The sequence below is a fragment of the Saccopteryx bilineata genome, chromosome 9 (assembly GCF_036850765.1).
Source record: "Saccopteryx bilineata isolate mSacBil1 chromosome 9, mSacBil1_pri_phased_curated, whole genome shotgun sequence".
In the NCBI taxonomy this organism is placed as follows: Eukaryota; Metazoa; Chordata; class Mammalia; order Chiroptera; family Emballonuridae; genus Saccopteryx; species Saccopteryx bilineata.
Genome location: NC_089498.1, coordinates 91749032 through 91992824, shown reverse-complemented (window position 1 = coordinate 91992824; position 243793 = coordinate 91749032). Strand labels below are relative to the sequence as shown.

At 46.9% G+C, this 243793-nt stretch overlaps 2 protein-coding genes and 3 pseudogenes across 18 annotated transcripts in view; 3 read left to right on the top strand and 2 right to left on the bottom strand.

The window, feature by feature from the left end:
* Window positions 1-11636: 11636 nt before the first annotated feature.
* ARHGAP22 (Rho GTPase activating protein 22) lies at window positions 11637-218189 on the top strand. Of its 10 annotated transcripts, none has more exons than XM_066243429.1 (10): window positions 11637-11889; window positions 78806-79005; window positions 104981-105068; window positions 184856-184984; window positions 207626-207833; window positions 210464-210596; window positions 211480-211553; window positions 212119-212240; window positions 212756-213659; window positions 217637-218189. In XM_066243429.1, exons 1-10 carry the CDS (start codon window positions 11838-11840, stop codon window positions 217863-217865), a joined length of 2139 nt encoding a protein of 712 aa, XP_066099526.1. In that variant the 5' UTR covers window positions 11637-11837; the 3' UTR covers window positions 217866-218189. The 10 variants fall into 10 exon arrangements, with proteins under 10 accessions (XP_066099526.1, XP_066099524.1, XP_066099525.1 ...); XM_066243427.1 differs by having other exon boundaries at window positions 184856-185032; XM_066243428.1 differs by lacking the exon at window positions 11637-11889 and adding an exon at window positions 52512-52613 and having other exon boundaries at window positions 184856-185032.
* Window positions 122262-122362, top strand: LOC136313774 (U6 spliceosomal RNA; annotated as a pseudogene).
* Window positions 172931-173239, bottom strand: LOC136313244 (U6 snRNA-associated Sm-like protein LSm3 pseudogene; annotated as a pseudogene).
* A 3572-nt stretch (window positions 218190-221761) lies between the features above and the next one.
* Window positions 221762-222536, top strand: LOC136313672 (phosphoglycerate kinase 1-like; annotated as a pseudogene).
* A 10398-nt stretch (window positions 222537-232934) lies between these two features.
* MAPK8 (mitogen-activated protein kinase 8) overlaps window positions 232935-243793 on the bottom strand; it is a 91935-nt gene continuing 81076 nt past the window's right edge. For 5 of the 8 annotated variants that reach the window (XM_066244195.1, XM_066244196.1, XM_066244192.1 and 2 more), the window contains 2 exons: window positions 236703-236780; window positions 232935-233114 (listed from right to left, as the gene is read on the bottom strand). In XM_066244195.1, coding sequence (XP_066100292.1) covers window positions 232969-233114; window positions 236703-236780 — 224 coding nt within the window. In that variant the 3' untranslated portion in view covers window positions 232935-232968. Of the gene's footprint in view, window positions 233120-236702; window positions 236781-243793 lie in introns of all 8 variants that reach the window. The other 3 variants (XM_066244198.1, XM_066244197.1, XM_066244199.1) reach the window with 3 other exon arrangements.

Genomic DNA, 243793 nt, shown 5'->3' with positions numbered 1-243793 from the left:
TCCTTGAGTTGTTTTTTGTCTGGGAAGCTTTTTATTTCTCCTTTGATTTTAAACGATAGCCTTGCTGGATAAAGTAGTCTTGGTTGTAGGTTCTTGTTCTGCATTACTTTGAATATTTCTTGCCATTCCCTTCTGGCCTCAAGTGTTTCTGTTGAGAAGTCAGATGTCATCCTTATGGGGGCTCCTTTGTAGGTGATAATTTTTTTTTCTCTTGCAGCTTTTAATATTTTCTCTTTATCGCTTAGCTTTGGTATTTTAATTATGATGTGTCTTGGTGTAGGTTTCTTTGGGTTTCTCTTTAATGGAGTCCTCTGTGCTTCTTGGATTTGTGAGAGTTTCTCTTGCATTAATTTAGAGAAGTTTTCAGTTATGATATGATTGAACAAAGTCTCTATCCCTTGTTCTTTTTCTTCTTCTTCAGGAACCCCTATGATGCGGATGTTATTTCTCTTCATGTTGTCACAGAGCCCGCTAAGAGTTTCCTCTGACTTTTTGAGTCTCTTTTCTCTTTTCTTCTCTGCTTTCATGCCTTCATTCCAGTTGTACTCTAACTTGCTGATTCAATCCTCTGCTCTATCTATCCTGTTTTTAATTCCTTCCATTGTGGTCTTTATTTCTGATATTGTATTTGTCGTCTCCAACTGATTCTTTTTTATACTTGCTATTTCTTTATTTAGGTTTTCAAACTGCCCCTCCATTGTTGTTCTAAGATCCCTAAGCATTCTTAAAATCATTATTTTGAACTCTGCATCCTTTAATTTGGTTACTTCCATCTCATTCAGTTCTTTTTCTGGGGATTTTCCTTGTTGATTCACATAAATTACATTTCTCTGTCTTCCCATTTTGTGTGTGTGTGCAATTTGCAAGCTTGTTCAGTTAGGGAAGCTGAGGTTGGTATATGGAATGCAGCCTCTCTTCCAGGACTTTATCTCTCAGCCTCTGCTGGTTGCTCAGATTTTAATTCCTCTTAACAAGCAGAGCCACTTAAAAGTCTTAATTTCCCTGCTGTTTGTTTGCTGAGCCCAGCAGGGAACTTCTGTGTTAGGGAGGGTTGGTAGTGGGCATATCTTGTTCTTTGGCCTCAGTTTAAACTCTATCCTGAAATGTGGTGGGTGTGACCTCTGAGAATTAAAAGCTGTGGTATGCCCAGTTACTCTCTGAGGGTGGGGCGCATTCTTTGTATCAGCAGGGGATGGTATAGCTCAGGTCTTCCCAGAAATTTGAGTCACTGCCCCTCCTCTTTACTTCCTCCTTTTGGAACAGCCTTTCATGCTGATTGGAGCTGGAGAGCTTTTTGGAGGTGGGTCAACTGGCTTCATGCTAGGCTTGTGTTGGATAGAGGGAGCTACCCTCCCCCCAGCTATGGCTACCTCAGCACTGGAGAATGACTAAGCTCAGGTATTCTTCTCCCTGTCACCATGTGTGCCCCATGCCTCAATCTCCCTACTTTCCTCATGCAAAACCAGTCCTCTCAGCTCTCCTTGCCCCCGGAGTCCCAGGCAACTGGTTGTGACCAATATTTTCTGTGCTGGCCCTTTATGGAGGCAACTTCTTCACCAGCCATTACCCACAGACAGAAATTCTGCTCTTCTCCCCACTCAGTGCTGTCAGGCTGTCTCTCAAGTCTCCAGGTTTCTAGGCTGGGGCTCCGATCCTGGGACTGAGGACCCCCATCTCTCAGGGTCTCTCTCCCTGCAATAAGAAACCCTCTGGACCTTCAGATGCCCCTTGCTCCTGGGAGCAGGGGAGTACCCACTGCATCCCCACAGTTTCTACAAGGTTCAGTGTAGTTTCTTTGGTACTCCTTGGTTTTTGAGTCCTATTCTTTTAGTTCAAAGTTTGTTTTTTGTGATGATTGTTCTTAAATTAATTTTTAATCCAGTTTGGTCCCATGAGGTGGGAGTTTGTGTGTCAGCCTACTCTACTGCCATCTTAAAATCCCTATTTATCTTAATTACTGAGTTTTTTCACTTCTTAAATTTTGTCCTGGATGATATCAGAGTAATAACAGTGTGAGAGATTCCCTTGATCTTTCCCTTGAAATTAAAACAAATTGCATAGGTATAATGCAGAGAAAAAAACCCAGATGAGCTTACAGGCAAGCTTGAAAGATCTGCGCATCCAGTTGACTAAATGTGGAACGGGTAAAAAATGGGAAGCATAGTGTAAGAAACACTTGTGGTGGACTCTGGGCAGAAAAGAAGCTCAGAGTGTCTGCTAAGAGGAGTGGAGAGATTGGGGGGAATTTGGTGTGATACTGTACCAAAGCTGCAAAGCATGGGGTCACTGCCAGTGTTCCCATGGTCTGCCACAGCCCCCACTCAGACAGAGACAAAAAAATACCAAGTGCACTCCCCAGCCTCCCAGAAACTTCCTCACTCTCCTCGTGAGTACAGAGAGTGGCAGAGACATACCCCACAGCTGAATAACAGAGGTGCTCTATGTCTGGTCCCCTTCTCTGTTGGGACACAGAAAGGACCACCCTGAGGCCTGAAATTGCCATTGATAAAGCCATAAGCCTTCAAAAGACCCACCCATCATCGTGACTGCACCCCTACCATCACTTGTACAACAGCAGTTTTTCAGTAGAGTTCAGCTAAAACTTATAATTCAGTGCCACCTATTGGAAAAAGATAAGAAAACGTCCTCTAATATTTTCTTCTAATTATTTCTTTTACTTTAGGTTTTTTTTTTCCTGAAGTTGGAAACAGGGAGGCAGTCAGACAGACTCCCGCATGCGCCCGACCGGGATCCCCACCCGGCACGCCCACCAGGAGGCGATGCTCTGCCCATCTGAGGCGTTGCTCTGTTGCAACCAGAGCCATTCTAGTGCCCGAGGAAGAGGCCATGGAGCCATCCTCAGCGCTGAGGCCAACTTTGCTCCAATGGAGCCTTGGCTGTGGGAGGGAAAGAGAGAGACAGAGAGGAAGAAGAGGGGGAGGGGTGGAGAAGCAGATAGGTGCTTCTCCTATGTGCCCTGGCTGGGAATTGAACCCGGGACTCCTGTATGCCAGGTCAATGCTCTACCACTGAGCCAACCAGCCAGGGCCTACTTTAGTTTATTGTTGTTGTTTTATTTGGTTTTTATTATTTTGGGGAGGTTGTTTTTGGATTTTGAGGGGGTTTTACTTAATTTTTTGTTTTATTTTATTTTTATTTATTTTTATTTTTATTTTTTGGTTTTGCTTGATTTATTAACACCACTCTCAAATGCCCTCAAAATATAAAAAAAGGTATATCATGACTACCCAACAAGGAGACACAGTTCAGAAAGAAAATGAAAAATCTTTAGAAAGCATTCTCAATCACATGGAAAACTTGGGAGTTAAATGATAGAGAATTCAAAATTGAAGTTCTGAAAATACTCAATGAAATGCAAAAACACACTGACAGGCAACTTAATGAGCTCAGAAAACAAAACATATACCTCACCAAGAAGACTGAAACTTTGAAAACAGAGATGAAGGACTCAATACATGAATTTAAAAATGAGTTAGCAAGTTTAGCTAATAAAACAGGCCAGATAGAGGAGAGAATCAGTGACATCAAATACAGGAAACTAGAGATGCTACAGAGGGAAGAAGAGAGAGACTCAAGAACTTTAAAAAATGAGAGAGCTTTATGAAAATTGTCTAACTCCATCAGAAAGAGCAATATAATATTAATGTGTATTTCAGAAAAAGAAGAGGGGGGAAAGGGAGTGGAGAGCCTATTCAAACAAATAATTGATAAGAATTTCCCAAGGTTATGGAATGTTAGATCCTTGAATTCAAGAAGCAAGCAGAACACTGAGTTACCTCAACCCAAACAGGCCTTCTTCAAGGCACATTGTAATAAAATTTTCAAAAATTAATGACAAGGAAAGAAGCTTCAAGGCAGTTAGGGAAAAGAAGAACATAGTAAATAAAGGAAGGCCCATTAAGTTATCACCAGACTTCTCAGCAGAAACTCTACAAGCCAGAAGAGAGTGGCCCAAATATTCAAAGTACTGAGAGAGAGAAGTTACCAGCTAAAAATACTATATCCATCAATGTTGTCTTTCAACTATGAAGGAGAAATAAAAACTTTTACAGAAGCTGAGGGAATTTATCACCAGAAAACCCTTAATGAAGGAAATACTCAAGGGGTCATTCTACTGGACACAAAGAACAAAACTACAAGTAAAAGCTCCAACAAGCTTACAAATAAATAAGAATAATCTGCAACAACAATAACATAAAGGGGAGAGGATAAAGGTCTGCAATGGCAAAGGAGGATGGAGTGCGGAAGGACTCACAAGACAAAGTACTCTCGTATTTTAATTGAATTTATTGAGATGACATTGGTTAATTGTTATGAATTTCTTCACGGTTCAAACTCACAAGGCAAAAGACATACCAGATTTTAAATAACTGGGCAGAGGGCTGAAACTCTTATGCAGAATCAGCCCTGAGAAACAGCGCCACTACATATTTATTGAGTTCCAAAAACCATAGCTCAGCAGTTAAAACTAGAAAGTTACACAAGCCTCTTTTCCCATCCATTTCATCCCCAGCCCTGCATGTCTACTGTTTCTTTTCATGAACAAGGACACAAGAGGAGTCAGAGTCCCAGGGCTTATCAATCACAAAGGACATCTGGTTCCTGCAGGCATTCCTCCAAGAATCCTGTGTACATGCACTTGAGTAACCCAGGCCATTGTCTCTCCATGGCCAACACACTCCAAGATCTCCTGTCTCCAATTAACCCTCGCTCTGCAGTTAACTGCCATTTACATGCAGAGTCATCTCCTACAGTTAATACTGATTATTATATATAGCATGATATTCTGTTGGACAGTGTTTATCCAGAGTTAAATCCCCAAGTATCCAAGGACCTGGATTCTTTATTTCTCCCAACTCTTCTCTTCCATGTTATTGTGTTCAGTATCTAGTTGTGTCACGTATAATATCAATTTTTCTTTGTTCTTCGTGATCCTACTTTGATTCATTCCTCTTGTTTCTTTTATGCACAATGACTATTGGGGTTGACCAGAATATTTGCTGATTGCTTCATCTACCTGCACACCTGGCATCCTCTGCCTTCTTCATCATTCAGCTCCTTTCCTCCAACTTCCACAGTCCGTGTCACTGGTGGCAGAGGACTGGGGCCCTGGCAGAGACCACCTGTGCAGGTGCCCCACTGTTTTACTGAGGTGGCTAAGGCTCAGTGGGAGCTGCCACATGCAGGAGTCACAGAAGCTTGAGAAAGCTGGAGCTGCAGACAGGACAGGAGCTCCCATGGCCACACTCTGCTTGACTCTCACACTCTGCTGGCCTCTCTGTGGCTGACCACCATGCTCACATGCTTCCTAACTTAGATTTGGGTTGAGAATGGGCTAGCATCTTATCCATTCCTCTTAATCTCCTCCCAGAAAGTACACAGAATTATCCTGGCCACACCCTCTGGGGCAGAAGCAGAGCCTTCCTGCCTCGGCTATGTGAGCCTTACCTGACGAGGGCCTGTGGTCCAAGCATAGCCCTCTCCCACCAGATATAAGGGGGCTGTTTCCCAAAGCTTGTGTCCCTCCTCACAGACACATCTCAGCGCAGCTAGGGCTGGGGCTGGGGCTGGGGCTGGGGCTGGGGCTGGGGCTAGGGGGAGGCAAGTGAGGCACTGACGTCACTCTCACCGCAGCTGCACAGCCCCCAGAACTATGTTTCCTGTGGGTGCTGTACAGGTGACTCCCCTGAGCCCCCTTAGGCCAACAGAGTCTCTCTTCCTCAAGACCTGCCCCACACTGATTAAGGTGCCCTGCTGGAGAACCCATTAATGCCCAAGCAGCGTGCTGAGTGCTTCACCTGTTGGCCACAGTGGCCAATGACAGCCAGGATTTAACTCAGTACCCATACTAATTAGTTCCATGTGTCTTCCACCCAATGATATGAAGCCCTAACTATGGAACAGAATAGAGACAGAGGCAGGTCAAAGGGACCAGAGGAAAAGGGGAAGAGAGGATGGGATCAGAGAGGGTAAAGGGATTAGTGAAATTATATCTACATAACACAGAGACAAAGAGAGCAGCAAATCCTGGTGGGAAGGAGGGAGGGCTTCGGGGAGAGGGGGCAAAAGGGTTACTAAGGGGAACACAGGGGTGGGGGGAGGGAGATGTATTCGATGGGATGCTTGAATCTATGTAAACACAATAAATTAAAATTAAAAAATAAAAACAAACAAAAAAGACAGAGGAATAATTCCTGGGCTCCAGCAACGACTTAGTTTCACACATAAAACAGTGCCTATCCCTGCAACACTTGTAACGTGTGACAACTAGGAAAAAACAAAACAGCATCGCTGTGTATAAGCAAGCAGAAACTTCCCCAAGCACTTCATGACTGCTGAGGTTCCCTGAGCTGAGGCTCTGGAGGATTGCTACGACCACCCTGATTTCTCGGGGCTCCCAAGCCCCCTGTTCACCTACAGAACTTTAATTTCAGGGAAGCCAGGCAGCCTGCTGATGGTGGCAGATCACTGACTAGAGTTGAGGTTACCACCCTGACAGCTGAGAAGACCCAAGTGTCAACCACAGTCTGACTGCCAGCTCCCCCCAGAGAACCCCTGCACCAGGGCCCAACACACTAAACATCAAAGACAGACTTGCTCTCTGCCATTTTCTGCCGATGTTATTTTAAAAGCAAATGCGACTCAGCCACTCACACGGCCTAGGAGTGTTTAATTGTAAAGCAGTTGTCCCAAGTTATAAAAAGGGCTTACTATTTAATGCATTGTGTAAATTAAAATGCAAACATTCTAAAAATGTCCAGGAAACCCAATGTGAGAACCAAACACTGCCCCAGCTAACACCACTGCTGAAAGTGGACGAGGGGGGTTGGGCAGGCGCTTTCTGAGCAGTGCTGTCGCTCATCGTGGCCACGGGGACAGGTGCATTCTTTGCATGACTTACCTCATTTAGTCCTGCAACAAACTCCTCGAGTCAGCAGCATTATTAGCCTCATTTTATAAGTAGGAGGGAAACAGGGTTCAGACAGTTGTGTCCAGGGCAAGAGTCAAATTCAACTTGGCCTGACTCCAATGCCCTGCTGTGGCTTTTCCGCCTCCCTCAAGAAGCGTGGGTGGAGAGTTCACCCTCCTCCACATATGCGGAGCAGGCCTGTCAGCTGCTTCCCACTGAGCACACAGCAGAGTGGAGACCGACAGCATCAAAGAACAGCACACCATACCTTGCTTCTCATTAGCCCTGCATTCCAGCCATGCAGCAGGACGATCTCTTACCTGGTCCAGCAACTTCTCTCTACCACAGCCTGCCCTGGCCTACTCCCAGGGGCCTCCGAGGGCTGATGGGAGGTAACTGCACTGCTTAGGGCGGATGATGGGACTGCCCTGGCCATCATCACCTCTACAAGGCTGAACTGACCGAGCCTCCACCCCAACCCCAGCTCTAGCTGGGTTCTGAATCTACCAGTGCATAGCCAGTCATGCTTGCCTTAGTCAGGGATGACAGGGCAAATGGCTACACTGAGCCTAGGTGAGAGGGAGGCCAACCAATCCTCAGAGAAGGGGGCTCTCTGCCTACCAGAACCCCACTGGGGAGCCAGGTTGATGAGGGCCACCTGCCTGCTTCCTTCCTTGGCCTGTGCTTTCATGGGGCTTGAATCAGCTGGCCTTGGTTTCAGATCCCAGCAACGCCCCTTTGTAATCTGTCCCCTTGGGAAATTTGCTGAACCTTTCTAACTGCAATTTCCCAGCCCACAAAGTAGGGAGATGTGGGTGGCGCTGGACCCTTGAGAAGTGCCTAAGATTCCCTCTCTGCAACCTGAGCCTCCTCCGGGCTGGCTTCTCCAGCCCTAATGTCCTCCGCATATTGAACACACACACCCAGACCAAGGTTGTAGAATTCAGCTACTCAGGAAAAGGCTCGGTGTAGAAAGCCCCAGGAACCCCACATACACTGCCAGCCACACGTGGCTCCAGGGAAGGGGGAGCTACAGGTGAGAGTGGGGCGAGTTCGAGTTTGTGCATCCAGAGGCTGGCAGGAATGCACAGGTGGGGCTGCCAGGGAGACAGAGATCCAGGGGCATGAGAGGCAGTGCCTACTTGTGCCGGCCAGGGGGCGCTCTGCACCAAGTCGCTCGCCAGGCCAGCATCGGAGAGCATCCCTGACCCATACCCTCCCTGACAGAGGCCAGTCTCACAGGGGAATCATTTCCTGAGGCTGCTTCAGGCTCTCTTCCGGCCCAGGGAAATAACATAAGCACATCATCCCAGAGGCACCAAGGAGCCAGGGAGCCTGGATCTGACTAATAATAACGTTCAGCCCAGGGCAGAGTCCTTGTGTTCCTGCCTGCTCTGTCATGGGGCGGGGGACACTGGGCCACAGGGTGCGACCAGGGAGCAGGGACACTGAGCATTCCATCCAAGAGGCATCCTGAGGAAGGATCCCCAGGCAGCTCCTAGTACCAAGTGGGCAAGCCCCAGTGGGGCAACACCCAGGCACCTTTCCTGGGACCAGGCTCCCCTCTGCCTGCCAGGGCCCAGATGCCCGCCCTGCGATGGGATGCTCGTTACCTGTGCTCACACAGGGTACAGCTCAGGGGCCCTGTGAGAGATGGGTAGGGTGAACACGTGCCTAGGCCTACCCAGGACAACCAGAACAATAGTCCCACACTGGAGAGATGAGGTGGCAGTGAACAGACCTGGGTTTGAAACCCCAGCCCCACCATGTTAAACTGTGTGACTGGAGGTGGCTCTCGGCTCCACTGTAATAGTCACCATGGGGTACTTTCAGGTTAATGTACGGGGCCCACAATCAGCACCCACTAACTGCTAGCTGTCATAATGAATAATGCCTATGATGGGTGATGATCATCACAGGGCATCCTGGCCTGAGTCCAGGGAGACCCGGTGTCCCCAGCAGCCCGCATGCTGAGCCCATTGGCTCTGTAGCCCGTGTTAGTCAGAGCTGCTCCCAGCTAAAGCAGTTCAGCACGCTTTCTAAGACAGCCTTTCATGGTGCTGCCCAGCAGGCCCAGGAGCCATTCCCTCATTGTGCTGAACATAGCTGGAATGTGGCCTGCCCATAAACACTGCTGCCAAGAGAGGCAGGGAGGGCAAGGCAAAGGCTGGGTCCCCTCTGCCAGGGAGCTGCTGTCCACTGGCTGGTGAGCAGAGCCCACCATGCTGCTCTTCCACCCATGGTCTCCCCAAAGCAGGGGCCAGGGTCCTGGGGCCTTTTCATTCTTACAATCATGCCACACTTACACACACACACACACACACACACACACACACAACACTCCCTGGTATGGTGGGGGAAGTGAGGGCCAGAGACTTGCCCAGGGAACAAGCAAATGGCACAGCCAAGACAGAGGCCCAGCTCACTGTCCCCCAAGGAGTCCTCTTCTGCTTTCTGATAGCAGAATGGAGATTGGACCATACAGCTGGCCTGGAGAAGGGTCGGGGCTGGGGAGTAAAGGACAAGCAACGTGTCCAAGGGGAGGAACTAACATTGCTCACACTCACACTCACACACAGACTCCTGGGGGTCGGCCTCACTTACCTTTCCCTTAGATGAACCTGCAGTGGGCATCCTATTCTCCCAGTGCTCTGGCCCCTACCAGCTTCACCTCTTCCCTAAACCAGCCCTGATGCCTTAGGGATGCCAGCTGCACTCAGCTCCTGGGGCGAATCCAGGCTGTGTAGCCTCTCAGCACCGCATTACCCAGCCATCAGGATTGGGTAGGGGATAGACTCGCTGCACAATCAAGGCCATGGGACAGAGGGAATGTTCGGGCGAATAGGGAGAGGAGGCATCCCAGCACTTCTGAGACACTAGAGGGTATGTTCTTTCTTATTGTTCAACATGAAGGAGGAAGTATTAGCTCCTGATGCTGGTGTACAGCAGTTTTTTTAGTGAAGAGGAAACCTTGATGAAGATGAAGCAGACACCCCAGGAAGCAAATAGGAGAACTGGGTTGGGGGGTGGGGACATTGTCAAGCTATTGTATATAGCCACGTATTATGAGGGCTTTCACATGAAAGGAGACAATAAATTCCCCTATTGTGTTTTAAGCCAATCTTAACTGTGTTTGGGCTTTCAGTCAACTGAAAAGTTTTTATTCTTCATCCTCTTTTGACCAAAGATAACAATGGATACCCAGAGGTATAAAAAAGGATGCCAGCTAAAATAACAGGACATAGTTAAATCTGAACTACAGATTGTAATGAATCTTTATGGTATTTGGAGCACATTTATATATACTGAATCTATAACTGGGCATTCCATATTTTTATTTGCTAACTCTGGCAATGCTGTGCCAGCAGCTTGTCCAAATCTGCACTGCTAGGAAGAGGGAAAGCTGGGTGCTGGCGCACTGTTTAATTCTGAAGCTCCAGTAACACCCGTTCATGGGACAGGCTCCCTCCTCTCACTCCCCACCCCCCCTGCCACTCTCCCGCTCCCATTGGCTTAGAAAATCCAGAGAAATGTCACTCTGGGTCCATCATGGCCCCCAGGTTCTGTCCCAGCCTCAGGCTTGATGCTCGCGCCTCTGGGTTTGAGGTTCTGGCTCCGTCTTACCAGCCCCGTCTCTCACCTTACTTCACAGTTTGCGCCACTGGCTTCCCTGGACAAGCCAAGCCACTGCTCACTTGGGCCCAAGGACATGGCCACACCTCTGGTTCTGGGCTGTGCTCTCTTGTGGCTTCTGCTCCCAGCTGTCCCAGGTAAGTCCCCAGAGACAGAGTCTGGCCCTCCTCTGTACTGTCCCTCTGCTGTCCGCAGAGAACGCTAGCGGCTAAGGCTGTCCGTCCACTGCCAAGGTCTGGAGCAGGACAACACTGACCCCAGGCGGCCTACGTCCCTGCTCTTCCAGAGCCCAGGGCCAGGTGCTGAGAGGAACCTACCACTGTGAGCATTGCTATGCTTCTTGTATCTGCATCACAAGCGTGGTCCAGATCAGTACAGCAGAGGCAGGGGAGCAAAGGGGACGAGGTGGTGGGAGGGACGCCCTGGTGCTGTGCTCCTCTGCCTCTGTCGATGCCACGTGTCCATGTTTAAATAAGACAGTCCTGCCTTTCCCTGAGACTGCCACAACTGCCCATGTCAATGATCTTAATGGAGGCATGAACATCACTCGGCTCTTTCAAAACCTGGATTTTCCTTTTCAACTTTCCACAACTGTAAATGTGCAATAATGATGCTGAATTTCCAGAGGTGGAACCAGAGGCTGAGCCATGAGCAGCCAGTGGACCAGGGTAAGGGGCTGCACGGGGTGCTGCTGCCTTAGCTCTGTCTCTGCACTGGGAGGTGGAGACAGTGTCCCTAGTCTCCCCACACACAGGACAGCCACGCACACCAGCCGAGGGCAGTGCCTGGCATCGGGAAGTCATGCCACAGGCTTGGGTGTTGCTGTCTATGCCCATTCGCGAGGCTTGCTGGAACACAGTGCTCCTAACACCAGGCCCGCAGATTGAAAAGGTCGATCCCAGCATCTGACGTGTGAAGGTTGGGCCGGTTCATCCCCACTGTCTCTTTGACCCTCCATTTGTTCTGAAAGGTCACTGCCATTGTTCCCACTTCCCAGATTTGAGGAACTGATACCCAGAGGCCCCGTGACTGGCCTGGGCACTTTCAAGAGCCTGGGTGCACTCGCGTTGAAGGGGCTGATTCCTCTCAGTGAGGCTTCTTGCTTGAAATCCAAGAAAACACCAGATAAAAGGCATTCTAAATGCATTTTTTTTCTATAAATGCTAATCTCCTGTTACTGGAAAACAGGAATTAGCTTGTCTGCCTGAGGATGTGGTTGGTTCTTTATAAGAACGATGCTCAAGGAGTTTGCACATAGATTCCCAGCTTCATTATGCTGCCAACGGCTTCCAGCAGAAGGAGAACATCTGCAGCCAGATATCTTGGTAAGAATTTTATTTTATTCTGTGTAGAGTGTGGCTACCTTTGCTTCTTGGCTTCTCACTTGGGGGGAGCCACCAGAGGTTCCCTAAAGGAGCTGTCTTAGTTTTGTGGGCTAAGGGCACCCAGGCGCGTGGGTGGTCAGGGTACTGGCCAATGGTACAGTCCTTGGTCCCAAACCAGGGAACTGTTCCATCTCTGCCTGAAAAACAGAGCCTTCCATGTGACCATGATTGTTGGAAGCGTGGGCTCCAGTAACTCAGGGCTCTGAGGACATTCAGAGTCTATAAGGGGTCCTGTGCCCATAGACAGCAGGTGCATAAGGCAAGCCCTTTTTGGAGAACGCTGTACTTTCTAAGGCTGTTCTGTGCCTTCCTGGGAGATAAGACAGCCAGGCAATTCATGCAGAAATAGTGAGACTGGATCAGTAGCCCCCAGCATCATGCTGAGGTGGTAACAACCCTCTGGATAGATCACATACAGGTTGGCGCTGGCTGGTTGATCACACAGGTACAGGCTGGCGAGGTGACACAGGTGTTGGCTGGGAGATTGTACAATATGTTTCATGTTCTATGGAGCTGGGTTCCTTCTGGTGATGATGGAAATCCCAGACACTAGTGGGAGAAATGAATTCAATGGACCTCAACCTAGCTGTGCTTTAGAATCATGAAGGAGCTTTTCCAAATCCCCAGGTATGTTTAAATACTAAATACTTGGATTTAATCAATCTGGGGCAGGTCCCAGATATCAGCAAATCCTTTTAATTTCCAGATGAACCTCATATTCAGCCAAGGCCAGAAACCACCAGAGTGAGCCCAGGACACGAAGAGTGGTCTCAGACTGCAAATAGCAGCCCATTTGTCTGGGCCAGTGATTTATAGTGGTAAGGAGTCAGGCTCTGTGTTCACAGGCCAGGTGGCCTGGATCCGACTCTGGGCTGGACACTGGCAGCAGGGTCCTTCCAGGGTGTGTAACCTCTCTGGACCTCCCTTCTGCAAGAGGGGGTGGGGAAAAGCCGAGACTGGCCTTTAAGTCTTTTCAGTACTGATGCATTGTGGGTCTGTAAAATCTCTAGGTGTTATCCTCTGAGCTGGGTTTGTAGCATCATCTGGGTTTAAAGGAAAATACACTTGCTTTTGTGGAACTTTCTAACCAGCAGATTTTCATGCCTCCTGGCTTCAGGGTACAGATGCTAACCATTTAAGAAAAAGACAAAAGAGATATTGCAGTACTTAAACCCAAGTTTAAGTATTTGATTGGGTTGATTCTTATTACCGTAAAATTCCCATAACAAAATTAACCATTTGAAGTAAAGTTAATTTAGTGGTAATTCATACGCACACAGAATTGTAAACCACCAGCTCTCTCCAGTTCCAAATGTTTTCATCACCCCAAAGAAAACCCCCTCCCCTTCTCCCAGCTGTGGCCTCTGCCAATCTTTCTAACTCTATGGACTTACCTATCTGAGGTAGTTTGTATAAATAGAATCATACAATATGTGTCTTTTTGTGACAGCCTTCTTTGACTTAGAGTAATATCTTAAAGGTTCATCCACACTCTAACATGCACCACAAACAGCTGACAGCTTTGTGAGAAAGGATCAGCAATGCCATTTGGAAGAAAAGGAGGGCCTGTCAGCACAGGAGAAGCAGCTCCTTTTCCCCTCCTTAGTCTCTCTGTATCCACCCTTCTTGTATTTTCTCCCTCCTTCAGCCCCCCTTTCTCTCTATCTCTTCATATCTCTCTCTCTCTCTCTCTCTCTCTCTCTTCCCCCTACTTCCCCTCCTCTGCTCTTCCCTCTCCTCTCTCTATCTCTCTCTTTCTCACTTCATAAATTGTGGAGAAGATTATCAGGGAACTTGAGCTTGTTTTTAACTGAAATGTTCAGGGAACTAGGGCAAATAGAAAACTCTCCGTGATTAAATTGTGCTGCCATACTTCACTTTCCTTTGCCCGCAGTGTTGCCAAACCCAGGACCTGCCTTGCAGCAGGAAGCCCACGGCCTGCCAGTGCAGACTGGGTCTTTTGTGTGGGAGCCTTGTGCTGAAACGTGCACCCAGACATGAACATGCTGGGCTCCAGCCCTTGTAGGCTTTCTCTGTGACATTCTCCTGCCCTTTACAACCAGCTGTGGCCTCTCTACTCACCAACTTTCCAAACTTCTGCTCTCTAGCCTGCCTGACTTTCTCCTATGGCCTGGTGGCTTCCCCCTGGGCTGACCCTCCTGGGCACTCTCCACCATGAATCATTGTGCAAAGATGGTGGTCTCTGCCCACACCTGGTACAGTGTCCAAAGTGAAGAAGGTAGCTCTGAATCCAGCTGTTTTTATAGGTCCCCACCATCCTGGCCCACAAACTGACCTTCAGAACCAGGGCCGGGGGACAGCTTGGAAAGGGCATCCTCCTCCATCATGCTTTTCCAACTTGATGGCTTTGTTCACGTGGCCTTTCTCCAGAACATAAGCCCTCCTTCCCTGCTGTGGATGGCAGGAATGGAGGTCACCACAGGAATCCAGGTAGGGAGGCCAGAGTATGAAAAATAGGAAACTATAGTCTCTTAGCATTTAATTGAATCTTGCTATTTCATGCAGACAATCTTTGTCTTTTGATTAGAGATTGAAATCATTGATATTTAATATAATTATTGATATGGTTAGATTTACATTTACCATTTTATCATTTGTTTTCTATGTGTTGCCTCTGTTTTTGTGTCTCTGTTCCTTCTTTACTGTCTTCTTTGTATTAGATAGATATTTTCTAGTACACCATTTAACTTTTATTGTATTTTACCATATTTTTGTGTTAATTATTGTTTCCTTTCAGGATTACAATATGTATTTCATCTCAATCTTCTTCATATTAATACTTAATTCCAGTAAAAACAGAAACTTTGCTCCAAGGTAGTTTTATTTTCTTCCTCCTCCTTTGTGTTCTCATTATGTACATATTATATCTGTATATTATAAACTCCAAAACATTACATACTGTTATAATAGTTGGTTTATACACATTTATGTCTTTAACATATAGTAAGAGAACAAGTGAGAATAAATACAGTCATGTACTGCAAAACTATTGTATGTTTGAATGACAAACTGTTTATACAATAGTAGACAGACTTTCACATGTGCCCTGACCGGGATCCAACCAGACACTGTCCAAGGCCAATGTTCAAATCAACCAAGCTATTTTCAGCTCCGTGGTCATACTCAAACCAAATGAAGCCACTGGCTGTGAGAAGGGAGGAGAGAGACAAGGGGAAGAGGAAAAGGAAGAGAAGCAGATGGTCACTTCTTGTGTGTGCCCTGACTGGGGATCAAACCCAGGACATCCTCAGGCCAGGCCAACATTCTATCCCCTGAGCCAATAGGCCAGGGCTCAAAAAAATTTAATGAGGTGAAAAGTTCCTATCTCTTAGCGATACAGTAGCCATCATAACATAATAGCAGAGTGCATTACTCACTCTGCTATTGTGATGATCCTGGCATACAGTGTTTGTAAAGTCCGTAGTCATGCACAGTAATGTCCTCGGCCTTGACATTCACTCACCACTCAGTGACTCACCCGGAGCAATTTCCAGTCCTATAAGCTCATTCACTGTAAGTGTCCTATCACCAATGTACCATTTTTTTAATCTCTTATTCTGTAGTCTTACCATACCCTTTCTATGTTTAGATACATAAGTATTTACCATTGTGTTACAGTTGTAGTATTTAATACAGGAACATGCTAAACGGGCTTGTAGCCTAGAAACAATTAGGCCATGCCATGTAGCATAGACTATACTATCTAGGCAGGTATCAGTGTACATTAGGATATTTGAGCAGTGACAGCATCTCCCAATGACACATTTCTCAGACTGTATCTCATCATTAAATTATGCATAACTGTATTTACAGGGTCTTTCATATTAACCTGCATATTTGTCATTTCCTGTGTGCTTCATTTCTTCCTGTGGACTTTGTTCCTTACTTCCTGGTTTCATTTCCTGTTGCCCAGGAGAACTTCCTTTAGTGATTCTTATAGGGCATATCTGCCAGCAAGGAATTCTCTCAGTCTTTACACATCTGGAAATGTTTTATTTGCTTGTATTTTTTTTAAATAGCAATGTGGACACAGAATTCTCAAACAACAGTGTTTGTTTTTCTTCCATCACTCTGAACATGTCGTTGTACTTCCAGCCTCCGCGGTTTCAGATGAGAAGTCAGCTGCCCATCATGCTGATGTTCCCCTCTATACAACGAGTCATTTTTCTCTTGTCTCTTTCAAGATTTGTTCTTTCTCTTTAACAGTTTTGCTCTAATATGTTGAAGTGTAGATCTCGTATTTGTCCTACTTGGATTTTTTTTTAACTTGTTACTTGTTGCCTGTGAAAACTAATACTATTTTAACAAATTTGGAAAGTTTTAAGCCACTGTTTTTTCATGTAACTTTTCTGTCTCTTTCCTTCGCTTGTTTCCTCCTAGGACTTGCATTACACATATATTTGAATGCTTAATGTTGCTTTACACATCTCTGAGAAGCGTTCTTTTTTCTTCAATTGATTTGTTCTGAGTTTCTTAATGTTTTTCAGAGTGGATCATTTTTATACTGTATCTCTATCTTCAAGTTCACATATTCTTTCTTTGATGTATCAAATATTCTGTTGAGCCCTGGTAGTAAATTTTTCATTTCAGTTATCAGACTTATTAAATAATTTTTATTTTGAAAAACATTTTATATCTTATTGAGATTATTTGTCATGCATTATTTAAATTCTTTAAACATATTTTCTTTATTATTTAAACATATTTACATAGATTTTAGAGTATATGTGTGCTAAATACAAAATATGGAAATACTCAGTGAGTTTCTATTGACTTTTTCAAAGTATGGATTACACTTTCCTGTTCCTTTATGTATCTTATAATTCTTGTTTAAAAACTGTGCATTTTCTGTCTTTTTTTAAAAGCTTAATACATTGGGGTGACACTGATTGACATAATTATACAGGTCTCAGGTGCCCAATTCTACAACACCATAATGTACGTTCATTCTTCCCCCCAAGTCTGCACATATCTATCCTATTTTCCCAACACCATGTTCGAATAAACTCTCTTTATCCTGTTGTACGTTCTTGCCTCCTTTGTCAAATATTAACTGACCAAATTGGCATGAGTTGATTTCTGGTGTCTCTATTCTGTTCCATTGATCTATATGTCTGTTTTTATGTCAGTACCTGCTGTTCTGATTACTATGGCCTTGTCAATATAATTTGATAACAAATAGTGTGATTCCTCCAACTTTGTTCTTCTATTTCATGTTTGCTGTGGCTATTCAGGATCTATGTGGTTTCATAAAAAATTTTGGAATATTTGTTCTAGTTCTGTGAAATATATCATTGGTATCTTGACTCTATTGATTGCCTTGGATAACATGGACATTTTAATGATGTTAATTCTTGTTATCCATGAACATGGTATATACTTCCACATATTTCTATCTTCTTCATGTTCTTGCTTCAGTGTCATGTAATTTTCTGAATACAGGTCTTTTACAGCCTTGGTTAAATTTATTCCTAGATATTTTATTCTTTTTGAAGCATTTGTGAATAAGACTGTTTTCTTAGTTTCCCTTTCTGATATTTCATTATTAGTGTATAAATATGCAACTAATTTTTGGATAGTTATTTTGTATCCTGCTTTACTAAATTTATTTATCAGTTCTAGTAGTTTTTGGTGGAAACTTTAGAGTCCTCTATATGCAGTATCATGTCATCTGCAAATAATGACAGTTTTACTTTTCTTTCCAATTTTGATGTATTTTATTTATTCTTCTTGTCAGATTGCTGTGGCTAGGACTTTAGTACTATATTGAATAAGAGAGGTGATAGCAGACATCTTTGTCTTATTCCTGACCTTAAGAAAAATGCTTGTAGTTTTTACTCATTGAGTATGATGTTGGCTGTGGGTTTGTCATATATAAGCTTTATTATGTTAAGGTATGTTCCTTCTATTCCCGCTTTGCTCAGAGTTTTTATTATAAATGGGGGTTAGATTTTATCAGATGCTTTTCTGTATCTGTTGATATGATCATGTGATTTTTATCCTTTGTATGGTTATGTGATATATCATGTTTATTGATTTGCAGATATTGTACCAACCTTGCATCCCCAGAATAAATCCCACTGCATCATGGTGTATGACTTTGTAATTTATTGCTGGATCCAGTTTGCTAATTTTTTGCTGAGGATTTTAAAATCTGTCTTCATCGGAGATATTGACCTATAATTTTTTTTCTTTGTAGTATCTTTATTTGGTTCTGGAATTAGGATAATGCTAGGAGTCTTCCCTCTTCTTGAAATTTTGGAATAATTTGAGAAGGATAGGGATTAATTCCTTTTTGAAATTTGTGTTTGTTGGGAGCTTTTTATTAGTATTATTATTATTACTGCTTTAATTTCACTAGTTATAATCTGTCTTTTCAAATTCTCTGATTTTTCTTGATTCAGTTTTAGAAGATTATATGTTTCTAGGAATTTATCCATTTTATCCAAATTGTCCAATTTGTTGGTATATTGTTGTTCATAATATTTTCTAACAATCCTTGGTATTTCTTTGGTGTCAGTTATTACTTTTACTTCATTTCTGATTTTATTTATTTGGGTCCTCTTTTTTTTCTGGATGAGTCTTCTTAAAGGTTTTTCTATCTTGTTTAACTTTTCAAAGAATCAGCTCTTGGTTTTGTTGTTGTTTGTATTTTTTTTTCTTTTTCGACTCTATTTTGTTTATCTCTTCTCTCTTAATGAAAAGGAAGGACCTAAAACTATCACCTAACTAATAATAATAATAATAAATAATAGCACTGAGATCATCTTGCACAGGTTATAACTCACTTCAACATAGTGGCCTCATTTAACTTCTGTACCCAGCCTGTGAGCATTAATGTCCCCATTTTACAGATGAGCAAACTGAGATCATTCTCTCTTGCTTCCCAGCCAGGAAGTAGTGAAACTTGTTCAAGCTTGGGTTCGCCAAAAGCAGAGACTAAGATAAGGGCTTGGGCAGTTTATATGGGAGGTGATGCCAGAAAGCCAGAATGAGGGGGCAGGAGAGTGAGATAGGCAAGGAAATAAGCCAGCACAAGAGGCATTGTCCAGGCCACTGCTGGACAGACTGACTTTTTCAGAGCTCTGTGAAATGGCCCCTGGTCATCCAGGAAGGATAGAGGCTGTGATGTTCCCCTGCTTCCCTCTCCCTTGGTGGAGGGCTGCCCCCATGGGTGTGGATGCTCTACACTTCCAGACTCTGTTCATATGCACAGAGGCTTCAGAGAAATCCCTTAAAGCTGAGAGCCTGAAGTGGGAACCCATCAGGGAGTGGGAACTCTTTATTATCCTGTGACTGAAATCAGAGCCGAACGTGGGGAGGGGACATGAGGCACCCAGAGCTGTGTTACCAGCTACAGCCTACACCCCAATACTTCTCTTTCCATACTGGGGAGTGTGTGAGCAGGACAGGCATGAGGACACATGGAATCAAGGTCCTGAGAAACTCAGTGTAGGGGAGCCGGGATGGAGGTGGGGGCAATGAGAGACAGAGGGGATCAGCAACAAAATAAAGCATCCCACTTCATAATGGTCCTAAGGGTCCCTGCCTCTGAGGGCCCCGTGGGAGCTGGCATTCATTCCCTCCCTCACAGTGAGGAGGAAGGTCACGTGTGTTAGACTGCTCATGCTGCCATAGCCAAGTACCACTGAGTGGCTTAAACTTATTTTCTTATAATTCTGAAAGCTGGAAGTATGAGATCAAGGTCTCAGCAATGTTGGTTCCTTCTGAGGCCTGTCCCTTTGGCTTGTAAATGGGCATCTCCTCCCTGCGTCCTCACATGGCCTTTCTTCTGTGCGTGCCTGTGTCCTAATCTCCTCTTGTTATAAGGATGCTTGTCATGTTGAATGAGCACCCACCCTAATGACTTCACTTTAACTTAGTTACCTCTTTCAAGACTGGGTCCAAATACAGTCACATTCTGAGGTACTTAGGGTAGGACTTCAACATCTGAATTTAGGGGATGCGATTCAGCCTGTGGCATGGGGCAAGCCTGCTTGCTTTCCTGGGTTCTGAGCTGTTAGCCCTGAGACTTCTGTGGCTCAGGGAGAAGGGGGCCAGGCACAGGCTGAGCAGAACCCTCACCTAGTGTCTAGACAGAAGCTCCGCCAGACACAGTGTCCTCCTGGAGCCAAGCAGAAACCCATACATACCCAGCCCCAACGCCTGAACCAAACAGGGGCTGAGTCAGGGGCGTTCCGTGGGGAACCATTTTCCTATGGTGATCTCTGTTCCTGCCTGTTGAGGAGAAGTGATATTGCTGAGAATGGTTGCGAAATGGCAAACCGCAGAGAGGACTCACAGCCCTCCTGCACTCTGCGCAACCCCCGTGCTGTCTCATTTAGAGTTGCCCCAGCTCTATGGGGTTGAAGGGCTCTCCCTGTTGGCCAGATAAGGAAGCTAAGGTTCAGTAAGTTCAGTAATGCCCAAAGGAAAATGGCTAGTGAGCAGCAGAGGCAGGACCTAGGCCTACCCATCTCTACTGCTCACTAGCAGCTGGACCTCTGCCTTTAAGGACATCGGCCATACCCCTCGGCCATAGCCATCAACTCCTCCAGTGGAATCTGGAATGTATCCATCAGGTTCCCCACAGAATGACTTGGATAGTGGTGCAAACTAGCTTCTCTCCACATGTTAAATAGCTGGCAGGTAAGACCACCATCCAGTTACCCTAGAAATGAGGGTGGAAGGAAGCAGCCATCCTGGTGGCCTGGGAGGAGGGTGAGGATGAAAATGGGGACATAGATGCCCATGATGATGACTTTCAGATACCTGCCCTAAACACCATCCAAGAGTCAGGGAATTCTGAAGATGAGTTCAGCTCAGTGTTCAGTTAAGAAATGTGTCCTCTCCTCTGCCCCGAGCTCTGCTCTCTCTTCCTCTTAGCCCTATAGCATGATCTTATCCCTGTCAACTTTAGAGTACACAGTGAAGGTCACTCGCCCCTCCCCATGCTGCTGCTGACATCATCTTGTCAGCTCTGAAAAAAAAAGGTAAGAATATTCTTTAGAGAAAGCCAGGCCTGGGTATAGAACTTAGTTCCACCACTTACTCACTCGCTGGTCTTAGTCAAGTGATGTACCAGTATCTCTGATCAGGTTCCTCACTATGAGAGGAAGGTCATGACAGGCTGTATCTTACAGGACTGCCATAAGGATTGCAGTCCAATAAAACCAGAATCCAAGGAAAGACACAGGCTTATTCCTGGGAGAACAGAAATTCTCTCCCAGACAAATTGTGGATCCTGGTCACCTCTGACTGTGAAACTTTGCCTTTGGGAACTTCTTTGAAAAGAAAGTGGAATGACGGGATGCAAGGTCCCTGCCCTCGGAGCCAGGCACCCAGTCTTCCTCCTCCAGTGTCTGGGAAAGGCAAACCCAAGACCAGCCAACTGAGGGTCCCAGAGGAAGGCAGGCTGTCATAGGGATGAAAGTTAGCTGGAGTCACTGAAGTTGGCCTGGCCTGGGAAGTTGATCCCTGATTCCCTAATGAAAGTTGGAACATAGATTCAGTCACTTACACACATGTGTCATTCCAGGTGCTGTTCTAGGCACTGGGGATGCAGCAGGTAACAAAACTAGAGCTCACATTCATCACCTGTTATCGTCTAACAGAGACCTCTCTGAAGTTCATGGGCCTCTGGGGGTTCAGTCAAGATCTTCCAGGGGTGGGGGCAGGAGGGGCAGCAGGAATTGTTTGATTAAGAATGGTCATTATGCAGAAGTTACAAAAATTTAAAACCCTTCCCCCGCTTCTGGTTCTGCCTGTGACATGTACAAAGCTTAAAAATTGTCACTTCCATCCTTACAACAAGGAAAAAGCTAAGCAAATTTAAAATCGGTGACTTTTACTAGAACCATTAGAGAATTGAGGTCTCAGGGCAAACCACCACCACAAATATAGAGACAGAGAAATTCAGAAATAATGGTCAGGATCAACTTACCTGAAGCATAAGCCATTGGAGCCATGTTGAACAGATAAAATGTATTATGCTCACTTTGTTAAAGATAACACGAGGAGGCTGTCGCCCAGGTGATATTAATGTGTGTTGGAGTGGACTAAAGGCAGGCGGAATCCTTGTAGCCTGGGGCTTGGTTTTGGGATTAAGCCTTTCCTACCCTTTTTGATGTGGGGCGGTACAATCCAATCATGCCTCAGAGAAGTGACTTTGTAGTAGAGACTTCCCTATTTTGTATATTGGATTAAAGGTTGTGAAGCTACACTATAAAATAGGGGTAGAATGGGAGCTTGCTCAATTGGTTCCTGAGATTAGCATGAGAGAGCAGAGAAAGTAGAGCCAGCAGCAGAAGGAGGTCACGTGGAGGAGGCCAGGAGAAGCAGCCAAGATGGTGGAGTACTGAGTGAGATGCCAGTTTGTGCAGAGTTTGTATCTGGGAGAAGGAAGGAGATGGGGAACTGAGGAGAATAAGGCTGGTGAGCTAGAAACCTTTGATTCTAGGAAACTCGGATAAATCAGTAGCTTTGTGAGCACTGAATGTGATTGGGTTTTAGAGCCCAGTGTATGTTTTTACTTGCCCACCGAGTGCAAGCTAGGATTAAAGACTATGGCCCACCAGTTTGTGGCTCCGTTGTTTCTTTACCGACTGTCGGAATCCAATGTGCAAACCTGCATGGGCTGGGCTGCTCTGATGGTGGCCCTGGCCCTGCCTTCTGGCTTTACAAGCCACAAACTGGTAAAACAAACAAACAAACAAAAAAATTTAAATGATAAATTGACTACTTGCTAGAGGCTGAGTGTGATTAGCTGGACTGGGAGAAACTCCCGGGGCCAAGTTTTAGAGGGAAGGTCCCCACACTCTAATGGAGTTTCCCTCCAAGAACACCAGATTCTCAAGATAAAGAATCAAGAAAAATCCCCATGAGTTTTTTTTTTTTTTTGGGGGGGGGGGAGTAAAAGTAACAATTCTGAAACAGGATCAGAGCTTTCTCCATAACCCAGTCCTGCTCTCCAAGTAACACAAGTTACCAGAGCCTAAGCTACCTGGCGGAAGGGAAGGTAGCAACCTCCACACCCTCTAGACTTCTCTCTCACTTAAAAGGAGGGGAAAGAAGAAGCTGTGTGATACTCCAAAGGTCATAGCCCAGGGAGGGAGTGATAATTGATCATAAAACAACAAAATTCATCCCCCTCTTCACAGCTTAACACCCCAACAGTCAGCCAGGCTCTAGTATAACTGACTACAGCTGCAGGGTGCAGACTGTAATCAAAGAGTTGTCAGGGAAACCCAAAGACAACAGAGAAGGGAAAACAAGTAAAATAAACAAGGACACTGGAGAAAATGGAAGACTCTGTTACCTACAGATACAATAAACACAGCACAGAACAGCTCCTAGCCAGAGTAACATGAAGCCGCAAACTAAGACTTACTTCCCTTTGTTTCTATTACCCAATACATTCTGTATGGCTCCCAGTGAAAAGTTAGGAAACATGGTAAATAGCAAGAAAAACACAACGTGAGAGGTAAACTTAGCACTAGACAACCCTGCGTATAAGAAGTTTAGAAGTCACTCCTCTGTCTTAACAAGCAGAGCTGAACCAGACTAAAAAAATCAACAACTCTTCTAGGATCCCTAAGAGAGGGGAAGAAGCAGGACAGGATCCCTAAGAGAGGGGAAGAAGCAGGACAGGATCCCTAAGAGAGGGGAAGAAGCAGGACAACCACTGCCCCCAAAACAGGAGAGATAGGTGAACCCAGGGAGTCAGGATATGCTGGAGCAGAGACTCGCAAATGGGAGCCACCAGGGGCAGGACATCTGAGCCGCCAGTGACGACCTGCTGAAGGCTCAGTGTGGATGATGCTAAGAAAACACCAGGATCCAGTTACAGGGTGGTCCCTATGATATTGTGAGATTTACGTCCAGGAGCTCAACCAGTTTCCCATAGTAAATATCAGCGAAAAAGCCCCTCCTGCTTCCTGCAGGGGGAGGGGAAAAGGTACAATTTTGAAATAAATCAGAGAGCTCTGTTTAATTTAACCAGGCCTATCCTCAGGGGAAAGTAGTTAACCAGAGCCTAACTTGCTGGGATATAAGAGCCAAACTTGACCTGGGGAAGGGAGATAATATCTCCAGCCTACACTAATTAAGCATCAGAACCAAATGCAGATATAACAGGGATCTTGCAATTATCAGAGAGTTTAAGATAACTATGATTAGTGTGTTAAGGACTCTAACAGAAAAAGTAGATAACATGCAAGAACAGATGGCTAATGGAAACAGAGAGAGGGAAATGTTAAGAAAAAAATTGAAAGAAAATGTAAGAAATCAGACACAATTTAACAAAATTAAAGAACGCCTTTGGAGGGTTCATTGTCACCCGAACACAGCTAAGGAGAGAAGCCAGAGCTTGGAGATCCCAAACTGAAATGCAAGAGAAAAGAAAGAACAAAAAAGCAAAACAGATTACCCAAGAACTGTGAGATAATTCTAAAAGTTTTAATAAATGCATGATTGGAATACCAGGAAGAGAAGAAAGAGAGAAAAGATCAGAAGAAATATTTGAAGTAATAATGGCGAAGAATTTTCCACAATTAATAACTGTGTAGTAGAGAATTTTTATTAATTTTTTTTTAGGTGAGAGGAGGGGAAACAGTGAGACAGACTCCTACACGCATCCCAACCGGGATCCACCTGGCAACCCCATCTGGGGCTGATGCCTGAGTACCCAGCTATTTTTAGTGCCTGAGGCTGATGCGCTCCAATGGAGCTATCCTCAGTGCTTGGGGCCATGCTTGAACCAATCAAACCACTGTCTGTGGGAGGGGAAGAGGGAGAGAAGGGTGAGAGGGACAGGGGAAGAAGCAGATGGTCCTCCTGTGTTATTTTACAATATCTGGTAGATGGGCCTTTAGGTGTGTTGAAGACCAGGTCCCCTGGAAAGCTCACTCAGAGATGGAGACTAGCACAGTGTAAGTACCAGGCACTGACACCTGTTGAGAGTGAGGAAGCAGGACTGAGGAAGGGGGGGAACCTGAACTGTGATGCAGGCACCACCATGACCTTACTCAATTCTGCACTCAGTTGAGGCTAGGCTGGGCTTACAGAGCTGTGCTAAGTGGAGGCAAGAAAGCTTCCCCAGGGAAGGGAACGTGCTTTAAGTGAGAAAATCTCCAGTGGAGGTGGGGGCTGAGGGCTGTCTATCAGCAGAGTCCTGGAGATATCTGGCTGGCACAGAAGCCTCATGAAGGTCGTCTCTGGATTTTTACTGTCACAAACAAGGCTGGGAGGAAGAGCAAGAGGCCTGATGTCAGAGCCCATGCCACCACCTCTGGCCATCACCCCTGCTTTCTTTGGATCCCAGAGTACAATGTCTTAGCTTTTCCTTTGGGCTGGTTTCTCCTGGAGGCCCACAGTGTAGGGTCAAGACCCTGAGTCTAGACAGTGCCTTTCTGAAAATGACAAGGGCGTCCCTTCTTTCGGGCTGAGACAGCCCTAGGCCCAGACCCTGTGGCTTGTGGAGTCGAGTACCGCCTGATGAAGCTCTCCACCCTTCTTCATCCAGGCACACTGTTGGCAGGAACTGAAACCAAAATGCCCAGGCCTGCCCTTAGGCCATCACAGTGTGCACACAAAATTTTAGGGTTAGAATATTTCATCAATCCCTTGGAATAACAACAAACACTGAAATCCAAAATTGAAAATTTGGAAAGAGGAATAAGATAGCATGAGCACAGGCCCGAGCTGTTCCTCACTGCCCTGCACTAGGATAGAGCAGGAGCGTGTGCAGTCCCTTGTCCTCTGCTCTTTCCCATGACCCAGAAGGGAATGTGACAGGCCTTGCCCGTGAGGGCTCGAAACTAGAGGGAGGACAGACAGCCTTGGCCTTCTGTCTTACCCTCTCTAATTCTCTGACACCAAGTGAATATCCAGCAATTTATTTCAATTTAATTCTGACTCTAACCATCTAGAATGAGGACAGGCCCCACAAGTATTAGTCCCACAAGACTGGCCTACTTCATATGTCAGTTGCAAATGGAATTCCCAAGGCACCTGCATTTCTGTCCCACTTGACTACAAACAAACTCACAGGTGCTCATGACTCTTCCCTTCACAGTTTTGATAATTTACTAGGACAGCTCACAGAATTCAGGAAAATACTTTACTTAGTATTACTGCTTTATTATAAAGGATACAACTCAGGAACAGCCAAATGGAGAGATGCCTAGGGCCAGGTAAGGGGTGGATATGATGGAAGAGAAGGCTGGGGAGCTCCCACGCTCTGTTCGGTGCTTCCCCCCTGCCCCGAACACCTTCACCTGTTCTCCAACCCAAAGCTTTCTGAGTCTCATCATTTAAGGTCTTCATGGAGTTCTCCCTGTGTAGGCATAGTTGATCAAATTATTGGTCATTGATGACTGAGGGATGGGATGTCAACCTCCAATCTTCTCTCCTCTGTGGAAGCGCAGGGTGGGATTACAGGCAGCAGCTGAAATCTCCAGCCTTCTAATCAGGCCTCTGTCTTTCTGGAGCCCACCCTTCGTCCTGAAGCTCTCTGGAGGCCTGCTGAGGGCCACCTCGGCAGCACAAATCAGGTCTGGTTGAGAGGGGCTTGTTATGAATAACAAAAAAAATGCTCCTTTTACTCAGGAAATTCCAAGAATTTTAGGAGCCCTGTGCTAGGAGCCAGAGCACACACACCTCCTGTCACACACCCTTCACGCAGTGGTCTTAGAGACTGGGGCTGGGTTGCTCCCACATGGGGTCCTTCCCAGCACTCAATGCTGGCTTTGTATAGCAGTGGTTATTAGCAATACGCACAGAGTGGAAGGGTTCAAATATCTGTCTCCTTCCATGAAGTCCCACTGATGTTGCCATCGAGCAAAGCTTCAAGTCTAAAAGTAAAAGCTCAACAAATGTCAATGTAGCACCTTCTAGCAGCCACCATTTACTGAAAACCTGCTCAGTTTGGGACCGTTTAGAAACTCGTCTATTTTTCACCGGTCTTCACAACAGCTCTGGAGGCAGGGTAGGTGTCATAAGTCCTGATGGGGCTTGGAGAGGTCAAGACTGGGCATGTCAGGGTTCAAACCTTGTCTGTTTCTTGTCAATGTCCATTCATCCTGGGCTCCTGGGCTGGATTCAGGACAGAAGAGTCTGCACGCTGAGCTCTTGGGCTGAATTCAGGACACAGGAAAGACAGAACCAAAATAGGCCTGGCTAGGCCAGTTTGTTATAAATATTTGGGAGTGGGGTGAGCTACTACAGTGTAGCAAGCCAGTGTAAAACAACGGCTTCAAGTGGTGAGAAATTACTTTTGCTGATAAATCTGTGAGTCATCTCCTGGGCTTGCATCATCTTCCACTGTCAGCTGACTGGCAAGGATGGCTTCGTTCACATTATCAGATATGTGATGTTGCGGGCCACCAGCTGGGCCACCGCGGCACTGACAGGGCCACATGTCTTTCTCAAAGATGCTGGGGAAGGGTGAAGAATTTGGGAGATGTTTGCAGTCCATCACAGGAGGGTTACAGCTGCTTTTAAGAATTGGAGTGTCGTTTGCCCAAGTCTCTCTAAGGACTAGATTTTCTAGTGATGAGCTATGCATTTAGCACAGCACTCTCTATTCTGGGTGACACACTGTGCACACATGAATCCATGCTCTGCTAGGATCCCAGGGGGGCGAGTGTGGATGAGTGTGGAGCAGAGACTATCTCTTGGAAGCCTGAGGCTGAGACACCATCAACTCTCTCCAGCCCCTGTTTTGTCCTGGGCCAGGAGGAAAGCCCAGCCCAGCAGACATCTGAGTGTGAATGCTGGGGGAGGCCCCTCCTTTATAAAAGGAGGTGGCATGAGCACCATCTGGTCTAGTTCCTACTGGAATCAGCCATCTTTAAACTGAAGGAAAGCTAAAGAAGCATGTCACAGTGGAAATGTAAAATCACACCAGGAGATAGGCCCTTCATGTGAGTGTAGTGCAAATAGCAAGTGCATAATTTTGAAGTCATTTCAGGCATTTCCACATGTTCTGGTGACCATGTCATGTTATTATTAGAATGTAAATTCTAGACACAAGAGGCCCTGGATTTAAATTTCAGCCCCATCCTGATTCTCTGTGTTGCCCGCTGGTCTGCACCCCAGTCCCTCAGCTACAGAGTAGGTCATGATCATGTCTAACTCAGAGTTATTTAAGCTCAAATACTTATAAGAGTGCCCTGCTCCAAAGTGCATGTTCAATATAAATGTGACTTGATAACAATACAAATATTCCTTCCTGCTCTTGAGAAATGAGTCATTAGAAAGCAGCTCATTAGCTAGGATTTTCTTTATGACCTCTAGCCTCCTGATAGCCCTGGGAGATACCAATTTTGCATAGGAGAAAGGTCCCACTGGCCAGTTCTCCAGCTATGTGTAGGCTGGTAAAGAATTTGAACTCAGGTCTTTGGGGCCCCAGAGTCTAAGAACTCTCCATGACCCCAGGTCTCCTCAGAGGGCCTCTTTCTAAAAGGCCTCCTGTGGACAAGTCCTGCCGGGGGTGAGGACGACAGAGACGCAAAGACCCAACTCTGGGGACCAGGTTCAGTGATGCAGATCCACTTTATTCAGGAAGTAAGCTAGCTTATATACATGGGTTCAGCCAATAGGGTGTTACAGCATGTCCTTCATAGCCAATGGCTGAAAAGATCAGGGAGCTGCATGGTTGGCGCTGAGTCACTTCCTTATAGCAGGCGAGCTTCCTTCCTGGTTGTGCCAGGAGGTTTCTGGGAGCTGGAGTTTTCTCACAGCATTGCATCAGCCACAGCTGCTAGGAATGTGCTCTGTGCTCCACCCACACCTCCCCCTTCTCTCTCTCTCTTTTTTTTTTTTTTTTTTTTTTGGTATTTTTTTGAAGCTGGAAATAGGGAGAGACAGTCAGACAGACTCCCACATGCGCCCGACCGGGACCCACCCGGCACGCCCACCAGGGGCAATGCTCTGCCCACCAGGGGGCGATGCTCTGCCCCTCCGGGGCATCGCTCTGCCGTGATCAGAGCCACTCTAGCGCCTGGGGCAGAGGCCAAGGAGCCATCCCCAGCGCCCGGGCCATCTTTGCTCCAATGGAGCCTTGGCTGTGGAAGGGGAATAGAGAGACAGAGAGGAAGGAGGGAGGGGGGGTGGAGAAGCAAATGGGTGCTTCTTCTATGTGCCCTGGCCGGGAATCGAACCCGGGTCCCCTGCATGCCAGGCCAACGCTCTACCGCTGAGCCAACTGGCCAGGGCCCCCCTTCTCTTTTAATTAAAGCAATTGGACTTGATGAATGACAGCTTGCTGTTGTTGTAGCTTCTGAACATTACGCATTATGCAACAGAACCCTAATAGAACTAAAACAACAATAATACCTATTATACTATATGCTAATAGATTAGCTGGATTACACAATGAGGCAAGCTTCTGTAATGTTTGAGTAGTTAGGAAATAGAATGAGGGTCTTAAACAGGGGATTTCTCCTAGGGGTCGGGATGTCATTTCTCTCCCATTGTGTTACAGAGACCTTCCAGGTGCCGTTAAACACAGTTCCATTTTGATTGCAAAAAATGGACGTAGGTCCATGCACACCCTCTTCCCACAAAGGTCCCAGTGTCCAAATACAGAACGAATGGCTTGCTGCAGGCTGCGTACTGCATATGGTTGCATTCTGTCTCTCAGCTTCTGATGCCAAACTCCGAGGTTGATGGTCTGTGCATCCAGGCCAGATGCAATGGGGCAGTCTCTCCAGGGAATTCCTTCTCTGGGAGTGTCGACCCTGGGAAGGCAAGGTTAGTGGGGTGGGCCAGTTGTTGGTAGCTAGGGGCAGGAGGGCTTGTAGGCCAAGTACTGAGCCTTGGTTGGTAGTACCATTTTCAACAAAGTCCCCCACAGTATGATTTCAAAGGAGGACTCATCCCTCCGAGGGGACAGTGTTATTAAACTTAAGTAGCACTGGGTCACTGAGGTTACCCCATATAGTGCCGTTCCACTGTTGGGATTCCCGGCCACTATTGTCACAAGGGAGACTAAGGGAGCAGTTACTGGAATATACTGCTGGAAACTGTGGGCTATTAACTTCAACAGGCATAGTTATGCCAGAGTGGGGAACAGCCGCCCAGACGCGAGGATCTCCTTGCGCCTGGGAGTTTGCTGTGATAATGGCACACATGAGGAGGAACAGAGTGAGGTCTCCTCCAAGTGGTCATTCAAGGCTGAGTCTGGCCATCTCCTGAACCGGAGGATTCACAGGTGTTGGAGGTGTTGTTGGTGGGGTCATCTTGGGACACCGGGAGTGGCCATATGTTTCTTCCTGGGATCCAAATTGGATGCGGGTTATTTTCTGGAAAAACACAAGCATAACCTCTCCCTTGTGTTAGAAGTGGGTGTGGTCCCTGCCACTAAGCTGTGGCTGGGTCCTTCCAGCATACCAATGGTAAAGGGGTCGGTTGGCTACAAAGGCCTCCCCATCTTTGTAAGCGGGAGTTACTCCTTCAGAATCAAAAGTTAAATAATTGAGAGTGAATACAGCACTGAGTAGCATTTCTCCAGGAGATGCCCGGGGCATATCCCCCCTTTCTTTTTGAATCTGAAGCTTATGTCTCTGTGTCGCCGTTCTACAACGGCTTGTCCTTGGGGATTATAAGGAATGCCAAGGTGGTGTGTGATTTGCCATTGGGAACAAAAGGCTTTAAATTGGCTGCTGGTATAACAGGGCCCATTGTCAGTTTTAATTTCCCAAGGTACACCAAGGCAAAGTATAGTCTGTTGAAATGCACAAATTGCATGTGTAGTTTTTTCTTCTGCTAGGGCCGTGGCCGAGAGGCTCCGGAGAAGGTGTCTACTGCTACATGTACGTAGTGAAGTTTACCAAATTGGGGGACATGAGTGATGTCTATTTGCCACACAGCATTAGGCTGTAAGCCTTGAGGGTTGACACCCTGTGGTTGTAGTAAGGGCCCGCACTGTTTACATATGCGAACAGGTGTTTGCAAGTTATGTGAGTGAGATGGGGAAAGAGAGGTTTGAAAGAATGGGCAGCAGACATATGAAACCGGGTATGAAGTTGTCTGGCTTACTCAACAGGGGAGACTGTTAAAACTAGACGATCAATTTGTGTGTTGCCTGCCGCTAGGGGGCCAAGCAAGCCAAAATGGGAGCAAAGGTGCTGAATATACGAAGGGTGTTGACGCTCCTCTAACAGTTCTTTAAGCTTACCTATCTAGTAATGTCTGCTTGGGCTGGAAGGTGGAATGGGCAAGGCATTTGACTGTTTGTACTGCATAAGCACTATCTGAAAAAATGTTAAGGGGGCCATGTTGCCAAAGGCGTAGCACATTGTAAATGGCTAGTAGTTCACCTACTTGTACAGATCTCTCATAGCTAAATCTGGGAATTTAGTGCCTGCCGTTTGTGCTTTGAACACTATTCCACAATAGGACCAGCTGGCATCTGTAAGCGCAAGCATGCTGTGTGGAAGAGGGGTAGATGCTGGAAACGAATGAGGGGTGGGGGAGAGAGAGTGCGAGAGATACAGAAAAGTAAACAAGACAGAGAAAGAAAAAAGACACATGAGGGCGTACAGGCTGGCCCATGGGTCTGCAGCAGGAACACGTGTTGGAGTTAAAGCTGGGGTAGAAAATGGCATCTGAGAGGCTGGGGTGGGGCATTGAGCCCCAGCAGGGAATATGGAAGTAGAGACTTCCTCTTTTTCCAGCAGCAGAGCTGATGGCACAGTTAGCAATTTGGTTGGTTTCGTTTCTGCGCGCTCAGCCGCGATTTTGTCAAACTTGGAGGATAAACTACTTTTCTCCTCAGTGGAGGGGGGCAAATAGGAAGGTAGGGGCTCCCCAGAGAGAGAGGCAGTCTGCAATATCTTTGGCACTGGTGGAGGGTCCCCAGCAGGAGCACCGGTCAAGCAGGCATGTATTGCCAATAAGGCAGGAGTGAGGCCAAGAGGGAAGGCCCGTCCCTCATGTACCTTTGCCAAATGAACACTTCGGAGAGCTCAGGCCCAAGTATCTGGGTCCCAGAGCGGCGCGTCCTCAATCCAGGGATTGAGACTAGAGAGGATCTCCCAGTAAGTACAGAGATCCTTTTCACAAACTTCAACTCGCCTGCTCTGCAATAAGGTGTGCAGGGCTCGAGCCTGCGGGGCTCGAGAGTGAGGGAGGTTTCCCATTGCAGAGGGTCACTCACCCGTCTCTTGGTTGCCGGTTAGGTCCCTGCCCCACGTTGGGCACCAGTTGTGGGCAAGTCCTGCGGGGGGGGGGGGGGGTGAGGACTATGGATATGCAAAGACCCAACTCCAGGACCAGGTTCAGTGATGCAGATCTACTTTATTCAGGAAGTAAGCTAGCTTATATACATGGGTTCAGCCAGTAGGATGTTACAGCGTATACTTCATAGCCAATGGCTGAAAAGATCAGGGAGCTGTGTGGTTGGCGCTGAGTCACTTCCTTATAGCGGGCAAGCTTCCTTCTTGGGTGTGCCCAGGCTTCTGGGAGCTGGAGTATTCTCACAGCATTGCATCAGCCACAGCTGCTAGGAATGTGCTCTGCGCTCCACCCACACCTCCAGTCTCCAGAACTTGAGGAACATAGCAAGCACACACCCTCACCCTGTGCTTTATGTGGGTATTTCATCTACTCTCTTCAGTCCATGTGGTGGCTGAGGTGTCATTATCTAGATGGAGAATCAAAACTATTTTCAGGAAATGACAATGTTCCTTGGAACAGACTGGTCATTAAGGTTAGAGCATGGTAAAGTCCCTTTACCCTAAGAGAACTGATTAACATGCTTCTTTCCCTGTGACATGAGAACTTATATGTATCAGAGATGACTCAAAATCACAGTCTTTCTGTCACCCGGTCATATTCTTTCAGATCTGAAAGACACCATGGAAGTTCTGTAGTCTTCTTCCTTCACTTTCCAAACATAACACAAGCTTTTCTGTGAAGAGCAATTGTCTTGGCTGGATGGGCAGAACCCTAGGATGAGGCCTAAATTTCAAAAAAAGTAACTAAAAAATACACACGCTTACCCCAATAGTAAGGAATCCTATTTCACATGGAGTATACAATACTAACATGAGTTGTTTCAGGAAGTGGTATTTTATGATCAACTTGACTTCTTCTTAAGAAATATGAGAGCAGATAAGTCACAGTAACCCTCTGCCAATTTCCTCTTTTGGGGATGTGCCCCCAGAATATTCTCACTGTGACAGTCTTCATGTCAACCCCAGGACCAGGAATGTGGTGATGGGTTCAGGTTTCTCCAGCATCAAGGTCATCCCTTTGCTCCCAAGTGTTCTGAAGAGACAGAAGTGTCCCCTGACTGGACAGCTGAGGGGGTTCAGTAAGCTGTGCATCACTTAGTTCACTTTATTGTGTTTAAGGCAGAAGCAATGCACCCTCTTTTTTTTTCTTTTCTTTTTCCTCTCTCTCTCTCTCTCTTTTTTTTTTTTTTTTTTTTTTTTTTTTTTTTTTTTTTTTGATTGGCAGGAAGAGAGCTATAGAGAGACAGGAACATTGAACTTTCCTGTATGTGCCCTGACCGGGAATCGAACCGGCAACCTCTGTCCTTCAGGATGACACTCCAACCAACCAAGCTATCTGGCCAGGGCTAGCACCCTCTTTTCTCAACCACTCCCTATCTCAACCTTCCACCTAAGCACCACTGCAGATGGACCCAAGATGGTTCAATCACTCACCTAATGAAGAGTCACTAAGGTTCTGGGAGACACAAAGTTAGACAACTGGTGATGTTTTCTGGGGGAACCATTGAAAGAGTTAAGGCATAAGGAGCTAGAATGGAAACTGCCTCCATGCAGCCAGCCTCCCCTCACATTGCCACACGAAAACACACACCCCACCAGCTGCTCTGTCCACTGCTGGGTGACCAGTTGGAGATGGCAGAAAGCAATGGGTGTGTCCAAAGTCCATGAGCACAGAGGTGGCAAGGACAGTCCACTGTAGGCTGCTTAATGGCAGGAGGAGAAGGCAGAGCTCCTATAGGTAGCCAGGCCAGAGCGGCAGGCTGATGGTCCCTGGGGAGACCACTGAGGCACATTTTTGATTAGTCATGCCAGGAAGAGATGCTTTTGCTCTTCAAAAGGGGTCTGACGTGCTAACTGGGCTTTATTATTGACCAGAGTAAAATACTATGAGACTAAACATTGAGTCTGGGGAAAGGCATGTAGATGTGCCTCCCATCCTGAGGAGGAGCCCACCTGCAGTTGGTACAGCTCCCATTCTGGGCAGCAGCAGGGGGCAGAGGACTGAGCTGCAGACAGCAGGACCACAACGTTTCTGCAGCTGCCTGGCGGCAACGCTGTGACAGTGGGATGCTTGTCAGAAGTCTGCACATATACATCCACGGGTGGGAGATGAAGTCAAGGTCGTGGGGCAGTAATGGCCCTTGTCTGAATCTGAGTGTGATCATATGCTTGGGAAAGTGTATGTATGTGTGCGCATGTGTGAGTGTGTATTAGCAGTCTCTCATGTCTGCATCCCTTCTCTCACAACATGGCAGGCTTCTTGAGCAGGGCTCCTACCCCTGGTTCTCTGGCTATTAGTATAATAACTGGCACAGACAAAGCCACATACCTCCACTTTGTGGAGGGTCAACTATGTACCACACATATGCTACCTGCTTTAGTTCTCCATCTCATCTACTCTCCATGGCACAATGAGCTATACAAAGCTGTAAATGAAGCAGCAACGTTGAGAAAGGCACGAAACTGTTGACCAAAACACAAGCCTCACGTGCCAAAGAGCTCAAAGCAAACAGCAGGCTAGTAAGCAAACGCTTCTAACGTGTGGTGCACATCAGTGTGTTCCCTCCACTGGAAAGAACACAGATTGCATTGCTGCTGTTCCTGAGCACATATAATATTGCAGACATATCTGTTTACCTACAATATGAAAACACAGTTTTCTGAGCCAAAATTTTAAGAAACGATGACCCAGTAGGGCTTCTTCCCAGAGTTTATTGGGTTATCGGGTCATAACTGGTTCTTGCCACAGCACTGTATGCTTCCATACACTCTTGAATTTGTCCTTAAATGTTGTTTGGCATTCTGCAGAGAGCCTTCATATACACAGTAGTCCTACTCATTTGGGAGAAGTAGGGTAGATATTATCATCTCCATTGGATGCATAGAGGAGCAGGCTTAGGGATATTTCGATACTTGCTCAAGGTAACTCCGATCAGGATGACAGAGCCAAGAGTCAGACTCAGGTTTCTTGCTTTTCATGCACTCTGCTCTTGTTGGGTGTAGTGTTTTCAGATGTCTGTTAGTTCTAGTTAGTTTATAGCACTGTTCAAGTCTTCCCTTTTTTATTGATTAGAGAGAGAGAGGGGGGAAGGAAAAGAGAGGAAGGAGAGAAATGAGAAGCATCAGTTGGTAGTTGCTTCACTTTAGTTGTTCATTGATTGTCTCTCTAATGTGCCTTGACCAGGGGGTTCCAAGTGAGCCAGTGAGCCCTCGCTCAAGCCAGCAACCATGAGCTCAAGCTGGCAACCTTGGGTTAAAATCAACAACCTTGAGCTTCAAGATAGCGACCTTTAGGTTCAATGCAGCAACCTGTCAATGATCCCATGCTCAATCCAGAGACCCCACACTCAAGCTAGTGACCTTGGGGTTTCAAACTGGGGACCTCAGCATTCCGGGTTGATGCTCAATCCACTGTGCCACCACAGGCCAGGCTGCTCTTCACATTTTTTGTTGTTGTTGTTTGTTTGTTTTGTTTTGTGGCAGAGACAGAGAGAAACAGATAGGGACACACAGGCAGAAAGAGAGAGAGATGAGAAGCATCAATTTTTCCTTGTGGCACCTTAGTTGTTCATTGATTGCTTTCTCATATGTGCCTTGACTGGGGAACTACAGCAGACAGAGTGACCCCTTGCTCAAGCCAGCAACCTTGGGCTCAAACTGGTGAGCTTTGCTCAAACTAGGTGAGCCCGTGCTCAAGCTGGCGACCTCAGGGTTTTGAACCTGGGTCTTCCACGTTCTAATCCGATGCTCTATCCACTGCACCACCAGCTGGTCAAGCTGATTCTTCACTTTTAAAAAATGATTTTGCCAGTACTTGGAATGTGTCCTTCCACTGACAGCTAAAGTAGGGTGGTTAGTGAGCATCACATGCTCCCAGAAGGCAGAGGTGACACCCAGACTCCTGAACTTTGAAACAGATGAGAGTAAAATGAAGGTTAGAAGGAAAGAAGTTGCCGGGGTCCAGCCCCGGGGGGGATCCAGGGGTCCCACAGGAGGAGATGGCGTCGGCGAAATCGAGTGAGAGAGCCGAATTCTTTTCTTTCTCTTTATTCTCTGGTTAGCATTTACTGCCAGGCATCTCTGCCAAATGCTAGTATAGCTCCCTTTTTATACACACACACTGAGTTACAATTACATGGTGTTAATCATTGCTTCTGTTTCACTATGTTTACATGTTTCCTGATAACAGTTAATTTATATCTATAAATCACAAACCAGGTAGCAAATCATTCAAAATACAAAATAACTTGAATAGTGATAACAACATTGGTAAAAGCTTTTAAAGTATTAGTACTAATAGTTAACTAACTTTACTGCTGTTGTGAGTCAAGGGGCAGAGAGAGATTAGCAGACGAAATCATTAAGGACTAACAATGGACCACTGCTTGCTCAGGTAAATAGCTTTGAGTTTATGCAGTGTCCTACTTTTTCTCACAAGATTCTAAAAGGCTTGCCTATAAAGAAATTGACATAACATTAAGAATAGCTTTCACCCAAAGATATACAGAGTGCGCTTGCAAGATAGCCTAGTAGCAACATAAGACATTAACTGTTATTACTTCTATGGATTTCCCTACATTTCTCTCATTATCAAAGAATTTTGGAAAGCATATAAATCTCATGAGAACATCTCATTGAGAAAGCCTAGCAATTGCCTTTAGTCAAAACATTCTTTTAGTAAAACATTCTTTTCTTGCCGACTGCGCTCTCATCCTAGGCCACACAATGGGCTATTCTACTATACCTTACCTAAGATACTATTGTCTCGTCAAATATTACTTATTTATTATATTTAAACACTAGTTAAGTTCTGACTCTATTCTTCTCAGAGTGTACCACTATCTGCAGATCAAATAAGCAAGAAGAAAGGAATGTTTCTCTACTCTATCACATGAAAAGGCTAGGGAGGAAAAATGTTGAATTAAGTGAAGGCTGAAAGGTGCTCTGTGCACAGCCACTGCCTCCTACCCATTCACAAGTCACAATCTATTCTTTCTAACATGATTAATAAGAAGAAATTCTCCTACAAACTTAACCCTTTACGAGGGATATCATAGCCAGCCTCTTATGTCTATGAGCCCAGCTCAAGGGGCTTACAGGCTTTTCTGTGGAACTCACACCCTCTGTCTCATTTCCAAAGAAATCACTACGAATCTACAGGGAAAGCACGGTACTATTATCCCTGTGCCATAAATAATAGCACACACCCAGAAAAGGGGGGATATAAGGTCAGATTAATTCAAAAAGTCAAAGGGGGAAGTATCGTTGTGTCTCTCCTTTGGGTGACTTCGTCAACCCACAGCCATTGGTCTTCTCTGCTGTGACTTTGTCAATCAGCAATTTTTGATCTTCTTCTGCTGTGACCTTGTCAGCCAGCAGTTGTGGGTCTTCTCCTGCTGTGACCTTGTCAGCCAGCAGTTGTGGGTCTTCTCCTGCTGTGACCTTGTCAGCCAGCAGTTGTTGATCGGCTCCCGACAAGAAGTGTTGGCCAGAGCAGGAGGGCCTCATCCAGCAGCACGCTCTGGGTGAGCTGAATTTACTGTCAGCCTTGACCAACAAGAGCCTTACCCAGGAAATAGGAGGAGAGGCCACAGAAGGCTGGAGCTGTGGTCTGGAAGGATCGCCTGTGGTTTCCAGTCTGAGACCTACAATGATTGGCTTAGTGGCATAATTGAGGAAATAGAGAAGGAAATGCCATCTGTGACAAAAGGGACAAGTGCTGAGTTACAAAGATTAGAAAGTGAGAGAGGATTGACGTCACGGAAATGGCGCCGTGAGCAGCGCGTCCGACAGCTCTCCCCTAAATCACAACAAATTTATCAACTAGAAACAGAAAAATTTATCCTCGGAGCATTCCGGAGTTCCACACAAACTGATAGCGAAAGGACTGTTATCACTTGAATCTGAGAGACGAGGGTGTGGAGGAAGCTACCACAGGGACGTTCTTTCAAACCGCAAGGAAGTGCGCCTGTGGTGAGTCAGCCCATATACTTGGGAACCGCGAGCCGCCGCAAACCGCCACCGCCAGCGGCCGCCACGAGCCGCGGCCGCCGCGAGCTGCCGCGAGCAGCCATGCGCGCGCCCGGTCCGGTTGAGCACCGCTGACGTTCCCAGCGGCCTGCACACTGCGAGTGGGGGTCGCCGGCCACCGGTGCCCGGAGCGCCCCATTCGCGCGCGTGCCTTGGGCATTCCACGCGCCCAGGGCGCCCTGCTGGCCCGCACACCCAGGGGGCTCCATTATCCTGCGCCTGGTGCGGTCCAGCCGCCAGCGGCCGGGCGAGCGGGAGAGGCTTCGGAGATTCTCTCCGTGGGCGGGGCACCTCACCCAGCCATTCAAGCTAACAATCAAGCGTTGGGGGAGGGGCGCGCGCAGGCAGCCTAAAATACCTTCGGAAGCACAGCTGCGACCCAATCACTGAAATTAGCTTAACCCATAAAATCTGCGCACCCTCGGTTCTAATTGATAAGATCTCTCTCAGTTCAGCGATCCAAGACAAGAGGCGTGATATTTTTTAATGCCTCTCGCTAAAGGGGCGGGGGCAACTTCTGATTGATAGAGCCTCCATATTCAGAGATAAACGCTAACAAGAAGGACTTGGCAGATAATAAGGTCTATACTACACTAGTCGTAAGCAGAGACTAGTGCCTCTTCTTCCCTGCAAAAACAGGCTACAAAGCGTGGAAAGCCTGGGTTGAGAGGTCCAACTAAATGATAGGCGCTGAACAGTCACCTTGACAACAATTGACTCCCACCCCCGCCTGATTACACTGGAGGCCCTGACTGTCAGAGCCTTTCCTAAAGCCTTGCACTGAGTGGGGATAGAGTGGGGATTTCCCAGCTCTTTGAGCCTCTTACTCCCCAGGCAGAAGCAGTTGCAGCCTTATAGCTGGATCACCAGGCTGCTAATTCAGGAAGGGGGGACTAGGAGAGAGAATCCAGGAAAGCAAACTCTCTCATCGTTGGACCCTGCAAACGCCAACAAGCCTTTACTTCCAGCAAGACTAAAGCCAATTATATGACACTGCCATAGAATCCCATCAACTGCAAATCCCTACCTAAGAGTGACACAGGGGCAGAGCCTGGGGTACAGAGTCACCGACCAGGAAGAGGGAGAGAAAAGAAAAAGGAAGAAGTTAACCTCTCAAAATCAAGAAAAACCCACAGACTTTACAACTTGATCCACTAATTTTTTTTTGTTGTTGTTGTTGTTTGTTTCTTCTATCTTTTTGCCTTTACTTCCTCCACCTCGGTCCTTCTATTCTCTGCCCATCTTATGCTTCCCCTTTCTTGAACTACACTACCCATGAGTGTTGCATTTTATTTTTCTTCTTCATCCTCACCCTCCTTTAAGGTTATAATCCAAAACACTTAACTTTCACTCTCTCCTCTTTTGTTTTGTTTTTTTTTGTCTTGCTTTATTTTGTTTTTTTCTCTTCCTATTTTATTTCTTCCTTCGTTTTTCTCTTTTTCTTATTTTTTCCTTTCTATTCGTTTTTTCTTTTCTCATTTTACTTTCCTCCCATATAATCCTCAATCACGAACAAATTAGTTAATTTGGGACTCAAGGGTTTTTTTTGGCTTTATTTCTCTTTTTTGCTTTTGTTTTTATTTTTTTTTTCTTGTTTGTTTATTTTTGTGGCATTTTGGGTCCTCCCAACCCAAGGTCTCCATTGTATTTAGTCTTCGCTCCACTTAATACAACAGATTTTTACTTATTATTTTTATTTTTTCTTCTTTATTATTCTTTTTTGGTCCTTTTTTCTGGTTCCCTCTTATCCCTCTCATTATATCTCTTAGTCGACCATCACTTACAAGCAAATCATCTTATGCTTGTCTAAGATTTTCTTCCTTTTTTTTTTTTTTTTTTTTTTTTGCATTTGGTAGGTCCCTACTCCCTTTTTTTTTGCCCCTTGAACCCTTCACCCCAAATCAGGCCCTCCATTATAGGCACGATATTTCCCTGAGGAGGGGAGAGGAGGGAAAGAGAAGAGAGAAAAAAAGGGGGAAATAATAAATTATTACTGTTTTTTTTTGTGGGGTGTTTTACCTTTTTTTTTTTTTTTTTTTACTTTTTACCCTTTATTAATTCTAATTAGTGCTATCAATAAGACCACCCTCAGATGCCGATAAGAAAGAGGAAATAGAATATTATGGATACAAAAGAAAGAGAGGTAACACAAATAGATGTGGAAAAATCTATGGAGAAAAGACTTAACATATTGGAAGCCTTGGAGCTAAATGACAGAGAATTTAAAATAGAAATCTTAAAAATACTAAGAGATATACAAGAAAACATAGAAAGGCAACATAGGGAGATCAGAAAACAACTCAATGAACACAAAGAATATATTACCAAGGAAATTGAAACTATAAAAACAAATCAAACAGAAATGAAAAACTCAATTCACGAGCTGAAAAACGAGGTAACAAGCTTAGCTAACAGAACAGCCCAGATTGAAGATAGGATTAGTGAAATAGAAGACAAACAACTTGAGGCACAACAGAGAGAAGAAGAAAGAGACTCAAAAATAATAAAAAACGAGAAAGCCTTACAGGAATTGTCTGACTCCATCAGAAAGAATAGCATAAGAATAATAGGTATATCAGAGGGAGCAGAGAAAGAAAATGGAATGGAGAATATACTCAAACAAATAATAGACGAGAACTTCCCAAGCCTGTGGAAGGAACTAAAGCCTCAAATTCAAGAAGCAAACAGAACACCCAGTTTTCTTAACCCCAACAAACCCACTCCAAGTCACATCATAATAAAGATGACACAAACCAATGACAAAGAAAAAATTCTCAAGGCAGCCAGGGAAAAGAAGAGTACAACATATAAAGGAAGGCCTATTAGATTATCATCAGATTTCTCAGCAGAAACTCTACAAGCTAGAAGAGAGTGGACCCCAATATTTAAAGCCCTGAAAGAGAGGAACTTTCAGCCAAGAATACTATACCCATCAAAGCTATCCTTCAAGTATGAAGGAGATATAAAAACATTCACAAATACAGAAAAGATGAGAGAATTTATCAACAGAAAGCCCCCACTCCAGGAAATACTAAGGGGGGTTTTCCAACCAGATTCAAAGAACAAAAGAAAACAACACCACAAGTAACAGCTCCACCAAGAACACAATAAAACCAAACTTAAACTGTGACAACAAAGGAAAAAAAGGGGGGAGAGGATGGAGATTAACAGTAGCAAAGGATGATGAAGTGCAGAAATACTTATAAGATAGGGTACTACAATGAATATGGTAGGTACCCTTTTCATTACTTAATGGTAACCACCCTTAAAAAAACCACCACCACAAAAACACTTGACTTAAAAAAGGTAGCAACAGAGGAAAGAAGTATGGAACACAAACAAACAAAAACAAATGATAGAAAAACAAAAGAGAAGAATCAAACTAGATACAAAACTAACAGAAAGCAATTTATAAAATGGCAGTAGGGAACCCACAAGTGTCAATAATTACACTAAATGTAAATGGATTAAACTTACCAATAAAAAGACACAGAGTAGCAGAATGGATTAAAAAAGAAAATCCAACTATATGCTGCCTACAAGAAACACATCTAAGCAACAAGGATAAAAACAAATTCAAAGTGAAAGGCTGGAAAACAATACTCCAAGCAAACAACACCCAAAAAAAAAGCAGGCGTAGCAATACTCATATCTAATAATGCTGACTACAAGACAGAAAAAGTACTCAGAGACAAAAATGGTCATTTCATAATGATTAAGGGGAAGTTGAATCAAGAAGACATAACAATCCTTAATATATATGCACCAAACCAAGGAGCACCAAAATATATAAGACAGCTACTTATTGACCTTAAAACAAAAACTAACAAAAATACAATCATACTTGGAGACCTCAATACACTGCTGACGGCTCTAGATCGGTCATCCAAACAGAGAATCAATAAAGATATAGTGGCCTTAAACGAAATACTAGAACACCTGGAATGATAGACATCTACAGGACACTTCATCCCAAAGCGACAGAGTACACATTTTTCTCTAGTGTACATGGAACATTCTCAAGAATTGACCATATGTTGGGCCACAAAGACAATATCAGCAAATTTAGAAAAATTGAAATTGTACCAAGCATATTTTCTGATCATAAAGCCTTGAAACTAGAATTCAACTGCAAAAAAGAGGGGGAAAAACCCACAAAAATGTGGAAACTAAACAACATACTTCTAAAAAATGAATGGGTCAAAGAAGAAATAAGCGCAGAAATCAAAAGATATATACAGACAAATGAAAATGAAAATACGACATATCAGAATCTCTGGGATGCAGCAAAAGCAGTAATAAGAGGAAAGTTCATATCACTTCAGGCCTATATGAACAAACAAGAGAGAGCCGAAGTAAACCACTTAACTTCACACCTTAAGGAACTAGAAAATGAAGAACAAAGACAACCCAAAACCAGCCGAAGAAAGGAGATAATAAACATCAGAGCAGAAATAAATGAAATAGAGAACAGAAAAACTATAGAAAAAATTAATAAAACAAGGAGCTGGTTCTTTGAAAAGATCAACAAAATTGACAAACCCTTGGCAAGACTCACCAAGGAAAAAAGACACAGGACTCAAATAAATAAAATCCAAAATGAAAGAGGAGAGATCACCACACACATCATAGATATACAAAGAATTATTGTAGAATACTATGAAAAATTATATGCCACCAAATACAACAATCTAGAAGAAATGGATAAATTCCTAGAACAATACAACCTTCCTAGACTGAGTCATGAAGAAGCAGAAAGCCTAAACAGACCAATCAGCAGGGAGGAAATAGAAAAAACTATTAAAAATCTCCCCAAAAATAAAAGTCCAGGCCCAGACGGTTATACTAGTGAATTCTATCAAACATTCAAAGAAGACTTGGTTCCTATTCTACTCAAAGTCTTCCAAAAAATTGAAGAAGAAGCAATACTTCCAAACACATTTTATGAGGCCAACATAACCCTCATACCAAAACCTGGCAAGGATGGCACAAAGAAAGAAAACTACAGACCAATATCTCTAATGAATACAGATGCTAAAATACTAAACAAAATACTGGCAAACCGAATACAACAACATATTTAAAAAATAATACATCATGATCAAGTGGGATTCATCCCAGAATCTCAAGGATGGTTCAACATACGCAAAACGGTTAACGTAATACACCATATCAACAAAACAAAGAACAAAAACCACATGATCTTATCAATAGATGCAGAAAAGGCTTTTGATAAAATACAACACAATTTTATGTTTAAGACTCTCAACAAAATGGGTATAGAAGGAAAATATCTCAACATGATAAAGGCCATATATGATAAACCATCAGCCAACATCCTATTAAACGGCATAAAACTGAGGACTTTCTACCTTAAATCAGGAACAAGACAGGGTTGTCTACTCTCTCCACTCTTATTCAACGTGGTGCTAGAAGTTCTGGCCAGAGCAATCAGACAAGACAAAGAAATAAAAGGCATCCATATCGGAAAAGAAGAAGTAAAGCTATCACTTTTTGCTGATGATATGATCCTATACATTGAAAACCCGAAGGACTCCACAAAAAGATTATTAGAAACAATAAACCAATACAGTAAGGTCGCAGGATACAAAATTAACATAGAAAAGTCCATAGCCTTTCTATATGCCAACAATGAAATATTAGAAAACGAACTCAAAAAAATAATCCCCTTCACGATTGCAACAAAAAAAATAAAATACCTAGGAATAAACATAACAAAGAACGTAAAGGACCTATATAATGAAAATTACAAAGCATTGTTAAGGGAAATCGAAAAAGATACAATGAGATGGAAAAATATTCCTTGTTCTTGGATAGGAAGAATAAATATAATCAAAATGGCCATATTACCCAAAGCAATATACAAATTTAATGCAATTCCCATCAAAATCCCTATGAGATTTTTTAAAGAAATGGAACAAAAAATCATCAGATTTATATGGAACTATAAAAAACCCCGAATAGCCAAAACAATCCTAAGGAAAAAGAATGAAGCTGGGGGCATTACAATACCTGACTTTAAACTATATTATAGGGCCAGGATAATCAAAACAGCATGGTATTGGCAAAAAAATAGACACTCAGACCAATGGAACAGAATAGAAAGCCCAGAAATAAAACCACATATATATGGTCAAATAATCTTTGATTAGGGGCCAACAACACACAATGGAAAAAAGAAAGCCTCTTCAACAAATGGTGTTGGGAAAACTGGAAAGCCACATGCAAAAGAATGAAACTCGACTACAGCCTGTCCCCGTGTACTAAAATTAATTCAAAATGGATCAAAGACCTAAATATAAGACCTGAAACAATAAAGTACATAGAAGAAAACATAGGTACTAAAATCATGGACCTGGGTTTTAAAGAACATTTTATGAACTTGACTCCAATGGCAAGAGAAGTGAAGGCAAAGATAAATGAATGGGACTACATCAGAATTAAAAGTTTTTCTCAGCAAGAGAAACTGATATCAAAATAAACAGACAGCCAACTATATGGGAACTGATATTTTCAAACGACAGCTCAGATAAGGGCCTAATATCCAAAATTTACAAAGAACTCATAAAACTCAACAACAAACAAACAAACAATCCAATAAAAAAATGGGAAGAGGACATGAACAGACACTTCTCCCAGGAAGAGATACAAATGGCCAACAGATATATGAAAAGATGCTCAGCTTCATTAGTTATTAGAGAAATGCAAATCAAAACTACAATGAGATACCACCTCACTCCTGTTAGATTAGCTATTATCAACAAGACGGGTAATAGCAAATGTTGGAGAGGCTGTGGAGAAAAAGGAACCCTCATTCACTGTTGGTGGGACTGTAAAGTAGTACAACCATTATGGAGGAAAGTATGGTGGTTCCTCAAAAAACTGCAAATAGAACTACCTTATGACCCAGCAATCCCTCTACTGGGTATATACCCCAAAACCTCAGAAACATTGATACGTGAAGACACATGTAGCCCCATGTTCATTGCAGCACTGTTCACAGTGGCCAAGACATGGAAACAACCAAAAAGCCCTTCAATAAAAGACTGGATAAAGAAGATGTGGCACATATACACTATGGAATACTACTCAGCCATAAGAAATGATGACATCAGATCATTTACAGCAAAATGGTGGGATCTTGATAACATTATAAGGAGTGAAATAAGTAAATCAGAAAAAAACAAGAACTACATGATTCCATACATTGGTGGAACATAAAAATGAGACTAAGAGACATGGACAAGAGTGTGGTGGTTACCAAGGGTGGGGGGGGAGGGAGGACATGGGAGGGAGGGAGGGAGAGAGTTAGGGGGAGGGGGAGGGGCACAGAGAACTAGATAGAGGGTGACGGAGGACAATCTGACTTTGGGCGAGGGGTTTGCAACATAATTTGATGACAAAATAACCTAGACATGTTTTCTTTGAATATATGTACCCTGATTTATTAATGTCATCCCATTACCATTAATAAAAATTTATTAAAAAAAAAAAAAAGAAAGTGAGAGAGAAGAAGACTGTGAAAACATGGGCCGGGAGGCATGAGACATGGGCATCAGAATACTGCAGTTTGAGATCACAGAAGCTAACGTCAGAGAAAGGGATTTATTAGACATTAATCCGAGATGTATAAATCCTTTGGGAGCTGGAGAATCAACTTGAGAAATGGACAGTAGTGGTTGTTACAGGGCCTAAAAAGCAAAAGGCACAAGGATCACCTTCAAATATACATACATGGTCAGGACAACTTCACCATGCTGGGACTAAAAGTCACCATTGTCATGCAGGACCTTGTCACTGTGACTAGTTCTGAGAAGTCCATCCATTCTAACCATCACTTAGTCTTTTCATGACACACTCAAGATTAGATCAAAACCAGGCAGGGGCATTGGCAGGCTGCGCCTGGGTCACATGGCTATGTGTGACTCCCTGCAGGGACAGATCAAATCTGTTCCTCATGACATCCAAAGAGTGCAATGGTGAGGGTTGCTACAAAATAAGAAAGGGCTGGACGTTGACAGCCCCAAAACAAGTTTTGTTCCACTACACAGATGAGGGGAAGGGCAGGCGTCATTTTGAGCATAGGGAGCACGTGAGTGCTTGTCACCTTGGAGAAAAGAACCAGTGAGAGGGGTGGGATTAAAGATGCTGACTGATGGAGGGGAATGGTTGGAAGAGCAGGCAGAGGCCGTGTGCCCACAGGAAGCGGTCTGCCCGCTGCAGGGGCACAGGGGGAACCTTCGCCTCATCGAGAGGTCTGAGTTTGGGAGAGAAGATGCCTGGAAACTTTTTGTTCTCTCCATCTGTTCCCATCCCTGCCTTTCCGCAACAAGCAGGTGTTTTCAGAAGGGAGAAGATTTGGATTTTCAATAATTGCAAAACTAATCAAAGTAATGATTCATCATTTTCTAAAATCTGACTCTCGGGGAAGGGAAATCATTTCAGACCTCCTTCCCTGTTGGACCCACGTGAGGACAGGCATTCCTGTTTGAGCCTGGGCAGGTCAATGCCAGCTGCAGTCTGGGTCCCCCTGTCCCTGTTTCAGGGACAGGGTGACAGCTCCTTGGCACCACAGTACATCATGCTGCCAGGGCCCAGAAACCCACTAATGAGGTCATGTTTCTCTCTGTCCTCTCAGCCTCTGACTGTCAGTTGTAGAACTCAGCAAGGGACGTCACCTGGCCCAGGGCGCCAGGCCTTGTGGGCTGGGCTCCTTCCTGCCACCCACACAGCTCCTTGAGCAAAGCCCATACACTCACAGCAGGGCCAGTCCCACTGCTGGTTCCACACACTCTCTAACAGGAGCCTTCCCTTCTGAGAAACCTACAGTGAGACTTCATAGTGAAATAAAATCTTTACTTGAATGCTGTCCAGTTAAAGGTGAAATCCCGACCGTGGTCCAAGCTGAGCGCAGATTCTGAGGTGAGTAGTGTTTACCTGAACCCAGCGTTTACAGCAGCTTAAAAATGAGGCCTGCAAACCCCACAGAATCCTTATGTGGCACACACTGCTCAGCTGCTCGGAGTCCCCAAACCCCGCTGCAAGGAATGGGGTCCAGCACTGGCGGTCATCTCTTTTAGGGTCAGCCTCAACTTTCAAACCAACTTTATGCTCTTCTTGGGTGGCCTCCAGCCAACAATGATACAATGCAGTGAGAGCCAAGATCATGCTTTTCCCAAACCAGTCACTGTACATGGGTCTAACAACCTCTTACCCAAGCCAGACCCCTCTTTTGGGCCATCTGCTTTGAAGTATCTGGTAGACTAGCCAAGACATTGTCACATCCGCACAGCTCCCTGACATGCCCCTCCCACCTTACTCCTGCATCTAGCTCTTTCCTGATCAGTGGTCAACCCCTTAGAAAGCTCCCATTTCAGCATCCGCTACCAGGGAGCCAGTGGGCACATCTCCCTGTCATTCATTTGGCACACGGTAAGCGTGACCTGTTCAGTGGCCTGGACACGAGCTATTGAGAAGTTAAGTGTGCTGTGTGACGAGTGCTACAATGGAGACTGGGGCAAAAGGTTATAGTATCTAAACCAACTCAGTACCCCCAAGCCACCTCCCCCCAAACTAGGACTAGAATCTAGAAAACATGCCTGGGGCTACAGCTCATAAGTCAGCAATGCCTGTGTACTGTGGTCCGAACCCTCTTTTTGGCCTGGCATTTCTTTGTCCTTCTGACTCTCTGCCCAGGATCCTGGAACACCAAATACCCGAAAAAGTAGGAGTCCAAGGTTCCAGACCCCTTCTAGGGGCCTGGACTACATATGAGAAGCTGGACCACCACAGAAATGTGTGGACAAAGCTAAAATAAAATGCAAAGCATCTGGAAGGGACATGAGGCTAAAGGACAAAGACAGACTTAGGCCTAAGGCAAGAAGACTGAGGACAGGAGAGGGGCCACGCCCTCCGGAGCACAGCAGCTGGGACGTGCCCAAAGGCAGAACTGAGGGGATGCTGAGAGTGCCAGCCAGGCAAGGCCACCAAAGGTGGCAGAAAGGTTCACCTCTGATGAATTCCACACAATTTTACAATTTAAAAACTCTGGAAAGAATATTCTAAATTCAGCATGCTACCTGTTTTGTTTATAGTTTATATGTAAATTATGGGTGATAATATTTAAATTATGGGTTCATTTCTAAATTATGGGCTAATTATGGGTAATTTAAATTTTATATATTTAAATTATAGGTGAGGTCTTAATCAGGTCTGGCAGGAAGCCTTTTCGAAGGTTCCGTGGCCTTGAACATGGGTGACAAGGAGATATTGAAGATGCCAAACTCTAACCATGGGGCACTGAGCGGGGAGGTGCTGCTGAAACAGGGGCCAGGTGGGTGCATCCAAGTCTGGTAGGTGAAGAAGGGTGGGCAGACTGTTCACCCAGAGGAAAGGTCAGTTGTACTAACAAAGAACCAACCTGCTGCAGGCTCAGGACAGTGGGAAAGGGGCCATCTCTGTGTCCCTACTACTAAGTGAGACCTGTCTCTACTCTCCCTGCTCTCAGCTTCCTGCAGGCAAAAGAGTAGGACAGTCCCTTCAAATCAACACTAAAGTGGGAGGCCACGTGCTTAACGGATACCCTTGCCCTGCACCTGCCTCACTCTGCCCACCCTCCCAGCAACTGCAGAAGGATATGGGGGGAGGGGCTTCCAGAGTTCTGTAGAGCAATGTTTGTAAATTTCAGAAAAGATGGGGCTCTAATATCCCTGCCAGCCTGACCTCACAGATCCCTTCATGCAAAGAATTACTGGGAACATGGTCTGAGGACAGAAAGGAGGAAGGACCTTCTTTGTCCTGTCCCTGTCCCCTACCGTTCTCGAGTGCAGTCTGGCTGGGCTGCTGACCTTTTCCATCTTTACTTCTGGGTTTAAGCCCGGAGCCTCCGTAGTTCTGTCGAGTCCCAGGGCCGATCCCGGGCAAAGCAAGAGGAGTGACTTAATGTCACTAGGGGAAACAGCTGCACAGAAAAAGCTCTTGGGGGTGATTTCTTAACCAAAACAAGTGTGAATGAACCCAAACTAAGTCTTCAGGGCATTTTTCTGCCTTTGACTTGGAGAAAACTGTCCAAGCTGCATTATTCACAGGTTTGCTACACGATTGCTCAAGACCTTGTCATTAGTGGCCACAGGACCTCACCCTGTGACCCTAATGTCCACGTGAGATTTTCCAGCATTATGTCCTTCCCACTGCTGGGTAGCCTTTGTCTCAGCCTGACCTGGCCTCACACCGTCCTGAAAGGAAAAGAAGTACAATTTTGTCATTCGGTGGAGTGTATTGGATCTGCCTTTTATGGGGCTCCTGGCCAGAGCCCACCCTGGGGCTCAGGGCTGGGAGGTAAAAAAGGACTTTGGGCTATCTAAGAGGTGTTAGGCAGATGAGAACTCTGGAGAAGTGCTTAGTAGCTGTTTCTGGTGGTAGAATCAGCACAGTTTCACAGATATTGCTCAGTATGATCAGGCTTCTGTAGCTGAAAACAGTGTGGAAAAGGGCTTTCCATAGAGAGGGACATGCACATGCAAAGGCACAGAGGCACATAGGACCAGGAGCTCTGCATTAATATGGTTGTATGTAGCATTAGCAGGAGCTAGGTTGCAAAGGAGGCAGCAACAGTACTGTGAAAGGCCTGGGATGTAATGCCAAGATACTTATCCAGGCCCTGGCCAGTTGACTTAGTGAATAGAGTGCTGTCCTGGGTTCAATCCCTAGTGAGGGCACACATGAGAAGTGACTGTCTGCTTCTCTTCCCCTCCCTCTCCCCCTTCTCTCTCTATCCCTCTCCTCCAGCCAGTGGCTCAGCTGTTTTGAGCATTGTTCCTTAATGCTGAGGATAACTTGGTTGATTCGAGCATCAGCCTCAGACAGGGGTTGCCAGGTGGATCCTGGTCAGGGCACATGCGGAAGTCTGTCTATCTCCCCCCTCTCTCCTCCTGGCTCTCAAGCCAGGAACTGCTCACCAAAAAAAAAAAAAAAAAAAAAAAAGAAAGAAAGAAAAAAAAATGATACCTATGCAAACCTTCTGAGGATTGGGTGAGGGCCCAAGTAAGTGGCCTGATGCTGAGTAAGACAGCTTTGTCTCCATGGACTCGGCTCTCTCCCTTCAACCTGGTCACTTGACCCATCACATCCTGGTGACTCCTTAACTAAGGTGACCAACTTTTTTACAATGAAAAGGAGGACAAAAATAAATTGAAGAAAACAATATCGTAAATAAAAGAAACATTTTATTCATTGCAACAATAATATACTATAATATGATAAGTACATAATTAAAACATTTGTCATATTTTATATTGTAATTATGCTTAAATGCCTATTAACTTTTAGTAATAATTGTAAGAGAAAAGTACTCATTTAGATACAAATACATCTCATCACATGCAATGGATCAACTCTGCATCGATTGAATACAGATATTTACAGATTAGTCTTCCAATATCAAAAAGGAAGATATGTAGGCGGACACTGTTTGAGGGAGGATGGAACTTACAAAAGAAGGACTGTCCTCCCTAAAGGAGGACGATTGGTCACCTTACTTTAGCCTCTCCTATCCTCCCCTGCTCTCCATTGTCCAGACCCTGTCATCTCCCCAAGAACCCTACCCAGCCTCTGGACACGCTTCCTCTCCAGCTGTTAGAGTTGCTCTCCTATCAATATCACATTTGGGATCAGTGGACATAGGGGTAACTGTAAGGATTAGGGAAGGACCACGGGTATTCAAAGCAGAGGTTGTTCAAATCTTTTGTCTTTCAACTAAGAGGATCTCACAGTCCCCAGGCCCGGAAAGCCAAGCCCTGAGCTCAAATGCCTCACAGGGCACATAGGTCATTTTCAGAAGCATAAAGTTCTCACCATCCAGCATATTCATTGAGGGCTCTCAAGTCAGGAACTGCTCACAAGAAATGGCTGGAATTCGGGTAATTTAGAGAGATTGGCATCATAGAAAAGCAAGACCTGGAGACCAGCCCTGGGTTCAGATACCAGCTCCAACACTATTGTGTGACCCTGGGCAAGTTATTCAACCTCTCTTGTGCCTAACTTTCCTCATCTGGAAAGCCACAATAACACCTCAAGCAATTTAAGAATTAAATGAGACATAAATACAGAACATCAGCTTCAATGCTGGATACATAGCATGTACCTAATAAATGATAGTGATTACTATTTCTTGGGCAATTTTTAGGGTCCTGGGGTCAAACCAACCCCCCTCCCCCACCCAAAGCCCCATTATACAGTCTTTAGCATCATATTAGTATTAAACAAACGCCACGTTTAGCAGAGATTTGCTATTCAGTGGACAGTGTGCAGGTCCTGACCTGGGTGCTTCACACTCTTTCTTACTCCATTTACCTTAGTAAGGCAGCAGAGAAAGTGAACATCTCTAGCAAGCATCTCGCTGATGGTCCAGTCCTCTGAGGAATTGCACACTGCAAGGCTACGGGATCTCTCCAAGACACGCCTGTCTTTCAGTTAAAACTGGGAGCTCCTAAACCTCTTCCTGGGCCCTTGTGGCAGGAGACATTGGGCACTACAGGTCCCCTTGGAGGGGCCCTGACAGAGTCCTTGGCCTGCCCTATAGGGATCTCAGCCGACCTCTCAACAAGAATGCTCTCCCTCCCTCGCCCTCTCATCTTCCCAGCCTCCAACCTTGCCAGGGCGGGACAGACGCTCAGGCGATTTCCCTGCAGCCGCTGGGTGTCTCTGGATCAGCCCAGCGAGCCCTCACAGCGCAGAGGGTAGATCCGAGCCCGGGAACCGCCCCCCCTCCCCTCCCCTCTACCCCACCCCCCCCACCCCCCCCCACCCCCCCACCCCCCCCACCCCCCCCACCCCCCCACCCCCCCCCCCCCCCCACCCCCCCCACCCCCCCACCCCCCCACCCCCCCCCCGCCGCCGCTAGGACGGATCGTCCAGTCCTCCTTGCGGACCCGCCCGCTTGGTGTGGGAGGAGAGTCAGTGAGTCCGTGGGACTCAACTCCTAGACCCACAGCTTCGCGTGCGCCCTGGCCGGGAGGAGGGACAGTCAGGCTGCCCCGCCCTGGCCCAGGGATTGATTAGCAGAGATTGCTGAACCTCTTAGTGGTTTGCTTGGATGAGAATTATTCTGGGATAGACAAATAATGCATTAATGCTTATGTAGTCCCACGCAAGCCAGCGGTCCGGAACCAGGAGATAGAACCCAGGGAGCCTTGCTGGTGACGCCAGAGGCCATTAGGGTCTTTGTAAGGCCTGAGGGGCAACTGGTCAAGAGGAGGAGAAAGGGGAAGTGGATGACAGCATGATCGGCTCAGCGACTCTGGCCACGTGGCTGCAGGAACATGCTGAGCCCAAAGATCAGGCAAGCCAGGAGGGGTAAGTCCAACTTAGAGGGACGGATCTGGGCACAGAGTGCGGGAGCTTCTCAGTGAGTGTGTGGACACTTAGCCGGCTGCTTCATGGCGGGCAGATGGGCCAGGCATTGTGGAGGCATCTAGGTGAAGAGGAGTTAGCATCCTGGGGTCAGGGGGTTCAGACCTGAGCCTGCAAAGGGGCAATGGCTGTCTTAGTGCCCCAGTGAGTATGCAGGCTTCACCCCACGTTCTGTGTTTTACTGAGTCCCTGAGTTGCTCAAAGCGACCAGGTGGCAACTTTAGAGAAACTTTGTTCCTTTCCTAAAAACAAAATAAATGCTCAATTCTCAAGACTTGTCCCAACAGCCAAAATTAAAGTAGCCCTCATGAGAGAGGCTCTGCCTGGCTTCTGGAGACAACTGGGTCTAAGTGAGGATCCTCATTCAGCAGCCTGGGGGCTACTCTGCAGAGCCTGCAGGAGTGGCCAAGGCTGGGCTGCAGGAAGCAATTCCCCAGGGAGCTGGGCAGGGAAGGGCACACCCCTGGAGAACAGCCAGGAGGCTGTGGGGCTTGGAGGAGAAGGTGCCTGTGGGCAGGATGGGGCTTGGGGGCAGAGCCAGAGGCAGTAAGAGATGTGTAATCCGAGGGTCTGGCTGGAGTGATCCTGCAGAACTGGGCCAGTGCCTTGACACCCTGTGAACCTGCAAGGTATCCTGGAGACTGGGTCAAGTCCCAGAACTAGAGACAGCATCTTTCTGGACAGCCACTTCTTTGCTAGGGCAAATGTCATGTTAGATGAGAACATCTGTCTCTTTAGAACATGGAATGTGCCTTTTCAGGTGGCCAGTGTTTAGCCTCCTTGTGAGTGAAGAGCATGAGGGTGGTTTGGAGGTGGGTGGAGCATCTGCTTGGGGTGCTGGGAAACAGAGTGAATCCCACCTTGTGTGTATGGCAGGGACCCTCCAGTCCCTGGGAATGCACAAGCAGCACACTCATCTCATTAGCATGTCGCAGGCACCTGGGTGGGGGAAGGGGCTTCAGGATGTAGTCAGAGCCACCAGGACCCCCACCCATGGGGTTCTCAGGATAGAGTATAACCTGTTGTTCCCAGTGGGTAGAGGAGGGCTGTGCATGGCTCTGCTGAAGGATGAGGCACAGTCTGGTGGCAACCCAATGGTTGGGCCAGGCCAGGCTCTCTGCAAGGAGTGAGCTTAGGTCTGCCCTCCTATTTCTGTCTAACATACTAGCCACTGGCTACATGTGGTTGTCAGCACTTGACATGTGACTAGTCCAAATTAAGAAAAATACACAGTAGATTTTGATAACTTGGCAGAAAAAAAAATGCAAAATATCTCATTAATAATGATATTATATTGATTACATGCTAAAATGAGGGTCTTTTGGCTATATTGGGTTCAATCAAATGTATTGTTAAAATTGTATTTACCTGTTTTTCTTTTACTTTCTTTTACTTTAATTACCAGAATGGCATATGTGGCTCTCATTCTATTTCTGTTGGAAGGTGCTAGTCTAGAAAGACATCAGTTCTTCAGGGAAGGGCTCTCAGGAAGTCCGGTTTTGAAAATTCAAAATTTTTATAAGCAATGTTTTAAGTCAGTGGTTTACAACTGGGCATAAATTTTCTCCCTGGGGACTTTTGGCATTGTCTGGGACTTTCTTGGTTGTTACTGGCATCTAGTGGGTAGAGGCCAAGTAACCCTTCCACAATGTAGGCAGGCCCCACGACAGAGAATGATTTGATCCAAAATGTCAGCAGTGATAATGTTGAGAAACCCTGTACTAGATTATATTATATGATAATGTATATTAAAAGATGAAATGTATGTTGTATTCATCAGAAATTAATAACAGTCACTTACCCTCAAAACAGTATGATCATAAACTGCAACAAGATGCATTCTAAGAGCATAGACCACAAATGAAGTATCTAGAGGGAGTAAGTGCTCCTTGAGCTGTAAGCTGTAGAATGATGGGCAGCTAACTAGGCTAAGGGTGATGGAGGGAGGATGCCTGGTTCTAGGCCGGAACAGCATGGGCAAGTGCCATGGGAGGCAAGGGGCTCCCGGGGCCAGGAGGCTGGAGCTCGAGCAGGAATGGGCAGCGTAAACAGCATGAGACTGGACACCTGGTCAAGGCTGGGAGCACATAGGGCCAGGCTTACAGCTTGTTAAGGAGCAACTCTTTCTAGGACATTCCAGGAGAAATATAGACCAAAATGATATATATGTGCTTTGAAAAATTTGGGCTCTGGTAGAGAACTTGCACCAAAATTCCTCCCTCATTGAACTTTTTAGAAATTGAGCAGCATGAGTGTTGTAAACACAGGAAGACATAGTATGCACAAACCCCAGGGCCCAGGACCAGACACTGTGTCCAGACTGCTCCCGATATGCTTCCAGACTATACCAGTATGCGGATACACGCAGTTGTGTGATAAAGACAGGGTCACTTCCTGGGATAGTTCATAAAATCGGCCCCAGTCAGCTACCTCAGAAGCTCCTGGGGTCTCACCAAAGGTTCTGCAGATAGGGACTTCCCAGGTAATGTGGTTGTTAGTTTTCTGGCAATTCCCCATCTACACCAACCCTGAATCGGCTCACAATGGCTGCTATCACCTTGAAAGTTGTCCTCATGTCTCTTTCCCAGGGAGGAGGAGTTGCCAGGATTGAGAACCTCCCAGAGAGAGCCCTGCTCTCACTTACCTGCATGTAGAATTAAGTTTGGTCAACTGGTTCTCTCCTGGCTGAGTTCAACTTCCAAGAAGTAGTTAGAGGTGTGTGTGTGTGTGTGTGCGCGCGCACACACACACACACACACACACACTACTAATTCAAAAGAGTAGGGAGGCATCCAAACCAACTAGAAATGGCTGAAAATGGGCCAGTAAATTCAAATAATGTGTATCACACAATTCAAATTAATTTCAGGAAAGTGGTCCAGGTTGGTTAATACCATCTCAAACCAGTCATTAATGCTAGAGATGATTCGAGCTTTCCATTGTATCCTTAGAACCAGTGCAGGCTCGTCCTAGCTAGTCATGGTTCGCTGAAGCCAGGCCAGACCCTTTGGAACCAGGTGTGGCTGTCCTTGTCCACTCAGCTCCAGCCTGGCTCTGAGGGTCCCTTCCAGGGAGCTCTTCCTGACGCCGTGATCTCGCAAGCTCTTCCGCCACTGAGCCCACTGCCCCATTTCCAGAGTGGAAGTGGAAGAAATACCTCACCACTGCCCCTACCAATCTTCCCAGGAGACAAATGAATACATTCATTAAAACTCAATGAATGTGTTCCTTGTACAGTGAAGCAAGTCACCAATCTGTGTGCTCTATGACACTCTAAAAGTTGCAATTCGTTTTTCAGGATATAAAATGAAAACATCAGATAAGTGCCCTCTCTCCTGGGAGTGAAGGGTGTAGTCTCCCAAAGGAAGGGCAGTGAGGCCCCAGGCTACAGGCTCTGCCTATTGCCACAATTTGCAGTGTTATAGCCTAGATAGTCCCTCCTCTGCTTGTTCAGTCCCTGGGGCATCTGGCTCATCCCTCTCTCTCCAGGTAGTAGTCAGAACAGAGTCTCGGAATACCTGACCCTGATGCTACCCTAGCCAGCTAGGATTGAAATCCCAGTCTCACCAGGCTTGTTTCTTCAAAGATTTGTATATTCCCCCAAAATTGACAGAGGCCTTTGCTGTGCTATTAGCCCCACCCAGAATAAAGGTTTATTGCTCTGGCCTCACCTTGCTCCACATGGTGAGGTGTGGGAGGCAGCCCTGTTGCTTTACCTCCCGAAAAGCTATTGACTCTGCCTGTGTCACTCATCCTCTAGTCACCATTCTCCCCCAGCCATTGTCATCTCTGATTTGGACTATGACAGTAGAACCTGTCAGCCAATCCACCCCATCTGTCTATTCCAAAGCCAGAGCCATCTTCTCAAATATAAATCCAGCCAGGCCCCTACCTCCCACCCCAACTGGAAATCCAAAGCTCTTACCATGGCCCACAAGGGCCCTCTTCCAGTCTAGCCAATGACCAAATCTCCAACCTCCTCTCTCTCCCAGCTACAGACATACTGGCCTTCCTGTTACTCAGCTGTTGCACAGGCCTCCTTAACACACACACACACACACACACACACACACGATATTCTTTTACTTGGATTTACCCTCTCAGTTCAGCTGTCACCAGCCAAAGAAGTCGTCCCACACACCTCAGTCTAAGCCGGATCCCTGCTCCCTGCTTTTCTTTTCTTCACATCGTTTACCTCGGATGAATTATAGCTGTGGGTTTACCTGGTGAATATGTCCCTCCTTTGGACTGTGACCTCCATAAGGGCAGGGACCATTTCTGCTTTTGAATGTTATTATACTTCAATGCCAGGCACTTGGTGGGAATTCAATACATGTATTTTGAATGAATTAGTGAATTAAGGAATTAATGAAGCACTGTCTCTGCCCTAATGGGTCCAGGTACTTCGGAAAGTAGATCCCTCCCTTGCTGACTTAAATATTACAAATATTTTCCTAATTTGTTGCTTGCCTTTTAGTGTGCTTTCTTTCTGCTGATAAACATAAGTTTTTTATTTTTATGTCTTCAATTTATTAATATTTTCTTTTTGAGTTTCTGCCTTTGTTTAAAGCATTTCAAAGTTGGTCTTTGCTATTAAGGAGGCCCCTTTGTTGGACTGATGAGCAGAGCGATAGCAGGCTTGGCTCTCTTCTTTGCAGCAGTGTCAACGTCTTATAAGCATTGGTTGATGCACAGAGCCTGGTCAATACTTTGGGACTAGAAAGAGAAAGTTCTATGAGTGAGAGAAAGTACTTTTGGTGGCCTATGGTTCTTGGTTTTCCCATAAGAAAGTGAACTTTTATTGTGTGCTGCCCTCCGTGCTCCAGAAATTTTCATTGTACTTATTTAACTCTCATAACTATGCTATGATGAGGTATCAGTATTCCCATTTTAACAGGTATGGAAGGAGAATCATGGATGCCCTGCCAACAGGTAGTGGAATTCATGTTCATGTCTTTATTGCACTGAGGCCTCTAATCCCTCTCCCTCTCGCTCTCCCAGCACAGGGAGATGCACAATATCCAAAGACCCCTGCCCAAAGCCCTGCATGTCTCCTGGGCAGCCGTAGGTTCTCTGAGCAATAAGATGCAGTTCTGTCTTTGAGAAGATGCCTACCTCATATAAACACATAGAGATTAGATTTAGATTGCTGTTGAAATATTTAAGGTTGAATTATTAACATGTAGCCAAAAACCAAGCAAATTGAAACAACAAACCCATTACAAACCTTAAGGAGAGTAAAAAGCGATGCATGAAAGAAAAAAATTATTATAGTACACTACATAGCTCAACTGGAGCTAGCCATTGCACAGTACTAATAATGCAAATTCTGTGTATTGATCAGACCAAAATCACAGCATAACCATATTGGGAAGATACTGGGGTGCTTCTGTGTGGTAGGGACAGGAGAGTGGAAGAAATAAAATCTTCACCTTCCATAGTGAGAAGTCAGCGGCTAATTTTTAAAAGGGAGAATCAAGGCATAATATGGCACATAAACAGACACATGGGTCAATGAAACAGAATAGAGAGCTCAGAAATAAACCCATGCGATTAATTTATGACAAAGGAGTCAAGAATGTACAACAGGGAAAGGATAGATGGTGTTGAGAAAGCTGGACAGCCACATTCAAAAGAGTGAAGCTGGATGCCTGTCTTATACCCCATACAAAAATCAACTCAGAGTAGATTGAGGACTTGGATGTAAGACCTTAAACTATACAACTCTTAGAAGAACATATAGACAATAAGCTCTTTGACATCAGCCTTGGTGATGATTTTTTTTTTTTTTGCAATTGACCAAAAAGCAAAGGCAACAAATGCAAAAATAAACAGGTGGGACTACATCCAACTAAAAACTTACACAGCAAAGAAAATAATCAACAAAATGAAAAGACAGCCTTATGGAATGGGGGGAAATTTTGCAAAATATATATCTGATAGAAGACTAATATCCAAAATATATAAAGAACTCCTACAATTCAATGACCACTCCCCTCCCCAAAAAAGTCAATTTAAAAATGGAGAGAGGAAGTGAATAGACATTTTTTTGAAGAATACATACAAATGGCTAACAGGTACGTGAAAAGTTGCTCAACATCACTAATCATCAGGGAAATGCAAATCAACACCATATGAGCTATTACCTCACACCTGTTAGAATGGCTATTATTAAGAAGAGAAGAGACAACAAATGTTGATGAGGGTATGGGAAAATGAACCCTTGTGCACTGCTGGTGGGAATATAGATTGGTGAAACCACTATGGAAAACAGTATGGAAGGTCCTCAAAAAATGCCTGACCAGGTGGTGGTGCAGTGAATAGAGCTTCAGACTGGGACCCAGGTTCAAAACCTCAAGGTTGCTGGCTTGAGTGTGGGCTCACCAACTTGAGCACAAATTTGCTGGCTTAAGCATGGGATCATAGACATGACCCCCTGGTTGCTGGCTTGAGTAAGAGGTCACTCGGTCTGCTGTAGCCCTCCAGTTAAGGCACATATAAGAAAGCAATCAATGAACAACTAAGGAGCCACAACAAAGAATTGATGCTTCTCATCTCTCTCCTTTTCTGTCTGTTCCTATCTGTTCCTCTTTCTCTCCCTCTCTCTCTCTCTCTCTCTCTCTCTCTGTCACATAAAAAACAAACAAAAAAGAAAACAAAAGTTCTCAAAAATTAGAAAAGGAATTCTCATATGATCCAACAATCTTATGTCTGGTTCTACAGCCAAAGTAAATGACAAGACATCAAAGAGATATCTGCACTCCCATGTTCATTGCAGCATTATTCACAATAGCAAAGACCTGGAATAACCTATATGTCTATCAGTGGGTGAGTGAAAAAAGAAGATATGGAATATATTATATAATATATATACTATATATGTGTATAACATTATATTACATATATATAATACATATGTGTATATAACATATATATTATATAGAATATATTATATATAGTATATATAATATATTATATGTATTCTATATTATATACAGTCAACCCTTAAATAACATGGCGAGGTTTGGGGCAGTGACCCAGTGCAGTCAAAAATTTGTGTATAATTTCTGACTTTCCAAAAACTTAACTACTAATATCCAGAATGTTGACTAGAAACCTTGCCTATAAACAATGAATGCACACATATTTTTTATGTTATATATGTTGTGTGCTATATTTTTATAATAAAATAAGCCAGAAAAAAATAATAACGTTAGGCCCTGGCCGGTTGGCTCAGCGGTAGAGCGTCGGCCTAGCGTGCGGAGGACCCGGGTTCGATTCCCGGCCAGGGCACATAGGAGAAGCGCCCATTTGCTTCTCCACCCCTCCGCCGCGCTTTCCTCTCTGTCTCTCTCTTCCCCTCCCGCAGCCAAGGCTCCATTGGAGCAAAGATGGCCCGGGCACTGGGCATGGCTCTGTGGCCTCTGCCTCAGGCGCTAGAGTGGCTCTGGTCGCAATATGGCGACGCCCAGGATGGGCAGAGCATCGCCCCCTGGGGGGCAGAGCACCGCCCCTGGTGGGCGTGCCGGGTGGATCCCGGTCGGGCGCATGCGGGAGTCTGTCTGACTGTCTCTCCCTGTTTCCAGCTTCAGAAAAATGAAAAAAAAAAAATAATAATAACGTTATTTAAAAAATCATAAGGAAGAGGACACATTTACAATATTGTATATATTTATTTTAAAAAATCTGCATATATCTGGACCCATGCAGTTCAAACCTGTGTTGATCAAGGATCAACTGAATGTAATGAAATATATATATATATATTTTGTAATGAAATACATATATTTATATTTGTATTTATATGTACAATGAAATATCACTCAACTATGAGGAAGAAGGAACTCTGTCATTTGTGACAACATGGATGGACCTTGGGGGCATCATGCTCAGTAAAATAAGCCTGACAGAGAAAGACAAAGACAGTTCTTGGAGGGGAACCCAGGGCCTGGGCCAGAGCTCAGCGAGGGACTGGGGCCTGTTAGACAGGAGCCTGTTGTGAAGAAGGAAGACCAGAGGAGACATACCTGGTGGTTCCCTTAGTCCAGGCCAGACCCTGGTGCCGCTGCTCAAAGGTGACACCTTTCTCGAGGGCACTGGTCCCCAAGCCTGGACACCCTCCACCACTGGCCAGGCCTTCCACCTCACATAGATAACTGAGCTCTGTCCTCTTTTCCCTTCCAGAAGTTGGCTCAGAACTGGAATGAAATTGCAGATGTGCTCAGATGAGCAAAATGTCTAGGATGAGTTCTAAGGACCTAACCAGACGAAATACACATTTCTGATTTGGAGATCTTTGAACAACAGTGGCCTCAAAGTATACTGTAGCCTGATTTTTTAGGAATACTGTTTATTCTAGGGTTTTCATTGCTCACTTCCAATGTTTTTCTTATTTTCTTAATGAAGGTATAATTTATGTAGGGTAAAATGCATGAATCATAGGCATTCGGTTCAATAGGCACCACCCGGCCAAGATGGAGAGCATCTCCTCTAACCCCAGAGATTCCCCTCCCAGCTCTCCCCAGTCCCCCCTCACAGCCATGCTCACACTCTTCTGATTTTTTACCATTGAGTAGCATATACCTGTTCCTGAATTCCATGTAAGTGTAAGGAGGACTCTCCCCTTACAAACACATTGAAGACTCTCACTGCCAACATTCTTTAGGGAAGGCAGGGAAGTGAGAAGACAGCTGGTGAGTGGTTAGGAGTGCTGGACAGGTACTGGGCCTCCCATTCCCACATACACGCCCCACTGTCATCCTGTACCATCACTGTGAGACAAGGGAGGAGGTGGAGGCAGAATAAATCAAATGCTCAAAATCACACCTCTAATAAGATCTGGAGCAGTTTAAACACAGTTCTCTGAGGTCTGAGCAACCTTTCTCCCCAAATATAGCTCTGTCTAGAGGCCAGGGGAGGCCAGGTGGTGTCACCAAGCAGGTTAGGCCCCCGCAATGTGAGATGTCTGATTCCTCACAAGCACCTCTCTCCATGGGCAAGTATTCACGACGCTGTCGCCAGGTGCAGGGTCAGAAACAGAAGGTAGGGCTATGTCCTGGCCTGGCTCAGATTTATCTGATAGGCAGCCTGGCCACTTTCCTAAGGGAAAGTCTAGGAGTCAGGATTAAATGGAAGGAGGAGGGTGGGGACCTGTACAGGTATCCTAATGAGGAGTGACTGCAGCACTGGCCATTGATCCCAGGGTGCGTTGGGCACAGGCAGGCGGGACCCCATGTACCTACTGGTGCTGAAGAATCACTTGGGCTGCTGTTGTACTGCAGCTGTCTGCACCTCTTGCAAAACTAGCCAGCTCAGGTACCAGACCCAGACACCTTCATCTCTCCACTTGCATTAGGAGTTAGGTACATATGTGATCACTTATGCACTGATCAAATATTTAATAATAGCAGTAACCATAGCTCATGCCTATTGGAATTAGGTAACCGTGCTTTAGAACAAACACAACTTAAGAAGTGCCTTTATCTGTACCCTCTGATGTTCTAGGGAGCCAGGCCATCCTCTGCACTGCCTTATGAGACCCAGGACAACTCTCAGCACTTCTGGGTAATGACCAGCCCGAGAGTCACTTTTGTTTGCAAATACAAGACCAGTTCAGTGTTTTTACATTCGACCCAGGGCCACACAACTGACTTTCACCCACCCATCTGAGAGTCTGCTCCTTGGTCTGGCCTTCACTGCAGAACGTCCTTTTTTATGTGCCGTTACATCCACGATGTGCATACTCTCCTTTAATCTTCAAAAGACCCATATTGAGGAAGAAACCAAAGAGACCACTGTTGCCCCATTTTTCAGATGAGAAAACTAAATAACAGAGAGATTGAAGAACTTGCCAGTAAGGACAGGTATCCAGCCAGGTGTGGTAGTCCTGGGATTTAAAAATCCAAAGGCTTATGATCACTATGGTGCGCTTCCTTTTTACATACCAGACCCTATCCAGACATCAGGAGAAGAAAGCCATCCCAGGGGGAAACCCCACGTGTCAACACCCAGAGGCACATGCTCAGAGCACACTGGGAGCCCTGGGTGTGACTGCAGTGCAGGAAGCCCGCGGGGTCGGTGCTACAGCCGGAGAAGGGACTCGGCCCATGTCTAAGTCGGGCTGAGAGCAGGGGAAGTCCATGGATGGAGCACTAAGCATTGCTGCTGGCTACAGCATGGGCAGTGGCTCTGCAGGGACTGACCCTGAGGCCAGGGAGAGAGTGGGCATCCAGGAGATGTGTAGGAGTGGGATGTTTTGCACTTGCCATCTTCAAAGGGCTTGAGGGAACAATGGGGAGGTCCTCAGATCACAAGTGCCGAGAGCTCTTAGCAGTTGCCAGCCAGGTTCCCCTGCCTCTGTACCAGGTCCCCACACCGACACTGCCAGTCCATGTACTGCTGCCAGAGACCTCAGTGCCAGGAGATAAAGGTGTCAGCTTGGGCCCTGCAGACATGCACTGAGAACACAAAACTCCTCCCTGCTCCTGCCTCTTCTTCCAGATACCAACTGATGGAAAGCTGAGTTCTCCTCACAGACGATGCCTAAGGTGTATAAAACCAGCACTCTTTAGACCAGCGGTTCTCAACCTGTAGGTTGCGACCCCGGCAGGGGTCGAACGACCAAAACACAGGGGTCGCCTAAAGCCATCGGAAATACATATTTTATTTAAAAATGTATTGTATAATAACTATGTATTTTCCGATGGCTTTAGGCGACCCCTGTGTTTAGGTCGTTCGACCCCCGCCGGGGTTGCGACCCACAGGTTGAGAACCACTGCTTTAGACACTCAGGACACAGGAAACAACCACATGGTAGCCAGAGGAGCTCCAGACTGTATTGCCAGCCACAGAGGACTGGAGAATTGGGCCTGACCTTACTGGATAAAGTGGAAATAAATGATTTATTTGCAAAACAGGCCTGAACTGGGTTCAACCTGGGCCTGGAGGTTGCTGTGGTCTCCCACTGAGACAGCCAGGGACTTGCCCTGATTCTGCTGAAATATCAATAACCTCCATGATTACTTAAACAAAGGTGGAGGATATATTGATCAAAACTAATGGCTTGTAGGCAGACAGAAGTGAAGTAGATTATTGATATGGAATTACATCGACTTCACCAGTCTGACATGCCTTGTGAACAGCCTCCTGATCTGAACGGGGGTGGACGCTACAAGCCTGGGGCCAGCTGCTCCCGGACGAGGTCCAATAAAGTCCAGAAGAGGGGCAAGGGGCTTCTAGAGGGCTCAACCTGCAGCCAGAGCAGTGCTGTTCCTTTTATGAAGCACTTGCAGAGTGTCATTCCTTTTATCCTCGCCAAGATCACCTACATGGATTCAGCCTTTCACATCTTCTTGAACTTGACAATTCTTCTTTTGTTAATTCATTCTGCAAGCATTTATTGAGAGGCTACATACTATATTCTAGGCCCTAGAATGCGCATGCGGCCCCCTGAGGCCATTTATCCAATCCCCCGCCACACTTCTGGAAGGGGCACCTCCTTCATTGGTGGTCAGTGAGAGGAGCACTGTATGTGGCGGCCCTCCAACGGTCTGAGGGACAGTGAACTGGTCCCCTGTGTAAAAAGTCTGGGGACCCCTGTAGGGGTTCAGGTGTGAGGAGGGAACCTTGCATGGCTGTAACAAGCACACAAATCAGTCCCGTGTAGAGAGGTGCATGTGCCACTGGAGGTGAGCGTGCAGCATTGTGGATGGAATCCAACACCTCTGCTTTGGGAATCTACTCGACAAGTTTTCCGACCGTCAGAAACAGCTGCACAGATGCTTCTAGAGTGAATCCGGGCCCATGGTTGGCGAGCACGGAGGTGCAGGTACAGAGGCACGGCACAGCATGGCCACGTGGGGACCAGTGATTGGTTTGGAAAGAGTGAAGTGTGTGGTGTGAGCGGGGGTGGAGCTAGAGACCTGGCTGCACACAGAGGACTTCTTGTCTTTTAACGTCATGCCCAAATCAGTGGCAACTCTAGCTGCTGCACCTGGCAAAGGGCACAGCCATGTCCAGAGAGATGTGACAGGAGAGACCCCACCGTGGGTGATGGTGGGAAGTTCAGCTGGTGGAGAGAGTTAGAGGAAGTGCATCAAGCTTCTCTCTCTAAGAGGAAGAGGTTTTTCATTCATCTTGAAGGGGCAGGGGTTAGTATACTGTTGTTTTAGGGCAGGGACCTGGATCCTTTGAGAGTCAGGGTTAAGATCCAGGAGCCAGATGTCCTGAGTCTGACCCCAAGCTCTCTCACCTGCAGTCTCCCTGTACCCCTAAGAGGCACACCTCTTGTCCACCTAACCATCCTTAGTATAGGGGAGGAAAAGCTCCCTTCCTGCTTAAGTTTTGAGCTTGAGGCCTGCAAATTAAATTTATAAAAGGCAGATTAACATAAGGAAAAACATACACATTTTACTGATAGTTTTTTGGGGGGACTTTACAGAAAAGAGGTGGAACCCCAAAAAGGCAATTAAAGCCAGATTTGGCAAATTGTGGGAAGGTGACTAGGAATCTATAGGCAGTGGTGGTTTGGCTATGTTTGTAATACAGACCCAACTCTGATTCTGACAGTAGGAGCCTCTCGGGCCTCTCCCTGGCACAGGAGTGGGGAGGTAGTCTGCACAGGGAAACGGATGCCCAGCTGGGAGGCAGGAAGAGGAAGGGAAGAGAGCTCCTCCTGTGTTTGCTGTCTCTCCATCATCTGCAGCTCAAAATAACATCCCAAGATGGCATGTTTTGGGGTGGCACAGCCTAGGCCCTCTAGTGGCTCACTGCGTTCTGTCATCAGCTGTGGCCCCGCCGGGCTCCAGCCTCCCGCTGAGCTCCGCACTGCTGCCTTCGGGCTCCTGGTGTCCCCTGAGATTTGTTGTGATGCAGTACCTTGTGTTTGGGTGTCCTTGTTCCCCCTTTTCCTTTGGTAGGACAGGCATAAACCCTTCCTCTCCATACCCCAGGGGCTAGCACAGGGCAGACACACGGGAGGCTTGGTAAACTCCACAATCAGTGAATGAACACTAGGTCCAGTCAAAGCTGGGGATGTGCCCTGTGCAGAAGCACAGGCCAAGACGTTTGGGTGACGGCACTCCCTTGTAGAAGACCAGCACCAGCTGAGCCAGGAGGAAGACCCAGGAAGAACCAATACAAATCACTCTTAAATAATCAATATGAAAAAAATGTCCAGACTTTCTAGACTCCCTTAGGACTATTTGAGAATTAGTACTTTTTACTTATGGGAGAGTAGGCTGTGCCCTTATTTGGGGTGTTTTTTTTTTCTTCCAGGTGCTGAAGTCAGACCCATTAGGAGGGCCTGATTGGTTACTTCTCAGATGGGGAAACCAGCCAAGAACAGATGAGCAAATAGAGCCCCAAAAGATGCTGAGCAACAAGTAAACACATAGAAAAGGTGGGGCGCTCGGGGGCTGTCAGGCAGTGACCCGCCCGAGGCTGGTGGGGCGCTCGGGGGCTGTCAGGCAGTGACCCGCCCGAGGCTGGTGGGGCGCTCGGGGGCTGTCAGGCAGTGACCCGCCCCAGGCTGGTGGGGCGCTCGGGGGCTGTCAGGCAGGGACCCGCCCCAGGCCGGTGGGGCGCTCGGGGGCTGTCAGGCAGGGACCCGCCCCAGGCCGGTGGGGCGCTCGGGGGCTGTCAGGCAGGGACCCGCCCCAGGCCGGTGGGGCGCTCGGGGGCTGTCAGGCAGGGACCCGCCCGAGGCCGGTGTCAGGCAGTGACCCGCCCCAGGCTGGTGGGGCGTTTGGGGGCTGTCAGGCAGGGACCCGCCCCAGGCTGGTGGGGCGCTCGGGGGCTGTCAGGCAGTGACCCGCCCCAGGCTGGTGGGGCGCTCGGGGACTGCCAGGCAGTGACCCGCCGGAGGCTGGTGTCAGGCAATGACCCGCCCCAGGCTGGTGGGGCGTTTGGGGGCTGTCAGGCAGTGACCCGCCCCAGGCTGGTGGGGCGCTCGGGGGCTGTCAGGCAGTGACCCGCCCCAGGCTGGTGGGGCGCTCGGGGGCTGTCAGGCAGGGACCCGCCCCAGGCCGGTGGGGCGCTCGGGGACTGTCAGGCAGTGACCCGCCCCAGGCTGGTGCAGTATTCCCAGAGTCAGATTAAGGTCGGCTGAGGTCCTGGGTGAAGAAGAAAACACTGGGCCCCTTAAAAAAAGAGACAAGGAATATAAAAATACATATTTTTAAATAAAAAATATTATGTACTGTTAATGTTAAAATTGTTCATATGAAACCAAATTTGGTGTCATTAGAAATAAGTGCTAAGTTGGGGTTTTGTGGGACCCTTCAGAAGTCGGGGCCCAGGCCACGCACCCAGTGCACCCGCCATTAAGTCCACCTGAGTATTCCCAAGACAGCACAGGAACCAGACTCAGCTCCTGCTTTTAGCTGCAGATTGCATTAACTTGATGAAACCATTTTGTCCAGCCCATCAAGTGTACTCCTTCCATTACCTCGCCTCTCCTCCCAATCACTCTTTCATCCTCAATACTTACCCTTTAAATCAATTCAGCTCTGCATCTTGCTGCTTCCCGCCCCAGCTCTAAATCCTGCTGACGTGTATGAATCCATTGTTTTCAGGCCCCATGCAGCCGCTCTGTGTGCTCTGGGGCCGCACTCACAGAGCTGCGAATGGGAGGCGGCCCAGAGGGCCAGGCAGGGCCCCAGTCCCCGGCGCTGCTCAAGGCTGGCACTGCCACAGCCAATTCAAAAGGCCCTTAAAATAAGCGGGTGCGTCATTTGGTCTTCTCTGAAGTAGACCCTAAGATGAGGACTTTCACGTGGTCACTTCTTAAAGAGGTGCCCACAGGGGACCCCAAGGAGGGTCTGGGGAGCAGAACAGGAGATGAGAACCAAGTGAGGGCCCAAAGCCTAGCAAAGGGAGGGCTCAGCCTGAGCTCCCGGGGAACTCGGAGGTATGACCTCTGCCTTTTCACCCCTCAGGGTGGTTTCCAACCAGAAAGCAGGCTGCCCAGGCTCTCAGGCTCCCACACCCAGGAGCCTTTGGCCAAGGCGAGGGATGTAAGTTCTGGGCACTTTCAGTTCTCCCAGCACCTGCTTAAAATGGGCTCCAGTAGTCCAAGGTCTGTCTTCCAAACACAGGGCTGTGCTGGCAAGCCACCCTGGGGAGATCTGTTCCAGGTAAAGGGAGCAGGCGGTGATGAGCATGAAAACAGGAAGAAAGAAAACCAGGGAGTCAGGACAGAGCTCCAACAGGGTCCTCTGGGTCAGGAATCCGTGACGAGCTCTTAGCAGCTACCAGGTCCTCTGGTCGCGCTGCTAGTGAGTGGATGACTGCACACCCTCACTGAACCCTCCTCGTTCAGGATGGACTGGAACAAATCTGGGCCCACCACAGGGCCCACCTACAGAGAGGGACCCCTGACCTGGTCCCCCAGAAGGGCCACCATGGGCCTGGCCACACTTCCACAAAGTGTCAGCTGTTCATCCTGGAAGCTCCAAGCAGGCGGAGGCCAGGCCTCTCTGGTTTGCGTTTGCGGCTGTTGTGGGACACAGCCTAGTGTGGTGCTAGTCGGAGATTATGATTCATAACATGTTTCAAACTTGTGATGTTTTAATTGCCATTTTAGATTTCCTAAGGGACTCAACTTCATTCCATTTAAAGTTTTTGTTTTGATTTGCATAAGCAACAGTGAACTCCTTCCTTGTGTAAAACGCTGCACGCCACCTTCGTCCACCATGACAAATGTCGCCCCACAGCAGGGAAGCATGTACCTTCCACCTAGGTACACATCTCACCGACAGTGCAGGGTGCTGTCTTTCTTGGATGTTGTGTTTTTCTTCCCTGTTTATACAGTTTGATGTTTTGTGTATTGTTTTGAAACTTGCTTTCCACTACTCTCATAGAATTTAAGTAACTGTTAATGCAGGAAAGGGGAGATGGGAGTGTTGGGGTGACATCTTCAATAGGATGGTCAAGAAAGACCTCGCTGAGAACATGGCATTCAGTAAAGAATGAAGGGGCTGAGAGGAAGCTCAGCAGAGACGGGACAGTAGGTGCAGACCCAGTGGCGAGCTCATGGCCTGTTTGAGGGGCTGCAGGGGCCAGTGTAGCCAGGAATGGAGAAGCACAAGGAGGTCCAAGAGGTTATGCATCCTCGTCCTGTAGACCTTGTAAGATGTAGTAATGGCTGGACTTCTACACAGAGCAAGAAGGGGAGTCCTGCAGGGTGTCATAGGAAGCAGCATGATCTAACAACGCTCATCCTGAAGAATGTTCTCTGGCTGTCCCACTAAGAGACTATACAAAGATATCAGCACCGAGGTTGGGGAAGAGGCTGCAGCAGTAATTCAGGGGAGAAATTATGGTGCAGCATAATGAGGGTGCTCCTTTCTCTGACAAATAGGGGAGTAGATATCAGGCTGGGAAAAGACTAGGAGTTAAGCTTTGAACATGTGGCATTGAAGGTGTTCTGGTAGACAGTATAATGGACAGATTATCTCTGGTTCAGAATCAAGCCTTCTGCACATCCATGGTGCTTAAATCTATGAGACAGGAGGTGATCCCTGAGACAGAGTGTGGACATAAATGGGGTCCAAGGATTGTCCCTGGATACTAGACCCCGAGAGGTGGGGAAGATGAGAACACTGAGAGTGGTGACCAGGGAAGGAGGGGACAGGGAGGCGAGTGGTCTTGGAAGCCATGGGTAGAAATGGTGCTGGAGGAGAGAAGGATCAACTCGGTCAAGTGCTACAAGGGGTCAAGGAATGAGAGGACTGACGCGACCCTCAGATTAGACAGTATGAGGATTATTGGTGACCTTGATCAGAGCAATTTGAGTGGGACAGGTAGGGAAAGCCCACCTGGGTGCATCAGAGATGATGAAAAGTTCTGGAGGTGGACGGTGGTGATGGTAACATAGCAATGTGAATGTACTGAATGCCACTGAACTACACACTTTGAAATGGTTAAGATGGTAAATGTCACCTTTGGTATACCTGTATTTTACTACTAAAGAAAAAGAACAGGAGAAGAATTGGAGAAAGAGAGTGAAGACAATTCTGTGGTGTTTGTTAAAAGGAGGAGTTACTGTAACCATGTTAGTATATATATATTCCTCTCGTTCTTTTTAACTTCTGCAAAGCATCCTACAATGTGAATATAACACAGGTTATTTAACTATTTTTCTATTATTGGAGATTTGAGTTTTTCCAATTTTTAGGGATCACACAGGAGCTCTGAGGATATCCTTGTGCATAACTACCCATGCCCTTGTGTTTCTTTCTGTAGGAAAGAGGCAAGAATCAGAATTGCTGGGTTGTACAATAGAATAGGCATGTTTTTAATTTTAATAAATACAGCTCCATGCCCTCTCCAGGTGGCTCAGTTGGTTGGAGTGTTGTCCCAATGCACCAGAGTTGCAGGTTCAATCCCCAGTTGGGACACATGCAGGGGACAACCAATGAGTGCATGGCTGAGGGGAACAACCGTTTTCTATTTCTCTCTTTCTCTCTCCATCTCTCTATCTCTAAAATCAATTAATTAAAAAAATTAATAAATACAGCTCAATTGCCCTCTACATAGTAGCTTATAATTATAAACTTACCAATACATAATATCACTCTACTTTTTTAAATATGCTGTATTGTACTGGCTATAGTGGGCATTTCCCTGATTACTGCTGAAGTTCAGCATCTCTGCACATCATATTGGCCATCTGTGCTTCCTCTTCTGTTCACTTCTGTAACTTCTTAACTCAGAAATGAAAGATCTCCATTTCCTGGTTAGGAAAACATCATGAATTGGTGCCTCTTCTGCTGGCCTGGCACCTCGTGTTCCCTTGTCAATGCCTTGGTGCCACACAGCCCTTGTCCTTCCCTAATAATGGATGAACCTTTGGATATGGTTTTGTTTTCTCCACCTTGGGTTCTGACCCCTGGATTTGAGTTGGCTTGTGTTTTCATTGAGAGCAGCTCTTGGGCAGACAAAAAAGCAAGCCACCATCTTGCCCACACGTGAGACGTCTGTTTAAGCTGTCTTTTCTCCTCCCTCCCTGGCACCACAGGCCTGAAGCACTTAGAGGCCATGCAGACTCAGTTCAGGGAAGGAAGTATAGCATCCTTAGTGATCAGGACTGAGGGGCTGGAAACCCGCCTCCATCGCATAACACTAGTGGTGGTGACCTGGAGTAGGCTGCTTCCCCCTCCTCTCAGTCAGAGCACCTAGAAAATTATGTTTATTCTAAGGGATAAATGGAATTACATCAGCTGCCTGGCCCCAACTCCCAACGCTGGCTTTCGCAGGCATGTGTGCACATCCGTCCTGTCCACTGCCCACTCACCTTACCCTTAGCCTGCCCATGCCTTGAGTGTCTTCTTTTTCCCCACAAAAGGCCAGCTTTTCTGGGAAGGCAGTGCCATGCTAATGCAATGATAGATGTGTCTCCAACACCCATTGGCTGAGAAAGCTAACAGCCCCATGTTCTCTCTCATCAGGCCGCACACATGGCTGAGAACGATCACCGCAGGGCACCCAGAGGGTTTCCGGCACCCTATCACAGACACAGCTCAAAAGGGGCAGCAACAAAGAGTGGTGGGGGTGGAGTGGGTGGAGGATGGTCAAAGTCAAGGCCAAATACAAAGAAAACAGTGGGGGGTTGAGGTTGTTGGTGCAGGCAGGCTCTCTAATATCCAGCAGGTAGAGTCTCATGCGCCAGATGACCCAGAGCACGGGGAAGGCCTCATCACTGCTACAGGTCCCCATTCACATCCATCCAGAATGGCGTCCTGCTGTCCCAGGCTACTCCCTTCACCACTGGAGCCCAGGTTACACATCTGTCAGCTCGCAGACAACTCAGACCCCTCCCTGGCTCATCAGTGCACCTGCTCCCCACCCCTGATCTCTCCTCCTTTGCAGGGACCAGTCCAGGGAGAGTTCCACACACTCTGGCTGCACATACACTTTCTTCCTTTCCCTGCAGGTGGTTCTCCACCCTTTCTCTACCTGGCACACTTTCCCTCTTTTTACACACCACTCTCTCTGGGTCTTCTAAGTGCTCTGTCCCTGGCAGTTCTCCTGTCCCTCTGCAGCTTCTCCCAGAGTTGGTCAGAAGTTGCTTTGCTTATTTCCATCCCCTGGCTTTAGTCCTCACTCTAGAGGCCTCCTGGGAGATCTCGTGGGTGTGTGGCAGGCTCATGAAGGGGTTAAATGCACAGGCCCTATAGAAGGGTGAATTCAGATTTGAAAACAGACTGTGCCATTTGCTAGCAGTGCGGTGGCCTTGGACAGTTTCGTTAACTCTCCAAACCTCCACTAGCACATCTGTGACACTGAAGTAATTACCCTTGCAAGGATTAAATGAAATAACTCATGTAGGGTACTCAGTCTAGTTTATAGCACATAGTGTCCAAGCCCTTGGTGAATAGTAACTCCAGTTACTATTATTACTATCATTCAGCAAACCCTTATGGAGGCTTTTAACATGCCAGGCACTGATCTGTAGCCACCTCGCTCCTGAGCCCAGTTCTCTCTCCCAACTCCAGAGTCCACATCTGACTTCCCCCTGAACATACGCTCTTCAATGCCAGAGACACTACAAAACTCCAGCACGAGCAAGTTTGGCTCCTCATTGCCCTGCACTGTCTGGCTCCTCCTCCCTGACCACTGTCCTGACCCCGATTCATTCCCTACCTACCCCACTTACCGTTAATCACCAGCCCCCTCTTCTTAAATGTCTCTCAGAGTGGTCCTTGCTCTCTATCCTCCCAGAGGGGCACCCCACCCTCAACCCTCTGCCTTCTGCCTCCCGCTCCCTGGCTTGGTCCCATCAGTTTCCCAAAAACCTGGCTTGTGTGTATCCAGGTCCCCAAAGCTCCTGGATGTGTGCAAGCCCTGGGCTCAGGGTCTCCCTCTTCAGAACTGATGGCTTGGGCCAACACCTCAGATTCCAAACATATGGTCACTCCAAACAGGTGTGCACCACACACACAGATGGACACACTTATGGACATGGATACTTACAAACTTGCAGACACACACTCAGGCATGCATGCCTACACACACACATAACATACATATACACACACTCATGCACACAGAATTTCCTGGAGGATGTTGGGTCCCCTGGCTCTCCATGGTCCTTGATCTTGGGACAAGGTTGATACACACACCATACAGACCACTCTATCCTAGGACAGATTGTTGTTTATACTGTTTTAAGCGTGAAATTGAAGTAAAAAGGGACTACTTTCAGTGGAGTGACTCTGAGAGGGCCACACGGAGGTGGTAAAACTGGACCCATCCCTTCAATGGAAAGTAGGATGGCCCAGTGAGGATGAGCAAAGGGGCAGTATAGTGGGATCTTGTCAGGTAGGACTGGAACCCAGGATGGTGATTATCAGAACCACCCTGGCTGCTTCCCCCCCAAGTTCTGATCCAGCAGATCTGGTGAACAGTATTCCTAAGGCCACCAGACAGTGTAATAGACAGCTTGCTCGGGCAGTCAGGAGCTGGGCAGCTGGCGGGTTATGGGGCTGAGCTGGGTGGCGCTGTCCCACGGTAGGGTCCTGACTGTCAGGCTGGGAGTGGAATCTCTGTGCACAGTTGGCAAATACCATAACTATGTTTGAGAAAAGAAGTAAAATGATTAGATCCATGTTTAGAAAGATTTTTTTGGCACCTGTTTATCTCTTTTGGAGGCTTCTGCAGAGGGCAGGAGGGAAGAGGAAGGAGCCTAGTCATGGACAGTAAGGATTAACTAATTCAGGAGAGGAGAAAGGAAGATTAAATAAGAGTGTCGAACGAATCTTTAGAACTTGGAAACTAATTCACTGCAGGGTCTGAAGGAGAAAGATTTGTCCAAACAGCTCCTCATTGTCAGGAATGGTCAGCTGTGAGCCCTAGGTGAGCGGTGGGAGCACATTTGGGAACGAGGTGCAGGAGTTGAATTTGGACATGGGCTTATGATCCTCAACCGTCCAATGTGGAGATGGTTTGACATGTGAGCCTGAAGTTCTAGAGAAAGGTCTGGGCAGAGACAAAGATGTGGAACCCTAATGGAATGGCGGGCAACTGAGACATCCCTGAGCCACAGCAGGACTTCTGTCGAGAACAGGACAGGGAGCCCAGAACAGGCTAGGCAGGCTGTCGGAAACCAGGCAGACATGCAGGCACTGGAGGAAGGAAACGCTTCGAGAAGAAGGCAAGAACCTGTATCTCAGCACCAAGGAGTTTCAGAAGCTGACAACCAAAACCCACCTGTTGGATTGGAACAGAGCCATTTCAGAAAAGAAATCTGCCAGATGCAAGGAGTTGACAGAGACTGGGGGGGGGTGAGGAAGGAGAGGCTGGGAGGATGGGCCACTATCTCAGGAGATGCTTGTTGGGGAGGGGAGGGGGACCACGTCAACCCAGCATACGTGCTGATTTGAAGCAGGAGACAGCAAATGCCGGGCTCCTTCCTTTATCTGGAATCAGAGCCCCACCTCCCTCGAGGCAGACCCAAAGTCTGCTCATCCTTCAAGGCTCAGCCTGGGTGTCCCTCTTCCAGGGTTCCACAAGTGGTGACTGCAGAAAGGTTTGAGCTGACATCAAAGTGTCCACTGCCTTTGCCTGGCAGGTGGTCTGTGGTGCCCTCATCTCTGAGGGGTATTCTCGGTGGCTGGTTCCCCCTGCAGACTGGGAGCTCCAGGGAACAGAGACAGCTCAAGACTTCTGTAGCTTTGGAAGGCGTGAGTGAGCGAGCGAGCGAGTGACTGTACTTGGGAGCAGGAGAGCCACAACTCTGCAGTCCCCTCAGTCCCCCTCGTCCCTGGTGAGGAACCTATCCTGGACCTGCTCCAGAAACAGCTCTGGAGCCTTAGACTGTTAGAGCAGTTGGACTTGAAACCTTGGCTTAAATATTTTGAGAACTGAATCAGTTGATTCAGGAAATGCTGAGGACAGGAACAGTGGTTATTAATAAATCAAGATACTCAATGGAGTGTATAAATAATATCTGTATAATTGATCAGCTGGGGAAAAACCTGGGCTGGGCTGGCAACCTAAGTAACATCTGCTGGAAGTACTTCCCTGGTAAGGTAGGGGCAGCAGCAGAAGGGCCCCACCACAGGAGCCCGGATGGCGGAGTGGCACAAGAATGCTGCCATCTGATACAGACACAGGCTGCCACTCTGGCCTGAAGGCCGGTCCTGCCTACTTACCCGAGAGACCCCTTGCCTGCTCCCTTTGCCAAAAATGTCACCCTTTCATCATCTTGCCATGTTGTGGGAACTGAGGATCGGTCAGGGATTGAGTGGGAGAGGGATGGAAGAAAGGTCCACGTTAGTGGGACAGCGTGGGCAGATGGTAGGCAGATAGAGGGAACTGCAGTCACTAGTGTAACAGAAAGAGCTTAAAAACACACACGCACAGGAATGACAGGTACAATGCAATAATGGATGCAGGGACTGTCTGTTCCTATCAGAAATGAGAGTCCGTGGTTGAAGAATTACAAAGTGATTACATCAGGGCTCAGATGTGTTCCTCCAAATTTCAGGATGGCCCCTTTGAGTGACCCCTGCAGCAACATCCTTGATACTGGCCAGAAAGAGGAAAGGAGCTTCCTGTGAGATAAAGGAAAGAGAGTGGGGGAAAGGTGTAGGAAAGGTTGGGAGTGGCAAGAACTCAGTTGTAACTATGAAGGACAGTACCAACCCTAGAAGACTGCTAGTCAGTGGTGTCATCTGGGAAGAGGAAGCCGTCAGGGTAGACAGGCTCTGAAGTAAGAGAGATGGCCCCTCTGCCCTGCCAGGGGCCTTCAACAAGTCTCCAAAGAGGGCTGAGGCAGAACTCACCCTTCCAGGATGGTCCCTTGGAAGCAGCAAGGTGGCTTAGGGGAACTAGGCAAGGGTACTCAAGTGTGATGCTTCCAGGGGGGGATGCCATTCAGAAAGCAGGGAGGGGCTTCGGATAGGGCCACTGTCCTTGGAGCCTGAGTAACAAGAACCCTGCTAGAATAGAAGCTCCAGCAGGACCCAGATTTTTATGGGTTTTTAAATAATTTAAAATATTTTTCAGTTACAGTTGATATACAATATTATATGATATTACAATTCAGTGATTAGACATTTGTATAACTTAAGAAGTGATATCCAGTCCTAGCCAGTTAGCTCAGTGGTAGAGTGTCAGCCAGCGTGTGGAAGTCCTGGGTTCAATTCCCAGTCAGGGCACACAGGAGAGGCGTCCATCTGCTTCTCCACCCCTCCGCTTCCCCCCACCTTCTCTTTCATCCCCTCCTTCAGCAATGGCTCGAATGAGTGAATTGGCCCTGGGCACTGAGGATGGCTCCATGGCCTCCCCTCAGGCCCTAAAATAACTCGGTTGCCAAGCAACAAAGCAGCATCCCCAGATGGGCAGAGCATCAGCCCCAGACAAGTTGCCAGGTGGATCCAAGTCAGGGCACATGTGGAAGGGTGTCTCTCTGCCTCCCTGCCTCTCACTTGATTAAAAAAAAAAGAAGTAACTCCCTTAATAAGTCTAATACCCATCTGACATCATACATAGTTACAGTAATACCTCGGTTTTTGTTGACTTTAGTTATTGTCAGTTTTGGTTTTTGTCGATTTTTTCCATGAAATATTTGTCTCAGATTTTGTCAGTGTGCCCATCTGACCTCGCTGCTAATTTTGCAAAAATAAAAGGTGACCCATACATTCTCCTGCTCATTGTGGCACTGTTTCTTGTTGTGTGAGCATCACCCCACATGTCTAACTGAACAATTCCATTGCTTTCCAGTGTTTTTGTGCTTTTTTTATTGATTGCGAGGTGCTAATACTATGATTACATGGAAGTGATTACTGCGTATACAATATTCGGTGTAATGTGTTTATTTTGTGTTTTTCAGTTTCAAAATATACATAATGCACATAAGATAAATCACATGTGCTCAAATCTCATTGCCCCTGTTAAGTGTATCCCTTGCTGATAACTTAACCCTTTCCTTTTAGTTCTATCATGGGACCAAAGAAAGTTTCATTTATTTATTTATTTATTTATTTTGTATTTTTTCTGAAGTTGAGAAGCAGGGAGACAGAGAGACAGACTCCTGCATGCACCCGACCGGGATCCACCTGGCATGCCCACCAGGGGGCGATGCTCTGCCCATCTTGGGGCATTGCTCAATTGCAACCAGAGCCATTCTAGTGCCTGAAGCAGAGGCCATGGAGCCATCCTCAGCGCCTGGGCCAACTTTGCTCCAATGGAGCCTTGGCTGTGAGAGGGGAAGAGAGACAGAGAGGAAGGAGAGAGGGAGGGGTGGACAAGCAGATGGGTGCTTCTCCTGTGTGCCCTGGCCGAGAATCGAACCCAGGACATTCACATTCTGGACAGACGCTGTATTGATTAGCCAACTGGCCAGGGCTTCATTTTTTCTTTACATTAGTCTTTTATATTCATTTTATATTAATTTCTTATTGTTTTTAGTATTAAACACTATATTTATTCTCTATAAAATGTGTTTTTGCCTGACCAGGCAGTGGTGCAGTGGATAGAGCATCAGACTAGGATACAGAGGACCCAGGTTTGAGACCCCGAGGTCACCAGCTGGAGCGTGGGCTCATCTGGTTTGAGCAAGGCTCACCAGCTTGAACCCAAGGTTGCTGGCTTGAGCAAGGGGTCACTTGCTCTGTTGTAGCCCCCTGGTCAAGGCACATGTGAGAAAGCAATCAATGAACAACTAAGGAGCCGCAACAAAGAATTGATATTTCTCATCTCTCTGCCTTCCTGTCTGTCCCTATCTGTCCCTCTCTCTGTCTCTGCCACAAAAAAAAAAAAAAAAATTGTTTTTGGTATGTATTTTGGAGTGTCTGGAACAAATTAATTGGATTTACATTGATTCATATGGAAATAATTGACTCAGTTTTTGTCGGTTTAGATTTCACTGATTATTTTCAGAGGATTATAGACAAAAACTGAGTCATCACTGTATTATAGTATTATTGACTATATTCCCTGTGCTGTACTTTATAACCCCATGATTGTTTTATAACCAGTCATTTGTACTTCTTAATCCCTTCACCTTTTTCACTCGTCGCTGCAACCATCAATTTGTGCTCAGTATCTATGAGTCGCTTTGTTTCTTGTTAATTTTGTTCTTTAGGTTCCACATAGTGAAATTATATGGTAGTTGTCTTTTTCTATCTGACTTATTTCTCTTAGTATGATACCCTTTAGGTCCATCATGCTGTTTCAAATAAGATCTCATTCTTTTTTGTGTGTGTGACAGAGACAGAGAGAGACAGAGAGAGGGACAGATAGGGACAGACAAACCAGAAGGGAGAGAGATGAGAAGCATCAGTTCTGTTGTGGCACCTTAGTTTCTCATTGATTGATTTCTCATATGTGCTGCAGGGGGCTACAGCAGACTGAGTGACCCCTTACTCAAACCAGTGACCTTGGGCTCAAGCTGGTGACCTCAGGGTTTTAAACCTGGGTCCTCCAAGTCCCAGTCTAGTGCTCTATCTACTGTGCCACCACCTGGTCAGGTGGAAGGTCTCATTCTTTTTCATGGCTGAGTAATATTCCATTATGTACATCACATCTTCTTTATCCGTTTGTCTATTGATGGACACTGGATTGCTTTCATACATTGGCTAATGTAAATCACCTGGAATGAACATAGGCCATGGGAGGAGAGCACAGCTTTTACTCACCCTGCTATCTTGACCAGAAGTCTTATGTTTCTTATTTCACTGTTTTATCCCTAGCACCTAGAACAGAGACAGGCATATAGTAGGTACTCAATAAATAGTTGCTGAGTGAGTTAATGAATGAACCATTAAACATATGGAAGGATGGCTTTGTAGATCCATGGGTGGCTGTGTGGACCAATGGAGAGATGCATGGGAAGGTACCTGGATGGAAGAAGAAACCTGGGAGATGGAGAACCTAGGATCTCAGGGACATAGCAGATAATAACCAGACAGGCAAGCTGTGCACCTACCTCAGGGGGGTAACCTTGAGATATTACTGCTGAGGTGCTCCAGCCTATGTTCCTTTGAACCCAAGGGGGCCAAGCATGACCATGCCCTGGTGCCCTAAGCTCCCATGTCTTGGTCACAGGGTAGCTGGGATGTCAGGATAGGGAAAGGACCAACCAAAGGCATGCATCCTCCCCACTCACTTTGTGTGTTCCTGGTTTCTAGCCCGCTCCAAGAGCCTGGTGATGGGTGAGCAGAGCCGGAGCCCAAGGCCACTGCCCTGCCCTCAAGGGCTGGGCCCGGTGCTGAAGGCGGGCTGGCTGAAGAAGCAAAGGAGCATCATGAAGAACTGGCAGCAGCGCTGGTTTGTGCTGTGTGGGGACCAGCTCCTCTACTACAAGGACAAGGATGAGACCAAGCCCCAGGTGAGAAGCACATGTTCTGTGTCCGCAGACATCACGGAGCAGGGGGCTCCAGGGAAGGGTTAGCCATGCCCAAAAGAGGGGTAGGCAGAGAGACCCTCCTGTCAGGACCTCCACTCAAGTACCCAAGCCACTGACTTCACTCAGAGTGACACTGCACCAAACCTCCAAAGTGACTTTTTTTTTTTTAATTCAGTGAAAGGCAGGGAGGCAGAAAGACAGACTTCCACATACACCCTGACTGGAATCCACCCAGCAAGCCCACTAGGGGGCAATGCTTTGCCCATCTGGGGCATTGCTCCATCACTCAGCAACTGAGCTCTTCTTAACACCTGAGACAGAGGCCATGGAGCCATCCTCAGCACCTAGGCAAGCGTGGCCAACAGTTTTTGCCCCCGGGCCAGATTAGAAAGAAAACTTTTTTCATGGGCCAGATGAAATATTAAAATTAAAAAAATGTTAAATACAAAAATGATTCATTTAAGTAAACAAAATTTTATTATGTAATTTGCTTATGAATAAATGTGAGTGAAAAAATTTTAATATACAATATTATTTTAATAAAAATATATTTTAATAAAAATATAATTACAGTGGTACCTTGAGATATAAATTTAATTCATTCTATAACCGAGCTTGTCAGTCAACTTGTATATCAAACTGCCGACACTAGACCCATGTGCCAATGTGCCAACTAGCGGCAGCTTCCTGAATCACCACTTGTATCTTGGAATTTCACTCAGATCTCGAACAAAACTACGAACTGAGTAGCAGCTCATATCTTAAAAAAAAAAAAAAAAATTTATATGTTGGTCTGTTCATATATTAAGGTAGCACTGTACATACTGTATAAATATCCAAACTGTATCGCAATCAATCAAAACAATATTTAATTAATACAATGAGCTTGAAGGGGTTATATCTCAAATAAAACAATTATTTTGTTTTATAAACAGCCTGGACATGTTTTCAGTTATCAACTGCAGCTATTGTCTATGCTACAATGCCACTTGATTCAGCACATTTGACCACAAAAATAACAAATTGTTTGACCTTGGGTGCGCACTGGCAAACTCTGTCTAAAAGAATGTGGGTTTCACATCGCCACTAAATGTCAAACAGTTCATATCGAGTACAGATGAATATAAAAGTTGTAAATCTTTATAATGAAATTTTTAAAAAACAATAAAGTATCATGAATCCATTCAACCAATTATTGGAAGTTAACCCTAGATTAGTCACACGCGGAATTCTTTTCCACGTATCACTATCTTCTTAAATATTTCGATTTCCTGGGTATATACCCCAAAACCTCAGAAACATTGATACGTAAAGACACATGTAGCCCCATGTTCATTGCAGCATTGTTCACAGTGGCTAAGACATGGAAACAACCAAAAAGCCCTTCAACAGAAGACTGGATAAAGAAGATGTGACACATATACACTATGGAATACTACTTAGCCATAAGAAATGATGGCATCAGATCATTTACAGCAAAATGGTGGGATCTTGATGACATTATATGGAGTGAAATAAGTAAATCAGAAAAAAACAAGAACTACATCATTCCATACGTAGGTGGGACATAAAAGTGAAATTAAGAGACATGGACAAGAGTGTGGTGGTTACCAGGGGTGGGGGGAGGGAGGACGCAGGAGGGAGGGAGGGAGAGAGTTAGGGGGAGGGGGAAGGGCACAGAGAACTAGATAGAGGGTGATGGAGGACAATTTGACTCTGGGCAAGGGGTATGCAACATAATTTAATGACAAGATAACCTAGACATGTTTTCTTTGAATATATGTACCCTGATTTATTAATGTCATCCTATTAACATTAATAAAAATTTAAAAAAAATATTTCGATTTCCAATAATCAATCAAAGATGCTTCCGCTTCTGAGTAGCTGAGATTTTAAAGTAGCGGAGAATATTAAAAATTTAATCGCAGGCTGCATAAACTCATTATGCGGACCGGATTCGGCCCGTGGGCCGTATGTTGGCCAAGCCTGACCTAGGGCCAACTTGCTCCAATTGAGCCATGGCTGCAGGAGAGGCAGAGAGAGAGAGATAGAGACAGACAGAGTGAGAGGGGGAGGGGTAGAGAAGCAGATGGTCACTTCTCCTTTGTGCCCTGATTGGGAATCAAACCCAGGACATCCACACGCCGGGCCGACGCTCTACCACTGAGCCGACGGGCCAGAGCTCCAAAGTGACCTTTATTCTCAGCCCCCACATACCCAGTGTCCCAGCCTAGTTTACTGAAACATATCCACAGTAAAGGATATGTTTTCTTATGACGTTGATAATGAGCGTCTATGCACCATTTGAGAAAACAAGTTTTCAGTATTCTTTTCAGCCTTTCCGTGATCCCCAGAAGACACAATTGTACACATTCTGTTACTTTCACTGTCCAGAAAAATGGGTCCCCAGACAAATCTAACCCTCCCCCCGCCGAAATCTAGGTCCTTGCAAAACCCTCTTTTCGGATGCGTTGGCCTGTCAGTGGCTGCTTCATCTGTTCCTCACCAGCACTGTAAGGGTCACTTCAGGTGCTTCACATGTCTGCCTTTCCACCCAAATGACACTTAGTTCTCTCATTTAGAGCAATTCATCACCTCACCCCTCTGTGGTGTGGTCTGGTAATAATGAAGTGCTGCCATCCAAGGCAGCTGGGCTCACAGGGCTCAGGCGATCTTGTCCTTGTTATGGGGCTCAGAGAGTGCAAGTACATCTGAAAGAGACCCTTATTTCTGTTGGGAAAAACAGGAAAGGAAATGCAAAGTACTTGTCCCAAAGGCTGTTCCTCATCACTGCTCCAAGTAGGAAAGCAAAGAGAGAGCCTCTCTCTGGGGTGAGGAGTCACAGAGCCTTGGTGGGTGGGAACCCATGTGCATCTCAACAGTACCCCAGCGTGGCACTGGCGTCTGGGGACAGAGGGATGCTCGGTGATGGGCACAGTGGGAGGAGGCGCCTGGGCACGGCACAGGATCCCAGCTACATCACAGTGAGAAAATGCCTCCTTCACCCCTCTTTTAATTCTTCTGAGCATTGATAGGAATTGAGGAAGTCTCAGTGTTGGGGATAGCATGTCTTTGATACTTTCCCAACACTTGGGGACCTCTCTTGAAAAAAACTGGGGGTGAGGGGAAAGTGGGACTCAACTCAGAGTCTCCAGTGGCAGCAATCACTGCCTGCAAATTAATCACTTTCTCCTCACTGTGTTATTCTATAGTTAACTTCTCTTTGTGGGAAGTAATGCTGGTTTCCATTCATGAGAGTGATATTACGTTTTTCTTTCTAAAATACATTTGGTTAAAAATAAAGCGTGTTGTTCATCAATTTGAATGTACTTAATGCCACAGAACTATTGATATATATACACTTAAAAATGGTTAAAATGGTAGATGATATATTATGTGTATTTTGTCACAATAAAAAACAAGTGAGGCTGCGAAGGAAAACTTTTGTGTAAATAACAGTAGAGATGAGAGGTGGCTATGACACAATCAGGAAGGCAGATCTAAACGGAACTTTAGGAGCCGTGATCTTGTATAGCCTCCCTGGCTCTATGAGAAATGCAAACAAGACCCAGGAGGTCAAGTGGAACAAACAGAACCTCAGCGTCAGAGAGATCTGAATTTGTAATACTTGGGACAAGTCACTTAATTTTTATTTTACTTTTGGTTTTATTATTTATTGCTGGTATTGACATCCCCACTCACTAGCCGGGACACAGGAAGAACCCGTGGGCCCACCCCAGTATTCCTTCCCTTAGCCCCCACCCCTGTGGCAGCCCTGTTGCACAGGTCCCCAATCTCAAGGAGACTGTTAGTCAGATTTGACTCATTGAGCTTGTACAGTAGGATCTCAAACGTGCATGCCTATTGGCAAAATAGCCCACAAATTTCCATTTAATTGCATAAACCACATGTGATGAATTCTCAATATCTACTTCCTGGAAAAATGTGGCCTACTCACTGTTTACAGTGACAGGATTACCGAGGCGGTGAGCAGCCTACTGACAGATGGTCTATCGTCTGTCTAGAAGAGGTAATTGTCCAGAGAAGGGATGTCCAGATAACCCTTGATGCTGCCCAGAGCATGTTAACACACCATAAGCCTCCCTCTCAAGTGCACACTCTTGTTCTTTCTCCAGAGCCCTTTGTCTTCCCCTCTCCCTCTCACTAGCAGGAGGGTCAGCTGAGAACACAGAGCATAGGAGGAAGAGGAAGGGGCTTCCCCAAGCTCAGAGGGAAAAACTAGGCAAAGGTGCTTTAATACAGAACCTGAAAGGAGGAATTTGTCTATCCTTGAGAGTTTCCAACAGATAGACTTATACTGTCAATAATAAAGGATTCCACATTTGTGCATCTTTGCAGTTGTAGCTTCAGCTTGAAATGTTTCTTGGACTATGAAAACGCCTGCCACCCCTTCTGTTAATCAGCTTGGTCCATTTTCACTGTGTGAGGACTCACAAAGGGAGTCTAGTTATTCCCATTCTTGACTTGGAGGTTTCTTGGCTTTGAATAGGAATGGAAAGTATAATTTCCAAAACATAAGGTAGAAAAAATGTTGCAAACTGAATGTAACCAGTTCAAAAAATGAGCAGAAAATGAAAGGGTGTGGGGGATAAAAACAGAGAAAGGTAAATAGAAAATGAAAAGTAAATAAATTAGGTAGCAAGGAAAAAGTACAAACATTTCAGTTGTCATAGTAAGTGTGAATATGTCAGATTCATCTGCCTCTTAAAAGGTGGAAAAGTGAGTGTATGGCCAGTATCCACAGCCACCATCACAGCTGCCTGGCCCATGCAGGTTCGCATTGGATTCGGACAGATGGTAATGGAACAACGGAGCCAAGAACTGGTGGGCCATCATCTTTAATCCTAGCTTGTACCCGGCAGGCAAGTAAAACACACACTGGGCTCCAAAACCCACTCATTCAGTGCTCACAAAGCTACTGACTTATCTGAGTTTCCTAGAATCAAAGGTTTCTAGCTCACCAGACTTATTCACCTGTTCCCCATCTCCTTCCTTCTCTCTGCACAAACTGACTTTTCCTCCAGCACTCCGCCATCTTGGCTGCTTCTCCTGGCCTCCTCCACATGGCCTTTCTCTGCTCTGCTCTTTAATGCTAATCTCAGGAACCAAGAGAGCAAGCTCCCAGTCTGCCCCCATTTTATAGTGCAGAAATCAAAACCTTTAATCCAATATACAAAATAGGGAAGTCTCTAATACAAAGTCACTTATCTGAGGCATGATAGGATTGCACCACCCCACATCAAAAAGGGTGGGAAGGCTATAAGAATCCTGCCTGCTTACCGCCTGTTCCCCCACATCCAATGCAAACTACAAGCGAGCATGCATATATATATATATATATATATATATATATATATATATATATATATCATTATTTACAAACTTATTTGACCAACAGCAATTTAAAACTGCCTTTGAAAAGGAGAGAGTTATAAACAAAAAGGTTTAATATCAAAACAATGGGAAAAAGATAAGCCAGAAATTTGAACAAAAAAGAAAGTAAATTTAGCAACATCAGAATCAAATTTAAGTAGAGTTTAAAGTGATAAGGACAAAATGGAACAAAGAAATATTTTGAAATAAGATACATAACCACCTACCAAGAAAATAGAGCAGCTGTGAATGTTCATGATTTATGCACAAAGGATATAAACAAAGAAAACCAACACTCATTGCTCTCCATCTTCTTCAAAAAATAATTCTCCAAAAAATGGAATTGTGGAGACACATTCACTGACTATGGTGCAAAAGAAAGAGGACAGAGATTAGGAACACAATGGTAGCGAGTGAGGGTGTGTGTGCAGGAGTGAGGAAGAAATCTATACAAGTGGAAGTCAAGCACACAATCTATACTTCTAAACGCATAAGCAAAAATCAAAACTTAAATTCAGACTTCTAGTTACCAGTGATGGGCTTAGAAACCCCACACCACAGTGAGGAGGAGGGTAGGCGTGTTTGACGGTAACCACACCCAGATAGAAAGGACAGGAGGGAAGGCGGGAGCAGCAGCAGCTGTAAAAAACAGCTGGGCAGAGGCAGCTGGTTTAGCAGACCTGGCAGAGCTCAAAGCTAAGCCAGTATTTGGGAGAGAGTGCAAAATCTGTCTGGTCTGCAAAAAGCATTCCCACCAAAGACTCAGCAATTGCCTCAGGCACTTTGGGCAAAAAAAGAAAGAAAAAAACAATTGATTAGATCCCAACTGTCCTCAGTAACCTAATGCAAAAGTGTGACTGCCCTCCCCCAGGGGCATAACCCGGGAGTTTATTCTCTGGGAATACTGAGAGAGAGGGGGCCCTTCAGAGTGAGGACCCGGACCCAGCTATTGGTAGAAGGTCCATACTGAGAACAGCTGGTTAGATGAAAGTTGCTGTGCTAACCAGTTAGTTAGCCCTCCCAGTCTTACCCCACAGTTGGCCCCAGGCCTCAGCAGTCTGGAACAACCTGCAGAAGAAATGAAGGCTTTTCACAGGAGAATCTGAGACCCAAGAAGAAAACAAAATGCGGACAGCCAGGGTCCCCCAAGGAACAAGGCCTACCATGTTCCCGGCCTCTGCCCATACAGCCTCCAGTTGTTGCTTAGAGAACTACTCCTCAGAAGGGCTTCAGGTACTGACATTTAAGGAGAGAACCTCGTAGGGATGGAAAAAAGAGGCAGGTCGGAGGCAACTGAAACTATGCGGGAAGAAAACAGTTACATAAAACTATCTTTACCTGTGAAATTAGTTCACCAGGGTCACCCCCAATAAATGCAATTTTAAAAAAACTGTCTTTAACATCTCCACAGAGAGACTATAAAAATGGACAGAGAACAAATGAGCTCCCAGAATTCAGAAATTAGATATCAGAAACCAAAACTCAAAGGAATGGCCTGACTTGCAGTGGCGCAATGGATAAGACACCACTTGGAATGCTGAGGTCGCCAGTTCGAAACCCTGGACTTGCCCTGTCAAGACTCATACAAGAAGCAACTACTTCTGTGAGTTGATGCTTCCTGTTCCATATGCCCCCCCCCCAACCCCTGCTCTCTCTTCTTTCTCTAAAAATCCATAAATAAAATCTTGGAAAAGAAAATTCAAAGGATTGGATGAACAACTTGACACAGTCTCCCGGAAAGAAGAGAATAACAGAGAGGGGGAGAGGAGAGACAGACAACCCAGTGTCTGGACAGAAGGAGCTCTAGGAAAACAGCAGCCCCAGGCTGGAGAAAGAGATCTGTGGAGAAATTCCCAGTGAAACTCAATTTTCCAGGACGGAATAAACACTGAGTACTGATAGAACCAAAGCTACCTGGGGGTTCAGGAAGTCAGGGTTGGAGGGGAATTTGGTCAGGGCAGGGGTAAATAAAACAAATTCTCAACCTTCTATTCTAGGAATTCCATAGATATTCCTAAAATTTTCAATCAAGACATAGTAATGTAATCATGTTAGTTAAAAATAAACATAAGATAACTGACCTGTGGTGGTAAAGTAGGTAAAGCATCGACCGGAATGCTGAGGTTGCCAGTTCAAAGCCCCAGGCTTGCCCTATCAAGGCACACATAAGAAGTAACTACTGCGAGTTGATGCTTCCCATCCCCCCTTTCTCTCTTTCTCTCTCCTCTCTCAAATCAATAAATAAAATCAAGGAAAGAAGGAAGGAAGGAGAGAGAGAGAGAAAGAGAGAAAGAGAGAAAGAAAGAAAAGAAAGAAAGAGAGAAAGAAAGAAAAGAAAGAAAGAGAGAGAGAAAGAAAGAGAAAGAAGAAAGAAAGAAAGAAAGAAAGAAAGAAAGAAAGAAAGAAAGAAAGAAAGAGAAAGAAAGAAAAGAGGGAGGGAGGGAGGGAGGGAGGAAGGAAAAGGGAAGGAAGGAAGGAAAAGAAAAAAGAAGGAAAGAAAAAGAAAAGAAAGGAAAAAACACCTTTAGGAGAGCTGAAAGCAGTGATGTGAGATTCAGGCAATGGAAAAAGAAGACATGGCTGACTTATAACAAGCCTTGTATAACCGTCTGATGCTGGCCTATGTTTATACATTACTAACTAGAAAAGCAAAATAAAACCAAAACAGTTTATTTTTGGAATTTTCAGAATACAGCTACTACAAACAAAGATATAGGGTGAGGCTGTTGGGGAGGTCATGTAGAATAAGGTGGCGATCAAAAAATGTTAGACTTACTTGTATTATTTTAATTCCTCACACCAAGACTATTGTAGTGCTGGTGGCCTAGTTCAGGCAGGTCCACATTGCATTTAGGTAGACGGTAGAGAAACTTCAGAGCAGGAAAACGTCCAGCCATACCTGTTTATTGGAGACTCACAAAGACAGGTGAGCAAATAAACAACAAAAAGGAAAGAGCTAATAAACAAAGGAAACTCTATTCACAGTACGGACAAGGGAACAAGGAAAACTGCACCTCACTGTGGCAGGAGAGCGATCTGGGAGAACCACTGCCCAGGAGAAGCACCCATAGCCTTATTAGACTATGCACACGGGCCTCTGCCACGTGCTCATGCACCAATCAGGCAAAGTGCTTGCAGCAGGTAAACCCGCCAGCAAGCCTAACACAGCTGCCCCACATTCCACCCCTTTAGGGTTGCTCGTCTCACAATCTACATGACAGGTTTCTTCCACAATGAGTGAGGAGTGAGGGCCATTACAAAAATAAAAATAGTACAGTCTACAACAACAGAATTACAAACACAGCCGTGGGTGAAATGAAAGTGTGGTCAGTGGCACCAAGAGAGGCAAATCTTTCCCTTCTGGCAGAATCCAGGCCAGAGCTCTGTCTGCAGACAGCACCATAGCAGGTACAAGAGGCCACCCCGGGCGGGTATACCAAACCTTATTGGCCTGCACACCAGGATCTGCTGGTTCCATGTGCAGCAAAATGGGAGAACTCGTTACAGGCCATAAAGAAATTACAAAGGTCCCTTCATAATGCTGTCCCCCTGAGCACTCAAGGGATAATACACTTCTACCTTAGGTGGTCAGGTTCTGGTTGCCCAGGGAGTTAACTGGAGGTCCACCTCTAGCCCCCTACCCCACGGTGTCAACAAGGCTACCCATCACAGGTGGGGGCCTGTACAGTCCAGGGCCATGTCCATTGAAGCTGTTGGCCTTTAAGGAGGGCATTTGGGGCAGACAAGAGCACATTGCCCTGCCATCCAAAGCCAGGCTTGAGCAAAGCATCCTTGGTGCGTATCTGCAACTGGGTAGGAGCAGCTGCCTGGTGCAGGAGGGCCTCCACAGGAGCTGGCCCCCGCCCATTGAGGTCTCTCATTCAAAATCCGGAGTACTGTCCACAAGCAGTGTGTCCATCCAATAAGGGAGCTGGTGCCTCTCTCCTGTTGCAGTCCCTGCTTTAAGAGTCCATTATACCGCTCAGTGATACCAGCAGCCTGGGGGTGGTAGGGGGCATGATACTTCCAGTCCACCCCTAGGTCTTGAGCCCATTGCCTCACCACTGAACCAGTGAACTGGGTGCCATTGTCACTTTCAAGGACCAGCAGCCACCCATTCGCAGCACTCAGGCGGTCCAGAGCCTGTATGACTGCCTTCTGGTCAGGGTTATGGGCAGGGTAAGCAGCAAGCAGCCCGGTGGCAGTATCTACACATGTGACTGCATACTGGTACCTGTCCAACTTTGGTAAGGGTCCAATGATGTCTATCTGCCACTGTGTCAGTGGAACACGACATCTCTGGATCTGTCCATGCGACACCAGTGGTCTCCGAGGGTGCTCCTTGGAACATACTGCACATTGCTCACAGGCTGCAAGTACCTCTGCATAAGACACAGGCAAGTTCCACGCCTTAACTGTAGCCCACATAGTTTTCTGTCCCCCATGGAGCAGGTGCCGGTAGAGCCACTGTGCCACGTCACCTACAGGTGCAGTCTTTAACCACCGCACCCTCACCAACGTATCTGCCTCATCATTCCCAGGATGGCTAGAGGGGCATGCCCTGTGACATGATATACTGTCACCTGCTTCTGGTGTCCTATTTCCCATAAGTCCTGCCACATGGCCTGACCCTATAGCGGACAGTGCATTACCATCCACTGGTTAATGTGCCAAGTAGCAATCCAAAGGGTCAGTCCACAATAGACAGCCCAGCTGTCAGTACAGATCACAGGAGGTGAAGGCTCATTATGGGCAACTAGCCATATGGCTCTTAATTCCACCCATTGGCTGCTTTGGCCTGTACCTGTGTCCATCCAGATAGTCTCAGATGCCAAACGGAAGGTTATGGCTGTTCACTTGGCAAGTTGGCCCCTGCTGGAACCATCAGTATACCAGGCATCCTCGGGGATGGGCATTCGCCCCTCCTGGTAGGGAATGACTTCAGGTTCTGCCTCCTGAGCCCCAGCTGCACCTGACTCTAAGGTCGCATAGGTGACAGGACCCAAGACTTCCTGCAGTTCTGCCCTCAATGGGCTGGTGCTAAGAGCACAGCGTTGCTGCAAGTATGCACCCCACTTGGCCAGGATAGAGGTTTGGGCCATACCACTATGTGGTTTGGTTGCCCAATCTCTCACCCATCCTGCAATAGGGTATGTGGTCTTGACTGTAACTGGAGTTGTGGTCATAACACTCTCGTTGGCTAGGAGGGCAGCATACACAGCTACCAACTGTTTTTCCACTAATGAGTAATGGACTTCAGCGTCTTTCCACAACTGGGATGAAAACTCAACAGGTTGCCACAGGCGCTCTGTCCGCTGCCACAAGCCCCATCCAAACCCCTCAGGGGTTACATGGACATCCAGCTCACAGGGCCTGGCAGGATCAAACACACTCAAGGCCTGTGCCACCTTGACAGCTCTCTTTGCTGCTGCAAATGCACCTTGTGCCAGCTCAGTCCAGTCCCAGTGACCTCCTTCCAAATAAGGTTGTACAAGGGGCATAGTAACTGAGCCAAATGGGGTATGAATGCTCACCAATACCCCAACACACCTAGGAATTCCTGTAACTGTTTCACTATAGTGGGCACGGGGTATGCTTGGATCTTATCTATAACTGCATCAGGAATAACCTTTGTCTTACCCAACTAGACAACTCCCAAAAACTTAACAGATAACCCAGGTCCTGGTTATTAGCCCACATTGACTGCCCAGCCACATAATTTCATATAGGATAGCAGGGTAGGGACTGCTTGCTCTAATTCTGGAAGACAGTCACTAGTTAGGATAATGTCATTGATATAATGATACATATGAACTGCCTCTGGTTGTTTCCATTTAGCCAGGTCAGCAGCAGCTACCAGCCCATGGCACAAGGTGGGGCTATATAGCCCTGTGGTAATACTGTAAAGGTCCATTGTCTCCCTTCCCAACTGAAGGCAAATTGGTCTTGACTCTCTGCAGCTATATCAATAGAGAAAAAGGCATTGGCCAAGTCTGCTACAAAGTGGAGTGTCCCCAACTCATGGCTTAGCCAATCCATCATGTTAGCTATCGAGGGAACAGCAGCATGCAAAGGGGGAACAACTTTATTAAGTTCTCTGTAATCTACTGTCATTCTCCAGGTTCCATCTGGTTTGCGCACAGGCAATAGTTCGAAGATTGTCCCTGTGATTTCTTCATAACCACCTGGCAGGTGGCACTGCTTGGTGTTAGTCACACGCCGAGGGACGGGTAATTGCAAAGGGGAATGTGGTACTTGTCCCCGCAATACAGCCTTCACAATCCTGATCCACAGCCAGAACTCCCCGGCTGTAGTTTCCAACCACAGTCCTTGCAAGACATCTACCCCCAAAATATACTCAGGAATGAGAGATACATACACCTTATATGGCTTAGGAGGCAGTCTTCCTATCCCCAGTGGAATAGTTATTGGCTTCACTTGAACAGTTTGGCCCCATACCCGTCAATGGCCACTGGGGTTTTAGCAAACTGTTCTGGGTTCCCATAAAGAGGGAAACATTCCACACCTATATCCACCAAGGCCAACACCCATTGTACATTAGAAGAGGACCAGTGGATAGCCAGTTCCATGTGTGGCCTCCAGTCCCCACCCATCCCTGTTAGACAGGTCCCTCAGCCTTCCCCCTATTCAAACTGGAACAGCAGGTCTTGGGGGTCCTCTTCTCCTTCAGTGGTCTCTATAATATAATCTTGTAACTGTGCTGCTCGTGCACCAACTGTTTTTTTTGTTTTGTTTTGTTTTTTGTATTTTTCTAAAGTTGGAAACGGGGAGGCAGTCAGACAGACTCCCGCATGCGCCCAACTGAGATCCACCCGGCATGCCCACCAAGGGGTGATGCTCTGCCCATCCGGGGCATTGCTCTGTTGCATCCAGAGCCATTCTAGCACCTGAGGCAGAGGCCATAGAGCCATCCTCAGCACCCGGGCCAACTTTGCTCCAATGGAGCCTTGGCTGCGAGAGGAGAAGAGAGAGACAGAGAGGAAGGAGAGGAGGAGGGGTGGAGAAGCAGATGGCACCTCTCCTGTGTGCCCTGGCCGGGAATAGAACCCGGGACTCCTGCACGCCAGGCCGACACTCTACCACTGAGCCAACTGGCCAGGACCACACACCAACTGTTTTATTGGTAGCTGCTGGGCCATTCATCTCAGTGGCTGGAACCTCTGTCCTAGTTTAAGCTGCTGCCAAAGCTCCAAAGGAACCTTATTAGGCTTGTCATCCAATTTCTCCCTATCTGCCCCAGCTGCAATTAAATCTACCCACATCTGTGTTCGGGTAACTTTCACAGGCCCATTCCTCTTGCTAGTCAGAGGGGCAGCAACCCTTACAGCATTGTGATTCTGCACTGCCTCCAGCTCCCCCAAATCTGCTACTATCTGTGTAACTGCATTGATGGGCTGTCCCACATAGGGGCCCAGGATAGCCACTAGTGACCCAAAAGGGGCTGATGGGGCACTGCAGAGGGTATCCTGTATCCTGGCTGTAAATACTTCCTCATCTGGTCCATGGGACCCTGAGTTGAAAACAGTATTCTTCATACCTGGTTCCCAAAGGACCTTTACTAACTCACTGTAGCACTGCCACCGACTCACTGCCCCTGGCAAGTCCTCGGCATTCTGCCAGACCAAACAAATGGCAGCCATCACCCATTCTAATAGGGTATGGTTTCCTGGGTTGTCATAGCAGTTCTGAAGACGCTGCCTCAAGGACGAGTGTGTGGTAATGGTGGCCAATTTCTCCACCTCTGTTCTGGAGAGCATGATGCCATCCACCCTTATGTCCCACAACCTCAGTGACCAGGCTCCATGGGTTTCTGCCTTAATTGTGCCCCCAACTCTGTCAGCTCTGCCTGGGTGTAGGGCTGGACCACAGAGTGCTCCACTATCTGTGGAGGAGGCTGTGGTTGCCCCTGAGGGACTCTTTGCTGCTGGGTCTTTACCTTCTTAGCAACCACATGCCAGGCTCTGAGTCTGCAGATGGCAGTTGCAGCCCGAGCCTCCTCCTCGGAAGCAGAGGACTCAGAAACGCCTGCTCCTGCTGACTCAGAGCCAGTCCGCCAGTAGGAATGCAGCTCCATCTTCTGCGTCCGCTTCGGCTCCTGTGGCTGCCAGCTCTCAGCCTGAAGCTGACTCTTGAGCTCCTGAACCCACAGGTGTTTCTCCAACAGCCATCTCTGCCAACATTCAGATTCCAAGGCAAACTGCAACTCACAAACCTGCAATTCCTTCTCCAGAGACTGCTCCAGTTCCAGGCATCATTGGTGCTCAACCTGCACCTCACACTGCAACCCTTGAACCCGGTTGGCCTCCCTCTCCAGTGCTGACTCCAGATTACACTGTTGCCGGTTCTCAGCCTGCAGTCTGACTTGCAATTCTTGGATTGCAGCTCCTTCTCCAGTGACTGTTCCAGCTCTTGCAGTTGTTGCTGCTCGCTGCACAGCTCACCCTGGAGCTTTTGACCTTGGATCTCCTCTCACACAGAGCTCTCAGTTTCCTCTCACAGGGCTGTAAATAACAGCCAGTCTACAGCCCCCAAAAGTACAGCACAGGGAACCATATACTGGAGAATAGCAACCACTCCTCTACCCCACCCTTCAAGGGTGTTGGTGGCTCCATATTCATCTGCTCTAAACCCTGCCCGCTATGCCAGATGTAATGCTGGTGGCTGAGGCCAAGCTGGTTCATATTGGATTTGGGGATATGGTAGAGGAACTGCAGACCTAAAAAATGTCAAGCTATACCCATTTATTGGATGCTCGCAAAGATAGGTGAGCAAATTAACAACAAAAGGGAAAGAGCTGATAAACAAAAGAAAACCTGCTACTCACAGTAAGGGCAAGGGAACAAGGAAAACCGCATCTCACTGGCAGGAGAGTGATCTGGGACAATCACCACCCAGGAGAAGCACCCATAGCCTTATATAGACTATGCACACGGGCCTCTGCCAGGTGCTTGTGCAGTAATCAAGCAAAGTGCTCGCAGCTGGTAAACCAGCAAGCAAGCCTAACACAGCTGCCCCACAACTATATATTTTGAAGTCCATACATTAAAGTATTTTTAATTTACACAAGGAAAAGAAAACTAAAATCATAAAGGAATGGCACCGGGACACAGCTCTAGAAAGTTCTTTTTCGGGTAACCAGAAAGGGGCTCAGAAGAGGGTCAAAGGGTTCGCTCAGAGCCCAGCCCACCTTGGCAGAGCTGGCCCCACACAGGGCAAGTGCTCCTATCCTGTGTTTAAAATGATCTGCTGCCAGTGGAGCAGGGGGCTGGGTGTCTTGCAGCTCGTGTCCAAGGGAAGTTCAGTCTCTGAAGAATAACGTGGAGGTCAGGGTGTCAACAGGAACACAAAGCTCAGATGTGGTGTCAGAAGCTGGGTGTGCAGTGGAGGAGGGTGCTTGAGTGCCACACCTTGGGAATGGGTCCTGATTCCTTCATTGGTGATGGGGGGCTATGAGGGTTTAGGGGCTCACACTTGGCCTTAGAGCTCCAAGATGAAAGTCATCCCACAACAGCATGGGGATGACTTAAGAGATTGACTTGAAGGGTTGAGAGAGAGCCAGCCTGGAGAAGGACCATTCAGGTGGGGCTGTGGTCCTGACATCCCGTGTGGCATAGGAAACCACCGTGTGCTGGAGGCAGGGGGTAAGAGCCCTGGAAGCAGCAGGGGAGAAAAGAGAGGGAGTGACACTGACAACCTGCAAAACAGAGTCTCAAATCTGCTGCTGCTCCATGTGGCCCATGCAGCAGACAAGACTTAGAGTCCCTCCGCGAGAAGAGAAGCCGGGCTTTGTTTTGATTTTCTCCAGCAGAGTAAGTGATGGTCGGCCTGCAGTGGAAAGGAGACTGATTTAAACTGTGATTTAATTAATACTAAAAGCTTAGAACTGGGAGGAGGAAAGACAAGATGGATGGGAAAGCAGATGCCCTTCTAGGAGTGACCATTAAAACTGGACAGTCAGAAACCAGAAATGTTTTAAAAAGAGGGAAAATCACAGGGAAGGAAGGAGCAGCCATCTAACCCTGGAGCTTGAAGATCACAGAGTGTGCGAGCTCCCAGCCCACTATCCCTTTCCGCTGTTTACCAAACCTGCCTCAAAGGGAAAAACCATTTCCGGTCCCCTGGGTCCTTGCCCCTGAAGAAGGTGCCTAATTGTCTCCATGTTTCAGATGAGGGAGCTGGGGCGGGGAGGTGAGAGGGGCTAGAATCAGGCCTAGATTAATGAGTACAAGACCAGAGCCTTTGAAATCTGCAATCTGCAGGTGAAGACTGCTGGCAAGTGCTCTTTGCTCTGCTGTTGAGCGACTGCCATAGAACCTCGCCACTTGGGAGTGGTGAGACTGCACACCAGTGCAGCACCACCTGGGGCCTCAGTAAGATGTCAACTGGGCAGCATCCACCTCATGTCTCAGATGCTCTTTCACCTCTAGACCTCATTACTTCGACTCAGTGAGAATTGAATTAGCAAACACTGCCTGAGCATCCTTCACAATTAGTAAACTGTTGCTCAAACCAGCCAAGTCATCCTTATTAATTATTATTATTACTGTGGCTGTTGTTGAGATTGCTATTGTTATTTGATAGCACTTATTTAGTTTAATGTCTGTTCTCCCTTCTAAACAGTAAACTTCATGCAGGCGGGGCCCCAAGTCTGTCTCAGCATTTCTCTTTCCCCACCTGCCACCACAGTGCCTGGCACACACTTGATGCTCAGTAATATTTGATGCTTATATGAATAACAGAAAAAAGGAAGGAAGGGAGGGAGGGAGGGAGGGAGGGAGGGAGGGAGGGAGGGAGGGAGGGAGGGAAAGAAAGAAGGAAAGAAGGAAAAACATTGAATTAATAAGTGAGAAAATATTTTATTGTTTTTGTAAAGTGCCTGGTGGTTGGCAAGGAGCTTTGAACCGCCTTTTTTTCTGTGAGACTGTAAGTTCATTGAGGTCAAGATTTTGTCTGTTTTGTTTATCTCTGTGAGCTCAGAGCCTGACATTGTAGGAGAAGCTCAATAGATACTTGTTGGAATAAAGAGGCACAATTTCCTTTGAGCCTCCCAGGAACCTTGCAAGGACAGATACAATTCACTCCCATGGTATACAGATGGAGAAAATGATACACAGGAAGGTAGGATGGAAGCTTGCGTACTATCATGGAGAGAACATATTTGGAATCAGAACCTGGACTCAAATCCCATTTATACCACCTACTAACAGCAGATTTGGGCAGATCATTGAATTACACTTGCTCCCACTTTTGGCATGTGTCCTGGGGTGCCACTGCACTAAGGGATGGACAGATGGAAGGTGCTGGTGGTGGTGTTGGCAATGTTGCCTAAACTCCCAGAGATCAGATGCCTATAATCATTAGAACGGGGTCTAAATAAAAGACCTTCATGAAGCACAAGAAGTCTTCTAAAATAAAATGAGAAAAGCAGGCAACAAAGTCAGACAGCAGGGACCATCCAAACCCCAGGGGCTCCCTAGGAGCAGCCCTGCGTGTGGCTTAAATTAAGTTTTTTCATTATGAGTCCAGGCCTGTGGTTGCCAGGACTGCCACTGACAGCCAGTGTCTGGACCTCAGCAAGTCATTTTACAGAATCCTGCATGAACCTGACCAGGCAGTGGCATAGTAGAAAAAGTGTTGGACTGGGACTCAAGAGGACCCAGGTTCGAAACTCTAAGGCCTTCAGCTTGAGCATGGTCTCATCCGGCTTGAGTGCAGGCTCACCAGCTTGAGCACAGGGTTGTTGGCTTGAGTGTGAGATCATAGGCATGATCCCAGATTACTGGCTTGAGCCAGTGGGATCATAGACATGACCTCATGATTGCTGGCTTGAGTCCAAAGGTCGCTGGCTTGAAGCCCAAGGTCACTGGCTTGAGCAAGGAGTCACTTGCTCTACTATAGCCCCCGTTCAAGGCACATATGAGAAAGCAATCAATGAAAAACTAAGATGCCACATCAAAGAATTAATGCTTCTCATCTCTCTCCCTTCCTCTCTGTCTGTCCTTGTCTGTCCCTCTCTCTGTCTCTTTCTGTCTCTGACACAGACACACACACACACGCACACACACACACACAATCCTGCATGATAGAGAAAAATGGCAGGTTTTTGGATTTTGGTTTCACGGCTTACTAGCTAGTCACCAGAGAAAGTGTTTCCCTCTCTGAGCCTCAGTTTCCTGATTGTGAGATGAGACTAGCCACATCTGCTGACCAGGCTGCCATGAGTGTAAGACTAAACACAGAGGAAACAGTCTGGTGGTGGTTTCTTCTCCCCTAAAGGAGACTGGACCCAGGGAAAGCTGAGCAACTCATCCAGCTTGGTCAAGCCAGAGGAATACAGTGGTAGGCGGCATGACTGTGACCTTGGCTCTGCCTTACTTCGTAGGTTTGAATCTAGGTTACAACTGAAACATGTACATTACGAACTAAGTAGGCATGTTTCTCAGTGCTTTCCATGAGTGAACTCTCTTTAATTCTCACAGTATGAAGTATGTAATTATCTCCAAGGATGGTCCTCCCCTCCTGACACACACACATACACACATACACGCACGCCCCTCTTTTGAACAAGAAGTGGAAACCATCCCCTCACCCCCCACCCTGCTCCTGTGCTGCCTTTGTGACTATTTGACCAACAGAATGAGACTAAGGTGAGGCTGTGCAGGTTCCAGGCTTGGAACCCTGAGAGGCCAAGCAGTTTCTGTTTTTGCTCCAGGAAACCACAGCTATGCTGTGAGGATGCTTGAGTGGACCCAGAACAATGTGGAAACATGTGGAAGAGAGAGGCCACATGTCCCAGATAGGCAAGTGAGGCCTTCTTGGACCTTCTAGCCTGTTCCAACCACCAGCTGAGTGAGTTACTCTGGACGGTGACAGGTGGAGCAGAACTGCCAATCGAGTCCTGCCCATTGGTTAAGCCACTACATTTTGGGGTGGTTTGTTACACAGAAATAGATGACTGAAACAACTTAGAAATTATTGTTATCCCCACTTTCCAGATGAGGAAATTGAGGCTCAGAGAGGTTAGCGACTTGCTTGAGATCACACAAAGTTAGTAAGGACAGGGCCACCATCCAAAATTAAACGTCTGACTACAGAATCCATTCTCACAGTCATTGTACTACTATGTGTTGTTTTTGATGACATTAAAGAAAAAAACATGCTTTATGAATCTATAGTCTTGGAGGAACAGCAAAGGAGGAAAACAGCACTAAGATTCAGAATAATCTTGGCAGTCAGAATTATCTTGGGAAATTAAAATAAAATATAAAGTCCTCCCTTTTGTTAAAAAAAAAAAAAAGTTACTTGTTTTCACAGAATAGAGAGACCTAGATTGAAAAATAGGTAGAAGGCAGAGATGAGAATTTTTATTAGTTGCAAGCTCACTATAGCCCAACAGCGAGATGGGGTTGCCAGGAAGGCTCCTGAGGACCATGGTTGTATTGTGATGCACAGAAATTAGTACAAGGGAGAGGAGGTCTCACTGAGCTCAGCCATAGTCCGACCAGGTCACAGCCAGAGAATGACAGTCCCTTCACGGCACCACGTTTTCAGCACAGCAGGAAGGGGAGGGGTCTGGACTAACGCCTGTGCACATGAGGGACACACAGTCAGTCATACAAAGAAAAGACATCTTGGGAAGGTCACCAGGTCAGGCACTACCTCCTCATGTGAACAAGACTATATGTATTCTTTGACTCTCCAGAAGCCATAGCCAGGACAAATAGAATTGCACTGAGGCTTCATGCAACCATACGCAAGGGACACTCCTTCCAGTGCTGTAGTCTGCCAGGAGAGGATGAGCGCCAGTGTCCAGTGCTGGGTAAGCCAAGGCTAGTCCACTGCTCCATCAGTGGCTCTGAGGAGAGTCCATCACTGGGCGGGAGAGGATGAGCACCAATGTCCAGTGCTGGGTAAGCCAGGGGTAGTCCACTGCTCCATCAGTGGCTCTGAGGAGAGTCCATCACTGGGCAGGAGAGGATGAGCTCCAGTGTCCAGTGCTGGGTAAGCCAAGGCTAGTCCACTGCTCCATCAGTGGCTCTGAGGAGAGTCCATCACTGGGCGGGAGAGGATGAGCTCCAGTGTCCAGTGCTGGGTAAGCCAGGGGTAGTCCACTGCTCCATCAGTGGCTCTGAGGAGAGTCCATCACTTGGCAGGAGAGGATGAGCACCAATGTCCAGTGCTGGGTAAGCCAGGGGTAGTCCACTGCTCCATCAGTGGCTCTGAGGAGAGTCCATCACTGGGCGTGAAGTTGGTCAGAGGAGATCTCCGAGTGCCCTTTACATTCTCAGAGCCCAAGAGGTCAGTAGAGACCTTGTCAGGCATGGAGGGATGGAGGAACAGTGAATGGAACCAGCCAGACCACCAGGATTTTCTGAAGACTCACTCTGGATGAGGAAAACGTGGGGCTGAAGATGCAGACAGCTCTGGGAGTCTGGCCCATGCAAAGCAGCTTCCCAGGAGTCTTTTTCTTGGGACCATGTACGATCTTAGGTAGCCACTTGGTGCTGAGCTCAGCTGTGGCACCTGGTGAAGGTCTCTGTGAGGAGGTGGTTGGCAGGAAGGCTCTGTCTCTCGGCCTGCCTGCCTCACCGCCTCTCACTTAATATAAATAAATAAATAAATAAATAAATAAATAAATAAATAAATAATGCTGCATATTTTTTGCAGCTATTTGAGAGCTATAACTCCCCACTATTACAAAGTTCAAAATAAAAGTTCTACATAAAAATGAGACTAAGAGACATGGACAAGAGTGTGGTGGTTACCAGGGGTGAGGGGAGGGAGGACATGGGAGGGAGGGAGGGAGAGAGTTAGGGGAGGGGGAGGGGCACAGAGAACTAGATAGAGGGTGGCGGAGGACAATCTGACTTTGGGCGAGGGGTACGCAACATAATTTAATGACAAAATAAATAACCTAGACATGTTTTCTTTGAATATATGTACCCTGATTTATTAATGTCATCCCATTACCATTAATAAAAATTTATTAAAAAAATAAATAAAATAAAATAAAATAAAAAGACTGAACAGTCAAAAAAAAAAAAAGTTCTAGTGAAGTTATTTTAAATCAAATAGAAGTTCATTTCCTAAATTAAAATGAACAGTAGCTATATACTTAAAACAGTTTTTGTACATGTGGCCTATCAAGGGAAAATATAAGCTTGAAGTGATTATCCCAAAATATGTGTTTTGAAGCTTATCTAGCACCACCACCAGATTCTGAAGGTGGGCTCCCAGCAGGACAACATGAGCAACACTTCGTGAGCACCTACAACTAATTACCATACAGCAACACTGGTGTAGGGACAAAAGCCAAGTTGCTAGGAGGCCTGTTAATGCACTCAAGAATGTATTAGTCGCCCTGGCCAGTTGGCTCAGTGGTAGAGCGTCGGCCTGGCGTGCAGGAGTCCCAGGTTCGATTCCCGGCCAGGGCACACAGGAGAAGCACCCATCTGCTTCTCCACCCCTCCCCCTCTCCTTCCTCTCGGTCTCTCTTTTCCTCTCCCGCAGCCAAGGCTCCATTGGAGTAAAGTTGGCCCGGGCGCTGAGGATGGCTCTGTGGCCTCTGCCTCAGGCACTAGAATGGCTCTGGTTGCAACAGAGCAACACCCCAGATGGGCAGAGCATCGCCCCTGGTGGACATGCCAGGTGGGTCCCGGTCGAGCACATAGGGGAGTCTGTCTGATTGCCTCCCCATTTCCAACTTCAGAAAAATACAAAAAAAAAAAGAATGTATTAGTCATGCCTACCTGGGTACCTGGGGTGGGGCAGTGGATAGAGCATTAACCTGGAATGCTGAGGTCCCAAGTTTGAAACCCTGGGTTCCCTGCTCAAGGTACATACCAGAAGCAATCCATAAACAACTAAAATGAAGAAACTATGAATTGATAATTCTTCCCCCCCCCCATAAAAATGAATAAGTAATAAGTATCTTAAAAAAATAAAAGAATATGCTGACCAGGTGGTGGCACAGTGGATAGAGCATAGGACTAGGATGCAGAGGACCCAGGTTTGAGCCCTGAAATCATTGGCTTGAGTGCAGGGTCACTGGCTTGAGCATGAGATCATAGGCATGACCCCATGGTCACTAGCTTGAGCCCAAGGTCACTGGCTTGAGCAAGGGGTCACTCGCTCTGCTGTAGAGCTATTCTAAGGAGGCAAAGAGACCTATGATTTAGCTCAGTGAGTCCAGGAAGAAGAGGGAATCCTTTTCACATTCCAGGGCCTCTCACTGCACAAGGAATCTAGGTCAGGACTGTGGAATGGCATGGAACTAACAGGTCCACCCACCCTGTAAAGAGCACTCCTTCAGGGTTTGGGAGGGGCTGTCAGCTCTGTGGCTGGAGGGTTCTGGAGCATTCCTGAAGACTCTGTGCAGACTCCAGGCTTGACCAGCAAGTCTGTTTCAGGTCCCAGCTCACTCTTAGATCCCACGTGGACTTTCATAGACTCAGGTCCTGGGCCCAATAGCTCTGCAGATGAGGGATTCAGGCTGTGGCCAACAGGAGCATTATGGGAAAGTGCAGGGAACTGGCTCTTAGACCTGTAGCCTCTGCCTTCTGCAGGGCACAGTGCCATCCTCAGACACTGACCAGAAGAGCACACTTCACTTGATGACAGCTTCTCTAGGGCAGTGGTCGACAAACTCATTAGTCAACAGAGCCAAATATCAACAGTACAACGATTGCAATTTCTTTTGCGAGACAAACTTTTTAAATTTAAACTATATGGGTAGGTATGTTCCTTATTGAGGTAGCACCCACACGTGGTATTTTGTGGAAGAGCCTCACTCAAGGGGCCAAAGATCCACATGTGGCTCGCGAGCCGGTTTGCTGACCACTGCTCTAGGGAGACTGGGTACAACCAAAACACAGGGTGACGTAGGGTGTGAAGACACGAGGAGCACACAAGTGTGTCCCTCTGGCATCTGTTGGGAGAAACTTCAGGACAAAGTCCTGAGCAGAGGATGAGGCTGCATATGTGACTCATCTCAACTCCTTGGGAAGAGAAGTGCCTCTATCAAGGAGCAATTTGTCTCTGACTTTAGGCTCTCTTTTACTATCTGCATTTTGGACAGTAATGGAGCCCGGGTACAGGCTTCTGTGATACAGAAGAGGGATGATGCCTCTCCCCTTGGCTGTGAACTTCATTCTGATCTGGGTTATATAAAATTTGAGGGGTTCAGTTCCTGGTTTGGTGTCACAGGCTAAAGCCTTTTAAGATTGCTCTGAGGCCACAATCAGAATTATAGAAGATAAGGAACACTGAGTGGTTGCTTTTTAAAACATGTCTGCAACTTCCTAAGATGCTTCAGGAGGAAGTCTTATTGTGCCACTTGCTAAGCACTTTAGAAGATGGTTATCAGACCGTCTTTCTCTAGACGTGGCGAAAAATGGAGAATTCCCAGACAACCAGCCTTTGATCTGGTTTGAAAGAGAGCCGAATTAGGTGTAAAGGTCTCCAAACTGGCACTCTCTCCTAAACTCAGACTGGTGAGGGACATGCAAACATCCCAGGCACTGCAGGAGATCCCGGTGGGTTGGATGGTCTTCACTAACTAGGAAGGAAGAACCCTGTCCTTCACTTTTCTGGAGACTGCTGAATCTGCATGCCACCTTCTTTTGTGGCACAAGCAATGATATAATTGGGAAGTGGGTTGTTCCTAGAAACAAACCAAATGAACCTATACAGTGGCCAGAACAGGTCCTGAAATAACTATGATCAGTACTCCTGTTCATTCAGCATTTAGCACTTACAGAGCACCAGCTCAGGCAACCCAGTGAGAAACGTGGGGCAGAGGTTAATATCCTCATTTTAACAGTAAGAAAATCAGGCCTCAGCGCTGGACCCAATGGCAATGTTACTGTGATTATAAGCACTGTAATTATACACACACACGCACACACACAAAATAACTTCTATAAAATGGTCATAAGTGCTCTGCTCTTTAACTCTGTAATGATTCACATATCACAACAATACCACTTACGCTGGTCACATGCTGAACTCAGTAATGTCATGGCATTAACTCATGAACTCCTCAAAACACTCCACAGTGCAGAGGAGGAAACTGAGACCCATCTGGTCGGGCAAGCCCTGTCTCAGCCAGAGCTGTAACAAGTTCTCCCTAAGACACCTCCTCCGAGTCACCTTGCTGAGTGCTAGTGACAGCCCAGCCCTGTCCCAGGCCCCCTGTTCTCTCTCACACATCTAGTTCCCAGAGAACCCCCTTGAACAGAGAGGGAGAGGAGACTGGGCATGGCAGACATGTCTAAGCACTCACTGTCCACCAGCAGTGGAGTCTGGAGGAAAGCTAGCCCCTGCGAGGTTCCCTGGTCGCCCCACACCATCTCAGATCTAAGATGTCACAGTTACTTAGCTCTTCATGACTTGGGTAAGTTCTGGGTGTGAGTCATCTGAGTAGAGACAGGTGAACAGAAACTCATCACTGTTGCTGCTATTACTCTTGCTGTTTCCCTAGAACAAGTTGAGGTCTCCTGACCATCGAGACCCTGGGAGTTGTTCCCAAGATGGATCATTCTTGGGGTGGCCAGGGGCTCATGCACTCTGGTTAGAGGACACAGAGACTAATTATCCCTGGATTTTAATCGGAGGGAAAGTGAGAGGCCATTCTAGCGCCTGGGGCAGAGGCCAAGGAGCCATCCTCAGTGCCCGGGCCAACTTTGCTCCAATGGAGCCTTGGCTGTGGGAGGGGAAGAGAGAGACAGAGAGGAAGGAGAGGGGGAGGGGTGGAGAAGCAGATGGGCGCTTCTCCTGTGTGCCCTGGCCGGGAATCGAACCTGGGACTTCCACACACCGAGCCGAAGCTTTACTGCTGAGCCAACCGGCCAGGGCCAATCTGGACAACTTTTATTGTTTTTTTTCTTGCCTTATTATAGCAGGTAGGACTCCAGGGCAATCAATGTTTAATAGAAATGATGAGAATAAACATCATTGTCTTGATACTAGTCTTAAGGGAGAAGTATATTTATTATATATATATATATATATATATATTAGATTATATTTGTAATATAAAAATATGTGTGCTCACAGGAGCCTCACAAAGTGCTATTATTATTCCTGTGTCACAGACAAGGACATTCGGAGGTTGCACAGAAAAGGTACATCATTTGCCGGGGACACATGACCAGTGAGTAGCTGGGTCAGGATTTGAACCCAGGCCATTAGGTGATGAGGATGGAGTTTAACAGGAGTTTCCCATGGGAGAATTAAAAACATGTAGTTAAAACCACACATGAGATGGTGAACACATGATGCAATGTACTTGTATAGCTGAAACCTACTTAATTTTATTAATCCATGTCACCCTAATAAATTTAATAAGTAAAAAAATTTAATAAAATTAAAAAACAAAAAGCCACAAAAAGTCTAAGTTGGGCAAATGTGAGCATGAACCAAATGAAGAAAGGCTTCCACAGAGATCAGTCAGTGATACAGAGAAGGGGATGAAGGAGGCCTCGCTGGTTGGGGGAAAGGTAGGTCAAGGTAGTTACAACAGCACCTCAATCCAGAGCAGGACTTCCTGCATAGGAATCTGAAGTCTCCACATCCCTGAGAAGTGGGAGTTCCCATGCTTCATTGTAGAGATGTGGAAATGAGGTTCAGAGAAGCCAAGTAGTCTATCTACAGTGACACAGCCAGAGTGCAGGGTTGGGATGCAGACCCAGTCTACCCATTTCTACACCCCATGCATTCCCCCTGTGTCTTCCAGCCTTGCTGCCAGACTTCAGGACCAGAGGGTGGAGTGGGCCTCCTGTGTCACCCTCTCCATGTCAGTGACTGATCTCTCTAGAGGCCTTTCTCCATTCTGTTAGTGCTCACATTTGCCCAGCCTTGACTGTGTGTGGTTCTCTCCATGGGAAATACATTTTAAACTCCATCCCTATAGCCTAACTGCCAGGGTTCAAATCCTGGCTCCACTACTTACTGACGGTGTGACCCCAGGAATGTTCACATACAGGTATACCAGGCATGTGGCATGATGTGTGCCGGGGACCTCCTATATGACAGCTGACTCCCATTAAACAGTTAAGTGAAATCTCACCTGGCCAGGAGCAGGTGTCACTGGAGTGACACTGGTCTGCTGATCCTTTCTGTCATGTCACCTCAGGGACAATTACATAGGAGAAGCCAATTCCAACCTAAAACTCCTGCCCAGAAGGGGACCTAGAAACAGGAAGCTTTCTGCTTGATGGGAGCCTCCCCTCTTCTCCAGACTTGTGTTTCCATCACTGCCAGTGGAATGACAATGCTGGGCAGTGATGTGGTCCCTGTAGGCGGACCCCCTCCAACAGTATGTCCAGACAGAAGTGCCTCCCCCCACCCCACTGGGACCTGTGCAGGGCCTCAGCTGAACCTGGCACCTAACTTGAGGAGGGAGCCTGCAGGCCTCCACCTTACCAGCCAGGGCCTGGAGGGCCGGCCCTGACCCCACCTGCCCTCTCCTGGAAACCCGACCCGGAAGTCCTTTCCCAGTCATCTCATGCCACTTGTGTTTGTGTTTGTCTCTCTGCTTTAGGGATTTATTTCTCTGCAAGGGACGCAGGTGAACCAACTTCTTCCTGGCCCTGAGGATGTGGGGAAGCACCTCTTTGAGATCAGCCCAGGTAGGCCTGAGCACCTGGGGCTCTGTGCTGGGGCTGGTCTGGTGGCCCCAGTGGGGTATCACCTTGCCTTCAGCCTAGGCAGAGTGAAGCTCCTTCACAAAACTCCAGCACCATGTCTAAGCACGGCACAAAAACTTGGGCCACATCTAGAAGATATTGCAAATTTGGGGCAAATTAGAAAATTTAATCAATTATGTGGATATTTATGTGGGTAATTAGCTTTTCATGGATTTTTAAATTGCAATGGGAAGAAACCAGTCATCTGGGACACCTTAGGATGCCAGTCCAAATAATAGATCTGGGTCATGTGCAGATACATCGCTAGCCCAAAGTCAGAGTGTTAAAATAAGCTTGGCCATGAAGTCCAAAATGAAGAATTGCACTGTGGTGGGAAGAAGGAAATAATTTAAGCCAAAGAACCAGTATCATGTTAGTGGTCACAAAACACGTTTTTGAAGTTCCTTAAGATGCGATTTTTATTGAGCTTAAAGTGCATGTGTCTTAGAGATGGGCCAATCTGCTCACAAAAGGGCCTGGCTCTGCAGTCAGGTTGTGTTGTATTCAGCCTGACAACCTCCCACCTCCCTCCCCCACCCCCACTCTCCCAACCCCCTCCCCCCACCTCTTCTGCATGAAGCAGACTCTGGGACAGTTCATTCGGAAGCAATGCTCAAAGAGCATGGAGAAGGGAGCAGGGAGGGAGGGCAGCCCAGGAGAGTCCGGGTGGGTGGTGAGCTGGCTCTGCAGGGGCTCCTGGGACTCAGCTCCACGGGGGTCCTGTGGAGAGTGGGGAGCAGGCCTCAGAGATGTCTTGTCCAGGAGTGAATAGGCAGGAGTACACGCCAGCTGTTAGTGGAGAGCTGCTTCCTGGGGAGCATCCACGGGCTCATCTGCCCTGCCCTGCAGTGGACCAAGCTCTCTGCACTGAGAGAAGGCCTTCGACAGAGCTTGAGGAGGACACCACATGGATGGGAACAGTGTGCCTGAGGATCTAGGCAGGGCGTCTCCTCATCATGTTCCATTAGCCTGTGTCGATTTTAGACCTTCTGCTGAGACATGATGGTGGTGAGCTGACTATGCTAGGGCCTCCCTGGGGTCTGTGAGACCCTGAGTCACCAGTCTCAGAGCAGCATGGTCACCCAACCACTCGGACAAGGTGACCTGCTCTAGGCCGCCCAACAAGGCCTGGATTAATAGCCCAGGCTCAGGCCAGCCAGCAGCAAGCTGCCCACTGGGAGCCCAAGTGAGCAAATGCAAGCCTGGGGCTGGCCATGGTCACCTTTGCTCTCTCCATGTGGGCGTTCCATGAGGCACTGGCTGGAACTGGAGCTCAGAGAGACCCTCCAAAGGTGTGCCCTGCATGCGGACCTCATTTAGGCACTCCCTACTTGGGCACTTCATCTTCTGCAAGGCCCATGGAAGGTGACAATGGCGTGATGGCAGGGGAGGGAGGGGAAGACTGAGGCTTGGTTGACTGTGGAACGGGAGTAAAGGCTTCTGCAGGGAAGACAGAGAAGAAATGAAGGAGGGCAGTGAGGTAGACAGGATCCTCTCATCTAGGGGAGAGGGAGCTGGGTACATAGAAGGAAGGGCTGGGGGAAGGGTCCTGAGCCTGGAGAATGGAAAGATGGAGGTGAATACAGCTATAAACTCAGAAAGGCACTGGGCATGTGCCCCAAGGACCAGAAAGGGAAAATCCTCAGTGGGTATTCCCTTTATCTGGTCAGAGCTAATTACAAGGATTTCTTGACTCTAGAAGCCTAAAGATACACTTGTCATGTAAAGTAACTGTAGGGTAGTCAGCAATGGGAGAAGGTCACGTGAGGAACCCAGACCTGGGAACTTTGGCTAGAGCAGCCCACATCCATCCGCAGAAAGAAACTTCCCAAGAGTCCTTGGGAAAAGAGTGACACCTCCATCAGCCAGTGAGATTTCACCACGTCATATTAGCTCGACCACCCTAGAGACCCTTTAAATATCCCCCACGCGGGTCACCCCATGCGACTTCCCTGGCCTCTGTCCCCAAGACCAGGGAACATCATTGGGCGAGATGCGCTGTACTAAATAAAGCTTTTATTATTCCACACTTCATGGCTACGCCCCTTCCTTCTTCCTCGGTGGGGAGAATACCTTACAGTAACATGCACAAGTTCCAGGAATTAGGATAGGGACCTCTCTGTGGGGCCTTTATTTTGCCTATCGCAGTAATCAAAACATCCATCTTAGATAAGGGTACTTGTATGCTTATTTTATTTAAGAGGGCACTGAAGATTAGAAAGGATAGCAGTTGTCCTGGCCGGATAGCTCCATTGGTTAGAGCAGGGGTAGTCGACCTTTTTATATCTACCACCCACTTTTGTATCTCTGTTAGTAGTAAAATTTTCTAACCGCCCACCGGTTCCACAATAATGGTGATTTATAAAGTAGGGAAGTAACTTTACTTTATAAAATTTATAAAGCAGAGTTACAGCAAGTTAAAGCATATAATAATAATTACTTACCAAGTACTTTATGTCGGATTTTTGTTAAGTTTGGCAGAATAAATCTTTATAAAACAACTTACTATAGTTAAATCTATCTTCTTATTTATACTTTGATTGCCCTGCTACCGCCCACCATGCAAGCTGGAACGGCCACTGGTGGGCAGTAGGGACCAGGTTGACTACCACTGGGTTAGAGCATTGTCTCGAAGTGCAAGGGTTGCCAGTTTGATCCTCAGTCAGGGCACATACAGGAATAGCTCAATGTTCCTCTCTCTCTCTCTCTCTCTCTCTCTCCTTTTCTAGTGGAAATCAATAAATAAAAATTTTTTAAAAAGAAAAGGATAGGAGACTTGCCCAAGGACACACAGCCAGGTAGTACTAGGTTTAGCGCTGTGTCCAGGCAGTCTGACTTCTAAAGCAACACTCCAAGGTGCCCTCCAACACAGACACCTGGCATAGGTTCTGATATCTTAACCACCTGGGCCTGGGAGGTCTGGGGATGTGGCTCGAGCAAGGAGAGCTTCCTGCACCCCTTTCTAGCAAGCCCAGCAGTAGTGAAAGCACCTGGTTCTCACAGGTCTCTAGGACGCCACCTCTGCCCTCTTGCCCTTTGCACTTGCTTTGGGTTGAGGTTGGGGAGGCACAGGCAGGCTGCCCAGGGAAAGTGGGCTGGGTGTGGACAGTGAAGGGTTCAGTTGGCCTTTGGGGAGCATTGAGGAAGAAAGACTCCTATTCTGGCTAGGAAGCTCAAGTGCGGGCACATGTCTGAGTGGGGAAAACTTGACAACTCTTGAAAATGTAATAGAAATGCAAGTGTGATAATGCATAATCAACTATATAAATTTTAAGTCATAGTTCTATTTGTGCTCTTCCAACAATATAAAAATATCACAATTTTTTTATCAAGATAGAATTAAAAATAAGCGGAAAAGTTAAATTGTAAGTGCCATCTAGTGGAGAGACTTGCTGATTCCACAGCAGGCCAACCATGCCTCCTGCCCACCCTCAACCATTTCAGCTGGGCCATACCTCTGATTCTTACTGCTCCCTCCCCAATCATTCAGGGTGTAGGGAGAGGGCTACAGCTTAAGCCAGCTCTGGCTACACCAGGACCTTAGGCTGGCTCTGGGTGAGGCCAGAAGAAGCCAGGCCCCAGAAAGCAGCTAGGCCTCTTCTCTGGCCTGAGCAGTTAACAGCATGCAGTGGTATGGGATTTATAAGAAGAAATACATATTTGGTCTTTGTCCTCATTCCTTGGAATTTCCTACCTGAGGAGAGTGATAAAGGTGGTTCCGTTATGTTAATGAGGTGACTTTTGGACCGCACCTAAGAATCAGGCTTGTTGCCAGGGCAATCAGCCTTGTGATTAGAAGGTTGGAACTTATGTCCCAAGCCTGCCCTCTGGGTGGGGGTTGTTCAGGATGAGATTGAATAAAGTCAATGACCAGTGATTTAATCAATCTTGCCTATCTAGCAAAGCCTCCATAAAAACCCAAAAGGACAGGCTTTGGAGAGCTCCTGGGCTGGCAAACACACGGTGCTATGGGAGAATGTGTGTTCAGAGAGGGGATGGTGGTCTGCGGCCCGGTGCCAGATCTCCTCCATCTGGCTGTTCTTGAGTTATATCCTTGTATAATAAACTGGTAATCTGAACAGTAAAGTATTTCTCTGAGTTTTGTGAGCCACTCTAGCAAATTAATCAAACATAAGGAGGAGGGCGTTGGAAGTTTCAGTCAGTAGGAAGTTGGTCAGGAGCACAATTGACAGCCTGAATTTGCAATGGTCATTGTGCAGGAGAAGGGGGGCGGTCTTCTAGGACTTAACCTGAGTAATCTGAATGCTATCTTCATATATATATAAGTATTTCCAATCAGTGTGCTGCAAGAATGCAGTACCTGACTATTTAGTCAGGAGCACTGACCTCTTTTCCCTTAGATTGTCAAATAAAAAAATGACAACAGCCAACACAGCAACAACCATCCGATGTGAATAAATTAAAACTACACCCATTTGGGGGAGGGTGGTCAGATCAGCAAAAGATAGAATATATTTTATAATATTTTAGTAATTAGTTTATATGTGCCCTGAGATTTAAAAAAAAAAAAAAAAGGTTGTAAATCACTGTTCATGTAGATAGAACTGAGTTAAATTGTAGGACACCCAGCTGGTGTCAGAGAATTGCTTGGTGGTATGGGGGAAAAAAATCACATATTGTCATTGGTGACCAGAGTTTGACCTGGCAAATGCCACCCACACCCCAGCCCTTTAACAGCAGTCTTCTCCTTGCAGACTTGACTCCTCCCAGACACTCTTCTTGGTGATATAGACACCTGCACCGGCCAGGCTTGGGCCTTGCTCTAATGCACAGGGACGGGTACCAGGTGGAGAGGCCAGCTCTGGCACTCTGGACAAAAAGAGTTGCTAAACCCAAGACATGCTTGTGTTTGGTGGGAAGACACAGGGAGTCAATAAAGCTGAGTAACTCATTACCACCCCTCTTCCAGCATCAGCGCAATGCTGCAGAGAAGAGGCAGGTTGCTTCACTGCAAGGATTCAGACAGGGCCCGAAGACCTTCTGGCAGGAAACCGCAGCACTGCCACGTCTCCTCCATTGCTGGGCACATCTTTAGAGGGCCCAGTGGCAGGCAGCAGAAGCAGTGCTGGCTAACTGAAGGGAAGGGGAAGCTGGCCAGAGGTTCTGGAGCCAAAAGGAATCATGGGGCAGCCAGAGAGCTGAGTATGGAGGGGCAGATGGCTGGCTGTCAGGGGTCCTGGAGCCGGGAACCGAGGGCAGGTGGGTGCTCTGTGCCGGAAGGTTAAATCCTGCCCGACTCTTCTTCAGTCCTACTGTCACTCGCTCGGGGTCTGAAGTGTCAATGGCTGTGTTTAGACCACGTTTTCCTTCCTGACAACACTGGGGTGGTGAGAAAGGGCCTGTCCACTCTAGGGGCCAGACAGACCTTCCCACCAAGGCATGTGACAGTGGAAGCAAGGAACCCAGAAGTTTTTGTGTACCTTCAGGAAGGGACGGGAGGTGATAGGTGGCAGTCTTCCTCAGTGTGCACTGTATTGGACACAGTCTATGGTTCTGTTTCTGCCAGGCCAAGTGTCACATTGCTGGCCTTTCCATGGAGCCACACCAGACAGGATGGTTCCAGGACTGGGTGCCTTCCCTGGCTCATTTCCTTCGGGCAGTGCAAGGAGCTCAGCTTGTGGGGGGGCTTTCAGCCCCGATAGAGACACAAACACCTCCCAGAACCTCGGAGAGAGAAGAGCAGAGAAGTGGTGTCTTCTTGAGAGGAGGACGGATGGGTTAGGGCTGCTCTGAAGTCTGGACCCAGTTCCCATTGCAGAACACGTCTGCTTGGAGCTCCACAGACCTTATTTCTCAAGACAGAGTGCTGGAGGCTCCTCTAGAGGAAGCTGCCCAGTTCAGGTGTCCAGCAGACCCCTGCTGTCCCACCACGCTCCGGGGCTGCCTTCTTCCCACAAGGCTGCTGGAGCCTCCCACTCACTTCCCAGCACCAGGTGGGCACCTGCCGGCGGTAGGCTGCATGAGGATGCCTCTGAGGTCTTGGGGAAGGTGGGGGCTGAGGAACAGCAAAGCGAGCCATGGTGCCCCAGAGAAATCAGAGAGTCGTGGCAGATGGTACCCAAGTGAGTGGGGATGCAGATGTTCTCCGGACAGGATGCTGTCTGCACCCTGGTAGGACATTTCCAGGGAGAGAGACAGGAGGCAAATCCAGGCACCATCTCCCTGTTTGCACCTATTTTCAGTCAGAGAGAACTGGACAAAAGCCCAGCCCTGCCACCCAGGACAAGTCACTGAAGGTTCTATGCCTCTGTTTTGTTTGTAAACCAGGGACAATAACAGAGACAAATGCCTTGGGTTTGGTGAGGATGCTGTATGATCCAGGGCCTAGCTCATGGTTTTATATTCCCCACTCTCTGCAGTCTCTCTGTTTATCATTATTCTGAATAATAGCATGATTACTGCTGAGCTATGACCTGCGTAAGCAATCCCAATGCTGTGTGGTAAGTTCTCATACAGAGGTGTCCCTTTGGAGAGAGCCCGGAGCTGGGGTTGGGGGGACTTGCCTGTGTAGTTAGGGACAGTTTCACTGAGCACTGACAGGAGAGTAACAGTTACCCAGATTGCAAACAGGAGAAAGACATTCTCAGAATGACCCAGAAGAGAGGATAGAATTCACAAAGGCACAGAGTCCCAGAATCATTGTGTGCAGAAGACTTAGGGAGCAAATACCTAGGTGGCAAGATTGGCAAGGGCCAAATCATGCAGGGCCTGGGATGCTAAGCAAAGAGGCTTGGACTTTAGCTGTTGAAATCTTTGCTGGTGGGAAGGATGGTTAAAACAAAACCATATGCTGGAAAGAGCACTAGGGCAGTGATGGGGGCTTGCAAGGGCCAGGCAGGAGATGCTGTTCACCCTTGCCACCATCTGCACTACGTCCCCCATCCTCACCCCAATAAGTGTCCACAGAGAAGGCCTCTCTGCCATGAGAGGAACAGGACAAGATACCATGCCACAAAGCTCACAGGGTCCCCTGAGTGAGGCAACTCAGAAGCCTGGCCACTCAAAGCTGAGGCCTGATCTTCTCTGTGCAGCTACAAGACCATGTGCCAAGTTCTCAAGCATAGCAACCCTGATCCTGCACAGCGACTCTGCCTCTGGGGCCTGGCTAAGGGGGTTTCAGCCCCAGCTCAGCCCCTAACTTGCGGGAGGAACCAAATCAGATTTCCTTCTTTCTCTGAGTCCCAGTCTTCCCATCAGTAAGATAAGAGGATTTGTCTTGATGACCACCAAGGTGTCACCCAGGAAGAATGAGTGCCAGCAGTTTCTTATGGCGGCCCCAGGTCCTGTTGCCACTCTCGGGCACTGAGCTTGCAGCGCAGAGCAGAGAGGTGGACAGCTGACTGCTTGCTCTGAGGTCTGACCTGGAACCAGAGCCAGTCCATACAGATCACTCCGCAGAGGTGGGCTGCTGCGGTGCTGCTGACAGCCACCAAGCATCGCTCAACACGTCAGCTGCCTCCTGAGTAGGATGTCGACCTCAGCCCACCTTAGCACCTGGTACCAGCTCACCTCACACGGCCCTGCCGGGTCTGCCTGCAGAGCAGTAGTTATGGGCAATGACTAGAAATGCAGTTCCTTCTGTGGTCACACCTTTTACACGCTGTTGGTTTTTTACTTTCTTTTCTTCTGATATGGGGGATGTAGAGTGGGCAGTTCTGCTTCTTAGATCAGACTCTCAGACCAGAGCAGAGGCCGTGTCTGAATGGATCACACCTACAACTTCAGCCCAGCCATCGTTGCCTAGCTGAGATGAGGAGCAAGGGAAGAGACACACAGAGTGTGTGCAAATATCCTGGGTCCCAAGGCAGCTTGGCTAACTCTGAGCCATTCAGTGGGATGCTGTGTGTGCTGTGTTAGGTGGAAGGGAAATGTGGCTGGATTCACTGGAGGATCAGCCAAGGACAGATCCCAAAGAGTCTTGTGTATCAGGATCAGGCACTTATACAACTCTATAAGCAATGAGGAGACACTGAATGCCTCTAAACAGGGGAAAGGTGTGATTACATTTAGCATCAAGAAAATGTGATTGGGTGTGGGGGCTAACAATGGGGGCTAAGGAACAAGCAGAGGGAACCTCTGCTTTGATAGAGCAGTAGGCACCAGATGCCGACAAGTGAGAATCAAGCCAGGCTAGGAGACAGGATGCCCAGGCCCGGTAAGGGACCAGATGCTGGGCATAGAGTTCAGGATGACTGTCAGGTTGCTGGACAGGCAGGAGGAGATGCAGACTGGGGATAAAGCTGACTGGATCACTGTGAGGTCCCAGAAGCTGTGACAACCTGGATTCAGTCTTGTAGGGAATAGGGCTTTTCTAGTCCTCAGTTTCACTCTCATGAGGTCCCTATGTCCCATCACTCCCCAATTATAAGTGTTGCTGTTTCTCCTTTCAAGATCAAGTTCAGTGATCAGTTCCTCTAGGAAGACTTTTCAAGCTGTACTCCCACAACCTTCTCAAACCCCCTCTCCACAATGAATCTCTTTAATGATAAAGTTCAGAAGCCAGACCCAACACTTTCTAGCAACTTGACTATAGGCAAGTTGCTAGCCCCTCTGTGCCTCATTTGCCTCATATAGACAATAAAAATAATTAAAGTCTCGGAAGAAGAAAAGATGGCATCAGAGTAGGCAGATGCACAGATACCCAGCTCTCACCACCAAACTGAAATACAAATCAATTTAGGAAAAATCAGCATGAAAAACCAACTCTGAACTACAAGAACAGCTCTCAAAAACCAAGGAGCAAAGAAGAAGCCACAAAAAACCTGGTAGGGAGCGCCTGTATCTCCCCTGCTTACAGGAACGGAGGTGGGGGGTGAGGCTGAGAGCCCAGAGGGGATCTCACACAAGGGAAGAGGGCAGAAACTACTGCTCACAGACACTTGCCTGGCGACCAGAGAGCGAGGTGTGTTGAAAAGACCAGCTTATCTCCCAAGTGGAAAGGACAGGGAGAGGGACAGACTGTGAGGGGCTAGGAATGCAGGAGACGAACTAAAAAAGCTGACTCATCTGCACTGGAGGCGGCCATAGCTGGGGGAGGGACTGAACCTTTCACAAAACAGAGCTGAATTGCTTCTGGATCAGAGATCTCTGGATATCTATCCAGCTCCAATCAGCGCAACAAGACACAGCTGAAAACAAGAAGTGGAGAGGAGGGGCAGTAATTCAGGTCTCCATGGAGATCTGAGATACACCTCCCCGTACTGAAGCTGAGAAAACACCCTGCACCCAGAGAGATTAATTGGCTAAAGAGGCCTTCAGAGTCTCAGGTTACACCCACCACATTCCTGGATACAGTTTCAAGGAAGCCCCCTGCTGAGATCAGTAAACAAGACTATCACCTGTTAAGAAAACAAACAAATCAAGACTTCAAAGCTGCCCAAATCCGAAAGTGGGTTACAGATAACAGCTGATACCAACCCAAGAAGACCTAGAAATAACACAACTGAAAACTGGAGGCAGACAACACCAAGCCTAGACTCAACCAACTCTACAAATAAAACACCCAAAAACAGATGATGAGAAGACAAAAAAGTGCAATCCAAATGAAACCACAAGAGACACCCTCAAAAGATGAACTGAGTGATATGAAAATAATCAAACTTCCAGATGCGGAGTTCAAAATAATGATTGTAAGGATGCTTAGGGATCTTAGAACAACAATGGATGGTCATTATAAACACCTAAATAAAGAAATAGCAAGTATAAAAAAGAATCAGTCAGAGATGACAAATACAATATCAGAAATAAAGACCACAATGGAAAGAATTAAAAACAGGATAGATAGAGCTGAGGATCGAATCAGCGAGTTAGAGGACAACTAGAATGAAGGCATGAAAGCAGAGAAGAAAAGAGAAAAGAGACTCAAAAAGTCAGAGGAAACCCTAAGAGAGCTCTGTGAAAACATGAAGAGAAATAACATCCGCATCATAGGGGTTCCTGAAGAAGAAGAAAAAGAACAAGGGATAGAGACTTTGTTCAATCATATCATAGCTGAAAATTTCCCTAAATTAATGCAAGAGAAACTCTCACAAGTTCAAAAAGCACAGAGGACTCCATTAAAGAGAAACCCAAAGAAACCTACACGAAGACACATCATAATTAAAATACCAAAGCTAAACGATAAAGAGAAAATATTAAAAGCTGCAAGAGAAAAAAAAGATATCACCTACAAAGGAGCCCCCATAAGGATGACATCTGAATTCTCAACAGAAACACTTGAGGCCAGAAGGGAATGGCAAGAAATATTCAAAGTAATGCAGAACAAGAACCTACAACCAAGACTACTTTATCCAGCAAGGTTATCCTTTAAAATTGAAGGAGAAATAAAAAGCTTCCCAGACAAAAAACAACTCAAGGAATTCATTACAACCAAACCAATGCTGCAGAAAATGTTAAGGGGCCTGTTGTAAACAGATCAAAGTGGGAAAAGAATATAGCAAAAAAGGAATACACCTTTAAAGAAGAAAATGGCAATAAACAACTTCATATCAAAAACGACCTTAAGCCTGACCTGTGGTGGCGCAGTGGATAAAGCGTCAACCTGGAAATGCTGAGGTTGCCGGTTCAAAACCCTGGGCTTGCCTGGTCAAGGCACATATGGGAGTTGATGCTTCCTGCTCCTCCCCCCTTCTCTCTCTCTCTTTCTCTCTCTCTCTTTCCCCTCTCTATAATGAATAAATAAAATCTTTAAAAAAAACAAAACAAACAAACAAAAAAAAACGACCTTAAACGTAAATGGATTAAATGATCCAACGAAAAGACATAGGGTAGCTGCGTGGATAAGAAAACAGGACCCATACATATGCTGTCTACAAGAGACACACCTTAGAACAAAAGATACAAATAGATTGAAGGTAAAAGGATGGAAAAAAATATTTCATGCAAATGGAAATAAAAAAAAGCTGGGGTAGCAATACTTATATCAGACAAATTGGACTTTAAAACAGGATATAGTAAGAGATAAAGAAGGCCACTACATAATGATAAAGAGAGTAATCCAGCAGGAAGATATAACTATTATAAATATCTATGCACCTAATATAGGAGCACCCAAATATATAAAGCAGACTTTGATGGATTTAAAGGGTGAGATCAACAGCAATACTATAATAGTAGGGGATTTCAATACTCCACTAACATCACTAGATAGATCCTCAAGAAAGAAAATTAACAAAGAAACAGCAGACTTATTGGAAACACTAGATCAACTCGATTTAATAGATATCTTCAGAACCTTTCACCCTAATGCAGCAGAATATATATTCTTTTTAAGTGCTCACAGTACATTCTCTAGGATAGACCACATGTTAGGGCACAAAGGTGCTCTCAACAAATTTAAGAAGACTGAAATCATATCAAGCACTTTCTCCGATCACAATGGCATGAAACTAGAAATCAACCACAACAGAAAAGCTCAAAAATTATCAAACTCATGGAAACTAAACAGCAGGTCATTAAATAATGAATGGATTAAAAATGAGATCAAAAAAGAAATAAAAAAATTCCTAGAAACGAATGACAATGAGCATACAACAACTCAAAATTTATGGGACACAGCAAAAGCAGTACTGAGAGGGAAGTTCATAGCACTACAGGCACACTTTCAGAAGCTAGAAAAAGCTCAAATAAACAACTTAACCCTGCATCTTAAAGAATTAGAAAAAGAACAGCAAGTAAAGCCCAAATGTAGTAGAAGGAAGGAAATAATAAAGGTCAGAGCAGAAATAAATGACATAGAGGCTAAAGGAACAATACAGAGGACCAATGAAACTAGGAGCTGGTTCTTTGAAAAGGTAAACAAGATTGATGAACCTTTAAGTAGACTCACCAAGAAAAAGAGAGAGAGGACTCAAATAAATAAAATTAGAAATGAGAGAGGAGAAATAACAACTGACACAACAGAAATACAAAATATTGTAAGAAAATACTATGAAGAACTGTATGCCAAAAAAATGAGATAACCTAGATGAAATGGACAAATTCCTTGAAACATACAATCTTCCAAAAATCAATCTGGAAGAATCAGAACACCTAAACAGACCGATTACAACAAATGAGATTGAAATAGTTATCAAAAACTCCCAACAAAGAAAAGTCCAGGGCCCGATGTCTTCACAACGGAATTCTACCAAATATTCAAAGAAGAACTAACTCCTATCCTTCTTAAACTATTTCAAAAAATTCAAGAGGAAGGAAGACTTCCAAGCTCCTTTTATGAGGCGAGCATAATTCTGATTCCAAAACCAGGCAAAGACAACACAAAGAAAGAAAATTATCAGCCAATATCTCTGATGAATATAGATGCTAAAATTCTCAACAAAATATTAGCAAACCAGATCCAACAATATATGGAAAAAATCATACACCATGATCAAGTGGGATTTATTCTGGGGAGGCAAGGATGGTACAATATTCGTAAATCAATCAATGTGATTCATCACATAAACAAAAAGAAGGAGAAAAACCATATGATAATTTCAATAGATGCAGAAAAAGCATTTGATAAAATCCAGCACCCATTCATGATCAAAACTCTCAGCAAAGTGGGAATACAGGGGACATACCTCAACATGATAAAAGCCATTTATGAGAAACCCACAGCCAACATCATAATCAATGGGCAAAAATTAAAAGGAATACCCTTAAGATCAGGAACAAGGCAGGAGTGCCCCCTTTCACCACTCTTATTTAACATAGTTCTGGAAGTCCTAGCCACAGCAATCAGACAAGAAGAAGAAATAAAAGGCATTCAAGTTGGAAAAGAAGAAGTAAAAGTATCATTATTTGCAGATGATATGATATTGTATATAGAAAACCCTAAAGTCTCAGTCAAAAAGCTACTGGACCTGATAAATGAATTCAGCAAAGTGGCAGGATATAAAATCAATACTCAGAAATCAGAGGCATTTTTATATACCAACAATGAACAGTCAGAAAGAGAAATTAAGGAAACAATCCCCTTCACAATTACAACCAAAAAAATAAAGTACCTAGGAATAAACTTAACCAAGGAGACTAAAGACTTGTACTCAGAAAATTACAAAGCATTGATAAAAGAAATCAAGGAAGATACAAACAAGTGGAAGCATATACCGTGCTCATGGTTAGGAAGAATAAACATCATTAAAATGTCTATTTTACCCAAAGCAATCTATAAATTCAATGCAATACTAATTAAAATACCAATGACATACTTCAAAGATATAGAACACATATTCCAAAAATTTATATGGAACCAAAAGAGGACACGAATAGCCTCAGCAATCTTAAAAAAGAAGAATAAAGTGGGAGGTATCACACTTCCTGATATCAAGTTATACTACAAGGCCATTGTACTCAAAGCAGCCTGGTACTGGCATAAGAACAGGCATATAGATCAATGGAACAGAACAGAGAACCCAGAAATAAACCCACAGTTCTATGGACAACTGATATTTGACAAAGGAGGTAAGGAAATACAATGGAGTAAAGATAGCCTCTTTAACAAATGGTGTTGGGAAAATTGGACAGCTACCTGCAAGAAAAATGAAACTAGATCACCAGCTTACACCACTCACAAAAGTAAACTCAAAATAGATAAAAGACTTAAATATAGGCCGTGAAACCATAAGCATCTTAGAAGAAAACATAGGCAGTAAGCTCTCCGACATCTCTCGGAGCAATATATTTGCTGATTTATCTCCACAGAGAAGTGAAATAAAAGACAGGATAAACAAGTGGGCCTATATCAAACTAAAAAGCTTTTGCACAGCTAAAGACAACAAGAACAGAATAAAAAGACAAACTACACAATGGGAGAACATATTTGACAATACGTCTGATAAGGGGTTAATAACCAAAATTTATCAAGAACTTGTAAATCTCAACACCAGGAAGACAAATAATCCAATCCAAAAATAGGCAAAAGAGATGAATAGACACTTCTCCAAAGAGGACATACAGATGGCCAATAGGCATATGAAAAAATGCTCAACATCACTAATCATTAGAGAAATGCAAATTAAAACCACAATGAGATATCACCTCACACCAGCCAGAATGGCGCTCATCAACAAAACAACACAGAATAAGTGCTGGCGAGGATATGGAGAAAAGGGAACCCTCCTGCACTGCTGGTGGGAATGCAGACTGGTGCAGCCACTGTGGAAAACAGTATGGAGATTTCTCAAAAAATTGAAAATCGAACTGCCTTTTGACCCAGCTATCCCACTTTTAGGAATATACTCCAAGGACACCATAGAACGGCTCCAAAAGGAGAAATGCACCCCCATGTTTGTGGCAGCATTGTTCACAATAGTAAAGACCTGGAAACAGCCCAAGTGTCCGTCAGAGGACGAGTGGATTAAAAAGCTTTGGTACATATATACTATGGAATACTACTCAGCCATAAGAAATGATGACATCAGGTCATTTACAATAACATGGATGGACCTTGATAACATTATACGGAGTGAAATAAGTAAATCTGAAAAAAACTAAGAACTGTATGAATCCATACATAGAAGTGACATAAAAATGAGACTCAGAGACATGAACAAGAATGTGATGGCAACAGGGGTGGGGGGTGGGGGGAGAGGGGATGGGGTGAAGAAGGAGAGAGGGGTTGGGGGAGGGGAGGGGCACAAGAAAACCAGATAGAAGGTGACAGAAGACAATTTAACTTTGGGGGAGGGGTACACAGCACAATCAAATGTCAAAATAATCTAGAGAGGTTTTCTTTCAACATATGTACCCTGATTTATCAATGTCACTGCATTAAATTTAATAAATAAATTAAAAAAAATAATTAAAGTCTCTACACCTTAGGTTAGGGGTGGGAGTGGAGGAGTTGGATGTGCCTATAAAGGGCCAACAGAGCCCTGGCATGACAGCTCAGTTGGTTAGGCTATTGTCCCAAAACACAGAGGTTGCTATCCCATCCCTGGTAGAGCATACACAGGAACAGCTCGATGTAGAAAGGAAGTAGGAAGAATACCGTACAATGTATTGGCTCAATCTTCCTAACACCCCAGTGAGTAGACATTACACCCATTTCATAGATAAGGAATCCGAGGCATAGAAGCATAACTTGTCCAAAGTCATATGATTATAGAAGGTAGAGTCCAGCATGCAGCCGAGGTCACTCTTAGGCTGCCAACAGGAGCTCAGGTGGATGCTGGGCACCTGGGCTCTGAGACATGGAGGGGCGAGGACAGAAATTCCTCAGATAGAGATAGCGCACAAATCAGGAAAGGGGTGATGCACAAAGGGAGACATGCTCAGTGCCTGCTCAGAACAAAGACATAAATAAAATTCTTCATGACTGATCTCAGCTAGACCGAATGCGGCAGGGTTAGATTAATGGGTAAGGGGTTGAACGACCCAGGTCACCTCTAGGAACCCAAGCCCAGGTACAAAGTCTCCTCCAGCCAGGAGCCTTCAGCTTGAGAACTTTCTTAGACACAAGGCTGTTCTTCTTACTCAAGGTGTGGTCCACGGAGCAGCTGCATCACCTGAGAGATTGTTAGAAATGCACACTCTGGGGCCCATTGTGGAATCACTGAAGCAGACCATTATACCAGTGCTTCCTGGGTGATTGGTGAATGCCCCCATGTCCACTGCTCTTGATCGAAACACACCTAACCTAACCCTGGACTGTGAGCTTCTGAAGGAAAGGACTGCTTCTGTGCACTCAGGGCCTGGTTCTTGGATCTTAAGGCGCTTGATGAAGTAGACCAATGAAGTAGCAGTCATTCAAAAACAGGAAAAGAGCTGAAAGTGATGGTAGAAAGAGGCAAACAATAATAGGAAATTGAGTCTAGTTCTCAGGTTGCAAATCAAGCTGCACACCAGGGCAGATGACCTCTGGGCTGATTCTGGCCCACAAGACATTTTGTTTGGCTCATGACATACTTTTAAAAGCAAAACATGTCACCCATAGAAAGTAGAGATTTCTATAGGGTGAATTTGGGCCTGCTTTCTCGTATAAACAACGAGCAGGGGCTCACAAGCAGCCACCCCTTTTAGACAGAGTTTGTTCTCCATTTAGTCAGAGTCCCGACCTCTCCCTATTGTACCATTCCACCCCAATGCTCTTTCTCAGTTCATCTTCCTCACCTGATCCCTCTCTAAGGATCTGAGTCCGTGAGCCCTAGTGTTGTGGGTAACAGAACACTAAAATCAAAGATAGGCAGAAAATGATTGTTATTGTGCACTGGCTGAGCCATTGCTACCCCCAGTAGTTTGTCATGTAGACTTGGAGTGAAGGGTGTGGTGTTCAGTTCCTCTGTCTGAGGTGCAGTTCTGGCTGAGCCTCTTCCCAGGTCTGGGGTCCTGAGCAATTCACAAATGTCACTTAAACTGCAGGTTCTTTATCTGTAAAATGGCCCCATGGTTAGCAGTAGCTAATTAGTAGATTAGTAATTGCAGTTGCCACAGCAAAATAATACATAGGAATGCAGGTATCGATTCCATGAATTTTTAAAAATGTCAATATTATCAATATTTTCCTTAAAAAGGTATGCAGAAAAAATAAAAATTGTAAATTCGGTGAAGCTAAATAGTTTATATTTCAAATAACAATGTATACACATTAAAAGCATTAAGTGAAAACATAACCCTATGAAATATAAACATAAAAAATATTACCCTTCTGACCCTGGCCGGATAGCTAATTGGTTAGAGCATTTTCCTGATACACAATGGTTGCGGGTTCAATCCCTAGTCAAGACACATACAGGAACAGATCAATGTTTCTGTCTCTCTCCTTTTCTCTCTCTCTCAAATCACTAAATAAATATTTAAAAATATAATACCCTCTGACCTTGGCCAGATAGCTCATTTGGTTAAAGCATTGTCCCCAAATACAGAGGTTGTCGGTTCTATGCCAGGTCAGGGCACATACAGGAACAGATTGATGTTCCTGTCTCTCACTCTCTCTCTCTCAAAATTAATGAAATAAATGTTAAATAGCCCTTTGAGTAGAGAGTTTTTTGGTAACCCTTTGAGTGAGTACATACATGAACATTTGTACTACTCAAAGGGGTAAATATATTTATTATATATTATTATTTTATATTTATATTATATATAATGATAATAAATTTATATATATATTATATATACATATGACATTCTGTGCTTCAGCAGCAAGTATACTAAAATTGGAATGATACAGAGAAGATTAACTTGGTCTTTGGGGAGAAATGACACACAGATTTGTCACATTCCATATTTTGTGCAGTGTGATCTCACACCCTTTGATTAGCTTGGAAGAAGCAATATGAATCAAAGCACAATGTGTGTACTCAATAGCAAAATTGTAACTTTTCACAAAAAAACACCAAAAGAACCCCCCAAAATCAAAATTGTGAATTTTCACTACAAAAATTTTTCAATTACTCTTATAATAAAATGTTTAGCAGATGAAATTAATAAAATATTATTCAAAATAGCAAGCTAAGTTTTATAAAATACAGAAAACTTTTAATATATGGTATTTAATGTTGTTTTTGAATCATAAGTATATTTTTATGCTTATTTTATCTAGATGCTATTAAGTTTTTTACTCCACACTGGTGGGAAGATTGATCTAAGCTGAATTATACTTTGAGTTCTTTATCTTCAAATAGTTCCATTTCTTATTTGATACTTTAGAGACTTTTATTTCTTCTTTTTTGTTGTTGTTGGAAGAAACTGCATCTTTTTTTGGGGGGAGGTCTACATCTTTTAATTAATTATGAGCTTTATGTTTATTTTAATGAAAGAGTTTCTGATTTCTCTCCATCTTCTCCTAGGCAGGTGGAGATCCTGATGTGTCACTGAGAACATTTTCCTGGTTGTTGTGTTTGAATTCACTGGTTTGAAAGGTTTTTTTTTTGTTTTTTTGTGTTTTTTTTTGTATTTTTCTGAAGTTGGAAACGGGGAGGCAGTCAGACAGACTCCCGCATGCGCCTGACCGGGATCCACCCGGCATGCCCACCAGGGAGCAATGCTCTGCCCCTCCAGGGCGTTGCTCTGTTGCATCCAGAGCCATTCTAGCGCCTGAGGCACAGGCCATGGAGCCATCCTCAGTGCCCGGGCCAACTTTGCTCCAATGAAGCCTTGGCTGCGGGAGGGGAAGAGAGAGACCGAGAGGAAGGAGAGGGGGAGGGGTGGAGAAGCAGATGGGCGCTTCTCCTGTGTGCCCTGGCCGGGAATCGAACCTGGGACTCCTGCACACCAGGCCGATGCTCTACCGCTGAGCCAACTGGCCAGGGGTGAAAAGTCTTTGAACAGAATAAGAATTTATGTCATGATAGAGGCACCTGCATTCCCTTTCCCCTGTGGGTTATGGAGAAATAGAAAACCTCCTTCTCTTTTTTATTTTTATTTATTTATTTTAATGAGGGGGGGCGAGAGAGAGAGAGAAAGAGAGAGAGAGAGAGAGAGAAAAGAGGGGGAGGAGCAGAAAGTATCAACTCTCACATGTGCCTTGACGAGGCAAGCCCAGGGCTTCAAACCTGTGACCTTCAGCACTCCAAGTCGACACACTATCCACTGTGCCACCACAGGTCAGGCAGAAAACCTCCTTCTAAACAGTTTTTTTAAAACTGAATCCAAGCTTCTACTGTAGTGTACACCAAGTGTAAATAATTCATATTTTAAAAAAATATATCACAAGACCCTGGCTGATTTGCTCAGTGGATAGAGCGTGGGCCCAGCATATGGACGTTTCAGGTCAATTCCCAGTCAAGGCACACAAAAGAAGCAACCACCTGCTTCTCTTCTCCTCTAGCTCCCTCTTCTCTCCCTCTTCCACTCCTATAGCCAGTGCTTCAGTTGATCCCAGCATTGGTCTCAGGCACTGAGAATAACTCGGTTTATTTGAGCATCGGCCCCAGACAGGGATTGATGGGTGGATCCTGGTCAGAGTGCGTGTGGAAGTCTGTCTCACTATCACTCTTCCTCTCACTTAAAAAAAAATATATATATATATATATATCACATAGATATAATGTATATATCTATATGATATATATCAACAAAAATACCTATAATTCAACATTTTTTAAAAACACATTATTTTAGAATATCAGAATATTAAAAACTGGAGTTATAACAACTAATATGTACCAGATTTGGAAGTTCTTCTGAAGGTCAGTGACACTTGGATTCTGACTGCAGGAAACAGCCAGGGAGGCGGAGCCTGGGAAGGAAGGAGGTCGCTGGACCTCAGGGAATGATGTTCCCCCACAGTGGGTGCCCACTGGGAACCTCAGGGTGTGATCTTATTTGGAAATAAGGTCTTTGCCGATGCAATTTGTTAGGGTGAGGTCACACTGGAGTATGGTAGACCCTAAATTCAATGACTGTTGTCATAAGAAGAGAGGCGTTTGGACACAGAGGAGAGGAGAGACGACGGCAAGGTGAAGACAGAGACTCCACAAGCCAGCGCCTGCCGCTGGTTTCCGGCCACGTCAGAAGATAGTGGAAAGGCCTGGAACAGACCCTTTTCTAGAAAGCTCAGAGGAAGCACAACCCAGCCAACACCTTGATTTCAAACTTATTTCCTCCAGAACTTTGACAGAACAAATTCTTGCTGTTTCGAGCCATCCAGTTTGTGGTCATTTGTCACAGTGCCCTAGGAAACAAATGCCTTTGTGAAATGGGAAGTGAAGCTGCCAGAGCCACTGGCCTTCTCAGCAGGATACTACCTTCGTGGACTGTGGGAATCCAGCCCACAGTCCTAGGTGAGACCCTGGCTCATCTTCCTGTCCTCCGCTGATGGGTGCCCATCTTCCCACACCCCTTCTCTGTCAGCCTCAACATCTGGGCAGGGCGGCATGCTCTTCATGCTGTAGCACATCTTCCACTTAGCCCGTGGCATGGCCCGGTGACTTCCAGAGGCTGCCGTGGTTGAGTGGTTGAGTGGGAAGAACAGGCCTGCAGGAGTCTGAGAGATGCGTAGGAAGGAGCTAGCTTTTTCTTGGCTGTATACACTGCCTTAGAAGCTCACCTCACCTTTCTGAGCCTCGCCAGATGGTGCCAATACTGATCTTGATGGGCTTTGGCAGGGATGGTGGGTTACAGCAGAACCTGGTACATAGCAGGTGCTCAGTGTGTGTGAGTATACCTCCTCTCACTTCAGTGCATGAATGGTCAGGAATACCAGCATTCTGGAGAGCCCCCCCTTTCCTGACAGGCCTGGGGCAGAGTAAGTATAAGGGGGGGCTAGGCTAGAACCCACTCTTAATGGGCAGCGCCGTCCTCTGGGAGGAGGAGGCCTAGAGAAAGCGGTGGGAGCTGCCCAGTCAGCATCACACCTCACAGGTCCTGCGTGAAAAGGGGCGTCTGGTCTGTGGTTTTCCATGTCTGGCACAGAGAGGTACTTTACATGTAACTATCGAAGGAACAATGTTGAAGAAGGAAAGAACAACCCACCTGATGTGTGAAAATGCTGTCAGGCCAGCCCTGTGTATGTTTGGGGGTGGGGTGGGGGGCTTTGCTGCAGGAATGTACAGAACAGGATGTTCTTTTCTTTTAATTGAGGGAAGCCAAGCTTCTCTGTCCTGTGAAGGGTCACTTAAGTGGCCTTCCTGGATGTGCACATGCCAGACAAGTCAGCAGCCAGTGTCCCAGGGTCAGTGTGTAGTGGGACATCTTGTGGCTATTGGTGGTGGGTTCTGTGATTTTCTACCTGAGTGGCTGGGCAAAGACTATGCCCTTCACTGGCTCGCAGCAGATGGGGGATTCATCTGATGAACTGGAGAATGAGGAGAAAGTGGTGGACTTTCTCAAGGAGCCCAGGGCTTCTGGAATATATGAGATGGACACAACAGCACACTGTTTTCACACTTTTTTTTACAAGATAGAAACATCACATGGTACCCAGGATCCAGGCTTATGCTACAGCAAGCGTTTCGTGAGAGTCCTGTTCCTTCCTGAGGTGCCCATGGAGCATTTTCTAGCCTGTGTGATTCCATCTCATTATTGTTGTTGTTGTTGTTGTTGTTGTTATTTTGTGACAGAGACAGAGAGGGACAGACAGGAAGGGAGATAAGAAGCACTGATCCTTTGTTGCAGCTCTTTAGTTGTTTCATTGGTTTCTTTCTCATATGTGCCTTGAAGGGGGGTGGCTACAGCAGAGTGAGTGACCCCTTGCTCAAGCCAGCAACCTTGGGCTTAAGCCGGCAACCTCAGGGTTTGAACCTAGGTCCTCTGCATTCCAGTCCAATGCTCTATCCACTGCATCACAGCCTGGTCAAGCTCCATATCATTATTTAAAACACTGGTCAAGACCTGCTATATTGATTTTATGACCCCCTAATGGGTTGGAGTTTGTAGTCTAAAAAACGCACCTTGGGATTCCATGTTAGAATATCTGTTGGGCAGCCCACAGCCTGGCTGCAAGAAGGGTGCCGAGTGAGGCCCTAGAGGTAGTGTCTTCGGGGTTAGTGGACCCTTCCTGGCACTGAGAAACAAACAAGGTGAGGGACAGTGGTCTCTGGGAGTTCTCTGATACTAGAATGGGGTCTAAGCAGACTATCTTATGCCAACTAACCACTACAAATTGTGTGTGTGTGTGTGTGTGTGTGTGTGTGAGAGAGAGAGAGAGAGAGAGAGAGAGAGAGAGAGATCTGACAGAGTGAGCACAAGGAGCTTGTAGACACACTCCCCTAGCAGGAAGCCATATGCTGGAAGTACTGTGTGTCCCTGGAGAGACTTGGTGGCCCTCTCCCTTCCCATGGGGATATTTCCAGGGTCCCAGCAGTACAATTTCACATAACTGTTATTTCATTGCAACTACCAAAACTCATAGCTTGGGAGGGGCCAACCCCGCGCCCACCATCCCAGCGCAGCCAGCACCCTGTGGGAGTAACCAGGTAAAGGAATCCACAGTCATACCCTAGTAGGCCCTGCCTTACCTGGCAGGGTGACCTCTGTACTGAGCAGAATGCTGGGGCCTGGGAAGAACGCCCTGGAGGAGTTGCTGCTTCCACAGTAGCAAAATCCTGGGACTTCACTCATCCCAGCATCTGAGCTTTAGTCATAACCAAGGCCAGCTTCTGTTCAGCGGGCTGCTGGGAATGAGGACAGGAGAGTGGTGGCCTAGACACCTGCTCCTAGAAACTATGCTGCTCACAAATATTAGGGGGTATTTCAAAATGAATATGAAGCAATAAAAAAAGCATTTGATTTCTTTAAAATTAAACAAGAACATCAGAAAAGCAAACCAGAAGTCAAAGAAAGTTGTTCAGTTATGCAAATGAGATGCAAAAACAACTTTTATTTCCTTGGTGAAAATGCACTGTACAAAAGGCTGAAAGTACTGGGGTATCTGCACGTGCCCTGATCCCCGAGTTTTTGTGAGCAGGGTAGAAGTGGGGAGCCACGTTGTCCTGCACTTTCCTCTTTTACCACTAGGTGACAGCAGCTAGCACACATGCTCCCCACCTTCCTGTGGACTCTGTGAGGACACCTCTCCCCTTGGGGCAATTCCTCCAGTCCTGCCTTCCACCTGCCCAGCAGCTCTGGCCACTGCTTCACTAAGAAAGGAAGGCTGCTGGGAGTTTACTGTGTGTCAAGCTCAGTTCTTACCTCTTCTTAGTGTCCCAGTTTATGCTCACAGAGCTTCAGGCAACTCACCCCCTCACCCCACCCAATTGAAGCACTGGGGACTTTTTAAGATGGAGAAAATTAGAGCTCAATTTGGATAGCTTTGGCATTGGTGTCAGTCCAGGCAGTGTGGTGGCAAAACTCAAGCTTGGGCATGAAATGGCTGTCCCTCACATCGCCTCATACCCCTAAACCCCAGGGTGGCAGCCAAACCCAGCAGTTTCTCCTATGGCTATACAGATAGACTCCATTTCTCAGCCTTCCCCCGGAGACCCTTCCCCCAGGAGACAGGTCCTGTGACCACACTGGACAGCAGGGATGTGGGCAGGAGTGCTGACCCAGGCCCAGTCTTAGCCCCGGAAACTCCCTGAGGCCACCCTGGGCCCGCCTCCCCCATCGACATAGCAGACAGAGAGGACTCAGAGGAAAAGGCTGTGGTCTCGGGAGGAGCTGGAGTTCCTGAATGACTGTATGGAGCAGAGGCCTTCCCCACTTACTCTTTCAGGCTGGCCTATAGGAGATGATGACATGATCAAGAAAGAACCTCTATAGGGTTCAGACCCTGAGTGTTTGTGGCTTGTTACAGCAGCAAGCATTAATTACCTGATTAAGGAGGCTGTTACCTTACCTGGATCATGGGGTCATGAACCCTCAGTCTTAGGGTTGTGAAACCTGGGGCTAGCACATGGCAAACACTCAGATTCACTGGGTAACTCAAGTCCCTTGTGCTGTCAGCAGCTGCAGCCACAATGGTGACAACAGCAAGAACTGGTTCACCCCCAGTTCACTGTGCTGACTCCACCCCCCAGCTAAGTGAACCAGATACCGGTGGGCCTCGCTTGTGATAGAGGGACTTCTCTCTTGCCGCACTGCAGAGATGCTGGAGCCTTCAAAGATAGGCAAACGCTTTGCCCCTGAGTTTTTGCTACACTTGCTGAGACATGCTGTTAGGACAGTATTTACGAGTGGATGGCTGAGCTGTGGATCACATAGACTGACCTGTGGTGGCACAGTGGAAAAAGTGTCGACCTGGAATGCTGAGGTCGCCTGGGTTTGCCCAGTCAAGGCACATATGGGAGTTGATGCTTCCTGCTCCTCCCCCCTTCTCTCTCTCCCTCCTCTTTGACTCTTCTCTCTAAAACTGAATAAATTAAAAAATTAAAATAAAAAAGCAACAACACAGACTGATAGTGAGAGGTAAGAGTCACACTGCAGCCAGACACTTCAGCTCAAATCCTGTGTCTTCCACTTCCCTGTTGTGAGACCCCCAGGTGAATACTTAGTAGCTCTGTGCCTCATTTCCCAATCAGGATTGTAACAGGGCTCTTGTGGGGATTAATGAGTTAAGACATGGAAAATACTCAGAATAGTGCTTGGCACACAGTAGGTGTTCAATATGTGTCACTCTTATGACTGAAGCAAATTTACCACTTGGTGACTCCTGGTCAAGCAGCCGAGAGTGCCCCATGCCCCTATAGTGCATGCTGGGAAGTACCCCACCTCCCCTCTCCAGGAGCTGCTGCTGCCACCAACCTAGCACCTGTAGGGCAGGGAGCAAAAGTCCTCAGGGCTGTGGCTGTGGCCTCTTGCTCTTTCCCAGGCTGTGTTTTTCCTGGGGGTGAGGGAGGAAAGAAAGGCAGAGGAGAGAGCAAGTAGGGACAGGGGTGAGGGGAGACTTTGGAAAAGAACAATGGGCTTTGTAAAACCCTCTCTGGGCAGTCCAGCCAAGTTCAATGGCTTCAGGCCACAGGAACAGCAAGAAAAATGTGGCCCAGGAATTTCTCCCCAACGATTCCCCTTGTCTTTCTCTGTGGGAATTTGGAGCGGCAGACACATTCCTTCCATGAATAACGTGCACAGCGGCTGGAGGCGCATTGGCCTGAGCTGGGGAACCCGCTGGCCCTGACCCTCCCGAGCACTGCCCTCAGCACCTCCTCCCTGAGGAGCAGACAGGACTATGTTTGGAGCCTGGCTCTCACTGGCAGACCTCAGAACCTCCTGGACTGTCCCCTCCAGGTGTGCACACCCCTCTCTAGAGCCAACTGTCCAGACCATCTGTGTAGCTGCTTTTTCCCAGCCTGTCACCCAGAAGTGGAAACTAGGCATCTTAGAGATAGAAATTCAATTTTTTTCCTAAGCCAAGTATATTTCCAAATGCTCTACAATCCTAAAATAGAGGGCTACAAACTATGTAAAGCCCGCAGGCCAAATCTAACTTTCTACCTGCTTTGGTAAATAAAGTTTTATTGAAACACAGCCAGACCCATTGATTTATGTACTGTCTGGGGCTAATTTCACAGTACAAGGGCTGAGTTAGTGGTTGACTGCATGGCACACAAAGCTGAATGAAATGTGTTTACTATCTGCCCCTTAGAAAGAGTTTCCCAACTCATGATTTAAAATTGAATGTATTGCATTTGCTCATTTATTTATATTCCTGTTATTCCACAAAGTGTTTGAAATGGCTTCAAATGAGAACATTTAGAATAAAATAAAGACAACATGATAGTAATTTTAAAATTAAGGATCTTAGAAAAGCAAATAAGAGTAGAAAAACAAAATCAGGAAACAAAGCACAAATATGAAGGCCGACTTTAGGGCCTTCACAGTTGGCAAAGCCAAACTAAATTTCTCTTGAACTTCCTAGTAGCCAATGGAAAAAGGGAAATGATACTTAAGTCTTATTAAGAGAAAGAAAAAAATCATTATGAAATCCATAGCCTTTTCTAGCACAAGCAGTGTGGGCTTGTTTCAGTCTCTACATTCCCCAGAGTCATATACTTCATTAAAATAATAAAAAAAAAAAATCAAAGAATGAGTGTGTAAAGCAGGGGTCTCAAACTCGCGGCCCGCGGGCCCCGTGTGGCCCGTGCGGCCCGCAGACTAATCCACAAAGTTCAAAATATTTTGGATAAAATTAAGTAAGCCTAGGGGCCTACTTGTATTTTTCATTTCTCTAGCATCTTAGCTAGATATTAGCTTAGTTAACAGCAGTTATGATGCGAACTACAGTTTCTGGTCGTTTTGTGACACTGAGTAAACTGCATGTACGATTGTGCTTGTTGTACTGATTTTTTTTTGTTTTCAACTGCAGTGAGAAAAGTGTTGCGTAACAGTTGCCTTTTGTAGACCTAGTGCGGCCTGCCTAATGGCTGTGATCTTGCTCTGCGGCCCACATGCTGAGTTGAGTTTGAGACCCCTGGTGTAAAGTGAATAACAATTACAATTCTCTTGATGTGGTATAATATAGATGCTAATTAACCTGTTTAACCAATATCTAAATCCAAAGCAGTTGGTTATTATTCTTTAAGTTTTTATATATTTTTATTATATTTATTGGGGTAACATTTGTTAATAGGACTATATAGGTTTCAAGTGTACAATTCTATGATACACGATCTGTATATTGCATTATGTGCCCACCACCCAAAGTCAAACCATCTTCTTTCACCATATATTTGGCTCCTTTTACCTCCTTATTCTCCCACCTTCTTACCTCTGGTAACCACCATATTGTTATCTGTGTCTATGAGTTTCAGTTTTATATCCCACTTATGAGTGAAATCATATAGTTCTTAGCTTTTCCTGACTTATTTCACTTAGCAAGGTCCATTCATGTTGTTGTAGATGGCAATATGTCATCTTTTCTTATGGCTGAGTAGTATTCCATTGTAAATGTGTACCACATCATCTTTATTCAATTCTTTATCAAAGGATGTTTTGGTTGTCTTCATGCCTTGGCCACCATGAGTAATGCTGTGATGAACATAGGGGTGCATATAAATAAAAATAGGTGTGAATAAATGCTTTTGAGTTGTTTTTGTTTTGTGTTTGTTTTTGGTAGATACCTAGTAGAGGGATTGCTGAGCCATGGTAATTCTACTCTTAATTTTTTGAGGAACTACCACAATATTTTCCATAGTGGTTATACCAGTTTACATTTCCACCACAGTAAATGTGGATTCCTTTTTTTTCACAGCCTCTCCAACATTTATTACCTGTCTTGTTGATAACAGTCAATCTAACAGGTATGAGGTGGTATCTCATTGTAGTTTTGATTTGCATTTCTCTAATAGCTAGTGAAGATGAGTATCTTTTCATGTGTCTGTTGATCATTTGTATGTCCTCTTAGGAGAAGTGTCTGTTCAAGTCCTCTCTTCATTTTTAATTGGATTGTTTGTTTGGTATTGAGTTTTATGAGGTCTTTATATATTTTGAATACTAACACCTTGTCAGAGCTGTTGTTTGCCAATATCTTCTCCCATTTGGTTGGCAGCTTTTTTTTTTTTTTGACGGAGACAGAGAGAGGAACAGATAGGGACAGACAGGCAGGAAGGGAGGGAGAGAGATGAGAAGCATCAACTCCTCGTTGTGGCACCTCAGTTGTTCATTGATTACTTTCTCATATGTGCCTTGACCGTGGGGCTACAGCAGACCGAGTGACCCTTTGCTCAAGCTAGAGACCCCGGGCACAAGCAGGTAAGCCCCGCTCAAACCAGTTGAGCCCGCGCTCAAACTGGCGACCTCAGGGTTTCAAACCTGGGTCTTTGCATCCCAGTCTGACGTTCCATCCACTGTGTCACCACCTGGTCAGGCTGGCAGCCTTTCTGTTTTGTTGGTTTCTTTTGCTGTGCAGAAGTTTTTTAGTTTCATTTGGCTTTCAATGTGGTAAAAGTGCACAAAGCATTGTTTCAGAGTGAAAACTGAAGTTGAGTAGACATAGCCCCAACTTGTCATTAATTCACCTTTCAGTGAATCTAGCCCTGGTGGACTTCAGATTTCCTGAAAAAAAATGAGAGCTTGTATTAAAATGTAGTCTTCCATTTCCAGGTGTCTGTGGTATTGTTCATGCGGTACGTGCACTCTGGATTTTGGTCCAACTCCCAATCTAGATCAGAACTATGATGGGAGGAAGGGATGTGGGAGGGGGAGGCAGGCTCAGATGGAGACCTTCACTTCCAGCAGGCAGGAGAAAGTTGGGCTGGTCACTGGGAGAGTGACCTATGGTGGGTCAGACTGCCCAGATTCAAGGAAAGACTCTTTTCCCCACCAGCTGTGTCTCTTTGAGAGCTCACATTACCTGAGTGGGTATCCATATTCTTAACTAAAATGAGTGTGATAACATCACCATCACTAGATTGTTGTGAACATTAAATAAAAGAATGTGTGTGAGGTGCTGTGCCAATATAAGGTAGGTTTGTACTAAGGGGTCTACACACTTTATCACTTCCATCTCAAAGAAGCTCCTGCTCCCAGGTACCAGGGCTGACAGGAAGCAGATGTTAGTCTGAAAAGCTAACAGAGCAATGAACCTCATGGGGCCTTCTCTGGAGCTCCCAGGGTACCCTTCAGACCTGTCCAGAGCTTGGGCCCTGTGCTTTCTTGGGTGTCCAGTTGTGTCCCGTCATAGTGTAGTACATGGGTGGACAAATAAATGAAAGAATAAATCACAGTCATCGCATCCTCCAAAGCTACGCCTGTGGCTAAGATGTCATGTCCCCACATCTATTCTTCCCCTGAGCTTTCCAGGGCTGAGTTTATACCTTGAGATGATATCATAAAGTTACCTCAGGTACGTCTGAGGAGTAGCAGCCATACTCTCACAGAGGGGTATCAAGATGATATCATAAAGTTACCGCAGGTACGTCTGAGGAGGAGCAGCCATACTCTCACAGAGGGGTATCAAGATGATATCATAAAGTTACCTCAGGTACGTCTGAGGAGTAGCAGCCATACTCTCACAGAGGGGTATCAAGATGATATCATAAAGTTACCGCAGGTACGTCTGAGGAGGAGCAGCCATACTCTCACAGAGGGGTATCAAGGAGTCCCCTAAGCAAGTCCATGAACTGCCTGGGGCATATCTGGAAGGGCTGGATCCCAACAGCACCTGTGGCTTCCCTAGAGACAGCCTCATATCATCACGACTTAGCATGGGGTCTCCCAGAGAAGTGGAATAAAGCAGCAGGAGGTGGAGCGCTGGGTGACTGGGGGCAGCCTTGCTCTGTCCTCCAAAGCTGGCATTCAGCCCTCTCCCTGGGGCTCATTCCACTCACTGGAGACGCACCCCCATGTTTGTGGCCCTGCTTCCCTATGGCCTGCAGGATGTCAGCCTTCTAGCTCGGAAAGATGTCTCAGAGGCACCCACCTCCCTGGTCACTCATCTGGGTGGGTGGCTTGAGCTCAGCTAGAGCCTTGCAGAACTGTCAGATTCTGACATTTTGGCTCAATTCAAGATGGTCTGGAGTCACGATCAATTCCGGGGCAGACCTATATTCAGGGAGTTTGATTTTGCAGGCAAATTCTATGCTCAGGCCTGACCAGGCGGTGGTGCAGTGGATAGAGCGTCGGACTGGGATGCAGAGGACCCAGGTTCGAGACCCTATGGTCGCCAGCTTAAGCGCGGGCTCAGCTGGTTTGAGCAAAAGCCCACCAGCTTGAATCCAAGGTTGCTGGCTCCAGCAAGGGGTTACTTGGTCTGCTGAAGGCCCGCAGTCAAGGCACATATGAGAAAGCAATCAATGAACAACTAAGGTGTTGCAACGCGCAATGAAAAACTAATGATTGATGCTTCTCATCTCTCTCCATTCCTGTCTGTCTGTCCCTGTCTATCCCTCTCTCTGACTCACTCTCTGATTCTGTAAAAAAAAAAGTAAAAAAATTCTATGCTCAGTAGGAACTGTAGCCCAGAAGTATGCCTAACTGGGGAAATGCCATCCATTCATCCATCCATCCATCCATCCATCCATCCATCCATCCATCTTGGCTGTGCCACTTACAACTTCATTCATTTGGGGCAAGTCTCTTCACTTCCCTGAACTTTAGTTTCTTCCTCTATAAATTGAACCTAATAGCATCTGCCTCATGGGATTGTCCTGTGGTTAACTGAGATAAACAGCATTTGTAAATTGTTTGGTGGGAAGCATGTAGTGAATGTCACTTTCCTTCTCTCTTCAGGAATAGACACACAGCTAGAAAACTATAAGAAGACACACAAATAGAAAAGTATGAAAAGACCATGTGTAATCAGGAAGTAAACTATGTAAGACCAAAAGTGATAATAATAGGAGCTCTTGCCTTGCTTTCTAACACCTAAACGGCCCTGGGAAGTTGACATTTAAAGCCACTTTGAAAACTTGAGTATCCACAAATATATTTGAACAGTTCAGTGAAGGTGCTGACCCTCCATAATAGGCTCATTTGAAATGATCTCGTTTTGCTACTTCCTTTTAGGAAGATAAACAACAGTCCACAGTGGCCGCAGTGTGATGTTTTCTTTTAAATCTTCCTTTCCAAATGTAGGACTTGGCTGTTGGACAATCTCCTGGGGGCTTGCTCCCCACACATGCTCTCCTTGAATGCAAGTTCTAGCTTGGAATTCTTGGGCCTCATTAAGCCCGCTGTGACTAAGTCATCTTGCCTGGTGCTAAAACTGTTTAAAATGACTTGGCAGCAACCAAATGTCAGGTCTCCCTGTTTTTTCTCAGTTCCTCCCTCTTTGTAACCCCTGCATAACTGTCATGAAGTGAGATCTTTCTGGATCCACTGCAGGACAGCCTTCCTTTCCCTTCAAATAAGCCTCATCCTGGTCTTTCCAGACAGTTAAGGGAGAGGGAAGCAGAAATTGCTCCTCTGTTAATCTCCCTCTTGAATAAGACTGAACTCCTGAGAAAACCTCTTCCCTGCTCTCATTCTTTCCTTCCTTCCATCCCACAAGCAACTTAACTCTTCTGCTCTGAGCTTCAGGCTGCCTTTGCCTCAGGCCTGGCCTCGTCACTGCTTTCCCTGTGGACACCAGAGGTTTTTCCAAGATGGGGTGAGGGTGGGATGAAAGGTAGTAAATCTAGTCAAGCCGAAAAGCCAAGCCCTCAGAGGTTTACCACAGTCCTGTTTCAGGCTCAAGGAGAGGTCCTAGGAACTGAGTGAGAAAGAACCTGGTATCAAGACCCCTACTCTGTGCCTGACACTTGATAGAATTTCTCTCACTTGATTGTTTAATTACACAATAATATATAAATATAACTTCCTTTTGAGAAATTAGATCACTCTAAAAACACTAAAGTCTCTTGACACCCACTCTTTTTTTTTTTTTTTTTTAAGACAGAGTGAGAGACATAGATATGAGAAGTATCAATTCATAGTTGAGGTACTTTAGTTGTTCATTGATTGCTTCTCATATGTACTTTGATGGAGGGGCTCCAGCTGAGCCAGTGACCCCTTCTTAAGGCAGCAACCTTGGGCTCAAGCAAGTGACATTGGGCTCAAGCCAGAGATCATGTTGTCATGTCTGTGATACCACACTCAAGCTAGTGACCTCCAGGCTTCAAATCTGGGTCCTCAGCATCCCTGATAGATACTTGCACCACCTCCTGGTCAGGTATCTTGCCACCCACTTTAATCCATTCTTGTCATTCGCTCTCTCCATGGAGGGAACTACTCCTGTTTTTGCCCCAAGTATTATTGCAGGCCCTGGTGCCTAGAGTAGTGCCCAGCATTGAGTGAACACCATAGGGATATTTTGTGGGTGTGCGTTTTACGTACGTGAGATGAATCCATAGATCTCAAATATTCAGCTCCAGCTCCCTCCTTTAAGACAGTATTTAATTTTCTGAAAATGCCAGTACATTTGATAATCGCTTTACTGATGAATAGCCTTGTAAAGGTTTTCCCAGGCATGTGGGCAGGCATTTCTGTGGGGTACATACTGATAAATGGAATTGCTTGGTCCCAGGGTATGTGTATTTTTAGTTTCAATAAACAGTTCACATATTACCTTCCAAAGTGATTGTACCAAAAACACACCTTCACAACAAAAGCACCTCTTTGCCTAAATTCTCACCAACACTTAAACATGACAGGTCAATTACAAAGCACTCAGCAACGTGCCAGTTGTGTTCTAACTTACATATATAAAACTCACCCTGACCAGGCAGTGGCGCAGTGGACAGAGCGTCGGACTGGGATGCAGAGGACCAGGTTCGAGACCCCGAGGTCACCAGCTTGAGCACGGGCTCATCTGGTTTGAGCAAAGCTCACCAGCTTGGACCCAAGGTCGCTGGCTCAAGCAAGGGGTTACTCGGTCTGCTGTAGCCCTGCGGTCAAGGCACATATGAGAAAATAATCAAGGAACAACTAAGGTGTCGCAATGAAAAAGTGATGATTGATGCTTCTCATCTCTCGCCATTCCTGTCTGTCTGTCCCTGTCTATCCCTCTCTCTGACTCTCTCTCTGTCCCTGTAAAAATAAAAATAAAAAACAAAAGTCGAACAATGTGGGGATTAGGGGCGCCAATACCTTTTCTAGTTGAAAATCTACCTATAACTTTTGATTCCCCTAAAACTTAACTACTATTAGTCTACTGTTGACAGGAAGCCTTCCTGACAACCTAAACTGTGGATTAACACACATTTTATATTTATATTGTATTCTTACGTTAAAGTAAGCTAGAAAAAATGTTCCTAAGAAAATCATAGGGAAGAGAAACTATATTTACAAAACTGAACGTATTTATTGAAAAAAATCCAGCTATAAGTGGACCCCATGCAATTCAAGGGTCAGCTTGGCTCCAATGAAGCAGTTCTACGATTTTTTCGGTTTTTATAGATGGGGAAACTAAGCACCAAGTATTTAAATAACTTGATACCATCAAACTTTGAATTTGTGCTACATGACATCTAAAACAGTGCCGTTTCCCTCCCTTTTCAAGTGAAGAAACAGTCTTAGAAGGGAAGTGGCTTACTCCAAGTCACACAGCCAGGGTGGGGGTTGCCTGGGCAAACCCCCTTTTTCCACTAGCATAGTTGTCGAGTGCAGGTGAGCGGAGGGGCGGGGAGGGGGGAGGAGAGCGTTGGTATCCGCCCAGCAGGTCACTCCGGAGGTCAGAGGATGGGGGCGGGATAGCGCCGACCAAGCAGAGTGGGATACTTCTTTTATCTGCGCGCATTGGTCAGGTCAGTGTTGCCCCCCCTTCGCTGGCTCCCCGGGGCGGAGGGAGCGGAGACCGCGCCTGCTCGTAGGCGCCCTCTGGCCTTCCCCGGGGAGCGCGCGGCTTGGCGCCCCCAGCAGAGTAACGGGTCGCGAGGGTGACGGTAAGGGCAGGAGCTGGGCCGACCGCTCCCGCGCGCAGAGATAAAAGCTGGCCGGCGCGGTCTGCGCGGAGTCATCTGCGCGTTCTCCTGTAGATTAGCAGGGTCTGCCCGCAAGCCGGGATGCCGGTGGCTTGGGGCCTGGACGGAGCGTGAGGGCGAGGGAGCCCGGATTGGCGGTTCCGCGCTCGCGCCACTCCCGGCTGGGCACTGCCCTCGGGGGCGCCGGCAGCTGGCGGCGTAGCTGCCATGGGGCTGTGCTGCTGCAAGGACTGCAGAGGACACCTGCGAGCGCCCAAAGGTAACTCTTGGGCGCGCACGTGCACCGCGGGCTCGGGACCCTGCGCTCCGGTGCGGGGCGCGCCGCCGCTCCCTCCCACTGCGGCTGGGGGCTGCCGGCCCCTCGTCGGGGACTTGCCTGCCATTGTCCCAGGACCGCCTGACACCTGCCTCAGCCTCACACAGGGCTCAGGTTGGCTACATGTCCCCGAGTCTCCGGACTTGGCAGTGCGCGTCCAGTTGCTCCTTTCGCTTCGCGCTGCCGTCTGGGGCGTGGAGTCCGGCCCAGGACATGAGGGCAGCGGACCGCGCGCCGCTGCGAGTCTGCCAAGTTCACCGCCGGGGCGGAGGTTCTTTGCGGAGGGAGCCCGGCCGCTCCTGGCACCGCCTCTTCGGCTTAATCGCCCGGGAGCGGGCCCATTCATTCTCTTTGCCGCCTCTGTCACCAACTAGGACCCGGGGACCCTGACTCTGATTTTTCCAAAAGTCTCAGCAGAACCTGCGAGGGGAGCTGCCTGCAGAGCGCTGCGCAGCAGCGGGGAGAGGGCTGGCTCCAAGCAGAAAAAACGCCAAGAACGTAGGCAGCCGCTTGAGGTCTGGCCTCCTTGCCCAGTCGTTCTTCCGACTTAACCTGTGACTGACTGAGACGATCGCGATGATTTTCTGAAACGTAGATGGGCGTCCCTATGCAGCGGCTCTTTCCACATTCGTCTGACCCTAAAATTCATCCGCTCCCCGCCCCTTCCTAAACACTCAGATCTCTGGGCCATATCGCACCTGAAGAGGCTGGATAGGCTGTGGGGATGGGCCTGGTAGCTGTGTGTTTAAGGACTTCTCCAAGTGACTGCTATGGCTAGGTGAGCTGGAAAGCCTTGCCTGTAAACTGTAAGGTAAGTGCAGGCTTTACCAGCATGGGCGCCAGCTCCCTGTTGCTTGAATATTGTATCTTGAATCCAGATATAGGAAAGGTATGTGAATGTGTCAAGCAGCCCGAGGGACTCTTGTCCAGTAATAATGACATACCTGTGCAGGCCCTTTCACAAGGGGTTCGCAGTAGCTTATAGCATGTATCATAAATAAATAGGAAAAGCTAAATGGGATCTTACATTTAAGCAGAAAGGACATTTGGAGCAAAGAAAGAGAAGTGAATCCTGAAATGAGAAAGATCCTGTTTGTATTGTAGTTGAGCCATTCATTGTGTAGCCAAAACCAAATAGTAAATGGGAATAGTCTCATGGTGGTGTTCACAAGCGACAGTTGTTCTAACATTTGATTTAAAGAAGAAGAAAATTTTTGCACGTGGGTTTTACATGTTTAGAGGCGACTGAGGGCAGGCCTGTCTTGGCTGTTTCAACAGGACTCAGACACCAGGGTCTGGCTGCAAGCTGGTTGAGCGTAGATCAAGGCCTAGAGCAAAACAAGAAAGATTTTACTGGGTGGGTGGGCTGTCTGGGCTGGAGCAGGTTTTGTCTTTCCTGACCCTTCCTCAGGAAACAAGGCAGAGAGCAGAGCCTGAGTCCCAGAAGCATGGGTGGATTACAAGGCTTTAGTCTCTTACCTACTCTACTTGCAGTCCCATAAGGGAGCCAGGGACAACTCCTGCTACTTTGGGGCTGTGCCCCAGACTGTACTGATCCAGGTGAAGAACAAGTCTGGTATAGGAGTGTTTCTCAGCTTGTCCCCACCCTCCCACCCACCTCCAGGAGCAGGGACCCGGTCTGAAGGGCTCACATGGTACCCCAGCCCTTGTAAATTGGCAAGGCTGTCACAGCCTGGGACCTGGGACAAGCTGGGCCAGGAGCACTGTGGTGTTAGAGTGCACTTGCCTTGTCCAAAGCAGGCAGCCAGCCATTGTGAAGTGGGAAGGATCATCTATGATTCAAGGAAAGCAACCATTTGGTTTTTTAACATAAAATCTCTAAATGTTTAGGAGTTGCCTCTTTTAACAAATTTGAACTTGTGGCCAGTCTGGCTAGGTAGTGGACAGTTTGGACCAACGTTCAAAATGAGTTCTGCCATACACCGGGGAGAGGATTTATTGGTCAAATAACCTCAGAAATTGTGAGTCATCAAAGTTGGGGAGGTTTTTCACTGCAAGACTTCTCAGAGCTTATACCACCTTGATATGATTGTGTGTCTCTAAGTCAGGTGGTGTGTAGGCACGCTCTCCAGGCCTTTGCCCAGGGAGCCCACTTTTCATGGAGCAGCTCATGACACCCACATCTTGTGACGCATTTTGAGAAATTCTGCTTTTAGACATTAACTGATTCACTTGCCATTGCAGAGATGTCATGCTTCTGTTCCCAAGCAGGGAGGGTTGTGTGTATGTGTGTGCTGTGTGTTCAGGACTTTCCAGAGCAGAGATGTCGTGCTTCTGTTCCCAAGCAGGGAGGGTTGTGTGTATGTGTGCGCTGTGTGTTCAGGACTTTCCAGAGCAGAGATGTCGTGCTTCTGTTCCCAAGCAGGGAGGGTTGTGTGTATGTGTGCGCTGTGTGTTCAGGACTTTCCAGAGCAGAGATGTCGTGCTTCTCTTCCCAAGCAGGGAGGGTTGTGTGTATGTGTGTGCTGTGTGTTCAGGACTTTCCAGAGCAGAGATATTTATATGTATTTTATTTAAGAAAAGATCAAAAGAGAGTCTATTAGTCATTGATAGAGTTTAAAATTTCCCAATACAACGGCTGTTATTATTGTTTATTCTTGGATAATTCTGAATCAGAACTTTTAAACAGGATATTTGACCATGTTGTCCCTATGTCAAAATGTACTCATTAAAGTAGAAAAACTCAAATAATAAATCACAAACACCATGAAGAAAGCAGCAAAAATATATCATGTTCCAGAGTCCCCATAGTGCTTTTAAAAGCCAAAGCCTGTGAGAATGTTGTTCAGGAACAAGGTTGCAGGTTCGATCCCCAGCCAGGGCACACATGGGAAGCAGCGAATGAGTGGAAAGACAAATGAATGCTTCCTTTCCCCCTTCCCTTCTCTCTCCCTTCCACTCTCTGTCTCTCTGAAAATAAAAAATTAAGGCCTGGTCAGATATCTCAGTTGGTTGGAGTGTCGCCCTGGTGCACAGAGGTTGCTGGTTCAATTCCATGGTCAGGGCACACATGGGAGCAGCTGGACGTTCCTGTCTCTCTCTCCCTGCCTCTCTCAATAAATAAATAAAATAAAATAAAGTAAAGTAAAATAAAAAAGTCAAATAAAATCTAGAGTACTCTCCCAGGAGACACAGGCTATCCCCAGTAGCTGCAGAGCGTGGGCGGAGATGCCCAGGTGCTTTTCAGAGTGAGAGGTTGTGATATTAATGACACCGTCAGATACAAGGCACCTGGCTGCAGATGGAGAAGCTGCAAGGTCAGTGAACAGGATCTGATGTGCATGTGGGGAAGTGCTACTCCTTCAAGCAGAGGTAAGCGTACTTGTTCTGAACTCTGCGGACATTGTCTGGTTTCATTGTTTCTGGGTGATGTTTCAGACGCTTCTGCCACATAGGGCTTGGTGTGTATGTGGGGAGGGTCTCTGTGATGGCAAATTTCATTTTTTTCAACTTTGCACTGTGGCCCAAGGCTGAGACGTGGTGGAAGTGGGACAAGAGTATTGCACTGAGGTAGCTTTTATTTGAGGCCAGAGAGGACTCCAGGGCAGACTGGCGGGCCCCACTAGCACCTTTGAGGAGTGCTGGCCTCCTGCTGCCACTTCACCCTCACATCCCCCCCCTCCCGTAACACTTCCCACTGGTTTTAGCATGGGGAGCCTTCTCTGTCTTCTGGGATCTTGCTCCCTGCCATGTCCCCTCTTTCCCCAATACCCTCACCCTTTCTTCCACTGGATTCTCATTCGCCCACAAGCCTGCCTGAGTCATTCATCAGAACATTTTTCAAAAAGTCAATCTCTTTTCCCTGTGTGCTCACAAGCCCTGCCCCTCTCTCCTTTCCTCTGCCCACAGGTCCCCAGGAGTAGTCTGCCTGGCCTACCTTCCCCCTGTCCTCTTCCTGCACTTATCCCTGTCACCGTGCTGGACCTGGTGCCCAATCCTGGCTCTCTGAGCACCTGAGAGCGCCAGGACTTCTACCTCTCCTTGGCCCGCCCCTCTCCACCACCCTGCCCCCTTTAGTACACTGCACTCAGCTGGTAATTCTGTTTGTTTCACCTTCTGAGCTCTTTCCATCAGTATCCCCCAGGTCCCTGGGGGTTTTCATCGCCTCTGAGCCACAGTCCCTGGAATCATCTGCAATGCCTATCTCCAGCTTGCAAATTCAGTACTTAGGGCTGAAGTTCTGCATTCCTGTCTGCCCTCCTCCAGGTTTCCTGGCTCTCAGCCCTGCCCTGTGCTTCATTTCCCACCACCAAAGGTTGATGTCTCCTGTGCTCTTGCCCAGGACAGTGTCCCCATCCCTGCCTCCGAGGCTACTGTGGCACCTGTACAGACCCTCATCATCTCAACTGTGCTGGCTTTCTGCCTGGTATTCTGAGTTCATCCTTGTTTTTTCTATTCCATTGCCCAGACCAGCACCTCATGCATAGCCCTTGTCGTGTTATGTCCCTTCTCAGATTCTGCCTTGGCCACACAGTGCCTCTAGAACAAAGCCCTGCTGGTGTTGTCACCCTCTCATCCCCCTTTCGTGATCCCAATCCATTTCCTTCTCCAGGGCCTGGTTGGTCTGGGACTGTCACCCTAGCTCATAGTCATCTTGTCACTGCTGTGATCTGGCACCATGCTCAGCAGAGACTCCATGCTCAGTGAACATTGGCAAGAGAGCAGTGGGCGTAGCAGAGACAGGGAAAACGATCATGCTCACCTTCACCTGTCCATGTCATCTTCACCTGTCCGTGTCACCTTCAGGACCCCAGCGGTAGCCCAGTTGGGAGAGTCCAGCCCGCTTGGTGTAGCTCTCTGTTGTGATACAGTGAGGCACTGGGCATGGACTCCGTGATCCTTCCCTGGTGGACAAAGGCTTTGTCAGGGCACCTGGCAGCCAGGGTGCAGAGGCCAGTGGGCCAGGCAGGAGCATAGCTGCCCTGCACTCAGTGCCCCTTCCTGTCCCAGAGGGAGGTGGAGAGAGGTGTAGTTATCACTGGGTGGGGATGATGGAACTGGTTCTATTATGTAAATTCCCAGACAGCCTCTGAGCCCACCTTCTGGAGAAAGTTCCATTTTTCATGAAGTCTTATAAGATCACTGTTAGGCCTCCTTCCTGGTATGAGGATCAAGAGCTGGGGGTGGGGGTGCAGCATCTGCCCCCACTGTGCTCATTGCCTGGCCAAGTGGAGACCCAGGAAACAGTCAGTGATGCTGCAGGCCAAGAAGAAGTGCATTGACACAAGCAAGACAGTGGGTTCAGAGAATGTCCAGGCTGACGGGCGCCTGTGCTGAGTCTTAAGGGAGGAGCAGCCAGCGCAGCAGAGGCAGTAAGGCGGTGTCTCTAGGCCCCCGGCAGTAGGAGCAGTGGAGGGCTGCTGCGGCTGGGCCAGCGCAGGGTCCATTCCCCCCCCCCCCGCCCACTGCTCCTTCTCTGTGGATACCCCAGGGACCTGCACAAGCAGGTGCTCCCCAGCTCACTTCTGCCCCCACCCACTCTGCCCTCTTGCTAGCAAACTTCAGAACCATGGATCATTTCTTAGTCCAGGCTCACTCTGAGCACCAGACCCACTTGACTCCTCCATTGGGTGTCTTTTGGATTACAGATGTGCCGAAGCTAATCAGACTAAACCGGACTCTTGACTTTGTCCTTCTGCTCCAGTTTGCTGTCCCCAAGTCCCACCATGTCTATTTCCACAATGTGTCTGAGTCCCCCTGCTTGTCTGTCTCCCGTGCCAAGCAGCCTGTCCAGCTGTCAGGATGCTGTTTCGCTGCACTCATGACCTCTTGATGGGTCTTCCACTGGACCTGCCTCGGCCCATTCCCTAGCAGCAGCAGTGACTGTCCAACTTGCCCACGGGCTTGCATTGCTTCCGGAACACAGATGCTCAGAAATGAATGGCATCCACAGTGAACTCTTAGAGCCTTAGACTGCAGGGACTGCTCTCATGGGCAAGGGTGCTAAGGCCTCCCCTCTGTAGCTCAGGGTTTGCATGGGGCCTACTCTGTTTCTGAGAAGTGTCCCTTTTTGTTACTTCTTTTTCATTCAAGTGTCGTGGGCAGAGGGCAGTCCTGTGAATTTTTCAAGAAGCACCAGCCTCAGGCAGAGGATTTGGTTCCATTTCCTGGCCAGGCGACCACAGACTGACTGCCTGTCACTTCTCTGATCCTTGGCGTCTCCATCTATAAATAGGGACAGGTATGTCGACCTCAAGAGTTGTCAGAAGGCCCAGTGATAGTCCCAGCTCCACCCCTTTCTAGCTTGGTTACCACTCAGAATCTTAGTTAGCTCCTTTGTAAAGAGGAAACCAGCAAGACACCTGATCTGCAGGGTTTGTGTCAGCCTCAAGCTCAGGTGTTCTCTGAAGAAGCATGGTGGTTCTAGTAGCAGACATTAGAAGGACAAATGCCCTTTCCCTGCCACTGAGGGAGGGGCTCAGCCAGCGGTCATTTGGTTGTGTGTGTGGGGGGGGATGTAAGACAGCAAGGTCAGTGGCTCCCCTTGGACAAAGTTTATGAACAGATCTGTTTAACCAGCACATAGCCACAGTCAACACTGCTGACCCCTGGGGGTTGGTGGGGGGATGGCGGTGGTGTTGGTGGACTTACGGCCCCAGAGAAGAGCCAGTCCCGGAGAAGCCTGAAGTCCATTCTATTGACCATTAGGATCAGAAGCTTTCCAGACAGCTCAAGAGTCCTGAACTCAAGGGACAAAGAAAATGTCTGGTGGGGTATTTTCTCATCTTGTTAGTCTGTGGTCCTTGCGCCTATAAGGGGATTCTTCTTCAGGAATCTTGAGGCCAAAGTGAGGAACATGCAAATGAAGTGAACCCCTAAAATAGTTCTCCTTACCCTGCCTTCCCCAGCCCAGCTCTGCAGTTTGTGCTTACCCTGACTCAGTTACATCTTTCGCATGAGCTCTCCCACAAACACCCCGTCTCCAGACTCTTTTTTTTTTTTTTTTTTAAACAGAGACAGAGAGAGAGAGAGTCAGAGAGAGGGATAGATAGGGACAGACAGACAGGAACGGAGAGAGATGAGAAGCATCAATCATTAGTTTTTTGTTGGGACACCTTAGTTGTTCATTGATTGCTTTCTCACATGTGCCTTGACCGTGGGGCTACAGCAGACTGAGTAACCCCTTGCTGGAGCCAGAGACCTTGGGTCCAAGCTGGTGAGCTTCTACTCAAACCAGATTAGTCGGTGCTCAAGCTGGCGACCTCGGGGTCTCGAACTTGGGTCCTCCGCATCCCAGTCCAACACTCTATCCACTGCGCCACCGCCTGGTCAGGCTCCAGACTCTTTTTAAAACAGCTTTAAGATTTATTTCACATATCAGAATTTATCCACGTAGAAGACTGTACCACTCAGTAATTTTAGCATATTCACAGTTTTGCAACCATCACCATAATCTTTTTTTTTTTCTATTGGTGAGAAGAAGGGAGATAGTGAGGTAGACTCCTACATGTGCCCCAACCAGGATCTACCCAGTAACCCTGTCTGGGGCTGATGCTTAGTACTGAGCTATTTTTAGTGCCTGAGGCCAATGAGCTTGGACCAACTGAGCCATCCTCAGTGTCCGGGGCCACACTTGAACCAGTTGAGCTACTGGCTGCAGGAGGGGAAGAAGGAAAGAAGAGGAGACACGGAAGAAGCAGATGGTTGCTTATCCTGTGTGCCCCGACCAGGAATCGAACTCTGGACATCCAGATGCTGGGCCAACACTCTACCACTGACAACATAATCTAATTTTAAAACATTTTCATTACACCCCAAATAAACCCCATGCCCATATGCTGTCACTTCCCATTCCTAAGAACACTCTCGTCTGACATATGGTGGTGCAGTGGATAAAGCATCGACCTGGAATGCTGAGGTCACTGGTTCAAAACCCCGGGCTTGCCTGGTCAAGGCACATATGGGAGTTGATGCTTCCTGCTCCTCCCCCCTTCTCTCTCTCCTCTCTCTCTAAAAATGAATAAATAAAAAAAAATTAAAAGAAAAAAAGACCACTCCCCCCTTTGTCCTGTACACCAGGTGCTCCACTAAACTACTTTTCTATAATATTTGGTCTTTTGTGATTGACTTCTTTAACTTAGCATATTTTTTTCAAGGTTCATCCATGTTGTAGCATGTATCACTACTTCACTTCATTTCATGGTTGAATATAGTCTTAATATGAATATACCACATTTTATTTAACCATTCTTCGGTTAATAAATGGTTTTGGATTGCATTTTGCTAGTATTTTTTTTATTTCATCACAATTTTATTTACTCTGATATTTATCTCTGGGAGGACGACGATCTCTCTTTGGGTGATGGGTATGCAACAGAACTAAATGACAAGATAACCTGGAAATGTTTTCTTTGAATGTATGTACCCTGATTTATTGATGTCACCCCATTAAAATAAAAATTTATTTAAAAAAAATAAAAAATAATAAAATAAAATAGTGTTTGGGGGAAAAAAAAAAAAGAAAGCAATTGATGTTTTGCAGTTGAGTGACATGTAGTAATTGTGAGCATTCTATAATGGGCTCTTTTCCCAGGTTCATGTCCTGGCTCTTTCCTTGGTACCATATTTTGTCCTTTGACACATTTTGCTAGTGTTTCATTGTGGATTTGTGTGTGTGTTTATAAATGGTGTTGGTTTGTAGTTTTCTCACAATGTCTTGTTTGGTTATCAGAGCAATACTGGTGGCACGGGAGTTGGGCACTGTTCACTCCTCTTCTATTTTCTGGAACTGTTTGTGAACAGTTGATATTAATTCTTCAAATGCTTGGCAGAATTCACCAGTGAAACTGTCTTGTATTAATTCTCTTTAAATGATTGCTAGAATTCTTCAGTGAAATATTTTTAGGCCTATTGAAATTATTCAGCTCTTGTTAAAGGTTTATTTAGATTTTCTATTTCTTGAGTTGGTTTTAGTAATGTCTTTCTAGATTTTGTCTATTTTATTTAAGTTATATAATTGTTGGCATACAGTTTTTTGAATATTACTCCCTTAGGATCCTTTTTATTTCTGTGAGATTGGCAGAGCTGTCTGCTCTTGCATTCCCAACTTCAGTCATTTGAGCCTTCTCCTATTTTACTTGGTCATTCCAGCTAGTTTGTCAAATGCGGTAATCTTTTCAAAGAACCAACTTCTATTTTTATTGACTTTCCTCTATTCTTTTTAGTCTTTATATTATTTATTTTCACTCTAATCTTTTTTTTTTTTTTGACAGAGACAGAGAGAGAGTCAGAGAGAGGAATGGATAGGGACAGGCATACAGGAAGGGAGAGATATGAGAAGCATCAATTCTTCATTGCAGCTCCTTAGTTGTTCATTGATTGCTTTCTCATATGTGCCTTGACTGGGTGGCTACAGCAGAATGAGTGATCCCTTGCTCAAGCCAGCAACCTTGGGCTCAAGCCAGCAACCTTGGACTTCAAGCCAGCAATCTTTGGGCTCAAGCCATTGACCATGGGGTCATGTCTATGATCCCATGCTCAAGCCAGTGACCTCTTGCTCAAGCTGGTGAGCCCATGCTCAAGCCGGATGAGCCCATGCTAAAGCCAACGACTTCAGGGTTTTGAACCTGGCTTCTCCGGGTCCCAGTCCGACGCTCTATCCACTGCTCCACCACCTGGTCAGGCTTACTCTAATCTTAATTATTTCTTTCCATCTGTTTATTTTGGTTTGGTCAGAGTTTTTTTCTAGTTTCTTAAGGTATAATGTTAGGTTATTGATTTGAGATCTTTTATTCTTTTAATATTCTTTTTTAAAAATTTATTGATTGATTTTAGAGGAAGGAAGGGGAGGAGAGAAAGAGAGAGAGAGAGAGAGAGAGAGAGAGAGAAAGAAACATTAGTCTATTCCTGCAGGTGTAATGACCGGGGATCGAACCCACAGCCCTTTGCATATTGGGACAATATTCCAACCAAGTGAGACATCCAGCCCGGGCCAGATCTTTTTTCATTTATAATGTAATGAAATTTACATTATGAATTTATAGCTATAAGTTTCCTTTTAAGCACTCTGCATCCCATAAGTTTTAATATGTTGTGTTTTTAATTTTTTAGAGTTTTTAAAAAGATTTTATTTATTCCTTTTAGAGAGGGGGAGAGAGAGAGAGAGAGAGAGAAGGGGGGAGGAGCAGGAAGCATCAACTCCCATATGTGCCTTGACCGGGCAAGCCCAGGGTTTCAGACCAGTGACCTCAGTGTTCCAGGTCGAGACTTTATCCACTGCGCCACCACAGGTCAGGCCTGCTTTCATTTTTATTCACCTTCAAGGGTTTCGTAAATTTCTGTTGTGAATTCTTCTTTGGTTATTTATGACTGAGTTGCTTAACTTTCACATACTTATGAATTCTCCATATTTTCTTTTTTAATTGATTTCTAATTCTATTGTTCTGTAGTTGGTGAATATACTTTAATATTTTGTTTTAGTCAATTCTTGAAGTGTTAAAAACTTGGTTTATGATCTAGCATTTGGTCTATCCTGGAAAATGTTCCATGTACACTAGACTCTTTTTTAAAAATTTATTTTAGAGAGAAGAAAGAGAGAGAGAGAGGGAAAGAGAGAGAGAGAGAATGGGGAGGAGCAGGAAGCATCAACTTCCATATGTGCTTTGACCAGGCAAGCCCAGGGTTTCAAACCAGCAACTTCAGGGTTTCAAGTAGACGCTTTATCCACTGTGCCACCACAGGTCAGGCTCATGTGCACTAGAAAAAGATGAGAATTTTGCTGTCATTGGTTGTCCTATAGGTATATATTAGATCAAACTTGTTCTTTGTGTTGTTCAAGTCTTCTGTGTCCTTATTTTCTGTCTACTTATTCTAGCTGTTATTGAAATGGAATATTAAAGTCTCCAATTATTACTGAAGAATCTCAAATCAGTTCTGTTCATTTTTATTTTATGAATTATGGAGCTCTGTTGTTAAGGGCATATTTGTTTATAGTTGTTAAATCTTCTTGCTAGATCAAACCTTTTATCATTACAAGATATTCTTTATTGTCTCTAGTAACATTTCTGTCTTAACGTCTATTTTGTCTGATATTTATATAGCTATTCTAGCTCTATTTTGGGTTTTGCATGATATATCTTGAAACATCTAGCTCTCTATGTTTGCATGATATATCTTTTCTCATCATTTCACTTTTAACCTATTTGAGTTTTTAAATCTAAATGTGTCTCTTATAGAAAAAATTGTTTGTATTTTAAATCTATCACATCAGTCATTGCCTTTTTGGTGGTGTGGTCAGTACATTTACATTTATTGTAATTACGGATAAGGTAGTTTTTAAAAAAACTTTTAAGTATTTAATTTATTGATTTTAGAGGGAGGAGAGAGAGAGAGAGAGAGAGAGAGAGAGAGAGAGAGAGAGAAAGAGAGAAAGAAGGCAGGAGAGGGGAAGGAAGCATCAAATCGTAGTAGTGGCTTCTCATATGTGCTTTGATGGGGCAAGCCCAGAGTTTTGAACTGGTGACCTCAACATTCCAGGTCCATGCATTATCCACTGTGCCATCACAGGTCAGGCCTGATGAGATAGTTTTATGCCACTTTGCTGTTTGTTTTCTATAAGTCTGTCTTTTTTATTTTATTCCTCCCTTATTACCTTCTTTTAGTGTTAAATTGGCATTTTCTACTGTAACATTTTAATTTTCTTATTGTTTCTTCATAGTATTTTTTTGTAGTTGTTTTCTGAGTGGTCATTATTGGGAATATAGTTATCTTTTTTTAAATATAAGATTTAATTCTTTTATTTTAGAGAAAAGAAGAGAGAGAGAGAAAGGTGGGGGGAAAGAGCAGCTTGCATCAACCTGTAGTAGTTCCTTCTTGTGTGTGCTTTGACCAGGCAAGCCTGGGCCCTGGACCCGGCGACCTCAGCATTCCAGGTCGACACTTGATCCACTGCGCCACCACAGGCCAGGCACAGTTATCTTTTTTCCCTTTTTTTAAAAGATTTTTTTTACTTATTCATTTTTTTTAGAAAGATGGGGGGATGGGGGTAGGAGCAGGAAGCATCAACTTCCATATGTGCCTTGACCAGGCAAGTCCGGAGCTTTGAACTAGCAACTTTAGCATTCCAGGTTGACACTCTGTCCACTGCACCACCACAGGCCAAGCCCACAGTTATCTTCTTAATTTAACACAATCTAGTTCAAATTAATACTACTTTCAACAGGATACATTTTCTCTCAAATATAACTGTCCTCTCAGCTTCCTCGTGCCTTTATTGGAATACTAATTACATATTTTTACACTCTAAGTCTGTCAACACAATTTTATAAATACTGCTTTATTGCAAACCATTGCAACTTGTAATTTTGTAGGTCTCAGGTGGGAACTGTTGAGGATTAGAAAATAAACACAGAAAGAAAAAGGGTGGGATCTGGAAGACCCACTGCACAGCTGATGGCTTGCAAGAGCAAGTTTCCACCTCAAACTACTTTATTTATATGGCAGAGCAAAGTCATTAGCAAAACAAAGAAAGCTTAGATACAAAGTCATATTTCTGAGGAAAACCAAGAATTCTCCCAAGTACAGAAAACCCCCACCATGCATAATATCTTAACTTTGCAAAACAAAGGGTAAAAAGAAAACTGCCTCCAGTCTCTTCAAGGGACATGGAGGATGGGATGAGTGGAAACACAGCTAACGCAGAGGTGTGAAGAAAGGCATAGCCTTTAGCAACTTAATCAAGCAATCAGAGGTTGTGGGGAAGAGCTTCTCCTTTTGGCTTAAAAGTCTTAAACTGGAAGTGCTTTTGTCAACTCGCAGTCTGCCACACTGCTTCATGTAGTTGTCTTTTAAATCAGATAAAAGAGCTAAAATATATATTAAAAAATTTTTAATTAATTAATTTTTTTTTTAGAGAGAGGGAGGAAAGGGGGAGAGGGAAAGAGAAAAAAACATCAATCTGTTTAACTTATTTATGCATTCGTTAGTTAGTTTGTGTATGTGCCCTGACCAGGGATTGAACCCACAACCTTCACGTATCAGGAACATGCACAAACCAACTGAGCTATCCAGTCAGGGCCCTAAAAAAAACATTTATGTTATCTTTTATATTTAACTATATAGTCACCTTTATTGGTTTTCTTTATAATTTTTATGTGGATTTGAGTGACTATCTAATGTCCTTTCATTTTACCTAAAGGACTCCCCTTAGATTTTTTTTTTTAGTACATGTCTACTAGGATGGAGAGTTGAATGGTCTCTTTCTCTCTCTCTCTCTTTTAATTTTTAAAAAAGATCTTATTTATTGATATTTACAGAGAGGAGAGAGAGAGAAAGGTGGGGAAATGGAGAAGAATAGGAAGCATCAACTCATAGTAGTTGCTTCTTGTATGTGCCTTGACTGGGCAAGCCTGGTGATTTAAACTGGCAACTTCAGCATTCCAGGTCAATGCTCTATCCACTGCACCATCACAGGTCAGGCTTTAATACTTTTTCTTAGTTTATCTGGGAATGCCTTAATTACCTCTTCGTTTTTGAAGGATGGTTTTCCTGGATATAAAATTCTTGGTTGATAGTTTTCTCCCCCCCTTCCCCTGCAGCATTTTAAAAATGTCATCTCACTTCCTTCTAACGCCCATGGTTTCTGATGAAAGTCAACCATTAATTTTATTGATAATGCCTTGTATGTGATTTCTCATTTTTCTTTTGCTTCTTTTAAGATTGTTTTGTCCTTGTAAAATTTACTATAATATGTCTAGGTTTGAATCTCTTTGAGTTCATTATACTTGGAATTCATTGAGATTCTTGGATTTGAGAAGTTTTCAACAATATTTCTTCAGATATTCTTTCTGTTCTTCTCTCCACTTGTGTAGGAATTCAATGATGTGTATGTTGGTACACTTGGTGGTGGCTCACTAGTCTCTGAGACTTCATTCATTTTTCTTCTTCTTTTTGCTCCTCAGATTGGATAATCTCAGTTGACCTATCTTTAAGTTTACTAATTCTTTCTTTTGCCAGTTTAAATATGCTAGTGAGTTTCTATAGTGGGTTTTCACCTCAGATATTATAGTTTTTAAACTTTAGAATTGTTTATTTTTCTTTTTTATAATTTCTATCCCTTTCATGATATTATCTATTTGTTGAGATATCATTGTTGTGTTTACCTTTAATTTTTTAGACATGGTTTTCTTTAGTCTTTGACCACCTTTATAATACCCTATTTGAAGTCTTTGTCTAGTAAGTCTAACATCTGGATCGAGATAGTTTCTATTGACTGCTTCTTTTTGGTATATGGACCATATATTTTCTTTGTGTCGTTCTTTTTTTTTGTGTCTTGTAATCTTTTGTCAAAAAGCGGATCAGTGTTTTTCAACTATAATCTTAATACAACATCAGAGTGGTTAACTCTTTTGTGTAATGGGACAAAATTTCTGGTGGACTGATGCCAGTTCACAGACTGGTGGCTGAAAAATGCTGTTGTAGAAAATACAATATGGCAACTCTGCAAACAGTCTACCCTTTTCTCTGCAGGTGTTGTAGTCGTAGCCATTTAGTGACCTTCCTGGACTAAATCTGAAAAATCTGAGATTTGCACCCACAGACTGAAGTCTATTTTTAATTAATTTAGCGATTAGCTACTGATTTGTCAGAGATATAATTAAATGCCTTGAACCAGTAAGCCTTTTACCCTTTGCTGAGTGTGTGTGTTTGTGTGTGTGTGTGTGTGAGTGTGTGTTGAGGCACACCTTCAGTGCTTATGTGGTTTATGACTCTGCCTCAGTCTTCACTTCTTGCTTGTTCAGGGAGTCAAAATCAGCCAGAGGTGAGAAATGGGGGACTTCTCAGATCTTCCCCGCTAATGGGCACAGCTCTATACATGTATATGGCCTTGTCAAGTTCCAGAAACATGTCAGAGTTTTTCAGAGCCCCAAGTAGATTTCTCATTTGCCAGATTTTCCCTTTAGCCAATTTGTGTTTGCTCCAATTAGTATCATACCTTTAGGCAACTGTAATGTCAGAGAATTACCACTGATGGTTTTCAACAAATACCCTGGAGCAGGGCTTTTCCATATAGTGAGTCAGGGTCCATAATGACAATGCTCTGTATATGGGGCTTTTTCAGGGAGTGGTAAGACAGATACCATTGTAGCTCTGGGGACTTTCTGAGATGCTAATACATACCAAGGTATGTGAGCAGGTAATTAGATCTTCTCCCCTGGCCTGTCCTTTTTACCTAAATCTCACCTAGATGCTGAGTGGTGACTTGAATGTTAGTTTAGGTGCCTGAGGCTGGGCCTCACCCTAGCAGTGTGAAGTGTTGGGATGGCTGGGAGTTGGGCAGATCTTGTTCTGAATTCTGGCTCTATCCCATATTGTCTGTGTAGCCTCGGGACATGTTACTTCTCTGAGCCAAAGAGGGCTGGCTTCATCTGGACATTGGGACACCAGCAACTTCACCAGGATCACAATGGAAGAATTAAATTGTCCCTCTATGTAAGGTTGCTGGAGTCCCTGTGCGCGCACACACACACGCCCAATAATGGAAATAGTTATAATTGGCTTGAGACGTAGGTTAAACTCTATAAAATCATGAGGCCAGTGTCGTTTTGTTGCAATAAAAGAACTTACTACATATATAGCACTCACTATGTGCCAAACCCTGTGCTAAGCACTTTCTATATAGGAATTTATTTAATCCACACAATAAGCTTCCAGTGGATTTTATTGTTGGTCTCATTTTAGAGATGAGGAAACTCTCAGTGGCATTTCCTGCCCCAGGCCGCTTGGAGCTGAGGCTTCGATTCAGGCTGTCTGGCCCCGTGTCCACCCTGCTAACATGCACTCTGTGCTCCTTTTATTTCAGACTGCACGGCACAAAGCCAGGTGTTTACTCTGACAGCTGGCAGTGGCAAACCCTGAAGTGAGAGTGAAACGTACATCAGTGATGCCCTTTACTAATGAAACCTGTAACAAAAGGCCTGGGCACTCCCAAGCCGACACCCAATTTGGAAAGAGTCAAAGGTCAGTCACAAACCAGCAGCTTCTCCTTTGTGGCTTTAGTCAGGCTCAGTTCCTCTTGAAGGGTTAGTCACAACAGGACCTGCCCACCCCATCCAGTCAGAGTTCTTCTTGGGCCGGGGGCTGCTGCCTGTCCCTGGAGCTGGGAGCTACCCTGTCACCAGCTTGCCCTGAGCCTGCTCAGACTCACACAGACTGCACGTGGGGGGAGGGGCGGGGGGGGGACTGCTGTGCTTCAGCCCCTGCTTGCCAGCTCCCCACACGGAGGCCCAGAAGCCAGCCTTGGGGAGTGAGTGTTTAGTAACTTGGCTTTCACTTTGACCCACCAGGGCTGTGCAGGAACAGCCACTGCTGTGAGTTCAGTTCCATCTTTTGTAACTCAGATGTGCCCTTTTTCACAAAGACTGCTGCCCTCTGTAAGACTGTCTCTGCAAGTGCAGAGCATGAGGCTTGGGTCAGGAGCTGGTGTGAGGCCCTGTGCACCTGCCCTCCAGCCTTCCTGGAGACCCTCGGCATCTTCACTATCTAGGGCCAGAAGCTTTGTGCCTGGCCGTGGGCTTATGGTCCACTTCTGTTCTGATTGGTGCTGGTCTCTGTGGAGCCACTCTTTAGGCTGTGAACACCACCCAGTCTGCTGCAGAAACTTCTGGAGGCAGAGAGCCCCTGATCTTGGGAGCAAGGAGAGATCTTTAAGGGTAAGTCATGTCCACTTCCTCAGTGTCCTGATGAGGAGAGTCAGATGGTGAGAGGCCTGTCTCTTTCCAAGAGCACACAGCTCATCTGGACTGAGGGTGAGCCTCTTGTAGACTGGGGGTGCAGAGTGCAAGGACAGCATGAACGGCGCTGGAGTCAGGCCACCTTCATTTCAAAGTGACATTCCCACTTTGACTGGCTGTGTCCCTGTGGGTGCATGGGGCTCTGGGCCTCTGCATGGCTGTGAGAACCCTGCCTCACCAGGTGCCTGCTGCAGCGAGGGCGTGGAGGAAGAGGACCAGCATAGGATGAGTGTCCACCAGCACTATCATCCCCAGGACAGCTGGAGCTACTGCGGCCCTCTGGGAGACGCTACCACCTTCTATACCTTAGAGAGGCCCCAGAAGCCGTGTCCAGGGTCACCTGCATGCAAACAGGCTACTGTCCAATTTGGGGAACAGACATGCTCTTTTCCAAGGAAGGTCTCTCAGGGGTAGGTTCCAGAGAACATCCACCACTCAAACTTTGAATTTTATCTTGCTAGTGAGCAAACTGTCGGTACTTATAACATACAGGCTCAGAGGGGTAAGCTGAGAGACCCTCAGAGATCACCTGGCCCCACCTTCTCATTTCCCAAGTGAGGTTTTATAAAAGACCCCCCAAAAGAGGAAGTGACTTGCCTAAGGCCAAAGAGTTTGTCACAGCTGAGAGTTGTTCATCCATGGACCCTGGAGTCTGGGATCCTTTTGATTCTGAACAAGACTGCCATACTTTGTTCTGGTTTAGTCCGCCCACAGGAACGGAGGGCAGGTTCTGTGCACAGAGCTGTGCTGGGGTACTTACGGAATGGGCGTCTCACCTTCCTTACTCCAGAGCATTGAGTGGAGGAAGGAGCAGGACATTCAGGAGTCATTCGAGGCAAGGATAAGGTTTGGGGAAGGGAGCTGATGGCTCTTCTGTGCCACCTTTGAGTGCTGGGTGGGCATAGTCCGCCCCTGGGACGTAGCCCTACTCTGAATGTGCTCCAACAAAGTGATCCTTTCCCTGTTGTCTCAACATTTTCCAAGTCCTGGAAGGGACATATTGGGCTCAGACTTAATTCCCTCTATTTTGTCACAGGCTATGGCCCTCTCTATTATCCTGCCTTGGTCATTTGCCTTGACTCCACAATCCTGATGCCCCTGTTTATACACAGGGTTCAAAGAGGTTCCCTTCATGTCCTCCAGTTTTTTTAGCCTTGGCTTAGGAACACTTTATGCATGGACTACACTCACCCGTCCAGTAAATGGTGAGGTCGGCTTTTGCCGAATGCTCACTGTGCCAAGCACAGCATGTGCTGTGTTTCAGATTTCTCAACCTTCCCTGCCAGGGGGGTATGATAATGTTGGTTTTAGAGATGAAGATGTTGAGGCTCTGAGATCTGAGACCCAGGCCACCCAGATGCCCCCCACCCCAATGAAACTAAGTTTGAACCCAGCTCTGAATGACTCCAAAGTCTGGGATCTTGTTCTCTCCCCTCAGCTGTCATTCAGGTCTCAAGGAAGAATGCTCATGGAAAGATTCCAATTACTAGTCCTTGGCAGCGGGGGCTTTGAGGTTTCCCTGGCTACCTAATAAAGTGATTTCTGGTGAAAACCTAAGGACATCCTTCCTGTACCCCCCTCCTCTGTGACCCACAAGACGTCAGCAGAGCGTGGAAATCCCTGAAAATCTAGGAGTAGCAGATGTGGAAAGGGTGTCACGGACCCCTCCCTTTATTCAGAGAGGCTGGGGAGCTGCTCCTTCTCAGTGAAGCTTAGGGGCCAGGGGGTGGGGTGAGTCTGGGGAGATGAGGCCATGGAGCTCCGGAAAAGGCCCAGGTCACCCAGCATCCTGCCCTGTGAGGCCTCACTGTCCTGGCCGCAGCTCCCAGGCTGGCCACCCTTGGCACTGCACATTTATGAGCGGGCTCTAAGGCCCATTCTGAGTTTGTGCTATTTGTAGAATCTTCTTAAAATACCACAACAGTGTCATTCACAGAGCGTCTGCATGACAATTTATAGCGGAAGTTGGAACAAAGCTCTGCTGTGTCCAGCATCCACTTCTGGTCTCTGCTGTGGAAGCCTCTTCTGCTTCCTGGGCGGAGTGCTGGCGCTCTCTCATTGGGGGTGGAGGATGTTCTCCAGTGAGGCTCTGTAGGGTCCAGCGTGGACTGAGTCCCCCAGGCTGGCCTAAAAAGCATTCGGCTGTCTGCGGGCGAGATGGGGCCCTTCTTGCAGTCGGTTGACCCCAGTAGGCCCCAGTCTCCAGCCTTCCACTCTCAGCCTGTTCTCAAGGCCACACATGGGCTTGCTCAGTGAAGATTGGATGGAATCAGTTGACCATCAGATGATTGGTCAGGAGGGAGGACCCTGGAGGATAAAGCTTTTCTCTTCTGGAATAAAAAACTCTTAGCACCCTCGTTTCCCCATTTTCAGGGACTTTATGCCATCAGGGACCTTGCCACGTGCATTTCTCGTCCTCAGCTCAGTGGTACACACCATGCCTTTTCAGGATAGGTGTCACCATTAGCCTTGAGTTTTGTGGTACCTGGGAGGCACTGGGAATTGGGTATTTGGAGTGCTGTGTTCTGGGCAGAGATTCCTCACGGAGCTGCCCTGCCAACTGGGCCGTGATGCTCTGGCAAGACCTTCCTGTGTCCCTGGCAGGATATGGTGTGGTTTGGAGCCCCAGGTGGTGTGCCCAGACATTCAAAGTGTTTGCTGGTTTCCCAATTTGTGTCTTCTATCATTAGGGCCTAACCATGTGTTGCATAGAGAAATCAGACGTCCCTCCAAAAGGAGGCAGCTCAGCCCTGGCCAGTTGGCTCAGTGGTAGAGTGTCGGCCTGGCGTGCAGAAGTCCCAGGTTTGATTCCTGGCCAGGGCACACAGGAGAGACGCCCATCTGCTTCTCCATCCCTCCCCCTCTCCTTCCTCTCGGTCTCTTTCTTTCCCTCCTGCAGCTGAGGCTCCATTGGAGCAAAGTTGGCCCGGGCGCTGAGGATGGCTCCATGGCCTCTGCCTCAGGCGCTAGAAAGGCTCTGGTTGCAACAGAGCAACGCCCCAGATGGGCCGAGCATTGCCCCCTGGTGGGCATGCTGGGTGGATCCCGGTCGGGCGCATGCGGGAGTCTGACTGCCTCCCTGTTTCCAACTTCAGAAAAATACAAAAAAAAAAAAAAAAAGAACAAAAGGAGGCAGCTCAGCTGTCCTTGGCCCATGGCCGAAGTCTCGAGCCTGCAGCAGGCCTTGCTTTGTGTCCGGTAGGTCTGGCAGGACCCCAGCCCTCACTGCCTGCAAAGGTGGCCGCCAAGATACAGAGTCTCCTTGCTGAGCAGCTACATTAGCCAGGCTGGGACTGATGTCCAGAACCTCATGGTGAGATTTTACACTTCAGGTCCCTGACAGGCATGTCCCTGGTAATGGCTGGTCATGAAGGTTACTGGGCCAATTGCTGACCAGTGGTGGAGTCATTATATACAACTGCAGCACAAAATGTGAGACCTTTGACGAGGGCTGTTCCTGGCAGTGCAAATCTGGGGTGCGGGCCAGGCAGCCACCCCATGGCTGGTTTGGGGCTCCTGAAGCACCACCATATGAGGAACGACACCTGCCTCAGTGCTGGAGCCCTGGCATTGAACTGGAGTCTCACCATACTGGCGGTAGGCAGTGTGGCCCTGGGAAACAGACCCTCTGAGAGGAGGAAGCCCATGTCACTCGCTGGCTCCAGGACTTCAGGCGGGTCTTGGTATTTCTGTGTCTTGGTTTCCCTATCATTAAGATGAGCTCCACCAGGCTCAGTCTGCAGATTACTGTGAGGAGGAGGAGCTAGTGTCACAACCACTATTGGTGGCATCCTGTCTTTAAGATGGGAAATCTTGCAGTTTCTAGGGCTTGACCCCATCCCTGCTTGGGGCTGTGAGCTCCCTGTAGATGGGAACAAACTGCTGGTCCTCCCGGTGGCCTCTGCACAGCCACACCTGCGCAGGTAGCTGTCCTGGAAGGAGATGTGAGAAGATGGTCAGAGGAGCTGCTCCAAGGGGAGAGTCTGGTATGCACAGCCCTGGAGGAGGGCGGGAGGGAGATGGACTTTCATGTTGTGCATATTTGAACAGTTGATTTTGTTGATACTGTTCACCTTTTGTCTCAAAAGGCTAATCTTTTCTGAATTGTGAATTTCTGTGTCTTCTCTTGCCATCATCTGTCGCTTCCTGATGCTGTCACAGCTGCCTGTGTTAGCTCTCTCAATCTTTTCTTAACTTACCTGTTCTAATCCACTGGGTGGGTACCATAGAGACAGGGAGACATCATGTTAGAAATGTGTGTAAAACAAGTAAGGTCTTTGAGGGCCAGTTACTTGGCTCTCAGTGTTTTGAAGCCTGTTTTGGCTTCTCATTCATTGCTTCATTTGTTCCCCAGACTCTAGATGGCTGATGGGATTGTCAGATGAGTGATTTCTGGATAAACAAGATGTTTCTGTAATGCCCTACTGTCGGGCTGATAGGTATATTTTGCTCACTCTGTTAAAGATGGCTGCTGCCCATGTGGGGCGGCTGATTGCCTTCCTGCTTAGGAAGGGGCTTGGTTATGCTAATATGTGTTGGGGGAAGGCCTTCGTGCCAAAAAGTTTTAAAAGGAAGAGCTAGGAGGCCATTATGGAGAGATCACGTTCCAGGGGGACAGAGAGGCCATGTGGGGGAGAGGAGGCAGCCAAAATGGAGGCAAAGAGGTGAGAACCTCTGATTCTAGGAAACTTGGATGAGTCAGTGGCTTTGGGAGCCTGAATGGAAAGGGAAATGTTTCCCGCTGTGTGTTTTTACTTGCTTGCTGGGTGCGAGTCAGAATAAAGGAAAATGGACCACCAGTTTATGGCTCCACAATTTCATTACCGTCTGTCCGGATCAAATGCGAACCTGCAAGAGTCAGGCGGCTGTGATGGTGGCCGTGACCACTGGCCTTACACCTACATATGGAGGGACAGGCAGGCAGTCACTCTGCGTCTAGTGGTTTTATTGGCTGTGCGAGTAGACATTTGTTGGTCAAATAAGTTTGTAAATATGATATATATGTTTGCTCGCTTATAGTTTGCATCGGGTGTGGGGGACAGGCTGTAAGCAGGCAGGGTCCTTATAGCCTAACTTAGGCATCCCCAAACTACGGCCCGCGGGCCACATGCGGCCCCCTGAGGCCATTTATCTGGCCCCCTGCCACACTTCTGGAAGGGGCACCTCTTTCATTGGTGGTCAGTGAGAGGAGCACTGTATGTGGCGGCCCTCCAACGGTCTGAGGGACAGTGAACTGGCCCCCTGTGTAAAAAGTTTGGGGACTCTGGCGAAGGCTTAGTTTTAAGACTGAGCTTTTCCCCACACGCTTGACTGTTGCATGATGTGGGGTGGTGCATTCTTATGAGGAATCCCATTATGCCTCAGATAAGTGACTTTGTATCAGAGACTTCCTTGTTTGTATATTGGATTAAAGGTTTTGATTTCTACACTATAAAATGAGGCAGAAGAGCCCATGCTGGAGGAGAGCAGAGAAGGGCCATGTTGAGGAGAGAAGCAGCCAAGATGGTGGAATGCTGAAGGAGAAGCTAGTTTGTGCAGAGAGAAGGAAATGGGGAACAGAGGTGAATAAGGCTGGTGAGGTAAAAACCTTTGATTCTAGGAAACTCGGATAAGTCAGTGGCTTTGGGAACCCTGAACGGAAAGGGAAGTGTTTTCCCACTGTGTATATTACTTGCCCACTAGGAGCAAGCTAGGATTAAAGCCATTGGCCCACCAGTTCTTGGCTTCGTTGTTTCATTACCGTCTGTCCGAATCAAATTGAACCTGCACAGGCTAGGCGGCTGCATTGGTGGCCGTGGCTATTGGCTTTACAACATTTCAAACAAGTAAGGCTAAGCTGATGAAGACCCTAGTGAATCAAGTATTTTCCAAGGTCCATCTTGCAGGTGGGAGTGAAGGAGCAGAGGTCCTGAGAGGCGGGAGGAGTTAGGGTTTTGCTCCCCAGACCTGCCAGGTCTACTGAGGGGAAAAACACTGAATGTCAGATTTATAAGGTGTATAATCTCAGCTCTGGCCCTCTGGCTGAGTGGTGGTTCTTGGACAGGTTTCCTGTATAGAAAATGGGAAGATAGGATTTTTGTCAAGGTCGTCTTGAGGCTTAATGTGAGAACAGATGGGCCACCATGCCATATAACTCCAGAAAGAAGGGGTTCATTCACTTGGCTGCTTTGAGAGAAGGGTGTCTGTCAGTCACTTAGTCTACAGTGTGAATGGCTGCCTCCTGGAGCTGTGCTAGGGAGTGGTACTGGTTACCAGTGAAATATACTTCCCTTCTGGCACTAGCAAGACGTTATTGGTTGTTTATACCTGGCCTCCAGGAAGTGGCAGCTTATAAAATATATATATATATATATTTTTTTTTAATTATTTTTATTTTATTATTTATTCATGTTTGAGAAGAGAGAGATAGAGAGGGAGAGAGAAGGGGGGAGGAGCAGAAAGCATCAACTCCCATATGTGCCTTGACTGGGCAAGCCCAGGGTTTTGAACCGGCGACCTCAGCATTCCAGGTCGACACTTTATCCGCTGCGCCACCACAGGTCAGGCTAAAAATATATATTTTTAAAGAACCTGAAAAATTTGGGTGAAAAAGAGTGTGCGAGGTCTTTACTTAAAGCCCTCAGTTCCCACACAGCTGCTGGAGATGGCCCCACCTTTGGCTGGACCATAACAGGACCTATACAAAGAGGAACAGAGCATCAGTTAGCAATCCATGGTGTCTATATCGAAATAAAGAAATTTCTTTCATGCCCAGCATAGTTTTTGTAGCTCCACAAATGTCCACATGACTGGCTAGAGGAGGCAGAAAGCAGCTGGCGAGGTGAGGTGAACATGCAGGCTAGAATGTGGGCGTGGACTCCCTCGGCCCCAGGTACTCCTCTGACATTTGCTAAGTCCTCCCTCCCTCACCCCACTCCCACCCCCACCCCCAGTCCGTGCACTCTGCCCTGCTCTTCAGCAAGGGGAACTCCTTACAGGCCTCTGGCTCTACTTGCCGCCTGCCACCTTTCTGCTGCTCTCCAGACCACCCCACTCTCCACCCAGACCTGGGGGGAGAGGCCTAACTTGGCTCTAGGGGAGGCAGGAATCGAAATTGGTTATCCTAGGAGTTCCCTTTCCCCCCACCCTCCAGGCTTCTGGGGGAACTAGGAGACAGGCTGGGTCCCCTCCTCCCCCAGCAGGAAGAGTAGTTTTGTGATGCAGAACTGGGTTTAGAGTTACCTTTATCTCCACAATAAAAAGCAGACTGGCAGGGACGCTTCTCTGTCTGCATCCTCCCAACTCAGCAGTGGGGAGCCCGTGTCTTTGTTGTTGCTAATCTGGCTTCTTGGAGTGCTTTCTGTCTTTAGCTGACCCCTCACCCTTGGCTCCCTCAGTGCTCGGGCTCCTCTGTTTCATTTTCCTGCCTCCAGTTTCCAGCTCAGTGCCTGGCAGAGGCTGGAGTTAGGATTAAGAGCTATCCTTTAGGGCACCTGTCCTGGGGGGCAGTAGCCAGCCACCTGGGGGCAACTAAGAACTTCCCCCTGACAGAAGGAGAAATGAAGATGTAAGCCCTGGGCCGGCTGTTCTTCCTGGTATCAATAAGAATCTGACTGGATAATGATCAGCCCTGCCTTCCCCCATAATTTTAGCCTGGGGGAGGGGCTGGGCATAGGCAGCCAGCAGCCAGCAGCCAGGAGATGAGAGTCAGGCAGGGACTCTTGCATTACTGCTTTTTCCACAGCTGGGCTTGAGCCCAAGGTGGGCATCATTTGGGAGGGAGGTGCGAGGAAACACCACCAGCATTTAAAATGATACACTGTATGGCCAGGAGCCGCCAAGATGGCCATTCACATGCAGGTTCCCATTGGATGCAGACAGATGGTAATGAAACAACGGAGCCAAGAACTGGTGGGCCAGTAGCTTTAATTCTAGCTTGCACCTGGTGGGCAAGAAATACACACAGTGGGAAAACACTTCCCTTTCCATTCAGGGCTCCCAAAGCCACTGACTTATCTGAGTTTCCTAGAATTAAGGGTTCCTATCTCACCAGCCTTATTCACTTCTGTTCCCCATCTCCTTCTCTCTGCACAAACTGGCTTCTTTTTCAGCACTCCACCTTCTTGGCTGCTTCTCCTCTCCTCCACGTGGCCTTTCTCTGCTCTATTTTAAAGTGTAGAAATCAAAACCCTTAATCCAGCCTGACCAGGCGGTAGCGCAGGGGATAGAGCATCAGACTGGGATGCGGAAGACCCAAGTTTGAGACCCTGAGGTCGCTAGCTTGAGTACTTGCTCATCTGGTTTGAGCAAAACTCACCAGCTTGGACCCAAGATCACTGGCTTGAGCAAGGGGTTATTCGGTCTGCTGAAGGCCCCTAGTCATGGCACATATGAGAAAGCAATCAATGAACAACTACGGTGTCGCAACGAAACACTGATGACTGGTGCCTCTCATCTCTCTCTGTTCCTGTCTGTCCCTATCTATCCCTCTCTCTGACTCTCTGTCTCTGTAAAAAAACAAAAACAAACAAAACCTTTAATCCAATATACAAACAAGGAAGTCTCTGATACAGAAGCACTTATCTGAGTCATAAGACTGCACCACCCCACATCATGCAACAGTCAAGGGCAGGGGTCCCCAAACTTTTTACACAGGGGGCCAGTTCACTGCCCCTCAGACCGTTGGAGGGCCGGACTATAAAAAAACTATGAACAAATCCCTATGCACACTGCACATATCTTATTTTAAAGTAAAAAAACAAAACGGGAACAAATACAATATTTAAAATAAAGAACAAGTAAATTTAAGTCAACAAAATGAACAGTATTTCAATGGGAACTATGGGCCTTTCACTGACCACCAATGAAAGAGGTGCCCCTTCCGGAAGTGTGGTGGGGGCCGCATGCAGCCCACGGGCTATAGTTTGGGGACCCCTGGTCAAGGGTGTGGGGAAAAGCTTAGTTTTGAAAAGATCTTTGTATTAAAAGGGTGGGAAAGGCTTAGTTTTAAAATTAAACCTTAGGCTATAATGAACCTGCCTGCTTACAGCATGTCCCCCACACCCCATGCAAACTATAAGCGAGAAAACATATATATCATTTTTACAAACTTATTTGACCATCATACATGTATGGCCAGGGGCCCCTACTGCTATTGTGGCCATTCACATGCAGGTTCTCATTGAATTCAGGCAGACGGTAAAGAAATGGCAGAGTCGGAGGATGGTGGGCCATTCTGTTTATTGGTGTCTCACAAAGACATGCAAGCCACATGAAAAGCCACGAGAAAAACCTGCATTTCCCATGGAGGGCCAGGGATCAAGGAGGAGAGAAAAAAAAGAAATCCTCCTACCCCTCTGGTGGCGGGGGGGGGGGGGGGGGGGGGGAGGGGGGCAGAATCTCCCTTCCAGTAAACACTAGCAAGATAATGGCCCCTCCCAATCAGGAAGGCAACCGCAACCTCACAGACCACTGTACCTGGCCTTGCCCAGCCCCCAATGAGAAACTTATTTGACCAACATTCCACCCCTTTGCTCGCTTTACAAGCTACACCACAGGTTTCTTCAACGATGGTCACTGTGTGAGGAGTGAAGTCATTGCATAAACAGAAACAGTACAAACTACAGCAATGGAATTACCAAATCATAGCTATGGGTGTAAGGTCGGTGGATAATGGGGGATGGTCACATGGGGAGCCCAGACCCGCGAACTTTGGCTAAGACCACCCACAACCAAGCGGCCCAAAAGAAACTTCCCAGGAAACCTTGGAAAAAACCGACCGTCTGCTAGCCAGTGAGATTTCACCACGTCATATTAGCTCGACTTCCCTAGAGGGACCCTTTAAATATCTCCCATGCGGTTTAATCCTTGCGACTTCCCTGGCCTCCATCTCCTCCATCTTTCTTTCTTCAGGGCCAGGGAACCTTGCCGGGCGGGATGCATGCTCTGTACTCAATAAAGCCTTTTACTATTCCACACTTCGTGGCTCTGGCCTCTTCCTTCCTTCTTGGTGGGGAAAAATACCTTACAATGAGCGAAATGAGAGAGCTGTCAGGGGGACCAGGAGAGACAAATCTTTTCCCTATGGCCAGGATTTTGTCTGCAGACAGCACAGTAGCTGGTATTAGAGGCCACCCTGAGCTGGCATACCAAAACTTATTGGCCAATTGTGGGTCAAATAACTTTGCAAATATGATGTATATGTTTGCTCACTTATAGTTTTCATTGGGAGTAGGGGACAGGCTGTATAGCCTAAGGCTTAGTTTTAAGACTAAACCTTTCCCACCCTTTTAATCCTAAAATCTTCTCAACACTAAGCTTTTCCCCATACCCTTGACTGTTGCATGATGTGGGGTGGTGAACTCTTATGAGGAATCTCATTTATGCCTCAGATAGTGACTTTTTATCAGAGACTTCCTTGTTTGTATATTGGCTTAAAGGTTTTGATTTCTACACTATAAAATGGGGCAGACTGGGGCTCTCTTGCTAGGTTCCTGAGATTAGCATTACAGAAGAGAGGCAGCCAAGATGGAAGAGTGCTGAGGGAGAAGCCAGTTTGTGCAGAGTTTGTGCAGAGGGAAGGAGATGGGGAACAGAGGTGAATAAGGCTGGTGAGGTAGAAACCTTTGATTCAAGGAATACTCGGATGAGTCAGTGGCTTTGGGAGCCCTGAATGGAAAGGGAAGTGTTTTCCCATTGTGTGTATTTTTTGCCCGCAGGTGCAAGCTAGAATTAAATGTAACAGCCCACCAGTTCTTGGCTCCGTTGTTTCATTTCCGTCTGTCTGAATCAAATGTGAACCTGCATGGGCCAGGCGGCTGTGATGGTGGTCATGGCTACTGGCTTTACACCAATACACCAGGATCTGCTGGTTGTATGTGTAGTAAAATAAGAGAACTCATTATTGCCATAAAGAAATTACAAAGGTGTCCTTCATAATGCTGTCCCCCCCCAGTGTATTATCAAGGGATAATACACTTCTACCTTAGGTGGCCAGGTGCTGGTTGCCCAAAGAATTAACTGGAGGTCCACCTCTAGCCCCTTTCCCTACGATGCCAACAAGGCCGCCCATCTCAAATGCAGGGCCTTTACGGTCCAGGGCCAAGTCAATGGAAGCCATTAGCCTTTACGGGGGGCTGTTGGGGCAGGCAGGAGCATGTTGCCCTGCCGTCCAAAACCTGGCTTGAGTAAAATGTCCTTGGTGCGTATTTGCAACTGAATGGGGGCAGCTGTCTGATGCAGGAGGGCTTCCACTGGAACTGGGCTCCCCCATCAAGGTCTCTCCTTCAAAATCTGGAGTACTGTCCACAAGCGGTGTGTCCATTCAGTAAAGGAGCCGGTGCCCCCCCTCCTGTGGCAGTCCCTGCTTTAAGAGTCTATTATACCACTCAATGATACCAGCAGCCTGGGGGTGGTAGGGAACATGGTACTTCCAGTCCACCCCCAGCTCTTGAGCCCATTGCCTCACCACTGAACCAGTGAACTGGGTGCCATTGTCACTGTCAAGGACCAGCGGTCGCCTATATTCAGCACTCAGGCGGTCCAGAGCCTGTATGACTGCCCTCTGGTCAGGGTTATGGGCAGGGTAAGCAGCAAGCAGACTGGTGGCAGTATCTACCCAAGTGACTGCATACTGGTACCCTTCTGACTTTGGTAAGGGTCCAATGTTGTCTATCTGTAATCGTGTTAGTGGAACACGACCCCTCTGGACCTGTCCAGGTGACACCAGTGGTCTCCAAGGGTGCTCCTTGGAACATACTGCACATTGCTCACAGGCTGCAAGTACTTCTGCATAGGACACAGACAAGTTGCACACCTTAACTGCAGCCCACATAGTTTTCTGTCCCACATGGAGCAGGCGCCGATGGGCCACTGTGCCACATAACCTGCAGGTGCAGTCTTCAACCATTGCACCCTTGCCAAAGTGTCTGCTTCCTCATTCCCAGGATGGCTAGAGGGGCATGCCCTGTGACATGATATACTGTCACCTGCTTCTGGTGTCCTATTTCCCATAAGTCCTGCCACATGGCCTGACCCCATAGTGGATGGTACATTGCCATCCACTGGTTAATGTGCTAAGTAGCAATGCAAAGGTCAGTCCATGATAGACAGCCCAGCTGTCAGTGCAGATCACCAGAGGTGAAGTTTCATTATGGGCAACTAGCCATATAGCTCTTAATTCTGCCCGCCGGCTGCTCTGGCCTGTACCCTGTCCATCCAAATAGTCTCTGTGGCCGGATGGAAGGCTATGGCCATCCACTTGGCAGGTTGGCCCCTGCTGGAACCATCAGTCTAACAGGGATGGGTGGGGACCGGAGGCCACACGTGGAACTGACTATCCACTGGTCCCCTTCCAATGTACAACGGGTGTTGGCCTTTGTGGGTATAAATGCAGTATGTTCCTTCCTCTGTGAGAACCCAGAGCGGTTTGCTGAGACCCCATTGGCCACTAGCGGTTATAGAGGCCAAACTGTTCAAGTGAAGCCAATAACTATTCCATTGAGGATAGGAAGACTGCCTGAGCCCCACCCTCCAGACCCTGGACCCTTCTGAGCCCTTCAGTTTTGCATTTGTTTGTGATGAAGGATAGTGCCTATCTCTCTAACCAGGCTGCATTCGCCAAAAACAGGGACTCTTGGCTTTGTCACTGTGGTGTCCCTGGCACATGGCACAGTGTCTGGCCCATAGTAGACCTTCAGTAAATGTTTGTGGAAGGGGACATGGGATGAGGAAAACTGGGAGTGGGTGAGGGGGAGAACAGGTGAGGAAGGTGAAAGAGAAATGGGGATATTTGAACTGGGTCTTGATGAATGAGTTTACGAGGTGGACCAAGTAGGAAAGGCATCCCAAGAGGAGGGAACAGACTTTGCAAAGACAGGGAGGCATGAAGTGCATGGGATATTCCAGGAACAAGAAGTAGGGCAGAGTGCCTGAGATATTTCATGGGATGGGGGAGTTGCTGGCTGGGCTGGAAAGATACCCTCATCTGATCATGGAGGAGCCCAGTGGGAAGCAGTGATCTGGGATGGCTCCTGAGGGGTTAGGCTGTGGTGTGGAATGCTGACTGTGGAGGGAGGGCGCTTATGTGCATTTCAGAGAGGAGCCTCTGGCAGTGGCTGGGCACCCTCCAGCTGCCCCCCCCTTCCCTTTTGCATTTGTGCCTCTGAGAAAAATCACAGACCCAGATCTCCATGGGCACTGCCCAGGGCAAGGTCAACATGAGTTCCCTAAAACAAACTTCACCAGAACCCAGAACCACAGATTTCCCAGGGAGATGGCTGATTTCAAAATTTGAAACTCTGCCGTGGAGATGGACTGGCAGAGGGGGAATTTAGAGCACAGGCCATTTGGAGAATATCTGGAACAGTTTTCATAAATTAAAAATACTCAAGCATGGGTCTGAGTTCTCTAGGGCCAAGCACATGAGCTGCCACCATTTTCTGCTTTTTTCTTGTCTTGTCTTGTGGCTTGCCTGTCTTGGTGAGACACCAGTAAACAGAATGGATCACCATCCTCCAACTCCACCATTTCTGTACTGTGTGCCCGAATTCAATGAGAACCTGCATGTGAATGGCCACGATGGTGGTGGCTGCAGCCCCTAGCCATACAACTGGCATAGTCTGCGGCAGGATACAGATCAGATCGGTATGGAGCCGCCACCCTTGAGGGTTGGGGTAGCAGACTGGTTGCTGTTCTGGCTCCCCAAGGCTGTCCTTTTAGGGGCCATGGGCTGGTGTTTTTACTCAAGAGGAAACCAGGAGTTCTGTTCAAGAAGCCACCCCAGGTTGAAAGCTCTAGGATGAATTGCAAATCAAACAGCAGAAAAGGCTGGAATTGGAACAAGCACTGGAGAAGGAATTACGGGTTTGCAAGCTGCACATTTGCACCTGCAGTTGTTGAAGGAATAACTGCGGGTTTAAGAGCTCGAGTTTCAGCTTCTGGCCAGAGGCCAGCAGCCACAGGAGCCTAAACGGTCAAAGGAGCAGCATCCGAGTCGGTGGACTGGCTTTGAGTCAGTGGGAGCAGGAGCTTGCTACTCTTCTTCTGAGGATGAGAAGGCTCAGGCTGAAGCTGCCATACGCACACTGAGAGCCTGACCAGTGGTCGCCAAGAAGGTAAAACCCAGCAACAAAGAGTCCCTCAGGGGCAGCCACAGCCTCCTGTTCATGTAAGGGAACACTCTGTGGTCCGGCCCTATACCCAGGCAGAGCTGATGGAGTTGGGGGGCACAATTTAGGCAGAAACCTACTGAATCCCTGGTAGCCTGGTTACTACAACTGTGGGACATAGGGGTGAATGGCATCATACTCTCCGGAACAGAGATGGAGAAATTGGCTGCCATTACCACACACTCCTCCTTGAGGCAGCGTCTTCAGAACTGCCATGGCAACCCAGGAGACCATACCCTATTAGAATGGGTGATGGCTGCCATTCATATGGTCTGGCAGAATGCTGAGGACTTGCCAGGGGCAGTGAGTCGGTGGCAGTGCTACAGTGAGTTAGTAAAGGTCCTTGGGGAACTAGGTATGAAGAATGCTGTTTTCAACCCTGGGTCTCGTGGGCCAGACGAGGAAGTGTTTACGGCCAAAAATGAGGGAATTTGTCCTTGCTAGCGCCCTGTCAGCCCTTTTTGGGTCACTTGTGGCTATCTTGGGCCCCTATGTGGGGCAGCCCATCAATGCAGTTACACAGATGGTAGCAGATTTGGGAGAGCTGGAGGCCGCTCAGGATCATAAAGCAGTGAGGGCTGCTGCCTATGTTGCCCCCCCCCACACACACACACACAACTAACAAGGGAAACGGGCCTGTAAAGGTTACTCGAGTACATGTGGGTAGATTTGATTGTGGCTGGAGCAGATAAGGAGAAATTAGATGGCCAGTCTAATAAAATTCTTTTGGAGCTTTGGCGGCAGCTTAAACCAGAACAGAAGTTCCAGCCACTGAGATGAAAGGCCCCAGCTGCTAATAAAACATTTGGTGCATGAGCAGCTCGGTTACAAGATTATATGATGGAGACAGCCGAGGGAGAGGAGAACTTCCAAGACCCATTGTACCAGTTCGAATAGGAAAGCAGCCAAGAAAGTAATCGTTCCCGTGATGATGACACACAGACATGTTAGTCTGTGGTGAGCGGCGAGCCCTCGCTGGCTGTCCTGAAGTAAGCGCAAGTCCCCATCCTGCTTGTTCTTCCAGACCCAGCACAGCCGCCCCCGTGCCCACGTGTTACCCTTACACAGACAGCAGCATAGTTGTGCACAGTGTTTGCTTTTTCTGTATGATAACGTCCCATCAATCGCATACAGTTCCACCACCTTTTGGGGTATGAACAATATTTATTGAACCCGTCCATTACTCATTGTTTCCCTAGATGGATGGTTAAGTTGTTCCCAGTTTGTTCTCACTTCTCCTTATGCACATTTGTAAATTTATCTGAAGAGTGACTTCCTAAGGAATGGATAGTCATTTAAAATGTTAATATTTTGATAGATCCCATCAAAAGAGGTTTTGCAAAATCTCCACCCAACATGGTAAGGGTCTGCCCGCCATCCTCATTGACCCCCACGTTTCTAGCTACTCCCAGGTGCCACTGTGCCACCATGACTGGGTCCCACCACTCAGTGCACAGCCTGCAGCCCACCACTCACTGCCCCTACCACCCCAGAGCTGCTGCTCCCACTGTCATCTTCCACCAGCCGTGGTGGATATTTTGCACATATTCAAACGAACAAGGATGTCTTTTGTCTTTCCTCCTGCCTTTCCTTTGCAAAACATGATAGAATGTCATTGCTTTGTCACTTACCCAGCAGAGAAAATTCCAAATCCGAATAAATAGTCCTCCCCTCTCTTCTTGTCAGTTGTCTTTACACTTTTGTTCCTTGACTGTACAAATGTTTTTAACTTCTCTATAGTGAAGTTTTCTTTCCTGGCCTCTGGTTTTTATGTCAGTTGAGCCGTGCACACTTCGAGAGGATACAAAATTTCTCCCCTGGTTGATCCTGGCTGTCTTGTTCCATTCTTCGTCTTTAAATCCTTGACCCGTCAGGCAATTGGGTTGTGTCAGAAGGTGTGACACAAGGATTCAGCTTGGTAATTTTTAATCTAGTGGTCCCTATTCTTTTACTAAATACTCTTATCTCGCACTGCTGCTGAGAAATACCCTCTTGATTTTATTCTGAACCCCACATGTGTTGGGGTTCGTCTATCCGTGTTATGCAGCACAGGGGCTGTTTCTGCTTTTGCAGCTGCAGACTCTTGACCATTGGTAGGGTTACTCCGACTTCATTATTGTTTTCTGCAAAAATACATTTGCTAGTTTTGCTTAGGCATGTTAGAATCAATTTTTCTAATTTTTAAAAATGCTCTCAGTATTTTCTTGTGTTAAATATATAGACTAAATTGGGGGAATTGCCATCTCTTATTTTTTCCTGTATATGATGGTGTGCATTTCTGTTTCTTCTAATTCATAAATAGATTGTGGTTTCTCTTTTTATTTTACTTTTTTGTTGATTTGAGAGAGAGAGATACAGAAAGAGAGAGAGGGACAAGAGAGATTAAGAAGCATCAACTCATAGTTGCTTCACTTTAGTTGTTTGCTTCTCATATGTGCTTTGATCGGGGGGCTCAAACTGAACCAGTGGCCCCTTGCTCAAGCTAGTAACCTTGGGCTCAAGCCAGTGACCCCATGTTCAAGCTGGCAAACCACGCTCAAGCCAAAGGAGCCTGAGATCTACAGGTTTTGAACCAGGGACCTGTGTTCTGGGTAGATGTTCTATCCACTGTGCCACCACAGATCAGGCTAGGTTTTGATTTATGTGTATTAATTTTGTGTCTGGCTACCTTACCGAAGTCTCTTATTGCTTGTCATGGTTTTTCAGTTTACTGAATTAGGTTTTTGTGGATGTAAACAGATAAGTGAAAAATAAGAACAGTGATAATAATAGCTGTCCTCCCCTCCTGCTTTTATTGCTTTATGTTCTTTCTCTAATCTGTTGCACTGGCTAATATTTCAGGAAAATGTTAAGTAACAGTGGTGACAGTGGACATGCTTTTTTTGTGTGTGTCTGTGACAGAGAGACAGTGAGAGAGACAGATAGGGACAGACAGACAGGAAGGGAGAGAGATAAGAACTCTTTGTTGCAGCTCTTTAGTCTCCTTAGTTGTTCATTGATTGCTTTCTCATATGTGCTTTGACCAGGGAGCTACAGCAGAGTGAATGACCCCTTGCTCAAGCTGGCGATTTTAGGCTTCAAGCCAGTGACCATGAGGTCATGTCTATGATCCCACACTGAAGCCAGTGACCCTGCGCTCAAGCTGGTGAGCCCGAGTTCAAGCTGGCGACCTCAGGGTTTTGAACCTGGGTCCTCTGCATCCCACCCAGTCTGATTCTCTGTCTATTGCACTACCATCTGGTCAGGCTGCACATGCTTATATTGTACCCAGCTGTGATGAGGAATGCTGCCAGTGTCTCGCCACAAAATGCAATATTGGTTTTGGGTAGATCCATGCTGAGGAAGGGTCCATCTATTCTTATTAACCTAGAGTTTTTATCAAAGTGGATAGTAAATGTTGTCAAGTGCCTTTCAAGTTTTCTTCTTAGATCTGGGCTGCAGGTTTGCCACTGTGCCCCACTGGCCTTGAGACTGCCCCCCCCCTGGCAGCTCCCGAGGGGCCAGTGCAGCAGTGAAGGCCACCAAGTAGCTCTTTCTTTTTTTTTAAGTCTAAAGGAAATATCAAATTTAATTTAAATTTAAAAAATCAGAAATCATTTGAATAAAAAGACAGAGCAAATCAACTCCTAAAAAAAGAGGGCTGAATCTTGGTGGTCACATTTATTGGAAGGATTAAAGAAAAATAAAAGTGCCATTTGGCTTAAGAATCTGTGAGTTATGTGCAAATTAACACATTTCAGGAGTGGAAGAATCCTTAGTTATTTTGTAATATCAAAAGTTATGCAGATTTCTCTTTTGAATATCTTCTACATTTAAAGATGCAGTCATACAAAGTCTCCTAATCTCCATACAGGATAAATTCTTGGTTTCAGCCAACTCTGAATGGAGGGGCAACTGGAACAACACCATTTCCCTAGACAAAGAGCATTGGAATATTCCTTTTTGTTGATTTATATATTTCTTCATATGTTTGTTCATCGATTTCTATAGTAGTCACAGCTTCTTCCACATCTCCCAATATCATATTTAAGTGTTGATCATAAGCATGTAATCTACCTCAAAGCTCTCTGTCATTTCTCATTTTCACATAAATTTGCTCATCCAGGCTGAGCCTGATAAGCTCCAGGGGCTCTTCTATGGTGTTGGTAGTTTGTTGCTGATCCACATCGTCCGCCATCTTTCAAACCTTGTGCCCTCTTTTTTTTTTATTGATTTTAATTTATTGTGATTACATAGATTCTAGTGTTGCACCGAATGCATTCCCTCTCCCCTGTATTCCCCTAACATCTCTCTTGCCCCCTTTCCAACATTGCCCTCCCCCCTTCCCTTCAGCTTTATCCCATCCTATCATCCCCTTTCCCTCTGTTCTCTTTTCCTCTGGTCCCTTTGATGTCTCCTCTGTCTCAATTCCATTCCTCAGTTCTCATTGTTCCTAGATTCCTCAAATGAGTGAGGTCATATGATATTTTTCTTTTCCTGCCTGGCTTATTTCACTTAACATAAGAGTTTCCAGGTTCATCCACGTTGTCGCAAAAGGTAAGATTTCCTTCTTATTCATGGCCCCATAGTATTCCATTGTGTATATGTACCACAGCTTTTTAATCCACTCATCCACTGAAGGACACTTGGGCTGTTTCCAGATCTTTGCTATTGTGAACAATGCTGCCATAAACATGGGGGTGCATTTCTCCTTTTGAAACAGTGCTATGGTGTTCTTGAGGTATATTCCTAAAAGTGAGATAGCTGGGTCAAAAGGCAGTTCGAGTTTTAATTTTTTAATTTTTGGAGGAATTTCCATACTGTTTTCCACAGAGGCTGCACCAGTCTGCATTCCCACCAGCAGTGCAGGAGGGTTCCCTTTTCTCCACATCCTCGCCAGCACTTATTCTGTGTTGTTTTGTTGATAAGCACCATTCTGACTGGTGTGAGGTGATATCTCATTGTGGTTTTAATTTGCATTTCTCTAATGATTAGTGATTTTGAGCATTTTTTCATATACCTATTGGCCATCTGTATGTCCTCTTTGGAGAAGTGTCTATTCATTTCTTTTGCCCATTTTTTGATTGGATTGTTTATTTCCCTGGTGTTGAGTTTTCCAAGTTCTTTATAAATTTTGGTTATTAACTGCTTATCAGACATATTGTCGAATATGTTCTCCCATTGAGTAGTTTGTCTTTTTATTCTGTTCTTATTGTCTTCAGCTCTGCAAAAGCTTTTTAGTTTGATATAGTCCCATTTGTTTATCCTGTCTTTTATTTCACTTGCCTGTGGAGATAAATCAGCAAATACATTGTGTCCGTAAAGTCATGGTGCACTTTTGACCGGTCACAGGAAAGCAACAAAGAAAATAGAAATGTGAAATCTGCACCAAATCCAAGGAAAACCCTCCCAGTTTCTGGAGGATGATGTGGCAGCATGTGCACATGTGCAAGTGATGACGTAACACCGTGTATACAGCGGAGCAGCCCACGGCCATGCCAGTCGAGATGTGGACGGTACAGAGGAAAGTTCATTGTGTTCTGTAGCTCGCTAAATTCAAATCTGTGACCAAAGTGCAACGTGAATATCGGTGTGTTTATAATGAAGCGCCACCACATGGGAATAACATTACTCGGTGGGATAAGTAGTTGAAGGAAACCGGCAGTTTGGTGGAGAAACCTCATTCTGGTAGGGCATCAGTCAGTGACAAGTCTTATTTTTTAGCTACATAAGGAGCCCTAAAAAATCTGTGTGTGAGCCCACATCGAACTGCACTGAATGGATATGAAACTGGGAGAGTTTTCCTTTTACTTGGTGCAGATTTCACATTTCTATCATCTTTTGTTGCTTTCCTGTGACCGATCAAAAGTGCACCATGACTTTACGGACACACTGTATATTGCTGCGAGATGTCAGAGAGCTTACTGCCTATGTTTTCTTCTAAGATGCTTATGGTTTCATGGCTTACATTTATGTATTTTATCCATATTGAGTTTATTTTTGTGAATGGTGTAAGTTGATGGTCTAGTTTCATTTTTGTTGCAGGTAGCTGTTCAATTTTCCTAACACCATTTGTTGAAGAGGCTGTCTTTACTCCATTGTATACTCTTACCTCCTTTGTCAAATAGCAGTTGTCCATAGAGCTGTGGGTTTATTTCTGGGTTCTTTGTTCTGTTACATTGATAAACCTGTTCTTATGCCAGTACCAGGCTGTTTTGAGTACAATGGCCTTGTAGTATAACTTGATATCAGGAAGTGTGATACCTCCTACTTTATTCTTCCTTTTCAAGATTGCTGAGGTTATTCGTGTTCTTTTTTGGTTCCATATAAATTTTTGGAATATGTGTTCAATATCTTTGAAGTATGTCATTGGTGTTTTAATTGGTATTGCATTGAATTTGTAAATTGCTTTGGGTAATATAGACATTTTAATGATGTTTATTCTTCCTAACCATGAGCCCCGTGTATGCTTCCACTTGTTTGTATCTTCCTTGATTTCTTTTATCAGTGTTTTATAATTTTCTGAGTACAAGTCTTTAACCTTTTTGGTTAAATTTACTCCTAGGTACTTTATTGTTTTGGTTGTAATAGTGAAGGGGATTGTTTCCTTAATTTCTCTTTCTGACAGTTCATTGTTGGTGCGTAAAAATGCCTCTGATTGCTGAGTATAAATTTTATATTCTGCCACCTTGCTGAATTCATTTATCAGGTCCAGTAGTATTTTAACTGAGACTTTAGAGTTTTCTATATACAATATCATATCATCTGCAAATAATGATAGTTTTACTTCTTCTTTCCAACTTGAATGCCTTTTATTTCTTCTTCTTGTCTGATTGCTGTAGCTAGGACTTCCAGGACTATGTTGAATAAGAGTGGTGATAGGGTGCACCCCTGCCTTGTTCCTGATCTTAAGGGGGTTGCTTTTAATTTTTGCCCATTGATTATGATGTTGGCTGTGGGTTTCTCATAGATGGCATTTATCATGTTGAGGTATGTTCCCTGTATTACCACTTTGCTGAGAGTTTTGATCATGAATGGGTGCTGGACTTTATCAAATGCTTTTTCTGCATCTATTGAAATTATCATGTGGTTTTTCTCCTTTCTTTTGTTTATGTGATGAACCACATTGATTGATTTGCGAATATTGTACCATCCTTGCCTCCCCAGAATAAATCCCACTTGATCATGGTGTATGATTTTTGTCATCAATTGCTGTATCCGGTTTGCTAATATTTTGTTGAGGATTTTAGCATCTATATTCATCAGGGATATTGGCCTATAATTTTCTTTTTTTGTGTTGTCTTTACCTGGTTTTGGAATCAGAATAATGCTCACCTCATAAAAGGAGCTTGGAAGTCCTCCTTCCTCTTGAATAATTTTTTTTCATTTTTTTTTTTTTTTCTGAAGCTGGAAATGGGGAGAGACAATCAGACTCCCGCATGCGCCCGACCGGGATTCACCCGGGACACCCACCAAGGGCGACGCTCTGCCCACCAGGAGGCGATGCTCTGCCCATCCTGGGCGTCACAATGTTGCAACCAGAGCCACTCTAGCGCCTGAGGCAGAGGCCACAGAGCCATCCCCAGCGCCCAGGCCATCTTTGCTCCAATGGAGCCTTGGCTGCGGGAGGGGAAGAGAGAGACAGAGAGGAAAGCACGGCGGAGGGGTGGAGAAGCAAATGGGCGCTTCTTCTGTGTGCCCTGGCTGGGAATCGAACCCGGGTCCTCTGCACGCTAGGCCGACGCTCTACCGCTGAGCCAACCGGCCAGGGCCTCTTGAATATTTTGAAATAGCTTGAGAAGGATAGGAGTTAGTTCTTCTTTGTATATTTGATAGAATTCACTTGTGAAGCCATCAGGCCCTGAGCTTTTGTTTCTTGGGAGTTTTTTGATAACTGTTTTGATCTCATTTACTGTAATCGGTCTGTTTAGGTTTTCTGATTCTTCCAGATTGATTTTTGGAAGATTATATGTTTCAAGGAATTTGTTCTTTTCATTTAGGTTGTCTAATGTTTTGGCATACAATTCTTCATAGTATTTTCTTACAATTCTTTGTATTTCTTTTGTGTCAGTTGTTTCTCCACTTTCATTTGTAATTTTATTTATTTGAGTCCTCTCTTTTATTCTAGGTGAGTCTAGTTAAGGGTTCATTGATCTTGTTTAACTTTTCAAAGAATCAGCTCCTGGTTTCACTGATCTTCTGTATTGTTTCTGTAGCCTCTATGTTATTTATTTCCACTCTGATCTTTATTATTTCCTTCCTTCTACTACCCCTGGGCTTTACTTGCTGTTCTTTTTCTAGTTCTTTTAGATGCAGGATTAAGTTGTTTATTTGAGCTTTTTGTAGCTTCTTAAGCTATGCCTGTAATGCTATGAACTTCCCTCTCAGTACTGCTTTTGCTGTGTCCCATAAATTTTGAGTTGTTGTATGCTCATTATCATTTGTTTCTAGGAATTTTAAAATTTCTTCTTTGATTTCATTGTTAACGCATTTGTTATTTAATAACATGCTAGTTAGTTTCCAAGTGTTTGAGTATTTTTCAGTTTTTCTGTTGTGGTTGCTTTCTAGTTTCATGCCATTGTGATCAGAGAAAGTGCTTGATATGATTTCAATCTTCTTAAATTTGTTGAGACCGCTTTTGTGCCCTAACATGTGGTCTATCCTAGAGAATGTGCCATGAGCACTTGAAAAGAATGTATATTCTGCTGCTTTAGCGTGAAAGGTTCTGAAGGTTCTAAATCCAGTTGATCTAATCTAGTGTGTCATTTGAGTCTGCTGTTTGTTAATTTTCTTCCTTGAGGATCTATCTAGTCATGTCAGTGGTGTATTGAAATCCCCTGCTATTATAGTATTGCTGTTGATCTTGCCCTTTATATCCATCAAGTTCTGCTTTATATATTTAGGTTTTCCTATATTAGGTGCATAGATATTTATAATGGTACATCTTCCTGTTGGATTGCTCCCTTTATCATTATGTAGTGACCTTCTTTATCTCTTAATATAGTCTTTGCTTTAAAGTCCACTTTGTCTGATATAAGTTTTGCTACTCCAGCTTTTCTTTCATTTCCATTTGCATGGAGTATTTTTTCCCAACCTTTTACCTTCTGTCTATGTGCATCTTTTGTTTTAAGGTGTGTCTCTTGTAGACAGCATATGTATGGGTCTTGTTTTCTTATCCATGCAGCTACCCTATGTCTTTTGATCGGATCATTTAATTCTTTTACATTTAAGGTTATTATTGATATGTAGTTGTTTATTGCCATTTTCTTCTTTAAAGCTGTATTTCTCTTTTGCTATATTCTTTTCCCCCTTTGATCTGTTTACAACAGGCCCCTTAACATTTCTTGCAGCATTGGTTTGGTTGTCATGAATTCCTTGTGTTTTTTTTGGTTTTGGTTTTTGTTTTTGCCTGGGAAGCTTTTTATTTCTCCTTCAATTTTTTTTTAATTTTTTAAATTTTTTTATTTATTCATTTTTAGAGAGGAGAGAGAGAGACCGAGAGAGAAGAGAGAAAGAGAGAGAGAAGGGGGGAGGAGCCATTAGCATCAACTCCCATATGTGCCTTGACCAGGCAAGCCCAGGGTTTCGAACCAGCGACCTCAGCATTTCCAGGTTGATGCTTTATCTACTGCGCCACCACAGGTCAGACTCTCCTTCAATTTTAAACGATAGCCTTGTTGGATAAAGTAGTCTTGGTTGTAGGCTCTTGTTTTGCATTACTTTGAATATTTCTTTCCATTCCCTTCTGGCCTCTCGTGTTTCTGTTGAGAAGTCGGATGTCATCCTTATGGGGGCTCCTTTGTAGGTGATAGCCTTTTTTTCTCTAGCAGCTTTTAATGTTTACTCTCTATCTCTTAGCTTTGGTATTTAATTATGATGTGTCTCAGTGTAGATTTCTTTGGATTTTTCTTTAATGGAATTATCTGTGCTTCTTGAACTTGTGTGACTTTTTCCTGCATCAATTTAGGGAAGTTTTCAGCTGTTATTTGATTGAACAACGTTTTTATCCCTTGTTCTTTCTCTTCTTCTTCTGGAACCCCTATGATGCAGATGTTATTTCTCTTCATGTTTTCATAGAGCTTTCTTAGCGTTTCCTCAGACTTTTTGAGTCTCATTCTTTTTTCTGCTCTGCTTCCGTGCCTTCGTTTATCTTGTCCTCTAAGTAAGTCTCTGATTCCATCCTCAGCTTCATCAACCAGCTTTTAATTCCTTCCACTGTGGTCTTTATTTCTGATATTGTATTCATTATTTCTGACTGATTCTTTTTTATTATTTCAATGTCCTTTTTTATACTTGCTATCTCTTTATTTAGGTGTTTGTTATGTCCATCTATTGTTCTAAGATCTTTGAGCATCCTAACAATCATTATTTTAAACTGTGCATCTGGTAATTTGGTTATATCTGACTCATTCAAGTTCTATTCTGGGGATTTCTCTTGATTCATATGGGTTGCATTTCTCTGCCTTCCCATTTTGTGTATGTATAAGAAAGGTGTGGTCACTGGAGTCCAATGGTTGTGGCCTCTGTTTTCCCTAGGTGTGGACTGTCTGCAGGCCCTCCACCCCGTCTGCTGCTGCCTCAGGCATTTGGGTATGGGTGTTGCCGGTGCTGGCCCGCTGCAGCTATCACTGCGGTTTCCATCTCTCCTCCACTGGAGTGGCTGTGTTAACGTGCCTGGTCTACAAGCCTAGGCCAGACTCAGCCTTTGCCCCGTCTCTGCTGGTAGGGTTGCGTGCCATGCCTGGTCGCAAGCCTCAGCACTGCAGGCAGGGATGTACACCTGTGCTCAGCCACGGGTCTATGTTCCCCAGCTTTTGCTCTGCTCCCGAAGGTGGGGCTGTGCTTGCGCAGCAGCCGCAAGCGCTGGCTCCACTGGTGGGCAGGGTTGCGTGCCCGTGCTCAGCCGCATGTCTCTGCAGTTACCAGGTTTTCACTTTGCTCCTGAGGGCAGGATTGCAGGCGGAACCACCGTTGCTCCCCTAGCCAACAGCTAGGCCAGACTTCTTTCATACGCCCCTTCTGCCTCCACTGGGTGAGACTGAGTGCACGTCGGCATCAGTCGTGACTGGCCTGGCTTCCACCCTGGCTGATGGACCGTGCTTCGGCATCCTGCAGCCGCCCGCCCTTTGCGGAGCCCTCAGCAGTGTGGGTGGGGGTGCTGCTGCTCAGACCTCAGCACTCACTACTGTAGTCCTGAAGGCTCTCTCCTTCTAAGCAACTCTGCTCTAAAACCATGGGAGAGCTTGTTTGGCTGGTGTCCTGCTTTCCTTTGCTGGTATTGCTGTTTCCAGGGGAAATATTCACTTCAGATTTGGGGAGTGACTCAGTCCAGGGGTTAGGGTGTCTGTCCATCAAAGTGTTTCTGCCGGTGCCTCCTAGATTACACTCTCTTCCTGCTACTTCAGTCCTCTCCTCTCTCCCTGTCCCCTGGAGTCCCAGGTGAGTGGTTGTGAGAGAGATTTTCTGCATGGTCCCTTTAAGAAGAATTTTGGGTCTGAGAAATCTGTCTTTCTCACAAACAATATCCTGACTTGTTTTGCAGCTAAATACTGTCCGTACGCCTCTTCTAGGCTCTGGGGCTGTAGGATGGGGCTTTGTTCCTGGGGCTCAGGACCCTCCCCTCTCTGCTAAACTCACTTTCTGCCATGTGAGTCTCTCCCGGCTGCCGTTCGCTCCGGGGAGCTGGGCAGCCCTCTCCACGTTTCCGCTTTTCCTACCAGTCTCAATGTGGCTTCTTCAGTGTTCCTTGGTTGAAGAGTCCTCTTAGTTTAGTCCAAAGTTGGTTTTTCCAGATGATGGTTCTTAAAATTTAGTTGTAATCCACTTTGGTTCTGGGAGGTGAAATTGTTATGTCCACCTACTCCATCGCCACCTTGCCGCCCCCAAGTGGCTCTTGAGGTCTGTGTACCAGGGTGCTTTCAGCGACAGGGGGCAGAAAAGCCTACCTAAGGACCCAGATGAAAGGAGTGAGGGACTTGGGACAGCACTGAAAGGACTTTGCTGAGAGGGGCCATGGCAGGATTTTGAGCTAATGGTATGAGCTGGTTTTGGTCTTAACCAGGTCACACTGGTTTTGCCCCCTATTTAAACAGCCACAGAGAAGGACAGAATGTAAGGAACATGTTGTCCAAGATACTGGACATTGGGCAGTAATAGACTGTGGCTCTCTTTCCCACAAGACATGGGAAACATGATATAAGCCCTGCACATGCTCCAGCTCATGGCCCTGAGGAAGTTCTAGGCCCATAATGGCGAACCTTTTTATAAAAACTGCCCACTTTTGCAGTGCTGGTCAATGTGTTCCCTCCCGCCCACTAGTGAGCGGTCCAGCTTTCATGATGAGCCAATCGCGGTGCTGTTTGGTTGCTCTGCTATGCCCACTATGAAAGCTGGAACACCCACTAGTGGGCAGGAGGTACCAGGTTGACCAGCACTGCAAAAGTGGGTGGTTTTTATAAAAAGGTTCGCCATCACGGTTCTAGGCTGTGATGCAGAAAGGGGGAACCCAGGACTCTGTGGGCGACCGTCAGAGCTCAGAGACTGGGTGGCCAATGCATCTAAAGTTTTGAGGATAGAACAGCAAGGAGAAAAGAACTTCTCACAGAGAAAACTCCCTCGGAAACTCGTCACTACACACATGTGAGAAAATGTCTGAGTTTATTTATGTCCCCAAAACCCCACTTTTTGTTTTAGTGACTTTGTCTATGTCTTTGTCTTCATTTTTCTGGTTAACAAACCTTTATTTTTAAAAAAGGGATAGATAGGCATAGCTTGTGGTGGTGTAGTGCAGTGGTCCCCAATCTTTTTTGGGCCACGGACCAGGATAATGACAGAAAATATTTTCATGGACCAGCCTTTAGGGTGGGATGGATAAATGTACCACTTGACCGAGACAAGCATCAAGAGTGAGTCTTAGACGGATGTAACAGGGAATCTGGTCATTTTTAAAAAATAAAACATCGTTTAGACTTAAATATAAATAAAACGGAAATAATGTAAGTTATTTATTCTTTCTCTGCGGACCGGTACCGGTCCGCGGCCCAGAGGTTGGGGACCACTGGTGTAGTGGATAGAGTGTCTACCTGGGATGACGAGGTTGCAGGTTCGAAACTCTGGGCTTGCCTGGTCAAGGCACACACAATAAGCAATCAGTGAACAATTAAAGTGAAGCAACTATGAGTTGATACTTCTCGTTCTCCTCCCCTCTCTCTCGTCTTTCTGTAAAATCAATACATAAAATAAAAAAAAAACCCAACTAAATAGTCTGTTCAACAAACGGTGCTGGAACAACTGGACGACCACATACAAAAGGGTGAACTCCAATTCATACCTTGCATTATGTACAAAAACTAAGTCATCGACCTAAATGTGTAAGTCCTAAGACTGGGAAACTTCTAGAATAAGACTTTTATGACCTTGGCATAAGGAAAGATTTCTTAGATACAAAACCAGAAGCACTCTCAATAAAAGAAAAAGGTTGACAAATTGGGCTTTATCAAAATTAAAAACGTTTCCCCTTGTAAATTTATTGTGAGTAGAAGGAAAGGAAAAGGGACTAACCGGGGGAAGTATTTGCAAAGCATGTAACGTACAGAGGACTTGTATCCAGAAAGGTAAAGAACTCTCCAATCTCAATAATGAAAAAAATCAACAATACGTTTAAAAAATGGACAAGAGATTTCAATAGATATTTCAAAGAAGATACATGGATGGCAGTTAAAGTGCAACATTGTTAGTCACGGGAAATGCACATTCAAACACAACACTGTACTGCTACATACCGGTGAGAATGACTAAATATCAAAAGGCTGGCCAGACCGTGTGTTGGTGAGAAAGGGCCGGAGTTGGAAGTTAGCACACTGTGGGGATATAAAGGGCTCATTCACTTTGGAAAACAGTTTGTGGCAATTTCTTATGAAGTTCAACATATGTATGTAAAATACATACATAAATAATATATACAGGAGAAATACATTAAATGTTATGCACAGGCGTTGAGTCCAGCCCAGAAGAGCAGGGCCGTGGGCGGACCTGAGAGCCATCTGCAGCATCTGGGAGGGCAGCTCCGGGTTCGCAGACGAAACGTGTCTGGAGTCTGTCTATGACCGGGATAGCCCTCTTTGGGAAAAAGAATGGAAAATGAGATATTCGCATTGGTACAAGCTTAAGTATTCATTTCAGACATACAAGGAGCTGCAAATTCTTAAAGCCCTGAGTCTCCAGGTCCCCTTGTTGAGACTCTTTTTCAGAAAAGCTCCCTGGTGACATCTAGCTTCCCCTCCCCACAGGGAATACTCAGCCAACTCTTAGTGCGTGGGGTGCAGGGTCATAAAGATGCAGACCACTGTCCTTTCCTCTGTAGCAGTGCCCTGCCCCCACAAGTGACCTGGCAGAGACAGCTGTGGTGCAGCCTGTGCTCTCAGCAGGTCCACACCTATTGGGCTTCAGGCTCTGCTGTCTCTGCCTCAAGCTCTTCTTACCTCCTCTGCAGCCAGCTGCTCAGTAGCTGCATGCACGGAAGGGACAGGGCTCTGTGTGTCGTGAGGGGCTCCAGAGGCACTCTCGGGCCCTGGCAGTCTTGTCTCCTTGGTCACTACCCTCCTGAGCTTTGGGTGCCACTGGCCCCTCCTGCTTCCCACCTCGCCTTCAGCCCTCTCTCCTGAGGCCCCCCACAGAGGACACACCCTTTCCCCTGCTCTGACCCTCCGAGCAGCTGTGTTGGTTTTTCAGGCTTCAGTGGCATTGCTGTGACCACTGCAGCCTGACCCCAGTAGGCCACCTTGTTTGTGGGGCCTGGTGGCCACATGGGGTTGGTCAGATCCCAGAGCAGGGGATTCTGAACCCTTGGCTCCAGTATGCATGAGCTGTGTGAGTTCAGGCAAGTTTCTTAATCATGTTGTGCTTCAGTTTCCTCATTTGTAAGATGTAGACAGTAAAACAGTATTTTCCTCAGAGTCACTGTGAAGGTCAGAGAATCTTAGGAGGGCAGATGTCTCTGTCAGCTTTGTCCATTTAAGTGTCTGCAGCTTCCAGAAGAGTCCCAGACAGGTACCAGGTGCTCAGTAAGCACTTGCTTCTGTCTGGTCTCCATCCTGGGCCTGCAGGCTCCATGAGGACCGTCCTGAGTGTCACAGTTCCCCTCACTGCCATCTCATCCCCTTGGGAACACAGGTCCCTGGGACCCACCCCACCAGCAGACAGTCCTGGTTAGGGTCCTGAGGCAAGTACACGGGAGAGGTACATATTACTGGTGCGTGATGTTGGGAGGAGGGGTGTATAAGGACAAGATAATTCTTGAGCATCCCTAGAATTACATATGAAGTTCAGGATAGATGGCTTTATGTGCATCCCAAAGTCCAGTTCACGTACACAGGCCAGTGCACAAACAGCTGTCTGAGCTTTCCAGCCCTCTGCCCTAGATGAGGGCCCCACGTCTAGCTGTGCGCAGGGACATGTACAGAGTTTTGAAATTTTATTCTGGATGCCAAACTCCTTTGAGCTGACTTTTAGTCCACACTTTTTTTTAAATAGTGCCCCAGGATGACTGTAATGATTCTGATTTGATACAGAAAAATAACAAGACTAAGGGAGGAAAGAGAAACCTGCAAGTGCCCTACGATGCGAGATATGACAGGGAGAGGCTGCAAAATCAGAACCCAAACAGGCTATGGCTCAGAGATTTGAAGGAACGGCTTTCTTGCGGCCCAGGGAACAAACAGCTAACTGGTGTTGGGGCTGGAGAGAGCACTGTGGGGCAGGACCCCTGGTCTGTGCAAGGGTCCCTGCAGTAAACTTGTGTCTTCCTGTCTTGCAGGCGGTGCTGGGGAGCAGGAGAAGGTGCTGGCCAACCCCGAGGCGCTCCTGCTCATGGCCAGTTCTCAGCGTGACATGGAGGACTGGGTGCAGGCCATCCGCCGGGTCATCTGGGCCCCGTTAGGTGGAGGTACTGCCCATAGCCCACATGCTCACCCTCCAGAACCCTTGCATCCAGGTAATCAGGCCCCCACCCACCGGGAGACAGATACAGGCAGTAAACATGCCCTGTGGTGTCCTAGTGAGCAATGCAATAAGCAGTGTAAGGCTAAGTGGGAGGATGGACTGGTGTTGTGTTAGCGATCAGCTTCTCCAGGAGAATGCCAGGGGAAGGGCATGCAGGCAGCAGGACCAGCTAGTGTGCAAAGGCCCTGAGGCGGGGCTGGTGAAAACAAGGAATCTCAGGAAGGCCTTTTGGTCTGAAGGAGGGAGGACAGGAGAGTGGAGGATCTGTGGAGAAGGAAGTCACTAAGGCCTGAGGACATTGTGGAGATTTCAGATTTTGTTCTAAATTTGTGGGACATCAGGAAAGGCTTTGAGCAAGAGACATTTATGACCTGACTTAAATTTATAAAGCGAAACCTCTGGCTGCCATGTGAGGGGTGGAGGGATCATTGGCAAGAGTGGACACAGCAGTCTGGGACAGTCACGGGACAAGGAGCACCGCGGCATGGACTGGCGCAAGAGCGAAGAAGACAGTGGAGAGTGGTTAGCTGTCAGTGTGTTCTAAATATGGAGTTGCTGGGTTTTGCTGGTGGCCTGGACGTGAGGTACAAGAGAAAGGAAAGATGGGTTTCAGCTGAACAGGTGCTCTTTCTGTAGATTGATGTTCATATGAAGTCATCATGAGAAGAGCTTTTTGAAGGGATCAACCTGACTGGTGGTGGTGGTGGTGCAGTGGATACTTGGGACTCTGAGAACCCAGGTTCGAAACTCCAAGGTTGTCAGTTTGAGTGTAGGCTCATCCGGCTTGAACATGGGAACATTCAGCATGATCCCATGGTTGCGGGCTTGAAACCCAAGGTCACTGGCTTGAGCCCAAGGTTGCTGGCTTGAGCAAGGGGTCACTGACTCGGCTGGAGCTTCCCCAGTCAAGGCACATATGAGAAAGCAATCAATGAACAACTAAAGAGCTGCCACTACAAGATGATTCTTCTCATTTCTCTTCCTGCCTATCTGTCCATCTGCTTTCTGTCTCTCTTGCACAAAAAAAGAAAAGAAACAGAAGGGATCACCATGTCTGCTAGGATAGGGCCATCAACTCCCTGATGAATATGTAAACCAGGGGCTTTTGGGCTTCTGGGTCCTGCCCATGGGAGTCATGGAAGTCCTCTCTCTCCACACAGTGTTTAATTGGCACCCAGTCCAAACAGGCACAAGCTCACCTTTTGGGGATCACAGCACCTCTCCAGACCCTGCATGCTCCATAGACAGAGCCCCTACTTTACTCTTCACCTCACCAGCCCTTCTCCCACGCCTGGCTACAGCATTCTTGACAACCTTCCACAGAATCATACATCTCTTATGTAAAAAAGTCAATACAACTTTGAGTGTCAAATTTTTTTTCCTGGGCTTCCTCAATGGCCTCACACTGTTAACCGTCGCCTTCTGCCCCCTAGTGACTGCAGCAAACATGACCCACAGCCCCTGCTGGCTGACCTCCTTGGACGTCTGGGGCTGCGAGGTGGTGGAAAGTGACTGACAGAACAGAGCCCAGGATTAGACTTCTATGTAGCTAGACTTTGTTTTATGACAAGTGGCATCTCTGAACACCAGAGAAAGGAAAACAGCCATGATCATTGGGTAGAGAAAGATTTTTTTAATGAATCACAGAAAGCATTAATCTTTTAGGAAAAGATTCACAAATTGTACTAATAATATAAAGAGCATCTATTCTTTAAAAGGTAGATTGAGAAAATGAAGACACGCTATAGGTGGGGAGAAGGTATTTGCTGCATTCACATCCATCATATGACTCACTCAAGCTCCTAAGAACACAGAAGACCAAGACAGAAAAGTCGGCAGAAACACAGGCAAAGGGGTTGAGTGATCACTTGGCAGTAGAAGAACCCTCGTGACCAGTGAACCCAGGGAGTGGTGCTCAACTTCAGCAGTCGTCAGGGAGTGCAGGTCAGACCACAGCACGGTCCCTCTGCTCACCCACCCACCCACAGTATTAATGGTAAAGACCGCCGATTCCGAGTGGCGATGAGGCTAGTGAGCAACAGACACTTGCATAGATTGCTGGGGAAGTAGTTGGCAGTATCTGTGAAAGTCGAGGTTACATGTACACCTGTGTTCTAGCGATTGTGCTGTTAGGCATGTTCCAAAGAGGAAAGTGTGCACAGGTATGCCAGGAGACTTGAACACACCAGATGTTCCCAGCAGCCTCATTTGTGATGGCCTGGCGCCAACCAAGCATTCAGCAACACTACTAATCAATGAGTAATGTGTTTCACTCTTGCAAGAGAAAACAGCATGAATTAACTATAGCTCCACCCAACATGCCTGAATCCTAACAACATACTGTGGGACTAGGGAAGCCTAAATAATGTTTTTTATGATTCCATTTATATAAAGTTAAAAAACAGGACAGAAATAAACTATATGGTTTATGGATAATTAGGCAGCAAAAATATAAAGAAAAGCAAAGAAATTAAAGCCATATGAGTCAGGATGGTCGTCATAGTTACACAGATGTCCATTTTGCATTCATGTCTTTTCTGGATGTGTGCCTATTTTACTACATAAAAAGTTTTTTAAATGAATAAAGTGAAGGAGAAACTACGGGTCAGAGTCTAAGTACATAATTGCTCAAGATGACACAGCTAGTCAGGGATCAGAGCCGAGGAACGAAGGCTGATGTTCTGAGGTTAAAAGCTGTCATTTGTCTCAGCCTGTGCAGGGCACGGGCACACATGGTCTACCTGCACCTCAGTGTGCTTGTCCCTGCCCAAGCCTTCTTCTTAGTCTCTCACTCTCTTTTCCCTCTATCTCTATCTCTATCTCTATCTCTCCTGTTTCTCTCCCCACCCCCCGCTTGCTCAGAATGAGGACCTTTGCAGAATCCCACATAGAACCCAGATTTGCCCCTCCTCCAGCCCCTCCTCCACCCCCACCCCACATCCACTTATGAAACTTCTCAGGCTGTGTGCTGAAGAACTGGCAAGAATTAAAACAGGAACCATCATCAAAGGTGCTTATCTCCCCTTTCTACCAGAAGTATAGTGGAAACGCAGAAATCCCAGGGGTTAGTGATGGCAGACATGTCTGGGCAAGCATGGGCACTCACAGGTGGGCTCTGTCAGCCTCTGGAGGTTTCCTGGCAAAGCTGTTATTAGCCGGGTTCCCTGGAAAGGAGGCTTAGAGGATCAGTCCTTTCACTGTTTAATAGCGGAGCCCAGAAGCCCTTTCAAGCATGTTTGTTCTGGCAGACAGCGGGCCACCTCTGATGGCTAAATGGGCTGCATGCCCACTGCAGTTAGAGAGCCTGGGTGTCGTCACAGAGAAAACTGGGGCCAGCCAGCGGGTCAGGGAGCTTGCCCAAGGGTGGCCCAGGCTGGAGTCCCTCTCGTCTGGGCATTCATTGATTCATTCCTTCCTTCCTTCCTTCAGCCAGTCAGTCCTTCACTCGAGAGTGTGTTCTAGGTGCTGGGGATATAGCAGTGAGGAGGAAAGACAAGGTCCCTGCCCTTGTGGAATGCATGTCCCATCAGAGGAGACAGATAAACAAGATAAGGAAGCCCATGTGAATTAGATGGCGATGAGCTTAGTGGAGAAAGATGAGGAGGGAGCGAGCAGCCGTGAGGGGTAGTCGGAGGTTAGTGACAGCTCTGAGGGTTTGTAAAGGAGATGAAAGGTGAATTACACACATGCCTGGGCAGAGAGTTTTGGAGGCAGAGGCAGGAGTGTCCATGCTGGCAGAGCCAGCCAGCCAGCCAGTGTCTGTGAAGGGGGACAGAGGAGGAAGCAGGTCAGGGAAGGACTGAGGTGGTAGGTGAGGAGGGCCTTGTGGTCACTCCAATGGCTCTGCTTCCATCTCAGGGAGGTGGTGCCATCGACAGGTTCTGAATAGAGGAGTGGCCGAGCCTGACTCAGGTTCTGACAGGACCCCTCTGGCTGCCGTGTGGAGATGAGATACAAGAGTGCAAACACAAAATAGGGAGACCAGTGAGGAGCCTATTACACGGTCACATTGGTGGGAGAGGATGGCCCAGCATGGAACTGGTGATGAGAAGTAATTGAATTCTTGGTGTATTCTGAAGGAAGAGCCACTAATGTTCCCCTGTTGGAATGGAAAAAAGGTGTAAGAGGATGAGAGATGTCAGGGTAATTCCAAGATATTTTGATCTGAGCAGCTAGAAGGGGGGATTAGCTATTAACTGAGACAAGAAAGACCACAAGAAGCATATCTGTTTAGCAGGAAGACTGAGTTTACTTTGGGGCTGAGTCTGAGATACCCATGAGAGGCTCATGTTCAGATGGCAAGCAGGCAGTTACACATTTAAATCTGGAGATTAGGAGAGAGGCCTGGGTTGGAGAGAGAATGTGGGGTCATTGACACATAGATGGCATTTGAAGCTGTGAGGCTGGATGAGACCTCCGCGAAGCAAGTACCGGGATGACGGAACCAGAGCTGAGTCTTTCTTCTCTTTTTTTAAGTGAGAGAAAGAGAGACAGACAAACAGACGGGAGAGACATGAGAAGCATCAACTCATGGTTGCAGCACCTTAGTTGTTCACTGATTGCTTCTCATATGTGCCTTGACCAGGGGGCTCCAGCTGAGCCAGTGACCCCTTGCTCACGCTAGTGACCATGGAGTCACATCTGTGATCCCACCCTCAAGCTGGATAAGCACATGCTTAAGCCAGTGACCTTGAGGTTTTGAACCTGGGTCCCCAGTTTCCCAGGTCAATGTTTTATCCACTGCACCACTGCCTGATCAGGCCAGAGCTGAGTCTTGAGCTGTCCCCCAGTAAGAAGTGGGGGTGCAGAGGAGGAGCCAGCAGAAGGGTCTGGGAAAGACAGCTGGTGAAGGCGGGGAGCCAGGAGCAAGTGGGGTCCCTAAGATGAATGAAGAGAGTGTCTAAGAAAGAAGGAGCCTGATGTATTGCTGATACATCTGTCGGAAGAGAACGGACATTGAGCACTGTTCATTGGCAACTGGAATACAGGTGGTTTTGGTGGGGAGCTGGAGGTAGAGCTTGAAAACAGTGAGTGTGAGATGGGATAAGAGACAGGGAATTGGAAAGTGAGCACAGCCAACTCTTTCAAGATGTCTGCTGCAAAGGAAAAGAGAAATGGGGACAGTAGCTGGTGGGGTAAGTGAGGCAGAGGGTTTTGTTTATTATTGTTCTTCAATTGAGAGACAAAATAGCAATGGAAAAAGGTTGATGGTGCAGGAGAGGGAGCGAATTGCTGAAGCTCCGATATCTTGTGGGGATATAGAGGTAAAAATGCTCAAACAAATGTTAACAAATTGACTCCAGCAATATGTGAAAGGTTTACACATTGTGACCAAATGAGACTTATCCCAGGAATGCAAGGATGGTTTAACACGTGAAAATCAGTTCATGTGATACTTCAGTAGAATAAAGGACAAAATCCACATGATCGTCTCATTAGACTCAGAAAAAGGATTTGATAAAACCCGGCATCCTTTCATGGATAAGAATGCTCCATGGTTTAGGCTAGGAAGGAACTTCTACAACCTGCTAATCAGCACCCACAGAATCCTCACGGTTAACGTACCTCATGGAGAAAGACTGGCTGCTGTTCCTTGAAGATGGACACAAGACCAGGATTCTCATTTTTTACCATTTATATTCAGCATTGTCATAGAACAACTAGTCAAGAGGTTGAAATAAAAGGCATCTGGACTGGAAAGAAAGGAAGAAGTAAAAGTATTTCTACTCATAAATGTAATGGTCTTGTATATAGGACATCTTAAGAAATCCACCAGAAAACCATAAAAAAGTCAGCAAGATTGCAGGATACAAAGTCAGCATACATAAATCAATTGTATTTCTCAATTGTATTTCTATACAGTAGCAGCAGGCAAACTGAAAATAAAATCAAGAAAACTTTATTGACCATAGCATCCAAAAGAATGAAATAATTTAGGAATAAAATTAACAAACGAAATACAAAACTTTATATTCTTAAGATGACAAAACATTGTTGCAGAAGATGAAAGCAGACCTAAATAAATGGAAAGACATTCCATGGTCATGACACTGTGGTGGAAGAAGACTTGATACTGTGAAGAGGGCAGTGCCCCCCCCCCCCCAGTGGGTCTCTGGACATCAGTGTCCAGCTCTGGGAGGCTCCATGAGGCAGCACCTCCTAGCCAGCTAGCTCTCTGAGAGGGAAAGAAGGGAGTCACAGGGTGCCCAGGGCTGCCCGGCTTGCATGGGTGAGTCCTGACCTCATTATCTGAAGAGAGCCTGCAAGCCTGCCAAGGTGAGTCTTACATCCATACATAAGATGGTGCGTGGCAAAGCGCTGGTGTTGAAGTAGGAGAGGAGGCAGTGAGCACAGGCTTCGGCATCAGGCTGTGGTCTGGATAGAAAGCGGCTCTTCCCCTTGTTTGTGGTGTCACCCTGGGTATGCTACTTACCCTTTCTGTGTCCTTGTTTGCTAAGGGGGGGGGGTAAAAGTATCTTCTCTGCAGGGTTGTCATGAGAACTAAAAGAGAAAATGGGTACGAAATACTGCACTCAGCATTCTCTTAGTTCTAAATAGTCCTCATTTATTCAGCAAACACTGAACCTCTGCCCAGGTGCAGGCAGGGGACATGGCAAGGAAGAACAGGGGTCAGACAGAACTTCCGTGCTTACACACCAGGACAGACAGTGGCCAGGGAAGTGCCTTGCATGGTATGGAGCAGCAGTCTTGAGCCTTGAGCCTCTCTGGCATCAGAATCGCCTGGAGGAAAGCTTGTAAACATAGACTGCTAGCTCCGTCCACAGTTTCCGACTCACTGGGGTGTGTAGCCCTAGGATGTGTATTTCCAAGTACTGCTGGTCCAGGGCCCACATTTTGAGAACCACTGTGTTTTAGAAGGCGGTGAGTTCTATTGAAAGATTAGAGTGGCTTTAAATATGTGGGGAGGGCAGGCTGAATGAGAGCTTGACTCTGAGACAGTCTTGAGAAAGGTGAGGAGTGGGTAGGAAGGACGTTGCTGGAAGTGTGCAGACCAAGGCAGCAGCTTGGGCAAGGGCAGAGGGTATCTGATGTGGTCATGGGCCAGTGCTGAGGTGGGTGGGCCGGACGGAGGGAGGAATAGGGCTGGGAGGGAAGGGGCTGCTGGCAGCGGCCTCCTGGGCCCATGTGAGGCGAGGACCTCAGCTTTTACTCGTCAGTGAAATGGGGGAGCACTGGGGAGCTTTGAAATGAAGAATGACGTGGCCTGATGCATAGCTTAAAAGGACCACTCTGACTGCTGACCACGGAGGACCAGGGGGAAGACCAGACATGTATGTCATAATCTATGCAAGAAGCAGTTATTCTCACTGTGGTAATGGTGAAAGGGGTTAGATTCCCAATCAACTCTGAAAGCAGAGCCGACAGGATCAGGGTGCAGGTGTGAGGAAAAGGGAAGAGTGAAGGTGGACTCCAAGGGATCTGGCTGGGCACCAGAGGACAGAGCTGTCATTAATCAGGAGGGAAGACTTAGCACAGAGCAGGGTTGGAGGTGGGGCAAGACCATAGCTCCTTTTTAACATGTTTGAGTTTGAGATGCCTGTTAGTCATTGAACCAGCGGAGATGCTGAGCGGGCAGCGGTATGCAGGAGTCTGGGGGCCAACAGTAGGGCTCAATGCTAGTAATTATCCATCCACAGACTAGCAAGCACTGCCAAGCCAAACTCAGCATCTGTTTGTAGGCAGCAGCATAGAGTGACAGACCTGGAGCAGGGAGCTGGGCCTGAGAATGGTGTCCCTGCCCAGAGTGACCACTCTGTGCTGAGGAGGGGCACAAGGGGCCAGGCAGTGGCCATCAGAGCCTTGTTGCCCAAGCCCGGCTGTGGGGCTGCTGTAGCCTCTGGAAACTTCTCTATGACCTGACAGGGCCAATTCTCCTGCCCTTGGGTTCCTCAGAAATCATGGAGAGGGGTGTGGAGTGGTGGAGGATAGAGAGGAGACAAATGCAGCCCCCAGAGGCCAAACGCAAGATACTTGACATGGAGAAAATCCCAGCCTCAGGACAATTTGGAGGGACACAAAGCAACACTGTTAATCCATCTGGTAGTGGTCATTATTTGCTATAATGACATCTCTAAATGGAAGCCCTCAAGGCACAATCAGACTCGGAGTGCTAGGTCACTGGCCTCTGCCGAGGCTGGCAGGGCCGAGACTGAGGTCCTTGGGGACCACTGCTCCCCGTTGCTGCTTGCACCACAGTCCAGCTCTTATGAGAGATTCAAGAAGAGTCTTGTTTCCAGTTCCCCTGAATGTTCACCCAGCAGGCTGGGGGGCTTGGGCCTTCTATGGCAGCCCTTCCAAAAGGGGAAAGGACTATGCTGATCTGGGCTGGGCTCTGGGTCACTACGCCAGCAGAAGGGGCACTTGAGCCTGATTCTGTTACCCTCAGCCCATTCTAATAGGCCCAGAGGGTCCACATCCCAGTTAGAGGAGGAGATACCCTACAGGCCTTGGTCCCTGTCCAGGTCCCAGGCTTATAAAGGCAGATCTGGCCTCTTCTAGGCAAAAGGGGAAGGGGATTAGTTCACAGTTGGTTTCCTGCACTGCCCCAGGAGCCTGTGAGCTTGGATCCCCACAGCAGTGGAAACTGCCTCCTGCCACAGCCCCCACTGACCTAGCAGGACAGAGGCAGAGGAACAGCTGCTTTACCCTGGGAGAGCGATTTACAGGGGCCTGCTTTCCAGGGCTTCCTGTGCAACTCAGGACAGTAACTTCCAACTGCTTTTTGCCCCCTTTGCTGGACCCTTAAGTCCTTCTTCCTTCCCAGCAGCTGTGATGGGACCTCCCTGCTGGCTTGGCTTGCCTGGCTTCAGTACAGTGTCTGCTAAGGGGAGCTCAGATCACAGTCCATACAGGAGTTCACTGTGGTCAGTGCTGAGTCCAGTGTAGGGTGTGTGTCTGTGATGCTGTACCATGCCCTGGCAACACAGCCAAGGGGAACAGGGCACAGCTGGCCACTTGCCAGAATAGCTAACACATGCCCATGCCAGGGCGTGTGTCTCAGCTGACCCTGCAAACAGCCCAGTGAAACCAGTCCCGTTGTAGCTCTATTACAGGTGGGGAGACTGAGCAGCAGAGAGGCCAGGTGATCTGTCCAGGTCACAGAGAAGTAGGCAGGAAGATAGTTTCCTACCCAGGCCTGATGGAGTGCCACGCCAGGTTCTGGATGCAGTTCTGAAGAGTAGGACACTGGGAGACCCCTTGGGGTGCTGGGGTCCAGTTCCTCAGCTTCTTGCAGGCAGGTTTGTTCTCCACATCAGTCTTAGGAAAGGGGGAAATCCCATGCCACTGTCATATCAAAATTATATTGTCGGGGGCAGAAAGGCCCCGAGAGGTTCAGCAACCTGCCTAACAGCACACTGCAAGGGTGGGGGGGGGGGGGCAGCCTGCCTCCAGGGTCAGCCTCATGGATTCTCTGTTGCCAGGCCAGCTCCAGAGCTCCAGACCGCCTGAGCTGTCTGGATGGGGGATGGGGGTTGCCGGAAGGCACTCAAGACTGAGAACAGAGGCATTCCCGGAGACCAGGGGCCTGCAGTACATGCAGCTCAGAAAGAAGGGCCGCCCCAGCTGAGGAGGTTACCTGTCACCATGTGCTTGTGTGAGAGGAGAGATCCTTAGCCTGTTAGCTCCCAGGCCCTGCCCCAAGAGGACAGTTTCATTACCACCTCTGTCCACGCACCCTCCAACAGGCGCCATGGCTAACGATGTCCCCCAAAGTGGGATGGGTGCTCTTCTGGCCCAGGTGCAATGTGGACCTCTTGGCAGGGCGTGAGAGGCCAGAGCCTTCTGAGTGGGAGGGAGGCAGCGCAGGCTTCCATCCCCTGGGGATCGAGGTGGGGTGGAAGGGATGCCCTGGAGACCAGCAGGTCTAACTCAGTGGCCACACAGGTGGGAAAACAGGCTGGAGAGGATAAAGCAGCTCAGCACCACAGCCACTTGAGAGCCCCCTACCCGAGTAGGTGCCTCTACTGAGCCTGAGGACTCTTCTCTTTCATACAGACAGCTGCTCAGACCCAGTGTTCCCTGGGCCACAGGAACCCCAGGTGTTTCTGGCAGGTTTAGCGCAGGGCCTACCTGGGCTTCTGGTTCCCTGGTACTATGAACTGCCCTTCCCACCTTTATATTCACTTGAACTCTGGGAAAGGAGAACACAGACCTGCCCCCCCAAGTCCAGGGCTTGGGGACACTGCAGCCCCCACCCCACACTAGTATCAGTGCCAGTGCTAAAGAGCCTTATTGGTCCCGGGCACCAAAACATTCAGTAATCAAGATAAATGTTTTATTGATACAGTTTTTAAAATGCAAATTAATGTCCCAAACTCCACTGTGTTACCGTATTTCCCCATGTATAAGATGCTCCCATGTATAAGATGCACCTTAATTTTGGGGCCTGAAATTTGAAAAAAAAATGTATTACATAAAGTTATTGAACTCAAGTTTTATTCATCATAAAATTCATACAACTGCAGTAGTCAAAACTCCTGTCCATAAGCTTGTCCTCATCTGTGTCTAATGACAAACCACTGTCTTCAACAATGAGCACAAAAACAAGCACACAAAAGCGGGAAATGCAAGTAAAAAGGTCTACAACCACTGTATAAGACGCAGCCGGTTTTTAGACCCCAAATTTTTCAAAAAAGGATGCGTCTTATACATGGTGGGATGCAGTAGTTTCTTATTGCTGATCTAATGAATTCCCAAAAATTTAGCAGCTGAAAACAGCACAGATTTTATTCTCTCACAGTTCTGGAGCTCAGAACTGAGTTTTAGGCTACAATCAACTTGTCAGCAAAGCTGATTCCTTCCGAGGACTGGAGGGGAGAGCCTGTTCTTTATCTCTTCTGCCTTCCAGAGGCTGCCCACACTCCCCGGTGTGGCCTCTCCAGTCCCAGCTTCCCTCCTTTCACGCCTCCTCTTCTACAGTTGACCCTTGAACAACATAGGGGTTGGGGCACTGACCCCAGATAGTTGAAAACTTGCATATAACTTTTGACTTCCCCAAAACTTAACCACTAATAGATGACTGTTGACTGTAAGCCATACTGATAATATAAGCAGTTGATTAACATGTTTTGTATGTTTTATGGTTATACATATTATATCCAGAACTATCACAGTAATCTAGAGAAAAGAAAATGTTGTTAAGAGAATCATAAGGCCCTGTCCGGTTGGCGCAGTTGGTTAGGTCTTTTGAACATGCCAAGGTTGTGGGTTCAATCCCGAGTCAGGCACATACAAGAAACAACCAGTGAGTGCATAAATAAGTGGAACAAGTTGATTTCTCTCTTTCTCCCTCTCAATAAGAAAAATTGAAAATAAAATTATAAGGGAAAGCCTGACTTGTGATGGTGCAGTAGATAAACGTTGACCTGGAGCGCCGAGGTCGCCAGTTTGAAGCCCCAGGCTTGCGCGGTCAAGGCACATACAAGAAACATGCAACTACTATGAGTTGATGCTTCCCGCTCCCGCTCCCCTTTCTCTCTCTCTCTCTCAAATCAATAAATAAGAAACAAAAAGAAAAAAGAAAGAAAATCATAAGGAAGAGAAAATAAATTTATAGTATTTATTGAAAAACCATGGATAAGTGGACTCCCAATTCAAACCATGTTGTTTAAGGGTCACCTATATAGTCAAATTTCCTTCTGCTGTCCTTTTATAAACTCCACCTGTAAAATCCAGTATCATCTCTCCATCTTGAGTTATATTTGTAAAGTCCTTTTTACTAGGTAAAGTAATTTAGCTACAGGTTTCAGGGATTAGGATGTGAACATCTTTGGGGAAACTTTATTCAGCCTAGAGCATCTATGATAAAATGTCAAAATTTAATTTATTTTTTATTTTATTTTTTTGTATTTTTCTGAAGTGAGAAGCAGGGAGGCAGAGAGACAGATTCCCACATGTGCCCAACCAGGATCCACCTGACAAGCCCACTAGGGGGCAATGCTTTTCCCATCTGTGGCGCTGCTCCGTTGCAACGCCATTCTAGCACCCGAGGCAGAGGCCATGGAGCCATCCTCAGTGCCTGGGCCAACTTTGCTCCAATGGAGCCTTGGCTACAGGAGGGGAAGAGAGAGAGAGGAAAGAGAGGGGGAGGGGTGGAGAAGCAGATGGGTGCTTCTCCTGTGTGCCCTGACCAGGAATTGAACCCAGAACTTCCACACGCCAGATTTATGCTCTACCACTGAGGCAACCAGCCAAGGCCTAAAATGTCAACATTTTAAATAAAGACAGGTTTATGGGTGGAATTAGGTTGAGACACTTCCGGTCAGTCAGATCCTGTCTTTTATTTAAAATTTTGATATTTTGTTCATCATGAATTTTTTTGCATTAATTTGCATTTAAAAATATATTACAATAAAATATTCAGACCTCTCTGAGTCTCAGCCACTGCCACTCTGTGGGGCTGTGAGCAGCCATGGGAGAGCCTCCCACACCAGGTGCCTTGAAGCAGATACTTGATAAACATGGCCTTCTGACCCAGAGGCCTGGGGAGGGGGGGTACCTGGGCTCTGCCTGCCCCTAGCCACACCAGCAGAACCCCATCAGGGAAGAGAGACAGCTGGGATTCCCTCTTGGCACTGATTCCTGAGCAGAGACCTCAGGCCTCCTCCAGAGATACCTAGGCTTTCTCCAGTTGGTTGCAGAAGGACAGTCTCCAAAAAGACACAAAGCAGTAATTATATTCTCTCTGGAGACCCATAAACTTTGGGTAATTCTCTCTTGATCTCTTTCCCCTTTCCCTGAGCAGGCTTCACAATCCCCTGCATCCACCCACCGTTTGTAAACCCATCCTTCCATCTTTCCCGCAGTTGTGCACACGACCCAGGTCTGCTCCAGGCGCTAAAGAGCCTCAGAGCGGCCCCAAGGGCCAGAGTCCGTTCCACCCTGCTGAAAACCCTTCCCTGCCTCTTCCTGCCCATCCTGGCCTCGCCAACCAACAGGCTGAAGTGCGCGCAGGAGTGAGACAACAGCGAGACCCAGACATCATCTTGGGGGTCCTGCCCAGAGCGAGTCCCAAAAGTGGGAGCAGTCGTGATCCTGCTCGCCCTCCCTTTGGAGGCCAGCTCCACGCTCGGCCCGATCCCGCGGACGGAGGCCCGGGGAGGCAAACGTGGGCGAGCCTGGGTTGGGGGTCGGTGGGGCATGCCCTTAAAGTTTATACCTGTGGTGAGTGCCTCACTGCAGCCTGGTCCAGGCCCTGCTTAAAAATAGAGTGACTTGTCTGCCTGACACATTCAGCTTTCAGATGAGCCCCCACCTGTAACAACCCTGGAGCTCCCTTAAACCCTTTCCTTGCAGAATTCTGCCCCCAGGCCCCCTTCGAACATCTGTCCTTCCTGTCTGGTGTTGCATGGTCCCCAGCTTTGTTTCTCTTTCCGCCACCCCTTCCAGGTGTGTGCCTGGGGCTGTGTCCCCATCCAGATCCTCACACTCTGGAACTGGTATTGTAGATTCTTCTCACTGGGACAGAATCCAGCCCTGGGAAGGTCATAGGCTTTGCAAAAGATCATTTAGGTTTGAACTGAAGATCTGTCACTATCTACTGTGTGACCCTAGGAAAACTGCCTTTTTGAACTTCAGCTGCGCCGCTGCAGAATGGGCACATACTACAGCGCAGGACGCATGTTAAGTCCCGGGCACAGAGGTCTGGGCCCAGCAGCCCAACTTGATCTATATCTAGGCTCCGCACTCTCCTGGCAGGGTGACCCAGACCTAGTTACTTGACCTTCCCGAACCTCCTTTGCCCCACCTGGAATACCTGCTTCCCAGTCTGCGGGGAATGGGAGCTCCTAAAGCCAGTTCTTGGCAAGGAGAGAGGGACCCATCAGTGGGAGTTGCTAGTATTCCTAGGGTGCATAATATAATAAAGCGGGGTATTAAGAAAAAAGATATTTGAAATCGCAGATCTTCCACGGGTTCAGCTTCAGGTTTGGCATTCCAGGCACTCGCAGGTCCCGGGCCCTTCCTCCCTCCCTCCAGGGTCCCGGCCCCGAGCGGGCTGGCGGCGGGCAAGCTGCTACCTGCGCGCGTGCCGGGCATTCCTGCCGCCGCCGCGCCGCTGCGCCCGCGCCGCCATGGGCCTGATGCCTGCCGTGCGGGCCTTCTCCGGGTGCCGCGTTTGCCCGCGGCCGCCCTGCCGCCTGCCAGCCTGCTGCGCGCCCGCCGCCCCAGGTAAGGGCGTGCCGGGATGCGGGCGTCCCCGTGGCATGCTGCGCCCAGGCCCGGGAGCGCGCTTGAAACGGGCCGGCACGGCGGGCGAACGGGGTGCCACGCATGCGCGTCTCGGGGCGCGCGGGGGAGCCGGGCTTCCGGTCCGGTGCCAGACTTTTAGTCGCGCTGGGGGGCGGGCGACCTGCGTGCGGAGATGAAACAAGCAGGGCGCGAGGATTTGCAAAGGGCGCCCCACCCCGCCGACCACCGCTAGGGGCCGAGACCTTGCGGAGTGCGCGTCCTGGACCACCGACCCCCAACCCAGGCTCGCCCACGTTTGCCTCCCCGGGCCTCCGTCCGCGGGATCGGGCCGAGCGTGGAGCTGGCCTCCAAAGGGAGGGCGAGCAGGATCACGACTGCTCCCACTTTTGGGACTCGCTCTGGGCAGGACCCCCAAGATGATGTCTGGGTCTCGCTGTTGTCTCACTCCTGCGCGCACTTCAGCCTGTTGGTTGGCGAGGCCAGGATGGGCAGGAAGAGGCAGGGAAGGGTTTTCAGCAGGGAGGAACGGACTCTGGCCCTTGGGGCCGCTCTGAGGCTCTTTAGCGCCTGGAGCAGACCTGGGTCGTGTGCACAACTGCGGGAAAGATGGAAGGATGGGTTTACAAACGGTGGGTGGATGCAGGGGATTGTGAAGCCTGCTCAGGGAAAGGGGAAAGAGATCAAGAGAGAATTACCCAAAGTTTATGGGTCTCCAGAGAGAATATAATTACTGCTTTGTGTCTTTTTGGAGACTGTCCTTCTGCAACCAACTGGAGAAAGCCTAGGTATCTCTGGAGGAGGCCTGAGGTCTCTGCTCAGAAATCAGTGCCAAGAGGGAATCCCAGCTGTCTCTCTTCCCTGATGGGGTTCTGCTGGTGTGGCTAGGGGCAGGCAGAGCCCAGGTACCCCCCCTCCCCAGGCCTCTGGGTCAGAAGGCCATGTTTATCAAGTATCTGCTTCAAGGCACCTGGTGTGGGAGGCTCTCCCATGGCTGCTCACAGCCCCACAGAGTGGCAGTGGCTGAGACTCAGAGAGGTTGAGGTCACTCAGGGTAGGGATCTGAACCAGCTGATCTCTTGGCTTGTAGGCTTCCTTCTCTTGCATGGGATTCGAGAAGAGGGAAGTGAGGGCTAGGCTTTGTCAGAGAGCAGCTGGCATGAGAGGAGGCCCAGCCCAGCTTTGAGCCCTTTGGCAGGTTCATCCAGAGGATGAAACAGCAGTCTCTGCCAATTTCCTCTCTGGCAGCAGAGCCAGTGCTTTGAGAAGAGCGTGGGCTGGGACCTCGAGGAACCTGCATAGTGGCTTGGTTTCCAGGGTTCTGACATACTCACTGGAACTGGTTCTTGGCAATACTACTCCTTCAAGATGTGCCGGGAAGGCTGAGGAATTCAAGACACCTGTTCCAGGCCCTACCAGGCTCTGCCAAAGGGACACTGGCGAGGGGATTGGCAGGCAAGGCCTGTGGGCGAGGGAAGCCAGGCCCTGTGGCCTGAGTGCAGGGGGCCTTCAGTAGGAGGTAGTTGGGAAGGAAGCCTGGAAGACTGAGCTCGAATGAGGCTTTCTCAAGGGGCTTCCCTGGCATCTTCCCTCCGAGGGTGCTGGCGAGTGGGGCGGCCTGCATAGGAAGGCTGCACAAGGTCTCATGCGACGTTTCACGTGGCCATGCTGGGAGTGTGAGCTCAGTCTCTGAGGTTTTCAATTTATTCATTTTAGAGAGGAGAAAGAAAGGGGGAGAGAGAGAGAGAGAGAAGGTGGGGAGGAGCCGAAGCATCAACTCCCATATGTGCCTTGACCAGGTAAGCCCAGGGTTTTGAACCGGCAACCTCAGCATCTCCAGGTCGATGCTTTATCCACTGTGCCACCACAGGTCAGGCATGTGAGCTCAATCTCAAGGACTGGTGGTGCCAGGGGGCAGGTCCTTGGGGTAGCCTGCCAGGATAGGAGTGATCATCCCCGGTTTTTTTGTTATTATTGTTTGTTTTTCTTTTAAGGTGAGAGGATGGGAGATAGTGAGGCAGACTCCTGCATGAACCTCTACTGGGACCCACCCTGCAACCCCATCTGGGGCTGATGCTGGAGTACTGAGCTATATTTAGTGTCTGAGGCTGATGCGCTCCGTTGTAGCCATCCTAAGTGCCTGGAGCCACTCTTGAGCTAATCAAGCCACTGGCTGCGGGAGAGGAAGAGGGAGAGAAGGGGGGGAGGGAGCGGGGGAGAAGCAGATGGTTGCTTCTTCTGTGTACCGTGACCGGGAATCAAACCCAGGACATACGTATGCTAGGCTGATGCTCTATCCACTGAGCAACTGGGCAGGGCCCATCATTTTATAGATGGAAAAACTAAGACCCAGAAAAGTTGGGCACTCTGCTTCATAACAACTTAGCCAGGATATGTATCTAGATCAATGCAGATGTAGGCTTGGAATCTGTCTTTATGGCCTTTGACCTTGACCATCATCTCCTGCCTGTGTCACCACTCCCACCCCTAGCCCAGCCGTCTGGCCAGGCTCAGCACATGGAGGGCCTCTGGGGGAGGCTCCTCGTTTCCTAGAGCCTCAGAGCGACATAGGGCCCATGCTCTTTGCCAGAGCAGGACACTGCTGTTCTCCTAGCCTCTTTACATACCCTCCCTATTCCCAGTGTCCCATCCCCAGGTCCTCCTCAAATCCCACCCGTGTCTGCCTTTGCTCCTCTGCTCATGGGTCAATTCCCCCTTCCAACCCAGGGCCTGGTGGACCTCCCTTCCTGGCTTTCACAGCCCTGGTGTGGGGCACGAGGAGAGTGCACAAGAGGCTTTCTGGGGAAGGCACTGGTTATGCTGAGGTTAGGAGGACCTTCAGACACTCAGGTACCCAGGAGCAGTGGGGTTGGCTCTCAGGCTCCGGCCCTGTGCCTGGCCCAGGCTCTGCGCCCAAAGGCTGGTGGAGGAGGGTGGGGGCAGGGCCTGCCCTGCCAGCCAAGTTTGAACTTTATCCTAGCCTAGGGGTGGGTGTAGGGAGAGTTGGGGAGGCAGCTGAGGTTTCCAGCAGAGGCAGCCTGGGTGGGATTTACACGTGTCTAGCCCTGTGGGCAGCTTTGAGGCATCTGATACCTAGAACATGCCTGGGGTCCCAGTGTGAGAGTCATGGAAGTGTGGAGGGAGGGGTGGACAGACAGGCAACAGATGTCCTGAGGACAGCAGGAATGTCTGGCATCAAGCAGAGGCAGGATGGACTCTCCCAAGGTGTGTGGGGTTTTGGAGAAAACTTTAGAATTGTTTTTCCTTGGTGTCTCTGACATGACTGTGGCCTTCGTCACCTGTAAGGGGAGCTGAGCACAGTAGTGGATCAGGACCGTGTGTTCATCCTTCATGCAGTGCTCCTTGACTTCTGTGCAAGCCCAGCATTGGCTCGGACTGGGGAGAGGAAGGTACCTGGTAGAGGTGTCTTCTTACCAGCTGTGATGGAGGGCCAGGGAGAGGGAGAGTACCATGGTCCAGCAGAAGGGAGCATCTGAGGCAGCTCCCTTGGAAGGGGACATCTGCACTCTTCCCAAGGGCTAGTAAGGAATTTGCACATAAGAGGAAAGAGGTTTCCAGGTAGAGGATTGTGTGCACTGTGCACAGGCCAGGCAGCAGGAGAGCAAATGTGCAGGACACACAAGTGATGGGCAAAGCCCAGGTGAAAGTGGCCTGTGCTTGAGTTGGAAGGTGAACACAGAGGGGGTGATGCCAGGCTGGCTTCCCTCCTCTTGGGGACCCTCTGCTCATGAGCAATGATACCCTCTCTGTGCCTGCTCATTTAAGGTCCTGAGGGACATCTGTGTCCTACAGGTTGAAGTGGAAGAGTTGACTACCTGACAAAGCCACAGGAGTGAATTGTGGGCTGTGTGTGGTGGGGCTCTGGAGAAGGGGTGAACATATGGACTATCAAAGGGCATAGGTGCCACTGAATTCCACCAATGTTGCCATTTGGGAATTTAGACCTGGTGTCAGCAGATCTATGGATTTTTCAGAGACTGGGAATCTAAATTTTTATATAAAATCTCTTGATATTAGCTAAAGAAGAATATTTTAGCCCTATAACCTATTTTTAAAAAGATTTTGTTTATTCATTTTTTAGAGAGGAGAAAGAGAGAGAGAAAAGGGAGGTGGGGGGTGGGGAGAGCAGGAAGCATGAACTCCCATATGTGCCTTGACCAGGCAACCACAACCCATTTTTTTTTATTTCTTAATTTTTCCATTGATTGGGAGAGAGAATCACATCAACTCATTGTTCCACTTAGTTCCATTTAGCTGTGCACTCATTGCTTCTGGTATGTGTCCCTTACTAGGGACTGAACCTACAACCTCAGTGCACAGGGACGATGCTTTATGTACTGAGCCATCTCGCCAGGGCCACATGACCCATTGTTTGACATAGGTGATTGAGCCTTGAGTGAAATAAGAGGGAACAGTGGCTGTGTGCCCAGGACCAGCCTAGGCCACTCTTCAGCTGGACAGAGAGGTCAGGACACTGTCAGTGGTGAGCCCTAGGAACTTTTCAGAGCTGCCCGAGGCAGCCACCATGGCGGTTTGTGGCAGCATAAGCCCCTGTACTCAAGGCTGTTGACTGGCCCCTCCCCTGTGAGTAGGGGTAGTTGGTCTCTCCCGCCAAGTCCTAGAAGACACACAGCTTTTCCTTTCTTGTCAGCATTGTAGTCTCTACTCACCTCTGCCTCTTGCCCAGATCACGTCCTTGGGAACTGCCAGTGAGTGGTTAAGAAAGAGAGAGACACAGGAGGCAAGGTTGGTAGGTGGGTAGCACCTGCAGGTATTCGTGAGCCGGTGTGCTGAGAGCAGCTCTGTGGCCTAGTGCATTCTCTGGACCTGGAACCAGACTGCCTGGCTGTGAACCCTGATCCTGTTGAGTGAACTTGGCCCTTAAACCCCTCTGCCTCTGCATTTCTTCATCTGAAATATCAGGACAATGATGACAACTGTGGTGACAATAGTAGTAATAGTTCCTAAGTTACTAAGCTATGAGAACTAAATATATTGATGTACGTAAAGGGTTTAGAATAGCGCTTGATCCCACAGTGCCATGTGTTAACTATTTCAGCACACTTTCTTCATACACACACATATGAATACACATGTCCCCCACGGACACACAGCTTAAGTAAACACACAAGTCCACATGCACATGCCTGCCTGCACACACACACTTCTTCCTAAAGTTTTGGTGGCGTTGTTTGGTGCACTCTATGTGAGCGTGTTTTCTAGAAGGGTGTGTCTTTATTCCCCTTAGATTCTGTGTACTTTGTCTTTGGGACAGGCAGAGTGGGAAGGAACATTTCCTGAGCCCTGGTCTATGCCACGCAGGCACTGTATTATGAACTGATATATCTTACTTCAAAATAACTATTGTGTGTAGGGAGACAAGTAGGCTCCCTGAGTCCTGCCACTGCTTAGTGCCAGCAGAGGGATTGAACCTCTTACCTGCTGGCTCGCCATCCAGGTCTCAGGAAGCCACCTGCCTGGGCTGTGTCCCTTAGGGACCACCGAACTGCCTGGACAGAATGGAGCTGTGGCATCCTGCCTCTGGCACACCCCTTCACCTGCCCTGCAGGGAAGGTCTCTGCATCGTGGATCTGGGAGCTATCAGGCCCTCTAGGGTCCTTGTCAAGCCTGGGCTGGTGGAAGGCTGTCTTTCCTTTTACTCTCACTGCGAGACCAAGAGCTTTATGAGTCTCAACACCTTCCACTCTTTGCCTGGGCTGCCAGGAGCCTCTTAGCCCAGTTTTATATCTAGTTGGCATAGGTTTTCTTTGTCAAGTTTCTCTACCTTCTTCCTCTTTTGCGCTGTCCCATTTACTTTCTTGTCTTGTATGAAATGTGAATTTCTTCCTGATTTTTCTTTTTCTTTTTTGCAAATGTTATTGAAATATAGCCTACAGAAAAGTGAACTGATCACAGTGTATAGTTTAATGGTTTTTCTCAGAGTGAACACAACCAGGTGCAGGTGCAGAGCCAGAGCATCGCCAGCACCCACAAGTCCCTCAGGCTCCTTCCTGCTGCGGACCCACAGAGGTAACTATGTCCTGACCTAGTTCTGCCCTTTATATAAATGGAGTAGTGAAGTGTGCGCTCTGGGTCTGGCTTTTGCATTTTTTAAAATGGGTTGTTTTTTCATAAATTTAAAAAAAGTTTTTGGTAAAAACAGAGCTAAGGTAAAATTTACCATCCTGACCATGTTTAAATGTACCACTCAGTGGCAGTAAGTATATTTGTGATGTGCAAGCATCACCATCATCCATCTCCAGAACTCTTTTCCTCTTGTAAAACTGAAACCACGTCTTCATTAAATAGTAACTCCCCATTTCCCTTCCTCCAGCCCCCGGCAACCGCCCTTCTACTTGCTGTCTCCATGATTTTGATTATTCTTTTTTTTTAATTTATTCATTTTAGAGAGGAGAGGGAGAGACAGAGAGAGAGAGAGAGAAAGAGAGAGAGAGAGAGAGAGAAGGGGGGAGGAGCTAGAAGCATCAACTCCCATATGTGCCTTGACCAGGCAAGCCTAGGGTTTCAAACCGGCGACCTCAGCATTTCCAGGTCGACGCTTTATCCACTGCGCCACCACAGGTCAGGCCGATTTCAATTATTCTAAGTACCTCTCATAAGTGGAGTCATGCAGTATTTGTTCTTTCGTGACTTACTTATTTCACTTGATATAATGTCTTCAAGATCATTTATGTGGTAATATGTGTCAGGATTTCCTTCCTGTGTAAGGGTGAAGGATATTCCATTGTCAGTACGTACATATCACATTTGGTTTTTCTATTCATCTGTTGATGGATAGACACCTGGATTGCTTCCACTTTGGGGCTTTTGTGAATGATGCTGCTGTGAGCTTGGGTGTGTAAATGTTCAAGCCTGCTTTCAGTTATTTTGGGCATATCCCTAGGAGTGGAATTGCTGGGTCATATGGTAGTTCTGCTTGAAAGTTTTTGAGGAACCTCCATACTGTTTTGCACAGTGGTTTCACCATTTTACATTCTTTTTTTGTGTGTGTGACAGAGACAGAGAGGGGAACAGATAGGGACAGACAGGAAGAGAGAGAGATGAGAAGCATCAGTTCTTCATTGTGGCACCTTAGTTGTTCATTGATTGCTCTCTCATATGCGCCTTGACTGGGGGGGGGGTGCTACAACATACTGAGTGTATGTTGAGTCGCTCCAGACAGCGACTTTGGGCTCAAGCTGGTGAGCCTTGCTCAAACCAGATGAGCCCAAACTCAAGCCAACAACCTCAGGGTTTCAAACCTGGGTCTTCTGCGTCCCAGTCTGATGCTCTGTCCACTGCGCCACCGCCTGGTCAGACACCATTTTACATTCTCACCAACAGTGCACAGGGTTCCAATTTTTTTTGGCCAATATTTACTATTTTTTTTTTAAATAGTAGCCATCCTAATGGGCGTGAGATGGAATCTTATTGTGGCTTTGATTTGCATTTTCTTCGTGATGAATGATGATGATGTCTTGTCATGTGAACTCAGCCACATCTGTTTTATTGCTGTTTGGTGTTAAGGCTGTGTGAGCAGACCATGATGTCTCTTTGAATTGCTGATGGCCTTTGGATGGGTTCCCATTGGGAGGGGTTGCAAGCAGAGCTGCTAAGAACATTCTAGAGAAGGTTTTCTGGTGGACATAGTCTTGAGTTGTGGTTTTTTCTTTCTTTTTTTATTTTATGCGAGAGGAGGAGAGATAGTGAGGCAGACTCCCGCATGCACCCTGACCAGGTTCAGTCTAGGGCTGATGCTTGGGTATGGAGCTATTTTTAGTGCCTGAGGCTGATGCACTCCTGTTGGAACCATTCTCAGTGCCTGGAGCCATGTTCCAACCAGTTGAGCCACTGGCTGTGGGAGGGGAGGAGTGATAGAAGGGGGAGAGGGAGCAGTGGGGAGGGGGAGAAGCAGATGGTCGCTTTTCCTGTGTGCTCTGACTAGGAATTGAACCTGGGATGTCCATACACCAGGCCAACACTCTATCCACTGAGCCACCGGCCAGGGCCAGTCTAGAGTTTTTAAATGTAAGCCATGCTCTTTGGAGATTAGTGTCACTTAAATAAACCAGTAAAATGCATAATGCATATTCCTTGAGGGCCCTTTAAAGGTTCTTCACGCTTGCAAGCTCCACAGGACAGGACAGACCACACCTGTTCATGGTCCCCTCCTGCTCCCTGTCCCAGGTGGCCTGGCATTTAGCTGCCCAGTGTGCACCCTCAGAGTTTCTAATTTGCTCCCTCCGGAGCAGCCACCTTTGGCCCTGAGAGTACCCCTGCTTTCAGTCGTCCCAAGCACCCCTCTCACTACGAAGCTGGGTAGCTGAGGTTGTCATCAGGTCCTCTCTTGGCCCAGGGATCTTCGGGCAGCGCCTGGAGGACACAGTCCGCCACGAGCGTAAGTATGGCCTCCGCCTGGCGCCCTTGCTGGTGGAGCAGTGTGTGGACTTCATCCGGGAGCGTGGGCTCACTGAGGAGGGTCTCTTCCGCATGCCGGGCCAGGCCAACCTGGTAAGGGACCTGCAGGACTCCTTTGACTGCGGGGAGAAGCCGCTGTTTGACAGGTGAGATCCTGGGGTATGGGTGAAGATGGGGCCTGTTTTCCCACTGCTGGGGTCCTCCCAGGACACCAACTCTGGTGGCAGGTGTGAGTTGGTGCCTGAGAAGCCTGGCAGCAGGATGGTGGGCAGAATGGTCCCTCACGTTGGTGCATGTGTGCTCATCAGCACACCCCAGTGCGCAGAGTTCAGAGCCCCCAAACCCTGCACTAGCCCTGGGCCTCCGCTCAGAGACAGGTCCTGCCACCGATGAGGCTGCTTACACCCACACATGCTCTTTCCACAGCAGGTACCCCTAGACCCAACCCGGGCTGGGGCAAAGAAGGGCCTCTGGTGCTTCAGGCCCTTCGTGGAGTGTCTGTCCCTGGGTTCTTCTTCCCGCAGGTGGCCCGGCCCCAGGTGCCTTCAGTGCCAGGTTGGAGCCACAGCTGTGGCCCCCGCAGCCTTTCATTATTTTGGGATGGGGAGTGAGTCTGCTCACCTGTCCTGGGCCAGTGCCTGTCCTAACTCATCACTGTGGCTTACCAGGGCCTGGGCTCCACCCTCTGGAAGGAGTCAACCTCACTAAGAGCCCAGGGGCTAAGAACATGGGAGATGGAGCTGTTCGGGGGCCTCTTCTCTAGGACAGGACCCTACCCATTGGGGAGTTTGTCATAGGAAGGTATTCCTGTGTCAGACCTACCCTGGCCTCTGCCCGTTCTCCTCAGGTCTGCCTTCACAGATGCGGCCCCTCTGCCCTAGCACAGGTCTGTGGCTTCTTCCTGGCAACCCTCGCCTTCCCAGCTCTCCTCTCAGGGCAGAACAGCCCCAACCCCTTCAGTTTCAGCCCAGACCCATCACTGTAGCCAGGAGAGTTTCTTTCTTCACATGTGGAGCCTGAGATTGACTACCATTGTCCTGAGGTTGTCTGCCCAGGATGCACAGGCGTCCCTTCATCTGGAGCCTTGTGGAACTGCATCCTGATACTCTGAACTTGTGGTTTAGAACTTACAGTCTCAGTGAGCTTGTGGTCCGTTCTGAATCTAGCCCGGCCTCTTCCATTCTATGTCTCTGTGGTCCAGGATTGTGGCTGGAGATGATTATTTCAAATAATATCCCTTCTGAGATTCCTGGAAACTTACCCTTGACATTGGGCTTTGGGTGCTTTCTCTTCTAGAAACTGCTTCCTGGGTGCTCTAACACCATTCTTTCCCACTTTCACCATCTCTATGGTGGTCCCCTGGCCCTACATTTATGCCCACCCTGACACAGGGGTCCAGGAGCTACTCCCCTCACCTGCCTGCTAGCCAAGGCATTCCAGAGTAGTCTCACTCCCCAGGTACAAACCATACTCTGCCCAGCACTGAGCTCCAGCCCCAGGTCCTAGGCTCCCTGTTCCATAAAGAACCCCACCAGCCAGGAAGCCTCAGTTGCCAGAGCTGTCTCCCCCAGTCCTTCCCACGACCCTAGCCTCTGGGCTGCTCTCCAGGCCTGTGCACCTTGTTGCCACGCATTGAGGAGGATCTCCCTTGGGCTAGACCCTGATGGCTCCATTCACTGTTGCAATGGCCCTTGCTTTCTTCACCCATCATCCACGGAGAGCGCCTGTGTGGGGGTGTGGCCACGAACAGGACAGACAAGGTCCTACCCTTGGGGCCAGGGCAGATGGCAAACAAGGAAATGCACATACAGAGAACCATCATGGGCTTTGGTCACCAAGACCAGGGCTTGATCCTGGAGCCCAGGGCACTGCCCTCCATGGGGGCCACGTCAGCCCAGGCAACTCTGAGCTGGAGGCAGAAGACTGAGGACTGGGAGCAGACTCATGGGGTCCTGGAAATAGGGTGAGGAGTGCAGAAGCCCAGGCCAGGGGAAAGGGTCTGACCAACCCACCCTGGTGGCCAGTGTCTTGGGCTACCACTTTCTTTGACATACCCTTCCTTTTCCATTAGAGGGCAGGTGGGAGTGGGAGCAAGCTCAAGCTTTGGCAAGGACTGCCATGTCCCTGGATCCCTGCTCCCCTCCTTCCTGGGGAAGTGCAGCTCCCATGTCACTCTGCAGAGGACTCTGGGGTGGTCACCAGGCCTAAAGAAGGGGACTCTTCACTTCTACTGGCTCCCTGACCAGCTGTCACAGGGCCTCTCCTCTGTGAGCCAACAGGGTCCTGGGTGATGCCTCCCACCCCAGCAGCCACTGTGGGGAGCAGCTGTACCCTCAGGGTCCTCTGGCTTTTGCAGCAGCGCAGAGCCCCGTACTACTGTCCCTGAGCACTGACCCTGCCCTGAGGCGCAGGGGTTCTGAGCAGGGGCCTGGGTAGTGGGCTGTCTCTGAGACGGCCCTCCAACCCCTCCTCGCCCCACCCAGGCCCGCTGTCCCCAGCTGATGCAGCTTGGTTGTTTCCTTGACCAGAGGCAGCGGGTGCCGGCCTTGGTGTGCCTCTCTGTGTCTCTGTCTCTGTCTCTCTCACACACACGCGCACGCATGCACGCGCGCACGCACGCACGCATGCGCACATGTACAGGTCCAGGTCCCACCCCTTGGTGTCACACAGGCGCGGGTGCGGGCTTGAGAGCAGAGGCTGCCTCTGGGTGGAGAGGGGCTGATCACTCCTGCAGCTCCCTGGCACCCATGCCTCTTGCCTGTCACCCCGCTGGCAGCACAACAGATGTGCACACCGTGGCCTCCTTGCTGAAGCTCTACCTGCGGGAGCTCCCCGAGCCTGTGGTCCCTTTCACCAGGTATGAGGATTTCCTCAGCTGCGCCCAGCTACTCACCAAGGACGAGGGGGAGGTTAGTGACTCCTGGGAACTCATCCTGGGAGGTGGGCCTGCCAGGTGGGGGGTGGGGGCTGTGGAATCGGGACACAAAATGCTAACTTTCATTATTTTGTGGCCTTAGATCCTGATCTACAGCCTGGCTGTGTGTGTGTGTGTGTATGTGTGTGTTGGGGCTGGGTGGGGGCAGGAGAATATTGCTGGGGGGTATTCATCTTGCTCTGTTTATGGGGCAGCCTGGAGCTGTCCCCTGTGCAGGGCCCTCCCTGCATGAGGCCTCAGTGTTGGAGGGGGCATGGGATGGGTGCCTCTTAAAGCAGGCCATGTTCTGGGCATGCCCAGTACTCCACACAGCACACAACAGGCACTCCTGCTCCACTCTTGATCCTACACTCACCTTTAAGCTCCTCAGACTGCCACAGAGTTCAGACACAACCAGACCTTTCATCTGCTTCTATTCTGCCTCCTGCCAAAAGAATCTGAGACAGGCCAGGGGCTCCCACGCCTACCCACAGGTGCCTGGCTAGGGAAGGACTGTTTGCCCTCCCTGTGGCCATGGGGGAGATGAGGGGTCTTTATCTGGCAAATATTTGTGTCTCGATAAGCACTGGCGCTGGCATTCCTCTGTGGCCCTGCAGAGTCGCCCCTCACACCTGTCCCCCAGAGTGACTACCTGCTCAGAGGTCCTGGGCCTGGCTTGGCCACTCCTTGGAGGGTGATGGAGTTGTGTGCTCTCTGGTCACCTGGGGCCAAGCCAAATGGGTTGGAGGTCTGACCTTTGGTGCCTGCCACCCCCACCCCTTGCCCACGTCCCTCCTTGCCCACCTCCCTCCACCTCCCTCAGTGAGAGTAGGGCTGATTGCTGGTCTCTGAAATGCTGTTTTTCTCTCAATGCCAAGGGGACTCTGGAGTTGGCTAAACAAGTGAGCAGCCTTCCTCTGGCCAATTACAACCTGCTGAGATATATTTGCAAGTAAGTGGTGGGGGGCAGGGCTAGGTCATTCTCCCACCCCACCCTGCTCCCTGAGTGTCAGTCAGTCAGCCAGCAGGGACTGTTAAAGAACAGCCCTGTGCACACCCAGCTTACAGTCCCCATGGGGGCAGGAGGTGTTCAAGTGTCGTGGGAATCATTCGGAAGGAAACAGACATACCCGTTCTTTCTGCCTCCTCTTGGTGCATCTCATGATCCCTCCCCCAGGAGTCTGCCTGCTGACTGTGACCCCAGCTCCAGTGCTGTGAGAGCACTTGAAGCCCACACTGGGGGAGCTGGCCTTCCCAGACACCCGCCCGCTGTGGGTGTGGCAGTTATGTGCTCCTCCATGCTGATGACAGGACCGTGTCCCACTGGCTTTCGCTTCTGCTGTTCCTCTCCGACCCCAGGGCAAGCCCTGCCCTCTTCTGGACTGGCAGGGGTAGCCAGCTATGCCTGGTGGCCATGGGAATGTGTGGGCGTGGCTGGGTATGGGCACCAGGCAGCTCCCAGAACAGCTGGTATCAGGCTTGGCTTCTCTGCCAGCTGCCCCTTCCTTACTTGGCAGGTTTCTGGATGAAGTTCAGTCCCACTCCAGTGTCAACAAGATGAGTGTCCAGAACTTGGCCACTGTTTTTGGACCTAATATACTTCGGCCACAGATAGAAGACCCAGTGACCATCATGGAAGGTACCTGGGCATGTGTGTAACTGTGGGGGTGTGTGCCCACATGCACCTGTAAGACCTCTCCAGTCCCTGTCCCAGAGCCCAGTGCCCCAGTAGCATAGGGGTGTGACACGGGACAGCTGCGGGCTCTGACACCCAGGTGCTGATTTCCAGTTCTAGCCTGCCACTTGCTCACCTCACAGCCTTCATGGGTATTGTGCTTGCTACCTCCCCACCTGTCTGGGTGGAGTGGGCTGGCACGGTGTCCCCTCTGTGCTCTAGGTCCCATGTCTGTCCGTGTAAAGGGTTCTTGGGCAGGGTCCCTCTGTCTGGGCCTGAATTTTGAGGGTGGAATGGCCGTCCTCTTCTGGGTGGCTGATGGTCAGCTCGTGTTGAGTCCTCTTGAGCGGCAGCCTGATCCTGGGCTGCAGACAGAGCCAGCCACCCTGGGCCCAAGCTGCAGCGCTCCTGCACTGGGCTGGAGAGCTTGGGCTGGAGACATTCAGAGCCAGGCCTTTCTCGTCCTGTCTTCTTGGCAGGCACCTCCCTTGTCCAGCACCTGATGACCATCTTGATCCGCAAACACAGCCAGCTCTTCGCTGCAAGGGCCACAGAAGGGTCGACCTCCCCACACGGGGGCCCACCGTGCACAGCGGGGTGGGGCACTGAGGAGATCACAAGGGGCAGCCGGGCAGAGCCCAGCAGCCCTGGCGCCTGCAGCCTGCCCTCACACCAGACCTCGTCTCTGGATGGGGCCGTGGTGGCAGCACTGTCTAGGAACTCTCTCCTGGGCCCGGGTGGCCAGGGCAGCCCTGCCACCAGCAGCTCCGGGAAGAGGATGCAGATTTTGCCCAACTGGAAGTCTTCCTTTCGGCAGTCAGGATCCCGGTCTGGGAGCCCCAAAGTGGGCAGCTTGTCCCTGGATGGGCCCATCATCTCCTCTGGTGGGAACTGGCTGATGAATGGGTTGTCCTCACTGCGTGGCCAGCGCTGGGCCTCCTCAAGCAATCAGCTCAAGGACTCAAGCTCCTCACAGAGACTCTCCACCTATGACAACGTGCCCACGCCCAGCCTCTTCCCCAGCACTCCCAGCGTGACCAGCACGGTGTGGTCAGGGGCCTCCTCCTGCAAGGCCTCCGCGGGGGGCTCTGTCAGCAGCTGCACAGCATGCCGGGCCAGTGACTCCTCTGCCTGCAGCTCCCTGCACACCAAAGGCGTCCTGGAGCCCTCCTCCCCCCTCCCTAGCAGCGAGGACCGCACATCCCCAGACCTGGCTCGCGGCCTGGACGAGGTAGACATCTGCCTCAGTAGCAGCGAGTCCAGCGACCTGGGCAGCTTGGCCCAGGACGATGCCTGCCACTCCAGGGCTCTCCAGGGCCTAGTCACGGAGCTCAGGGTAGAGCTGTGCCGACAGAGGACTGAGTACGAGACGAGTGTGAAAAGGTAAAGGGCTGTAGGTGCTGGGCTGGTGTGAGGCACTGCACCTCTGGCTGGCAGAGCCCGCGTGGCCAGCAGTCACTGGGTACTGAGCCCAGGCCGGCAGCCTCTGGTCTGATAGCCTCTGGTTCTGAAGGAAAGCCTCCTAGAGACAGGGCTTGAAGTAGTCTGCCCCCAAAGGTCACCTCTCCGGAGAGTGCTTAGGACAGGTTAGGGATGGAGGTGGGTGGTCCTGTGCTGGGAGAGCTCTGGAGCAGTGGTTAGAGCTCCAGGAACATCTGCAGAACGAAGGAGTCATGGTCAGCCTGAGCTGCTCTGGGTGCCTTTGTTGGAGGGGCTCAGGTTGGGGGTTCCTATGTGGCTCTTAGTCAGGGGCACTGATGATGTACCCATATGCGTTGCAAGCCCCAGGCCATCCTGGCTAGCTGATGGTGGTCAGGTGTGACGTGAACAAAGACTGCTTCCTGATCGGAATTCGATTTCCCGAGGAGGGAGCTGGCTGTGCTGAGCCTTTCCCTCCCACCTGCCCTGGACACAGGAGAAGGCTTTGTCACATTCTGAGCCCGTGAGCTTGCTCACATATGGCTCTAGGTCCAGCCTCTCGGACCTCCTGGGAGGAGGGCGTGTTCCCACTCTGAGAGACCAGGTTCTCCGATGAAGGTCACAGCAGAGTCTGCATGGGAGTGTGCAGGGTTTCCCACCGCATCCGGGACTGTGGAACTGTAGTATTACGCCCGACCTCCATGCTTAGGCCCCACCCACTTCCACAGGCTGTCAGTGCGCTCTGAGGGCTTCCTCCCTCCAGCAAGGATTTCTGCTTCTAATTCTGAGCCACGGATTTCCGCAGGAAGCAGGAATGGCAGCGCTCGGCCCTTTTGTTCTGGGAGCCATGTTCTGGGCACTTGGGGAGTGTCGGGCATGTGCAGGGGCCATGTCCTTGCTGGATATATGACAGGAGAAGGGCTTTAAGAACAGAGGCCCCTGCCATGAAGAGGGTGAGGGAGGGTCATGGCAGGTCGTGTCTCAGCCAGGACTTAAAAGATCAGTAGGATCAAGTTGAGAGCAAGGAGGAGAAAAGGCACAGTGTGAGAAAACCCCGAGGTATAGAACTGTGGAGAAGCCCATGAGTGTCTGCACTGGGTCTGCCAGGCAGTCTCAGAGGAGGATTAATGCTGGAGATGAGCCCATGGGCAAGAGCCACAGCTTCCAGGGCCAGCATCCCCTTGGACAACCTTGCAGGCAGGTGGAATCAACTTCCCATCTGAGCTAGTTCCTTCGCCTTCTCATGGGGAAAATACAGTGTGGTTTCATGTTGGGCTCTGGTCAGACTTCCTGGGCCGGAGTCCCTACCTTGCCATGTACCGACAAGAGTGTTCCAGACAGGCTCTCCTCTAGCCCCACTGTGCACTGACGGGGTCATGGGGATTAAGGGACACGGTGGGTGGGGGCACTCTGCACAGGGCCTGCCATACGTGGAGTGCTCAGGAAGCATCACTGCCCTCCTTACCTTCTCCTGGTGGGGTGGAGCTGAGTTGAGGCCCCTGGAGGCAAAGGGAGAGCAGCAATGACCCTCCCTGGCAGAGCGTCCCAGCCTCGTCATGGTTGGAGGAGGTGGTCCAGCAAGGGTCTCTGAGCACAGGAAGGAGAAAAACCCTGTTCAGTAATCCTGGGGGAGTATGTCTGCACACTCTGTGCCCGGGGAGTCTGTACTGGTCTGGTCTGGGTGGGCAGGGACATCAGCATTCTGCCTGCCTCACCCATGCCCCGGTTCCTACGCTCCCAAAGGAGACTATGTTGAGCATATGTCAAGTGCCAGGCACCATGTAGGTGCTGGGGACACAGGTATGACCAACACTGATCAAAAGCTCTGTCCTCTTTCTATGTGTTTGTGAGGGCACAGAGAGACCATACACAAGATAAGTTTTGAGATGTGGAATGTGAGGGTTAGAGGAGAATCAAATGGTGGAGGGCAAAGGGGCATGGGGAGAGGGTTGGAGAAGCTCCCGGGTCAGCTGTGGGCACAGGGAAGAGCCTGAACAAGGCGGGTGCAGAAGCCATGGGGCTACAGTGGAAGAGGGCTGTGCGGGGACAGGCGCTGTGCAGTGGGAGAGGGCTGTGCGGGGACTGGCGCTGTGCAGTGGGAGAGGGCTGGGCGGGGGCAGGGGCGGTGCAGTGGGAGAGGGCTGGGCGGGGACAGGGGCGGTGCAGTGGGAGAGGGCTGGGCGGGGGCAGGGGCGGTGCAGTGGGAGAGGGCTGGGCGGGGGCAGGGGCGGTGCAGTGGGAGAGGGCTGGGCGGGGGCAGGGGTGGTGCAGTGGGAGAGGGCTGGGCGGGGACGGGCGCGGTGCAGTGGGAGAGGGCTGGGCGGGGATAGAAGGTGGGACTAGCCTGCTCTGGATTTTACTCCCAATTCAAAGCTCAGTGACCAGAGGACCTTGAGCACTTTGGTCACTCTGACAGGCACACCTGACTACCATACCTCAGCCTGACCAGTTAGATGGCCACAGGGGTCCAGGCCAGACTGGTGATACAGGCCCAAGGGACAGCAGTTGAGGTGGGGAGAAGAGCCAGGTTCCAAACATACATATTTGGAAGGTTTTGCTAATTGATCAGCTGTGGGGGATAAGAAAAAGGACTAGCTTATGGGATATTTTTGTTCATCCAAGTAACTGGAAGAAGGAGTTCGCTGAGTGGGGACATGGGGGCTGTGGTAGGTGTGGTTGGAAGGAGGGCCAGGCTTGGTTGGGGACCTGTGAACTTGGAGATGCTTGTTTAGTCCCTGAGTGAAGGATCAGGCAGGCTGAGGGGTGTCATCATGTCAGTGTGCTTGAGTCTGTAGATTGGACTGTGTCACTTAAGGAGTGTCATGGACAGAAAGGGGAAGCTAGGTCCTGAGCTCAAGAGCACCAGCAGGGAGGAATTGGCAGAGGGGCCTGGGATGAAGGAGGAGTGAGGGGTTGCGGGGCAGCTGCCTCGAGGGCCTTCTTTCTGACACCATGCCTTGTGCTCCCCAATGGAAGGCTGGGGTGGAGGGAGGTGTTCTCCCCTCTCTGTGCTTTGTGTTCGGTGATTTAGAGGCTTGGCCTTGTCCTGGTCATGCACATGTGGTCTTTGTCCATTTTAGCTACAGAGCTTGGGGGAGGTCATCCTCTGCATTGTTCAGGGCTCAGGGCAGTTTGTGTCCTGCCCATCCTCGTGTGCCTTGTAAGTAGCCAGGCTGGTTCCCAGGGTCTGGGCTCAGGGCATCCCTCAGGCCTTACAGTGGTTTGGTTGAAAAGATGGAGGTGCCAACCTTTGTACAATGCAATGTCATGGTGTCCTATAGTGGCATAACGGCGCAATCATATGACCTGTGGAGGGGGATAAAGAGAAGCTTCCCTGAGGGCACATAAGCTGGGACACGCAGGATGAGTAGGAATGAAAGTGACACAGATGGGGTTCCTGCAAGTTGCTGTGTCTGTTGGGGCTGGGGGAGGGAGGCCAGCTCAAAGAGCCACATCAGAATAGAGGTGAGGGGACAGTGTCCTCCTCCCTGCCAGTGGGCAGTCCATCCCTCCGCAGGGCAGTCAGCTAGACCAGAGGATAAGTGGTCTTTATATTTTAGTGAGTACTTGGCAGACCTCCACCCTTGGGTGCTCACACGGGCGTCTCTGGATTGCTACTGGGCAGGTCCTGGCGGCGGGGGCGGGGGTGGACACGACAAACCAGGTTCCTGTGAGGAGCGGCTGAGGCCTGTGCCATCTCTCTGGGGCCAGACTAGACCTGGCCGCACATGCCCTCTGCATGCCCAGCTGAGCCGCACGTGTCCCCCGCGGGCCCAGCCGGACCTGCTGCACGTGCCCCCCCCCCCCCCCCCCCCCCCGCACCACCTGGCCCAGCCTGAGCAGCTCCCTCCGCCGTCGTGGTGCAGCGTCTGCCAAAAAGGCCTTGTGGCACACCTGACACAAGAAAGTCTAAAACGGTGTCTTTATTTTTTATTTTTAAGACTCGAAGAAGGGACGGCCGACCTGAGGAAACGAATGTCACAGCTGGAGGAGGAGCTAGACCAGGAAAAGAGAAAGCACACAATGCTGGAAATCAAACTGAGGAACTCTGAGCGTGCGCGGGAAGATGCGGAGAGGAGGAACCGGCTGCTGCAGCAGGAGATGGAGGAGTTCTTCTCCACTCTGGAGAGCCTCACTGCTGGGACCAGAGGCGCCGGGGCCCCAAAGTAAAGGGACCGATGGCCGCTGTGCCGCTTGCCCCCCTCCCATCCCCTCCCCTCCCCTCCTCTCTCTGCAGACTGGCTGCTGGCTCCTGAGGAACCGGAGCCCCTGCAGGGTGGGTCTCAGCCTCCGCGGTGCAGGGGCTCAGAGCCAGTTGCAGAGAGGAGTCCTGACACCTGGGCCCGGGGACTGCTGGAAGCCTGAGCCTCTGGCTGGGCCTGGCAGGTGTCCGAAGGGACAGTCCTTTGGCCACCAAAACGGATGACACCTGGGCTCTGAGCAGTCCATTGGGAATGGGTTGCATTCTTTATTAAATCTGCTCTGAAAGCAGGATTATTGACTCCTTTGTGGTCACACATAATGGGGGTTTATCACTGATCGCTGCTATTTATGTCAGGGTGGGTGGCCCCAAGGTGTCTTGGTGGGTGGAATGCTCCCTGAGGTGCACTCCGGATTGTCAGTCACTGAAGCTGGATTTATACGAATGAGGGAGCTTTCAGCTCCATCTTCCCTGTGCTCCAGGTGGGGCAGTTTTCTCTCTTCCTCCCTGCTCTGAGCCGTGGAGCCCCCGCAGCAGGCGTCTGTCCTGGAATTCCTCTCAGGCTTGCTTCCTTTGCTGGCCCACTCTGCTCCAAGGCCAGAGCCTCAGAAAGCTCGGCATGGGCACACTCCCTGCGGCTGCGCTGTTGGCCAGTGCCCTTTCTCCGTCTTCTAGGAGCCCGTGCCGGAGGTGTGCCCATGTCCCTGCAGACTCCTTCCTCTCCAGCCAGGGCACATTCACTCTCTTCCAGTTCACCCTCCAACTGCAAAGCTCCAGAGGGCCAATCCCTCCAGAAAGCCTTTTCCTGGTGCATGGGCCAAGGGGCACCAGGCGAGCCACCTCTGAGAGGAGGGGACTGGCCTCCGGGCACTGGCAATGCCCGCACCAGTGTCCCTTCTCCTGCTCCATGTCCTTCAATAGCACCTCTCATCACCTGGAGCTGTAACCTCCAATGCTTTTTTTTTGGGAGGGGGGGAGTAACCAACGTGCCCCAGTTTCTGACCACTGTCTCTGGATAATTCACTGAGACCCAACCACCCATCTACCTAGAGTTGGGTATAAGCTTTTGCACCAGTGCTTTGAATGCCAGGGTCTCGGTGCCCCCAGGAAGTGCTGGCATCAGGGGTCAGAGCTTGCAGGCCTACTGCAGTCACAGCAGATAACTGAGGTAATTAGGCTTCCTAACAGGTGAGACAACTGCCTTCCCGTCTGTTTTAAGGAGCAAAAAGAATAAGAGGTGACTTTGGTTTCTCACAACTACTCAGTAAGGTAGGAATGGCCCCGCTCTGCCCATTCAGGAGGAACTGAAGTTAACAAGGTAAGTGGGAGCGCCGATGGACTCGTCTGTCCTGAGTTCCACAGTCCTGGAATGCTGCCAGCTTTTGACCTAGAGAGAAAATGCCACCAGGCAGTCCTGGTCGGATAGCTCAGCTGGTTGGAGTGTCATCCTGATATACCGAGATTGCAGGTTCAATCCTTGGTCAGAGCACATGCAAAAGTCAATGAACACATGAATGGGCAGGACAGCAAATCAATGTCTCTCATATCAATAAATAAAATACCACTAGGCTATAAAAGCAACAAAAAGATCAAAGGTTGTCGCATAACGGGATGGGATGATTTTCTTAGCCACTGATACTGACTAGAAGGCTCAGCATGCAAAGGACTTTGTCAAAACCAGCTCATAAACTGCATCTGCCACCTGCTGGCAGAACTAGGATCTGCAAATGCAGTCTTTCACTGAAAATAAATTGGCAACTATGCAACAGAAGTTCTGCCCTCCAATATCAATTTAGCACTGTCTGTTTTGTCTCTAAATCATGCCAACTTGGGCTGACGGAGCACAGTGGGGACTGAGGTGGACAGCTCTGTCCTCACACTCATTAACAGTGGCAAAACCTGTTCCCAAACCTGCAGATTCAAGCTGTAATTATTGTATTGACATCATTTAATATTATATAAACCAGTGAATTATGAACATGAAAATACAGGGTATCATTAATGTCTTGAACAGTCTACCTGAAAGCTGTAAGCTTAATAAAGACAACTTGACAAAAAATTTGTCATATTATGTATGAATTAAATATGCAATAGTAGAAAATTGGTAAAAATCCAGAACTCTGCTCTGAGGTAGGTAACTTCAGAAAGGTGGATAACTTTTTTTGTTTTTAAGATTTTATTGATTTTTAGAGAGAAAGGTGAGGGGAGGAGCAGGAAGCATCAACTTGTAGTTGCTTCTGGTGTATGCCTCACGCAGGCAAGCCTGGGCCTCATTCTCTAATACCACAGTCACCATCTCTCTTGGGCAGAGCACTCCCCTCTGTGTGGTATCAGCTTGGGGGAAGCAGCTGCCTCACCCTACAGAGATTAGGCCCTGCTGTGCAGTCAGCTGCCTTGTCCAGGAAGGGTTTGGACAGGACAGACTCAGCGGTGACAGTGACTCGGTTGTCTGTTGGAGGTGGGAGCTATTCCCCCCCATTTACCGTGAATCTGACTGGTGTTTCCACCTTGTGGGAGATTCAGGAGAACCGCTCTCCTGGCTGTTGGCAGAGATCTCCCTGCTCCAGAGGCCCCACCTGCCTGACTGCTAGTACCCTGCTGAGCCAGGAAAAATCCTGGACAGGCGGAGACCTCTGACTCTGGGGTGGGGCCACACCCAGCACCTTTCCTGAAGCCAGTCAGGCACCTACCCCTTAGGGAAGACCCACTAACCCCATGCTCCCTAGTCACCAGAGGCTTTTTCAGTGGCCAAGCCAGCAGACAGAGGCAATAGAGGCAGACCTCATGGTGCCTTAGGCCTTTTGCTGACCTGCCCCTGGACCTTGTGCAGATAAAAACTCTTGGAGTGTAAGAATTCCTTCCACATACACCTAAGCCCAGCAGAGGCAGCCACAAACCGTGGATTGCTTGTAGCTCCAAACACATTGCTGTGGGCCAATCATAGGCAGCAGCAGCATCCATTGACCTGCACCAGGTTCCCTCCTAAGAGCCCCACAACCAATACACCCAGTGGCCAGCTTCAGACAACACCAGAGTACAATCCAATTAGATTTACTAGCAGTATATCCAAAGGAAGATAGAATCAGGCACCAAAACCAGCTGAGGCAAACCCCGCTTCCTGTGGTCAGCACCTGCATAGCTGCGTACTCACACTGGCTTGGGTACAGCCTCCCAGTCAGCCAGCCTGAGGGTTGATCCCACGCACAATGAGCCAATATTGATCAAGACTCAATTATAACAGGAAGGCCCACACAACCCACACAAGGGACATTCCTGGAGCACACAGCTCAAGTGATCAAGGAACCTGTACCACTGGAGCCAAAAGAATGCCTACTATATAAGACTACTCCACAAACACTGGGAATCACAGCAGATCTAATACATGGAAACAAACATAAAGAGGCAGACAAAATGGGGAGAAAAAGGCACAGCCCCCCCCCCCCAAAAGAACAGGAGAAATCTCTAGAAAAAGAACTAAATGAAAGATAAGCAATTTATCAGATATAGAGTTCAAAGTAATAGTTATACAGATGCTCAGGCACAAAGTGAGAACTTCAACAAAGAGACAGAAAGCATAAAAAGGGACATAGAAACCATAAAAAGAACCAGTTGGAAATGAAGAATACAATATCTGACATCAAGAATGCACTGAAAGGAATAAACAGTAGGTTGGATTAAGCAGAGGATCAACAATTTGGAAGACAAGGTAGAATAAAATACCCAATCAGAGCAGGTAAAAAAAAGAATAAGGATATTTTAAAGGACCTTTGGGACAACACAAAGCATAACAACATCCCCATTATAGGGGTACCAGAAAGATAAGAGAGCATGGAAGGGAAAGAGAACCTATTCAAAGAAATAATGGCCTGATGGTGTCCCCATCCCTAACAGGGACTCCTTGGGACCAGTTGCTGTAGAACTCAAGTCTCTGCTGGGCAAGGGTGCTTTGTTCCTGAAGGACTGTGTGGGCCCTGGAGGGAGAAAGCTTGTGCTGACCCAGCTGCTCGGTCTGTCACCCCACAGGACAACCTTCGCTTTCATGTGGAGGAAGAAGGGAAGGCAAGGGATGCTTTTGGTGACAAGCTAAAGTAGAAGCCTCCCGAGCCTCACTTTCCAAGCCCAGGGACATCTATGTCAGTGATGCTTTTGGTACTGCTCACTGGGCCCACAGCCCTGTGGAGGGCGTCAGTCTGCCCTGACACTGGGGGTTTGTGATGTAGGAGGTGCTGAACTGCTTTGCCAAGGCCTTGGAAAACCCAGAGTAACCCTTCCTGGCCATCCTGGCAGAGCTAAAGTTGCAGACAAGATCCAGCATATCAATAACACGCTGGACAAAGTCAATGAGATGATTATTGGTGATGGAATGGCATTTACCTTCCTTAAGATGCTCAACAAAACGGACACCAGCACTTCTCTGTCTCATGAAGGAGGAGGCAAGGTCATCCAAGACTGAGAAGAATGGTGTGAAGATTACCTGGCCGGCTGACTTTGTCAATGCTGACAAATTTGACGAGAACACCAGGACATGCCAAGCCACTGTGGCCTCTGGCATAGCTGCTGGCTGGACGGTGGTGGAGAAACTGCCAGTCGCTGCACTAGATGAAACGTGTAGGATCAAGTCAGCTCAGTCGCTGCACTAGATGAAACGTGTAGGATCAAGTCAGCTCAGTCGCTGCACTAGATGAAACGTGTAGGATCAAGTCAGCTCAGTCGCTGCACTAGATGAAACGTGTAGGATCAAGTCAGCTCAGTCGCTGCACTAGATGAAACGTGTAGGATCAAGTCAGCTCAGTCGCTGCACTAGATGAAACGTGTAGGATCAAGTCAGCTCAGTCGCTGCACTAGATGAAGCGTGTAGGATCAAGTCAGCTCAGTCGCTGCACTAGATGAAACGTGTAGGATCAAGTCAGCTCAGTCGCTGCACTAGATGAAACGTGTAGGATCAAGTCAGCTCAGTCGCTGCACTAGATGAAACGTGTAGGATCAAGTCAGCTCAGTCGCTGCACTAGATGAAACGTGTAGGATCAAGTCAGCTCAGTCGCTGCACTAGATGAAACGTGTAGGATCAAGTCAGCTCAGTCGCTGCACTAGATGAAACGTGTAGGATCAAGTCAGCTCAGTCGCTGCACTAGATGAAACGTGTAGGATCAAGTCAGCTCAGTCGCTGCACTAGATGAAGCGTGTAGGATCAAGTCAGCTCAGTCGCTGCACTAGATGAAACGTGTAGGATCAAGTCAGCTCAGTCGCTGCACTAGATGAAGCGTGTAGGATCAAGTCAGCTCAGTCGCTGCACTAGATGAAACGTGTAGGATCAAGTCAGCTCAGTCGCTGCACTAGATGAAGCGTGTAGGATCAAGTCAGCTCAGTCGCTGCACTAGATGAAACGTGTAGGATCAAGTCAGCTCAGTCGCTGCACTAGATGAAGCGTGTAGGATCAAGTCAGCTCAGTCGCTGCACTAGATGAAACGTGTAGGATCAAGTCAGCTCAGTCGCTGCGCTAGATGAAACGTGTAGGATCAAGTCAGCTCAGTCGCTGCGCTAGATGAAACGTGTAGGATCAAGTCAGCTCAGTCGCTGCACTAGATGAAACGTGTAGGATCAAGTCAGCTCAGTCGCTGCACTAGATGAAACGTGTAGGATCAAGTCAGCTCAGTCGCTGCACTAGATGAAACGTGTAGGATCAAGTCAGCTCAGTCGCTGCACTAGATGAAACGTGTAGGATCAAGTCAGCTCAGTCGCTGCACTAGATGAAACGTGTAGGATCAAGTCAGCTCAGTCGCTGCACTAGATGAAACGTGTAGGATCAAGTCAGCTCAGTCGCTGCACTAGATGAAACGTGTAGGATCAAGTCAGCTCAGTCGCTGCACTAGATGAAACGTGTAGGATCAAGTCAGCTCAGTCGCTGCACTAGATGAAACGTGTAGGATCAAGTCAGCTCAGTCGCTGCACTAGATGAAACGTGTAGGATCAAGTCAGCTCAGTCGCTGCACTAGATGAAACGTGTAGGATCAAGTCAGCTCAGTCGCTGCACTAGATGAAACGTGTAGGATCAAGTCAGCTCAGTCGCTGCACTAGATGAAACGTGTAGGATCAAGTCAGCTCAGTCGCTGCACTAGATGAAACGTGTAGGATCAAGTCAGCTCAGTCGCTGCACTAGATGAAACGTGTAGGATCAAGTCAGCTCAGTCGCTGCACTAGATGAAACGTGTAGGATCAAGTCAGCCAGGTGAACACGATGGGCGGTGCCGGTTTAGTCAGGTCCTTTCTGGGATGGATGTTTTCAGCAATGTTTAGCACTTCCCCGCCTTTTGGTTCCTGTGCACATCCCCAATGTCCACTTAGTTTTCCACACCTCTACTTGGTATTAGCTTAAAGCTCCCCGTGTCAAGGTCCAGTCAGTGGCCAGGAGATGCAGCCCAGCAACACGCCAGCTGACTAACATGTCAGCTCATCTTCACTGCACCCTGGCCTTGCCAACATTCTTCAGGACCCCATTTGAATTTCTTAGTGACTAAACCATTGTGCATTCTAGAGTCCATGTATTTTACATTTTGCCGGTTAAAAGAAAGCTGTCAGCTTAATTCTCTTCTTGGAGTAGCTTAGCCATTGTCTGTGACTTAGCAGGAAAACAAAATAATATTCCAGTTGTAGGGAGAAAGATGAAGTTGGCAACCTGTTAAATAAAAAATAAAAGAATTATTGAAAAAAAAAACTATTCCTTTTCAAGGTCAAATCCAGCAATTACATTTGCTTTACACTAATTATTATAATAAAATACATGGCCAATTTTATAAAACTCATGAAGTCAATCATTACAGTAGCCCTACAGAGACTGTCACCCATCCTCATGTGACAGATGAAGCAATCCCAGGCTCCACAAAGGTGAGACTTGTCTGAGGACCCACACTCGCCCCCATGAGCTCAGGTAGCCTGGGTCCATGGGAGTCAGCAGACGCCACTCTTTCTACGGCCTTGTCTCCCTAAGGGTTTCAGTTCTCCCGTTTAACCTGTGTGCACCCCGCAAACGACCCCTTTCCCCTCAAGAGGTTGTCATGATTCTTTATATTTCCTGCCAATGTTGCAAAGCACTTTTAACTACTGCTGCACCATTCACACATTCTTAGCCAGCAGCTACAACCTATCCTGTCCAGGTAGCTCTCTAAATCTTACATATGTTACAGTTAATCTTATCTCTTATCTTTTTCCACAAAATGACACTAAGGGAAACAGTGCAAGGCCGTAAGAGCAAAGAAGGTAGACCTCACACAGGAAGAGACTACAAGACCAGCGAGGTCTACAGGCTGTTAGGGAGCAGTAAGTGGCCAGCTGATGACATACCCAATGTGTGCTCTGTCACAGACTCTTCACACCGGACTGCACAGACCGGAAAACACGTTGGATGGATTTTCCCTGCACAACCTCTCATGTACCTTCCAAATATTAGGGCTCAAAACCTTCCTTCAGGCCCCAGTGCTACACTGGTGACTTTGCTCATGTGATGGCAATGAAAGCCCCTCTTCTCCATTCTCATTATGAAAAAAGAACCTCAACTCCCATCAACTGAGTTCCTGCGGTTTCCCAGTCACGAATCCCCACACCCTCAGTCTAACCAAACTTGCTCCCACTGCCAGTGACCCCCCCTAAAACAAACGTCTGGTCACATTGCTCTTCTTTCTCACAAACTATAACTTCTTACTGCCTTTAAAATAAAGACAATTCCTCCAAAACATTTCAATTCCTAGTCTCAGATTCCAGTCCCATTTCCCATTCCATTCTCTCTCCATATTCCCACACCCATGCCAGGCCATTCTCATTTCTTGCCCATTCACACTTTTTTTTTTTTTTTTTTTTGAAATAATAAACGGCTTTATTGAGTACAGAGTGCACACCCTGCCCGGCAAGGTTCCCTGGCCCCTAGGAAAGAAACATGGAGGCTAGGGAAGTTGCCCCATTCACACTTTTTAAAAAAATTTATTTTAATTTATTGGGTGTACATAGATTCTAGTGTCCCCCCGAATACCGCCCCCCTCCGTGTTCCCACATCCCCCTTGCCCTCCTCCCCACAATGCCTTCCCCGTGGTTTTGCTTTTCTGCTCTCATCCCATCCTTTCATCCCTTTCCCTCTGTCCGCTTTCCCTCTGGTCCCTGTGATCCCGTCTCTGCCTCTATTCCATTCCTCAGTTCACATTGTTCAATGGATTCTTCAAATGAGTGAGGTCATATATTTTTCTTTCTCTGCCTGGCTTATTTCACTTAGCATAATAGACTCCATGTCCATCTATGTTGTTGCAAAAGGTAAGATTTCCTTCTTTTTCACAGCCATGTAGTATTCCATTGTGTATATGTACCACTGCTTTTTTTTTTTTTTTTCCCTCCTGTATTTTTCTAAAGCCAGAAACGGGGAGAGACAGTCAGACAGACTCCCGCATGCGCCCAAACGGGATCCACCCGGCACGCCCACCAGGGGCGATGCTCTGCCCCTCGAGGGCGTCACTCTGTTGCGACCAGAGCCACTCTAGCGCCTGGGGCAGAGGCCGAGGAGCCATCCCCAGCGCCCGGGCCATCTTTGCTCCAGTGGAGCCTCGGCTGCGGGAGGGGAAGAGAGAGACAGAGAGGAAGGAGAGGGGGAGGGGTGGAGAAGCAGATGGGCGCATCTCCTGTGTGCCCTGGCCGGGAATTGAACCCGGGACTTCTGCACGCCAGGCTGACGCTCTACCACTGAGCCAACCGGCCAGGGCCTACTACTGCTTTTTAATCTACTCGTCCACTGACAGACACTTGGGCTGTTTCCAGATCTTCGCTATTGTGAACAATGCTGCCATAAACATGGGGGTGCATTTCTCCTTTTGAAACAGTGATGTGGTGTTCTTGGGGTATATTCCTAAAAGTGGGATGGCTGGGTCAAAAGGCAGTTCCATTTTTTAAAATTAAAAATGGAATTGCCCATTCACACTTTTAAGACTCCTTGCCTGTCCATCAACCTGGGAATACCTCTCCTCTCCAAATCTTCCTGAAACCGAGGCTCAAAACCTGCCTGCCCTGCAAACCCTTCGTTTCCTCTTACCCCCTTGCCTGTGCCCATCCAGGGCAGCTCTTGCTCCTCCACACACGTCCTTCAATCAGGCCAATGGCTCCATCGCTACTCTCTTCACCCCCAGCTGACAACACAGGGTCTGGAGCTTATGTGCATCAAATGATAAAATTAGGCCCTGGCCGGTTGGCTCAGCGGTAGAGTGTCGGCCTAGCGTGCGGAAGACCCGGGTTCGATTCCCGGTCAGGGCACACAGGAGAAGCACCCATTTGCTTCTCCACTCCCCCCCCCCCCTTCCTCTCTGTCTCTCTCTTCCCCTCCCGCAGCCAAGGCTCCATTGGAGCAAAGATGGCCCGGGCGCTGGGGATGGCTCTGTGGCCTCTGCCTCAGGCGCTGGAGTGGCTCTGGTTGCAACATGGCGATGCCCAGGATGGGCAGAGCAGCCCCCCCTGGTGGGCAGAGCGTCGCCCCATGGTGGGCGTGCCGGGTGGATCCCGGTCGGGTGCATGCGGGAGTCTGTCTGTCTTTCCCTGTTTCCAGCTTCAGAAAAATGCAAAAAAAAAAAAAAAAGATAAAATTAAATGTTAGAAGTCTAACAGAATTCTAACATTTAGAAAGCATATTCGAGGTATCCTTACATTTAAAATGAAATCCAGAGACATATTGGTATTACTAGTATTAGAAGCTAAAAATAAAAAGTTAAAGCACACATCAGTATAATTTAATTTTGATTCACATAACTTCAATGGACCCTTTCAAGGAACAATACTAAAATAGATGCAGTAGCTAGATGAACAAGGATGGAAGGTTCTTTTATTCGGGGTTGTGGGGGTGCTATGATGGGGTGGAGATTAAACGGACTCACCCCTCTGGCGTCTGCTCTTGCCGCCATCTCCGCAGGCCTCTCCACCGACTCTGAGGAAGCAGGTACACGCAGCTGGCAACCTCGTGGGGCTGTCAGGTCAAGACCTGCTCCCGTCCTTCCCTTTCCTCAGAGACTGGGAGTGCAAGGAGGGGACCGAGTAGACATGAGGGTTTCCTGAAGCAAGAGCCGAGCAAGACAGAGGTTGACATATGAAGCCTGGACACACGCAGCAAGTGACCCCGAGGGGCAGCCACTCAATATAGGCAGAGAGGACAAGGGTGGCAGTCGCTGGAAACATAGCTCAGAGCTGAATCCCAGGTTTGTTCTGAAAGAGCCTTTTTATACATTTTCCCTTATTGAATTTATAGGGGTGACGCTGGTTAACAAAATTAAATAGGTTTCAGGTGCACAATTCCACAACACATCATCGTACACTGTATTGTGAGTTCACCACCCTCCCAAGTCAAGTCTGCATTGAAAGAGATCCTTTTAAATATTTATTTTTGCCAAGCGGCCATGATGGCCATTCTCTCATACGATTACCAAGAACTAGGTTAAGGGCACTGAAGCAAATTCCCTTTCAAGATCAGCTTTCTCCAGTGATTTCAAACACCAGGAAGGCAATACTAGATAAACCCAAACACTTTGGCAACCGTTCAGGCTACTTACAATCTGTATAAAACCCAAATCCAAGAGCCCTGCCCTCATGCTGCTCCATTCTCTCCCAACCCTCACAGTATCTCAACATGGCCCAGAAAAACCTTTCACCACAAAGTTGATTTTTCCCCAATAAAAACACTTTTAATGTCATAGTTTTCATATCACTTTTTTCTTTTTTATTTAAAATATTATAACCAATGAACATACTAGATAACATTGTTTACATTCCAGTGGTGCATGTTTAATGACTAGGGCATGGATGATTAAAAACCACAATAATTATCTCAGCATTCCCTACAAAGTGCCCCATTTTGTTTTGTCTAGAGAGGAGAGAGGACGGAACACGGGGAGAGGAATGAAGGAGGAATCATATAGGGAGAAAAGCAAATGTCAATTATCATACTTAGGTTTCTAGGTTTTAAATCCCATTGCACAGGATAAACTGTATGAGAAAATAGATGTCACAGTCCGGGTAGACAGCTAGTTCAATTTAAATTCATCATTCGGATAAAAGATTAAGAGCTTTTCAAAAATATACCAAATATCGGGCCTACAAAAGTAATTTATTTCTTCGTAAAATTTACTAAGATTTCTTCCTTTTTTTTTTAATGTAAAGAATGGACTGATATCACAAGCAGGTTTCTACTTACAAAACAGACAGTAAGTAATAAGGTCCAACAAGCACATTTAACCATTTTCCAAGATACAGTGAAAGATTTTACACATGAATCTCTCTTACTGATGCAAGGTATGTATTTCACGAATTTACTGTTATTGTGTCCACATAGCTATAAAGTATTTAACACATATTTATAATTCACACTCAGTAAAGATCTAACAGGAAGGGCAACAGCTTATTTGGGAAAGCATAGAAAATTAGTGTGAGGTAGTTCAATAAAAACCTAGTTTAATTTGTAAGTTATTGTGAGAATAAAACATTGTGCAAAACTAATCCACAGGTAATATTTCTTAAAAAGTTTCAATAATGAAGAGAATCTAAACCAGAAATGGCCAGAATGTGTTACTCTTACTAGACTCTCCTTAAGAGCACTTACCTAAGAGCAGTTCGTTTGAAATTAATTAGGACTTGTTCTCCTTACAAGTTTTCTAGTCATACCCCAAACTATGCGTTTCTGCTTCAATGCCCTTTGCCTCTTCATCTTTCTTGCTATTAAGGAAAATTTAGTTTTCCCTGATTTAGAAAAAAAATCTAAGAGAGATCAGTAGAAACACAATCTATACTAAAATGTGAAAGACACAGAATCAACACTGAGAGGGCTGCTGAGGACAGAATGGCGGTTTGGTTTTTCTACCGGTAAGAGAAGTGTCTGGGGTCATGGGGCTTCATGCAGTCACTCTGTGGCTAATGTGTGACTAGTGGACAAACACGAACAAACTACAACAGTATTCTTGAAGACAGACTACGCTTTTACCTCACCATGAGCAGGCTCGGGCCTAGGCAACACTGAGCGGCTCAGTCTTTACACGCAGGCATGTCCCGGCCGGTAGTGGAAGCCAAGTCCTATCTGTTAGCCGGACTGGCTGCACTTGCCTGCAGCCGACTTTCCTACCAGACACTGACGTCTTCTTCACCTTCATCTTTTCAGACAACACAGCAGGATCAGCATGGAACAGAATAACAAGGGTAGGGAAGTTTGATGTTTTCCACACAATCAAGTTTCTCTCTGTATTGTTCAAGAGGCTGTGCGGTGGCGTCAGCTGAGAGCTGGCACTTCCTTCTCTTAGGAAGTCTGGTGTGAATGCACTGTGCCTTTACCAGCGGGAAGAGCGCACACTGGGAACAATCAGCAGCAGAGGGTGTGCAACAAAATGAGAACTGTTTAGCAAATAGAATGAAAGCGTTGAGATGCTCTACGTGTGTAAAGTATAATTAAGCAATTTCAATACAAGTTATTTTACAAATGGTCAATATACATTAGAGAGTAAAAGAATAGTAACCAGGAAGAAATATGCCGAAATAATTAGATTTAGTGTCTCCTTCCTAATCTGCAAATTTGAGAAATAATATTGGTCAAAATAATTTACTGACAGTAAGACAGATGGGTGCATTAAGTGTATTAAGTTGAAAAACCAAAGTTTGTAAGATAAGTAAGGTGGCTTACCTTAAGTACTGCCTGACAGAAATCTCATTTGTAACTTCACTAAAAAAACAACACACATACGTGTAAGATATTTTAAAGGTTTAAAAAGTTTCTAAAATAAAATGAACATGTATCTCTTTAGCCTAACAAATTTAAGAGGGAAAGTTCTATTTAGATACTGCATCTTAAAACACTAGGGCACACAATATTTAACAAACAGACTTTGTTTTCAGGATAGAATTTAAGCATTTTTGTCTACATTAACTAATATGAGTTCATTTCCTCTGAATCAAATAAAACAGGTTGGTTGGCAAGTGGGAGCTGGCATTTCCGACGAACGACACAGTAGGAACAGCTGGCTTTCCTTGCTTAACCAAAATCTGTTCCAACAGAGGTGGCTTCTTAGTGATCAAACATAAAACAGGAGACTCTTCTGAAAGCATGTCAGTTGTTAAAGTGCAACAGTGAAATGATCTGTCCTAGAACACAGAGCTAATTGTCAAACTAATATAAACTCAGAACACACACATGCTCATATTTCTCCATAAATTCAATCCTGCTTCTGCAATTCAAGGTGTTACAGTCTCAAAACTCTAATTTACTTAATGAAGTTAATGCACCACGTTGTAGATGAGTAGGAAAAGGATGGATAATAAGGTTGACAACTTCAAAAGAGATTAGACGTCATGAGTTTTAAACCATCAAGAACAAACTTGCTATTCCAAAGTACAAAAAAAGGCTAATGTATTTTGATCCTAAATATTGCACATTAACAATGATCTAAAATATCTTACTCAAAAGAAATTTTGCACTAAATATACAAAACATGCCAAGCAAACTTTCAGTCACTACATGTTGAGCTGCACCAGGTCTCACTCCTGTTGGTCATTAATCCCAATGAGCCTTCTGCCTAGAACCTTGTCATTTACTTAAGCAGGCATTTCCTAGTTCATTCCATGAAATTCCTCTTGTTCCAAATATAACAAAAGGTGCCTAGGGCATTACAGACAATGTATTTCAGAGATGAGACTTCAATGACATTTTATGTAAGAAAAATTCAGTTGTAGAGAATTCTGCAGATATAAATGTAAACAGTTAACATACACTTGTCAGGAGCAGCACCATTCTTACACTAGTCAACATCCACATTGTGTGTTTTATTGAAAATCAGATATAAAAAAAATGAAAGACTCAGACTAAATAATCACCACTTTTGCCTGCTCTGCTCAATGTGAAAAAACAGTCCTTGGAAAATAATATCTTATATATGGCTGTGTGCTACTATTTTCAGATGAACGGTATATTGCTCATTTGATACATTACCTACAGAAATCTAAGTAGGCGTTGGAACCTCCCAACAGTTAGTATAAACATGATTATGCTATAGGTAGAATCAAATGGCCAGAAACACCAGAACTGGTGCTCAACTGACATTCGAATAGGAAACCAGAAAGGTCCACGGGCCCGAGCTGCAGGGAAGGGAAAGACTAGGCTCTAGACTGTCACTGGGACCTACAGCCTGAGTAGGGTAACTCAGTGTGTACAAATATAGGCTCATGGCTAGAAGTGAACCATCTGTTTATTTGCATTAAAATGTATTATTCATGAAGTATCCTCTTGATTGTATGTGATCCTAAGCTTTGAGCATGCCACAGATTTGCAGAAAACACCATGTTCATTTTAACTGACTTCTGTCAGGTGGGACAGGGGAACAGAGGGTGGTGGGAGATGCCCAGTGTCTTCAAAGACACGCTCTGAGTTATTCTACCATTGAGATGATGGAGCTTCTGCCAAAATTCACGTAGGAATACCTTCCAATTATGAAATAAGTTAAGACTGGCAAGTAGCAAAGATTGGAGGTTTGTTTTTTTTTAACACATTCATGATTTACAGTAGTTATTCCTGGCTATAACTGACTAAAGGTTGTTTTCCCTCATTCCTCTGTGATTATTTCATTGATAAGCACATAAACCTGAAGGATATCATCATGAACAAAACATCTGAAATAATTTCTAATTAAAAAAACTATAAAAATCTTAAATAATTCATGATATAGGCAAGTCATCACACAATAGTTGCTTTGATAAACAAAATCTTACAAATTCAGTAAAAAAAAAAAAATCAGCAGCATATGGTAAAGCAAATACGCAAAAATTTTAAACCATGATAAAATTAGGTTTACATTATACAGTTAATTACAACAAAAATACAATAGTTTTGTTGCTGTTTTAAAACACAACTTAAGTTTTAAATTACATCACTTGAAATTAAAAAAAATAAACTACTTTACTACAAATGAATTCTACATTTTTGAAAAATCACTCAAAGTAAGACCACCGACTTAGTTTTCAAAGTAGTTCTATCAATGACTAAACGACTCCCCACCCCCACCCCACCCCCCACAGCCCAAGTAGTCATCTACAGCAACCCAGAGGTCCAGCTGATGCTTCCAGACTGCTGTCTGTATCCGAGGCCAGAGTCAGATCTGTTGACACTGAAGACACATCGTTGGCAGATGATGATGACGATAGATGCTGAGAGCCATTGATCACTGCTGCACCTGTGCTATGAGAAACAAAACAGCAAATCAGTTGCAGACGGAGTTGCAGACCCAGCTGCTTGTACTGTCCTGGCCACTCCAGTGGTCAGGAACTTTTCTCTTGGCTTTGGGAGGCTCACTAAAAATAGTCACAAGAGATAACACAACACTAATTTACAAACTCTTTTCATTGCATTACAAGGTGAGAACTCTGAAACAATGTCTGGAAACCCAGAGTGCTGTCCTTTCCACAAATTTGTTCATTTCAAGACAAGAATTGTCACATCCAAGCCACAGTTAGAAAATGGCCCTACAGAAAGATTCACAAATGGGCTCCAAGCTGCATGTGAACAATACTGACAGTACATGCAAAACTGTCTGCATTCTGTTCTGCTGGAAGGAGGATCTCAAAGCAATGTATGACTCAAAGAGGTAAAAACTGCTGCCCTAATAAAAGTGATCTATGGTATCTTCTCACAGCAAAGTTGAACCAATGCTTCTGGTACACTTGTTTCAAAGCAAAAGCCAACACAAAGACTGAAATCACTTCCATTGAAAGGGTAATCTTTATGTCAAGTGTATCAATCTACACGAGGTTACATGACTTGTCATGATCAGTCAGGGATCTAATTAGGAAAACTCAGGTCTGGTAATTTATATTCTAGTAAATGCAAATATGAATTTACTCAACAGGTAAAGTTGGGGAAGGCTATTTCCTTTATCAGAAGTATAGCCTAACAAGAATTTCCAGAATTGTAAAAAAAAAAAAACAAAACCCAGGAATACAGGCAAGTCTTGTTTTACTGCACTTCATGGGTGTTGCATGTTTTATTTTTTTAAACAAATTAAAGACAAGACCTTCCACTGGCAAAATGACCACAGATTGTTTTTACTGTGACACTTGCTTTGTTACAGTGGTTATAGGCCAATCCAGCAGTACCTCCAAAGTGTGCTTGTACTCGGCCTTTAAAGGAACCCTCTCAGGTGAGAAGGGGTGGGGTAGGGAATGTATTAAAGGTGATTCATACACTAGGTATTTAGGAACTTCATGATCACTAAGTAAGAATCATTCCAAATTTGAGTATACCAAATAATGCAAGTTAGACAAAATTTTTTTTTTAATTTTTTTATTTATTCATTTTAGAGAGGAGAGGGAGAGACAGAGACGAGGGGAGGAGCTGGAAGCATCAACTCCCACATGTGCCCTGACCAGGCAAGCCCAGGGTTTCGAACCGGCAACCCCAGCATTTCCAGGTGGATGCTTTATCCACTGCGCCACCACAGGTCAGGCGACAAAATTTTTAAGAACACATTTATAAAATAAAAGCAATGGTTTCCAAAATGAGCAGGAAGAAAAATTCAGCACCCAATGATGCTGAAAACTAAGTAGCCGCCGCTCCAGAATCTGGAATATCAGAGTTTAAAATAACCCTTCCATTCTGGAAGGATGAGTAATAAATATAAAAGGTCCTCTGAGAGCTTATCTTCAAATGTAGGAAGAAAACAGGCAGGAAGGTCAGAATAGACAAATCTGTGGGGTGCTGGGGAGGGCCTGGGAGACGGCAGAAGCGCAAGGGGCCGAGCTGGTGACAGGAGGAGCAGGGAAGAAGGAAAGCAGGAGTAGCAGAGCCTGGAGAGAGGGAAGAAAACTGGGGTCATGCTGGACCCAAGAAAGGCCACTGGTTTCCAGCCGGAAGGAAGGGAAGACACTACACTTTCACCAAGTTCAATCCATATGCCCGATGGGACATGCCCGCCCCATCTGCAGAGGCTGGAAACACAACCTCTGGCTTCAAAGGCTTGTATTGAAACATTCAATCCACACAAGGTTCCACCAGATAGTTTTTCATGGGTCTATTTTTTTAAATCCAAATTCCTTTTAATCAAAATTCTTAGTTTAATGTTTCATTTTTTAAAATCAAGTGCAAATGGTATTGGGATTATCTGATGTTTTGCTATCAGGCTGTTTCTTCTATATTAGTATATAATCAAGAATAGAATATTTTTATAGCAGTTTTACTAACATTATTCTTTGCAAGCAATGAGACTCCAAATATGCCCACAAGCCTGAAGTCCTGTCCTTTCCATTGACTTATCTTGTAACCATAGTCAAGTGCTACCTAGGATCCAAATTTTTCACTTTTAAATCAAGAGCAAACACAACTGCTCTATCGCATGAGATTATTAAGTTTACTCAAACATTCCACACTGAGGATGGGGCCCTTGTGAGAACAGGCTACCATGCAAAAGTCTACCAAATAACAGACATGCAAACCCGTCCTGGGCATTCGGTCATCTTATTACTGCGTATCACTGCACAGCCGACTAACTGCTGTTCAAGTATCTACAACAGAGCTTTGTTATAACTAAATTCTAAGTAAAAGCTGTCAAAACCAATTTATATTTTCAATAGGATCTATGTTATAATTTGAAAAACTGCATTCTTGATTAAGTATTTAACAACAGAAAAAATTTTAAAAGCTAAAATATAACCAAAAATGTCACAGGAAGCTACAAAAATTGTTTAAACAAATATATGTTTATAGCACAACAAAGTGGGTACCTAAAACTATAGTTACAACTTTACACCTAAACAGATAAAATATCCCATTTTTTTTCTTAGAATGTAGAAGAATTTTTGAGGGATTACTAACATGGCATAGTTTTACTCAAATCCGAGACCTATCTGTTGAAACACAATTCAGCCTCAAGGGTTAGCTCAAATTCTGCCTCTTCTAAATCTGTCCTCACCTCTGCAGCCCAACAGAAGTTTCTGCTCCCAGCTAGAGGGCACGCAGCATGCTGGGACAACCACGCCCTCCAAAGTTCCTACTCAACGTGGCTTCAAGCATTAGTTTTTCTACATAATAGATTTGTAATCTTACGTCATTTACTTTTGTGAATTTAGTTCCCTCATCAGTAGCATGTATAATAATCTCTCCTACAGGCTGAACGAAACAATGTGCGTCAACCACCAGTCTGCTGTGCAGCTACGTACTTAATTAATGTGCAGGAGTTGCCTGGCATTGAACTTGTCCCCTCAAATCTTCACGCTTTTACAGGTACTAAATTAAATATGAGCTTATGATAAAAAAACTGCAAACCAGTTTCTTATTAGAGATAGAACACTTTCTAATGGTAGTTTTAATGTTACTGACTTGGTTTAACAAATCAAAAATATTAAAAGGAACGAGATGCTAACTTGGTATCACATGTACCAAATTTTCTAATGAGGCTTTAACTTACTTTTTACTTTGTATAACAAAGTAAAGACTGTTAAATCACAGAAAGATAAGTATACTGACTTGTAAGAAATTTCTTTAAAGACAACAATGCCAAGAAAAAAATGTGTGTTCTCCGATGGAATGTCAGTGTCACAGAAAAAGATGTGTACTAGATGAAGTCAGTTACCAATATATTTGTACAGTGCACCAGTACAACAGCTTACCAATGCTTTCCAATTTAAACACTCAAATTATATTCCTTATACTTATTAAACTTTGAATAATAATGGCAGTAAATATGAAAGAACTGCAGGTTTTGGGCCACTGAAGATTACAACACAAGATCGTAAACTGCAATCTTAACCAAGCTTATATTGTAACCAACCTAAAGGAGAGGGCTGCCCCCGTATAACTCCATTCTTGGTTCTCTCCTCCAAGTCCATAACTTCCTTGTATATCAACTCTGAAAAAGAGGCGAACATAAACAAACTTTTCAAAGCCTGGCGCCAGTCTCACAAGACATGAATGTTTTAAGTAAACATTTTTAACATTATCCTCCAATGGCAGAGGGTCTGTAAATGTCGGCCCAAGCTTCAAAGATGTTAAAAGCAATTCCTTGATCCTCAACTGCAAAATACGCTGAAAGAAACAAAACTTCTGCCTTAACTAGTGTTCCTCAAGCTGGATCAAGGACGGAGCTGTGACTAGAAGCTTTATGTTTTAACTCCAGCAGCACTCCGTACTATACCATGTCATACCATATCATTCTGTACTGCAAACGTTTGTTTAATTCCGTTTCAGTGAGGGCTTGAAGCACATTGGTCTTATTAACTTCTCTTTCCTGATAGGACCAGTACATTGTAGGTGCTTACTCAGATACCTGTTAAAAGATTTAAATGAGCCTGATTGTGCAGTGGATTGAGCATCAGCCTGGTAACCTTGAGGTCGACAGCTAGAGCATGTGTTTGTTGGCTTGAGTGTGAGCATGGGATCATCAACATGATCCCAAGGTTGCTGGCTAGAGCCCAAGGTCGCTGGCTTGAGCAAGAGGTCACTGACTCAGTTTGAGCCCCACAGTCAAGGAACATATGAGAAGCAATCAATAAACAATTAAAGTAAAGCAACTATGAGGTGATGATTTTCATCTCTCTACCCCCCCTACTCTCTCTCAAAAAATAAAATAAATAAAAAGATTAAAATGAAAGCATGTGGAAGCCCCTTTAATGGAATGGTATGAAAACACATTATTAAAGGAAAAGAAGCAGATGGCTATACTTCAAATACTTATGAGCTGAAGCATGACATATGACATGTTCTAACTGTCAAGATTTCTCCATGGGAGCCTTGTTTTTTTCCTAGCAGTGATTGGACTGCTGTGAGGACTGCTCCAATTAGAGACCAGGCCAGGTGCTGCCCTGCTGGTGTATCTCTTGCCCTGTAGTCTTCTATGTGATCCTGGTGTCAAGTGTGATGAGCCTGTGACTCTTAAGATCTATTTAAGAGGATGGGTGTATGCCACAAAGCCATTATTTATCATCTTTTTGGGGTCAAGGAATAATTTAAGAATTACATAAAAGCAATAAACACTCTTCTAAGAAAAATGTATAAGCAAAAAGTGTCGCCTGACCAGTGGTGGTGCAGTGGATACAGCGTCGACCTGGGACCCTGAAGTCCCAGGCTCAAAACCCCAAGGTCACCAGCTTTGAGTGTGGAGTCGCCAGTTTGAGTGTGGGATCATCAACATGATCCCAAGGTCGCTGGCTTGAGCAACAAGGGGTCACTGGTTCAGCTGGAGCCACTCCCCCGACCTGGTGTCAAGGCACATATGAGAAGCAACCAATGAACAACTAAAGTGCCGCAACCTAGGGGAGGGGCACAAAGAAAACCAGTTAGAAGGTGACAGAAGACAATTTTATCAATGTCACCCCATCAAAATTAATAATAATAATAAAAAAGAATGTGTCTTACGGCTAATTCAGACAGAAGAATAGCATAAGGATGCTAATTCTGCTTCTCAGGCCACATCCTGCAAAAGGGCCCCCAAGCAATTTGGTGATTTGGCTCCTCTGATTTTGCCAATTGGATTAAAAAAAAAAATAGGTCAGGAACACCCTGAAAAGGAACTAACAATACATGAGCATAAATTTAAAGGACTTTTAGATACTGGAGCTGATGTATCTGTTATTGCTAAGCTACATTGGCCTCCTTCCTGGCCCACTCATGCAGCAGCCACAGAATTACAAGGTATAGGGCAGAGTAAATTCCCTCAACAAAGTTCTAGTTTTCTACATTGGGAAGATTAAGAAGGTCATTCTGGATTTTTTAAGTCTTATGTGCCCCCTGGATGGCTAATTAATTTGTGAGGTAGAGATGTTTTGAAAAATATGGGAGTGTTGCCTGTCAGTCCTAATGGTTTAGTCCAGGAGTCCCCAAACTACAGCCGCGGGCAGCATGCGGACCCCTGAGGCCATTTATCCGCCCCCCCCCCCTGCACTTCTGGAAGGGGCACCTCTTTCATTGGTGGTCAGTGAGAGAAGCACTGTATGTGGTGGCCCTCCAACGGTCTGTGGGACAGTGAACTGGCCCCCTGTGTAAAAAGTTTGGGGACTCAGATGCTTGATCAGGGATTTTTGCCTACCAAGGGAGTAGGGAAAGAACAGCGAGGAATTCTCACCCCCATAGAAGTGGCACCCAATACCAGAAGGTGTAGATTAGGTATCAAATTTTAGCATAGGGGCCTTGGTAGCTCCTGCTACCTCAATAATGCATTGTGCAGACCCAATTACTTGGAAATCAGATAATCCTGTATGGGTAGACCAATGGCCCCTTCCTCAGGAGAAACTTAGGGCCTCCTTGATTATCAAGGGGCATAGGCGACCCTTACAGCTTATAGGTTTTGAGCCTCAAAATTATTGTTGTTCCTTTTTTTCAAAGGATCAACAACAATGGCTCTGAGAAACTTCCACTAAACAGCCAATTGCTCTTGCAAATCAATGGACTTTATACTGAAACTGTCAACTTAAAATCAGCTCAAAGTCTAGAATTATATGCCATTATCATGGCTTTTCAGCATTTGCCATATTCCCCCTTTAATCTATATACAGACAGCAAATATTTACTTATGGTGTTTCCACTATAAAGACTGCTGTCTTAGGGACAAATGCTGTGAACTATTTCAGCAGTTTCTCCTTCTTCAAAGACTTATATGTCAACACAGAGCTCCATGTTTTATAGGACATACTCGAGCTCACTCCATGCTCCCTGGAGCTTTAGCACAAGGGAATGCCTTTTTTTTTTTTTTTTTTTTTGGTATATTTTTGGTATTTTTCTGTAGTTGGAAATGGAGAGGCAGTCAGACAGACTCCCGCATGCTCCGGACCAGGATCCACTCAACACGCCTACCAGGGTGGAATGCTCTGCCCATCTGGGGTGTTGCTCTGTTGCAACCAGAGCCATTCTAGCGCCTGAGGCAGAGGCCACGGGGCCATCCTTAGAGCCTGGGGTGGCTTTGCTCTGGTGGAGCCTTGGCTGCAGGAGGGGAAGAGAGAGACAGAGAGGAAGGAGAGGGGGAGGGTGGAGAGGCAGATGGGCGCTTCTTCTGTGTGTTCTGGCTGGGAATCGAACCTGGGAATCTGGCACACCAGGCTGATGCTCTACCACTGAGCCAACCAGCCAGGGCCTAGGAATGCCCGTGTTGATCAAGCTACCCAAACAAATAGATTTATATAGGCGGATGGGGATTCTCAAACCCCTCAGCGAGATCTTCTGAGTATGGCTTTTAAGATACCTAGAGGCAGAAAAAGCCCAATAGAGATCAGGGGAACTACCAGCTTTTAGGATACACCCTTAAAGGCTCAAACGCCCCAAAGGGGTCTCATAGGATGCCATCTGGGTCCTGCTTCAATAGTGAAAAGGAAGGTCATTGAGCTAAAGCCTGCCAGACTTACATGCCTCTGCTGTGAGGAAACAGGGACACTAGAAGGTAGGCTTCCCCCTCGCTCCTCTAAGGGAGGGTGCAGTCTCTTCCAGCCCTGCTCCAGCCACCTATGACCTAACCTTGCCCAGAATGCTGGGGTTTGCCACTGAAGGCTGAAGGTGCTCAGGGCCATCAGCCCCATCTACGACACTGTGGACGAGCCTAGGGTATTTCTTCCAAGAAGCAGGTAAACTGATCTCACTTGCACAAGGGCCATTTAACTATGTCTTGCCTGAATAGTCAGGTTTTTTATTCTTCCCTTGAAGATCTCTGTTGTGGGTGTTGATAGTCCTATTTTCTGCTGCTTTGTTTAATATATAGTGTTTCCTTTATTCCTCCTACTTCAATGCCCCACTCATATTTCAGGCTGGAACCTACTCCTAATTTAGAACTCTCTTTCCCCCCTTTTGCCAACTTCTATTATGAATCTACCTTTGCCACCCAGCTTACTGTATCCCAAGGTTCTTTTTACCAAGCCACAGTCACAGAGCTCCAGGGAAAAGCAACCTGGTCTCATCTCTCCAGGCAGAGGAGAATAGAAGCTCCATCTCCACACATGCTGTAGATGGCTTTTCCAGTCTACCTGAATCATTACCAGCTAGAAGCAGCGGTCATTGGGACTTGGACGTGAGCTGCAAAGTATAGAATTGTGACAACAATTCCAGTGCCATGCGGACTTTTCCTGGATGTGGACTTTTCCTGGACTCCTACTCCTTGTGACAGCTCCTAACAAACTGAACTGGTGTTGAGTTGCATTTTTCAGAGATTTGGCATGGTGTTGGGGCCAACTTGGACTTGGTGAACATGTTAAGGACACTACTCTTTTATGGATTCTTGCTGTATTGGCCAAGAGTTTGCTTAAAGGCTTTAATCACTGTAAAAAAAAAATAGAAGACTAGATAAAGAAGATGTGGCACATATACACCATGGTATACTACTCAGCCATAAGAAATGACATCGGATCACTTACAACAAAATGGTGGGATCTTGATAACATTATACGGAGTGAAATAAGTAAAAAAACAAAACAAAACAAAACAAAAAACCCAAGAACTGCAGGATTCCATACATTGGTAGGACATAAAAACGAGACTAAGAGACATGGACAAGAGTGTGGTGGTTATGAGGGGAGGGAGGAGGGAAGGAGGGAAAGGGGGAGGGGGAGGAGGAGGGGTACAAAGAAAACTAGATAGAAGGTGACGGAGGACAATCTCTCTTTGGGTGATGGGTATGCAACAGAATTGAATGACAAGATAACCTGGACATGTTTTCTTTGAATATATGTACCCTGATTTATTGATGTCATCCCATTAAAATAAAAATTTATTTATAAAAAAAAAAACCAACAACAAAAAAAACAGTGTTACACTCCTATTAAATTTCTCATAATTTGGAAAATATTTATCTTTTTATTGAAATGTTATTCATGTTAAAAAATAAAATAAAATAAAGTGCCGCAACCTACGAGTTGATGCTACTCATCTTTTCCCCTTCCTATCTCTCTTGTTTGAAAAAAAAAAAAAGTGTTGCACAGAATTTTAAGGAGTCTGTAATTCTTTAAACTTCTGATAAAGAACCTGTTATTATATAGGGATTGACAATGTTTATGTTGGTAATCAGGTAAAAGAAGTGGATGTTGGAATGAACAAGCGGTAGAGACCCCTGAAAACAAAAAGGAATGATCAGCATTGCAGATAGGAGGACTTCTTCTAAAATGAGAAAACAGTACTCCTTTATGAAAACCGATTAGGTAGAAGAATCAAGCTAATTAGCAGTGCTAACTAGGCAAAGCAATCTACAGTTAATGGCTTTGGCAATGAATTTTTCTTTTGTGTTATGATGCTAAAACTTCTAAACTGCTCTTGAAAAGGACAGTTTGTAGGTAATTCCTGAGCAGCAGCACTTGGGGCTGGGAGAAAAAGATACAGAATAAAGGTAAACATATATCTTTTCTTTTTTTTTTTTTTTTTGTGTGTGACACAGGCAGAGAGAGACAGAAAGGGACACACAGACAGGAAGGGAGAGAGATAAGAAGCATCAATTCTTCGTTGCGGCTCCTTAGCTGTTCATTGATTGCTTTCTCATATGTGCCTTGACTGGGAAGGGGGGCGGACTACAGCAGAGTGAGTGACCCCTTGCTCAAGCCAGCAACCTCGGGTTCAAGCCAGCAACCATGGGGTCATGTTTATGATCCCGTGCTCAAGCCAGTGACTCTGCGCTCAAGCTGGCGACCTCACAGTTTCGAACCTGGGTCCTCTGTATCCCAGTCCGACACTCTATCCACTACACCACCACCTGGTCAGGCAGGTATATCCTTATACAAACGGAAACACTACATTCCATCAATTTTAAGATGCACTTTTTTCCCCACAGTTTAATATCTCTGAAATTGGGCTGTAACTTATAACCAGTGCCACAGTGAAATGGGCAGTGCCCCCTCTCTGAGGGGTACAGTATGGTATGTCTTACATCTGGTGGCTTGTTAGATTCCACCAGATACCAGAAATGTCTATTCTAAATGTAATGACATAATAATATCAGGTTGTATATTTTAATACATAGTGTGGCTCACAGTTATCTGTTTGTGTATTACTTATTACATACATAAAGGCACCTGGTTCAACCCAATTCTATCATGCAGTCAGCTCTAAGAGTCTAATTATATGTCTCCCAAAGCCAACTCAGAGAAAACTAATCTCTGGTTATTCCTAAGAAGAAAGAATAAAATTCATTCCTCACAAATAAATCTATAGATGGATCACTTGTTCAGTACCTAATACCAGTGTCTTTTGCCTTCCTAAGATTTAGGTACTTAATTCTTAATAAAAAGTCTTCTGTACCCAGTTTAAGTTCAGGTAATTAGGGGGGAGGGTTAAGTGACTTGCCCAAAAGTGGTGCGCAAACAGTAAATGACAAGCACACAAATGAGGCAAAAGAATCTAAAAATTACCTGGCCTAAATGTCCCAGGGAATCGTTTAACAAAAGAAATATTTTAACACTCTCATGACTATCAAAGCATTATTAATGTTCAACCATATTCCTAAATAAAACTACTATACTGGACTTGCAAAGATTAAAAGTAAACTTACTCCACTGGTGAAGCAAGGGTAAACACATTCCCATACAGTGCTGATGGGAATGTACATTGCTCCAGTTCCTCTGGAAAGTAATCTGGAGATAATTGGAAAATAACCTTTGACCCAGCAAATCTTGTAGGACTTTTTTATAGGCATGTTCTCATATGTGCACAAGAAAACCCCAGTTATTTGTAACAACAACAGACTGGACACAACTGAAGTACTCTTCAGGGGGAAGTTGGATATAGAACTTGTGACACATCACACAACAGCAGAGCACCTGCGGATGTGCCAGATACATGCAGCATGAGGATAACCCTATACCACGTGATCACATCAACAGCAACTGTGCACAGGGTATGCCCACCTGGGATTAAAGAGGTGAGAGAGGAGAAAGGCAAACAGCAAACACGCATGCCTGT

Coding starts and splice junctions, on each gene's coding strand:
- ARHGAP22 (XM_066243427.1), top strand. CDS start 11,838: ATGCTGCCAACGGCTTCCAGCAGAAGGAGAACATCTGCAGCCAGATAT. Junction 210,597..211,479: donor TCACCAAGGACGAGGGGGAG/GTTAGTGACTCC, acceptor CTCAATGCCAAG/GGGACTCTGGAGTTGGCTAA. Junction 211,554..212,118: donor CTGCTGAGATATATTTGCAA/GTAAGTGGTGGG, acceptor CTTACTTGGCAG/GTTTCTGGATGAAGTTCAGT.